Genomic DNA, 242,855 nt, shown 5'->3' on the forward strand with positions numbered 1-242,855 from the left:
CTCATAGTTCTAGTTCTTTTTGTTTTTCTCTTTTTCAGCCGTATGTTTACTTCAGAATCACAGCCATGGTGACAGTAGCTCAAACATTCATGTTTGCAGTTGTCAAGAATTCAACCAAACACACAAACAGTAAGTAAACCTTTTACTCGTTCACCCATCCATGCTAACTTTAGGCTGAAACTGAGTTCTTGAACTACACTGACCTACAGCAGGAAAGACTGAGTGCAGCACCTGCAAACCTGGGGTTGGGTGGAGAGGCCAGGCAGTTTGTGACTACCTCACGTCATCCCTCTGCATCAGTAATAGCAGTTGCACAGTCTGCCACCATGACACATCCAAGCATAATTGGCCCTGACAAGGGGGCAAATCATCAACACAGGCCTGATAAGCATTACAGCCAGATGACAGCGTACAGAAGTGTATTAGCAACAGTGTGACATATCACATTACCACTGTGAATACAATAAAGGAGATACTAAACACTATGGCAGCTTCAATGACCATCCATTTCTTCTTTCTTCATCGAGGCCATTATGCCCCATTTGCTATAGCTAATTTGTTGTACACAACTGTCACCTTAGATACAACAGATAGGTATTACACATACAGCAATATTGCACCATGTAGATAAGCAATACACGGCAGGATTTAGCCATTTGTATTCTCCCAAGAACCCTAATACCTCACTTTACGGTAGGTTAAATGCTACATTAAATACACTTGCACTTATCAAGTTGAAAGAGAGTAATATGCATATATATGCCAGTTTTGCTTGAATGATCTGGAGTCACTACCAGTTATAATAATTATATATAATAAATGTAATCAATCTACATGATGTCTACCATGATCCATAAGATATAAAAAACATTTATGTACAAAGTGAACTAAGTTTTCTGACTTCTGCTCCTTGACTACCTCTGAATATATTTATTCTGATTGGAGCTTTTGTGATAGAGCTTTGAAGTTGATTTTTTGACATGCAGACAGTGGAAAATCCATTTCCCTTAATTGTTTTACCACTTGTATTAAAGGCAGTGCCATGTGTAACAGGAGCTTTCCGATACTGGGACAGGTCTTGAACCTGATAACTTGTACATGTTTTATAGCTGTTACATTATAAATTATTTCCACAGACTGAGGCCTTGAGGGATCATATTCACTCAGCTTCAGTTACTGGTAACATCTTTTAATGATATTAACAAATTTGCAGCTCTAGTGTTTCAGCTTTATCTGGGAAATCTTAAACGGCTCCATGGTAAATACTTGGTTATGATATTATCAGGCACAGCCCATTGTGTGCTGGGTGGATCGTATGGCTATTAAGAATGGGCCAGCACTGGTAATAACTAAGCTCATAAATGCCTGTTGCTGCCTAACAGCCTGTCTGCATTTCCTGTTGTAGCAGTGAGATATTGGCTAGAAAAGCAGGAAAGAACAATCATTTTAATGGTTGCAAAAGCAGCTTTTTATGGTTTATTTTTCATGGCTTTGTTAAACCTCTCATTAACCTCGTTTTAACTTCCTCTGCCATATTTGATGCAGTATTGTATTTCTCCTCAATAATGAGGGCCTCAGAAAAGTGTATGCCCAAACAAATGTGTTTTAGGGTTCACACTTTTCCAGCCTTTTGTAATGTTCAATTAGTGTCACACTGTTTGTACGTATGGACTCCTTTGGCAAATTGAGTCCATTTGTTACTGGCTGTACATTTACCTTGCCACGTTTTCTCATTAGTTCCATGTGGGCTATTATATTTCCAGAACAGTTGCCAATAAACTGAGGTGTTACTATCAGAGGATAAACTGTACAATATAACATGGCATTTATTCAGGCATATGATTACCACTCATGCTGTTCAACATATGTGGTTTATGCTCATTCATAGAGTAATAAAATCCCAGCACTGGCATTATCAAATGCTTACTACTACTTGTATATGTGAAAGGAAAAAAAAAAACAATAGGTGTGATAAGGCAAGATTTTTTTTTAATTAAGTTATGAAGACTCTATTATGTTTAAGTTGATATGAAATAGTAATCTGAGAAAATGTAAAATTCTTCACTATTTTTTATCTGATGCAGACAAAAATATGCATGTCATAATGAGCTGCTAGATATCATCCTAAAGATGTGTGAAGACATATTCTACCTGACAACTTTTAATCTCAGCATGGAACTATGCCAAAGCCCATTTTATCCCAAAGACAGGGAGAGGGATTTGCTTCCACTAATGGAGTTCAAAGATTGCAGCATGTCAGATAAGGAGTCATGGGAAGTGAGTGACAGCAGTGGGTATGAAGTGAGGAAGGATATGTGCATAGCTATGTGAGTGCTTATGTGTTGTTTAAAAGGGTTTTTGCTCCATCACTCCTCAGCCCCTGTCATTGCTTTTTTATGACTTTTAATAGACTAACTGACGAGGACGAGGAAATGTTGTACCAAAGCTGCTCAGAATCAGAGTTAGAGGGGCACCAGCGGCATCAGACCAGACAGCTATTTATGGGAGATGACAGTTTGCAAATATCTCAATCTGGGGAAAGGCACTTGGGGTGAGAATGAGGAGGGCCGTGAAATTGGAGGAGTCAGCAGCCAGCATTTATTTCATCAGACTTTTTCCAATGAGGTGCAATTGCCTGACAGCATGAGGTTATTGGTGGATATGTCATAACACCCACAAACTCATGCTCCCTAGACATGTGTTTCTAATGAAAGTATACCTCCAAAAAGACAAAAGATTGGTAGGGAAATGTCCAAATAAAAGACTTTTGTTCTAGGTAAAGTCGAAATTCATGTGTAGGTGCTCCTGTGATCTAAATAATACAATACGCTGAAGTAAAATCACTAGATAAACGCTTCAAGTAGTTCCTTTTTACAGTTTTTACAGGACTTTTAACTTTTGTCAAAATAATGTACTGCAACCACAGGGAGAACATGCAAACTCCACAAAGATAGGCCCCTGCTAGGTTTCAAACCAGCAACCTTCCTGCTGTGAGACAACAGTGCTAACCACCAAGCCACCGTGCTCCACTTTACATTCATTTAGAACCAATTTTAACTTGCTTTACAACTGCCTTGCATCTATTTTTTTTTTTCTATTGTCATGGGTTTTAGCAGTCATTAGATTGACCTGCCTATATAATTCTCTAGACTAGGGGCCCCCTGACCCCTTGGGTCCCTGGGCCTGTGGCCTTTATGCCATCAAGCCTGTGCACTTTGTAGATCTGGAAAACATATGAAACACACAACTTTACTGTAAAGGCAATACTTCTGAATAGGCATATACTATCACCGACAATCTAGTTGTTAAGAGTAAATACCTATAAAATGGCTGGCATCACATTGTGTATTCTGTGTTGTTTTCTGTGTTTGTGCAAAATACAGAATTTATCATTCATGGACATGGACATTTTCAGTGTTTTTCAAAGGTAACCTTGGTGAAGATGTGCAGGGTACCAAACATAGACTGAATAATGTAACTAATCTACTGATATTGTTGTAAAAGTAAAGTGGGGATATTCAGTAATTACTTTTTCAATGAGTAAGAGGGAACAAGTAATTGATTTTTTTTTTTTTTTTTTTGTATCCTACCCTGACCTAAACTAATACCAAAAGAAACATTCTACACCCTGAATCTTACATGTATCAGTCCTACTTTTTGGATCAAAGCTGTGTCATGACCAATGACGTCCTTGAGGCACTGGATCAGAGGAGACAGGGAAACAGTTTGCAAGCATGTATGTACAGCTGAGTATTACAGCTGTGTAAACAGTATTAAACAAACATGGGAAATATTTACAAAAGGATGTCAGTAATTCAACCAAAAATCAAGGGCAAGGTGTGGATGTAGACACAATGCAATTAAACCACCAACCTGTGACCCGAGTCATTTCCATTATGCTCTCAGTTTCAAACACTGCCATTTGGCACATTGGATTGTGCTCAAGTGACACTCTCAAAAGTAAATATCAACTAAAGGCCACCTTCAAATGTAATTAAGTTAAGTGAAGGCATATGTTGAGTCACAAGCTTGCTATATGAAATTGTCATTCTGGTCAACTTTGACCTTTTAAGGTCTGGAACCAACTGATTTCATCAGCAACAGCTGCATTTTTTTAATGAAAATGCTTACATTTCACTAAGAAGCTCATATTTCTCTCCACTTGCACAAGTCAAGACCTTTCTCTCTACTTTTAAATTCAACTAGTATTGTGTGGACCTGTTTTTTTATTGAACCTGGCAGCACGTCCAAAGCATGGTGAATACAAGCATTTAAACATCTGATGTCATTGTTGGGTATGGCATTCAGGTTAGAAGACCTTCAACTGTGATTACAAAATGTATGGACAGCTCCACAAAAGGCAATTTTTAAGATGTGCACCTACTCAGTGTCTGTGAATGTAAGCTATTAAATGTGGCCCATCCACATTCACAGACTGTGTTCTCACAGGTCTGTTTTTCCAAGCCCTCTGATCTTTACCTACAATACATCACAACACTAAGGGAACACTTTAAGGAAACTATGGCTCTGAGGGCATACTGCAGTGTTGGTATGAAACTAATACAGAGAAAAGAAGAAGAAATACACACATCAAAACTTTGCGATATATATATATTAATGGTTTTATTCATAAAGATTTTTCAGATTTCCAAGCATACTTTTAGCATACCTTTAGCATGTAGCTTAAAATTTTAAACAACTCTGCAATTATCAATTATTACCAGTAATGTAGCAGTAAACACAGCAGTACAAATAAAGGTTATTATGCTAGACGTACTTAGTACCCGAACCCTAAGGCTATCTATCTTTAAAGTACTTGTGTATGTCATCCTGTATAAAAAAATTTCTGAGATAGTCTTTTGTGATCTATAAGCTTTTTATTGTTTCTGCACAACCAACCGCTGTACTGTAAACTAGCTAGTATCGGTCATAGTATCATTCATACAGTAAAATATTTTGAGACATATTTCAGGAACCTCTAATTTTACTTTCTATACTATGAAGATTACAAGTTGATAAGCTGGGATAAGTTTGCACTCCATAAACTCCATAAGCTTTAGCTTTAAAATATGTTTGTTCTACATTCAAAACTCACAGTGACAACATCACTGCTGAAAATGTTCAGGCAATAATGAATATATACTAAAACATGATTTTGGGCTTTATCCATTTTCACATGGAAAACGGATAAAGCCCTTTAGGTCCTTTTGGTTTAATCTATTCATGTCAAAGTGATGTCAAACATGTAGCGCTGCACATGTTTGACAGACAGTAGGAAAAAAGCTGATATAAAACATACCATTTAGGAGATGTTGTTTGTGAGGTGATACTTTTTAATTGCTTCAGATAAATTTGTTTTGAGACGAGCGTCAAATTCAGAACATTAAAGTGGATTTTAGCGGTTGAGCACGTAAAAGGCGTGTCCTTGGGGAGCCCTGTGATGTACTGGTAATGAGTGGAGGTAATGAAAGACTTCACATAGACAGATGTATCCATTTAAAATAGTAATAACTACAGTTAAGATGGCAAAGAGCAAATTACACACAACTTTCACTAAAGCACATGTTTATTCAGACTCTACAGGGACTTGTCATTTTTACAGAGTCCCTGGAAAGTTGAGGGAGCTCCTCACACAAGGTCAAAACTGTGATAGAGCCAGCATGACAAGTAGTACAGGGTACTGTGCCCCAGAGAGCAGACTGGGTTTGATGTGTTATGCACCATACATCCACTGTTTTCTATGGCAAATGTTAGTTAACATACAGGATAAAATGCTTTTTTAATATGAGCATGAGAGGTTATCTTACACACGTCTTATATGTATTTGATTTATTACAATTTTAACACTAAATAATCTCAGAGAAAAGTCAGTTTGAAACATCATATATGTGATCTTCATTTAATTACCTGAATTCCAACACAGGATATATACTGTATACAGTTGTCTCTACACCTGATGATAGATGACAGACAAATAATGCCCACCACAGAAAGTGAACCTGCATCCCAAATGGTCATTTATTATTCCTTCTGCATGCAGAGCATGTGTGACCTAGAGAGGATGCGTGTCCATCCATATGGATTGTGTATCTGCTGCTTGACAAGGTAAATGACACTTTATAGAGCTGTGTCGCTCATCATGCTGAGTGTGTATATGGTGTCTGTAGGTTAGGCCCAAACCCTTCAACTTTTGTCTGTTGTTTCAGGTACAGCCTGCCAGTGAATCACTAAAGGTCAATAGACTCAAATGACAGAGATGAACACTTCTTTATTCTGTTCTGATGGAGAGCAGAGAGCATGTTAAAGACAAGACTGTTGTTCGACAGCAACTTGCTCCTCACCTGAGCAATCATTTGAGCCATGTAATTCCCCTGGCACTGTGTCATAGCAACACTTCCCAGACAGCTGTATGTTTTTCAGGGCCTTTGTTGTGGAGTCACATGAAGTGATGGATGGTGCACTATTCAATGAAGATGAACCTCTTCCTGTGCGTAAGGAGGTGTCTGTGCTATTTGTGTTTGTGCACTCAGCAACACTGCTTCCTCCTTGTCTTTTCCTGGAGGGTCCAGCCATTTATCCTGATTTAGTCTGGAGTGGTAACATCAGTACTTCCCCTTTGTGCTGGACAGAGACTGATATTCAGCCTCTTAAAAAAAAGCCTTAGGAGCTTTTGCTATAAATCTGTGGTGTAAAACTCTGAAAAATAGTGTTTGTTTAAAACTTTGAAGAATGGAGTTGTGTTTGTGTTGTGTGTGAATCAGAGAGAGAGAGAGAGAGACAGAGAGAGAGAGAGAGCGAGGAAGAAAAAGAGAAACTGTGAGTACATGAGTGTCTTTGTTTGTGAAAACTGTTGCCTCTCACAGTCAGCATGCACAGAGCTCGCTGTGCCAAAGCAGTGCTTCCCACGCAGCTAATGGTGGGGATGTGGAAATGAGTGGCTGGCTGGGGCGGTGGAGGCAGGGGATGTGTTAATTGAAAGTTAGGATCACTTTGTGGCCATTACAAGGAAACCTGAGATGTGTTAACGCAACACAGTTAGGCAGCACCTGCTGTCGCGAGCTAATTGTGTTGGGTTTGGTCATGTCTGTCAGGAGAAGGTTCCCATCACGCTCTGCCTCCAGTTACAGCTGTATTACTGCCAGAGCTGACATTACGGCAGCAGCCACAGGGGAGCTAGAGCCAACCTGCGACCTCACTGCCATGGATCAGCCTGATGGATCCTCAAAAGCCAATATAAATCTCAGTCATGTCATTATTTTGCCATTTGGACTTTTTTTTTCTGTTTTTAATTGCTCTTTATTAATCTTTATTAGATACTGGTTATATTTGGTATACAGTGTATGAGTACTGCACCCCTTTTTAATACATACTATTTAAATGAATTGATTTGCTTTGTGTTTTGAAATTACCTCCTGTATTACTGACTGTCTGAATGAGCCTCTGGTAGGAAAAGAAAAAGAAGGGATGTGTTTCCAATTCATCCTCACTTACATATGCATCAGTCACAAACCAGGGTGCTGTGCAGATGACTCACTGAGGACGCATACTGTGCTTTTGAGGACCTGCTAGGGGCAGCAATGTATAATCTGATTTAGACTAGAGCAACCTCCTATTTATTTTTAATTGTCCCACTTTAGCATTTAAGAGCTATTGATCCCCGGAAAAGCATTAAGTGACAGAATCACTATTACTGTTAGTGCTCCCTGCTTGGGGAAGGCACATCAAAGGACATTTTAATGTCACTGACTTTCTGAGGGAATTTGAAACCTGGTTTTCAACAGGCCAGCCTATGAATGGAAAGGACACACAATAGACAAACGCAGAAACAAATGTGAGGGCAATTTGCAGCTAATCAAAGAATAGCTGGGAATAGATTTTTCTGGGTCAGTGTTTGTACAGCAAGGATTTCATAAACATTTAAATGTTGTGTTAGTTTCCTGTCAAATCCCAAACACTGATAGTCACACTTCATTATTTATAGAGCAATTGTGTAATGTGAAAGAAACATGACAGATATCCACAGACAGACAGATAGACAGACATACAGCCAGATAGATAGATAGATATAGATAGATAGATAGATAGATAGATAGATAGATAGATAGATAGATAGATAGATAGATAGATAGATAGATAGATAGATAGATAGATAGATAGATAGATAGATAGATAGATAGATAGATAGATAGAGCCTTGCATTGACTCCACTTATAAAATACGTCCCTTTCAAGTTAGACCTCCCCTCTTCTTCTGCCACCATTCCCAGATGTTTTGATTAGCAGCAACTCGTATGCTGGTCAGATCCCGGGATTAATGATGGATAATTTGCCTAAGGTTGGCACAGCACACCGCCACGCTGCCAGCCTTTGGATGCCATATGGGCAGAAGCAGCTGTTTTCATTACTCTCCCTTGCCCAGATGTGTCAAACAGGATGCCGACTTCAATCCGCAGTCTTGCTGGCACTTGGTGGGGGGTGCTTTCTACTAGCATGGCAGCTAATTACTTTAATGTAGCTGAGTACCGAGGCCCTGTGTGTTTTTTAAAGGCCTTTTACAAACAGCTGAATGCCAGCTGTCACCTCTGTGCACAATGAGGGAAGATGGATAGGTAGTGGCTGAGAGTCTGATGAGGTTGACCGCAGGCACAGACCCAGCTCAGACCAGGGGCAGGGCAGCCTCTGCTCACGAACAATGGGAAGGTCATCCCAAACACATGCTGACGAGCCACGTGGCCAAAGCACCACACTAAAATCATTCCCTTTACTAAAATCTGCACTTTCAGATCCGACCTTGCACAGATCATCCATGTCCCTGGGTCTGCCCTCGCTTTACCCAAAGAGCTACTGCAGAGCGACGTTGAATGAAACGAATGGGAATGTGGTAATCTGAGTTGCAGAGGTACACTGCCAAGTCACAGTAAAGACCACACACAGGATAAGCTGGCACAGGAGCAAAGAACGGCAAGTGAAAACAGAAAGGAGGATGCTGCCAGAATGTCAGCTGGGTCTTTACATGAGATTGCACACACCATGAAACATGTGTTCAGCGTGTCCCATTCCCTGCTGAGCAGCTCTGTTTTATTGTTCAGTGATAAATCCCGAGATTTGTCACAACTGCCACATTTTTCGTTGTTCAGACATGTACACTACCGCTGTGTATAATGTGCTTTCAAGTGAGTGACACCAGTCAGATAAAACCTTCCCTTTTATTCTGGCACATTGGCACATGTCAAATGCTTTGAATAATACAAATGATAGCTCAGTGCATTCAGTCAATTTCATCATTACAGCAGCACAGGGCATCAATACATTTTCATTATGCTGAGATGCCATGTCTATATTATCACTTAAACAGTGCCCAGCAGCAAGAGCTGAGCACTGACATCATGAAAGGGTCAACAGCACCTGTCTGTGGCTTTGATATTTCCGTCAATAAGACGCCATGTTTCCACACCTGTATGGCTTCACTCCTGTAATGATCAACAAGGGGTTGCCCTCAGTCAATACAATGTGATAGTTTCTTCCCAGGGAAGGAGAAGATAAGAGCATTGTATTTATCTTGTGCCTCCAGTCATCAAGGTGATATAGCTTTTCCAGTGATCCGGTTTTTTTAATGTATTTATATTTTGCCTCATAGTTCATGAGAGAAAGGTTGAATTCAAACATTTAGAATTTGAGGCATTGCTCGTCTTATTGACAGGGCCGAAAACACGAGGGATGCCGGGATAGTAACAGCAGTAGCGCTCCTTTTCAGCTTGATCCAACAAAGTCACAAGGGTGTTGTTTTGTTGGTGTTGTTTTTGTTAAGTATTGATCTTAATGTTGCGCTTCATGTTCGGCTTCCACCGGGGAAAAGGAGAGTAAAGAGAGCATTTAGCAAATCAAAAAGATCGTCTTTTAAGCAGGGGTAGTGAATGCTTTCTTCTCTTTTTCCCGTTCTTTGTATTTTGAGTGACATTTGTTCAAATTACTGACAGTGCCTTAGGGGAGGTGACACGAAACCTTTAAACTGTTATTATTGTATATACAAGTGCTGCTTTATTTCCTCTATGTAGTTCATAATTCAAAGTGATGTTTGTTCTTTGTGGCTCTTTCTACACTTTTCCATGTAGTGTGCATCCCCTTCACAGCACTTTTATAGTCATGCTCACTTTTGGGCCTTAGCCTCTTCTCCCACAGGAGCCTATTATCCTGCTTAACATATGCAAAAGCTTGCTGGATTGTGCATCATACTCACTTAGGGACTTGACACACTCGTATGAGGCTCGTACTTCTGTGCGGGCTGCTCAGCCTTATTGTAGGGGTGCTTCTCATTTAGAAAGCTCTCGTCACTCTGAGGGCTTTCACAAAGAAAGTTGTTATAAGTTTTGAGCAAACATGAAGGGTCATACGTCTCAGAGAAGACATTATTATGTCTTGATATGAATTTGAGCAGCTTGAAAATTCTACAGTTTAATGACAAGACTGGACATTATTAATTTTATTCATATTCAGTGTTTATTCGTTTTTAAGTTCGAAGATATAAGGTGAAACCTTGAATTCTTACTGTCTAGTACTGTAGTACTGTCTAGAACACATTCTTGGTATTTTATTCACCTACAGACCATTGCATTCTTTTTAGCGGAGCAAAATGGTATAAATATTTTTAATTAGATTTGAGGACACAGAAAATCTAGCAGTATTTTCTCATCATCATGTCTGTTCTGAAAGCATACCCTAAATAGAGATGGGGGCACCTCAGCAACGCTTTGATTTCAGCTATGAAATTTTAATTTGAAAAAAGAAAGGAGCGAACATATTGCGCTCATTCAAATCTAACTTTGTTCCCTCAAACTGGAAGATTGGATTTTCTTAATTAAATTATCCCCCTTGTTCACATACTCAAGGGGGCCATTGGCTCAAGGCAGTGAGAAAAATGTGTCTGGGTTTTTGGATGCATGGCTGGCATAATGCTGGTTTGTGAAGAGAATGAAATGTTTTGTTCTGGTTGGACTCCTTTTTTCCATTCCATTTGGACTCCTTTTTTCTAACTGGCCGTCCCTGCTTTCTTCTGTGCTCCTCTGTGTTGTGCCAGCATCAGCCCTGAGCCTCTCACCGAGAGAACGCTTTGATGTGTCCCCACTGTGCCGCCGCCCCCCTGTGCCCTGATTGGTGGATAGCAGGCGGGGCTGGCGGGGCAATGTGGGAGTGGATGGGGGATGAAAGCGAGCAGGGCAGCGAGGGGGCACCTGCACACAGAGCCTTGCCTGTGTGTCTGCTTCATCTTCAACTGCTTCCCTTGACCGCAGGCTGAACTCCTGTGTCAGCGACCATCACACGGTCGCTATGACCTCCCTCTCTCTTGCTCTCTCTCTCTCAATTTATTTCCTTCTCTCTCCCTCCATATCCTCCTCTTTTCTTTCACTCCCTTTTGTCTGTCTCCCTATAAATGTGTTATGAGAGAGTAGCAGATGACAGGTGAAGCTTTCTGTGTGTGGAGTATTAAGCAGAATATGAATCAAATGAAATTCCTTCTCTATTCAAACTGATTTCCCAAAGCCTAGAAATAAATTCTCATTTTTGGAGCTGTAAGGCAGAACTTTAATACAACAGTCCTGTGTTAATAATGGCAGTCACTAAAGAGTTTTATAAATGTAATCCTAATATATATTTTAAATTTCATCAGTAATGACAGTGTGGAGCAGATGAACAATATCAAACTACATCTGTCAACTGTAAAGCCCCCCTCCTGATTCTCTGTTCTGTGGGAATTTGATTAACCATAAAACTGTGCATTATGTGATTCCTATTTATGCCATTTAGAGCTGCCAGAAGGTCAGAGCTAAAGGACCCCCCTTTTTTTTTTTTTACTTTTATTGAGACGTCTCGGCAATAAGGGTACTGTTTCAGCACAGCTGTATGCCAAGACAGCCCAGTCATCAACAATGAATGTCTCTGTGCCATCACATTTCAGACTTCACCGCGTTCAGAATAAAAGGGGTTTTGGTTCATGGCTGAAATGCGGTTAGCTCATTTTTCTGAGATTTACATGTTGTTTTGCAAAATGTGTTCATACTGTGAGGGTAAATGTTATAATTTGAGTAGCAGTAGTGTTAGTTTTTTTCAGACCTCTGCCGTGATTAAAACGAGATTTCATCACAGAGTTTGCAACTATTTATATCAAGGTTGAGGCTTAAATCTGTGCATGAGAAACTGTGATGTGAATCTGGCCTGACTCTAAATTTTGCAATATAAATGTGTCATTGTTTCCCTCATGTCTTTACAGTATGAAGAAAACATAAGAAGCAATGGTTAGCGTCCATATATTGAACTGTCTTCGTCCTAAAAGATTATGCTTCAAACAATACTCACTTCTATACCTGCAATTGACCCTTTGGCCCATGTGTATCTGTGTGCATGTAGTATGAATGATTTTGTGTGTCTTTTTAGAAGTAAGTTGTTTTTCCACTTTCAGTGTTGAATTTACTTTTTACACAAACAGCTGTGACCCTTTTCACTTATGCTTGTGATGTGCCACCATGTCTCTGCTCACAGGGAACACTATACTATTAAGATCTGCCTGCTTTTTAGAGCTGTTTGGTGTACAGAGATCTTAGATGACCCCGTGTAAATGCAGTTGTTGCGGAGGTAAATGCAGAGGTGACCTGCTTGTAAATGAGGGTCATGGTTCAGGTGCTAGAGGTCACTGGAACTGACCCTCCCTGTGCTGGAGAGCACCTTAGAGGCTGCCACTGCTTTGACCCCCAAATGCTGAACGTGCATTTGATTGTGTTAGGGCCAATAAATATGGAGCTCCAAGGCAACAGAGAGGTCACCTCTGGACCCATTGAGATGTGAAAGGTGACAGGCAGCACGATCTAAGCCAATAGAACTCAAAGAGCATCTGTCAGATGTACTCGACAGGAGTGTTTGCTCAGCAATCAGACAGCGTTCTTTTAAAGAGATACATGTATTTGGTGGATGGAAAGATATTCTGTACTGCCAACATGTAAAAGTTGTTTATTGTGAGGTAAATTGTTTAAACTGTAACAAAATAGCTGCCAAAAATACAATATCATCTAATCAATCTCCTATTGACTTCACCCTTGTTTTAACTCACCTAGACACTTGAGAGAAACTTGTAGGGATTGTTAAAGAAGTGTAAACGACTTTCAAGCCTGCCTGTGCTTGAGAATTTCAGAGCAAAGCATCACAACGCACAGCACTTAGGCCAAATCCCAAAGGCCGTGACTGGCACAGCATGTCCCACATTAGCTCAACCACAGCTCACTGAAATGGACTCGCCTGAGTGGAATGAAACCCATAAGGCACCATGCACACCACGCCAGCGGCTTTATCAGACAAAGATCAATGGACGGCAGCATTCACTCAGAGCACCCAAGCTGCAAGGACAAATACAGTATCTTGGGGGGTTGTGAGAGTCATTGATAGGCTTAGGCTGTGTATGTGTACGTCTCGCCTCCTTTAATCAGGTTCCCCAACAGCAAACACTGGGCGTCAAGTGATGCGTTTCAGGCAGTGAGGCCTTTCAGGCAGGACAAAAGGTGGGAGAAGCTGTGGGACTCAGGGCCCAGCCCTCTCATTCAGTGAATGTCTCTCAGTTTTCCAGTGGAGCTCAAAAGGCCTTTGCCCTTCCAGCTGTAAAACTGGCAGACGGGGAGCCTCTAAAGTCCCAGGCTAACCCAGCTAACCAGGTTTTAGCGCAGCCCATGCTGTGGTAGGGACTGAAAACAGTATGTTTTGTATACTGTTATTCAGAAGAACAGCACTGTGTGTACATGTAGGCCTACATATTTTGATTTATGCAAACTTGCTAAATGTATGCACTTTTGTTATATTTGAAGGATTATATACTGAAGCTGATATACGGATCTGAAAAAGAGAAAAGAAAAAGAAGATCACAATCAGTCCCAATTTTGTAGAGTTTAATTTTTAGATTGAATTATATTGTGTTATGTTATGTTGCTCAATTTGTAATTTGATGCATCTGCAATCTTGTCTTTGTAGAATAGATTTGCTATATAATGATTGAGTATATGTATTTTAATATTTCTCAATTGTAGTTTTGCATGAAAGAACCTACTGCCCCTTATGAATTTAATGTAACACACAACATGATAAAAAAAAAGAATAAAAACACATTTAAGTTTTTGCAATTAATCTCAAAATAATTCTCTCTGTTTTTAGGAAGTTATTTTGAAGCATTAATTTCTGCTTATACACTGTTTTAGTATAGTGACTATTATGGTGCACTAAGTGAGAGTGCTGTAAGTCTGCATTCATCATTATTGCATCACAAGCTAGTGAACTGAACTAAACTGGAGCCACAAGCCCCTCTGTGGAGACTATAATTTATTTATGAAGTGGCCTATGACTTAAGAGGATCGTGGATCTTGTGAGGGATTTACAGTACACACTGTAACATAAAACAACTGATGTGCATTTAAACAACTTAACAGGTCATCATTACGAAGCTGTTTATAGCAGCTTCAGAAATCCTTCACTCTTATGATGTCATGTGATGGTAAGAAACAGAAGCTTTAAGTCATGTACACCAATGGTTTGTGGTTTAAACATTATATGACAGGCATATAATTAAGTTTCCCATGTGCCAACCATGTTCTGTACACAAGACAAAATGAAACTTAAATAGGGTCATATTCTTTTGTAGAAAAATATTCTCTAATAGTTTTATGATACAAACCTTTGACAGTTTTCAAATTATCTATGGCAGTAGACAGTGAAACATATCAGAAATCTTTGTTCATCTCTTTTACTATTGCTATATCCTTTGTTAGCAAAAACAGATGGCAAAGCAGACTTTACTCTGACACCATGAAAAGAAAATAAAGCAAAATGACTACTAATTAGAATAGTAGGTGGACTTTTCTAACCTTCTGCAAATTTATCAAATTGGCTAATGACAAGGTTATGACATAGGCACCAGGACACTTTGAAGGAAGACAGGAGAGGAGATGTGCAGTTGACACAGAGCATATCAGCCAGGGCCTGGCCATGTTGTTTACATGATTCATAGGACTCGCTGCTCATCACGCCCTGTGGCACTCTGTCAGGAAAAGAGAGAAAGGATTGTAACTTTGGCCCTATTGTTTAACAGCTCCCAAAGACAGAGGACACAGAAATTATTCTGAAGAGCAGGAGGCACACGGTGGAAAATGACCTTTAACTGCACTTCCTTAGCTGAATCTCATCCAATTAGAGCACTGTATATTTTCCCTAATAGCAGCTGATGAGGCAGGGCGTATGAGCGAGCACGCCCGACCGGCGTTGCTATGCAGCGAGATGGCTGCTTAGCACCAGAGGAGCGCTAGGGAATAAGTGAGCAGAGAGCTTTAATTTGATAGGGTTAGAATCCTGCAGGCTCCAGGGTCGTGGGTCACCAGGAGCTCGTCTCACACTGAATATGAAGAAATCAGAAGTAAATTGCTTACATCTGCTGCCAGTGGCTGTGAAGGCTGTGATTGGCTCCCAGAGGTGTGCACTATCTAATGCAGGCAGTGGAAGGGGGCCTCGGTGCAAAGAAGGATTGTAATTGGAGTAATTCTGCATTAATAGATGTTAAAAATCCTCCAAGCAGCTGGTTTGAAAAGCAATGCCTTCATGAAATGCTGCAGGATCATGAGGGCATTTTTTTTCCTTTTTTTTTTTTAGCGTTCTTCTTCTTCCTCCTCTTCTTCTCACTCTAAATGCTCTGTCTCCCTGATGAAAGCAATGATGGTTATGTCAGACACGAGAGCAGATAAATAAGGTAAACAAAAGTGCCATGTGGAAATTACTATTCATCAACACTGTCCACTGTCTGGGATGAGAGGAAATAGCTTGTAATATTACTGCCAATGAATAATGTTATATCAGGTCAAAGTTTGAGATGCTCCATATTGCATGTTTCCATCTATAGATTCCATACCAACTATCTGGTTTGTTTGCCTTGTATTCATTGTGATTACTGCTGAGCTATTTCAACATGCTACAAACACTGTGCATTTTCTCTAGTCAGTGTGACACTGTCTAGTGGTTCATGTTTCTCATCACAGCCCCTACTTTGGGATTGTGTCCAACAGAAAATGGGACAGGCTGTGAATTATCACAAATGCTCTGGCAAATGACACTTCATTGGAAGGTCTTTGTCACCAATTATGTGTCTATTAAGAAACAGTCAATCAGTCAATGTGCAAATAGCTAGCTCTCCAAGGGCTCAGCTATTGACAGGATGCTGTCAATAGTCCATCTGATATGATTTAGCTGTGGAGGAACTATGTGCTCACAAGAGAAGCTTGACAATCCTGCCCACAGTTTGGAGGCGAACTTCTTACTCTTGCTAGTTTATTGACCAACAATTATTTTAATGAGCCTTTTTAATGGAAATGTATTATTCACAACAGATTTGCTGAGGAACACTGTGTGTGAATCTTGATTACAAGGGCTTCAGTACATCAAACTTAGGTCATTTCTTTGCTTAGCAAAATAAAAGTTTCCATTTCACATCAAGTGCAGCACAATTTTGTGTTATGTAACCCAAATGAGCCACTTCCCTCTTGTCTTGTGGCCTCCAGCATATTATGCAGCAGTTACATTTGACTAAACCAAAACGCAAATTGGATGTCTGGCAGACTAATTTGATTTCCCAAAAAACCCTGAAACTGGAACCCTGTTAGTTACCTCAAATGATGGACACTAATATTGTGTTTTCAGCATGTAACTGCAGCTTGACAGACTATCCCATCCCAATCAAAACAGTTGCTTCCCAAATGTTATTACATTATGTTGCCATTTTCAGATAAATGACTGTAAAACAGCTCTGCCTCACCACTGATGTTCATGCACAAACACATTACATTTTCTGGCTTACTCTGGTTTCATCGAGTCCCACTGTCTCATGTAAGTAACTTATATACTTGAGATAATGTACTACAATACCATCACTGTGGATTACAAAAACATCCCTTTACCACATACAGTATAGCAATGGCATGGAAGCAGACATTTTTTAATCATTTAAAACCAGAATGCAAATTCTCCGAATCCCTACTGTACTACAGGCAAAAATAAGTTAATTTGGAAAGTTTTCTGTTTAGAGGACATTGTACTGTCTCAAAAGCTGTCACCAGATATGCATAAATTCAATAAAAAAAAATTAAAAAAAAAAAACAGGAAACCTTCCTTTATGTGGGCACTGTGAGATGTTGGCAGCTGCTTTTAGACACTCTTCCCGTCAAACACGGAATTGTCAGTAAGCAAATTATAAAATGAATGCCAATTCTGTGACATTGCATTTGCCTTAACCGTGGTTACAATAGCATTCACTCACATTCTGACACAGCCTGATGGATAATCAAACATAGGAGCTGAAAATGGTCACAGGGCACACACTGATACTATGCCTCAAATACAGTCATTCCTTTCCATAAAATGCATGTGATTTGCCTCAGCTATTGCCATTAGGTAGATAAGTACATCTTTTCAATTTCCTCCAAGCTCACAGGAGACTCTTTATGTTCAGGATAGATCAGACTGGCAGTGAGCAAGCTGAGGACCTGATAGTCCTCAACTATCCACCATAATTACCATGACAGACTCACTTAAGCTTCTCTTCCATCTAGCAGCATTACTGACATGGATAGATCTCAGGATTCTTGTTGTGCATAATGGTCATACACTGCCAGAAAAAGCATAGAGGTTACAGACTCTACAGTTTAGACCTTGTTCTTGTAATAAAACCTGACAGGAATGTACGTGAATTCAATTTATTCCACTGGGATATTGTTTAAAGACTAAATATAATAAGATAATTATTCATAGATATTATAGGGAATCAAGCATATTGGCATCTCTTTTTTTTTTACTTTCTTGCACATAAACAGGTTTTAAAAGACATAAATCTGAAACCAAAATTTAACCAAATGAGAAAATAACTTCAAAAGAAACTAACTAAATACCCCCTCCCTAGGAGAATTTGAAAATATTCCCTTTTCTCACATTTATTTTTACACTCTACATTTTTTCTCAACATGCAGAAGGCTCACATGATGATATTCCTTTGATTCCTTTTTTTCTGGCACATTTGAATAATACTGGCTGTTTCCTTGTTTCTGATATGATTTGTTGGGGGGGTGGGGGGGGATAAACAGATAATCATTAAAAGCAGAGTAGCCTCCTGCTCATAAATCAGTGGTGGGTGTTCCAGCTGAGGTAGCTCAATAAGCTTTCCCTTAAACATTGGCCCATGGTAATGGGAATATCTGAGGGTCAATCGGGGTTAGGCAGTCTTCCTCAACAGGAAATGAGCTTTTGGTGGGCTGTGTTCCCAAGGTAATGAGCAATGTGTGTGTGTTTAATCTTAGCTAATATTGTTATAATAACTAGCTAAATTATTAAAAACAAGCAAATGGTAACATTCTAAAGACCACCAATGCAACTTGACTTTGTTGTAGTATTTTAAAACTTTTGAACCATAGGCCCACAGTATAGCTGCACTCTGTTTTCTTGGTGTAAAGGTCAGAGTTACATTACTTTTACAAACTCCTGCTCCTTTTGTACACTTGCTCATCACATTCCTGCATGCATGTTTTCTCTCCTCTAATTCTTTACACATAATGTATTAATTTACCCACCACAAATGGATTGTCAAATCTTTGTTTTTTTTTTCATCTGTTGTAAGGTTATTATTACATTAAATCTTTCCCAAAGCAGCAGCTGCAGTGAAGGGGTATGAAATTCATGTCCTAATATGCAAATGAATTCATGAAAGTTCTGTATCGTATAACCACATGCCTCTGGAATGACAGTGTGGGACAAATGGTCCTCAGCCAAGGCGTTTTGCTACTCAGCAAAAGCTAATGTTCAGGAGTGGAGCTGTGTTCATAATTACCATGACAAAGGTGAGCAGGGGAAGAATAAATTGTGAAATTAGAACTTCTGTGCACACGGCAAAAAAAAGAAAAAAAAAATCCCCTATATAGATACAATACAGACTTATTCTTGAAATCACAGAACAAATGCATCAAATAAATACTTTATTCATGTGGAGCTAATTTCACCCCGCCATTTTGATCACGTCATTCCCTCTGGAAAATTGCAATTAAGTTTGGAGAGATAAAACATGCCAACTACTCTGCATTTCAAGGCTTGATTGGCCTATCAGCTAGTCAGCATGCCGCCATGGTTTTCATCACTGTTAATTGATCCTTTCTTTAATTAATCTGGAAAGGAAAGCCCATATCTCTATCCTGTCTGATCGTCCCCTCTGTCTGTCATAACATAATAAAGGCCCTATCCTACTGCTAGTAACTCTGCCTTAGCCTCTCCCTCTGGCTCTCAGCCAAATGGACTATTTATGGTGCACCTATCTAATGACAAGCCTGCTGTATGGAGTTCAATAGCTGGGTTCATTAACAGTGCTTTACCCGGTTACTTCTAATTTGCATGCAGTGACACCTTGCTTTTAATATGGATGTGAAGGTTAGTGGTAGGCCAAGCGACTTTCTCAACTACCAATGGTCTAAATATTGTTCTTCCAGCTCCTTGTCCCCCCACTGTCACTAATATTGCCCCAATTTCCAGCTGATTCAATTATATCCCCTCTTTTTTTCATGCTTTGTTCCTCTGCTGGCATTAATCATCTACAGCATGTTAGCATACATGATTTTAGCATCCACCACTGCCCCGTGGAATAAAACTTTGATTCACATTAATGAAGACTGTATTGATTTTGATTCTGAGCAATATTACGGGTACGCTGTTATTATACAACAGTAAAGAGTTTGACAATTAAAATTAGTCAAAAAAAGTATAATGGACATAGAAATCAATAGTTTACGTACTTAAAAAGGCAAGTAAAACAAGATTGCCTTATAATAGAGACAAACAGCTATTGCACCTTTCAGAATTACATATATTTGTGACTTTGCAAATAGAAAAGGTTTGTATATGTCTTTGTTTGATTAGCATGGGGTGTGGTCTTCAGTCAGGAGGATACCTCAAGACTTTTTAAACAATACTTTCTTTGTCCGTGGAAAAAGTCTCTGCCCTCTCTTTTGTGTATTTTAACAGTTGGCTTATGGTTCTGACAGCTCTACCTGCTGTAATGGTTGCCTCTAGGAGGTGTGAAACAAGGTCTTAACACTTGGCTTTTCACTATGAATGTGTACTTCTTTCTGTGCTCACAGTTAAAGTTACAATTGGACCATAAAGCGTTTTTCCCCAACAGGCTGTAAAGAAATGGATGGGAGGCAGCTGAGAAATGAACATGTGAGTATCTGTTTCTGTCTAATTAAATCCACAGAACAGCCTCGAGCCTTCCTCTGCCAAGACTGGATTCAGACAACTTGCAGATACTGTACCTGCCTTCTGTGGTAGCACACTGCCACCTATTGTCCAAAGTCCTCATCTCTGCCTCTGAAACCTTTGTCTGCCTTCTCTCTTGATTGCAGAAAAGACAAGTTAGCTGGTAACAGATAACTGATGATAGTGACATCAGTCATCTGCTGGGATAAAACACTCTTTTAAGATCACATATCTCTTTTGAAGGCTTCTTTATTACTATTTGTACAACACATAGGCTACCTCTAATGGCACAAATCATCTGAGCAGGAGAGTAATGCAACCCCAGCTCTTATGTGTTATCATTGTGAAATGTGTTTTCTTAGTGTGGGATTCTGCAAAGGCCCATTTGTTGTTGTTGCTCTTGAGAACAAAGCAAAAGAAGAAGTGGCAGCTGGAGGAGCAATTTTTGTCCATCAAGGGCTATTGAGAGTTCAATTATTTATCTTGTGAAGTGTTCCAAGGATGTGGTCAGCTCATCAGGGTTATAATGCATGGAGTGAGAGGACATGTGCATGGAGCATAGGGAGGAGGATGTTGTTGTAGTCTGAAAAAAGTCAGCTAAAGCTTGTGTCCAGATACCAGCACTCCCACGCTCTCTGCAGATGATGAGGAAGTCTTTCGAAACAGACATTGTTCATATCTCTGCTGGTGGGGAGGACAAAACTGTGGACGTACAACACTTGACAAACTTGCATTCACATTAACAAGCAGAGAGGAGAGAGATAGAGTTCATTTCTTTTTTAAATAATATTTACTTAATACAAGTGTACAAAGTGAAACTCAAGGTCAAGCCTGCTGGTCACTGGCAAGTGCAAGTGACAGTTTGTCCTTCAAAATAATTCAGTGGAAGTCATAATGGCATTATATGTGTACAGTACATAGTATATAATACTATATTTGCCCAGTTAAGTGTTTCTTCTCTTTATGAAAGACAATGAATATAAAAATGCATTGTTATATTTTAGATGGAAAAACATCAACAATATTTTGATTCATGAGAAATTTTTAATTCAACTCATTCACTGAAAATTCCTTTACACTATTTGCTATGATGATAAAATGAGAAAATATTTACATTTCATTTAATCAGAGTTTTATTATTACATCCTAAAGTATGGACTTAAATCATCCCACCAGACAATTCTTGTAAAGTTTATGTATACCAGCAGTTATCCTTTTTTTTCTTTTAACTGCGAGTTTTTCCTTTTCCAGTCCAGGATTCTAAGGGAAGAGGGTGTCATGTGCAAAATACAGATCGCAAAGCCCTTTGAGGCAAGTTTTGATTTGTGATTCTGAACTACATAGAGTAAATCAAACTGACTTAGTTTGACTTACTTTGACTTTCAATATAATGGCAACAAAAGCCAACGCATATTAATCGACAAAACGTAGTGTAAGCAGAAATAGAATTTTCTTGTATTGTTTTCCAATATTGATAATTTACACTTTTACAACACAGTGCAAGAGGAAAATCCCAGCCAACACCCCCGAACGTTAAACATCCTCATACACTACATGACTGAAGTAATATTCTTCTTCTTCTTCTTCTTCTATACTTCCATCTGGCCAGCAGTGTTAAAACGAATATATTTTTATCCTTGCAACTACTCTATGCAAGATATTTATTCAAATATTAATAGCATGTGCAATTATAATGGGAGAATTTATCATCTACACTTTAAGTCATGGAACCTTGGGCAATAATTTTTCCAGCAGATACATACTGTAACAACATTAAATGGAGAGGGTTTGGCAGGGGAAAACAGAAAATGCATTATGTCCATAAAGAATGTCAGTGCACTGGATGACATCATTGACTGTTTTTGGTCTATCTTGCTGTGTAGCAAGTGCCATATGAGAGTAGACCATACCATAGCAAGACAGAATTTATAATACCATTAATATCATAAGACTCATGATCTAGTTTTTATGTAGTATGGCCAATTTTTATGTAGTATGACCAATTTTCATGTAGTATGACCAATTTTCATGTAGTATGACCAATTTTGGATGGCTTATGGCCATTATAATTACCACTATACTGCTCCTTTATCTTTCACAGAAAGACATACTTTCTGAATTCTTATTAAACAAACGTAGGCTTGTAAATGTTACTTTTACCAGCATTTCATTTTTTTTAAAAATGAAAAAAAGTTCTGATATTCACTGGCCAGACTCAGCAGTGCACCAGACATTCTGGCCCTGTACATCGAGCAAAGACAAAAGCAGTTTCAAGCCCTCCAGCCAAAACCCCCATGTGTCTTTAAGAAATGTTTTTTTTACAAAATTTTTACTTCAGAATCAGAACTTGTATAATAATTTAAGAAAATGTCCAAATTTGACATTACCCAAATGCATTTGAGGAAAGACAAAGCAGAGTTGAGATCCAGTAAATTTCAAGACACCGTTAAAACAGCGCCTAAGGCAAGATCCATCACTAGTTTACCCCAAAAATGGATCACTTTCAGAATTCCTGCTAATTTCCATCCATTTTATCCAGTCAAATGGACTCTGGAGAAGTGACTGATTTTACACTGAACTCGATAATCCAAAGCCTGTGCAGCTTAAGTCATGGAGCTCCACTATGTGTATGTTAACACCATTAAATCACCTCAAATGTCTACATGATTCAATCTTTTTCACAGTGGATGACAGCTGAATTGAATTTCCCCAAAGTGGCAGTCCATTTCCTGTCTGTGTGTGACGAGTGGCTATGGTTGCTGGGGAATTCAGACCCACTCTCCTATTCAGTTAAGTCCCATATCACATTTAGCACAAATAACGTGCCTGTCCATTTTTCAAAACCTAAAAGTAAAAAAAAAAAAAAAAAAGTTACATAAGAACCAAACTAAATGTATGAGAGTCAGGCATGTTATTTATGATTTTAAACTTTCTTCAATGAAACATTTATTTATTTTTTTCAAATATATTCTGGACATTCTTGCTTATGAAAAGATATCTTTTCTATGTCTCAACAGTAGCTCGCATTCAGTAAATTTTGGAGTTAGCCAGATGAGGCCCTAGCATTGTACAAGCCTGTCAGTGGAAGTCTATACCATAGCAGCTCTTAGTGGCCATGACTCCATGACCTGCTTTCCAGCTCCATTGTGAATAGCTACTGGCACCTCTCTCCAGCCTGTCTACAAGATGAGGAGCAAGTAGAAAGAGAGACATTTTTTTCACTACATAATATTTTTGCCTTGATTATGTTATTATACTATATGCTATGTCCACATGCTTCTGCACAGTTTGACAATGGCATCCAGGTCAGGTATGAGAATAACAAAAAGGAGTCTCCTTCTGTGTTCCTCAAAGACTCTTTGTATAATTGTACTACTCTCCATGCAAATGCTCAGCAGGGAGAAGAGAAAATACAGAAACAGTGTTTGCCATTAGTTAAGTACAACCCTCAAGAATCTCTGTAGCAAACTGATTGTATGGAAAAAAAAAATACAATATATTATATATATATATATATATATATATATATATATATATATATATATATATATATATATATAATTTTATATATATAATTTTATATATACAATGTAGCATATAGACATATAACATATAGATATATAGACGTGACATTGCTATTCCCAGTAGCTTTTAGTAAAGCACAAAGACTTTGTTGCACTTTGTTTTTATTTTCTTGTAACAATTCCTCTTCTAAAGTATGAGCTCCCTAATCAATTGTTCCACTATAAGTGCAGCTGTAAATGGGTCAAGACAGATGATGTACACGTTGTCTGGGGAACACTGTTTCCCTCCAACAGACTGGACCTGTTTGCTACCTGCTTAATCCCAGCATTTTAAAACTGTGTTTGGAATAAACAGACAAAAGGGAATAGAGCACCTAAGAGCTCACACAATGGAGAGCTCTACCAGCTTTGATTGGCAGGTCTTGTCAGTAAGTCTCTTCCAGTAAAAGGCACCTGCTTCTGCCCTAGTGGGATCTTCGCTCCAAAGTGAAGCGCAAAGGCATTGTCTTAATTATCCCCCTACCCATCCCCCCCACCCACCACCACATTTCAAGAAGGAGAATAAGAAGGGGAAAAAAACACACAATTAACGGTAAGTGTTTAGGGTAGAGAGATTATTTACTGGGGCCCATCCAGTGGAGACAGACGCTCAGCGGTCCTGAGAGACAAGCATGTCCATCAGCTTGGGGAAGCCAAGCAATCCAATTAAAGCAGAGATCTTTCAGGCAGTCATCGCTAACCAGTGCTGTTCATTATATAACCGTAACACTGCTTTAATAAGTTTTTATTTAGATGTAGAGTCTATTAAACGAAAAACACATTTTTTTTACAATAAGATGTGCAAAATAAGCAAGATCATTGGTTGTTTGTATCATGATGTGACAGTTGTTTGTAAGAGCTAAAATAGACGTTTTTTTTTTTTTGTCCTGAGATAAAGTAGTCACAAAGTGATGTTTTTTACAGCATGCACGGAGCCTAACAGCATACAGATAGCCATCTATATCGAAGGCCAGCCACTCTGCAAGAAAAAAGAAGATTCTTATTAAGACAACAAAAAGCATGCAAGGATGTGAGGATTCATGTGCTCTAGTACACAGACTTGAGTACGGACCCTCCAGGCTGAGGCAGAAAAACTGCTGCAATTCAAAGCAGAGGAGTTTCAGAAAGGCAAACCAAATGAGAGTCTGGGCCTTGGGTCCCCGGGTCAGCTAGCAGGTGGGAATGAAATGAAGCAGGGCGGAGGAAAAAAAACAGGATGGCAGAGTGGGGACGTCACATCTGGGCTGAATTAGGAAAGTAATACAGCGGGCCCAGAAAAGTGTTTGAGGATCTGGGAGGCAGATCTCCTTTCCTTAGGAACAGCAGGTTAGTATGTCAGCGGGGAGTCCAGATGAGAATGATTAGAGCTTGCCTTTGAGGAGCAGGTGCCTCTTCTACCTCTGCTGCTTAGCACTGAATGGACTGTCATTAATCTTATATTGTCATAAGGCATTTAACCAGATGATACTTTATGAGCTTGTCAAATTCCTCCTGTATGTGGTTTGTTTCAAATGTAGAATTTTCTGTGGATGGACAACTACAGTGAAACGCTTCACCATAGTCAACAAGCCTTGAAGTTGAGGAAGCCGCTGGTGTGCTGTGTTAGAAGAAAGACGAAAACAAAATCTGTAAATCATTGTAAGTGGATTACCTCACCCAACATTACATCATGGTTGAATCTGTGAACACATTATTTGACAATATCACAATATAAAAAATATGCGGCCAGCAGATTTAACATTGCCTGACCAGTTGCTGCCAGCTATTAAAATAGAGATACATGCACTGACAAAATCCTGTAAGAAGTCAATAGTAACAACAGTGCCTCTTTAATAGTCTTATATTTTCCCCTATGGCTGTATCATACTCACTGTCTCACTCTGCTCCCCCAGCTCGCGTGCTGTGTATAGCTGGGACAGGCATATTTGAGAATTGACTCAGTGCAGCATTAAGTAATCTAGTAATCATTTACACCAACTGTTTTTGGAGAAAGATAAGCATATTAAACCGGCATTAATGTCACTATGAGGAGAGTGGAGCAGTTTGGGTGCTATCTGACTTGGACGGCCCACGTTGGGGTTTTGCTCTTCGGTTACTTCCTCGAGCGGTACAATGAAGTGGAAGATCTCGTTTTTCACGCCACCATTTCCACCCCATTTCTTTGCATTTCATTGTTATCCTATCTCCAAAACAATTCAGTCAGTCATGTGGCTCTACCCAGAAGAGCAAAGCATGCATCTGCTTGCAGGCGAGTGGGAAGAGCAGCTGTGGACACAGACCACTGCTTGAGAACTACAGTGTAGGTGTTCGTCAACATAAAAGGCTCTAGACAGACAGAGATACTCTTTCACAATTTTAGATCCACAGTCGAGCACTGCTTTGTTATTCATTCCACCTTGTGATTGCGTGGATTTTCAGTACATTGAGCTCCACTTAAGAATCATGATACTGATACAAGAAGTGATATAGAGAGAGAGAGAGAGATTATAGAGCATTTTTAGTTTAAAAAAAATTCTCCATAAAATATTTTTTGTTAGCTTTCCAGAAAGGATTTCAAAAAAAAAAATACATCATTCTGTACTGTGCATGAAACCTGAAGTACTTTAACAAGAAGTGTATGGTCTCTAGCTGTGAGCTATCTTAAACCTTAAACCTTGGCCAAAGACAGAGAGACAGGAAAAGAAATCTAAGCCAAAGGCAGTCCAGTTTGACAAGCTTTATAGACTTGCCTCAAGTGCATTGAGCAGGTTTTGCTGTTTGAAAGAATGAAAATGGTTACTTTTACTTGGCATTTGTCTTGGATGTAAAAAGGCTGTGTTCTTATAGAGAAGCTTAACAAGACGGTTGTTTCATTCAGTAAGAAGCAAAGTGATGCTCGAAGAAACAGCTAACGAACATTTAAATATTTTTTGTTATTTACGAAGATTTACAAAGAAGAAGAGAACAGAGAACATTATAAATCATCATGGAACATATACTCGATAAAATGCTCCTCAAATAATATTTGTTTTGGTTATTTTTATTAGAAAAAGAAATAAATCTAACTTTTAAAAAATATTTTTCTTTAGCTTCTACTGTGGAAAACTTTTGCCCGCATTCTCATCCTCTTGCGTAGGTTTAGGATGGAGGTGTGGGTGGCTGCGGATCAGTAATGATTTACAAATAATAAGTAGAAGAATGAAGAAATCAATAAATCAGTAGATCTCTGGATATTTCTGAGGCAACTTTATTTCTTTATTTATCTGGGTGTTTTATTTGTTTTCAGCTCTCCAAGGCAGGAGCAGGAATCCCAAATTATCCAGGGGGTTAGGGGGCGCAGTGCCCCTGAGCCCCGAGCCCCATAGCGGAGGTAACGTATTCAATGGCCTGGGGCGAGTGGAGGAGAGGAGCGGCCCTGCTGCATACTGATGGCAGGGAGAGAAGCCAGTAATTGGAGCTGCAGAGGAGAGGGGAGAGGAGGGCAAGCACTGGGAGATGATGGCTTTGTTTTCTCTCTTCCTGTCTGTGCCGCTCAAACTACCCCCCCCCCCCCCAGACCTCTCTCTCCCTCACACTCACTAAGTAGAGATATGGAGAAATTGAATAGAGATACTTGCTAATTGGTCTCTTGCTGCTTGCTTAAAGGACCATAGACATTCTTTTTCATTTGCCTATTGAAACTAATAAACTATGTCTGCGTTTGTGTGCCTGTGAGTGTGTGTAGTAATTCAAGGACTACATGAAGCACTGTGTAGTTCTAATGGAGAAAAGAGGAAAGTATGAAGGACTGTTTTTACAGTAGTTTTAAGAAGAGTTGTCTTAAATACTGAGAGAAGTTGCTCTTTAAATTGAGCATGTCCTTTAAAAAGAGTATTTGTAATATCAAAGCTTGTAAAACATATGCATTCCCTCCACGAAAGCCAATTTGAACCCAGTACTGGCTGATATGATGTAAATTGCTAAATACAATTTTAATCAGAACACATCACAGTTAATTATGAAAATTACTTTGACAAACTGTTTGAAGCTGGTATAAGAGCCAGCATTGCAATCAGGCTGATTCCTTATGGTGGTGCTCCCTCGTGGGTAAGAACGCTGTTACATACATTAAGGAGCATCACAGTCAAATAAGCGAGGAGAAAGTGGCAGGGAAGTGAATATGTATTCTAAAAATTTCTAAAATTGGCACATTATCCACAAAGTATACTCTCTTGACACAGCTAAATGATGTGAAATCTGCTGGCAAATGGCCTAAAAGAACTGGAGGAAGGAGATTGTGGTGGTATATTCAAATCATTGCTGCTGGCCAGTCTGCCCTTAACAGGTTGAAGCCCACAGGTCACTAGAAGGACATAAGCAACTGGAGCCTTCATTTTCTGTCAAAGAGGAGCAGAGAGATGCTTTCCAAGGCATCAGTCGCAGGCTAATTGGGCCCTGGTGGGTGACACCGCAGCATCATAAATAAAACAAACACAGTTGTGGTGTTTCTGCCACTGGACTCTTTAAACCTTCATCACAGAGCAAGCGGTTCCGATGAAACACCCAGCCTAATTACTCTGGTACGGGGCTGTTATCTTTTCTGCCTCGCTGTAATTGATCCTTTTTTTTCCCTGCATGCATTTATGTTTTTAATCAGAAATGAGAGCATGTATTGCCTGAGAGCTTGAAGACCTTGTAGGAGCTGATAATTAGCCGCTCTGGTTAATGGGCCTAACTGTGCTCGTGTGCTATATGACTCTCTGGTGTCACGATGTGGCAGAGCTTGGAGGAGACAGTGCTTCAGGGGTGATACACATGTGATTAGTCTTCTCACTTCACCACAGCCCTCTTCACACCTTAGCTGTGCAGTCATCACAGCAAAGCTCTGGTGTAAAAAAATTACATATCCTAAACTGCATTCACTAATCAAATCTGCTGTGTGAACCACTGACTAATCCATGACTAGTTTTCAGTCTTTATTTATTTTTTGACTTCTCTTGAAAGGAACAGAAATATTGCAACACGCAATTGGTGTATGAGTATGAAGAGTAATATGCCAGATGAAAGTAATGCAGCCTCTTTAATATGTGCACTGCATTTGAGTTTATATAGCAGCATTCATGCCTGTTTGGAAAAATATACAATCTGCCCTGGGCAGTGAATTATAAATTGGGCTTATAATATTATGTAGTTTTTCGCTTTTTTACATTCTCACTGAATCAAAATATATTGAAACAAAATAAATCAGCTCCCTGATTGTCATGTGCATTCTTCATTCTGCTGGGTTTGCTGGAGATTTCACTTTGTTATTCAGCCTGTGGTCCCAAGGAACTATCCTTGGGACCATATATCCATATTCATTCAGAACCTATAGAATGTGTCAAATAGAGGTGTCCTAATTGTGTCCTTGATGAAAGGCTATTAATATTGAACACTTTCAGATTCACCCATGTGCCAGCGCAGAGGAAATGTGTTTTCCCCTTCTTTCACAGAGACAAAAGGCAGATCTGTTCATATCTCTAATGATACCTGATTCCCCAGGGGTTAGTGGCGAGACTAGCTGTGGCTTTAGCAGATTCATCAAACAAAATATGGTACTCTGTCCTCAAGAGGCTGAGAGTCACATTGTGTTATATCACTGTTAATTAGAATGAAATATGCAGTTCAATTATTCTTTTTTTTTTTTCCTGAAGCACATGCTTGTGCTATCTATAGATGTAACACCACATGTTAGAAAGTTAGCCCATAACTATTCCACACAGTGGATATAAAAACAAAGCATTTAACAGTTTGCATATGCAGTATTCTCACCTTTCTGGAAGTAGTTTGTCTGATTGGCTGAGTGGCTGTTTTGGAGGCAGGCAGTAGCTGTCCTGTCGCCAGTATCACTACCCAGCAACCTCTGATCCTGGACAACTGTCAGCCCTGCACCTGTAACACTGAGACCTTGTGCGCACCACCCCACCCCACCCCACCCCATCCCTGTCCATAACACAGGGTTGAGCTCAGACATGCTTTGCATCTCTCCGGCTCTCATTGGCCCATGCAATACTCCTGAGACTGGGCATGATCCCAGCTGTTGTCTTCATTTTAATGCACTGCGAATAATATTAAAGCAGAATCAGTTGAATTTATTAATGCAGCTTGCCCCTTAGAGAGATGCTTTTAAAGGCCAATGATTTAATTTCAGCTCTTAAAGGCCATCTTCTGTTCTTGATGCTATAAAGAATTATGGCTTTTGCCATGTCTTAACACCAGTGTGTACTGTGGCCTACAAAATGAATTATTAGTAAACCAGAGCTACTGAAAACAGCTGCTATTAGCGAACATTTTTCTCTCTGTTGTTATCTCAGTAATATTTCCTCTCCTGTTCCCAGAGACAACATCAATCCTGGTTACTATGATTTATATCTTCTATCATTAAAAGAGACTAAAGCAATGTGCCCACTGGTTAAGTTACAAACTGGAACAAATAGCAAATGCAAACTACAGCATCATTTTAAAAGCTCCCCATGCAGCCGCCTCATTTACATGTGCTCACATAGGTGAAGCAATCAGCAACTGTGGCAAATGCAGTTTGGTCTGTCATTTAGATTGTGTTTCCACTGAGCTGATGAGCAAATCCTGCTCTTTATGGGTGTCAGGGTTCTGTCTAGAGGCAGACCATAACCTCTGCACCTTTAATTTAGGCCAGTTGGGACTTGGAGCGCAGGCGCTGAGCTTCATGACCTGCTTCTCTGGAGGTACCAGCAGACCAAATAACATGTGCATAAGAGATTTAACACATGTAAGTCAACTATGAGTCATGTTTTTGGTACTTTGTCCTACTGTGCGTATTACATCTCTCAGAGAGCAGGTCAGAAACCTTAACAGCATTGAACATGTAACAATTACTAAGAAGGTGCTGAGAATAGTGGCTTATTCAAATGAGCAGTTTTTTTTTTCTGCTTCTCCTTGTAAAACAGCACAGAACTGTGACAGAGAAAGGGTGCAGTGTTCTCTCTCTCTGCACTTGGTAGTTTGACGCCCGCTCCGGGGCTGAACATCAGAGGAGCGGTTGTTGAAAAAACAGGTTGTATGGGTCCTTGCACACAGCCTGCCTGTGGTGCTGCCTGAAGGACTGCCATGGAAACAAGGAGTGTGACAGACTCTGGGGGGATCCGCCACAGCTGCAGGCACTTCCTTTTTGACAGCCTGATGAAGACATCACTGCCACACCATGCACAACAACAACAACTACTGGAGGATGTTATCAGACAATGTTAACTGCTGTGTGGCTCAAATGTTCATTAGCAAGCTTGTAAAACATCCAGGGATTTTCCCCCATTGCATTTGGGGACCATATTGCGCAGTGTCTTCATCTGTTGAGATTCATATCCTTCCCAGGAGAAAATACATTGATAAATAATTCCTTAAATATGATTACACCTCTTCGAAGCCTATGTGTGTTTGTGTGTGTATTTGTGTAGGTAATATGAGTGTGCAGTGGTGCATGCAGAGCCAAATCAACAATTGTTGTAACCCTGTCAGACTCTTTTGTATGATCCATTGACTATGAATGATACAGGGAACATCGGAGTTCACAACCTCTGTGCCACAGATTCAAAGATTTGACAGCACAGAGGCAGGCAACCGTGCTCCCATGTGCCACTTGCTTCAATAATATATCTCCAAGTGTCAAAGTATTATTTCACCAATTGAAAAACTGGTAAAGTTAGTATGTTTAGTTAAATCTGAGGTTGTGCGCCCACCGGTTCTCAGTTTCTTAGATTTAGACGTCCTGGTGCAGTAATTTGGTTGTTTGCTAAAATGTCAATTAAAAGTACCCTGAGAGTATTTCTTAATTGGTTTCAGCTCTTGGGGACAATTCACAGGGTCTTGCCAGTGATCTCCTTATACCCGTCACATCTCTCCCTCCCCAGCTCTGCCCTCCGCCGAACATAGCCAAAACCAGACCCTCAGCCCCAATGGAGCCAAGAATGTAGGAGGGTTTTAGCCAGTGTGTGGGATTTAGCTCCTCAGAAGCTCAGGGTCACCTCCACACCCTCTCACTTTGAAATGGACCCCTGGTGGCAGCTCCTGGGAGAGCCCAGTGATGTCTCTATCAGCCTGTCAAAAGAGATAGCCCGGGGCTCCACCAGGTCCCCCTGAGCCAATCAAACTCTCCACAAAGCACAGATGGATGCTCTTTCACCAGCGTGCTACTGCTGAGGAGGGGGGCACTCAGTCATAATGCTCCGTCCCTCAGTCAGTTAGAATAAACTCCCATTGCTGGTATCCAAGCTTCACTTCAGCCCAACCTGAGTTCTAACTATGTATATTTAAGAAGGTAGCACTTTCTGTCTTTCTACACTCAGACAGACAGGAAGGAGGTAAAGGACGACACTTAATTCTTCACACAAACTGAACTGTGGACTACCGTGCAAAAAGTTTAACTGCAACACATTTTGAATCAGTGCAATATAAGGAACTTTTGTTTTATCCAAAGAATCACATCCATGTGAAAAAAAGATCAAAATGGCAAAAGGTGTCAGTAATGTCTTTTTGTATGTTAACCAAATGTGGACAATAAAGTGGACAGTGGATATACTACATCCCTCTACTTGGGAAAAACGATTGTAGGGAGACCAATGGAAAAATGTGTGTGTGTAACCATTAGATAGACCAGGTGATTTTAGTGGAAATGTAAAGCACTAAGTGCTGAGGATGGAGACAGTACTCTGTGAGATGAGCTCTTTCTCTCTCATCTGGACCCTGCTATTGTGAGAAGGCAACAAAGCAATGCATTAGGAAGCACACTGGAGCCACACAGCTTTGATGTGAGCTCGGTAACCAAGGCACAGCGGTGGCCGATGTGTGAGCTCTGTTCCAATGGCTGTGTTGTGTAATCAGATGTGTTTACCATGTATTCAAGTAAAGAAGTGGTGTAATCCATCCTCACTAGAGTGTAGTTATTGCTAAAACATGGACTAAAACACAAGCTCAAGCTGATTCTTTATTCAGGACTCCTGAAAATTCTCCATTTGATGATGTAGACATAACACTGAGTAAAAATAAATGCTCAAATAAATAAATCTAACATGACATGAAAACATTGAAACTTTACTAAATAAAGTCAGCTGGAAAGAAATACACATACAGGATATAAATATATTTGTTGCTGAGCTAAAATTAAGAAAGCTGACTGCAATATATTATGTATAATAAATCCTTTTGACAAAAACGATACTATATATATATATATATATATATATATATATATATATATATACATACAATCCATAAACAAGCTTGTATTAATTTAATTTTCTCAATCTCAGTTTCACTGAAGGCAAAAAAAAAAAAAATAAACAGTGGAGGTCTAAGGCACGCCAAATCCAATGCTTTTCATTCCTTTTCTAAATGATATCCGAAGATGAAGGGTGAGCCTTGCAACGATCTCTTTTCTTTACCTCCAGTCTTGTGATTGACAGCGCCATGTGCTGCCCTCCTAGCTGCTGCAGTTCACAGCCCCTGTCAGGGGGTTGGCAAACACACAAGCCAGAGAGCGGCTGGCTGGCCCTCAGCAGCAGGGGGCAGAGTTAGGGTGGTATGGTGGGGCGCACAGGGTCATGGGCTCTGCTGGCACTGGAGCACTGTTGTCAGGTGGACCGCATTGTACCGTATTCAAAAGGAGACCAGTATTTCATCCAGCGTGCCCACGGAGCTTACCTTTTCTTCCGTGGCTGGCTCTGACTGTTGGACGCTCTCTGTGCGCTGTATTGCACCTGTAAAAACAAACAGGAGTTTGGTCAGAGGCAGGTAATCTGAGCTCAGTGGAGCGCACAGTAATGGCTCCCCTGAGGAGAGCTGGTGCAGGGGAAAGCGAGGCGGGTTCGCCTGTAATGAATCATTTTTTAAACACAGGAGCAGAGGGGATTAATCACAGAGAGGAAGGATTTGAAGAGTCAAGGGTTTCGTACAAGTGTACCCCCCCCCCATTCTGCACCACAATCATAATATTAGAAACAGACATCAACTGTTGAGATGACCTGCCATACCAGTGAGGGAGCTGCAAACTGCACAATCACTCACTGCAGTTTATGTCCCCTAAAGAAAACTTTGCCAAAGTCTGAGAAGAGTTTAAAGCCAGTCTTGTTTGAGTTGAAAAGTTAACATTGGTTGACGTGTAACTTGGTTTTATAGGCCCCTGATGTAACTTTGATTTCTTCAGGCAAAAACAAGACCTGAAATGTGACATCTGAACCTAGAGCATTGTTATTTTTTCAGCAGGCGACAGACGTAGAATTAAGCCCAACACTTCACGTTTCTGTTCTTCTTTCTGAAATTCCATGATGTTCAAATGTCTTTGCCCAATAAACGTATGGTATAAAATCAGGTTTTCTTTGAAATTCAAAATATTTGTCTGTATTTTCTTTTCAAAATTGCCACCATAATCCAAAGAAGACTGATCACAGGGTAAACTGAAAAGGAGAAGCGCTGGAATTTGAAACTTGCTTTTGAAGCACGCTTGCTGAGCTCAAACAATACGGTGAATCTGTTGAATAAAGGTAAGAACTCTATGCTAATTAGGTGGTCTCCATTATTAGAATGGGAGATGGTATGTGGGAACAAAGTGACTGCCTCCTGCATCAGAACATGAAACTGTCCTCAGAACTGACAGATGCTTCTTATTTCAGGACAGCCACAGTGTTGTCAGAAGTCCTCGTTTGAGGTAGACTTTGTAGATGTGCACAGGCACTAATTGCCAAGTCACATTTGCAAGAAAGACAGGAGTCAATTTTCAGCCTTTGTGGTGTTTTTGTGTCCACACCTATCTGAGGATTGAAGTTCTAAGTCAACAAAAACAAAATATGTGGTCTATTGTTTTGGGTCTCCTGTGTATATGATGGTAAGGTTATTTTTCATAGTACATGATTAACCGTACTTATGATGAATCTTAAGGGTGTTTTGTTTTTTTATGACTGAAACTATTTTCAAGATGTAGTTTTCTTTTAAATCAGGCTAAAAAGTATTGTTTCCATGGGATTTGAAAGTGAGTCATTTTCAAAGCTCAAGCATTGTATCCCAATGGGGAAGAAGACATACAAAGGATTCCGAATCAAAATGTTTTCAACCACCTTGTTTTGCCAACTCAGTCAGCCAAATCTCAAACAACACAGGCTCGTACCTACATCACAGAGAAGTCAGCAATGGTTTGCTGCAGGAGGACATCAAGGGTGCAACAGAGAAACAGACTGGGGTGAGAGTGTATTTCCAGATCCAGACTGTCAGGATTTCTCTCTGAATTCTGTCTGACGAGTTACCTGCTAGATGAAGGCACTGCGTGGCACTTCATTTCCTGGCTGAGCAAAAGTCTCCGTCAGAGAACGGCAAGCACCCAACACCACTTACAACACCCTGACAGCTCTGTGATGTAAATGCAAATGACATATCATCCATGGCTAATATGTAATCACATATGGCACCCAGCAAGACGACTGGGGCTCACGACTACATTAATTGACTCTACCACCCTGAAGTGACTGAGGCCACATCAGAGTTTCTGTGCTGACACAACAACCTGAGTCGCCAGGAGCCCTCTGCTGGCCCTCGGCCAGTCACCAACTTTAATGTCACGGCACTTCAAGTAGACAGACAGAACTGCTAATAATGGACGAGGCTGCAGCAAAATGGCTAAGGAAAATTCTGAGCATCTTCTCGCTCAGACACTATAGTGACTACATGAGCTGCACTGAGGAATAATTGGGCCAGAGAACGGCGAGAGTCCATTAATAATCAAACAAAGCCAGAGGATATATTTCTGCAACACTTGGGAATTCTGGCACAGCAAATAAAGCAGAAGTCTTCAGGGAATTCCCTCCCTAACTGTATGTAAAATTGGACTCTTACCTTTTGAACATCAGAAGGCACCCTCTTGAGGAAATCTAGTATTTCATTATTGTCGATAGCATATGGGTTGCGCAGTTTCTTGGTAAATTTGTTAATGCCTGTGAAAACAAGAACATATGAATAAATAAAGGTGTCATATCAACCAGCATATTTTGACAAAGTTTTGCAGTGTGAACAACAACGTTAATAATAATACTAATAATAATAGTAATAACAATAACAACAATAATAATCATCAGCATCATCACTGTCACTTTGTTACTGCATCCTAATTTCAAGGTACAGGTACATGTTCTTGACAACTTTTCCTTACATTTGTTTTCTTCAATCTAACCATTTTTAGCACATCTATATTTACTTTGCACATGGCTGCATACCACAAAGAAAAAAATATCTCTGGGGTCTAGTAATGGGACCATTATATTCACAGCTTGGCACTGCAAGCACCTCAACATGCAGACAAAGAACCTAAGGACTTAAATATGTGCAGGCAACTTGAAAGGCTTGCCTTGCAACCACAAAGATGGGGGTTAACTGGGGAGGCAGAGGAGTGTCTCAGACTGTGCGTTTTTTTGTTTGATAAAATGGTTTTTTGGTATTGATTGTGTTGAAGGCAGTGTGGAAGTACACTGGTTGTGGGCTTACAGCTGGAGGAGGAGAGCCTGTTAAGGGCAGCATATTTCCCTGACCACTGAGATGACTGTCTATTCTGTATGACTACAGCAGGCTAGACCAGAAGCCTACAGACTGCCCAAGGACATCATGTATTATATACAGCTTGCTACTCTACCTCTGCTTTGTTTTCACACAAACCCTAGGCCTTGCCTCTGCTGCATCAGCCCACACTGTGCAAAGCAAACCTCTGCAGCTGTCTGATCTCTGTGTATCTGCAGAGGTGTAGGGGTGGCAGAGTTCTTAAATTACTCTTTCATTAAATCATGGTTTCACAGTTAGAAAGATTGAATTGGAGTTGTGTTTTACAACGACCATATGGGTGATAATATTTTATACCATTTGTTAGAATAATAAGGAAGGCTCTAACAAATAGCGGAAGCCTTTGATATTAACCTAATGAACTTTTAATTATGCAAAGATTTTTCTCAAGTACAATTTTAGGAATTAAACTGTGTTTTTAAATTGAGAACTTACCCCATATCAACACAATGTATCGCAGTGGGATGAAATATAATAGTGCTGTTGACACAAACAGTACTATGCAGGTCAGGCATGACAGGAACGGGACAGACCAGTTAAATATGCTGTAAAAGAATACTTGTGTCAGAAGTGTGAAGTTCTTTAAAAATATATATTAATTACACATAAAGTGATAATGGCATCAATGCTGTAAGACAAATATAAAATGAACTGATTTACTTCTTGATTCGCTCCCCAATGTTCGCAACTTCTTCCAAAATGTTCTGGACAGCCAGAACTACTTCTTGTACCATATATATCTTATCCATCAAGCCCCTTTTTTCAGCTTCCTAAAAAGAAACAAACAAACAAACAAAAAAAAAAAATGCACAGCCACTGATGAGGTGCACTGTATGTCAATTGTTGGGCAGGATAGACAAAGACCAGTTTATCTATGCTGTGCTATTATGTGTGATTTATCTATTGAATGGCCCATAATGAGCAAACACTGTACATCTTCAGACTATGCTTTTGAAGATGAGACAGACTCAGTGCTCAGAAGCTGTTATGTGAAGGGCTGAGAGATTTCAGCTTTTGTCCACCACACACAATAGAGCTGTTGCACAAGTGCAGCACAATCAAGACTCTCTGGTAGATGAAAAGTACACAAAATGGCCAGCCGCAATCAGGCAGACTAGACGACCTAGACAAAAATCGCAGGGGCCTCACAACTTAGGAGAGATTCCATTCCAGCAGCCTGCACAGGACAAGCTAGAACATGTTTTTACAAATCTGTCAGGCCAGCCTTTTTAACCTATCCTAACACTTCTCTGCATGAGAAACACTGCTTAGAATACCAGTTGGATGTGCACTTGTTCCCTCGTTCACTCAAATGATTCTTGTCACAACAACCCCTGCACATAAAGTATTATTTGCTTTTAATGTACTAAGATAATAATGACTGAGTCTGGCAAAGCAGCAAGTCAACATGTGAGGGAGTTGGAGGGTTTGTTTCAAAATGAAATAAATGCGATCACATCAAGGCTGGAAATAAGGATGAGAGTGAAGCCTTCCAGAAGCAGAGGAGTGAGATAACACAGGTAACACAAGCTAAAGAGGGCTGAGAAGCCTCACATCAAAAGGAAGAAATAATGACAGGAATGATGACAGGGAGGAGGGTGGGAGAGGAAGAGTGAGAGGGATAAGGGGAATGAGCATGTTGGGGGAGGGTGCTCTAATGGACCTTAACAGCAGGCTTGAAGATGTCTATATGTTTATGTTACAAGTCAGCCGAAGCCCAGGTCTGTGTGCATTGACAGGGTCCAGACAGAATGCCTTTATCAGAGCTTCATGAGGCAGCCCCTGGGAACACAGTGTCTGCCAGCACAGAGAGACTCCCCACTGTCAGGCCTACTCTCCTCCACGAAAGGCGCAGGAAGAGAGCAATTCCCACACTAGCAGAGCCTCCCCCACTGGGATCGGCTCTGGGCAGACACTGGAGGCTCAGCACTGTCCAAAAAGGGAAAAACTATCACAAATATGCTTTCTTTGAGATTAAGATCTCATGGTCTCATCACGGGGAAAGATAACTCTCCATATTTATGCATCATGTCACTCTACTCCACAGCACTGAGGCAGCCTGAGCAAACCTTCATGCCTGTCCTTCACTCCACATCAGGCGTTAATTTAGCTCTTTATCCTAAGTTTATTTGGAAATCAGGGAACACAGCTACAGTCTGTTAAAAACCATTACAATTTGTGTCTGTGAGCTCCTGATAGATGCAGAAAGCCACGGATTGAAAAATGATACCTTACTCAATATGGATGCTCATCAGTCAGGCTAGCGTCCCTTTTCATATTTCCATTTAAGCTTATTTAAGTGACCAAATTACATGATTTAGCATTCAAATCTAATAAGAGATATAAAGCATTTTTTAACTGCAATGATATATTTGTGAGGTAAATTTAGGCAGCTCCGACAAGAAAAAAGAAAAATCATATTCGCATCATTTGTAAAGGAAAAATCAAGACAAATAAATGTCCTCTAAAGGATGCATCAAGAGGCAGAGCTCTCATGATTATCATTACTCCTGTGCTTTACAATTCCTAAAATCCTCCATCTCCTTAGCAAGCAAAACTGAAGTTTCTCCTTTCAGAATGCATGAGTGTAGAGAAAACAAAAATAAATAAAAGATCTCCTTCTGAAATGGAAAAGGATGGGTAAACTGGGGATGGACTAAATGAATCCTAAATGTCTACTGATTAGAAAACCTGTGTGAAATCATATTCTCATTTCAGATAAAATTGTAAAAGCTTCCTTTTAAGGTGCAGTAATGGAGAACCAATTTGATCTCCTGAACAAAGGTAAACATACTCTCACAGACATGTGGGGTGTTATAAAAGGCTGGAAAAAGCTCATTTAGCATCATTTTAATTAGAATAAACGATGCCAAATTTGAATTCTCTGACTAAATATTTTTTCTGTGACTTTTCTGACAAAGATAAGAAGTGCATCTAAATGAAAAACACCTGTGTTCCTGGCAAATGATCTCATTCGGTGCTAAAATAAGCAAAAAAAAACAAAAAAAAAACAACCAAAAACAATTTGCTGGGATGAAATACAAAAAGCTCTCTCTAGGCTTTTATCTGTCGGTCGGTCCTTGTGCGGTGGCTCTCATAATGCATGCCACATATTCTGTCTGACTGGTGCGTTCAACAAAACCCAGTAGTGACTGTGGACTATCAGGCAAGGGATGGAGTAACCCCCTAGCATGGTCTAGTACCCCCGAACCCACCTCCTCAACTCCCCTGGGCTGGGTTCTGGGAGCAAGTCAACCCCCAGACCAGCAATGCCAGCCAGGGGGCAATGAAGGGGCTGTTTCATCTCTCTTGTTCATGTCTACTGCAGATCTATGGACATGCTTTGCCTCTGTTTCTTTATGTTATGATTAAATATTGTCTATCTGCACAATGGATACCCAAGGCCAAAGGGAAGTCACTTTCTCCACACATAATTTGTAAGCTGTCTCTTTCCCTGAGGACAGATTTGTTCACAGGCAGAGAATCTGTTCTGTATTATCCTTCTGTAATGCAGCCTTGCCTTTCGTCTCTTTTTAACGTGATGCCTTCACATTCTTGCTGCTCTGTCTGAGATCTGCATATTTTCTTCCTCAAGGGGGAAAAATGGGGATAAAAACATACTTGAGTGGTAATCATAACCTTCTCAAAAGCCTTTATTCACATGTTGCAGAATAAAGCCTAAAAAACGCAAAAAGCAAAGGCTTTGAAGTCAGTAAATTTAACACTGATCACTCTTTAACCCCAAATATTTTAAAGACTGTGATAGGAGGTGTAAAGCTACCCTGCTTGATCTACCAGCATGATATCACATTCAAGTGACAGCAAGACCATAACAAGACTTTCAAATAAGCCACTTTAAATTAAAGCTGACAGCTTAAAACAAACATGGGTGACTGCTTAATTAGTAAATGAAAGGAGATATTTCATTTCCTCTGAGTGTGAAAGGGCTTAGTAGGCTCATAGAAAACCTTTCACAAAGGTTTAAGAGACTGAGTTTGGAAACACATGCAGTGAATTGAGAGAATCATAAACCTTTATAAAGACTATTTCTTAAACTTACGAAAAAAAAACACAAAAAAGCAAACACTCCTCTATTACATATTGAGGCTTCAAAGTAAAGACAAATGAAACACTGGTATTAAATTCAGAGAATAAAGGTAATCCTGCCCAATATAATATCCATAAAAAAACTCCGGAATTTTCTGTATCACTGCTTGTTTAAGCACCAGTTTACTTCTCCTAGCAATGATAGCAAGTGCCGCTTCCCACTTTGTGCGTGCTGACATATCATAGGGGTTTCATCTGTGAACTAGCCCATCCTTTCAGACAGGATTTGGTAGATGTGCCTGTGTTTTTAAAACAAGCTGGCTTTTCTTGTAGCCCCAGGTCATCACAGCAGAATATATTGAGTGCATTATGGATATGAATCCTGGGCCTAGACACGCAGCACAAGGGTCATTGCTTGGAGGCTTTGTGTTAGTTCCACACTTCATTGCCATAAAGCAATAATACACATCCCTGTTAACTCTTCGTTCTTCATAGGAAACAGTTGGATGAGTGTAATTGAATATTATGTGCTGTGGGGAAGTGTAATTTTCAGGGTACTTAAAGATTTCCTGTTGTTTTGTTTTTCACGAAACTACAGAGATTTATTTTAAAAAAAAATTATCATCACTTATGAGGTCTCATAAACGAGCAAGTGAAAAAGACTGATAACCTTTGGGGCAAAGTATAAGTTTACTGCTGGGCTATCATACTTTGTTCATTTGTTCTGGTATTAAAGGGTCATTTTTCGACTAGTTTCGACTTCGAATAGTGACATAAAAATCCTACTGATTTTGTCCCCAACAGCTGTGCAAAATCTAATTGACAAGGCTGTTTAAATTTGATTTACAGTTTTTCAAAGAGCTACAGTATCTCAGCAGAGTGCATTCGCAGAGTGACACTGAATACTCAGAGGAACAGAATAAAGAGCTTCATGCTACAAATGTTTCATAGATGTTGCCCTCATTTGGGATGCATAAGACATTTCTATTCTTAGAAAATAGCTTCTGAGAAGTGACTGTCATTGTGACTATGCTAAAACACTGACTAGAACCTGTATGGCTCCTTGGTAGAGGTTGTTTTCATAGAAGCATTAGTTTGTATATGCACCACAGTTACTCCCTGAACCAGGAATTTGTACTAATAGCATGCAGTTGTGTGCTTCATTTAACCTTAGTTATTAAGGAATAAATATTAGTGGGGTCAAAAAAATCTTTTTATAGAAGTGACATAGTAATGTCACTATAACAGCAAGCGTATAGGATTTCAAATGTATATTTATATTTCCAGAGAAAACGAAGAAATAATGTTTTCTTTTTTTTTTTTTTTTTTACAAATCATACTATCCCTTAAAATGTTAAAAAGAGACAAAATACCTTCTCGTCGTCCTCTTCGTCATCACCCACGTTCACGTTCACCTAAGAAAAAATATAGGGTACAGAGTGATTTCAAACGAATGGGACATGTGGGCACTGGAGCATTTTTAACAAACACCTAGTAATGAAATTTTCTTTGAGTACATTCACCCCTATTGGGAGAGGCTTGTTTCCATAGAGACTGCATCACAGGGGTGACCTCACACAAAAGGAGAGGTGAAAGAGGGCCTTCCTCACAAGAGCACTGTCACACCAAAGCAATCTCATTTCTCCACAACATAAGCACATAGAAAAACAGAAAGAGGAAAGAAAAAACACATTTAATTTGGATCCTGTTGCCTAGATCACTTTATATCAAGTCATCCCTGACCCCACTGTGGTGCACACTGTGACATTGCCTGGGAACAAAGCTGTGTCATTGCCGGCCAGAGGGTCAGAGAGGGGTGACAGAGTCCCCACATTGAATATGAGGGTGAGCCTGGGCTTTAACATTGCCCAGGGACGGCATCTTTGCCAGCAGCCATAAACACAATCACTGGGCTGGGGATGTTGCTGTGGGGAGGGTGTGTAAGCAGGACTGCCCCTGGCTGGCCGGTAAGAAGGCTTACAACACAGTGAAATTGGAGGCCAGTCACAAGTGTGAACAGCATTAACCTTCACAGACATGTATAGGGCAAACACAATTTCCATAACAGTAGATAGAGAGGAGATAGTAGTATGTTGTAGAAAGAAGTATAGTTTTGCCTTTACAGATGTGGTGAGACTATAACAACAAACTGTAGGCTACATTTACCTTTACAGTGATGTCATTTTAGTGGCTACTTACTGCGTTATGTTTTATTGGGCACTTGGCAAACAATGTAGAAACTAGTCTAACCAGCTATAAAATATGAAATGCTACCATAGCAGACTGTACTCAGAGGGGCATTTTCTAGAACAACTTCTATATTTTACATATAGAATACACTCAGTTGACGGTTTATTCAGTACCTAATAGAACTGTGAAATAAATCCTCCTTCAAAAAGGTTATAGTGTTCAGTTTTTGTTGAAAATGATGTATGATGATGTATGTATGTATGTATGTATGTATGTATGGTGATTTTCGTAGATGCGTTTTGTATAGCTATTGAGTTTCATTATACTAACAAGTGTTGTTATTATTTTGTCCAATATTGCAATATTTGAATCTGCAAATGTATTAAATGACATTGGTATTATTTTTGTGTACATACGCAAATGCAAGAACTGTTAATTGATACTGTAACTCTGCAATTTGCCCATCATGTACTAACAAGATTTCATTTCATCATAGTTCGGCCATACAGTAGATGCGTTAACATACTGTGTAGACTCAATTTGCGCTGTAACAGGGTGCATCTACAAATGTGTATGGATGAGTACTGGAGAGTTCAGAGTCCTCAGCACTCACCAGGTCCTGGTTGGAACTGGCCTTCCCCACAGTAAGTTGGAAGTAGTTCCAGCTGATGAGAAGAAACAAGAAGAGGGGCAGCATGAAGAGCTCCCAGTTCCACACCGTCACAAGAAAGATCTGAGGAGACAGGACAAGACAGTATAACGCAAAGCACATCACACTACAGCACCCAGCTTTCATATCTTAGCAAACTTGTTTGCAAAACCAAATATATAATGGATTTAACCACATCCTAAATCTCATGAAAAGCACTACAGACTCTAAAGCCTTTGAGATTTACAGCCGATGGCAACTCTTAGTAGTTAGAAAGTAACAGACATTCAGGGACAACTTTTAATATCTTGAAATCCTATTTATATACACCAATAACACTGTGCTGGCTGAGTGCCTTACTGCTGAACAGAAAGTATGACATGGATAGGCATGGTATGCTGTCTTTTAACTAGCACATCAAATCCTCTTAGATTTGGAGGCAGCGAGGCTCTCTGACGAGGCACATATGGCAACTGGAGAAGCATTTGCAACATTTACCCCCTCCGTGGTGATGATACTGAGAAAAGCCAAGACCCCTGGTAGAAATAAGATGGATCACACTGAATAAGTAATCTTTCATAATTCTGTAAAGGAGTGGTGCTAAGCACGTTGCACAACACCCACCGCATTTCACAGCAGAGCACTAATTGGATGGCTGCATTTAAACCCATTTAGTGACAGTCTAATGAGTCTGTCTCCAACTGAAATTATCAGGAACGTGTGAGGAGGATCACACCAGCAGGTTGACAGGGATGAAATAAAGATGTCCCCCACAGCAAGCTAAATCTTAAAATCTATTATAGTGTGATTATGTGGCAATACACCCAACATATGGTCCACTTTTAGTTACCACAGACATCTTCCACGATGTAGTTTTCCCCTCATAATTTAGATACAATATTTTCTATAATTAATTCCTCCTTTTCAACAGTTAAATACATAGTACTTTGATAAGTTCTGTAATAATGTTTATTTCAAAACACTGACTGTAACTACTATCCTGAACACACACAATGTGCAGTCCAGGCTCAAAAAGCTGGAGGCTGGTTAGAGTACAAACAATATGTTTGAGTTAAGCCTGAGACAGGATGTGAAGCACTGGGGCCTTCAGGCCTCAGTAGCAGGCCTGCAAACAGCAGACTGCTCCTGTCACAGCAACCATGCAACATCCGTGCATGTTGCTCTGGGGGCCAGTCTACCTACTACCACACCAGGCCTAGGTTCATTCAGGCACTAGGGAAACCTGAACCGTGAGTAATCCAGACACCATTGTGGCGCATGTGCCGTAGGCTTTGCAACTGTACTGTTCTTTTAGCCCTCCATACAAACTGGGTAATGGTGGGTGAGCTAAAGTGTCATGCAGAAGCATAGCGGGAGGACTGAGATGTAAAAGTATGAACCATATGTTTTTTATAAGAGTTCATTTAAAATACATGCAGTTTACAGCAACAAACTAAAGCTAGTAGGGGAAAATAAAAGGTAAACAATGAATATGCATGATATGCAGAGGCAGATGCAGCGCATATCTCTTCAGTTATGAATAACCTAAGTCATGTGTTGTCACCTCAGTTCCCATGAGGCAATTCTAAAGCGACGCTCCTCTCACCCCAGAGGAATTCAGCTGGCTGGTGGACAGGTAGCCTGTCATATTCCCAGTATTCTCATAAAAAAGGAAAAAGAAAATCGGGGTAAATGTGCCTGGAAACTGACATGAGCCCAGCAGGAATGTTGAACCTCCTTGCCCTCTCTGCAAAAGCTGCTACATTAACCACTAAAGTCTAATTGCTTGGTCTCTGTCTTCCTGTGCGAGTCAACAGAGGGAGCCAATTCATTTCCGCCCAGGGAGCCGGCAGCAAGAATCTGTCATAGGTATTCATAATCGCCCACTAATGCAAATTTCTGCTCACCGTGTTCTGGCTCAGTGGACAAGATAAAAGCCTACAGAAATAAAATGCCTTGTGTCTAAACTGAGTGCTTAAATGAGGGTATAAACCAAAACTGTCAGAAATATCTTCTCAATTCCTCCCTCATGGTATGTCAGCCCATGTGTTCAGGATTTACATGCTTTTTTTAACACTAACAAAAACGATGGAGAGAAACATCTGGGAAAACCTCTCAGATTCCTTCACTCAGGTGCACAGACTGAGACTGTGCCGTCAGATATCCCACAGTAATAAGCACAGGCAGGACTATACCTTCCCCCTCGTCTCTTCACATTCTTCAGTATTTCTGTGAAATAGAGACAGGGCTAATTTTCCGCTAAGTGATTTATGTTTTATTAGCAAGCAGCTGAATGATTAAAGAACATGTTGGACTAAGTGCAACCTTTCAGGTGGAAGTGTAAATTTGTATAAAAAAAAAAAAAGTCTACATTTTAATTGGGCTTCATTTCAGTATTAAGGGGCCTGATTACATATCTCTTCATCCCGCGACAAATTACGCACAAGTGAAACCTCAAAATTCTCCAACACAATGATGCTAGTATGTTGCCTGAGCAGTAAAAAAGTAATTTATTTAACCAAAAAATGACGAAGCAACAAACAAAAGCAAGGAAGGCAATAATTAACATACCTGAGCATTTAGGTCTACACAGAAAAACTGGATAATGAATGACTTGTAATTGAACAAGTCTTAGTATGTATGCCTCGGAGGAGTGTCTCTAATGTAGGAAACCTCCCTTGACAAACACCATTTAGCTGAAAAATGTCTGTATGATTATGCACATGGTGCCTAGGGAGAAAAAAAGAATGAATTAATAAAACTATTAGCACATGCTGGAGTAGATGATGGAGATGCACTCTCCTTAGCCACCTGTAAGCGCTTGGAGAAGGGGGCAACCCTGGGCAGAGCAATTCTGCCAGCAGGGTTAAGAACAGCCTGACAGATTTGTTTTATAGTGCCATTAATATGATTCCATTAAATGCATTCTGCGCCTTCTCATGTAGATCCCCTGGCCAGCAGAATCCAGCACCTAATAATAAAGCACTCAGCGATTAAAAGTGTGAATAAAATAACTTAAAGCTGAGCAAGCATGGCAGCTCCCACCACCCACACTCTCCCAGGAGAGAGAGAAGGGATCGCAGCAGGAACAAAGGGACAAAGACACCCTCTATAAGAGTTTCTACCATCCTGTAAATTGATTAACAGGGGAGGAGGTGGCCCAGTCCACCAACCCAAACTACTGACTGACAGACGTACCACCACACTGCGAGGGTCCTTATACATTATAACAGACAATAGCCAATAAGCGTCACATCAGTATAACACACATAATACCGTTAATGAGCCAAATTAGTGTAATGTCACAGACATGAGGCCATACAATATCATTAATGTTGCACTTTCAAAAAAACAGAAAACAAAAAAATACCCTTTTCTCTATTATTTACGTTGTAAATTTCAAACGTACTCTTATTTTTTTAAGATAGTGTACCATCCAGAAACATGGAAAATTTAATCTTGGCTATATCTTCACTACTTCTCTTCAGTTGCACTCCACTTGGAAAGCTAAACAAAGTGAGAAGAGCGCCAGCCAGCATTATGAGGGTCAGTCATGGGGGCTGTGGACAGATGCCAGATTACGTGAAGATATACTGAAAGAGTTTAACAAGACTGACTATAAGCTGCAGGGTTTGTGTATGTATGTGTGTGGTTGCCTCTATCTGTATTTGTGTGTTTTCTTGTATGTCAGGGACAGAAGAAAAGAAAAAAAAAAAAACAATCCATGCATGTGAGTACACCCATGTATGGGACATACCAATATTAGGAAAATATATTAAAAGGATTCCTGTTTAAAAAAAATTTTTTTAAAAATTGAGTCAAAACCTGGAATACTTTTTACTGTATATACTGAACAGAGATGTTCTTTTCTGGGTGAAATCAAGGGCAGTACAATTAATCTGCATTACTTCCTCAATTAAAATACAAAAAAAAGGACATTAATAATGAATCAAAGGCACAAGTAACAGCTCAGCTCATGAAGGTCCTGTTTTTTTCAGCCAGGCTGAAACAGAGCCTGGCTGAGGGCTTATGTTGGGGACAGGAACGGCAGGCTTTAAAATAGCTGTAAACGCAGAGCAATGAGACATGTAATTTGTGTTGAGCTTGGGCCAGTGTGGGGACAGGCTTTCAGGGGGTGTTGGAGGCAGAGGAAGCACAGATAAGATTTCTCTTCAGGGCAGGTAGAGTGTGTGGGCAGCCATAGTGCTCTGAGCTAATGCTGAATAAATATTTCACATACGCTCAGCTCAAGTCTTATCGACTGGGGAGAGAGAGAGAGATACAGAAAGGGGGGGAGAAAGCGAGAGAGAGTCTACATTTGAGTAAATGCAATAAAAATGCAGAATCTCATGTCCCTTTAGTGTGGGTCAAAATAAGTTGCAGCTGTTCTGGAGTGTATTACAAATCACAATTGAATTTTCAAATAAAATCCATATTAACAGTGACATTTCCTGTGCTTAAGTTACTAAAGATAAATGGTTAGTTTTCCACTTTGTTTACAATTTATTATTACTCTTTATAATAGCTTTAAAAAAGCAAAACAAGAAAAAAGAGTACACTGATAAAAATAAAAAAGTAATAGTAAAAATTTGGTAAATTTAAGCATAAACTATTATACCCCTTGGAGGAATTTGAAACTAAAAATGAACCGTAAAAACATAAAAATTGTGTTATATGGTCTAATTTCAGCAAATTTAGCATTTGCTAATTTTCTCACTTGTAAACAAAAGGTTAGCTGAATGATAAGCAAATGCCACAGCATATAAGGACGCCTGCACAGTGCAGTGCATTAGTGATAGCACATTCTTATCAAAGCACTGAGGATGAACAGCCGTGCGAGGCAAAACATTAGCATTTGCTCACAGGGCCAGCTCTGGCCGTTGTCTCCCACCTGTCTGACACATGCCAGGGCCAGAGTAGCGCCAGTACAAGGCTGGAGCAGGGCAGTCAGCGAGGGCCCGTGGTGCCTGTCAGTGGTGGCTACACTGACCCCGCACTCTGGCACTAGCCACTAGTGTTTAATCCGTGTCGGGAGCGTTAACACTGAGCGACCTCCTGGGTGACAGATCTGCCATGCGAGCCTTTTTCCCCTGAGGAGGTGGGGAGGGAGTGGCATGGACTCTCTCTCCCTGTCAGCTCAGCTCACACGCACGTTAACGCGCCGGGGCCAAGAACAGCCACACACAGGGCAGACAGGTCGCCGCCTCAGCTGCCTGGGGAGAGGTGTTCTCTGTGACTAGGAAGGTGGTGAGTATGTTAAAGGCAGTCATTATGATACAGCACATAGAATGGGGTTAAACACAGAGCATACTTCATCTAGGCTGAAAACACGCATAATATAAAACAAAGTACAACAGATGCGCAAAAAACGATGTTGTATCAGGTGTTAACATGTTTATTTAGTGCAGTTAGCTAAACTAATCTACAGACACTTCACTTCGTCATACATAAAAGTTCTTTATGCTGTTTAATAACACTAAATAATTTGGTTACTTTAAATTTAATGAAAAATATTCTTAAAACTGAAATCCATGTCCTAAAACATGTAAAAATGCGAACAATTTCACAGCCCCAATGAAATGAATATTTGCAGTGAAAGCTTATTAATCCCACTAATAAGGGGACATGTTTCAAGGTTACATATTGTATTCAGCCAGCCTCAAGAGCTGTCAACTGATGCATAACCATTCGAGGCAACTAAACAATAATACTGTGTTAAATCAGGATGCACCGCGCAGCAGTTTACAAGTAGTTCTATCTTATCATTTAATAATTAATAGATCTCAGACATAAACCATGAGTACACACATCACCATCACTGCCATCGTTTTTTTTTTTTTTTTTTTTCTTACTAGACACATTCCCACTGCACAGTCTGTGAGAACTCCCACAGCCATGGAGATGGAGAGTGTAACCCCCATGGGACTGAAGAAACCCACTCATTTAAGACCTCCAACTTTTTCAAACTGAGAGAAAACAGATGCAAAGCAAAAGCAAGGAAAAAATTCACAAGTGCGCACAGTCCGCTTGCCGTTCTCACAAAGGCTCAGCCACACTGCAATGCAGTAAACCACAAATGGTTAGATCCAACACTCACAAAGCGTCTCATTTTCAGGGACGGTGCTAACAAGAACAATTATGACAACTCTGATTAGGGCTTTGATCTCGGCCAGGCTGGTGTTCTGGTTAATGGCCCCGACTGCTGTGGCTCTACAGAGGTGGTCTCCTGAGACCTCTGGAGCTAGATCTGACCCTGTCCTGCCCTCATCTGGGGAGAGGATGATTCTATCAGCCCCAAAAAAAGCACCCATTGCAGCTGCCAAGTGTGTTTACAGCTGCACTGCATCAAACATTCATCAAATGCCATCTTTACAGTGTGTGATGTGAGGCAATCAGCATTTCACAGGCTGTCAAATTATGTCTAAAGCGGTTGCTACCTGGCAGTGTCAAAAAGAAAACGGTTCAAATACTCACATAAGGTATACAGGTTTCTTTCTTGTCCAACTCCTGACAGATGAGGTACCTCATATGTTAAAATATTAATTCTACTTAAATACTTAAAGCGGTCTAATGACAGCAAAGCTCAAAATCAGCTTTCAAGTGTAAATGATCTTTTTTCTTTTTAAACTTTCATCCATTTCATCTAAATCGAAATTGGTCTCAACTTTAAACTTCTGAAACAGATTAATTTGGCTGGATAATACACAATCATTTAGCTTTTTTTCTTCTTCTTTTTTGTGGACGAAACTTGTGTCTCTTGGTTTAATGCACAGAATAGAGGATTTCACTCCAACTTGTTCCCACGAATGGCTCCTGTTGGGAAAAGTAACTGATCTCCTTAAAGCTTCCATTCATATTTCCAACAGTGCTGTAGCTCCATCTACAGGTTATATTCTTGTGTGCAGCAAAGAACTCTGGGTGACCCCTCTACAGTCACTGCTGATGTATAGCACATTCATCTCGCTCAGTCTTAGTGAAAAGCACATCTAAAGGCCGTTAGTTTATGAAGATTTTAGCTGTCACACTTCCTCTCTCTCAGAGAAAGGAACATGTTGTTGTCAAACTCTTGAAAAGCATAGATCCGAGGCTCATTACTGTAGCATAAACAAGCAGTGGAAAAATAATCCAAATTTCTTGTTTGTCTTTCCGTTCACTAATGAAAATGTTTATGAGGATTTCCAGAACTCTGTTTAAATGCATGAGAACGATCTTTGCTTTTTTTTTTTTTTTTTGTTAGATTACCTAATTATAGAGACTCTATTTTAATACTGCAACCCATTGGTGGAAATTCAGAGGCAACTTCAAACAACATGGGCAGTATGCCTATGAGCTTGCAAAATCAAAACAAGTAACCTTGTGCACTTGCAAACAGTGACAATCCTGCAAGTATTTGCATTCCTCTTGCACAACTCAAATCCACTCATGAGAGAAAAGTTATCTTGATATAAGCAAGCAAGACTTCTCAAAAAAAAAAAAAAAAAAAAAACCTCAGTCATTTTTTTCCCCCCACATTCCCATTCACTAACTTGAACTCGAGCGGTGATACTTCATGCTAAATTTGAATACATTACACACCACACATCAACAACCACTTTATAATGCATACATGAATCTACATAAACAGGATAGAAATGTAGACTGCTTGCTGTGTGGAGGTCAGAAAATTGGCCTGTGGGACTGAGTGATATAATGGCTAAGTATTCCTGGTAAAGCACTACATGAGCATCCCGCAGTCCCAGTAGAAACCACAGCAGCGGTAATGCATTACAGGATGTATATGGTGTAAAAGGGTAGGACTGGTCTGCCTGCTTGATAAATAATGTATTGTAATGTATAATAAAGCTAGACCCACCACTGCAGTGTTTCCTACCAGCATACCCTGAGAAGCCCTGTGCTGCCTGCCACTGTGGAAAAGAGCAGACACTAGTGGTATAATTATGCACATCTGAGAGGCAAGCAGAGGCCATCTGTCAATGTCTGAATCAGTTACCTTATTACCACTGCCTAAAGATATAAAGATAGGAGTGGGAGCTGCTTTCATTTAGGCAGATGGTGGAATGCTGCTTTAAACAGATCCAAACACTAACTTAATTGCAAATGATGACTAGGACAAGGAGGAGGAGTGGCGGAACAGTAGCTGGCCTTGGAGTGGGAAGGGGAACAATTGCGGACAGATGCATGGCACTAATTTTATAACAACAGTCATTCAAGACCTTGTTGTTGTCCTGACTGGCTGTTGCTATCAGTTACGTGCAATATTTACTTGTGATTTTGCATGTTTCATTGTGCTTGTTAATTGTTGTGAATATAATAAAGAACTGAAAATGAGAACATTTCACTCGAACTCTCACCTGCTGATAAGTGGGTGATGAATACACAGTGGCAGATTCATTCTGTTTGGGTGATATTCGCCATGTGCCTTCAATACTTGGACTATTTGAAGCACACCTCATCGCAGAAGAAGGCGTACCCTGCATACTCAGTTACTGGTGTGCGGTTTATATTTCTAGCTTTTAAAAATATCAACCACTATGGTGTCAAGTGAAAACAGATCAGTTGTTTCCAACAAAAGGACAAAACAGCTTCATTGTCAATGTCACAAGAATTACAGTTTCACTGTCAAGGAGTAGATGACACAGTTGATGAAAATAAGACTTGGAAGGACTACATCACTGATCATGATAAAGACATTGAGTTTCTAAGTGTTATTCTTTCAATCTATGATCTCTATTTGTCTGCTGCACTGCTAAACAGCAGGTAAGGTAGAATGGAAATGAAAGATTAGAGTGTGCTACCACACATTCCCACCGCCTGCAGAGGATCTAATTATAGGTGGAAGAAGATGGGCCCATCCCGCTGACCTGTCACCTGCCAGCCTGCCTATCCCCCTGCTCTCCTGCACATATCCATACCTCCAAGTCTCCTGCTATCTGACTTTGTAGACTGCACTCTTACCAAACTGTCTTCCTCTTTTTGTGCTCCAACTTTCTTTCTCAGATAGTAGCCTGCCTCCCACTCTATCCTTTTACAATCGCCTGCATTGTTCTCTCTCTTCCTGTCTGTGTGTCCGCCTGTCTGTATGCTGTGCTGTTCTAAAGGCTGTGATACATTGAGCCTGGTCATTGCCTGGGGGGATATGCACCTCAGGATCAGTGAGAAGGGCTTATAGAATACACCAGGTATGAATTGCATGTCATCCTGAGACAGAACAGACAGAAGAAAGGCGGTGAAAGGAGAGTTCTTCACACACCCTGTCTGTGACCGCTTCCTCACCCTGACACCGCTTTCATGGCAATGTACACTTTTAATCATGACATTACATGTGCTGTACTAAGGGGGATTCACAGGGTGATTTAAGATTATTTAAGCTTAGGACCTAAGATCACATACCCTCATTAAAAAACAGCTAAACAGAGACATTTAAACAAGGTTCAAATCTCGAAGGTAGACTGTCACTTCTCCACCCAAGGAATCTGAGACTGTGATCCTCCTTACACCGTCCCCCGGGTTAAGGAGGCTTTGCTAAGAAGTCAGATGTACAAATGCCCAGACCCAACCCCTTCAAATACACTCTAATGTCATCAGAACTGAAGCAAAGCCAAGTGGGGTTTGATTTAAAGGATAAAGCACATCCATCACATATACACAGGATAGCAACAGAAGGCTGCCATTGTTTTTTCATGGGAAAAAGACTGAGCAGGGAGAGAAAATGGCTAAACCAAAGATTCTCCTCAACATCTAATTCACATAAAATGAAAGCTTTAAAACTGGGCGGCAGTGAAACAGGACAAAACTTGTTCGCCCCAAGGCTTAAAGAGAGTTCATTAACGTGAGGCAATGACTTACCAGAAAGGCTATTAGACTCCTTTGCGTGCTCTCCCATTGAAAACAGCTTTTAATGTACTGTAACGTGTACAGAACTGCTGTGCTGATTTTTCGAACCCGATATATATTCCGGGCAAGAATCTAATGGGAAATAATTGGTACAAAACAATGGTTATTATCATCAGACATAATGTTTATGACTTTGCAAGGGGAGAATCAGCTTTAAATCCCTTATTTGCTACTTGAGAAGTCAGATGTTAAGCACCAATCAAACTAATTAGTTTAATTATGACTAATACATACTATGACCATGTGTAGCTTTGATGTGTCTACTTTGATAGTGGGATGTAAAAGGAACCTTCTGGAAAACTTTTTTGTTCTATCTGCTAAAAATATCAAGACATAACCTTTTTGGAGAACTTCAGGTTTTCCTCAATGAATTTTGTCTCCTTTGGCTGAAAAGTTCCAATACCAGCCCTGACCTAAGACAAAAAAAGAAAACGTGAATTGGGTAATTTAACTACATTTTTGAGTTCTTGATTATATGATACAGAATGTTGTAACCATTCCTACAATCCTGATCCCATTCAATCTGATCCTTACTGTGTTATAGATAACATCCAGCACCAGAGTGATGGTTCCTTTGGATGCACTTTCCAAGTCTTCTTTCTTCAAAAGCAAACATATCTGCTGCCCGTTCTGAACCTTTTGGAATTTAAACATACAGTATATCCATATTGATAATTTAGAGTGAATTTATATTTTGCATATTTCAGATATTCATAAGTGAGTGTAAGACAGACTCACACTCAGTAAAGGAACGGTCACTTTCCCCAGAAAGTTTGGGGCTTTGTCTCCATTTTCATCAAGGACAGTTAACTCTATCACATCATTAATGTCCTTAACAGGGCTGCAACAAAAGAGCTACATATGTTACTCACATTAACACATACAAAATAAAACAGGACATACAGTACAGTATTCAGACCCTTCCATGTTTTACAATCTTTGTGTTGTAGGTTGCACTTTCACTTTTGTCCACCAATCTAGTCTCAGTAACCCATAATCTAAGTAAAAACATGTCTGAGTGCTGGGGAGCACATCAGGCAATGAGGCCCCTCCACAGCTCACAGTGGAACTCACTGTTCAGTATCAGATGAAGAGATGCTCATCATTTCCAATGCCCAAACCTTGGGTTGCAGCACCTGGTATTCTGAGATGGTCTCCTATCCGCATACTAACCACGCCCAACCATGCTAAGCTCACAAGGCTGGACAAGATCAAGTTTGACCAGGATAAAGTGCAAAGGATGAAAATATGTACTTTGACTTTTTCACAAATGCGTTAAAACTGACAAATCTCATTTATAAAACTATTTGAACCCTTTGTACTCCAAATTGTAGTCAGATGCATCCTGTTAATCTTACTTGAGATGTTTGCCTACCTGTGGCAAAGTGAATTGATAAGACTTTTGAGAAAGGCACAGAACTGTGCATATAAGTTTCACACTGCATGTCAGCACAAAAATCAAGCCATAAAATCCAAGGAACTTTTTCTAGTAGACCCCAGTGGCAACTGTGGCAAGTCATTGACCAGGGAAAGGGTATAAAATCATTTCCAAAATCCGGTGGTCCCAGAGGCACAGTGGCAACAATAAATATGTAATGGAAGCTGTTTGGAACCACCAGGCCTATTCTACAGTCCAGCTAAACTGAGTAACTGGCTAAGAAGAGCCTTGGTCATGGAGGTGAACAAGAACTCTATCATGGTTTCTGAACCTGCTGGAAGGGTGACATCTCAGCAGCATTCAAAAACAGTGAGAGCATGAAAGGAAAGATTATCTGCTCTGATGATACAAAAACTAAACTCTTTGGGAAGAACTCCAATCACTTTGTATGGTGAACAGCAGGCAGTGCTCATCAACAGGCTAACAGCATCAGCACAACACAGCATGATGGAAACAGCATCATGTCATGGCAGTACTTCTCAGCAGCTGACACAGACAGACTGGTCAGAATTTAGGGAAAGATGAATGCAAAATTTATTCCTCAAAGAAAACTTGCTCCAGAGTCCACACAACCTGAGACTGGAGCGATGATTCACATTTCAGCACGACAGTGTCCTAAAGCATAGAGCCAAGACAACACTGCAGTAGCTGTGGGACAAGTGTCTAGCTGTCCTTGAGTGGCCCAGCCAAAGCCCAGAGTTAAATCCCATGGAACATCTGTGGAGAGACCTTAAGACAGCAGTTTACAGATGCTTCCCATCCAATCTGACAGAGCACGAGTGGATCTGCCAGGAAGAATGGTATAAACTGTCCAGCTCCAGGTGTGCAAAGCTTGTAAGTACTTACTCAAGAAATCTCTACACTGCATTTGCTGCCAAGAGGCTTCTACAAAGTACCAAACTGAGAGTCTGAACACTTTTGAAAATCAGATATTTTCTGTTTTTTTTTTTTTCCCCCCAGATGTCTTACTTACAACGTAAAAACTTTGTTCCACTCTGGATTGACAGTCTTATAGATTGTGTGAGTTTGAAGTTTGCAGTTACCAAGCTCAAGAACACACAAGGGGTTGCTTTTTCCTGTAAACAGCAAATAAAAGAGTTATTATATAATGTAAACAAAAGGCCATGATTATGAGAACAGAAAACAGAGAAGTGAATTGTTAGAGATTACCATTGAGGTCTGTTGTAGGAAGATCATTTGCCTTTATAACCTTGACTTGAAGGAATCCAACCTCCCCCACACATTTGTGTGAGTTTTTTAAGTGCTGAAATTTATATGATTAAAAACATGTTATCCAGAACACTTTTTAAAAAATGGTTAGGAATATAACCACATCATATTGCATTCCCAATACCAGGTCTAGATTAGAATTATTGAAAATGTGTCCTCCATCTTTTCATAAAATCCATACAACTTATTAGTATTCCTCACTAAATCAGTTGCCATTAGGATCATTGCTAAACAGTAAACAACAGTAGGATGCTATGACAAAATGTAAGGACCTTCATTTTCAAAACAAAATCAAATTAAACTAAGAAAAAAAAAAAGACATACTTACAAATTTCTCCATGACTCTGGATCTCTCATCAGGCTTCTCCAAAGGAGCTGTTTCAATGTCAGAGATAGAGACTCCCCAGCAGGGTCTAGGGGTGACCAGAAACACCAGCCTGCCCTTTCCTGGATCCAGCGCATGAGTGTAGAGCTGCCTCTCATTAAATGTAAGTCTTGATAGGTCAATCTCAAACCTTAGACACAAAAGGAAATTCACTCCAGTGAAACGGATAAGGCCAACTAGTTCTGTGGAGGAGCCAATGTCAGCAAAATTAGCACTACCCACCAGCAAATACTCACATTCCCCATGATTCCTCACCCTTCCTCCCTCTCTTTGAGCAGACCTCCACCTGCAGAGGTTCCTGGTTATCTTCAAACTGATTGAAGTCAAACCGCTCTCTCCACTGGGGATTAGCCTGAATGCAAAGGCTCTGAGGGCAGTAACGACACTGATTCAGCACAGACAGTAACAAGTAACTTGGAAACACACACGCTCGTACTCTTTTGACGCAATGTCAGGTTTGTGCATCAGACTCAGCAGGTCCTTCATGACAGGTGGATTAAGTCTTCATTCAGGAGGAGAGGAGAAAGAGAGGTGTGTTATGTGTATGTGTCTCTATTTGTGTGTGCTTGTATGTGTACACCTCAGTAGCCACTCTGGGATTGTAAACACTGACAGCTTCCAATTAGAATCAGCTTTGTTCAACAAACAAACAAGCAGAGAGGAAAGCAGAGAGGTTTACAAAGAAATGACACGACAACACAAGACAAGTGCAACATAGAATCATCAGGGGGGAGGCCAACAAGTATAGGTAGATGAACAGGGCATGCTGGGTATGCAAATGAAAGCAATGAAGCCCAGCACCTGAAGCACAGAGAGAAGTGAGTGGCAGCTTTGCCCAGTCTAATGAGCTGCCTCTGCCATGGCCCAGTAAGCCAAGGTGGAGGTGAGTCACCTGCTGCTGACAGACACCTGCTGAGAGAATGAAGCAGGGAAGTAAGAGATAGGGGCCAGGAAGAAAGACTTGAAGTAAAAAGAGCAGACATTACAAAGAAATAGGAGCATGAGAAATACGAAAGAGAAAGACTTTTAAAAAAAACAAGTCCAACCTTGCTCTTGTACTTTTGATCACCAAGGCGAAAGCGGACATAAATGTCCCCATGGCCATACTGAGGCAGGTCTTGTCCTTCTACCAAGGTGATGCCAAGGACCCCAGTCCACATCTGGTTCTTCAGCTGATTCTTTGGCGGTTCAGCTGGGCGCTGGGGTGGTAAGGCCTGGTTTTGCTGCAGGGCACACAGAGAGACACAGATAATTATATATATATATATTTTTTTTTTTTCTTTTTCTTTTAAAGCACCTTGTGTGGAAGCTCTCTGCTCTCCTCTCTGTTTACCTGCTCCTTCCTCAGCCTGGCACATCATCATGTTCATAGAGTGCATTAAAAGTAGGACAAAGGTTTACACTATACAGCGCATCTCTGTTGGAGCACATTAGCACATCTCTACTGACAGGCAAGCCACACCATGGAGGCTCCTGGAGAGAAAGGAAGAAAGGGACGTCAGCAAGCAGCCAGATGTCCCTGGATGTGACAGTCCCACTCATCACTGGCTCCCAGACTGAGTGTGGGGAGGCAGGACACTTGGCATACTGCACTAGAGACAGCAGGCAGCAGTGAGTAATGATGCACACCACATAGCTCTCTCATCAGCAAATTATGCATACATGCAGTATGTATGGCCAGCATCAGAGTATATGGCATGTTGGCAAATACATCGAATTTTCATTTTACCAGCAAAATAACATCTTTTCTACTAGCCTGAAGCTTTGAAACCAAAAAAATGTTATACATTTGAGAACTCAAGGAAGTCAAAACAAATAATCCATTTCTTCTGCTGTGTGTTACATAGGGACTGAGAGAGAGAGGCCTTGATATGTTTCCACGTTAGAGTTCCCGTGAGGCCATGTGGTGATAGGCCAGGGCTGTAAAAACAAACAGCAGAGAGGTTGTGTAGGGCTGACTGTAATTAAAGAGCAGGACCGTAATCTGCTCTAGCCTCTTTGATTGCCCAGCTCCTTCGCCTGCCCCTGTGACGCTGCTTCAAACAGCTCTACTACAACTCCCCTGCCACTCCGGCCCCTCCTCTCCACTATGGGGTCACAACCCACATTGCCACCCAATCCGGAGGGGATCAAAGCACATCTCAGGGACCTGAATTAACATGGAATACCACAGGCACAGCCCTATAAATATCAGCCCCTTCAAAAGAAGAGGAACAGAGGGAGTGGAGGACCGATATAAAACAGGCCTCAGCCAAGTCATCCCAAGTGTTTATCTTGGACACATTTCTATCTCAGCGGCCAATAAAACAATTCCACTTAACTGTAAGTGGCCCCTAAAGAGAATCTATTCCTGGTCCTAAAAGGGCTGTGCGATTGCTTCCATATGGTGGGACAGCATGGGGACAAGCACGATGAGCTCAGACCCAGGTCCATTTGGCTGGTACCTCAGCACTGTCCATCCGCAGCTGTGATATTACATCCTAACATCTGGGTTATTGCCCGCTATGCCTGAGAATTATCAGCCTTGCCGATCTTAGGCGTCCCACACTGGCAACATGCCTTGAACAGCAGAACACCCCCTCCCACTTCTCCCATACGCCCCCCTCCTGTTTGAAACACTATCACACAGCAGAGTTTTACTTAGGCACTTGCCATTCCCTGTCTCTGTGGTGGTAACACAGAGGGAGAAAACGATGTTCTGAAAGAGGGGGAGTAGAGCTGCAAGAGCTGGGTATTCAGCACTTCCAGGATAGGTGTTAAATGCAATAAGATATTGTATGTTTATCAAAAATGAAATGGGGAAAAAAAATGGCATTGTTACATTGTTAAATTAGCAGTGTAATTTAGGCAGCAGAACATTGTGTGGAGTCCCATCACACATTTCTGTCTCCCTTTGAGTATCTTTAGCCATCTGTAGTGGATAACCTACAATGTGTATGAAAATGGCTTCATTCCTTTGTCATCTAATTTCAAACAGAGATTGTCTACTGGACCATCAAGAGACTGAACAGTGGCAGATGTAGTGACTACATAGGTGTGAATATAAACCCACTCGCTGCAGTGTGAGTCCCAAACAGCAACCCTCTTCACTCTGAATATAATTACAACTGAAATATATTGAAAACCACTTGAGAGGAAATGGAACTTTGTTTACTAGAAAACCAAATATTGCTCTATAATAGTCATCTAAGGGCTCTTTCATGGCAACATATTCAGTCAATATTATTATTTTGGTTTTGATCAGAATGTAATATTGTGCCATACTTTTTTTCACAGTAAATGATACCACTAAAAATAATATGCATTGCAAAAAAGGTTCACTATAAAACCACAAAAGAAATAGGCTGTGCTGAAGCCAAGGTTACACACAAAAGCCAGAGTGGTGAGCATACATCTCATTCTTTGTTGCACCATAATACAGTGAGCTACTGCCCCCTAGTGCTTTAACCATAACCATAAGCACTGCTTAGTAAATGGCAAAGTTGAATGCAGAAATACTAATTTGCATTCTGTATACTATTTTGTAGTTCAAGTTAAAAATTAAATGTAATGAAAATCCATACCTTATTCTTCTTTGCTGGCCACCTCTGAAAAAACAAGAAACAGATCAGCATCAAAAAAAAAAAAATCAGGGAAGATTGAGGAGAGAAGACTGCTTGAGCAAATACATCTCATATAAAAAAATACTCTTACAGGGCTTCTTTTGATGGTTGCATCTCTAAACATTAAGCAAACATCAACAATAATAACTCCCATGTCATCTTCTTTACTTTTGGGATCATCAAGAGGCAACTCCATTTCATAGGTTCTGTGAAGAGACAGAAATGGCATGAAGAATAAAACTGATTACCACTAATGGACATCCTTATAAGGATATATATCTATTATATATTCCTCACTTGTACAGTTCAAGATTTTTCAGCGAAATAGTGCTGGAACCCATGAACTCATCAGCGGTCCGATTTTTATCATAGACCTGCAACAACATTACAAATACTATTACGATTATACACTGAAATTGTGGGCAGCTGTTCAAAACCACTCTCATATAATAAATTAACTCATTTCTATTTAAACAAGTAATACTTACTCGAACTTCCACAATATGCTCTCGATCTCTCAGAGGATGAGTAAAGGACTCATTCCACGTTGGATTCAAGTTTTTATAAACCACTTTGCTTTTATAAAACTGTTTTCCTTCAAGTTTGAACTTCACATAAGGATCGCTGGTACCTGAAATTAAATACAAAAAAATAAAAACCAGCAACATTATGCTGTGTGACACAAATAACTTGAAGTGTTAAGATAACATACAAACAAAGTGCAAAAACACTGATTTCATAGCGGTCTATGGTGAAAAAGAATTTCTTAATGCAAACTATGAATGTTTACTTCATGTGGAACATATTGTCGCTTTGAAAATGCCCGCTGTGTATGAAAACACACACACACACCCTTCCCCCATGCTGATTGTGTGAGAGACTGAAATATGTGAGGAAGAGGTGTACCCCACACATGGCAAAAACAGAGAGATGTAGCTGTTTAATTGTGAAAGAGGAGAAACACTCGCCAGCATGAGGCAACCAGAAACCAAAATCTAGAAGCAACCAGTGTTAATCTCCCAAGCCTGTTAAGAAAGTCTGTCTGCGAGTGGGGTAGGGGTATGGGCCTTCTTTGTTTCTCCAATTGCATGCAGATTGGCCGAAAAATGAAAGCCAGTCCCATGCCTTCATTTGAACGGGGGAATAAAGGGGTGCTTGAGAGAGCCTGCAGGGAGGCTTGAATCACATGACAAAGGCCCTGTGGGGATGGGCTGTCAGGCCTGTCAGCTCCCTACTCCAAATGAACATCTCGCAAAGGCAGGCAGGACCCACAGCAGCTCCACCCTGCCAGCCTGTGACAGGGAAACCTCCAGGCAACTTGACAGGAGGAGAATGTGGCAGCTAGCAAGGAGAAAAGCTCTGGCATGACTGAGAACGGTGACGATGGAAATTAATGGGAAAAAAGGGGAGAACAAAAACCAAGGAGTGGGGGCTGGTGGCGTGGGTCCTTTCAGAATATGTAATGACAATGTATGCCATTGGTGAGCCTTTGGCACGGTGTTGATTGTTGGGCAAACAGGAGAGAGACAGGGGGCGTGTGGGGATTGCATCATCATGGTGCAATCTTGTCAGGAAAAGTAAGGTCTCAACTAGCAGGGAGCAGGGCACTGGGCTTGGAGGATCTCCTGTCACCATGCAGGAAACAGTTAAGCATCATTTTTGCTGTTAGGTGATTTCCCAAAGCTACAGGAGCTGCAAGTACAGTATTAGGAAAAACACCAGTACAGCCTGGGCGTTTACAATTTCAATTAAATATGTTTGTTGAAGCTTTTAAATACTGAATTTTGCGCAATTTTCTGCTACAAAAATACATCTACCAATTTTAACAATAACTGTATTTTAATTAAAACTGATGTTGTAAGCAAAAGAAACGCAAAAAATAGTAAATAAGTCATTTTTAATGGGACCACACGTGAATATTTTTTGGTGTAGTTCTATATATGGCCACCTGAGGTCGCTGTTTTCTCAAAGTAAAGTTACTAGGCCTCAGGGTTAGGGGAAAATGGTATCTCACGCTTGTGACTGTCTCTCCCTGGACAATATGACTGTCTCTGAGGATTCAAATCTTAATAGACAATCCAGTTATGCAATCATTCATTCAAACTCATTCAAATGTGTTAAAATCTAAACCATTTATCAAAGTTCATGTTTAACAGTATTTTTGGACATGGCTATTTTTAAAAACGACCTGAGTTTGGATGAATATGTACTACTTTAGGATGACAAGACTAATAAAATGTCTTACATCTCATATGGAAAATCAATAATTTAACTTGCTTTAAATTTTTTTTGAAAGTCATACCCCTATGAGTATGACACGAATGTCTCTTTGTCTCGAGAAAAGCCCTTAGGTATGAGGTCAACAATTTTGAACATCTGATAGCTAACAATCGTTGAAACCTGGCATGCCATCTCAAAATCAACTGTTTAAATCAGTGGCAGTACCTAATGCAATCATGGACAGATCATGCACACTCTTTTAAGACTACTGATTGTCCCACCCTGTCTTTTGTCGTACTGGTCTGACTGCATACTTGTGCTTTGTCCAATCACCACAGGACATGTCACACAGGAGATGCATTAACTGAAAACAGCCCATCTTACCTTTATACACAGCAAGATTAACAAGATGTGTGGAGGACTGTGTGTCCATTCAGTTTTCTCTAGTACTCACCCTCAAACTGTTGCTACTGCATTTATTTAGGCTGTATACAAGAAATCTGATATGACTCATATTCAACATCTAAGGTAATTTTAAAACACTGTTTCATGTTAGACCTACTAAATATCCTTTTAAGATCCAAGTGAGACAGCTTCCTAGTCTTACAGGCAGCAAAAGACCAAAACCTACAGATCTGCTACACGTTGTTGACCTACCAGAGCGCTTGTCTCTGATGACGAGATTCGTTCCCTGCTTTAAGATGATGCTCAGGAGGTATCTCTGAAGCGGGACAGGTACGTGGGCCTCAGGCCCTGTAGTTACAACCTGCTAAAGAGAACCATTCACATTTATATGCGTTCTCTCATCAGATGCTAGATTTATTTCAGTGGGTATAACAGCTGAGTGAGTACTTACAGAGTTTTCGATAGGATTTTCATCAAAATCACATGGTTCACTGGACATCTACATGGAAAAAGACTGTAATTATAATCTGTGAAACATCAAAATGTATGTGTACTCCTCTGTTTACTGCATGATAAAGTGGGTTCAGAGGGCATTTAGTTCATCTTCACTTTTTGCACAATTTGTTGTGAATTTGATTTTAAATTCATAACATTTCCATTTTGGCAATCTACACACAGTATCTCACAATGAAAAAGTAAAAATATGCTCTCAGAAATTTTTGCAACCATAACTATCAAAAACTAAAATCTCTCATTTACAAAAGTACTCAGACCCTTTGCAGTGGCACTGTGGCTAAATTCTTCCTGCTTGTTTTTACTATCCTTGAGATGTGTCTAGAGCCTGATTGGTTTCCACATGTGGCAAACTGAACTGATTAGATGTCTGCCTCTTAACAATGTAGAAACGGACACATCCATGTATATAATTTCCACAATTTACACTGCTTGTCAGGACAAAACCCACGCCATGAAGTCCAGAACTTCAACCACTGGGCCTGGGAAACACCACCCACTGCTCCTCACCTGGCAACTCCTTAAGAAGACCTTTAGCTGTAATTGTAAGCAAAGGAGCTTCCACAAAATATTAAGGGTCATAACACTTTATAAATGAGAAATTGATTATAACCCAAATGGATTATTGGGTGTGGAATTTTATCCATTTTAAAATTAAACTGACTACAATTATACAAAAATGTGGGCCTAACTACTTTCTGAACACATTAAAAACACTTCATGATATATTCTAATGCTGATCATTTCTATAGACAATGTGTCAACAGCATGTAAGGACGTGCAACAGCATGCAAACTGAGGTGCAATCAGCCTGTTTTGTACTTGTAGAGCTCTCTATGCCAGATTGTGTCTCTAACTAGTATCACAGGTTTTTGACTGGTTTATATATCTAAGAGCCATCTAGCCAACAGAGAAAAACGGTCTCGGTTTCCCGTATGGAGGCCCGTATGAAAGTCCTCCAGTATACAGTCTCTTTAGAATAAGGATGTTTTTGATATACTTTGTTGCACCAGTAGAGAATATATACCGTATGCTGTAAATGTATCTATTGTACATGAGACTATAGTCGAATGTACCACGTATCCTGTAAAGAACCACATTAATTGAAAGTGAAAACATGCAAATATTCGGTTAGATATACCCAATTTATTAAATGTATCTTCAGTTATTGTGGTGTTGCTTCATACTGTATTTGTAACAAGTTTAGTTGCAAGTTATAACATCACACAACCTCCTCCTTACTAATTTATTTTATATTATACTACTATTTTACTATTATATTTTATATTATATAGAGTACATACTTTTTGTTTCATCTAAGTTTGTAGAACTGTATCTGTGGTATGTGCACAGGAATCGATTGATTTAAATTTCACGAGACATTTGTGTGATTTATTAGTTGAAATCTCAATATAAATTTCAAATAACAGATTACAGTTCATACAGACGCAATAGAAATAGGATGTTGTTCCTGATGTTAAATACATAATGAAACTGACCTCTGTTGTTTCTTCGAGGGCCTCCTCTGGCTGGGCTTCTTCTAAGTAGAACTCTCCCTTCAGAAAGGGAGAGCAGGGTTCTTGGTCCTGATCTTCTGAGTCTGTCGTCCATGGCATGCTGATATGGTCCTCACTGGGAGAGCCACAGGCAGAATCCAGTGAAATACCATCTGCACTCTCCAAAGGAGGACCCAGATTATGTAATGTCAGAGGCACCTTATCTGCAGGTGCAGGTTCTCTGACTGTTGGCAGACTTCCTTTGTCAGATGATGCATTCCTCTTTTCTATGTAAGGGTTCACTTCATCACCCATTGAGTTTGCTCTGGCCACTGCTGCAGCAAGGGGACCTGAAAGGACTCTGTCTACTAGGGGGTCTTCATTGGTGCTCTCTTTTTCACCAGGCAGACTCTCTCGCTCTACAAGGTCTGGTCTTGGTGCGTCTGTAAAAACATTTCTTTGTGCAGGAACGAAGTCAGGAGTAAATTTAACTCTATCCCCCTTGTTTTTTTTAACCACTTGGGTATATAGAGCTTGTTGAGTAGAGCTCACCTTGTTCTCTGAGCCTGAAATAACAGTATCATAATTCTCATAACAGGCCAGAGTTTCTGTTGATGCACTTGCTCTATTCAAAGCTGCAGTTTGGTGAGCTGTGGGAACCATAAGTGTAGTTTCTGGGACTGAATTATTCACTCTTTCTGTGGAAAGCGGCCCATCAGTGACTGAAGCACTTGTAACAGAATCAGTGTCACTCACGCTGGGAGAGATCCCAAAGAAGATGGCATCAGAGGCAGTGGACAACAAGGCGTTCTCTGTAGAAAAGGCTTCACCTGGCACCAACCTTAGATCTGGCACTGAAATACTACGCCGATGTGCCAGGTTTCGCCCCTGCTTGGCAAGCGGCTTCTTACCTGGCTTCTTTTTCAAGGCAAACTTATTTTTTAGACGCAAATTCTCCAAGAAGTTCTTTTTCTTGAAATCCATTTTGAATGATGCCTCTCAAACTGTAAAAAAAAGAAATGTGTATATAGACTTAGCACAAGGCAACAAAAAGGCCTATGCAGGGACTTGATTAGCAACTGAACTAACCAGGGGCTAAGTCTTGATTGCACTGGGCTTATCTGTTCTTTGGTGGTTTGATAGGTACCACTGGTTGGGGAAGTTTCACCTACATATATATCAAATAATGTAATAAAAACATATTTCATACATACATACACACACACACACACACTGCCCATTCTGTATCCATCTGGTTGTTAATGAAAATGTAAATATCAAGGTAACATGCTGTAACTTACTTTGCCTGAGTAGTTAGCTTCCCTCTTTGTTAGGGAGCTTCAAGTTTTAATATTTTTGTATATGAAATAACTGTATGTCCACAATAATCTGCGAAGGGAGGCAAATAGTTTGACTGGTGAGACACGTGGGTTCGTGGTTTGTGTTGCAACCAGAAGTTATGCCTGTAATAGTTTAAACTTTGGGCCATCAGCTTCGATTCCTACACAGTTTAATTTGCCAGTTTCCCCATTTACCTTCATTTTCTTCTTAAAATCTCTAACAACGCTAGCCTGGGTGTTATCGCGCCAACGTTTCATGCTTTTATGACAGCTAGTCATCTTCACCTTCGTCCCGCTTCCTCCTCCTTCATTGAATCACTAAATTACTACCCCTCTCCCTCCCAACGCTGTAATTAGTTCCACCTCGCTCCAGCCCGTGGCTTTGGCTTTTTGGCTTTTTTCGAGTTAACCTAGTTAATTTAGTGTTAGCGTGAACCTTTGACAGGACCAAATATGTTGGGCTGAGCTCAAAATATTGTTTGTAAAGTCGACTCAACAATGGAGGTTAGCCAAATGTAAAGTTTAGTAGAGCTGGCCACTGAAATATAAAGTATAGGCCATTCTGACAAGTAGTGCTTTTTGACCAATACATTTTTCACACCTCTATTTTTCTAGTTTTTTCTCAGAATGTATGCCTTAATGTAGACCTACTCTGATATTAAAGGATTCAAGATATAAACAATTGGACAGAAAAAAAAGAAATCATGGAATTGTTTCGTTTAACAAAATGTAATCTAAATGTTTGACTCATCCAAGTAGCTACTTTTTGGAGATACAGTTGTACTATCTGGCCACTTTAGTCACAAAGAAAAGTTTTGAGCATTTACAGTTTTAAAAAATGGCCATGCAGTATCTCTCAAACTGTGCCAGGCAGGGGTAAGTAAATTTATGAGCACAACTGTATAACAGTGGGAGCTTTCTCTCTACAAAACATACCAGATTTTATGCGGAAAGTTCTTTTCGTTGCACTTGTACGTTGCTTTGCTTTCATTTTTTCTGTCCAGTTAATCCCAGACCAGCTCGATGAGGTTTAAGTCTGGAGACTGTGCTGTTGTGACTTGCCAGACCTCCTCCTGCCACTTTCCCTACAGTTTCCAGGTACCTTTTAATGTTGGAGACTGTGCTGACTGACACCTTGGCTTTTGTTGCAGTTTTAGTAAACGAAAGACCTACACTTTTAAGGGTTATCATGGTCTATCTGTCTCCCTTCACTTTAATTTACTTCCATTACTGCAGAATAGCTCTCAGTTGTTAATCCATTATTTTTTCCCCTGAAAAGAGCTATTTTGTATAAATGACATGTACATTATTTTTCAGTTTTTGGCCAACTAAACTTTTTCTTCACCTCCAGCAGTTTACCTCTTACCTTTGTACCATTTGAGGTTATTCACTGGACTTGAACTGCTTACATTTCAATAAAAAACTGGAAATATGTTGGCGATCTCAAACTTTTGACCAGTAGTTATGTTATGTCTTTGTCACATAAGGTTTCAAGTAATATTTTCTAAAGACACGATTTACAGATATATTAAGATATACAGTCATAATGCAGTGGCAGATTGTGTGCTTCAGAGGATTTGTCAACATACACATACAAAATCAGAGACCTCTCTATTGTTTGTTTGTCATATGAATTAGTATCACACCAAATAAACCTCCTTCTGCAATGGAGATCTAAACAGAAAATATTACCATTACTGTATAGTCATAATGTATAAAAATACATACAGTTGTGAATGAACTACATATATACATGGTTATTTTATCAACTGGATTATTCAGCTTTAAGTTAGACAAAAAGTACTATACCTGTTCAATATCCCTTTGGCTGAACAGCTGACTAAGCCATACACTGAATCACTTTCCACCGAGAGGAGCAGTAAACTTTCCAACAGACACCTCCACCATTGTAACTATAATGAAAAAGGAAGCGTTTCAGGCAGCACAATGTAGGATGAGTATGCTTTCTCACTTGACAGCAGGTGATTGGGGAGTTAGGCTGGCCTGGGTGAAACTAGCCATACCAGTCTCACAAGATGAGTTTCAATGACTATGAGAATGCCAGAGTCATAGCCTGCATGTTGAGTCTTACCCAAGTCAAGATTTGTGATTACTCACAGTATGAATTCAGGAATAAAGGTTATGAAAAAAAAAAAAAAAATCACAGTTATTGAGTAAATGAAGAGACTGCAGTGGCACAATCACCAAAAATATGATGAAACAGTTGCTAACAGTACAGTTGGTAGAACAGTCTGTTTATTGTTTATTTGAATATTTGTTTGAGGCTATTTATCTGATTTAAGACTTGCATGCATTACACTTCCTCTAATATGGCTTCTCTTATAGGCCCAAGTATTTGAAACTAAACTTAATTCCTTAATCTAGCCTAATTCTACAATACAACTGTCCTGCTTATCTGTTCAAAACAGTCCAAAAATACTGCTGATGAATTCTGCAACATGACTGAGGCATATGAAATGTTGGCTAGCTGTTCATTGCATCTCATCCCTGATCTTCAGCTTGGATCTGGCACTCAGTGGCTGCCTTGTCATACCAAGCTGCATTTCTTTCACACAGCCGTATATTTGTTTACAGAAGAACATGGTTTAGCCTAAGCTCGTCAAAAGTGAGCATTTATGTTTGCAAAGTATAAACTATAGCTTTCTGTCCACATATATAAGCTAATGCAACAGACCCACTGGTGTTCATTCTCTTACTCGTCTGTGCCTAACAGTGAAGACTATATGACAACAGATGTGTTTGAGTCTGGACCAAGTCTTGTTCAATATTTGCTGATGTCTTAAGGAGATCAGGCCCACATGAAAGTGCCCCATCTTGGCTCCAAGTTGAAAGACAGGGCTGGGGATCCGAAACAGGGCAAGCCCCTATGGCAGGTGTCTTCTTGCCCTCCTTCTCACACAACTCAAACAGCCAAAACCCTGCTCGGTTACTCTACACATGCACACTGGACCTATTCCAGCCTACAGCACAGCTGGTCTGATGGACAGGAAGCCAAAACCATACACTCAGGGACAAATATATTTCACATCCAAGCCTTCAGATTGAATACAGTCATGAAAGTTTCAGGTTGTCAACTACACAGCTGACCGCAAAACTTAACCCCCCACCCTCCCACCCACCTATTTTTGTCTTGCAGTAGTTTCTGTTTTGGTATTCAGTCAGTGGTGGAGTTTTCATTCATACACAGTATTAATATCATTTCTTAAAAATATATAAATATAGTTCAGAATTGAAAATATACCTTGGACAAATATAAGCAATAAAATTAAATTTTGTATGAGAAGTAATCTTTATTGCTTTATTCTTTAATCTTTTGTATAACTTTGCATGATAGATATGCATTTGAGTCCAAAAATAAGGTCTTCCCAAATGGAAATACCCCATTTGGACATTGTTGTTCAACATGTTTCTAACAGCAATAATGTAATAAGGTAACACGTTACTTATCAAATGTTACTCTCTGTTGCTTTGTCTTATTATTTCTTTGATTAGAACAACTAAAAACAGCATAAAAGTCTGGTGAGTCAAGTCGTAGGATGCATTAGCAGGCCAGCAATCAATTGAGAAATGTATTGTATTACAGTGGCTCCTGCTGGCGATACTCTGAAAATACACATAAAAAAAAACTGCTTTGACAGAAAAATACAGAATTAATTTTAATTATTAAATAACTGCTGTAGACAAGTGCTGCTATCCATGGTGAAAAATCGAAGTAACCTACATTTGTCAAAGAATTATTGGTGGGTCTAAGTAACATACTGAAATCAGATATAGTGTTATGGACAAAACTACTATATACTGTATTTGAGTTCCACATCATCCAGATAATATGCTGCTAATGCATCATTAATATACTTTCAATAACATAAAATATAATACTCTAATTGTCTGAATGGAGCCATTCACACACAACTCATACATGCACGTTTGATGCTCACATTTAGTTACACTGCTTGGTAGTACTTCTGTTCTTGTATTTAAGTAAAACTTTTACTGCATGACTTATAATTATGATTTTTATGCCGTGGTATTACCACTTTAAGGTAGGGTAGTGTTTCTTGTATGTATGTTTTATAATATTCACTTTGAAACCAAACTGTGTTGTCTAGCTTGTATCACAGTGATGGATAATGATAATGCTCCAGTGTATGGACTGATTTATGACACCAATAAAATGCATTTAGAAATTAAAACTGAAAGATAGACATTGAGTTCAGACTGAGCATACACTGAGGTGTTTAATAAAGTTGACAGTTTCTACTGTTTGGGACTTCACAGGAGAACAAATTCTATATAAGAGTTGTTTACTTCATTTTATACAGAATAAGAGAGATAACCTAAATTACACATTAAAAGCCAATATTTGTACTTTTGTGAAGAATACAAATTTTGTACAACAATATCTAGCATAGTATCTTAATTGTTTAATAAAAAGTTCACTTGAATATTTATTGTATGATGAAAATAAAATAACACATTCAAGGGAAATAAAAATGTGAATTAACTTAAAACTCTTTCGATTTTGAAACAAATAATTTCATTATTGGCAACAAAGTCCAGCTTGTGCCGCCAAACGGTCTGAGCATTCAAACCGAAAACAGCTTCTTTAGTTAAGTGAACTATCAACTACAAACACTTACCAAACACGTAGTTCTGTTTTATAAAAGCCATGAAGCAAAGCAGTGTACGCTTGCACAGCAAAGTGAAGAAAGTCTACTACAAAGGTTCATTTTACCACCCTTTCCTTTCACATTCAACAGTTGTGCACAGTTTGGACACAGACCAAAAGAGCAAAGTGTATCACAGTGCATTCAACGTGCATTTTCTTGTGTGTGTCTTTTCTTTGAAGAGGCAGGTCAGGACAAGTTTAACTGTTCTCTGCGTGTTTTTTTTTTTTTTTTTTTTAACTAAGAGAAATTAAAGTGGTGTAATTTATCTTTGGGATAAGGCATCGCCTAACTGTGCATATACAGTAGATAGAGAAACTACAAAATTCCCTGATATGTTATCAAGTGCTAAAGTATGTGCTCATCTATGAGGTGATGCTGCCAAGACAAGCAGACAATTTTCGTTGTAGTCATTTATTATTGCTATTTTCACCTGCTGTGTTATCCTGGATTACATTATGAATTACTGTACATTATGTAAAGTGTGTCTAATAATATATATATGAGGATGAAAATATTGCCCTAGGGTGTCCAAATCAATCATTTAATAAAGTCAAGCAACCTCCAGCTGTGGCACTTCAGGATAAGAGGCTAACAGTCTGTCTACCCTCTGATGCTCATCCTCCCAATGCTTTGTGGGCTAGATATGGCCTTTAATGACATCATATTCTGTATATATCATGTGAATTGGGATTAAAACTGCATAGATCATTATAAGTTTATACTAAGAACTACCATGGAGTTGATGATGAACATACACACAAGATATGTCATGGTGAATGCAGAGTGATACCTCTCCTACACAGCAAACTTCTCATTCAGATGTGTGCAATCCAGCAGTGAGATTGAAGTCAGTGACATCGTTTTGTTGTTAATATGAATTAGCTGCTGAAGTATTTGCTTCTGTGACGATGACGAAGAAAACAAGCCACAGCCCCTTTCTTCCTCTTTTTGTCTACGTGATCTGATAACTGAGGCATCGACCTCATGTCGCACCACCTTCCATGTTGATTACTTTTACGCTTTCAAACGTTCACTTTTCTGGCTGCTAAGGTTCCTACAGCTACAGTTTCCTACTAGTTATAGGGCATTGATATAAGATAAAATATCTGGAGCCAATTAAAGAAGCACTTTTTGACTGACTTTTCAAGTAGACTGCGATATTTACAACCACATATGGGCAGAGGCATGATCAGTTTTGTGTTAAGGGCAGCAGCCACTTCTACCACATTTATGTCGTCTTAAATTTCATGAACAGGATAGCGGAAATGGCATGTCTTATATGCAACAAAATAGATTATTCTTCAGCAAACGGCTGGGACCTTGAATTTGAATGTTGGCAGTGTATTCAGCAGCTGCTGGTATACAACTAACATGAGCTAACACAATAGGAGGGAAGAAACTCTATTTCCGCTAGCCTTGTGATCATCCTTCACATATATGAAAATAGTGGAACTTCAACCTCACAGCATTGTTACTACAACGTCTTCAGGACAAACAGTCACCATTAATAGAGAGAGAGAGAGAGAGAGAGAAAAAAACAAACAAATCAACCATCTGGAAATAAAACACATGGGAGATTAAATTGATATTCAATTTAGATGAGATTACAGTAAATAAACAAAATAGCAATAATGGACCAGTGATTCATCTACTTGTTAAGGGTCTAGTCTTGTAAACTTGGCTGTAATCCACAAAAATATACTTTTCTTGAAAACGGTGATGGTACATTACATTCAGTATGTACTCACACCCTTGTGATATATATTAAAGTTGCTATTTACACAACAAAACAAAATGTTTGGCTCAAATTTTCAATTACACAAACATAACAGCAAATGTTCATGGCTTTAGATTTCAATTCAAGATCTGGTTTACACGACTTTACACTGTTTGTAATAAAGCACAATAAAAAATAAAACTATGATGAAAAATGGTGTATCTGAGTGAACTGTTAGGAAACCATAGCAACTGTACAAAACAACACAAAATAACAGCTTTGGCTTATATTACTGATGAACTGTTACACAAAGGTGGATTTTTCTCACCAGTTCAACTGGATAGGTTCGCATTGTCTTAATTGCACATTTATATATCCTACTCTTTTTAAATTAGAAAATGAATAGCATGTCATTATTGCAATAAATTCTGTCACTATTTTGTTTTTACCCTCAACAGTATTATTTCATTTATTCATTAAAGTAGTCTCAACTGTGACAACTGTGTATGTATGATCAAAATTTTGTCATATTAGTTACCTCCATTTTTCTATAGCTCCTGATCAACTGAATTAATAAATTAGAAGAGGCCACTTGAGATAAGGGTCTTGTATGTTTACAGCATGATTTTAAATGATAGTTCTTGCAGTGAACATCGTATGTAAGGATCCTCAGCCTGAAAGCTACACAACTTTCTCTGATTGTTTGCAATTTGCAAGCACAACAGCAAAACAGCAACTGCATGTATGTGTGTGACCTGACCAGTGACTACAATAATCTACCCCCTACTGTTTAACCAGTTTTCTTTGAACATCTTTCCTCTGCAAACGTCATCTGAATTGCACCAAGTACCTGACACCGCCTGCTTGTGCATATAATTCAGTCCAGCTAACTGAGATTTATTTAATCTTACTCTATCAGTTCGAGAATTTACTTTAGATATGTCCGCACACAACTTATTACATTACATCTCAGCCTTACAAATTGAAATGGAGTTGAATAATATAATAATGATAGCTCTAAGGACCCTTGTTCTTTCTCCTTTCTCCATGTCTAACCCCTCCCTCTCTCTGACTGGCTATTGACTGGAGGCTTGATCGAGGCTGTTTATGTCACCCATGTGTCCATGCGCAAACGCTTGACCGAGGGGCTTTCCCTGTCCTCAGAGCTAGCAGGGGGTCTGCCCAGCCCCAGCGGGGAGTGGAAGTCTGGCCGGTGGTCTTCACGATCACTGCCATCGTAAGAGCTACAGGAAGAGCTGAGGCTGTCAGCAGGTGAACGTCCCAGAACTTCCTGTCGGCTGGACCCTTGCTGCGGCTGCTGAGGGGCAAAGCCAGATGGGGTGACACGCTCCCGTGGCGGCGAGATGGGCTCAGACTTGATGTTTATGCTCTGGCTGGTGCTGATGGATAGGTTGGAGCCCTGAGGTAGATGACCTCCACCACTGCAGAAAAAAAAAATGTGTTCAGTTCAAAAATAAGGCAACAAATGTGAGGTTCAAAAAATGTAAAAAGTGAGGAATATGTAGATGTGTTATTCAGCATGATATCACAGAGCACAGTGGGTATTGCTTTTATGTGAGGGCGTCTGAAGAGTGTGCCTTTGTTTGGAAGTGTGTTACTCACACCAAAGAATTAAGAGCTGCCTGGCCCAGTTGATGCTGTTGCCATGCCGACATGGAGCCCAGTGAGAGCCCAGGAGAGCTGAAGCCCTGTAGGGAAGAGATCTCTGCACTGCTGAGGGAGTACTCTGCAAAAACAAACGGAGCCACACACAGTGAGAACTCACTCACATTGCAGCTACAACACTGTGTGCCACTGAGAAAAGAGCAGGAACCAACAGCGTGTAGTATAAACAGTGGCGGCTGGGGCGGTTGTTTTTAGTCAGAGGGGAGAGCATAGCCAGACTCACCAGCAGGGTTGTAGGAGGTGGGCATGCCTGAGTAGACCAGGCCCTGTGGGGGTAAGCTGGGGGTGGTGACAGAAACTACTGGAGTGGCCAATGGCTGGGTTGACTGGGAGCCGCTTATCCTCTGCGTGTTCTGTAAAACACAAAAAAAAACAAGGAAGGTGCATGACTCCAAAATAAAGCACACTAATACTAAACAATATAAACAGCTTACTCTCATTAAAGACATTTCATTTAGAGCCTAGACATTTATTATCACTATTATCATTATTTAAGTTGGTATTTATTTTACATATTATGGTAAGCAAGGAAATGAATGTAATAACATATGCTGCCACAAGGGGGTGGTGTAGCTTCATGGCAGTGAATATTCTTATCTGGGAGTAATGTGGTTTCTTTCAGATACCTCATGAAGTTTATTTAAATACAGCTCTCTAACAATATGTGTAGCCATATGCATATATGCAAAAAAACACCAGTGAGTTGACATACAAATGTTAAAAGTGGTTAATAATGGCTTTATATCAGCTATAGGCACAACAAATGATTTTGAAATTGAGTATAGAGATCAGTTTTGAAATAAACAACCATTAAGTGCACAAGAATAATAATGACACATTTTAATTCCCAGTGACGTACAGTAGAGCACCAGTGGTTTTTAGTGCAGTGACTGGCATGCGGTCCACATCAACACACCTACACGGCTTGGTGTGATCATGCAGCAAACTACCCTCTGAGCTACAAATGCACACACTCCAAATGCACTAATCAGATCCAGATGTCGTTAAGAACAATACTATCACAAACCCTGAGAATGTAATGTAACGAGCATATGTGCAGCTGCCAGCGGTTACGTTTGAAGCAGCATTGCATCATAATCTAGTTGATGGTTTCCTTGTATTGTTCCAACATGCTCCAGCCAGATGACTTCATTAAACCCAAGGATCTCACAGAATGATATCACTTAATGTGATGTCACCTTAGAAAAAATATAGATGATTTACATTTTCCTTACACTCTTTAAATTCTAAAACTATTCAGATTGTGAGTACAGTTTAAAAATAAAAAACATGATTTATGTTTAGCTTTTACTCACTCAATCTTTCTTTCTCTTACACACACACCGAAAACACACAACCACACACGCAAACACATCGATGGTATATAACTAACATTGACGTGCTGAGAATAGAGGAGCCAATTTAACAGGCTGAGGCAATTTTCACAGGCCAAACCCAAAACATGCAGTGACAAAACGTTTTTTAAAATTTATTATTGCTGGCAGTTCTGATAGCCAATCTCCGGTTTGAGCACTGCCTTTAGTCTAGCATGTGTGATTACCGGAAGCATGTTCACATTTCAGCCATTTGCCCAGGCATTTGTCAAAACTCACCAAATCCATTTCCTCCTCCTCCGACTGCCCTCAACAAAAGGAAAGAAGAGAGGCAGAGTTACAGAAAAGAAGCAGAGCGACTGTAAATCGCTCTGGAAAAGAGTGCCCGCTTTCTAGATTTTACAATAAAAGGGACATTAAGGAATATAAAAGTGTGCATGACTTCTGCAGCCGTTGTAAAATCACACTTGTTTTGTAACTCCAGATTTATTTTATCCATAGTACAAACACTCTATTAACTTGTCTTTATTTCAAATTTAAGACCACAGTTTTCCAACAATGTGGGGATGTTAGTGAAGTTCTGTTGCATTAGTTTACTCAACTATAAAGTCTGTAACTTGTATGAAGAAGAAACATTTAAATCCTAGACAAATTTATTGTAGTTAGTTAGCTGCCAAAATTGTTCTGGATATTGAAAAAAAAAAAGTAAAATAAAGTTTCTCAATGGTACCAGCAATGACCACATAGTAGCCTACTATGCACATCTTCAATCTTTTCTGTGCTGTGGGCCATACTGTGACCAGGCCAGGGCTGTCTTAATACCCACACTCAATCAATAGCGGCAGGAAGACACGACAAGGGCGACAAGATATTATCTGGCTCACACCCTAGGCCCCTGATTAAGTCTTCATCTACACTCTGTCACACTGAGATGTGATTAATTTAATACCATTATGGCCTAATGACAGGCCGTCTGCAGACCTGCCACAGCCAGCACTCTCCACAGCATCTACCAGACTAAAATGCTTCGTTGGCTCAGACAGAACAGAACCGACCTCCCACCACTGCCTAACCTGTTTCAGACCTATTGCAACACAACTTGTTCTGCTCTACTGATTCCACATGCCGACATGGTAACACAGTTGTTTGTACACTGCTCCGGGCTAGTTGAGGCTCAGCAAAGGAGAAGCACCCACAGTAACCCAAGGTTTATTTACCAAACACAATAATTTTCCTGGAGTAGCTCCTGTTGCTGACAACAGTAGCAACACACAAAGTGGGAAATAGTACGTCACTGGCCAATGTCTGAAAATCCCTCACCTAAAGTTTTTTGGGATGTTGATTTATAACCACGAGGGTCTAGTGTAGCCTCAGGTGTTCAGAGCACTCTGCAACTTCATTATTATAATTAGAGAAAGCCTCTCATTTAAATGTGAATAATTGAGTCAGAGTTATGACACATGAGCGGCAAATTCTTGGCTCAGTCCTCATTTTGATGGAATGGATGGATGGATCTGAGAAGAATGGTGCACAGGAGGAATGCTGTTCAGATGAGGCCTGCGCAACATGAGGGAGGACCACTTGACAGATTAGCATAGTCCGTGGTGAAAAGACCTCACAGAATGCTACAGCATGCTAATGTGATAGTATCAAAAATGTATTGGCAAAAACCTACTAGGGAAGCCTAAATAAAGACATTAAACAATGCTATGAATCTCTCTGATACAGGGCAGACCCTCTATCAGAGACTGGTATGGTCTGTACTCACCAGTGGGGGCATCATCCCTTTGCTCGAAGGAGGGATAACAACCCTTAGGTCTGGCTTGCGGCTTCCCATTCCCATGTTCCCTCCAGGGGGTGGTGGAGACTTCGTGGGCATGACTTTACCGAGGCCATTGCCGCTGGGTGTGCTGAGAAGGCCTGGAGAGCCCCTGGGGTTAACAAAACCGTTCCCTGCAGAGGTACAGAGCAACACAAACACATCATCAAACCATGGACTGTGACTGACAACACTCCCAGTCATCAAGCAAACCTCTCACACAGTGCTGTTTTCCAGCTTGCTGCAGCATGCAGCGTTAAGTGTTTCCAACCCTCTGGGAAGTTTTAATAGACTTGGATAATTATCCTGCACATTTACAAAAATAAAATGTCCATTTTAAAATTGATGAGCCTTTTATTTTTATTGTGAATGATTACATCAAAGTCAATTCTTTGTATCTTGGGATGTGGAGCAGTTTACCGTCAAATGTACTGTGACTGCTTAAAAGAAATAGCTGAAGCCATTACAGTTACATAAAAAACAATAAGGTCTCTCAATCTTGTTTTTCACACAGTGTACTCAAACAATAGCGAAGTGCTAGACGCTCTTCAACATTCACACCTTCATGTGCATCGTCATTAGTCATTTCCTTTTTCATAAAATGAATCCCCACCAACTTAATTTAGGAACCCCCACCTTTCTCAGTCTTAGTCCTTCTCACGTTTCTCATGAAATGGATGAAGATTATCTTAAGGTGTAGACGGGTTACTGAGTTACAAGTTCTATTTGCAACATATTTTTTGCTGCTTTAGTGTGATATTTAAATAGATGTAACAAAACTTACGTTAAACAGTTATTTTCGTGTGGATAGTTCATCAAATAAAATAAATCATTATGAAACAAAAATTCAGTCGTCACAAATTATTAAAGTATATGCACCTGGTATTTTGATAACTGGTTTAAAATAAATAAATAAATAAACAAATACAGGTTCCAGATAAGAATTTATTTTTCCCAGTTTTGTCAACCTACAGTACCCTATTTTCAATTGCAAGATACAGTATGACTCATCTGCACAAGGTCTACAGTGGGATTGTGATTCTGCACAAATCCACTCTAATAAATATAGAGCAGTGAATTATTATGAAATTAACAATCAAACATTTGAATTTTAAACTGATCTACACCATGTTGGTCTGGGGAAAACAAAGCTATTACACATACTCAAAATGAAAACCAAAGAATATGTTGAATCCTAAAAACAAGAGGAAGAAAGAATGAATGGTATCTAGCACTGCATCGGCAGATCAGTAACACTTCAACAAGTTGCTGACTTCTCTATTGTGTCCAGCGTAACCCAGTGAAACACAAAGTGTGTGCACAACGAGTAGGCTCTTGCTTAGAAACATAATGGAACAATAGCCCCTCTGACTACAGATAAGGACAGCAACAATTCACGGTCAAATAAACAGTTATGAAGCCTACAATAGTATCTAACAGCTGAATCAACAGTATATACAAACAGCTATCGCCATCAGCTCTGGCTTTGATCATACAAGACTTGGCTGCTGCAAGAAAACAATGTTTACAGAATTAGCAGAGTAAATGTCCAAGGCCCTAAAAATAGCAAACATGATTAAAAGCGGTGAAGATGTCATCCAGTTGGAATGAGATGTTACAATTTCATGTAAAGGAATGGGCTGCAGTGTGGTAATCTGGTATGTGAAGAGTTTTCTGATTACAAACAAAAAGCTTCCATACAAAACATAAAGCTAAGGATAGGTCTTTTTCACAACAGACATTTTGACTTGTCATAGCAAGGAAAGCACAGGTTGCTCTAAGCCACACCACCAGCTACTATCAACAAAACCATAACCCTGCATTTAGTCAGCTGCCATGTAAATACAACTGTTATTAATTGCACATGTCTTACTGTCATGACTTCAGTCTGTCTTTATTGAAAATTGCCCAAAGTACGCTACTTTCTGCCTTATCCAATTGGGCATTCTTAATATTATGTTGTCTATAAAATATCAGAAAAAAGCTTATTAAAATATCCCTTAGTAAAAAAAGCCCAGAGATATCCAGTTTAATGTCATGTATGGCAAAGAAAATCATCAAATATCCACATAAGAAGATGGAACCATCAAATGTTTGGCATTCCTGCTCACAAAATCAAGTTAGCCATTGAATAATTAGCTGCAAATCGACCAGTTGGTTAATCTATTAATTGACTAACTGTTGCAGCTTTACACTGGACTCTATACCAACATATGCTGGGCTGAGGACAGTGGGATACAACAAACATATTGCCAGTTTATCATAAGGCAAAGACAGACAGTGCTGTGTTTGTTGGCTAAATCAGACTTGGATTAATTCACTTAACTTACAAACGTATGGAATATGCCTCTGATTATGATTGAAGCTATCTGGGGATGACTATTTCAAATAATTGCCAAGAAGAAAACACATGTCTGAACAAACACTTCAACCACAAAGTTAATTTTGGGCCAAAATAAGAGCCACAAGGAAAGACCCAGCCTTTCAGCAGGGACATTTCAGTGGGTTTTTCTGTGGCTGTTGTCATTCTATATTCAGACTTCTTTAACAGATTGGTTGTGCCAATAAATCCTCTCCGACTGAAGACTTTGCATGTTGAAAGCTGGTTTCTGTTCACTGTTCTGAATTATTAACACTGTCTGGAAAGGGACATTGCATAAGGCCTAATGTTTACAACAGAAACATTCAGTTTTCATTTCACATTCAGGGAAAGAAAACACAATGACTTATTGTGCCCAACATCCCACGTGCATTAGGTTCAGGCAAAAGAGAACATGTCCTTAAGAATGAAACAATACATGTGAATCAAGGGTATCAACATCTATTAAAATTTTCTAGTGATAGATGTCATGACTGTTGTGTCTCAGAAAACTAGTAAGACCAGGCAGGATGTGCAGTGTGATTTGTTAATACATAAAGACACATGGCAATTCCACTATTTTTCTACACGAAAAACAGCTTGGATTATTGTTTATTTAGACAATATGGATCTGATTCACCATCACCGCCCCAACTTTACATTCTTTTAACATTAACCTCTCCATGAAGAAATCAAAAACTACAATAAAACCAAATAACTTTCTAAAAGTATTTTTTTCCATTACCAAATGTGACCTTCTGAACTATACACACATACTTTGAAACTGTGCTTGTAATGCTCCAATATTAACAAAGATATGTGTACAGCTTCTAGACACATTGCATAACAGAAAATACTCTCTTAAAACCTCCCTGTTCATGACAACTTTCATTCTTAATGGTCACCAGTCAAGGATCAGAGCTTGGAATTAGGTCTAATTGTATGAATTGTTGAGAGAAAAGAAAAGTAGCAGCTGTTCATCCTAACAAACAACAAACAGGTACAGCAAAAGAAACAAAATAATCAAATATGTTTGCTTAAAAAAGTCCCTCCAACAATGTGTGCTTGCAAGGTAGGCAATTTAAATTCCCCAATTAAAACTGCTGTCCATCATTCTAAACAAGGCCCCAGAGGCTGTGTGGAAAATAAAGAGGTTTCTTCTTTTAATTGACAATATTTCATCAGACTGTCATCTTGTAAAAAATGACGTCACTGGTCATCTGTGCAAACAGCTTATTATGATCCATAGTTAACCTGTTACTATTAGGGAACCTCTAATGGCATAGTAATTAAAACAATGCCAATTATGAAACTATTCTAAGTGATTATATGTGATACAGAGCAACAAAGTCCACCTTTTGATGATAAACGATGCAAACAAAACACAGGTCTTAACCACTGGTTCATTATTGTAACCATGACAATTAAGGTATTCTAACTTTAAGAGTACTTATTTTAACGCAAACCACGATATTTTTTTCAAACCTGAACAAAAATAGTTCTGTGCCTAACACAAACCAAATCATGACAATTACGCAGCCTTGAATGTGTGTTTATTCTTGTTTCCCTGATGACGCAAGTGCGGTACACCTTCCGCTGTTTCGGAGCATAGGGAAAAACAACATATGGTTGTTTAACTTGGAGGATTGTTGTATTTCGCTCAACTTTGTTGCACATCCATGTAATCATTTGTCTCCAGTGACACCATTCAACAACGGAGTAGATATCACATGGTACATCTTCCATCTGGCTACTTTCTAAAGCTTCTGCTGTGGTCATAGCTGCTACTTGTGAAAAATCAGAGCTATGTCAGGAATGGTCATCTGACAGCAGGGCTGGAGAGGTTTCTCCTCCCAGTAGACTCTGCTGTTCTACACACTTGGTACAAACAACAGCTGCAGCATGCTCACACTGTGCCAAACGCTGACCCCTCTGGCAGCAATCCTAACTCTACCCTGACCCAGTGTCAACCTTCAAACCTCAAAAACGTAACCTGCACTCCTTTAAAATACTAACTGTAAACCAGTCTGAGGTGATATTCATATGTTCTAATGGCTAATCGAGTGTTTTCTTAAGCCTAAATTCTTGTGGTCTTCAACAAACTTGTGATTATGATTTAATCTCATGCCCTTTTATTACAACATGCTGCATTTTGCTTCCATGTATTATATGAAGTAACAGGAGGTGAGTGATAAGGAAAGAGTTAAACTCCACCTGCCTCCACCTCTCACACAGCACATTGCAGCCATGACAGGCTGTCCGGTCATTGTGTACTGAGGACTTAGTGGGATGTCATGGCCCGAATACCTACAGGGTTATGCTAGTCTAGGCATCTTACAGAGCCTCTCCAGCCTTATAAGGGCTGCCAGGGTAGTGGGGGAAAACAGATGCACCTGTCAATAGAGGGAAGGAAACAGGAGGCGGGAGGGCTACATAGAGGTGACAGGTTTAAAGGAAACACTGCATTTATTTACCTGCCAAAGTCAGTAGGAAAGCTAATTGCTCTGCCTGATTATTCTTATCGAGCATAAACACCACAGTGTGTGAATGCTGCTGAGCTATTTCCCATCTCAAACATGCATCAAACAAGCATATCATATGTCTTCTCTGTCGAGAGGCGCAACACATGTATTCCCTTTGCATGCAGTGATAATATAGTCAGGCAAAGGCTCTATCAATTAATGATAGTGACAACTGCCTTGAACCAATCACAGATGGATATGCAACTATCCAGCTCACGTGCTAAGCAGGAGGCCTATTGGGCAGAGCTACAGAGAGCTAATGATTCTCTCTGGGAGGACTTACCCGCTGGGCTGGAGCCCACACCACTTGGCACTGAAAGGTCTGTAGTATCCAGCATGCCACCTAATGAGATGCACAGAGTGATATGATTAACCATCTGCATCCTTCTGCAAGCTAGCAGAGCATGTGATGGAGATGCCACATCAGACATTAAAATGTCACGTAGCTCTATCTTCACTGCGCAAAAAAGGGAAGCATGTACTCCAGTCAGTGTCCTCATGGTGGGGAAATATTCAATATATGATTATGGAGAGCACCATCAAGCTGTGTTCAGCATGCTGTTTGTTATGAATATAATGTTGGAGATGAAAGCAGCATTCCACTATGAGGAACGTTAGCAAACAATTATTCATTTTATTGGAGATCAGGCTCTGTTGGAGCCTTAATAGTCATACCAAGCAAGACACTTTCAAGAGACAGATTTAAATCAAAGCACACAAAGCACGACACGATGTGAGACTGGACAATTTTTAGCTTTTTAAGTTTGCTAAAGCAAACAAGACGGAGGGGGTTATTCTGAAAAAAAAAAAAAAAAAAAACAAAAAACAAAACGGGTGTCAGGTATTTCTAATATGTGGATAAATTTGAATGAGGCAACTCAAACCTTGTTACATGTACAGTACTTTTATCACATGCAGTGGAACTCACTCTTGCAAAAGCCATCTGGACTGACTGAGTCAGACCAGTCACACAAGAAGACTGACATCATTTTTCCACAATGCTGATGCAGTAAAAGGTGTGATGAGAAGCATTTCCAAGGGTGTGAAAAAACATATCACACAAACACGTGTCAAAGGGCGTTAGTATGACATGGCCGTTTGAGCTTTGGAACCTTACATCCAATGCAATTTTGGGACAAAAAAAACTGTGAACTGTACTGTAAAGATAAAACACATTTGAAAATGATCCTAAAGGAATAGTTTCACAAGCTCGATACCACACACATTGTTTCAGTAGTATGAAACTATCTATTAAAACCAAAAGACAAAAAGTTACTTAACTCTGTCCAAAATCCATCTAGCAACACCCCTAAAGCATTGGCCCCTGTAGTCCTAGTCTAGATGTTTTCTTTCCAGTCCATACTAAACCAGACTAATAATTTTATGGTTGACCACCTTCAATTTTCACTAGTCTAATTAGTCTACACATAACAAAAATGTACTAATGGATTGAAAAGATGTTAGAATCACCCTCAGAACACCACACTGACCTATTGATCGAGTTGTTTTTAACTTACCTGCACTTCCTGCACTAGTGGGCCTCTGGGAGCCTGCACTGGAGCCCACATTCCTGTGCAGAGAGGCCTGTGGAGGTGACAGCATCCCACTGTCACTCAGAGAGACTGTAGCTGCTGCCAAGGCCTGGCTGCCCAGAGTCCCTCCTGGCTGGTACATGGCATTAGGATTGGTTACAGGCACCGCCACATGCATGGAGAAGTTCTGCTGAGGCAGTGCTGTGGGCTAGAAGAGGGAAACACACAAAACCAGCCATTTACACACAAATTCATTCAAAATCTAGGGACTGACGTTAACTCTGATATGTCTGTTGCTCATATGGCATCATTAAAAGAGAGCTCTCCTTGAGGGTTAGCTTCAGGAAACTAATAAAATCACAAAATAGGCAGATCACATTAAGAAACTAAAAAAAGAATACATTGTTAATTTTAAGCTTGGCAGGACATTTTAAGAAACATTTCTGCCAAACATACGAAGATTATTGAGTGACAACATTCAACCATTGAAAAAGTTTATTTTTATAAACATCATATACAGAATCCACAAAGATCCTCAAAGCTACTACGGTGCACACAAAACACGGAAAACAAAAAAATCCAAAAACATGCATTCAAGTGATCACTTTGGCATTGCAGCAGTCAGCACTACAGACGATCTTTTGCTGCTTGAAACACAACAACGTGTAATGCGTTTCTCAGTCCAGCAGAGAAGGGTAGTGGGGATCAACAACTGCAAGAAATGTAAATCACTTCCATTTACCTACAAGTAAGTGCTGACTGTGCAAAGCATAAGTGAGAATGACAGGTGGCAGTGAGAACGTTTCATTATAGCATTAACCAGTGAGCCAGTTGAGTGTTATCATTAGTTTGTTAATGGCAAAGTGATGCACTTCATGTAAAGAACATAGAGAAAACAACTGCTTAGTAAGCACTATGTTCTTGCACTATTCTAATATTGTCACCCATGATAAGATCACAAAAGATTTGTGGTATTTTAGAGAGTGAACTAATATGGTACTTTATTTTAAGAGAATAAGGTTGTTAAATGATAGGGTAATGTTCTGTGGTCTGGGAACGCTTTGGTGCTAGAACTGTGCAGAAGATTATAGTTTAGTGCTAGATTGAGAAAGAAGTAATACAAGTCTTCAAACAAAAACATTACATTTTAGAGGAGCTGAGAAAATAATAAATAAAAAAAAAAAAACCTCTTTGTTTATTTGCTGAGCTATGATGTGCAAATCTGATTTTAGATGGGAAAAAAGTTACCCCTAAATCACAGAAACGGCAGAACTTTATGATAAACATGACACGAGTAAGTATTTGCTGTAAGTTGCTGATGTGTTTAACTAGCAACAGCTGTTTGATTTGCGATAATATGACCATCATACTAGGAGTGTAATCTTTCCAGCACATGCAACATTTCACCTGTTAATGAAATGTGATCTTATCAGGGTGTGCCAAAATATCAGTTGCAGAACAAATCAACACAAGAAACAAATGCACTCCTAGTAAAAGGGGAATTAATCTTAAGCTAGAGTAGTTCTGAAAGAAGTTGACAGTTTCGGGGGGAAGGGGGTATAACAAAAAGAGAAATAAGTTAAATGAAAAAAAAAAAAAAAGAGTGAAAATCCTTTGTGCCACAAAGCCAAGCAAAAACGGTGCATTTACAGTACTTACGATTTTATGATTTCTCATCATATTATCAAACTCCTCATTAATTTTTTTATACTTTTCTTCTGTGTGAGGAGTGAGGACATATGAGGCATCAGGGTCCGGGCTATCACAACCTCTGTGTTCTTTCTTGTTTAGCGCCTGTAGTGAACATCAACATAAAGACAGGAATCAACACAAAACAGCAGGGGACAAAGGAAGTACTTACACCACAGCGCTTGTACATTAAATCACTCTCTTCGCTTAGTTTGCCGAAATGGTCGTCCATGAGGGGGCTGTGCCCAAAACAGTCATCGGGATCAGGACTAGCACAGTCATTATGGCCTTTGTTTCTCAATTTCTGAAAAGAAACAATATACATGTTGTTTTGCTGTTTGTTACCTAACACATTTCTATCTGAAAAACTTCAAGCATGTGCCAAATATCAACATCACTGTATGTCTAATGAACTTTGCTACTGATTTCTTTTACCTTCTGTTGCAAACAGTGGCTACAAATACTGACTGAAATATCACTCTTTATAAGTTCAACCTACAGAAGTGTTCAAGTGAAACAAAATATCATCCTCCTCCCTGTATGTCTCTTCCTCTCTTGTTCTCTACCCACCTCCCTGCCCCCATCTCTTGCTGCAACTGTGTGTTTGCATTTTTCATTATGTTTCAGTTATCATAAGCTACCCAGCTGGAAGAAACCCCTGCATAAGAAGATCCTACAGCAGAGCACTTTAGCCTGTCCCAGGCTGTAATTCACTATGGTTGTCACTCATGGGATCTTATCAAAGTAAAAGCATGTGGGGAATAAAATGGATTATCAAATTTGGTCAAAGATGCTTATTTAAGCATGAAATTGAGAAATTATTGTAAAAGCAAAAAGTTCATAAGTACATCGCATGGTATGTTGCGGTGCCATAACTAGCCTTAAGTAACTTCAGGAAAAAAAATCCCATCATACAACTATGCAAATAAATGCTATGCTGTGCTCTTTTGCTCACTTTCATACAGGCTGTTCTCCGCTCCTCATTACAGCTCTGAATAGCGGTGTTAACAAGACTTGCTGACAGCATGTGACAGCTTGTGATATCAAGGCAGTGTACATCAAAACATGATTTATGTGTGGCTCTCAAGGTTTCTCTATCAGGCTGCTGCAGGTCCACAGCAGTGCCCTGCCCTGTCTGTGGGCTGCCTCGGAAGCCACGTGTCTAACAGGAAGGTCGCTGACTCCAGTGGATGTAGGGGTCGGTGTGTGAGCCAGAGGAGAGGAACCTACACACACTAATGAGACCTTGTACTCTGTGTCTGGTCATCATCATCCAACAAAATGGAAAATGTGTTTGTGTGTGTGTGTGTGTGAGAGAGAGAGAGAAAGAGTAAGAAACAGAAACTATATGAGTAGGAGTTTGTGTGGTGCAAATTTGCAATGTCTGTGTGCTGGGTGTGAGAGTGTTTGACTTTTGTGTGAGTGTGTGTGTGTGTGTGTGTGTGTGTGTGTGTGTGTGAAGGGGGTGGGAGATGAGGGGGTATTTCTACAGCTGCTATATCCTCTGACAGCGATGTGACAGTACGTTTAGGTCTGTGCACACAATGCGGCTAACCCAGAGCTGCTCACCACAACCTCAGCGTACGTCACATTTCCTAAAACCTGTGCCATGGCTTTACGAGACTCCTGTATAACAATATTATTGCTCATTAAAATTAGGCAATGCTAAATTTCCTCAATGCTCACTTTATCTATGTGCATACATGTGCAAAACATTACTGAAAGATTTACTACAATGTTAATTGTAGTTAATTCTCTCTGCATTGTAGAAAGAAACGTGACGCTGTGTGCAGCTGAGACAGAAATAAGGAAGTTCAGAAAAGCAGCCATACTCTTGAAATATAAGTGGTGCAAAAAGAGCAAGAGAGAGAGAAGTGCTGTGGATAATGAATGGCCAGCACTGTACCACATATGCATTACTGTTTGGTGTGGTACTGATCAGTGGCATTCTTCTCATTCTAAGAAAACGCCTTGCTGGTTCATTTCCTGTTTACTGAACGAACCCTCTTTAGTTAGGGTCCTGAAAGGCCTGTGTTTACTGGGGTTAAACTATGCACTTTCTCCACCAGTGAGCCAAAGATCTGATCTCAACCTGCAAATTTAAGTTCCAACCTGCTCATTATGGGAATATCTTGGTCAGACTGGTCGGGCACCGCTGTGCGGAATGAGCAGGGCTGCTCTACTTTCACAACAAGCCTGGCCAGCCTTCAGCATGCCGCACCCACTGACCAAAGCCATTTAGGGAGGGGTGGCAGTGGGTGAGCAGGAACCAGATAGCAGTTGACAAGGGCAGACAGCACTCAAATCTGTTCCATGATACATGACAGCAATCACTACAATATATATCTTCAAAACCATGCACTGTAGTTGTGATGTGTAAAAAAACGCATATAAACACTGAAGACCTGTGAAAGCATGGCAGTAATTCTTTGTTAGATGACTTGGCATGTGTTGGGTGTCCCACAGACGTTGCCCACAGCTCCCAGTAAATGGATCACTAAATCAGCACATGGCCAAACAGGTGTCCCTCTTCCAAACACCTGTCAAGACCTAGCTCCCCATTCTGGCCAATCAGATGCAGTGGTCCAGGGACATGGCCGTAGAAGGGACCACATGTAGCCCTGAAGGCCACCCAACCCCAGATGAACTTTACGCTTACATGTCAACGCTGCAGACTGTTCCAGACCTTACAGTGCTTTGACCTAGAAAAGAAAAATCTTAACACATGCCTCTTTTTGCATTATGAATAGTTTGATAAAAGCAGTTTAAATGCCTCTCGGATGCTGAATCAAACTGTGGGGTTTAGGCTTTGGAAAGTGAAGTTGGCTGGATGCGAATACAGCTGAAGTTTGGATTTTCAGTAGCATTTCTAGTGAAAAATATGGGCTGTTTTTTTTGTTTTTTGTTTTGCAAGAGAGGGGCTGCAAAGAATACAGACAAGGGAACTTGTGTGTAATCTATTTACAAGGCCCTGAGAGACTTACAAAGATGAGTGGGAACAAGGCCAGCTGCTATTTTCTCACAGCAGCCCAAACTTGTATTGAGAGAAATTTGGCTCTTAGAATAAAAATGAAACTATGAGTGGCTGACGTCAAACCAACTGGGCACTGTTGTCTATGTGTGCATGATAGAGATACTTTTTTTGTTTGTCCTAAAGAAATCATCTATCTGTTATTGCCCCCTAAGCCCTGAGTTTTAACCTACAGTAGCTGTAACCATAGTGGGACATTCAGCACAGTAATTGCTTCTCTGCATTACAAGGTATATGCAGTGAAAGGCATCCTTGCATAAAACTATGATTTGATATCAGTGTGAATTCTATTTTAATGTAATTCTGGAGAGTAAGCATCTTAAAGACTGCTAAAAAGCTTTTACACAGTTCTTCAAATTACTTCATGCAAACATTAGACTCTTCTAGACCTTAGATTTGCCTATATGCACTACATTTACAATATATTCCTTTTATTGAACATTTGAAGCAGACACTATTCCATGGACTTAAAATAACACTCAAACCATTGCATAAGCCACCTACATCACCTGTTTCTTGAGAAGTACTTTACGCAAAATGGGCCCAAGCAATTTACTCTGCTGCTGTGAGTCTTGGAAAACCTTTTCACTCTGATGTTCTCCCTGTCTTTTGTCAAGAGAGCTTTCTGCATTTAACTTATTCATGCACTGTACACTACAGCACGTGAATAGAAAGCAGGGGGAAAGAAGAAAGATCGTGGTTAGATATAAAAGCTGAACTTTAAAATTGTGGGGGAGGTGGCTGAAAGGAAGGCATGAAGAGACTGTTTCTATTGTCTCTTCCTCTGTGCCTGAATCCGAGCAAAAGGCTATACATATGGGGCTTTTCCACTAGCACTACTCGGCTCTACTCGACTCCACTCCACTCTGTTTTTGGGTTTTTCATTAGGGACTAGTACGTGGTACTAGGTACTTTTTTAATACCTCCTCGGCCCAGGTTCCAAGGGAGCCAAGCCAATACTAAAAGCAAGTTGTGCTTAGTCTGTTTACTACAAACAGGCCACTGATTGGTCACTAGAAGAGTCACAAGCTCAACATCCAATCCTGGTCTCACCCCGCCATTTTTAAAAACCAGCAATGGCAAATGTTTCTTTTTTCATTTTTATAGTCTTTAGCGAGGCAAATGGTTAACGCTACTCACAAAACAACCTTGTTACGCATTTGTGTCGTGTATAAAGGATGTCACAACAGTTCCATCCCATGCTATGATGATCGTGCCATGTTGAGGTGGTACTCAGTTGTAATGGATACCATCCATCCATCCATTTTCTATACCCGCTTATTCCTTAACCAGGGTCACAGGGATCTGCTGGAGCCTATCCCAGCTCTCTTTGGGTGGAAGGCAGGGGTACACCCTGGACAGGTCACCAGTCCATCACAGGGCTACATAGAGACACAAAGACAAACAACCTCACACTCACACTCACTCCTATGGGCAATTTGGAGTCCAATTGTAACGGAAAATGACCAAAGCCAAGTCAAGTCGAGCCAAGTAGTGCTAAAACTGTATAATGGAAATGGACCATTACAGTACCTTTCACTATTAGAGCACCACCTGACCTATGACTGGTACACCAGGGCTCTAGTTACAGGACCCTTGACAGCAAGACAGTTTGTAGTATAATGGCAATACAGCAGAAAAACACACAAAATGTTCCAAATGTGAAGTACTTCATGAATATTTAATGCATGTTGTGTTTGTTCCAGCTTTGCTAACGAATACAAGCTTTATTTTAACCAGATGTTATGCACGGGCCCTCTCTCTTGCCTCAGTTTAGCAGGGTCTCCCAGCCTCTTGCCCACATTGCTGTGAATCAGCCCTTGTGCCCACCACTGCACTAAGCAAGGTAGCGTGCTAATCCTCATGACATCACCATTGTGTCCAGGCTGTTCCATCTAATGTTCTTATCAAAGGGCTTCTTTGAGTGTGAATGCACTAGGAAATCAGCATGGGGAGGCGGCTGATAGGAAGGCTTTTATCTGCTAAGGAATATTTTTGCTCTTATATAACATCTTAAGAGACTTTTATTACCATCATGTTCCCTTTATCCTGTGGTGCTGTATTCTTCACTTGACGGGGAAAAAAGGCTCTTTTGGTTGGTCTTTAGGCACTATATGCCTTGACCCATGCAGGACTAGGTTGTACTGTAATGTACTGTAATGTACTGTAATGTAAAGAAGCCTCCATCTCTCTACATTTCCTACGTCATACTTTGAGTTGGGAGTGAGGGGCTACTAGATAAGGAGACCTTTGTAATTCCCAGACATATCGTGTTTAATCTCGTGACCATTACACATTAATGAGTGAACTGATATCAGGATGTGAGGCTAGATTCACGTCCTTCCTTTGGCTCCCTCCATTGTATAGTTACTAGGTGGACAGGAAGAGCAGCAGGAGGGAGCAAGCTCTCCGCTCGACTGTCTGCATTTTTATTTTGATACTGTTCTCTTGCAGCTGTTAAAAAACAATACACATAGTCAGATAGAATCCCACCTGACATTACACTGACTGAAAAGACCACAATGAACAAAGAGTCAGTGGGCTATTAATCCAAAGTGAATAACTCTCATTAGTTCTAAAGTGATAGATATGTATGATACAATCTTGTATCTAATTCTAACTTGTATACTGCAAACAATTACTGACTAAATAGGCAATTAAATATAGACCATCTATTTTACTGAATCAGAGACAATTGGTGTGCAGTGAGCAGTCCCAGAGCTTTCTGCTCTGAGACTGTGGTGAATGACTGATGTGACAAAGCTATTAGCTGCCACAGTCTGAGAACAGTCTCAATCAGCAGCTTCATATTTTCAGTATAGACAAGAGGGAATTAAACTACAAATTGAGGATAAAGGCAAACCAATGTCATTATTATCTACAGATCTAAAAAACACACTCCACAAAGCAAAGGTAGCACACATTAATAACTGATAGGAACTGAAGGAAGAATAAAGATTATTGAAAATCCTTTCTGATTGTTTTTCCTCCATGTTTCACTGTCTCCCTCTGCCTCTTTATAGTCACTGAGTGGATCATTAGTTGTCAGGGCCCTTGAAACCATACCCCCAAGCCTTAACTCCCATTTCTGCTCGCCTCTAAAATATTCATAAGGACAATTAGGAGTTCCGATAAGGCGAATACGAAGGGCTGGGGGCGTGTGGTAGGAAAGGCAGGATATGCCAGCAGGACGTCTGTTCTGCAACACTCTATACCCAGACCACAGACCTGTCCTCATCAATCTGAGACGCAGCAGCCTCCCTGTTTGCCCCCAGTCAGGCCAAGCAGCCAGGAGAAGGTGGCACAATGCCAGCTAACCCCCACCCTCAGCCCCCTCCCCATCTCAACAGGCTTTGCTCTGTCCTCGCCCCTGGGCAGGAGGAGTTGGCCGCGCACAGCACGCACAGTGGGAGGAGTTGGGCACAGGGGCAAGCTGACTGTTGCACAAGCTAACTCAGACAGGGCGCTGTTAAAGCAAGGTGTCATTTCAGCCATTCAGCCTGCAAGGTCATTCAAAATCACTGGGGGTGGACTTATGTGGACTTACTAGTATCACTGTTGCTCACTAACTAGATCAATGTCTTAATGTATTAATTAGCTTTCACAGAGACAACTACTGAGTTACAGTACTTGTTACATTACATTATTTCTGTTATACTTTGTAATTCTGCTATGTGTCTCATGTTCATCAGTCAGTAATACAAATGTAGTAAACCTAAGTACAACTTGCTTTTAGAAATCATGTAAATGACAGTTGCACCATGTTTATTTCTGGATCTTTAAGGAATTATCAGTTATGGAAGCTTAAAATGTCAAACCAAAAAGATATATTCATTAATTTCAATTTCTAACATGTTTAATTAATATATGTAAACATCAATAGAAATGAATGCCAACATCAGTTAGTGAGTAAACCAATAAAAATGCTTTGTATAGACTTGAAAGCATTAATGGGAGATGAGTAATGTGCCAGAAATCTTCCTTCCTGTGAAAAGATGAAAACTACGTACGTCCACACAAAGCAGTAGTCAAATACAGTGTCATCTTCAAACTCTCTGTTTTAGTAGTTTGTCAAATGAATTTGAAAACTGCCATCCAATCAAGGGATCCAAGAAATCTAATAGAACAATGCCAACTTATTACTGTTACTGAATGCTAATGTTTAGAAAACCATGACTTTTTTGTTGTTGTTGTGTCTCCTTTCATTATATGCCCTCGTTGGTTTGAAATTAGACATATGCAATGTAGTCGGGAGGGTGGAAAAAAGCTCTGACGTCAATGAAGCACAACATGTGCCAAAAGCAAAAATCTCTTAGCAGTAACCTGGTAACAAGCATCACACACGGGAGAGCAGAGACATAATAAACCAGTGAGATGGGCTTAAAATGAACAGAGAACCAGTACTTGATAATGGAGTTAAAGCATTCAGCAATTCAAAGGAAAAGTGTTATAAAGCCCTAGAGGACAAAATACCATATAAAGAGCAAGGACACTAGTGGTTATGGCTAATCTAATTCCAATATTCAAACTGCATTTTTATAGTTACAAAATCCAAGGCTCTACTATCAGGTAATTACTGTGTAGTGTAGTTGTTCGATAACAGAAGACACATATTATAAAAGAGACTGATAGAATCACATGAACATTAAAACAACTGTTTCATTATAACCAGAAAACTAGAAAAGAGGACTGGTGACCCTTTTTTACTAAAAGCCCAGAGGAAAAGGAGTCCTTGTCCTATAAAAAGGGGCACTTTGAAACCCAGCATGTTGCTCGCAACAGAGCCATTAATACAGCTTCACTCACTGTAGCAAGAGGAGAGTTTTTAGACAACTCTCACCGGAGTACTCCAAAAGAGATATAAATGTGAAGATGTGATGCTTTATGCCAAGAGAACACTAATAATGAATTAAGTGGATAACAGGATAATTTAAACTACCTCACATCATAACTTTATAAAAAAGGCTGTAATATAGCATTAACACATCACACACAAAATGTAAAATCAAAGGGCCACTGTGAATTCCTCTAATTAATTTGTACATGCAAGCATCTAAATGCATCATAGAAAGCATTCACTAAACAACTCCTAGTACTGTTTGAAGTTTTATCTTATCTCTTCACTCTGAAGATTCAATGGCTTACATGGCAGTAGAAACCACATGCAAGTAACATTATCTGAGGTATTCTGCCAGCCGTCGTAACAAAGATAACCCTTCTATCTGTTTTCACTGTAACATTTGTGAGTTCTTGTTTATTATTGTTATTGTGTACTGTTCTGAAATCAGATGCTGGTGCGTTATAAAAGTGAGTGTATTTTGACTAGTGACACAAGTTATCTCTGGGGCTGAGCTGGCCTGAAACACAGGCCTAAAGGTGACGTGCAGACTCTCAAGAATACAACAATATGTGCATATAGGAAAGAGGAAGTAGCGCATCTTCACATCACAGTGTTTATATGAAATGAAATGCAGACGGTAAAAGAATTTCAAAAACACAAGTGGCTGTGTAATGGCTGCCAATGCTGTTTCTTTACCATCCTTTCCAGTCACTTTATATTTATATGAAGAATGTCCATATCCATTCATTAAAAAAATGTTCCAAAGTATAATTCCATCATACTTATAGTAATGTGCAGTACTGTGTGTGACCTACAGTCAAAATAGAAATATAGAAAATCATTTTAATATCAAACCAATAAATCACAGAAGCCCAAAAGTGCAGTTTTTTCTCTAGTATTAAAAATGGTTTGGTAGAAAATTTTCACATATATTGAAAAGTCCTGGAAAATCAACATCAACTCAATAAGTCTAAGTCAATAGCAATGACATTTGATTTAGCTTAAAAGGGATATCTCATCATTGCTGCTGTGAGCTCTATATTGAAATACCAAAAAGGAGAACAGTAATATGATGATGGCATAGTCAGAGAGAAAAACTGAATTAGAAAGATACTGAAGAGCTGCAGATACTGTAAGGCTGTATTGTATATTGTAGAGGCCTGACAATAGTCAATAAATTTATATATCTAATTAATTAAAATATTAGCATTAGCTAGAGGTAGATACCATCCAAGTGAAGAAAAGTAGTGTCAAAATAATTTTTTTCACCTGATTTAAAGTCAAATATATAAACATCTGCTCTGAATTCTGTCTTGTTGTTAGATTTACACTGCTATTTTTCCTTTTAAACCCATTGTAAACAAACCACTAAATGATAGATAATGGTGTGTATAATTAAACACAAAAACAGAGTAATTTGGCCAGTCAGGAACCATGGCCAATAAGAAGTCGTGGATATTTCCAGCTATACTTGTCATGAGTGTAATCTACCCTAGATGTAACAGAAAGCATTAGGTCCTGAACCTCAGCAGAAAGTAAAGCTGCACTAACAACAGATAGTGAGAAAAATACTCTGCTGCAAAGGAAGTGATGCCATTCATATAAAAAAAAAAAAAAGCATTTGAAGCACATGACAACACAGAGACTGAAAAACTTAAGAAATGCATCGAACCACATTAAGTCTACTAATTATTACTGCTGTTGTATAATAGTAATAATTACCAAAGTGGTGTTCAATATCAACAACTATAATATGAGCTAATATTAACACATGGACATCCACTCATTTAATTAAAGACAGCTAAAGGTTATCACAAACATTGCATGTTGTAAATGTGAAACTGTGTCAGCTTTAGACAACTGTGAAGATGTAATATTGGCCAAATAAATATGTCAAATGAATTTTAGATACATAAATATTATATCATCTGTCATGAAACCAAATTATGATAAAACATGCTAAAAGTTCACAAAAGCACACAAGGCAGCCACTGAACTGTAGTGTTACTCAAAACTGCTTCATCTGATCAGCTCACATAGTGCAGTTATAACACATTAATCCTGTCCCATAGAGCTATGATTTTGTTATGCAACTATTCGTCTAATAATAACGCCATTGTAACGTGTTGTAACTATAAATTTCCAGTAATTTCAAATCGGAGTGTGACTCAATAAGGAGAGAAGTCAGTTGCTAGAGCTAATTGATGAATAGCATGACTACATTACTGAATTAAGTTTGATCAGTTCGATTATTTGTGTTTAGGTGGTTGAAATGCTTAGAATTTGAAAAGTCTGATGCATTTCTAAAGAACATACATTACATGCATAGTCAGCAGTGATGTACATGACATGAAATGCGCATGATACAGTAAGTTAGTACATGCAAAACATTCTACCATTCATATAATAAACTTAAATGATTAACCCAGATATTTTCTCATCAGAAAGTCATGTTTTCATGTTGCCTCTAAAATTTCTATTTTATTTATTTTTATATGAATAACCTAGCAATATTTTTCAATTTTTTTTTCAAAAAAATACAATATAAATAAATTACCATTTTGTGTATTTTTGATAGCTCTTGCTGATCAAAAGGAAATTCCATTATTCTTTTAGCGTAATCAAATAAAGACTCAGATTTACTGAGTAAAGATTTTGGACAGTTTTCTGTTCATTTATCATCTAGTCTTTCATCTCTCTTCCTTTCCTCTGCCACCCCAACCATGTTCCCCAGCCTCCATTTCCAGTGAGCTACTAGCAGGAGGATAATTGATCAATCATGCTAATTGAAGAGTCTGGACAGCTAGCCCACCATAGCAGATGTGGCAATTTGCATTCATTAAGACAGAAATGAGTCTTAATCACTGCTCAGCCTTTGATTGACAACATAAACATCCCCTGTCTGAAAGTCCTAGTACCTATTCAGTCCAGAGCTTTTTAAGGGATTTATTCTATAAGTGGTAATAAAATGTATTTTTCTAAGAACTGAAAGTCACTGAAAAGGTACTTTTGAAGTCTTTTATTGTCTGCACTGGTAAAAAAAAAATACTATACTGAATGAGGAATATGATCACAAACAGTTGTGGCAATTGTGTATTTAGCTTTGTCCCTGTGAAATCTATGAATGGCAAACTGAAACTCACAATCAAAATAGGGAGAAAGATGTGATTTTGTGAAAAAACAGAGCTTGACATTCAGTAATGGTCAAAATTTCCATATCTTATTGAATGATTAATACAGCTCCATTTATGACAAAACTTGATAGTGATCATTGAATAAAATCTAATGGAAATTATGTGATAATTTTATGCTCATTTCCACTTGCTGTAGTGGTCTTTGGAGAGCAGGTCTCCTCTCAAAAATAAATGGTGAATTGTCTGTTTTGCCCAAGTCACAATAACAATAGCCAACCCTCTTTATTATGTGGAAGATAAGAAGGATTTCCCTATGAATGATTTCAGGTTATTTACACTCACAAATCTTCTGGGTAAAAAACAGTGAAAAGTCAATTTTATGTGCATGATGCAGTCATATTTATGAGATCTTGGTATTTTACTAAAATTGCATTCTCAAATTGGGTTAAAACCTGATCATTTTTAGCATGATTAATCGTAACTTATCCTATCCACCTTAATGGAATTGAATTGCCCAAGGAGAGAAACACAAAATGCCAAATGATGCCTGTGATGTTGCGGTCTGATTTCAACGTGTCTCCTGGAGACACAGGGATCTTTCTGTGTGCAGGAGAACGGCGTGAGGTTGTAGTGGAGAATGAGCAAAATCTCATTAGCTCTACTAGCAGAGGGAAGAGGAAGAGTAAATATTATTAGATTAATCTAATGACTAACAGCAGCATTTTCATTTGTGGTATAAACAGAATTCACTAAGGTGGACAATAGAAATGACATAAAACCTTCGGTCATGAATAGAATACATGAATACAATCCCAAAACTATATTTAATACTCTTTAATTAATTATTGTAACGTAAGACAAAGACATGTCATTACTATATATTTTTGAGAAAAAAAAATATTTTCAACATCTATGAAGAAAACAACGTTTGATTTTGATATTGTTTAAAAATTACAAAGGGTTTGTCTGACATAAAAAGAGAGATTTCATACATCAGTTCACCTGTCGCCTGGAGTGTTGGTAAGGTTAAAGCTATCAGCACATGCAGAAACGCACAAACACGCACACCAACACACACAGAGAAGAAAAAATCTGAGCCTACTGCTCTGCTTTGGACTGCAAGCCAAGTTTGACACAAAGTCCATAGCCCTCCACTGGGTTATCAAACTGTGGCTCAGGCATGCATCCATCTGTGGAAAACATGGATACTGTTCTCCCACACACTGCACAGCTCAGCCTTTATCTACAGATGGTACTACTGAGCGGGAATGTGACCTTTGATTTTGTTTCTCACACAGAGTGAAGTTCCCAATGAAAAGTGGGAGAGGGTTTTTCTGGCCTCCCAAACAGAACAAATGAGCACATGATTGTTTGCGTGGCAAAGATGGCTTTAACACAATTTAAAAAGTTGGGTAAGTGTCCAGTCTAAGTGTCCTCATGTGAGGCCAATTGAACCAAATAAATGGGGGATTGGGTAGATTCAAATTAAATCTTCAAATGAATCTGAAACTCCATATAGTGTACAGCTGTAATAAAGTGCACAATAAGACTAAAAACGTGCTTAATATAAAAGCTATCAGCAAAACATTTGAGACAAGGATTTCTTTTAAAATGCAAACAAATTGTAGCTTCCACAGATTATCAACCACTTCCAACATTGACTCTGTGGCCAAGTGAATAGTGGGGTTGTGTGTGATGATGTGAAGAGGACTGGGTTGATTACTTCTGCTCTGCTTCTTCACTTGTGAACCTTGACCATGTAGCCACCGGGCAGAGGGGGATTTGTGCATATCTGCAAAGATGCTGGCCAAAATGAGCTGGGACAACAGCGGCTTGTTCTTGTCTTTTGTGCAACTGGGCAGCTTTCCTGAGAGTAGCCAGAAGGGCTAAGTGGCAAATCAGCATGGGATCACTGCTGCTACATTATGCACAATGCACATTCCAGTTACACCATGCTGTCAACATAAACATACATTGGTAGACCTCAGTGTGTGATATAAAAATCTGGGATGTATGACCCAACTGATAGGCAGTGTATAACCCATAATGGTTCTGAGCATGGGGTGCTGCTTTTGCAGAAAAGCCTTGTTTAAAATGAGACAACTTCCAGAGTTGCAGCAAAAACAAATTTGTGGTCACTGTTACGTAAGTAAAGAATGTATCCATGTATTTTTTATGCAGGTGAGCCCCTGCTCTGCTTTGAGGGCCCCTGATGGAGGAGAGACTGCATGATTCTACTGGATGCCAAAGCACTCTCCAGCAGCTCTGCCAAGCAGGTAATTCACAAGCAGCAGCAGTATGAATAAAAGATAATGGGCCACAGCTGACTCCTTTATGCTGCATGTAATTTCACTAATTCCTCCAAGTGGAAGTCTTTTCCAAAGCTAGGATTCTTGAAAATTTTCAGTCTCAACCATCACACCCAACTAGTAATGTCTCTTAATTAAGAAGCTACAATAAAAATTATTTGTTTTAGTGGACAATTGGCAGTAGGTAGTGACAATGCAGCAGTCATAGAATCTAATAAAAACATCCCTGTGCAGAAAAAGTTTATCTGAGTGTATTTTAAATAATAGTCTACAAATGAATGGGCAATTTTATACAACAGCATCATGATTTTCCCAATAGGCATTAATTTACATTGTATGAGCTTTCATTTAGCCAGAGTGAAGATAGCCTGTTGAATAAGCTGAGAAACCACATGCATGCCAATGAAAGATGTTTGGAACAGGATGTATTCCTAATCATATTCATTTACTATGGCTTTTACTCTTTTGGCCGACGATTTTGCCTGCTGGCATTGCAAGTGGCTTACTCTTCCGCTAGTCACCGGGCATACAGGAGCTGCCAGGAAACTCAAGTGCTTGTCGAGTTTTATAGCGCAGTATGGAATGCACGAAACACTGTATTTTCACTGGAAAATACTGCAGCAATAGCTAGGCTGATGTCTGTAATGAAGAATTACAGCAGAACTGTGCCCTACAGGTACAATATCTATGGGAAACAGGGCCACAGTGGTGGTCAGCAGCTACCATGTGCATGAGTGTACAGAGATAGGTTTTCCACGTCAGTTTATGGGCACAAAAAAAACTGAACTTATCAGGGACTGCAGACCTCCTGTGCCCTATCTGAATACTTATTAGAAGGAAACTGTTACTTGTCGTTCACCCTTGTATGTTACTCCTGCTGCACTTAACAAACCTACAAGTTGCACTTTTTTTGCTCCTCTGGCTTGTAGCGGGACTTAACTAGCAAAGTGACTTACATGTGTATATTTACAGTAATTTTGTCGAACAGTCACTAGTGTTAGATGGCACTCAACTGAAGATAATATTATACTTCTGAAAAATTAAAAAACTTTTATGTTCATGCTAAACTCTAACTCTTAGTGTAACACAAGTGAAAATGGCATCCAAAATAAAGAGCTATACTGAAGACTATGCAGCTGAAACAAAGTGTTGGCATTCAGTCAAACCCAAGAGAGGAGTAGGACACGCCACCCTCCCAACCCCGAAGTTGGCAGAGTTTTTTAACATCACTTGACACAGATTTATGAATATCGTAATCCACTTCTGCTTGTTGTTATGCCTGGCTACGTTCTTCATAGGCTAATTTAGACTGCAATTAGTATAATTACTAATCCAACTTATACACCAAAGTGTCTTATATGTTTTTTTCTGTTCAACAAGGCTATTTTTGCTAAAAGCGACTTATACTCCGGTGAGACTTATAGTCCGGAGAATATGGTATTTTTTTCTTTTGGTTTTATGGTTTACATAAATATCTTCCTAATTAATTTTGCCTGTTATATATAGAAAAAAACACACATGTAGCTGATCACCTTGAGTTTAAAAAAGCTAAAATGATATGAAGGAAGAAAATTTTCCCTCACAAAGATAGTGACACTCACTCACCTCTACAATGTCAGAGTTGGTTCTGCTCTCATGGGGCTCGTTGTACTCTGTGTATTTCAGCAACACTTTGTCCATGTCTGTGCTGGCATACTGGAACAGTTTGTTAGAGCTGTTGAAAATGATGAGGGCTATCTCACAGTCACATAGTACGCTCAGCTCATACGCCTTTTTCATCAAGCCAAACTTCCTCTTTGTGAAGGTCACCTGAGGAGCACACAGAAAACAAAAACAATAATGTTGAGGAAAAAGGTTTCTCTAAAACTGCCGTGCGGAGTTTGTACACCACAGGCTGATCCAGGAAAATAACAGTTAGATCAGAATTATTATAACAATTACAAAAACCAAGGGGAGAGATAACAAGCTCATTCCTCCTTTAGGGATTCTTGCAATAACATAGTGCATGTCTAAAATGTCTAGTTATCAGGCCAGAGGTCAGGGTTAGAGGCACAAGTCAGCGAGCTGAGTCAGAGATTTGGCAACAACAGGACTCCATACATTACTGTAGCCCCTGACTCCATATACGGAAAGCTATCTCTGTAGTGCAGCATAAGCCCTGTAACATGAGCCCTCGAATGGGACTTCAGGTCATACATCACTCCAATGGTAATGCAACCCTCACTGCAAAGTGACTTTATGTCCTGTATCTCTGCAGCTCTGTCTCTGTGGTTGCCTAAGACCTATACACATGTGTCATTATGTTACGCCACCTCTTTACAGTACGCTACACTGATTTCTCAAGAGAAAAACATTATTCGCAAGTAGGGAGGATAAAAGTGCATGTTCTTTTATCTTTTGGTTTTGTGATTGTTTGCATAAAGCAGTTTTAAAATTGTAAAACCAAAACATTTGTGAAACTGATGCTTCAGATTTACTGTAATTTTTTTTTAACTGAATGTGCCTCATAAACTGTGTATCATACAGTACAAAGTGGCAAATGAGTTTTCTGGTAAAGGCTGCACTCACCCACAGAAAATTCTTCATCAACTTCACTGACCTACTAAGAGTTGAGCAGATGAGCTGGCTTTGTTCAACTTTAATTGGTCACAGCTTGCGGCTATAGCCTCATTTTAACTGGTATAATGCAGTATAATCCTATGTGTTGCATAGTATCTGTGTAACCACTGAGGCAGTGGGGTCACTCCAACTGTGATAAATGTATTTCAAATTTTTCTCACTCCAGGTAATCACACGGGATAATTATTTCCATAGAAGACATGAAGGAGCCTATTCACATGTCACTGTACATTCAATGCACCAGTGTTAGTCTAACTCATATACAAACCAAATCCTAAAACACGATTTCCTGGCATACAGGAGGTGCTGAATCAAATGGCATGTTTCCTTGAAAACTGTAAAACATAAGAGTCTTCAAATAAGTTTGGATGAAAATAAAATGCACTGTGTGGTTTTGTGCATGTCAATCCAATGATTTCCTCAAGGTAGATTACTATGTGGAAGAGGCTAAGACATACAGTAATGTCTGTGACCAGACTCAGGTCTGGTTCTACCCAGTTAAAGCATCTGCTCTTCTAACCAGCTCATACTAGTTTCCTCTGGCTTAACACCCACACCTAAACGCCCACTCCATTCGCCTGCTTGAATATTTGTTTGTTTGCCTAACCAACTGGAAAGCAGGGTTGTCATGTGGGAAAATGATTAACAAATTGTATGCTCTTTAGCAGATGAATGTGACTGTTAAGCCATGGAGATGTCACCTTTCAGCAGGAAGCCCAGGATGAGACGCTGAGCGAGGACTTTGTTCCACCTGGGTGCATGGCAGAGTGCTGAGTGCAGGGCTGCTGACCCAGGCACCGCTTCATTTCAATCTCAGCAACAGCACTGAGACTCGGTTCTCGCCCCAGCCACAGACACTATACCTGTACGAAAGCCAGCTGCTGCTCACACTGCCATTAAAGGTGACAGCCACATTAGTCTTCTGTACTTACACAGATACCTATAAAGGAAAATAAGTGAGACTATTTTGGACTTTACCCTATTTTTCCTAATCTTAGGATATAAAAATATAAATTCGTTTAAGTCAAAACACAAAACAAATATATATCCCCTACATATCATCTTCTTTGGGGTGACTGGTGAGACAGTGGAGAACCACAGACATCCTTGAGGTCAAGTGGGAGGTTCACTGGCAGAGCTTTCCTATGATTCAAGTCAAAAAACACCCACAAAGACACTCAATGTGGTTTGAAAAAATTGAGTTGCTCCTACAGTAAGATGTGGTAGACATGTAGCTCCCTGACTAATTTGTGTAATTTACGATGACGGGATTAGCATCTGTATTGTAAAGCTGTTGTTGTAGCTGATGTTGTAACACGCACTGTACCATCTTACATTTGTTCTGAGACATTCAGTATCAGGGCATGGGGAGGCCATTTAAACTTCCACTAAACTAGACTCAGACTTTCTCTATTTGATAAGGTCATTATAAAAGCTCACACAAAACTAGACAGATCAGTGACTATACTAGCATTTCATTTAAATGGTGCCAGGCTGAAAACTCTGACCTTTTAAGACGTTCTCACAATGTCAAACTGAGGTGGTAATTCTGCCCACAATTCACACTTTTTTGCATTTCCAATTTATCCAGTGCTTCACAATAACCTGTTTTACTGAGCTTTAATTGAGGCCAGTAATTTAGCTCTTATATGTGTATATTTCTTTCTACTTTAGATATGAGTTTTATATGTTTATAAGTGAATATGTGTTTGTCATTGTCTCTCATGATTTTCCTGCCATTTCCCAATTTTTTGTTTTATTGTTTTCATCCTGCACTAGACAGACTCTGTCACAGAAAATTGTACACTATATAATAACATATGCTATGACAAACCCAGACACACATCTATACAGAGCTCATCTGTCAATCAAAGGGTCTATCAATGTCTGTCCTCAGGCAGAGGTGCCAAGATGACAAACAAGACATCTGGGACTAAGAGTGCAGCTGTGACTGGAGCATGGCAGGAGATGCTTGAGTCACTAACACCTTCAGAGGAGCAAGGAGCTAGCAGCCTTATTAGAACCTCATGTCACCTCTGACGGCCCCCATGGCAGACATGGGGGCAAGCTTGAGAGACAGAGAGGTCTGGCACCAGCTGGCAGAATGACCCAGGCCCTGTAGCTGCTGCCCTGGCTATGCACTGCCAGAGTGTGTGGGCCTAGGAGACAGGCCAGGGCCACCGCAACTGTCTGCCTAGATCAACTCTCGCTGGGAAAGAGTACAGCCCCAGGATCCCCATGCGGACAGCTGAGGGTTCAAAGGCCTTGTTCACTGGGTGGGTTTGACCTTGAAACCTCATGTATCCATGACTGATCCTGTTTAGTGGAGAGAATGGCATACTTGTTAAGAAAACATGGATGGGTTTCCTAGAAATATCTCTAATCAATAAAGGGTATGATCCAGTTTAAGCATAATTGGCTTTTTTAATTTAGTGAAAACTTTTAATTGCCATTGGACAAAGTGTGATGCGTGTGTGTGCGTCTAAACTCATAAATAATTTTGCATATAAAAGTGTGAGCGTTTTTAGTGATTCATTACGAGGTACAACCTCTCTGTATTAAGGAAAAAATACAATCAACATCATCCGATATCATGTTTTGCTGCATCAGCGAAGTTTTATCTAAAACAATATGCGCACTGGCTGTCACAGTTAATAGTGTCTCTCTGTTCTTACCATTGTCTATCAACTCGCTCTTTACCTGTCAAAAATATAATGGTGACAGCTCACAACTTCAGGAGTGGGTGATGGCTGAAAAATGGAAAGTATACGCAGTGTTGCTCCCTGGAGAGAATGTGAGAGAGAGAAAGCTGCTCTGTGCCCACAGGCATTTGACGTGCCAGAGCAAAATCCAAAATGAGCCACAGCAAGGGCAGGCAACCCTCCACCCAGCAGCAAAATCATCAAACTTTTAATGACTTGGGCAATTACCCCCAGTGAGCCTGCTTAATGGCATCCAGAGGACGTCACTAGACACCACTCACTAGGCTACACCAGCCTTTTCCCTACACTAACTTACAAGACTTTGTGTACCTTCCCTTCTCCACCACCATTCCTCCTGTAGATCCACGCAAACCATGACAGCTGTGCTGAGAAGTAGGTGACAGACCCTGAATATGGAGCTGCCATTGGCTCTGCTGTTGTTATATTGTGCAGTTCACGAGTTCCATACCTGTCAAGGCAACATGCAACAAATACTCCTCCCTTTTTCTTGGCTAAATTACCTTGGTCACCCTGAATTCACTGTAAGACCACTGTACACATATATCTAAAGGTGATGAGATAATGAAAAATATAAGTGTCTTTCAAACTGTGTGTGATGCACGTATATCTGTGACTCAAAGCATAGTACTTGCAATCAGTATGTTATACTGGCTGGCCATCATTTATGTAGGGCATGGCTTAGAAACACTGTCCCACAGTATGCATGGCAGAGCCGCTGCTACCTTGTCTCATTCTGTACCTTTTTGCAACTGTAAAATCTGCACGTAAAAATCTTACCTATACAACAGCAACAATTGTTTAGTGTTTTGGTTAATTATTATCTTATTATTATCTATCTCTATTATCTTTATTATCATTTTTGGACAACACATTTCACTACTTTGAATTATGAAAATGGGTTGTCATTATACACTGTAGGTAATGTAATAAAAAAAATCGAACAAACAAACAAACAAACAAAACAACTAAGTTCACCACCTGTCTCTCAATCACAATTCCTGATAGACTGTGCAGTTATAGACCTTTGCAGCCTGTGCCACACTCATTATAAATCCTGAAAGGTTAACAGCCCTTCTAAAGCACTTGCAGTAATAATGCAAGGGAGCCCCCATTGTCCCTACACAACATCCCATATAGCAATACTATCTAATTAGCCCTCTTAAGGGCTTCTTTCATTTTAATGCTATGAGTACGGATAACTAGCAGCAGAGTGGCGTAGATAAAGATTCAAACAGATGCTAATGGCTATTCCCCATTGGTTAGGAGCACACCCCAGGGAGATGGCACTGTGTGCTTCATGGCCCATGAAAAAAAAGAGAAAAAGATGCACACACATACATCACTTTATACCAAAGCTTTATTTTAGCACAACGGCCTATTGTCATAGTGGATTCTCTGCTGAGCCAGCTAAAAACAACTAAATGCGACCTGAAATGCCTGTGCTCTGCTGATAAACTTTCTTACACATTATACAGTAAGACACTTAAAATGTGATGCAATCAGTGGGAGACAGAATACTAAGCAAGCAAATGTCTCTCTCTGCAGCTCCACTTAATAACAAAATAGCTTCCATCACACCCTAATACATACACTGTAAAGAATGGGTCATTTAAAGGGTTAACTTGCTCACCTAGCAATCAGATGATACCCTGTTCTTACTTTTTTTTTTTTTTTCCTGATGTCACAGGTCATCAAATAGAGTGTGGATGCCATGTGGAGAGGAGTGATTCTTCACCTGCCCTCCTGTTTGGATCCCACAAACATCCAAGTGTTATACCGATAATTGGTCCATAGTGTGGATTTTTCTGTCACACATCACTGAACTGCTAGACTCACAGTAACAAACACAACACAAGTACAGAACAACTAGTACCATATCATCTTAATACCCTGGGGAGAGCGAGCACTACTGTACCTCTATTATATTTCTGTGTGCACAGCAAAAAGCTGTTCACCTGTGAAGGAATGCAAATTATATTTTGAGAAGGTATTAACAAGATGTGTTCTATATGAATACGGGAAACCTACGCATCTTCATTAATTGGTATAATTTGTCAAAAAGTACACTCACGGTGTAGCTATTAAATCAACGGGAGTTTAGCTAAAAAAGAAATAGACCCAGCCTTCCTGCTATAGATATCCAAGCCTGTTATTCGTGTTTCAAACAGACCCAGGCTGTTTTGTACAGTGTTTTGCTGTTTAGGAGTTTATATTTAACATGAGCAGACAGAATGAATTCCAGCTCTCTCCCTCTCTGTGGCTAGCTGGGACCAGTGTAGCCAAGTCAGAGAAGGGTGCTGTGTGTCCTGCTGACCCACCCTGCAAATGAGAGGGTGCTGTGGTGCAGTGGTTGCTCCTAATTACTACCAAACAGCTGCAAACACACAGGGTTACAGCAAAGGGGTCCAGCCATGCTGCCAGGCTAAGGGACAAGCCCTACAGTGTGGGAAGGCCACAGGCGGCCTGCTGTGCTTCTCGCTACCCTCAGTTCACTCCCACGCCATTGAGGCCCCCGCTGCCGCCCAGCACTCCTGCTGCCTCATCAACTTCTGAAATTGCAGGGTGGCAGGGGAATCATGTCTGTAAATACGACCGCACTGACAAAGAAATGTCATGGTCCCTGTTCAGCTGGCTGGGACTTTGGGGAGGGAGGTATGTCTGTTTAGATCCATGCACACCATGACAGCTGTGGTCTAAGGCAGGAAGGAAAACAGAGGAAGTCTGTAACCTTCAGGCAGGTATAGTGCAGGCTATTTTCTAAGACACAAACAAAAAATACAGTAGCATCTTGCAAAAAAGGCTGAAATAACATGAGGGATATAATTTTACAAACAGTGTAATGATATTGTACATTAGATAGATAGATAGATAGATAGATAGATAGATAGATAGATAGATAGATAGATAGATAGATAGATAGATAGATAGATAGATAGATAGATAGATAGATAGATAGATAGATAGATAGATAGATAAATTCTGACACTCACCTGTCTGTTCCTCTCATCCATGATCCGGGTGATCTGTATCTTCTTCCGCCCCATGGCTGCGTCCTTTACAGTCTCTCTGACACCACAACAATATCAGAAAACAACAAGCTTTCCTTCTCCACTCTCCTAGCACATCGTGCAACAGCCCCACTTCTTGTACGTGCTCGTTCACTCTCCTCAGTACACTCTTTGCTCTTCGGCACACCAGGCCACAATCTGCAGGAGGTCCAAGAGAGAGAGAGAAAAACAGAAAGTCAACCTGACACTCAATGATGGCTCCTTGGTCATTTCAAAGCCCAAACTGGTGGGCTCTTTGTTCTTTTCTCAAACGCATTCAGAAAGTATGAGAGCCACATGGCCTGCCCTTCCCTTGTTAGCCGCTTGAACCACAGCTGAAGTCAGTGAGAGGTGGTTTCACATTTATAGTAGACTCACTGACAAGCTGTATTGAAATTTATAAACTGGCAACCAGAGCTTTAATAATACATTCTCAAAAAATAAATAAATAAATAAATAAATCATCAGAATAATGTGTGTTAATTTGTGAGCAGGTGTGAGGATTCCGTTACCTTGGGATAAAGTCAAGATAATTGTTCCCTCCAGTTTGTACACTACGGTAAGCTTGCCAGCTGGTGGATGTAGCTTCATTTTTATCTGACATGAAAGTGTACACATTTTTTTCATCTAGCCCTTGTTAAGAAAATGTCTAACTTTGCTTTTATTAGTGTAATCAGATTCATTTAACCTCTAACTGTTTTGTCTACCTGTCTTCACTCTCCCTGAGCTGGCCCAACCTGATGCAAGCTTTGCTCTTATTATGATTAAGAGAGTACCCAGTCTAGTCTATGTAAAATCTGCTGGAGAAGCCAGTGGGGATGATGATGGTGAGATATATATTCTCACATGAGCTTGTAACCTGGCCAGTTAGTTCAGACCACACTGATCCCCAGGGAATATCAGAGTCTGTCCTGTTGTTGCTTCTCTGCAAGAAGAACTATATCCCCCTCCCTAGAGCCACATCCATCATTTACACCCAGCAAACAGAAAATGTCTAAACAACTGCACTTCCTCTATGAGTACAAATGTAGAAAGGTTAACAACTCAGGGCATTACATGCAGTCAGCAGTTGTGCGGCAAAGAAGCCAGTGGCCGAATTGGCAAAGAAAACAGAAATGACCAGTTCCAGTGGTGCACAGTTATTATGGGTTACAGATGAACTGGCATTATGGTGTCTGGCTGTCTGAATTGGGGCTCCACTGTAGGCAAACCTGACTGAGATCACCTCACTAACTACCCACGCATGTCTGACTGAGCCAGGAAAGTAACCGCCTGAACCCCCACCAAGAATTTCCCCAAACCACATCACAACATACCAGGGAGAATAACGATGTTTTTTGCTCATTCACCATTTCACACACAAACTGACAAAGCAGTGTTCGAATCAGTGGGAGGCCCTGTACAAATAAAACCTACAAAAACAATCCTGTCCCTGAGAGTTGCTCAGGTATATTCTGGGGAGTAGTGCAAGTTGCAAAAATTGATTATCTCATAACTATTTATTGTGTTTATATAATATCAAAACTTTCAGTGCAGTTATTACAATTTCTGGTACTCTGGTCTATGTATTCATAAAATTTTGAGGCTGACCTAAATTGACCACAGTAAAGCCTTGTTCTTTGAGAGTGTGTGCATGTAAATGTGTTCATCAGTGTAATGTAGCATAAGCAACATTTCCCATCTGAAATAATGATCTATTCTTCCAAAACGCTGCAGTCTGGCTCATTTTATAAAACTCCAGTGAACATCTACATCACAAAAACTTGAGACATTCTCACACATATGCACACATGCACACACTCTTTCCTGTCTTTATGCAGACAAGCTGTCACAGCAGGACACTTCAGGTCTAGAGATATAAAAATGGCAAGCTGTTGGGGTTCTCAGACTGCAGGTGTGCCGCGTGCCCAAGTTTGTGTCCACATTCATCAAAAGGTTGTCAAAATCAAAAACATGTTGCTGACAAAATTTAATTTGCAGGATTTAAATGATCACTATAATCTAATACTGTGGTTGATCACATCACAACATACTGTACTTCACTGTAGTTTAAATGATGCCATTTCAGTCTCCAGAACTGGCAAAGAAGTGGCAAAATTTCAGTTGGCACCACTACCCACATAAATATGTCAAATAATCAAATTAAATTACACAGAACAATTTCTGTACTGTGGCAGAGTACATGTTTGTGTGTGACACTCTGATGTCTCTTTAGTGTTAGAATGGCACAGAATATCTGTTTATGACCTAAATTGTGGACTCATTCTCTCCGTGTTTGGCTGTAATGTGTCTAAGAAACAGAGATAAATGTAACGAGAAAATAGAGGGTGCAAACTAAACCTGGAAGCATGACCAGGACAAGGCAAGGCTATCAAGACACATCAGTAAATATGTAAGTACAGCCACATGATTAATAGTTGTGAACTCAATATGAACAGGAACACGCTAACCACTGCAAAAGTCCCACCTCAATAACATATCACTCTGTAGTTCGTGACAGGGAAAGCTGACGTCATTAACCTTGTTTATGTTACTACAGTCGCCTACTCCTTTTTTGTGATACATCAATCCAATTTGTTGGTGTCAATACAGACCTTGTTGAGGGGATCAAATAAAAGCCAGAAGTCTCAGTTCTACATTAAATGATGTTTTCTGTTTCACTCCATTCATCTACAGTGGTAAGATAACATGCATAATCACTGAAACTATTTCCTGTATGTAAATGCATTTTAAAGGAACAGCATGTAATTATGTTAAGGGAAGCCTTTTCAATATAGATGCACAGGCATGCAAAGTTATTTTTAAGATCTATAACTAATCACATTAAAATGTATTTCTATAACACATTAGCATATTAATATTGCATTTTTGAACAGAGCACTGGTATCAGCCAGTAGACTGGGTACTGAAACCAGTATCATGGAACAAAAAAAACGTATCGGTGCATCTTTGCTTTGCACATACAATGCAGCACAATGCATAACAGCATCTCTTTGCATATGCTTTTAAAGGACCTTGATATGATACAAGTTCACTTTGATATAAACACTTCTGAAAGATGCTTACCAAACATTTGCAATACATAATCAATGAGCAAAGAATATGTCACCAAAGGAACAAACACAACAGTTTGACAGAAAGTCAATAGGACATGTCTAACACAACAAATCTATGCCTTGTTGTTAAACACACTTGTAGCTGTATACACATACATACTGTACAGTATACAGTATACGTATGTAAGTAACTAAGCATTACAATACTGTCTAACCAGACTCACTGATCATCTATCACAATGTGTGATACTGGTTAAAATGAGGGGAGGACCTTCCTAGCCTCATAAGAGGAACCATATAGAGACACTAGGTGGCTTGGTGACAGGCCTGGTCCTTTCACATTCAATAAAACATTCAGTTTCCATTGTATTTACTGGATCCAGCAAAAGCCCCCCCACTCTCTCTGCTTGTAAGCCAATGTTCACTGCACACTACACTGAGGCATTACTCCCCCAACTGTTGTCCTATATAAAAAGTAACACCCAATTACATAGTAGATTTATGTTGCAGGGTTTCCCTGATGAACAAAAAATAAGGCCAATGGTATTCTGTAAATTTATCTTACATCCCAAAAATCTACACCACTGTAATATTTGCCAATGTACATCTCAAATGTCCAAATAGACATATCTAATATACTAGAGTTTTTTTGAAAATTCATCTAGTCTGACTTGTTTTAAAGAAACACAACAAGTTGTGGTAAGTATGTCTTCACTTCTTTGAAGGTGATGGACAGCAGCCAAAGTCTTGAGCATAGCTGTGACAGTTGCATTTCCTGTGCAAGGCAGCGTTACCCTCAGTATCCTACCACAGGCCGTGGGCAGACAAGACTCAGCTTCCTGCCCCTCCACTTCCTGTTATTCAGGACCCTTCTGCATGCCCTGTGCGGGGGAGTCACAGGGAGCCCGGGAGAGATGGAAAGGAGGAAGAAAGGGAGGGACCACCTTAGGGACACCCTCCCCCTCTGTTCCTTCCCCTTATTATCGTCCTGACTCTAAGTTCGAGACTAAACAACAACAGAGGCTCATCTCTTGTGGCTGTGTCACTCTGCGTACTTATTATGTTTACTGGAAGGATCATTACACAGACTGGACGACGTGCACATGCTGCTCTGAGCCACTCACTTTACAATTAGTAGGCAGAGACCTTTCCTTGTTACTCAAACACTCCAATGGTTACATAAGAATGAATCACAGCTCTCACAGCACAAGTTAATATACACTGAAACAACATGGTTATGACAGAACTACGATTCTGATAGGATGCAAACCTCATGCAGTAATCTGATGTGCATTGATATGGGGATTCTGTGAAATAATCCATGACAGCGTTTTTAAGTGTATCGAACTCAAAGTGTCAACACTATGGCTCCATTATGATTAGCTCCTGGCAGCCTAAAGACTTAGCACAAAGCAGCCTAAATCCACAGTTTTACCAATTTGTTTCAATGGAACCTTTGCACCAGCGTGGTAGGAAATGAACATCCACTTCTTTGTTCTTGCTTTCATCAGGAGGCGCTGTACCTGTAAATGGGGCTGTTGGCCTGAGGGGAGTGGAGGCAAGCCAGCCCTCTCATACGCTCTCCCTTTTGTGAGAGTGCGCTTATCTCCCTCTCCAGCAGTGAAAGGCAGGATTGTGGCCTCAGCAGCATCACTAGTGTGAATGTCTCCTGATGTTAATCTGACACATGGCTGATCCCTCAACAACCACTTTCTCCATCCCCTCTTTTCACCCCCTCCTTTCTTTCCTTCTTTTTTCTTCCTTTCTTGCTTTTTCCTCATGATTTCTTCCTTTCTTCTTTCTTCTCTCGTTCGTTGAACTCATGCTATACATTCTCTCACCTCAGTTTCCAAGGCAACTAATGAGATATAATTAATAAGAGCTATCGCAAGGGCAGGCGAACAAAAAAGTGAAACAGGAGGCTTTGAAAAATGTAGAGAGAGGTGGGGCAGTCTGCAAAACATGGAGCTTCTATAGCACTTCCCCTTCCTCTGTACAACATTGCTTTGGGTGACATTTCTCATATCAGAGACTAAATTAAATAACTTTAAAGTAGTGGCTAAAATGATTATGATATAAATACTTTGAAGGTGTTAAAAGGAAGATCAAATACATACATGCATGTCTTCACAAAAGGAAAACCCTGACCAAAATGTCGAGACTATAAAATTAACTGATTTTTATTAGATTGCACACGTCTTTCTCGTCTTATTTTATTAAATCAGTCGAAACCTAACTCAATAAAGTAAAATAGACAAATGCATTGCTCAGAAGGAGACAATGACCTGCACAGTAGGGACAGTCAAAAAGCCAGCAGTGAGAGCCTGCACTGAAATGGCAGCCAAGCAGACAGCAAGTGGTTAATCTGCCCTGATGACTGGTAGCTCAGTCCAACTCTCCAATGACCCAGCTGTAATCCCACATTGGATCAATGCAAGTTCAAACAATCCTCCATGCAGCTAGCACCTTGCTTGGGTAGGGGGATGGTGCTGTAAGACAGGGACCAGGAGACAGAAAGCTACTTATCACCTCCAAAATGACATCAAAAGGAAAGAAAACCCCACAGGATGAACCTGTTCTCAGTGAGAAAGTATTTCACTGTAGGCCGCGTTATGAAGCGGTCCGAACAAAAATGTTGCCGTTCTTCAAAAAAAATACTGGACATGTATCCAATCTTCAAAATCTGAATGACAATGAGTAGATATAACAACCAATAACCAAAGGACATCACATGCTGACAGCATTACCAGACAGACATCCTCCATCTCACTCTCACACTGCTGTCAGGGGATGAGAGGACTATGCAAGGTGACTTTGACTAAGTGCCTTGGGGTTTCATGAGAAAGCGCCATTGACATTACATTAATTTCATGTTTCTTTCTGAACTGACTTTGTGCCGCAAAGTCCTGGATACCAAGGAAAAAAATTAAACAGACATTTTGCTTTAGCTTTAAGGTACAGGAGGCAGAAATATAGAGGCCAGGGAGACAACATTGGCAAAGTGATGATCAGCTAGCAACTTTTTCTTTACTGTAAGAATTATTCAACAGAGGGATCTAACACTTACTCGTCAGAGCAGGATAAATGTTAGTCAGAAACTTTCCACTGCACTTCACGTGTTTGGGTTTGATAGCAGGTGTGTGTATGAAGGAGAGACTGAACAAAAACTAGAGAGAGAGAGCGAGGGAGCGTCAGACAGAGCGAGTGGGAGACAGAAGACAGTATGACTGTGTTAACTATGTGGAAAGATTTAAGGGAAACAAGACTAAAAGAAGCACCCTGTGCCCATCCCATCCCACCTCTGTGGTAGTGTGCGGCAGCAGCGTTGTAACATAATTACTGCTGGGACACTTCTATTCCCAATGATCCATTTGCGTCAGTCAGGTTTTCGAGCCCAGCCAATGAATGGATTCTCAGTTTCTCAAGGATAAAGAGATGACCCTCTCCTAACAGTTATATCCATTTCATGTAGAAAAGCTATTCTCTTCCTCAAGGTAAATCTCTTGATGCATATTTGAGTGAAACTTTCATGAACAAAGAAACTGATAATAACTTTCTTGATGTAAGGATAGGGTGATGAATTATGTCTCATTAAAAATGAATGTACTTGACAATAGAGAAATCATAGATGTTATACTATAGTGTCCTAATAGCTCCAGTTTGTCCCTCTCATTTACTGCCATTATACTGGGGTTACATAGCTAATAGAACATGTATTACACTCATACAAGATGTGTTAATTTTTTGCATATTGTGCTTTAAAAAAACAGAGGAATATATATATATATATAATATAATATATATAGAGTTTCAATTTTTGGCAGTTCATTCCGACAAGTGCTATGTAGTGTTCAAATACCTTTTGGATTTGTCCATTTTTAAAATTTTTTTGGGAATATCTAATGTTTAATACATGAGAATTTCAAACTGTACAGCATTTCTCATAGTAGCACAGATTAACACATACCTGAGAAACCTTTCCATTAGGTTATGTCGTTGATCCTTAGAAATCACTTCTAATCAGCCAGTCTACAGTTACCTATGTTATACTGTGTCCACAAAATCACAAAATGCAACTGACAGACTAATGGCTCACTACTCACTCCATATCAGCGCCGCTGGTTTAGCAAACCATATCTCTGAGCAAAAGCCCCCCATCACCAACATTCCTTCTGACAGTGTGTCAGTTTAACAAGTCAGTATCTTGACATGGTACATCAGTATTCAGCGCTCTTTATGGATGTTAACACCTCCTGTGTCACACTTTGCTCTGATAAAGTTACTTTACATATCTGAGTGAGTTTATTCTCAGTTTTTACTATTTTGTTGTTTTTTTTTTTTTTTTGTAGGAGTAATTTTTTTTTTTTTTATTCTGACTTTGTGTTTTTCCAACACTTGCACACAAACACAAATGCCCAAAAAAACACTTATGCATGCATGCAGGGTCCTAGAGGTTTATAAATTTGCATAACATTACAGTGACGCTGTACTCTGATATCTTATGATGGCATGTGTCCATTTGCATGGTTGTCTATCATCAGATGGACTTCTCACCAGGGAACAACAATAATGCCAACACCATAGGGAGCAACAGTCCCCCACCCTCTCAGGAACCCTGCAAGCTGTGTTAAGTGCCATGGCAGCCTTTTGATGTTGCGCAGACTGCAACTCAGAAATGGTAAACAGTGAAGATGAACTGAAATCTTCCTCCAGGGGGAATCCACAGTGTAAGGATATTAGGGACGTCATGCATAATGTGTCTCAGCAACAGCACATTTACCCGATCTCAACACATCTTTGGAAACACTGAAGATCCAGATTAGACACCAAGATCCCAAATATTCAATTCTCCCCCCAATGTTTGATGATTAGCAGGCAGATTTAACAAAATAAATAGTAAGCAGAGCCAAAAAACAAGTTTTTGGTACACATGCATGTAGCTCATATTGTTTAGGATTATAGTTACTGTCTGCTTGCAGAGAATGTCTGCTTTTAATGGAAAAAAAATTACAAAGCTCAGAATAAATATTTGATTTTTCTCTTCCCATTTTTATCTTCCACTCGATGCCTCTTTCCCACAGTGTTCCATTACATAAAAGGTTTATGCAATCTGAGCAGCGAGGATGGCCATGAGTCATAACAACAGTGAAAAGGTCTAGTTAAAGTAGCATTGATTCTTTTTCTCATGATTTTATGTTACAGAATTAGTCTTTTAATGATCCCTTACAGACCTGTGATTCATATATTTCACTGTATGTAAAATATTTCAAATAAACTGCTTACCCATTTCTGAAAATACAGAGTGACACGTAACGGCTGGAAATGGCAGGAAAATGTATCAAATCTGGGTCTGTAAAATGTTTGTCATGGGGTTTTATGTTATTAGGTTTCTGTACCATCAGGAGACTGCTTTCATTATGAATTACCAATGCATGTTCTGAGTCTACTTTATAAATGATTTGTTTTAAAAGCAAACAGCAGTCCACAACACCAAACTATCTCTGGAAGTCCTATTTAGACAGAGCAGATGGGACCAAAGAAAATGTGCAAAGCACATCACAACTTCTTTTTTACTTAAATTGCTAGGTAAACTGACTTTAATTGGAAGGCTGAAACCCATTTCTGTGAGGGTTTCTCACAATTTGAATATCTACTGACATCACTAACTGGCATTCAACAAACAAATAATCTAAGGGGTATTTCTGCAGCTACAACCCACAGCTTATACCAAATCAGATGATGTGTGCTAGCTGTCACATGAACACTGTGTGCAAACACTGATAGAAAGAGAGAGAGATAGACAGAGGCAAAGAAAGAGGGGAGAGACCCCCACAGGCCTCGCTACTGCCCACCTCTCCAGGAATCTTTTCAGTCAGACTGTTTGCTGATAGCCTCTGGTTCTGAAACCAACGGCTGATGATGGATGCCTGGCCTCTCTTCTCAGCCCTTACAGTATATACGTTCTGAACACCCCTGGAAGTTGGACCAACAACAGCAGTTGCAGGGAGAGTGAAATAAAATCAAAAACAACAAAGTCTGGCATAAATACAGGTTGGGAAGAGCTTACTCCTGGAAACACTACACCATTTTCACTTAGATTTGCAGCCTACAGCACACAGATGGAAAGTGGACTGGGAGAAGGGGAGAAGACAGACGGGCAGACGCAGAAACAGCGGGCAGACTCAGCACCTCAATCACAGCGACACTATAGAGAGCTGAGATCTGGAGAGTGGAGATGCAATGACAATACTTTATGGCTGGCTTTAATTCAAAAAGACAAGAAATTTGTTTACCTTTAAAAATACTAACGAAAGCAGCAATATAAAAATGACACAATGGCTTGTGAAAATCATACTTGGCCAGCTTTACACTTCCTTAGAAGTGTGCAAGATTACAACAACGTTATCATCCCCAATCTCCACACACAAAAAGAACACATGCTGTATCTCAGCCAAACATACAACAGTTAGCGAACCTGTGCTCTAGCTAAAAAGAACATGCATAAGGCATAACAGTGTTCACGCTGTTAAGAGCACAGCCCAGAGGAAGACAACTTTGAACTGCAAGTCAGAGACCTGTGGTGGACTGGAGCAGCTTGCAGAGAGCACAGGGGCCTGGGTCACTTCCCTTCCCTGTTCATACGGCTGATGTGTGCTACAAAATAATGGGAGGAATCACATCCCCCCAGCTGTCCTGGTTCACAGGGCTTCTCAGACATTCACAAAAACAAGGATATCACAGGCCAGAGCTCCTTCCTGCAGTTTGGGGGGGAACACAGGGTCAGTCCAGCTGCAGGAGATCCAGTTCTTCCTTCCAGCAGCTACTGGACATTTACAATGTGAATGGGCTCACTGTATCTTACAGCTGTACTTGCACTAGCCATTGATAACACTGCTCCATGGACTTTACTTACTATCTTGTGTAACGTAACAGGAGGCTAGATTAAAAAAAAGGCTGCAAGTAATGCTTCATATCACCTATTTTAGCACTCTGCAACAACATAGTAAACAGCCTCTTCGCACAAAGCTTAGTAGACTTTGAAGAAAGTTTACTTTGCACACAATTCAATTGTTTGTGTGTTCATGATGCCTCTACTTAATCGACTCTACACAAATCCAGAGAAGTTAAATCTCCAGTGAGAGATGCTTTTTAAGATCTACAGTCGAGCGTCAGGAATTCAATACGATAGGGTATATTAGCAATCATGGGAGATCTTTTGATCTGGTAAATTAGATTATAATATATTCCTTTGATTTATGTTTTTTTTTTTCAAAGCTTCATTAAAATTCAGTTTAAATGCAACTCAGCAAAGAGATGTCTTTCTTAACTTTTTTTTCAACTATCAGTCGTGCATTAACCGTATAACATAATAACATATTTACTCATTATTACATCTCCTGCAAAAAAAAAAACATCTGCTTCATGTAAACAACAATAAGAAAACAAGCAATAAAGTAATGACTGGTCAAACCACAGGACACACACATTTGGGTTATATGTCTCCTAAGTGTGGCCCACTCAGTTTTGAGATGATGCACAGTATAATTTTGTGGTTTCTCTTGCACTCCAGAAAGCTCAAGAAGGAGGAGGAGTCTTCTTAGAATGGTGCTAAATGACTCGACTTCACAAAATCATCACCTTTGCTCCACAACATGCATCCACAACCGACCCTCCCAAACCACAGTGTGCATATGCTGTGGCTCTTTTGCCCATGAGATTAAAGAAGGTGTCTACTACACTTGCCAAACTGTTGTAAAGCGCAGAAACCATAGGAACTGGAAATAATATATGGTGCTTTATAAAAAGAGGCTATTAAATAGAAAATATAAGATTTAAAGTAATTACTGCGTTGTTTTTGGATACTACTGTTGCTATAGTGGCTATGTGCCGCCAAGGGTTTGTTAGTGACCAGTATGGCTGTTGAGTGAGAGACAGACTATAGGATCATTGCGGCGAAAGCTGATTAACAGCAGATTTAGAGTGCAGCTCTGCTTGAGGATCGTCCTGCTGATTCTCCTGTGTGGTCCAGGTTGAAGAGGTGAGGAGACCTCCAGTCAGGCCTCGTTTAGAAGAGCAGGGGCGACAGGAAAAGACAGCGCAGCTTTAAGCTGCTCTGTCCTGCTCAGCAGTACATGTGCTGAGTGAGCCAAACAGGGTGGCTTACCACCAGAGGTCTCAGTCAAGGGCAGGACAGTTGAAAGGTCACCGCTAGCTATCTTGCTTTACAAACTGTGCCTCAGCGAAGAATGCAGTCACCCTCTGAGCTCACACAGTTTCCGATGGCCAGAGAAATCTCGTTATTTTCTGCCACAGATCATGGCATTACTAAATATAAATATTCAAAGTTTTTCAAAGTGATTTTTACTTTGACAGTGGAATGTTTAAAAATTCCTTTTCAAAGTAAATTTCCTTAACTTTTAATATTTCTTTAACTGTGAATTAATCACCACATGTGAAACAGTAGTTTAAATAGTTTCGCAAAGAACTGTTGTCTTACATCTGGTAATTATTCATGCCTAGAGCAATGGCTCTAGATCACAGCACATGGACATATTGACTAATATGAGAAGCACATATAAAAGCCACACACAGAGGACCAGGAATGAAACCCACAAACTCCTTTCAGTGCAGTAGTGATAACAAAAGGCCCACCATGACGCCCACACTCCAGATATTTGAAAGCACATGAGTGACCCATTTACTATTAACCAGACACAGACAGAAAAGCATCTCATTTTTTACTCAAACTAACAAATTTTTAATTTACTATTGCAGTCTGATTATTAGTTTGCTGTACAACAGCATGGATTAAACAAACTATTATTTATATATTAATAATACAGATATGTCTTCGCTAAAAAGCCTCTTTAGTCTACAGAGGACAGTCTACAGTTAACTGTACTCTAAAACATTATCTGCCAGGCTCAAGATTCTGCATCCTACCTCCAGGTCTCACAGGAGAATGCTGGAATCTCCATATTGATGATGGAGCTCTAATAAACAATGAATCATGTTACTAAGATGCTTTTGTTAGTTAAAGAGAAAGCTGAACACTTACACTGTGTCAGTGATTATTATTATACCAATAATGTTTTGTTTCGCTTTTGAGTTATCTTAAAAAAACACATAACTATAAGAAAGAAAGAGTTATTTATTGCAATGCATGCGATTCATTTTTGTCTTATTCAAGCTTTCTGTTATTTCAGCAGCTTATTATTAGTCTGTTTTAGAAAGCAAAAAACTGTATTTAACATGTTCCAACTCTTTAGAGAAAAACTCAACTGTGCAAAACGCAAATGTGCAGTACAAGTGTAACAACCAGGCCTGTATGGCTGCCTTCAGAGTTGGAGATAATATTATTAAATTAAGCAAGGATTAAAAAATAGATCTGTAACTATGTTAAAGATTAAAAATACACGACATACCTGTAAATCAATGGTAATATTACAGATACTACCATTGTTCTACAGTCATACCCAAACCATTCTTTTTAGCTGTAATGATAATTTGGAGTAAAAGAGAACATCTTGGCTTACCAAACAATCAAAGAAACACTATCCTCTTTGTTGGACTAAGAACGTTCTGCTTCTAGCTCTTATTTTTCATTCAATACATCCTTGGCTTTCAGCTTTCTGGTGTTTTGTCCTCCTTGGAAACATGTCCTGGGAGGAGGAGAGTGGAGGAGAAAGACTCTCACTCAGTGATTCAGAGACATCGTGTAAACGCCAGCATTCTCCTTCTGACAACCAGCGTTAATTGCAGATCCGACTCGCCCACACACTCCACATTTCTCCTGGAAGGAGAAGCTGAGACACTGAGATTGAAGCAGGATGAGGAGTGCAGCAAAAGATGCTGCAGCTGCTCGTTCCTCACACCGTCACCACCTCTCATCTCTCCCTTTCCACTGAGAACTTGAGCTAACACACTCTTACTCTTACTCACATGTACAGAGACACACATGGGGCACACAAACAAGGCTACAACATTTAATAAACAGTGGAAAATATCATCCACCTATCTTGCATTACCATGTAATCCTATCCATGATTAAATGATGGAGGGCAAAATTTAATAGTTATATTATCAAACCTCTCCCTGTGCGCTTGTGTAATAGTAAAGGTAGAGCATTAGGGGTCTCCAAGGTTAAATCAACAGTTCACCACATGCATGAGAAAGACATTTATATTGAAAATATCTGTCTTTACAGAGAGATTCATTCCTTTGATTAATATACAACACAAACTGTAAAAACTATATTCATTTCAGCAGCTTTGAAAGAATCTCTCATCCACACATTAGACATAAGAGCTCACGTGATGTAGATCATGAGCAACAAGGCCCATTACTGACGACAGGCCTGAGGCAGCACAGAGGCTAATGACTGCAGATTAGAGGGTGCTTTATGCTTTGCTTTAGAAATCACTGGCAACCAGCTGGTATGGTAGTGTAGATGCCATCAGAACAGCGATAACATAAAATGAACAGTACAAGTAGCATACAAGTATGTTTTAATACTGCTGCAGTACCTTGAAGAATTTGTTTAACGATAAATTATGTCATTGGTTTGACCTGATAGCTGAGGAATGTGGTTTAAGTAATAAAATATATACTATTTCCTATCAAGGATAATGCAAAGTAATTATTTTTAAATATATGGAAATGAATATAATCCTTCAGTGATTCTGATACACAGTTTGAAACTGCCGGTCTATAAAATATGAAGGATTTTATCGATGCAGCAGCACAAAATACACTTAACAAGTTGTAACATGTCAAAAACATTTTCCAAAGACTTAATTCTTACCAATATTAGCTTGTAAAAACAGAAGAGCAATTTAGGCTATGTTAGTAGTATTTTCAGTTACAACTGAATAAAAACTACTCTATACAATATTAATGAGATATTTAGAGTGTAGGCATACACTAGAAACATTTGAGAAGGTCAGGTTACTTTTGGCCACTGCTCACTGTAGCTGGTGGTTAAGGTCAAGAGAGTCAGAGAGATTCAACAAACCACCAGGCAGCAAAGAACCACTCTCACAGCTACAAAAGTGAACATGCAACTCATCTGGAATTTAATGTGGACTGTCATTTTAAAGTGGGCTCTTGCTCTTCAAGTTATCTTCTTATTAAGTGAGAAGTCCATCTAGATTATCTATAAAACATCTCACACTAATTCACTCGATTGGGCACATTTCAGCTGAGCTTAATGCAGCTTCACATAGCCATTAACCCAAATCATCTCTCTTAAATAAAATAATGTCATAATAATAATAAATATAGACACTGAAGTCACAGCGCACGGGGTGACCAGCACCCTCTAGATGCCAAACAGTGACCAAACCTGGCAACCTTTAGCGCTCATACGTAAAACTCAAAAGTATAGAAGATATAAAAAAATATATTGATTTGGCTGGTTTTTGAGTTAAAGGAGCGTGAAAGGGTTTACATGTTGCACAATGTGCCAACATACAACAAAGGCCTGCATGTTATAAACTCAATTTCAGACCTCAACTTCTTGTGACACTCCGTGAACCTCTGTTGTTGAGATGGCTCAACACTGTTATTATATACACACTGATTACTATTTTGCCCATTTCACACTTTCGATCCCACAACAAACCCCGAGGACGGTTCAGTTGTAGAGCCTAACACACGAATGGAGCATCTTGAAGGTCCAACAGTAACGCTATAATGCTTATCACCGGCGCATTACTGTTTACGATGAATCCCGTACAAGTTTCTTGTAAACTGACTGATAATCAACAGTGCGCGCGTCTGACTGCGCCCTTTTAAGCGCACAGATCTGGCACACTTTACGGCATCGAACCCTCGCGGATCAGTGAACGCGGCTGATGTTAAACGACATTTACGTTCACATTGTGCATGTAGCTACCCAACAGAACACAGATACTGTACTGTAATGTCTCCCTACTTCCAAACCCCACTCTACGTCTCCCTCTTGCGCTTTTCTACTCTCACTCACTGAAGCTACAGGACCGCTGCCTCACTCCGCAACACTGTTTCTATTTCCGTTACTCACCTTTACTCCCAAGTCAGTCGCTGTATATAGACACTCTATATCGGTGGCTCCAGTGGATAAATGTAATTTCAGTTCACATTTACACGCTGACTGCTATTTTAGGGGGAGCTGACAAACTCAGAAAAACCAGTCTCCCTCTTGTCAGTGAAAGACTCCTCCCCTTATCTGACGAACGGTCTCTCTCTCTCTCTCTCTCTCTCTCTCTCTCCTCTCTCTCCCCCTCTCTCTCTCGCTCACACACGCATACACTCAAATTAGAACAAGTTGTTAAAAGCCTGAAAGCATAAATAAAATAAAAGTGAACTGAGTCCGTATCGAGCTTTGTACTGATCATATATATATCTATATATCTATATCTGTATTTATATAGATATAGATATATACATATATAGAGATATAGATATTCTATTTTCTTTTCTTCTACAACAAATCCGCCGTGGGGGTGAGTCAGTTAGTAGGGCTGTAAAACAGACAAAAGTTATGGAAACTTTGGCAGAATAACACAGAAAGAAGTACAGTACAGTGAAATAATATGGAAAGTAAACTTCTTAGTCGACTAATGTCACTTTAGGACAACTAACGTTACTTTTCCAACTTGTTTGCTTCACGTTGGACATGTTTGACGTCATATCTCTAAGACAACAGCAATGGAATTCGGTTTAAAGGACATTTCCCTGAGCCAATGAAAAACTGCAGCGTCTGTTGAGCAGCCAATTACAAAAATGAGGGGGGGTGGGACCTGATGGACTCGCATATCAGCCTGTCACGTGTAATAGGAAGGATAAGAGGAGGTGTGGTGAGTGGACTGTCTGTTCAATAGTGTTTTTGGAAGCAGGTGCTATAGAAATGTAGCGCAATTATCGTGTCCTATTGAAAACATATGTAGATCTGTTTTATTAATGGGATGAACATTAGATAGGGTTTAGACTAACTGCTGAAGTGACAGATGCACATGGAAAAATACAGAAAGTTCGCAGTTTAAACCTATAACATGTCAGTTCTCATAGGCCTTGAACACAGTGTTGGAAAATAGGCATATTCAAAGTTTACTCAACCATTTCCTATATTCTATTACATTTTCTTAGGAAAATATGTTAGTTTTTAGTTAACTGTATTTATCTGTCAGCTTTACTTATTAACTATATAATAAAGGAATACACATGTCAAACTGGCAGAATTGTTACCTCCAGTAATTACTTTTACTATTTTTGTGTTATATTTTTCTCCATTAGTGTATTACTACCTATGTAAAGGATGTGAGAGGTGTTATAGACGTTGCACAAGGTTTCACACATTAGCCTACTCATTATCTAGAAGCACAGCCATGTCCTGTTGTTTTTGAATGGTTGCTTTTATATCATATGGCTTCATCCTTTAATGCAGCTACAAACAGCGCCTGCATTTATAGCAACACCTTAGTATGTAGATTTTAATTTCCAATTTTTATATTCTTCTTATGTCAAAGTTTAGAGCAATATGCTGCAATAATGCTGGCATTAAAAAGACAATAGTTTTAAGTTTTTTAAATGTAGTCAGACTCTCGGTTTTTGTTCATACACTGGTTCAGGCAAAATTAAGGCATGCCGGTCAGCTCTTCCTGCCACTTGCTCAAGCTGTAGTCTAATTTTGCTATGCTGTGCAAATTCCAGCTCCTAAAGAAAAATACCAAAGCACTGAGATATTCCACCTGCTTTAAACAGACCAGTAGTGCATCAGGCAGTTGTGACAAAAAAAATCAGACAAACAGTTTCCAGCTGTTTTCTTGGAGTGTTTTTCATCACAAAAGTTTATGCTGTATAGTGATTCTGAGTGAGTTCACAGTGATGCTATCTGACAACAGTGTGTACCCAAATTGCCTTCAGCATCTCCTCTAGCAACACTTTTGTGTTGATATACATTCTTATCATCTTCCGAGAGTGATTGTAGCAACAAAGAACGGCATCTGACACTAATGCAACTGACAGAGATGATTTATACCAGCTCATTAGGATTTACCTAAACCCGATGCAGTAAAAGAAGGTGTGGTACTTTCAGCATGTGCTGTAAAACCACACAAAAGAAAACATTTTGCAGTAGATTCACAGTCAAACCCTGAATCAAATGTGACATAGTGGAACTATTAAATGGTATTTCCAATCACATTTACATCATGTGTGAGTAGTCAAGATCTTCTTTTGACACCTGTGTCTCACCTGTTGGCAGGACCTGCTGTTCCAACCTTTTCCTCCTGCACGTATCAACTTTCTTTATCTTCTCCTTTTCTTCTCTCTACAGCTGTTCTGCTTCTTTCTGCTGCCTTTGTTTCACTCTGCCCATTGATTTGCTTCAAAGCCAGACCAGCTGGCTTTGGATGCTTCCCTGTGAGCCCTAAGAGGCCCGTCTTCTCGCCTGTTTCTCCTCTTGTCCCTTGGTCTCTCTGCCGGCAGAGAGCAAGAGAGGCAGTGGTTTGAAGGGCAGGACCCCAGATGGACATAGACATGTTGGGCATGTGTTATGTGATGGGGCTTGGCTAAGGGCTCACTGGATCCAGCCACTGCTGTCATTCATATCTCTTGAAGGTGTGGAGGATTTTTGTGTCTTTGTCAGAAAGCTGTCTATCCATCTATCTATCCATCTATCTATCTATTTATCTATCGATCTGTCTATAATCAATACATGTTTTGATATAAAGATATATTTTATCTTCAGCACAGTGAACACTTTGGGAGAAAATGCTAAATTTTTGAAATGGTGAAATACTTCTACATAGTCTACATTTTTCATGTTTCTTTAAAACAAATCCATACATTTTTTGGGGGTTTACCAAGTGTTCATTTACCATCACTTGCTTTCATAAACTAAGAGGAAAACTTAGATTTTAAAGAATAAGTGATGTACTTCAACAAGTTGCAGGGACGTGCCAAATAACGGTTTGTTCCAGCAGGGCTTTGATGCGCGACAGCTGGCATTTCCAACATTACACTAGACCACAAATAGACCCAGACACTCTTTCTTGCCAATTAAAAAAGGGCCTAAAACATGCATCTCATGCAGCGACCTTTATTAGGCTATATAAGTCATGTTTGATCTACAATACGATATCAAGAAAAGAAATCTGTGTTTATATTGTAAATGAGAAAAGCACAAACATCACTGAGTCACACAGTTTTCTGAGACAGCAGTCTAACCACTGAGCTCTGAAATAACATTTCATTATCTGGGGCTCATTAAAAAGCCATTCTGAAAAGCCCTCAGCATCCCCTAAACAATCTGTGGTCTCCCAATCGCTGCCCAATACACATTCAGTAACCAGACAAACATTGTCAGCAAATGTTATTTCAGTGACTTTTTACATAACAGCTTTATGCCATTTTTTTTAACAAATTTATACCAATTTCCAGGTAATTATCAAAACTGATATTTCAGTTTTTACAGCAAATTGCTTATTATCGTGTTAAAAACTCTGCATCCAGAACATTTTTAATCATGTTGATGGTACAAAAGTCTTCTAACAAAATGTTATCTGAGTAGACTGCAGCAGCGTGTTAGATAATCAAGATCAAGATCTAAAAATACTCTATGTCTCACAGTTTGGATCGCTTCTCTCATTACCCACTGTAATTAAAAGTAACCAAGGCCTGCCAGCTCCAAATAGCATAGAATAGCACACAACTGTTAATGTGAAGGAATGACACTTGAAATGAAAACCCTCACGTTGATCACTTTGCTGGGGAAACTGGAGCAAATAACACAAAGCTTTGAGAACGCCATTGACTGTGGGTCAGGAGGAAGGTGTCTTATTAAGTTTAATGGTCAACTGCAGTCAAACTCTTCTGAAAATCTAGACAGTGCAGTTTATGTGTTTGTTATACAGGGTTTAATGTTAGAAATGACGTCTCAGGTGGTCTGTGATGTTTTTCTTGTGTTTAAATCTTACTTCTTTTCAACTTTGACACTCTCCAGAAGGTTTTGTTGAGCATCCGTGCTCTTCCTGAGTTAGAGAATGACAGCATACAAATGCCCTTATGATGAGTTGATGATATCTCTAGAGAAAACCAGTCTCTCGGGTTTCTTAATATATTTTTCTCTGTCTGTCACACTGCTGAATGCTTATGAACTGCAAGGTGAAGTAGTCCAAATATCTACAGTATAATGTCTTGTTTGCTTGATGGACCCCTTTTTTTCCTGCAGATGTGCAGAGATCCAGATAATAACATAAGCTCTTTAATTATCTCTAATATTCACATGAGCCTATAGCTCAAAATCTCCACTGTACTGAGCTCATTAAAAATTTAACAAGGTCAGGAATGAAATTGCTCTTACCATTATTCATTTTGTCCCTAATTTCAAGTATTATTTAATTAATCACCTCGAATGATTCACAAAATTCACCAAGTCATAGGTCGCTGGGTGATTTTCATACTTACAAACTTATATTTGTATAAATGAAATAGAAGACACTTTCTCCAGTGTCTTCCCTTTTTTCAAAATAAAAGCCTGCTATGAATTTCTGTGGTTACAGTTTAAAAAAAAAAAAAAAAGCAAAACAAAAAAGACAACATTCATGATGCCTTGATGCAATTTTTGGCTTTATTGGATAAAACTTTGAAGTTTTATGAGGCAAAAATGATCTAGGTATTTCACAGTTCACGAATTTCACAGATTTTCTGACTTGATGATTGCATCATAAGCAAACGGCTTGCTGTGTATGTGTGAGTTTCTGACATCGCCAAAACCAGTCAGCAGGTGCCATCACTTCTCATTCCCACCATTTACAGTGTAAAGACATGTTGAGGACGAGCAGGATCAAGGGAGTCTGCCAAAGGGAATGTGTGGGAGAAACCACTCTAATTTCTGCCTTTCAGCCAGTTCTCTTTGGCATTTTAGCTATTCCACGTCAAGCTAATGCTACTGTAATTCAGTTTGTCAGACTGTATACCAAGAAACCTAAAGATAGCTGAATCTATCATCACCGTTTACCTAGGCAGCATTAAGACAAGACACTGTGTTCTGTCTACAGGTGCTGTGTTTTAGCATTAGACCCTTTTAACTGATGGCTGTTATATGAAACACTAACACAAAACACTAACATAAATACAGAAAATGATAATTTTCCCTAATACTAACTTTCACTTTTGCTATCACATTGTCTGAATTACTGCTGATTTTGAACACATACATATTCCCTCACAATGCTCTATTGCTGCATGGTTGATTTCTGAAAACCTACCCTATCAAGCAATTGTAGGTAGTAGGTGCCCAGTTCTCACTAAGCATTATGACTCATACCAGGCATAGAACTGCAATCCAATTCTAATCCACAAGAGATAATTTGGTATTCATGTTTTACAAATGTGCTCGAGAAAAATCCCTAAATCTTTTTGGCAAGTGTAGTCGAGAAAGTCATGCAAGCATGTCATCCACCATGAAAAGGCAGTGGGATGGTTCGGTAAGTGGGGCTTTGTCTCTTGAATTCAGCCTGAAAGACATTGCCATCATCAGCTTTCTTTGTTGCAGACGTCTTTCCAGTATTTTACTGGTTTCTCAAAGGTAAATAGAGGCTTGACTCAGTGGAGCACATGCAGTTTTCCTACAACAGGTAATAAATTTGCATGTCAGGCCTGCACGTCACAGATTAAACATGCTTTGTTTAGGATGATTTATGAGTGTGATGTCGTGCTGGGTGCACTTGGCTGTAAAAAACTGAGGGTTTGATGGTAGTGAGGGGGTAGCAGGTGGGGCGGTGAGGTTGGTGAGTGTCAGATTTGTCTTACAGGAAGACTGATCTGTAGCTGCTCCGAGGGTGCCCACTGCAACACACACCTCTGTCATTAATCACACACAGCCTCGGAGAACAGAGTGCTTTGTCTTCTCTTCCTCTCACACCGGTGCTACAAGCTGTCACCACCCTGAGAAAAGCTTACTTCAGAACTACCAAGAAGTAAGAGAAACTGCTGGTGCCATTCTGAAAATGGAGGTATATGTATTCTCACAAAGGATATAAAGTTGCAACTTTAAAGCCCCCCTTACTTGTTTCCCTCACGGTATGCCAGCTGTTCAGTGCCAACATCTTTACCAGATCCTGAGCTTCGATGTGAACTTTGCATGTTTTTGTGTAGACATTGCCTGATAATAACGCCTACACTGTTCTTGTACTCTTCCTCCTTCAAAGAAGGTTACCTGGATATACAGGATTAAGATCATTCACTATCCTTACAAAGGAACAGCTGATTCAGCATGCAGCACAGCTAAAAGCATGTTGACTTATAATCCAAATACTGTACAGCTGACCGCTGATGCCCCACTTTCTAGCTCTCACACTCACTACTTCTATTCTTAATCACAGCAGGAGTGCCATTAAATTAAGGATCTTTGTTCAGAGTGATTGCGTGATTTTTCACTTGAAGTTGAACATCAAGAAACACTGTAGATGTAACAATACGTCACATTCATTTGGCAGATATTTTAGCTCAAATTGACATCAATGGATGGATGTCCATTCAATCTCTAAAGGCACAAGAGCTACGTTTCATCAAAACCTATAAGTGCATCTCTTCCAGATGAATAACTAGGTGTGCACTGGTTGCAAATGAGACGTAAACTATACCTGTCTAATCTCCATGATAGTTTCCCAGCTCACAGTGTGGTCTTGCAGCTAAAGTCAAGTCCTTCACAAAAACTCCCCTAAATGATTTACTGTTCTGTTTTCATGGACATAATAGAAATACTGAGCATGTACTGTGGCAGGGTGAACAAATCCACGATACAGACAAAAAGCCTAAATCTATAGTAAGAAATAGGCCTTGCCTGGTATGCCAAGCCCAGTTTCTGCGGTGAAGAAGGGAAAATGAAAGTGCACAACTAATAGAACAGTAAAGAAAAAGGGAAAAGGAAAGGTGGAGTCCATTCCTCAGGCTATGGTTTGAAATTTGTGTCTTAAAGAACAAATAGTTAGAAAAGTAGAAAATGGGCTAAACATCCCACTTGTTACAGAGTATACCTTCTAAGCTCTGCATAAAACTATTATCCATTTTCTCTGTCCATTTAAATCTAATTTTTGCTCCCTGAGACTGTGAAATTAAAAGTTAAATGCATACTTTCATCACACTGAGATATGCTTAGAATTTCCTATCTACCCCAGGCATCTCATAAACAGTTAATTTCTGAATATGACCCTAGGTGGTCAGAAAGCGCATAACGATCTGTCAAAATAGAGATCAGGTCCACAAAGCATGCTTTCACTGTGGAGGGCCAGATATGTGAAGTATATAATTGCATGCACTGTTTAACATTTATTACATTCAGCACACCATTGCGGTTTGTTTATCGTAACATACCAGGCAAATGCTAATGTGTGCCTAAGCAAATATTTGCAGAACTATATCAAATTCAGCTTCCAAATTAAGGATATCAGAAAGGCCAAATAGAGTTGTGTGTGAAATAACAGAGTTGTTAGGCCATCCGGTGTTCCATACACAGATTGCCCTATCACACGAGTGGTTGAAGTGTTTGCACACAGTGCCGCCTCCAGGCTTACAGATCACACTGTGCCTTATTAAGAGCTTTAACAAAATCTGGCTTTCACTAGCCCCCTTTAGTCACCACTCTGAAAGCAGCGGTCTTCAGGACCTCTGTTTGTACACAGCCCCAACTAAATACCTATATCCCCTAAACAGACTGGGGCAGTATACATGTGCTCAATAGATAAAAGCCAAAGGTGGAGATATTATGGCCTTGCTGAATGAATTCAGAGCAGAGATGGTCTGAAGTAATATTATTCTTCCTGCATTCTATCAGGCACACTCAGCTTTATTGGATGCTCATTTGGTGCACCAAACAATCTTTTACCTTACTGGGATAAAGTTAAGTAAGTGTTGTGTTTCTCTCAAAATGTCATTTATAAGCAGGTCTGATGACCATGAGGAGACCATTGGAATGGTCTCAGGGTACAAGTTCAGCTGTCAGACAGACAAGTCATTTACATTTATGCAAACGTAGTGAGCAGTGGTGCAAGACAGTGAACCACTGACCCATAAACTGATTATCTCCAGCTGCACACTGACCCACTGAAATGACCTCACTAAAATTGTTGAAAGTTATGATGTATTCTGGGTGTAGCCTAATTGTGTCCTATTCCTTCAGTCACCAAAATAGAGGACTCCATTTTATTATAGTATGCTGGGAATTCCCCTCCATTTCCTCATGCTCTTGACCTCCCACCCTCCATTGTATGTGCAAAGAGAGGGTCTGGGGCCGGAGTAGCCCGTGCCGCTCTGCCAGGCTGACAGATCGGCTTGTCGTGCCCTCTGTTGCTCTGTCTGCACTGCGGCTCCATTGTTCTGCCCTCTCAAGCCGAGATGCGGGACAACTCCTCACCACTGTGTCTGACAGACCTGCAACCTGATACCACAGCAGCAGCTGCCTGCCTCCATCCCTGTGGAACCTCAATGCAGCATGTACTGTATATGTGCATGTGGATGAATCATATGAAGTTTTAATAACATTTAGACAGACAAAGAATTGTAAAACATTTGTGTTTGAAACTAGAAAAACAATTTTTAACATTTTTTCAACAAAAGTGAAGATGAACTGTTTGAAATCACAAAGACATAATGAACATCAGCCATTCAAAACGTATGCACAGGAACAAACTCTGCACTATAAACCGGTGTAGGATGTATGTCTACAAAGGCCCAATGCTTCTATATAGTAGCAAATTATACACTCTTTACTGCAACAAGAGGAAGACTGACATCTTATCTCACCTCCACAGAGAAATGGAAAAACTGAGCCTGAAGAAGCCTATAGTGCAGACACAACACAACAGCCTATACACATCAAAGCAAGCCCCAACCAAGCTGAGCATGCCGTTGTGTGTCACTGAGGAATAGTCCTCTTTTTATGTAACACACAGATGATTAAAGAGTTCAACACAGCAAGCAGACTAATGACTCCACTGGGTTGCAGGGGAACTCAGGAGAGAAGAAGGCAGGGCCTCTGGAGAATACTTGCCGAAACGGGGATCGGTTCTAAAATATACAAATTTATTCATCAGAAAATAGTCTTTTTATGTCATCGATGTGTACGAATGTGAGTGTGTGCAGGTGGCAGAGTGAATGCGAGCAAGAAAGGTGGGTGGGGAGGCAGAGATGAGAGAGAAAAAGAGATAGCAAGTCTGATAGGATCAGCCTTCTGTGAGCTAAAGAGCATCAAGCAACCAAAAACAACCACGAGTTAACTCTGCCATAATGTACGCTTGACTTTCTGTTTCCTTTAATTCCTTCAATACTATTTCAAATATCATTAACACATTATCTTGCAACATTAAACTGATCTAAATAATCACATTCCTTTCTCTAATAAATTTGCATTCACCTTTTCCTCAGTCTATCAGACACAGTCACAGAGACTGTTCATGTGCAGTACAAAGGTAGATGTTTTTCCGTGAGCTAAATGGACACTACTCAGTCCCTTGTGAGAGTGATTAATGGTTGCGGTGTCTCTGGGACAAAGTGCAGGAATTATTACTATCACTATAAAAAGAGGGATTAATGGCCACAAGCTAGCTGCTCAGGGTAATCATATGAGATTAAGAAAAAGCCATTCTCCATCATCCAAGGTACAAAATTTGTCCCTATTAGCAAAAGCACAAGGATAAAACACTCATACCAGTGACCATAATGGGATTTCTTTCTCAATAAAACACCAACTCTATATTTTCAGATTGCAAATTTTAAAATACCTGCGTATACAGGTATTGAGCCAATGATGATTTGTCTTGTAATTACACTTCTAGGGTTAACAAGCTTTCCAATAATGACAGTGTTGTATACATTGATAAGATATTGCTGTATCATTCACAAACATTGGTTGCAGTCAATGCATTCATAGTTTTTAAATATGCAGCCATGTGAATAAAGTCTTTCTTCTGCAAAACAACAAAGTAATGTGCCTTGAATTCTGGGGGGATTCCATTCCCTTGCCTGTTGCTGTAGCAAACCATTGTGCTCTTTGCGGAAACATATTCCATCCTTAGACTGACGTGCTATTTTTACAGCCAACAGACAGCGATTAGACAGAAAGTTAGTGCAATAAGTTGAATAAGCCTTTACTTTCAATTTAGACAGCACCATAAAGTTAAAATAAGTATTTTATACATTTTGGCAATTTATAAACAATCTGAAAGCTATAAATGTTAAATAAATGTTAAATAACTGGAATTCAAACTGATTGGTAGAATTCAAATACACATGATAATTTATTAAACATATTATATTTTTCATTTCGCATAACTAGAAATCATAAAGAAACCAAAGAGACAATTTTGAGACAACCTATTTTAAAAGCAAACATTTTTACTCAAGCATATTTGGACTTTCATACCATTTGATTCCATTTAAATCTTCAATTTAATCAAGAGGTTGCTTAATTTCAGTTTTTATATCCATAAGAGCTTTGCTACCCCTTCTCTTTAGTTCAAGGTCTCTTTTAGAAAAAGAACATAATACCCAGAGCATACTTTATTTAAGAGGGAGGGATCCTCATCCCTGGAAATAGTAAATGCAAATCCACTAAAATGGTTATTCCTCATGAGTACAATCCAACAGGGATGACAACATAAACAATGGTGCAGCTAGTTGTTCAAACCAGCTGCACAGTGCTATTGTTAGGATTAGCATGGTAATCTCAGAGCTGGAAAAGCTCTGGGTAGAGACACCTGATCGGACAGGGTGGATAAGTATTTGTCCTGCTTTCATCTTGCAAACTTTCTACAAACAGCATTCATCAATATTACATTTATATTGACAATATAATATTGGTCTCATTTCTTTCATGGAGTTTATTGGTCTACTCTATGTACTCCTTCTTTGTATTCTTTGCCCTTCTGACCAAATGAATAACCTCACATGACTGAGATATATGTGAATTGATGTCTTTTTTTTCAAGATGAACAGAGTGATTTTGCACTAAGTTCAAATAAAAAGGAAGAGAAAAGAGAGCAAAATGAAATGTGTTTGTCTAGATGAGCAGAAGGCCTGCAGAGCTTGGCAGGAGTCCTGCCTCTGACAGCAGCTGCGGCCTCAGTTTTATATCTTAAGGTGGTGCCTTGACTCCGCACCAGCTCTTCTATCTCCAGCTCTCATGTTTTCAATCAGAGGGGACCATAAATTATTGTCAGCAGTAATCACAGCTGTCCACTGTGGGCCTGCTGAGGGGTCCTAGCCTGTCCTGGTGTATCAAGTCACACTGGATGGTGGCACCAGTGATATGGGCAGTGGGAAGGACCTGTGTCTAGAAACAGCACAAAAGTTCTGTTTATCTTAAAACCTGAAGACACTGAAAATTATCTGCTTGAATGTGAAGATCAAACTCGATCGAACTAAAATGAAACTCGTCTAAAGAGTCAATTGAATATTTTTAATCAATAACACGTAATCCTGTCCAGTGAGTACCCCTGCCTTTCAGCCAAAAGAGACCTGGAATAGGCTCCAGCTCCCTGTGACCCTAATTAGAAATAAGTGGGTATAGATAATGGATGTATGGATGGAATAACACTTAATTACAGTTTCTATGAATACTGGAATCAGCCTTGTTATCACTGTGAACATTTTTGTTATCCTGAAAAAAGTTTAGGCAAATGCTCAGATGACTTCCTGTGTGTTTATTTTTTGTTCAAACTTCAGTGGATAGCATGAGTTGTTAATCGTTGAATATTAAATATTGGGTGAACAATTCCTTTTATTCTGTATCACTGGAAAGCAACACAAATAACAGACTGTACATCTGTGGTCAAACATTATCATTAATTGTTGTATCCTTTAAAATATGTGGTTTCATTTAATTCTAACCCTGAATACAATGGGAGAATGCCTGTTAGAGTCTCACTAAATGTTGGCACAGCCCTCCTCCCTAAAGTCGTAAAGCAGACAAAGTGGGTTTCCCCTCTTTCTTCTGTCCGCAAAATTCATCTGGCTCCTCTGGCAAGCTGCCTGGGTAATCGTGGCGCAGTCTGTGTTTTTCACGACAGCACTGTTATTTTGCTGTGAAAACTCTCAGCATGGGGTGGCACACCCACCTCTGGCAAGATACTGCTGTCAGAGCTGATCAGCAGAGAGCAGCCTTCTCTTTCAATTAGCCTTGTCTGTCTAAGAACAGGGCCAGGAGCACCAGCACGCAGCCACACAGGCACCCGGTGAAGGAACAGCAAGGAGAGCAGGTGGGATGAGAGGGGAGAGCTAGAGAAGTAAGCCCCAAAACTCCAGACGGGGACTGAAATACCCTCCACTGCTGTGTGCTAAGTCCCTCTGTACCAGAAAGGGCCCTGCCATGGCACGTCACAGTAAACACAGGCAGGCTCCATGGAAACACGGCCATTTGGCACAAAAGCACAAGATGAGATATGGCACCAATGAGGCAGATAATTCCCTGAATAACTATATCTTCCCCCTCATGTGCTATCGCTGTGATGAAGAGCAAGTGTGCACATGTGTGAAAGAGAGAGAAAAAGAGAGCATGTGGTGAAACAGCCATGTCACATGTTACCCATGGAGTTACTTAGGAAATAACAAACCGCAATTTATATGGCACTAATCAAGACACAAATTAGAGGTTGTTAGGGGAGCTTATGAACAGTGTTGAAGGGGCTTGAGGAGGAGCTCTGGGAGCGAAACGAGAGAGGGTGGCAGCCATGCCCCTAGGTTGTTTATTACAAATGCCACATCCAGGTGGGATTTGCAGAGTTGCACCCTAGCCAGCATCTTCCTCTCAGTGGAAATAGCCCGAGGTGGAGGATGGTAAACATGGGCAGTTGTAACACACGCACATACTGTATGTTCAATGGGGATTTTCAATAGAGAACCTGCTACTTGGAAATACCACATTCAAAATTTGTGGACATGCATAGCATTTATAATTCTGCTGGCAGTTTCAGTTTTGCAAAAGTCAAACACTGTACTGCCAAAAGTGTATGTTCAAAGTAGATCAAACCTCTGATTAAGTCTGAGTGAATGAAGAACATACTTCAAAGTCTTGTCACAGGTTAAAAAAGAGCACAGCCTTAACACCTTGAGCCTTTTCTTTCTGTTTCAGGCTTTAGCTCACCAAAGTCAAAGCATACGGAATAAAAGCAGGCAATAAGAAGAGAAAAACTGTGATATGTTGCTCCAGTTTTCCAAGCTTACTTTTCCCTATCAGTTGAAGGATGCTTTACTGTAATGATTATCATGTGTCTAAAGTCGTTTTAGAGAATGATTGTACCTATAAAACCAGGAGCTCTGTTGCCAGCAGACTGGAAGCTGGAATACCTATCACTTACTGAATATTTTCAACATGATTACAGCACAGTAATGTGAACAGACTCAGTGGGTTGCATTTATTCATTATTTGACATTTTTGTCCTTATTCCTTTTTGTTTTCTTTCCAGAAAACTAATCGTCATATCACAGTCATATCACATACTCTCCAGATAGAGTTTGCTAGTTTGTCATGGAATTGTAGATATCCATCTATAATCTATAATGCTCATTCCTTTCAAGGGTTGAATGAAAGTTATAGCCAATCCCACCAAGGTCTGGCAAAAAGCAGGGTACACATTGGATAGAACACCAGTCTGTCACAGGGCTGACACATGGATACAAATACTCACATTCATATATATAATATCAGCAGTTCATCTTATCTGTATGTCTTGGAACTCTGGGAAGAAGCAGGAGTACCCACAGAAAACCCACACAGACACTGGATCAAAAGGGGGTTCAAACCTGGAATCCTTTTGCTATGAGATGACAGTGCTAACCTATGTAGATACTCAAATGTTCAATGTTTTGAGCAACGTTAAGTAAGCATTAACAAGAAGTTCTAAGAAAAGTGATAATTTGATCATCTATAGACAGTTGGTAAAAACTCTATTTGAACAAATGTACTTTTAAGCTGCATTAAACATTTCAGCAGAAACAGCTACAGCAATAATGATGGCTCTAAATAAGAGTTTACATAATTTTCTAAAGGGCCTTCAGGAAATCCAGACAAAAGGCAACTATTTCATTTTAGAGATAAATTATCAATATAACGGGACCAAAAAATTGTTATGATTGCTAAGTGACATGGATAGGTCCGTATGCTTTTTTTCATTATGGGCTGCACTCAGTATCTAAGTACACTTTCAAGCAATGCCAAACTTTAAAATCCAGCTGCTCTCTCATATCCCTGATTCCATATGTATCCTGTTCAATCCATATGTAACTAAGGATATGACTTTCTTTGTTCTTTTGCCATTCACAAAATATGAATATAATATTTGGTAGATACTTTATCCTCATTTGACCAGTTTGTAATGCAGATATTGTTCGTCTTTGACTGTTGAACACCAACAAAATAAAAAATTTAAAAAAATCTATGTCACATAGGAGATTGTATGCATTTTGCAGCTGTACATATGACACATTCAGGGACTAAAAGAATAGTGATGAAGAGAAAAAGTAAGAATTTAAGAAAGAAGGAACAATACGACTCTAAGTACAGAGGGAAGGACAACAACTTCTCTCGCCTTTCCAGCTGATATGTGTGAGATGGGGGCCCCTTTGGTGAGCATTGTTGTCAGCCGAGACAAACTGCAGCTCCTGGGAGTGCCCCAGATCTGACAGAATCCTCCCACTCCATCAGTCACGTCATTGGAGTCAGTCAAGGAGTCTGCGCCCTGCTCGCGGTCACACTAACCAGGAGACACAAGCTGTTCCTCTCCAGGTGCTCATTAATGCACTTGTCCTTGATGCCTCCACCATACAACAACACAAAGACAAACACATGCCTGCCGTGTTCTAATTACACTTGTGCGCACACACAAGGATGTGCATGATGCATTTCACTGAGAGACTTGTAAATGTCAAACAACAGCAGACGCTTCTTTACTTCCCCCTCCTGCTGCTGTTGCTCTTCATGTTTTTTTTTTTAATGTGATGGGGTGGGGGGTGGGGGGGTTAATGTAGTGCTATGTAAAGATGGTTCAAGCCTTTGAAGTGGAGGACGGTAGGGGACAGCTGATAGGCGAACCACTACGATTGAGAGCCGGGCTGGAGAAATTCATCAAGCTTCCTCAGCAATTAGCATATGGGCCTAATTATCATATGAAACCAATCCTCCATAACCAGCTTCTGCCTCTAATATGACTCCCTATCCTTCTACATTATCACCCATCCCACTGAAAAATGGTAAGCATGGATGACCCTGGTATTGTCTCATACCTCTCCTCTCCAAGGCCTGCTTGAAAAACTACCATACCTCCGATGTTCCCTTTTCCATTATGCAGTTAAGCCAGACAGTTAATTATCCAGGAGCAGGGAGGCCGGGTCTCTTTGCTGGCTGCGATAACGATATGCTTTGCTGGGCAGAGAATGAACAGGGCCAGCCCATAGGGAGCTCTGCTGATGTCAGGCAATCTTTCAAAAAAGGCCCAGGCAATTAGATGCACCAGTGCTACCAGGGATGACTAGTGTTATTGAGGATACTGGCTAGCTTCTCTAATGGGGGTATTTAGGGCAATTATGATAAAGATGTCAGGGCGACCTCCTCCCAACTGCTGCTTTTACAAGGGGTGCCTCTAAGTGGAAGATCACAGAGGAGAAATAAGGAGTGACTAAAGATGCGGCCAGTCCCGTGTGGAAGTCTTGCCACCAGCAGAACTGCACTTAAGACTTGTCTCATGTGGAAAATACTGTCTAGAGGTGCTAAATGGGATAATCTGCCCTCAGAGTTGAGTTTTTATGGGACTTTTGGAGTTTATTATGACAGTCTCAAGAAAATAAACACTCCAGTGCTCAATTAAAGAGTAAAGCCTGGCTGATTTGTTTCCATTTAGCAACATACAGATTCAGCGCATCTGGCCCAGGGAGGGATTGGAGAACTGTTATTATTTAATGGATGAGGGAAGCTGACCATCTGTAAGGTAGCAGAGCCCCACAAAGGGGACTTTCATGTGGCCACTGTTGAATGCTGTTTTCATTTGAATTGTTTCCATGCATACATTTACCTCAGTCATCACCTTTCCACCACTGGCATTCACCACCTCCCATCAAAGATACAGCTCAGGGACATGGCCCCTGGTCACCACACACACACCTATAACCAGTCACTCCAGTTGCAATGTTAACATATGCCATCCACATGGCTGGCATGACACTAAACACACACTGACTAATGTTTGAAGTAGGTTCAAAGAAGAAAAAACAGAGGAAAAGTGCAACGTGGAAGCAGCATGTATCCTCTTTCCTTCTTTAAGCAGCCAAGCAGCTGGTCATGTTCTTACAAAGTGCTCAGTACATTTTCACAATTGTTTTTATACCATGTCGGTGGATAATGCTCCATGATATCCCTCTCCCTGTAATAACCTCTCTGGCTAAATACTAGATACTGCATTAGATAGCCAGGAGACAGCAATCCCACGATCCAAATGAAGAAAAAAGCTCTTTGGTGTAGCACATTCTAAGCATTTCTTCTGTTGTACTTCATGGAGCTGAGCCATACACTAGTCAGGAGAGACTAGAGAGATTAGATATGATGTTTAATGAAATAAAACCCTCAAAGTACACTGAGCCTCTCATTATAACACTGTAACCAAGGAGTTCTGGTAGCGAAAATTAAACAGACAAGAGAAATGTAAATCTTTCTTTATATAAATGGCAATTCTGGTCTGCCTTCCCATAGGCGTGTTGGTCCATTGCTTTGGTCCATGCTGAAATATCTCAACAACTATCCAGTTGATTGCCATGTGTAGACATGGATACTCCCCAGTATCAGTTCAACTGAGCTCCTGAATTAATTTCTAGTTCCACAGCAGGTTGATGTCCGGTTTTTATGAAACAGCTCAACAGCTATGGATTGCTATGACATGTGATGCAGGCACTGATTTCCCCTCAGAAAACATGGTATTAATGCTGGTACTTAAATGTTTCATCTAGAGTAGCAATCAGGTGAAAATGTCATTTTCAGTTCTTTGGTTTAACGACATTTCCATTGTTTGTGTAGAGCATTAATTAGCAAACCTTCGCAGGCCAGCATACTAAACAAAAAAAAAGATGAATATTGTAAAAATCAGCATATTGTGGTGTGATAGACTGACGATCTGTCCAGGGTGTATACTGCATCTCACCTGGTGTCAGCTCAGATTGGCTCCAGCTCCCACTGCAACACTGAAATGTACTAATATAGAAAATGAATGAGAGTGTGGTTGCATGCACGTTGGAACGCTGAAGTAACCACTTAAGCGTGATTGTGTCTAAAGTGAATGTTTAAAAATTACATAACTAGAACCTACAACAAATATGATTGAATTTACTCATGAAACATCCACTCCTACTTTCTGTAAAATAAAATTCTATAATAAAGTATAGAGCATAATTAATTAGCTTTCAAGAGGTAAACAGAAATCATTCAAAATAAATAATGCAGAATAAATATTATAGTATTATAGTTCCCATGGACTGATTCTCAGTTTCCTAATTTACCCATAATAATTTTTCATTTTGCACTGGCTGCTTTTCATTATGTGTTTTTACTACTTCTACAAAATGCTACCAAAGCATCATACGTAAATAGGCATGGTGGCCTCTCTGAAAACCTGGATAATCAATCAGGTCAGGTTTGCCCTTCTGGAGCAACCAGCCCCCATCCTACCTAGCCATCAGTCATGCCCCATGTCTGGTCGTCCTCTTGCCTATTTTCACACCATCTCTTTTGCTCCACAGCTAACATGATGACTTATTATGTTTTCCAACTAGATTCCCCTTGATGTTTGCTCTCTAACTCTCTCTCTGCCTGTGAGTTACAATACTCTCTGCTCATTTTCCAGCAGGATAGCTGAAGAATTAGCTCCAAATGTCTGGCCGAGAGTCAAAAGCAAGCAGGGGGAACCTGGAAAGAAAAATACAGCTTTGAATTTGAATTTTCTGGCTATTTACCTTTATAAGTAATATTTACCATGAAAAGTAATATCTGTTCTTTTTGAATACTTCTAATAGAGCGTTTGATGGTTGCATAATTGTTGTCTAATCAGTATTGGTATCTTCATTTGGTGAGTTAAAAGTTTCCATGCACGCTTCTGTACAAGGTTAGTTCAAAAGCTGAGAATGTTATAAGGCTTTCCATGACACTTCTGCAAATCAAATTTATAATGCCAGTATGGAGGTGTATTGTGTTCTCTGGGATAAGGCTTCACTCAAGTGTAATAAAAATAAAACAAAAGTCAAAGTTTTTCCCAAAAGGGTGCAACATATGCCTGTACAATATAAGGTCACCTTTAAGGCTGCTCTGCTGCACTGTGCACACAACTAAGAGGTACACTTAGCACATCAACTAAGCATCAGCTAACAGTTTCACGACCTGAGTGATTACAGAAGTGTTTGTTTCTATCAATTGCAGTAGATTGTTGTTGATTGGTGAGGTGAGTTTGCAAGGACCTACTTCACTTTTCACATTTTGACACAGGTGTAGAGAGATGAATTTAAAGTTTGTCATATCACAATAAATCTAAACTGTGATCAAATCCTCCTGAAAATGATTGAAAAAGTTCTTAAATGGAAGCCTTGCAGACAGTCGTTCCATCAAATTGCAGCCATCTGAGTCATTTAGTTCCATTAGAGAGAAGTGTTTCTCTTAATGCAAATGGATAATCAAGAGTGCTGCATCAGGTCTGGACAGAGGACCAGCATGACCTGCTGTGTGTGTATATAAACCACAGCTATAGTGATAAATGACTGGCTTGACAGAGTGTTGTTCTGTGCTGTAGTGGAAGAAAGGTCCCACTGTGACTGCCATCCACCATCACACACGCCCACCTCTCAAAACACCTCATGTATCACTGTCTGCAGATGCTGAAATGAGAATGTGACAAAAGAATTGTTTGAGAGTGTAGGCGTAATGAAAGTAAAAAATGAGTAAAATGTGCGTGTGCATGTGTGTAATTGCATAATCGGGAATACATAACACACTTGTCTGATTACATCAGAGACACAACAAAAGTGAAGCTCTGTCACCTTTGCTACTGCTGTTTTCTGGTCTATACGGGGTCACAAGAGGATAACCAATGAAAAAACAGAGAAAGAAAGTGAGAACAAGACCAACCGTCCCTCCAGGTAGGACCCTGAAGGGATTGGGCCCCTAAAAAATAAGGCTAATTTGAAGGTCATATTAAATCATGCCACTTGGTACAGCTCAGAAGGGGGAGGGGGCTCAGTACAAGTGCAGGGGGAGCTGCTTGGGTTGCACTACTATGAGGCATGCACTCCAACACTTTCCCCTATGCTCTCATCAATCTCTCCCATTCACTGAGGTCCTCCTCTGACCCACATAGCCAGAGGGAGGGGTTGCCTTTATTCCATTATTGATACCACTGCATCACACAACCTGCATTTATGTGAACTAACTCAGCAGAGAAGTCACAAAGGTCAGAACCACAGGCAGACATTTAGCCTCAAATTCACATTCGCGGTCAAAGATATGGGAAAATAGTACTGCTTTTGATAGTCCTACTGCACAAAATATTCATTTTGGAAGCACAGTCCTTGTGTGGGAGTTGTATGGTTTGGTCAATTCTTAATTGTGAGCAATTCGTTTCACGTTTAAGCAGAATGGGCCAGTTTCAGTCAGCAATGCTGCTTTATGTGCGTTGCCTTCACAAAAGTGTCATATTCACAAAGTTGTCACATGGTGATACTAGAAAAGGTCATATCAAACATTACTACCTGACTTATGGGATATTAAACATGCATCACAGTTTATGGTACATGTTTGGATTACGTAAGAGAAAAAAAATCTAATGCTCATTTTAATTCATCATTTGTACAGACAGGTTCTCTGTTTCTCTTGCAGATGCCACACATCTTAGACATATAATTATAGAAAGAGGTGAAATTGTTTATGCAGAATTACCTGTGAACAAATTGGCAACTTGCAAATTTTCCCCTCTTAAATGCTGAGATGAGGGGGTTGCAAAGCCGGACTACAGTGTACAAAGGACAAGGAGCTGCACCATCACCTCCATTTAGAAGTGTGTCGCCGGCAGTGCAGTTTTTGTGAGTATGAGCATTTTGATATCGGGGACATGAGGGTACTAAAAACCTCCCTGCATCATTTTGGAAATGTCTGGTGAACAGTTGCTGATCCACGTTTTAGCAGCTAAAGCTTGGTTCCCTGGCCACTGGGAAAAGATGAAACCCCCCCATACACATATCTCCCTGTCACAATGTCGCTAAAACTGCAATTATGAAGGAATGTACACACTGTCAGCAGACAAAACACAGTTATTGGTTTAGCGTGCCTTTGTCTAAACAAAGAATGGCGATATCACCTCCAAAGCTCTCCATAATCTTTGATTTTGACATTGAATAGAAAGAAGAGAAGAAGCTTTAGTGGTTAAACAATAGCAGATTTGTTTTCTGCATATGTTTCAAATTAGGCCAAGGTTTGGGTAAGGATAAACATAAGTTTAAGACATTCTAAGTCTTTGCCATAGCAGATACGATTCACGTAGAGTATAAATACAAAACTATTGTTTTAACAAAGCACTGGCGTGGAACAATGCTGCTGGATGGAAAGACAGCTTATCTTATCGTACTGCAACTATCATGCGTTTGCTGTGGACAGCTTTAGTCAGTTTAAAGGAGGGTGTGCCTGGCTTAAGTAGTTGCCTTTGTTTCTACTTCTTAACAGCGGCCTTACTTGCACATATACTTTGATTTCCGTACTGAAACACATTTCTTATTCTGTGTTCGAATAACATGCTTTATCTGAAGTGTAGCAGCTGTGAATGCATTAGCATATTTGCTTCTAGTCTGAATTGGATACCTTTGTTAAAGTGGTAAAACCACTCTTACAATTTAACAGCAATGGAATTGTGCCACTTTTCACCAAATTTGGGACTTTAGTTGAAAATAAATGCACCACCTTTACAAAGACAAAGCTATATCTTTATATTTACTAGAGAGTCTCATACAGGTAATGTTATAAATGCAATAACTGGGATGGAGAGGTATTTTTAAATGTAATTATTTTTTAAGATCATCTCTGAGTGAAGCCACATCAGGGACTAACCAATGACACACCTGAGTTACCCTGATGTACCTAAGGAAGAGCCGGTGGGGCTTGAAAAGTTGCTTTTAAATGTAACTAATAAAAGATTTTAAAAAAAGAAACTTTGTAAATGGCATGCTAACAAAAAGATAGATAGATAGATAGATAGATAGATAGATAGATAGATAGATAGATAGATAGATAGATAGATAGATAGATAGATAGACAGATAGACAGATAGACAGATAGACAGATAGACAGATAGACAGATAGACAGATAGACAGATACTTTATTCATCCCTCCATGGGAACACATTTCGTATGAGGGGCTCATGTTCATTGCTGAGGGGTGGATGTCTGTGGGTTAACTAACAGGAAGTGGGGACAGCTGTTTAAAAGTTAGGTGTTAGTTTGTGGTTTTAACAAATAACTGTGACAAATCTAACAAGCATAAGCATGATACGAATGACGGTCCTAGAACTTCATTTATTTGTGAATTTGATCCATAAATTGTTTTCATTTGGTAAAACTGTTAACACATTCCTGTGTTGCAAATTGAGCTGTACATTGACACGTCTTGTTAGCCCACCAGTAAATGTGAACAATACATTACCTCATGGTGACATGGTTATAATAGTTCCAAAGATGTTTTTGTATAATTTTTTAGAATTCAATTAACAAAAAACATAAATTATATAAAATTTGACTTGATTTGGCTTCAAACTTTCATGAGTTAGACCAAAGAATAAAATGTCAATTGTGCTATGCACTTCTTTCAATCTATTCTGCTCAGGCAGAAGAATCTTGCCACAACTTATGTGAATCATGCTGCATGTCAGTAACACTGTTCCTGCACATGCTGGGGACACTGTGGTTTGTTACCTTGCTGGTCTGTGACCGCATACTTGTGTGGTAAAAGTTCAATGCGCAACTTGTGGAAATTCAACCAAACAGTTTGTGCAGGTAGATGCAAGACAGAGGTTTTATGACTAAGCATGTGTTTTTTAATTTATTAATTTATTTGATTGACAGAGGAAAACTAAGCAGTTGTTATCCTCTCTAAATGCAATGATTCTGCTACTGCAAATTCTCCACAAACAGAGGTTTTCTGTTTTGATCTACAGCTTTGAGTTTACAAGTGAAGTTGACAAGGTTGTCATGGGCCTGTTAGACTGTGAACAGGAAGGGTAAGTGCTGAAGTGCTTAAGGGCAGATTTCTAGAGTTGTGGTTCCTGACAGATCAAAATGGAGTAATTGTAAGCACAGGACTCCGCTCAGGGAGTGGGTGCTCTAAGCTTTGAGACGATGAATTAAACACATATATTATCATTAAATTGCATTGTTTTTAAAGGTTAAATCTACTGCATGATTTCAAAACTGGCTTAGCATTTCAGGGAGGAAATATTATTGAAAATCAAATGCTTAGAACCATTGTATCATTGCAAGAAAGTTTACTGGCACTGTTTCTCCTGTGTTTTTTTTTTTTTTTGTTTTGTTTCTTTTTGCTGTAATGGCCTCAATAAAGCTATTCAAATTTAATGTTTGTTGGAAGAGGTCCACAGAAGTTGGAGACCTTCCAAAGTCTGAGGTCTATCAGATAAACATATATTAAATAACATCTATTTTCCTGCATAGTCTGTAGCTAAACCACCAGAATGCAGCTAAGTTGAACCAAGAAGCTCTGTTTCCCACATGTAAAAGGATTACCCTACTGATCCAGTAAAACCTCACAAATAGTGTAAAAATCTGGGTTCTCTGCACTCTTTTGTAGAAAGTAAGTGGCTATCTCCTGGAAAGACCATCCTGATGAATTAAAGAGAGTAAAAAGACAAAGCAAGTTGTGATGGGGAGCATATACATAAATTTCCAATGTTGTAACAACACAACTCAAAAGCTCTTCTAACAAATACTATAGCTCATTACGTAGTAGAGTATAAACCCGTTAACCTTTATTAAAGTATGCCTTATAAGAAAACTGTCCCAAAAAGTTACAGATGTGACTGCATGTCTATGGAAAGAATACCTGAAAACTGATACTTTACCTCTATCAGTAATGCCTCCACAGTGTATCATAGGCTTGCTTAGTAGCCACATGATGTGATTGCTCTAGCACAGTAGAATCATTAGAAGTGTTTGAATGGAGTTTGGCAAGGGTGAGAAATTTTAAGTGCTCACCCTCCACCTCTTCTCATCCAGCCACACACACAGTCCCTTGAATGTCTACACACACACAGATGTCAGAGAGGTCTGAGTGACTCTACTCCTGTCACTGGGTGTATGCTGTGAAAACAGCACTTTCTCCTCACCCTCTCCCCCCTCTCCCTCTCCTCTGGACGCCAGCCTGACATACCAGACCTTGTTCGTTAGCACATATTTTTACCCACCGTTACTAAATTAGGAAGCCAGAGAGAGCAAATGGAGTGTGGCTGCCAAGGCAGAAGAAGAAGGGTCTGATCAGGACTGGGTTTACTGAGGGCCGATGCCAACCCTACCAGCTTCATTAAGAGCCACTTGGGTTTCAGAAATAGAAGCCCAACAGGGACCAGGGCCAAACAGAGCCCTGAATGGCAAGCCAAAAACTCACGGGACAAACAAACAAATAAGCGGGTCGTCTCATGGTTTGCCAGAATAAACTGGCAGCCGCTATCCCAAGGAGCCATAAGAAGTTATCTTAGGCAGTATTGCACACAAAATGTCCCTGCCCCAAGATTAAAAGTGGTGACAGTACAAATACTGCCAGTCCAATACAGAATAAATTACTCTAGAAAGCTGTCTCTGGAGAGCAATTTCTCAAAGCAGCCACAGAGATGTTCCTTCTTGTTTATTTGGCATGGATTTTAGGCTCTGATGTAAGAAAGGATATTTTCACAAGGAAATGTACATTTCCTCTTCTTGCTATGGGCATATTGCATTAATGTCTAAAGAACACAGAAAATTATATGGAACAGTGACTGTGTTTTCAAAATGATATATATTTTTTATTTTAATCTTGAAAGGCCTTGCAGATTTTTTGTCTTCAATACTTATGATTCAGATCTCTGCCACTGTATAGAATATAAAACAAATTAACACTGTACAATATTAAAATAGGCTGCATCCTCCTCGTTATATAATAAATAACTAGACAGAGGGAAAAGTATGTTGCTATGCAGAAAATGTAATCTATTTTATTTACAGGCGATATGGCCAGAAGACAGAGTCTGCGAGGACATAATATATATAATTTTTTCATCTCTGGCAGCGTTCTGTGTCAGAAACACACACATAAAACAACAATTTAGGAAAAGTGTTCTTTTAAACATTAAATGTGGAAGTTAAAACCATACAGGAAAGTCATTGTTCATTGTTTATTGTCTCATGTGAGTGGCACCTCTCAACCTGTGCACTACAATGACTTCAGTCCATTTAACATCCACCCATTAAAACTAATGAGCTATTAGCTACTGACTTTGAACAACTTTAAGGTCAACATTGCCACTCCCATGTAGTATATTAGCCAATAAGGATATAGAAAATGTATATCTCTACTTATGGTATAGTTTTGATTGTGTGACAGTGCTGTCTTCTATTGAAGATGATGCTTTTGATTATACTGCCCCTGCTTGTCGTTGTCATCAGAGAATACTTAACGTTATATGACACTAGAAGGGTTAACAAGTTTTAGTATTTGCCGGACTTTTAGTACACGTGGGTGACCAAATAATGGAAATAAATAGACTGACTAGTGTTTAAGACGCACTTGGGAGGAAACTGGACAAATATCTTGGGGTTTACATATTTTTAGTTTAAAGCTTTGAAGCGTGTATGTCCTTAGGAGAGGCCAAAACCCCAGCCATCACTTCTTAAAAGAGCACAACAATATCATAATACTATCTGGAGCACGACTGCAAAACCTGCACTAAGATCTGGGACTGTTACTTTTGTGTTACTATACTGACATCTTGGGGACGCATCATAGAACTACAATTGCTGGTTCAAAATGTTAAAACTTCTGAGATAAATTATACAATAATTGTGTGATGTGGATTGTGTCCAGACAGCCTTCCAAAAACGTATGACGTATTTTCAACTTTTGTAGCTGTATTTCTCGGTCTCAGATCTATCGACATAATTTTGTATCACCCTACCCGTTGCCATAATGTAAAATAACACCAGTAAGTGAAAACCTTGTAACGTGACAGACAGAACAGCGTGGTTCTTGAACGCACAGTCATTTCCTTTAGCTACGTGTAACTTACCTCGAGAAAAGGCGTTTGGAAACGGTAGTTCTGTCCTTTAACGACAGTTCACAACGGTGTTGGTTTTAGGAGGCTAGCTCCCGTTTCTGTTATGTCTTAAGAGTTCAATTTCAAGCATGGTACTGTTTTACTCAGGGTATGTTTTGGTTATTTAAAGCAGATGGAGCGGTGAGTGAGGCTAATGTTAGCTAGCTACTGTAACCACGGAAACAAACACGTAGCGTTGTAACCACGGAAACAAAGAAGTAGTGTTACGGAAGCCAGTCTGATATTGTTAGCTAACCTAGCTACATCCATAGACTGTTTGAAGCGGTTCAGTCACATAGGTAGCATTAACGTTACCTCTCACACTGAAGAAAATGGATGACAAGCACACATTGAGAAACACGCGACCCAATTCTTTCGACTCTCCTACTGAGTAAGTGATTTATCTTCCCACTGGCCCGTTTTGTTTACGTAGCTTAGTCATGATATAGCTAACTAACTAACTAAAGTTACATTGTGGAAACGAATGGAAGTATAGCTACTAAAGTTTTGTCCACATGTGTAGGTTACTAATTAAAATGCCTCAACCTTTTAGTAATTAAAAGGTTGAAAAAAGTGGGTTCCTTAAATATTAATTAGATGTTCACCTTTTCAGGAATGTAGTGACATACCTTTTGTGACCAAACTTGCAGATCCCCTGAAAACATGACAAGCACCAACAGGAGACTGGATGCATCTCCCTGTGGTTCAGAGATGTCTAGTCTCTCGCAAACACAATATGCTAAGAAGAAATTGATAATGATACCACCAGAAGAAAAACTAAAACTGTTTGACAGCCGAGCTCAGGCCCATGAAAACAACCAAGAGGTGAGTATAGAAATAGGCTACGATAACAAATTAATGTGGCATTCATTGTTATTTGTGACGTGACATTTCAAGGGAGCAAATGAAACCTGATCCCTGTATACATGATCATGACAGCAAGCAGGTTTCAGAATATATGTATGCAGGGGTGTCATAATTCCTCAAAATCTCAGCCAAAGGTTTTCAGTTTAAAGTGACATAAAACAAAGCAAAGCACAACTGGTGAATTGTTGGAATTATTACCTAAATGCTGATCCTAGCCTAAGATTTAACTCATGTGGTTGGTTTTGAAGGGATGGTGTCTGATGAATGGTCCGGGTGAGAGAGGTGATACTGACTTTCATCTACTGTATCTGCTCAGTTTGACGCATGCATCCAAGACCTTGTGCGTTGTGTGGCTCTGACAAGGCTGGTGTATGGGGAGGGACATCTGAAACTAGCCCAGGCCCATGCCAGACTGGCAAAGGCATATTTCCAATTCAAAGGTAATTTAAAAATATATACCAAGAGTAAAGATTTGTTATTCATACATTTTAAATCTAGGGATAATGTTTAGATGATGATGATGTGCATATTTAGGGTTAGCTTGTTGTTAAGTTTGAACTCAGTGATGGTTCTCTGGTTTCTCAGGCTGGGGAATGCAGGCCCAGAAGCACTCGACCCAGGCCAGAGAGTTGCTGCCTTTCGGCTCCTCTAGCTTCCACCACGGAGATGAAAAGCTTGAGGTTCTTACGACTCTACTGTGCACACACCTCACACAGGGAGGTGCTGGACTACTTACAGACAAATATCCTTGGTACAGTATTATTTCAATTCCTTGCATTATTGTCAGAAATATCAACTTAGGTAAGTTCACAAAAGTTAAAGAAATCCTTGACTCTCTTCAACCCTTGAGGAGGCAAAATCCTCTTTTCTGGAGGCAAAACAAATTCTTGATGAGCTTCATCGTCATGATGGCATCAACCAGGAAGAAAAGATGAGCACAGAACTGGAAATTTCTACTAGTTTATGCAGGTTAAGTAGTGCAAAAACTGTGTAATATTGTTGGATGTTTTTTTTTTTCAATAGCAACACACAGCCAGTAGTTAAAACAGAAAACTTGCCAAATGGTAAATACACCATAAATTAGTCTTTAATTCAGCATCTACAGCCTGGCTATGCAACAGCAGCTGTGAGTCGATTTTTAGCAGTGCTGTCTGGTAATCAGGTGATTTGCTCTATTTATTTCCTGTGACTTATAGTATCATGTTCAAGCTGAACCGCATAACTTGGCACCATTCCCAATTAAAAGGTAACAGGTCAGCTTTTGCCAGGAAGAAGCTGGAGTAAAGCTTAGAGGAATTTAATGTTTTTCAGCTATTTTTACTATTTCTTAAAAATACTCTACTTGTTATTCTCAAAACCCCAATTTCAAATACAGGCTTAGATTTAAGTTTGACCACAAGATGGCGATATATTTCTGCAAGTTTGTTTAAAATCAATAGTGTGCAATTTGTTGAAGGAGGATTTTTGCTAATTTAGTTATACTGTAAAACTCAAAATTTTCAGGTTGTCTTAGAAACAGTAACTTACTGAATCAGGATTTCCCCCTGTCATTGTCCATTCCACCCAGCCTTCACTGTAGGTGTTTTCTAATGATGCGTATAGCCCTAGTGAATGGGGTTTCTACATGTCCACTCAGTTTGGCAGAGACTGATTGCCTCTTTTGGAAACTACGTGACCTGGCAACAGACAAAAAAGAGCATCCACTTGTCATTTCTTAGACTACGGGGGTTAAATTAGAAGCATAACCAGGAAGTGTCCGCTTATCTGTGTTGCATTCTCCCCGCTAATGTCTTTGTTTATTTTGATCCTGTGACTCCTTGTATCTGAAAGGACCAGTTGGTTTTGAATGTATGTGTTTTGACTCTCACTGTTCTCACCTTAAATGTTGGTACGATCAAGTTTATTAAGCAAATTTTACTTTCAGAATTTATGACAATTTCTTTAAAACATATGTTTATTAGTTTTAGAATGGAAGAAAACCTTGTATATCACTAGGTTAGGAAAGGCTGTGTTTTAACAGAGGGTGCTATCTTGTAGTCTCTGTATTTTAATTTCAAGCTTTAAAAGTAGTAAGCCATATTACAAAAATTCTATTGACAGGTAACAATGAGCAATGCTTGTGCACCATTTACTGTAAACAGTCCTCATCAGCAGCTGAGGTGGAGTACATTCATAGGAATTTGTAAATGATTCCATTTTGGCCTGTTTTTGAGTCAGAGTTTGTTGACATGATATGTGTAATTGAAAAAATGTGCAGACTCTGGCTGGTGTGTATGCTTGCTAAATCTCTTTTGTTACGTGATGACTAAGAATTTGGCATGCTTCTAAAGCTCTGTCAGTGAACACTGTTGTGATGGAGGGGAATGTACCCACCAAAGCCTGGAACAATAATGTAAGCTCAGCTCTCTTACAGATCCCGGTCCAAATATTCTGCTCAATTTTGGATTCACACTCAAGGTGTGCACTTACGATCAGCCAGATGAGATAGTTCTGTCAAGGGAGCAAAATTTGTTAGCTTTAAATTTAAATTTAAAATTTGACTCAGCCATCACTGCTTAGATGTTTGACACATTTTATGTAATTTTACTATTTGAGCATGTATGGTTGAATAACAAACTCACAGAAATTCATTTATATTCTCTCGACCTTTTGAAGATTTTTTTCATGCATCATTCTAAGTGAAATTCACTCTCGGCCTTGTGCAGATTAACAGTTTGTGGTGTAATCATTTGCCGTATTCCTTTGTCTTTAGTCTATACACATGCTACTTTTTCACAGTCGTCCTGCAGAATAAATATACAGCATACTATAACTACACTTAATACTAATATTCTCATGGTTAGGATCTGCAGACTGCTGGTTTTCATCCAGAAGTTGTAGTGAATTGCAATCACCTTTAGTTCCAGATGTAAAATTGGCTCTGATTAGATGGCTGACATAAAACCAGCATGGATTTTGTTGCAGATGGCCAAGATGAAGACTCAGTACTATCAACTGTAGGGGTGGATTAGTAGTGTGTTCTATAATCTTTCGCCAATATCTACCTGAATCACACAACCCTCAAAACCCTCATCTGTCAGACTGCCATCAGTTTAATGCATCATACAGATCTTCTGGAGTAGGCTGTTTTCACTTAGCCTTCTCCTTACTTATTTTCCAAGTGACAACCAATAGCAGGCTTACCTCAACCATGTTCTGGAAATGTTTACAAAAGAGAGCTGTGTGGCTTGCTTGGCAACACATCCACAAATCCTTAGTTATATTAATTCAGGGCCCTGTGAACACTTAGTAGACAATTTAGTGGGATGTGGCATATTACTGCTTTGCCAGGAAGTGTGTAAAGATGAAGAGTGAATGAGAGGATAGAGGGTTATTGTCTCTGTCTGTCCATGCAGGCAAAATGGCAGGACTCAAGCCAAGCTGGAATGTACTGTACTTCTCCTTCAGTCATTGCTGCTGCCCTAAAAGGACATGAAGTGCCTGTTCTTTGAACACGTAAGGGTGGGGCACTTATATTCATCAAGGCATGTTCAAATATTCAGAAGTCCATTGGAAAGTTCAAAGAAATGAACCTACATAATGGTTTTATAACCTGTGCTGCTCAAATTTGACTACTGAGTCACGAATACCCAAAATTGTGCAGTCTAGGAATGTGACAGTTTGTGTGATAACCTTAGGTATGGGTTTATTTTGTTTGTCTTGCCAAATGTGCTCAGTATACTGATTATACTGCAGGACACCAAATTGCGTGTGCATTTCGTAGATAAATTAATTGACTTTCATCTAACTACTATATTGTGCACACTATGTAAAGCTGTATTTGCAAAAATAAGTTTCCTGTTCTGTGGTGTGACAGCTATGTAGCCAGAGATTGGCCAGTATTGAGTAATAGCCTCTGAGAAAGGCCATCCCCTTGACTGGAGAGCTGAATTAAATTTAGAGTCTATTAGATGCTTTGAAGATGCAGAATGTCCTAATGGATCCTGTGTCCTTACAGTCACTATAGCATCTTCTTTTTTCATTCTCCCACCCTCTTGCTGTGTACTAGCAGAAGCAGCTCTATACAGTTTGACCGGGACTATTGCAACCATCTGCAAAACGTGAAGCTCAAAACCTTGGTAGCATTGGCCACTACCAGTATATAAATGAGTGATAATTTTTTATTTGTTGTAGAACTCTGATCTACCCTTGTCTCACCAAAGGCTGTGCCTAGATCTTCAGCTTTGTTTTGGTGGTTTTTACTGGGGTTAGAAGGGCAACCCCCTGATTTGGACATCCTAGGATGAGAATTTGAACACACAGTAGGAGTTGTTTGTCAAAGACTGTGGGAGTTAAAGTGAGAGGGCTCGGAGCAGTGTGACATTCAGTCCCAGAGAAAAAAGACAGAGACTTGTGAAAGGATGCCACCAAAACAGTTAAAAGGGCAATGTGCAAGTGTTCCCTAATATAGTCTACACTGCACTATAATTCATCTCTAGCCAACAGCCAAAAGCCTGCACCACTCTGTGGGGCCAGGGTTTGGCTAGAGACCAAGCAGTTACTTCAGGATTGTAAAACAGATTCACAATAATGACATAACAGGCCTCTAGTTATATACTGTACACTAATAATACTTTGAAGAAAGAATGTTAGACAGAATTTATTAAAATTATATTACAAATTTGTTATTTTTTAATAATCTTATACTTTGTTGATTCCCTGGAAGGGAAGCTGCCAAAGAGAAAGTGCACATTTCAGACTATTGCTGTGCTGTGCTGTCTTGAATAGCAGAATTTACTGCTCATTGTGCTCTTTATGCTCTATAGGGTTTATAAGAGACAGAACAGATCAGAGGAGGCCTTAAGCCAGTGTGAGCAGTCTCTGCAGCTTCTGAAAAACTGTGATAAGCCAGAAAAGACCTGCTCTGTCTACAGGGACATGTCCATGATTGAACAAGAGAAAGGTGACTTGGACCGAGCCATAGAGCATCTCTCCAAGGCAAGTGGGAAGGCACTTACACATCATACACAACCCTTAAGGAAACAATATGCAAACACATAAAGGCTTCTTCAGACAGTGCCAAACTCCGTCATTAGGTAATGTTCCCTCACCTCTTTAATGATATTTGATCTGTTTTTTTTCACATGGGTGTTTCTGCAAGGCTCATGCTATTGCTATGAGTCACAGCTCTGAGGAACTAGAGGGGGCTCAGATCTCCCACAGCCTGGCCCTTATCCTATCTGCTGCAGCAGAGCCCCATCGCAGTGGTGAGTCTATTCACAGACACAGGCCTGCGCAACAGACACAAGGGGCTAATTAGAATTTGAATCTACCATCGTCTTCCTGCATGTCAAATTATTTAAGATGGTGTAATGGAACGCAGACTCAGCCTTATTGAAGACTTGTCAAAGTTCAGTCATGCAAGTATGAGTCACCCATGTCAACATAATAATGGCAAATTTATACTGAGTCTTATCTGCTGAACGTTAAACATAACATTTGGAAAATTAAAGGTATTAGTGTATAAAAAAAATAATGATAAGCTAATATTGTGTTCCATAGTAGTATGTGTTTTAGAATCAGGTTAATTATTTCTGCAATTTAATTAGTCAACATGCATCGTTTGTGTGTGTTTGCTCATACTGGAGTAGAGTCTGCAGGTCATTACTTTGAGCAGAGTCTAAGTGCATACAAGAACTGTGTGGGTGTACAGGATCCAGCCTTTCTTGCTGCCCAGGATGATTTCTGCCGTTTCCTCCTCCTTAATGACCAGCAAGAGGTTAGACATTGACACACTACACAAGCTTACAAATACACACATCTGTAAGATCAACCAGATAGTGGTACTACTAAGATTTCCTTCAAGCATATGAATGTATTTTTTTCTTCTGCTATTTTGAAATCCATTGTGGATTTTCTTTATCTACATATTTTTTTTTTTTTTTTGTTCAGAGAGCAGCACTATGGAAAACACTATGGAGCGATTTCAGGGCATGTTTTAATGAATAATGTTGTTGTCTGTTGTTGATTGTAAGTGATGATTTATCTGTGTTTAATGGATTTTCTATTGCAGAGATGTATAGAGATCCAGAGAGCTTCTCTTACTTCAAAGAGATCTACGTTCGGTGACCTAAGTGCTGAGGTTGCAGACACCCTTCAGCTGATAGGAAGTGTGGAGATGACTGAAGGAAGGATGAAGCAGGCCCACAGCACTATGACAAAGGTAATCACGAGTTACAGAACATAAACAGCATATGTTATGGCTGCCATGTTTGCTAGCTGTAAATGCACATTAGAAAGAACAGAGAAGTAGTCACTGTCATCAAACATAATGTTTCCCCTGCCAAACTATTCAGGGGGGTTTAGTAAAAGGCCAGGAGTCAGCGGGTGTGGCCACCTACACCAGTGAGGGGGTTGAGAGCCTTGTTCAAAATACACACAAAGAGTCCCTGTCATATTGAGATGGGCTATTTCCACCATCTCTCTAAAGCTTAGTGTTATCAGAGCCACATGCTAATCTTGGAAGGGTGCAGTGTGCAGAGCCACCCTCGATGGTGTAAAATATCACACAGACTGACTTTGTGTTTCCTCAGCCTGGATGGAGCCTGACAGACGAGCAACGCAGCTTTGGAAAGAGAATGGCAGTAACTGCTGTCAATTAAAGAGACACTGACCCCAATTAGTGTGACATACCATTATGTCCTTTGAAACAAACGTGACATTCATATATCTTTTAGCAAACATGTATTGAATAAATAGCAGCCTTTTAGCCAGTTTAATCATGAACATCCTGTACAGCTATTACTGTTTTGGTTCCTTATGTAATAAGTGTTTTTGTTTTTTTACATACAGCGTGACTTTACACATGTTCCCCATGAGCTCAGTTTTGCCACTCGCCAAACAAACTAAAATATGACAGTAAAGATGTACTTCATCATATGTGCAGTGGCATGCCTGTAAGAAATTAAGTTTGGTTGCTATGTTACTTTGTTTTGGCCTTTAAGTGCAGAGGGGTCCAAGTGTGACAGGGTATGTCAAGGCTCACTCTCTCTACACCATGTCCAACTAGTAACCTTTTGGAAGTACCCTGACACAGAGCAGATATCTCCAGGCTGTTTTTTTTTTTTTTGTTTGTTTGTTTTTCTGCTGTCATCAAGTCACCATCTGCATTCTTTTTGAGAAACTTTTTGTTTTTCCAACGGAAAGCATGTCATACAGTAGAAAAAGATCTACTAAAAAAAAACATGGAGAACAATGCTACATACACTTCACGTTTCCCCCTTTCTCTGTAGTACTGCTGGAAAAAAGGTCTTCCATTACATCAACCTTAGCAACAGTGAAAACATCCATGAGGCCAGATTGGAGGTATTCCAGGTTACGAAATGTTTTGCTTTTCCCTGGTGAAGAAGGAAACACTCCCTCTTTCTCTATTTTAACAGATTCTCTTCACATTTTGTTATTTATGAGGATTGCTGTAATGGCAGGGAGGCTTTTATCAATTCTGTTGTTTCATTATGTGCATTTTTTTAATTATATACACATTTGTAATCAAGTTTTGCCTTTTCTGGATTTTGTTAAATCGGACAATATTTTCTAATATCATAGAACTAAGATTGCTCATTCCTTTCATTTGACTGGACCAAAAATAAATGTAGAGGGGAAAATGAATCCAACGGCATCTTAAATTTGTGACTACATCAGATTCCTGGGGTTGTTGTCTCATCCTCATAAAAACCCTAACAGATCCCCCTTGTTGACTCGATACTCAGAGTGCTGAGCACAGGTGTTATCCAAACCTTGGACTGCTACAGTGGTTATTTTGGGATGTTTAATGCATTCACTTGTTGCTAGGAAATGTTTTTTTCCTTCTGAGTATGAGATGCACCTCTCAGCTTCCCCTGACCACTCATTCTACTGTCACTAATTTTTTTTATTTTTATTTCTAGTGCCTGGAGATCCAGAATTTGTTGTATGGTCCTCAGCACAAGAAGACAAAAGCAACACAAAAAGCTGTGGACATGCTGGCGCGGTAAATCTGCAGATCTTACATTTACATTTGCCAGTAATTAAGCTGTATATTACATTAATACATTTGATTATCCTGGTGATAAATAGTCAATTGACTGTTTGACTAAAGCGTATTTAATATTTGACAAAAAATATATATAAGAATACAGCAAGTACTGTGTGTTTTACAGGGCGCCAGATGTGGCTGTGGCTAAGAGACAACAGAAGCCAGGTAGAAGAAAAACAACCTCATAAATGTCAAGTGGCAATAATCACAATTTCATGTCTGACTCTTGAAATGTATTTGTGACTACAAAACTTGGATTGTTTGGATGAAGAAATTCAAAAATAAATAAATAAGTAAATAAAATTTGTCTGTATTACTATGCGCATAGTTATAACTGCTAAATATTAGTTTACAGAATTTTTGAAGAAAAAGTCACACTCCAAAATCATCCTCACAATAGGCTTTAATTGAGATATGGATCAAATTCCAAATGAGGGCTGCAACCAATTTCAACCAAAGCAATATTAGGTTTGTTCATTAGGAATCATTATGTCAGTAAAAGCAATGATGTCAAGCTGTCCATGGTGACAGGCACTGGTTGAACTAGTTCTTCTTTTCCTTTCGGCTGCTCCCTTCAGGGGTCGCCACAGTGAATCATCTGCCTCCATTTAACCCTATCCTCTGATTGAACACTGGCTCATTAAACATTCTTTATACACTAATAGATGTTCTGCTTGCTCATGTACATGATTTGTTTCTGCTATGAAATGGTACATGGTGTCCATTATTACAGTGTGCAGATACTGTAACAAACATTCCTTATTAAGTTACACTTTAAGTGCTTCAAATAGTGTTTTTTTTTGTAGAGTTCTAACAATAAGTATATTTATAAAAGCACAGCATTCACACTAAACATTGCATTTCTGCAATCTTTTTATCATAGTGCAAAAAGCCACTCTTTGAAAACAGTGCTCAGTAGTTGTATAGCTATAATCATACAGGACTTTTGCTCTGCAACTTGTACACAACACAACAAACCGTAGTGAACACTCAATGACACTAAGCTGATGATCCAAAAATAGTCACGATCATCAACACACTCTTATGTCAGAGTAAAGATGAATCCTTCAAGCCAGTATTGAGGCTACTGTGATGTGGACATGCAAGAAGAGTTGATGTAACTTAAAATGCATCAAAATCAGATGTGATTATATTTTCTTTAACAACACTATTGCTACAGCCCTTCAATTCATTCAGATTATATGTGTTTTCATTTTTTTTATCTTTACAATTTCCTTTTAAACTAAGACTTCTTTTGGAGTTCTAAAAGGTATAATCTGCTATTTTGAATTTTCACTTTCTTAATGTCATATTTGTAGCAAAATGAAAGTTACTGACACATACCATGTAAAGTTAAACTTTTACTAGCATGTTTCACATGGCTTACATTGATCATGTAAGCCAGACTTGGTTGCATAATGGTTAATTCTTTTAAGTACCACATATACTTGCACTGCACTTTGATTCCAGAATTCAAAACTTTCAAAATTTCATTTCTCAACTCCCTTCATAATGTTTGCAGCTACAAGCTGAGCTACATTCTGTATCCTTGAATGTCTGCTGCCTAAAACTGACTACTGGATGTAGTTTGGTAGCATTTGTTAGCAGTGGCCAAAGAAAAAAAAATCTGCAAACAGTGCACAGCACCTTGAAATTCCAACTGTCATATGACGGGCTGCACTAAATGTTGATCAGGAAGATTCAACATCACAGTAGACACAGCCATGATGGCTTGATTGCTGTAAACTACAGAACAGGCTGCTGAAACATTACAGCACAGGTTAATACAAAAATAGAGAAATATATAGAGGGTAAACAAACCTGTTTTAAGTACAACTGCAAGCTATAAAAGGTTAGTACATTCCGCTACAGCACTCCATCAGAATTTATAACTATAGAGTTAAATGCATAAGTTTTAAATGTTAGAATCATAGCTACTGTTAGTAAGCAACAACTATTTTAATAATAGTACTACTGCAATGGGAACTGCAAAAATATGTAATTATATGGTCATTTCAACTGAATAACTGAATTTTGCTTGAATTACCAGGTGTAGTTAGTTACACCAAATGTACATTTCTGACACATTCTAAGTAGGTATGGTAAAATCAATTGCAATCAACACTAATGCAATGTGTGGTGGACTGCTGCCTCAGGATAACCCCAGTATGTGCACTTCAACAAGTGATCCACTGGTCGGTTTTGAGTTTAACAATATTCTTGACTGAATTGTGTCTTAGTCATCTGTAGGGCTTTCAAGATAAACTATTCTCTTTTCTTGACAAATCTTGACTGGGGCCTCAAAGATTTGAGCCTGCAACTCTTGCTCTGAGGGCACCTCACTATGGCTGCCTTGTACATCCATCTGGAAGGTAAAGGACTTCTCAGATGGCCTCAGCTTGATATGCTTTTCACTTGTTTCAGACGCAGACTCTCCTACGTTAGTGAAGTCTTCAAACTCTTCACCATGCACAACATCCTCTTCTTTGGAAACTTTGAAGCTATACCCTGCTCCTGCCCCACCTGGGATGACTTTCTCAAAGCCTAGGTTAGAAGATCTGAGAGCTGACATGATTTGTTCTTCAGATAGATCAGCCCCTTCCTCCAACAGCCCAGAGTCCTCCAGCGTTTGAGTGACATTCAGTTCTGCAACTATGGTCGTAGTTCCATTGTCAATTGATTGTTCCATTTTTTTAACATTGACAGCCACATTCTCTGGACTTTCCCTACTCACTTTGGTGAGGAAAGCTAACTCCTCCTTCAGTGGACCTGAGACTGAACTTTGTAGTTTCTCTAAAGCTCCCTTCAGCTGTTCTTTGGGCTCCAACGAATCCTCTCTCAGGAGCTCAAGCACTGACTCCTGCACCACAGGGGATACACAAACCTCTTCTTCAATGATGCACTCTGGGAAACTCTCGTTGACAAATGGGTGATCATCTGACATGAACTTGGATTCGTCACTTTCCTCTACAATCACTCTTTTTGGTGGAAGACGTACATCTTGATAATATCTCTCATCTGAAAGGTCATCAACAATGCCATAATGGCCATATGAGGTTATGCCACCCCCCTCCTCGGGTTCAGAAAGATCATCTGGTGTGGAGACAAAGTACTCATGAGACTCTTGGTCACGAGAGTAATATGAAGATTCACTCTCTTTATATACCTCTTCAACATGAACAGATCCATCCTTGGAATTGTCTGTTTCAGTCATGGAAATTTTCATGGCATCATCATCATCACCCCTCTGAAGACCGGTATGGGGAGAGACATTTTCTAGCTCCTCAATTTGAAGATATGTTGAGGAAGGCTCATAGAAACTAGATGTAGACTTCTCTTCAACCTTAAACTCCTCATCACTGTAGGACTCAACCGGTTCCTGAATAATCTCCACTTTAACAGACCTATTTTGTAAGTTCTGCCCTCCCTGCAGACCACTTAGCAGATTCTCTATCATGGTTCCTGTTGCTGTGTCCTTGATGTCCTCCAGTGACACCTTCTTTACACCTTGGCTCAGCAGTTCATCCAGGGCAGAGTCTTCAGAAACATCCACCTCTTCCTGCAATTTGGACTCCAGCACAATCTGTGTCTTGGTCGTGCCATCCCCTTGCTCAGTTTTTTCCACATGATATCTGATCTTAGAGTCTCCTGCTGAGCAATCCTTAGCTTCCAAACCTGCTGGTTTTATCACTTTCTCAATGATCTCCTCTACAGACATGGAATCTAAATTCTTCTCACCTGGGCCTATTGTAAAGTCTGTTCTGCTTTTGTCTTCAACTTCACTGTCATAAACATTACCTTTCTCTTCTTCATCTGACACTTTCTTTTTGCTTTCTCTTTCAATTATTGTGCTGAGGCTCATCATTGGTGGTGACACCACTCGTACTGATTTGGTGTCAGCAGTGGAGGACTTGATGTTACTGATCTGGTCCTCCACCTGAGTGACTTGTTTGATTTTTACAGTCTTCTCCTCTGCTGTTGTTTTCTGCACACCCTCACTTTTTGGGTATTCTCTTTGGCCAGGTTGTTTATCTTTGATGGCAGTAGCGTTATTGCTGGCAGCGACAGAAGTGGCAGCACGAGCTTTAGTGAATGAGATCATATCCCTTCTGGATGTAGGACTCTCATGCCGAGCTCTGCCTGCAACTGAAATAGGAATGACCCTAGAGGGGCTAATGGACCCAGAGGGAGGCACATGAGGTCTTCTCAGGCTTGGAGCTGGCGGTGTGTACCTAATATCCATATGTTGTCTGGTAGTTAAGGTGGAAGTTCTTGGTGTGTAGGGTTGGGCAGGCATCTTGATATCTGATGTGGAGAATGATTATTAATGCAGGTAATTTCCTATATGGTCAGATCTCTTGATATATCAAATTAACTTAATATTTTGGCAAATTCTTATTTATCCAGGTAGATATTTACAACCAAGTGTACAAATGTTCTCTTATGATCAATTATCAATAACAATAATTAATACTGTTCAATACAGTACCTATTATTCTTTCTCTCTGATGTTGATTCACTCTCCTGTGTGCATCTTGCTGGCCAACTCTCTCACCCTCCAGGAGAGCCCTGAAAAAATAAGTCAAAATACTTTTGAAGACAAAAGGGTAGATAAGCTATTACAAATGATTGGTTATTGTGCTATTTAAATAAAAAAATCATTTCCCATTTATACAAAAACATAAAAATCAAATACCTCACAAGATGGTGTACATCATTCAGCTCTGCCATTTCAACGCCCTCAAACTAAACACAACAGGCTTACAAGATGGTATGAACCCAGGTCCTGGCCATATAAGGTAGTAATCATCAAAAACATAAAAAGCTACTGCTATGTTATAAAGACCTAGAAGTAATTGGCTGAAACAGCTCACCATTCCTTGGCCATGCTTCAACAAGCATACAAAGGTAACCAAAGCTCGACAAAAAGGAACAACCTCTCCAGAGAGTGCCTTCGGAATGACTGACCTAAAAATAACAGCTACAGCAGGGTTGTCCACACCTCCTTATGAATCCCAAAGCAAAAGCTGATTCATGGAACTTAGAGGAACAAATGTCACTGCCACATCTCTGGGCAAACATGGTCTATTCCAAAAACAAAACAAGCCAGATGTGCCATATAAAGACACACTCGTGTAGACGGTCTTCTGAAGAACTTCCTGATAATACTAACAAAAGTTTGGTATCGCACAACAACTCTGTTGAAGACTGTTTATATGTGAAGGCTGTGATTTGTGTCATGATGTTTATGGTGTTATAAGTAAACCTAAAAAATTGATAACTTGGAAATGCAGTATGCTTATTAACTGCTTTAAAAATAATTACGCTTCAGTAAAAAATAGTCTGTTAGTAAGTGACTGTGTGATCTGGCTATTTTAGGATCATGAAAACATCCCATGCTATTACAGGGTAGGAAATGACAGGTATAATTTGTCTTGTTTTATGGAGACTTAAACTGCTGGAGTTTAAACTGTATAAAATGCATATAAATCACACGTAGGATTTGTAAAATACTAAGATAGTACTAGTAATCAATTTATCTAACCAAAGAAATAATCAGATCAGGGCACTTAATGCCAAGAAAAGTCGGAAGCAAGCAGCTGATCACTAATTAAGAGTAACTTCGAGCAGTGAGAGGCTGGCTTGGGCAGTTAATCTCATGAAAGCAGAAGACGTTTCATTGGAAAGAGAGGATGTACATTTCTAAACTCATAGCACTTGCTTCTACTGTTTCAATGACAAGTCAAATTGTCTGCTGTAAAAAAAAAAAAGGCCTCTTCTATGTGAACATTTCAAAATCTATTTTGACTGGACAACTGAAAACATGAATAAGCTCATCACCTGTAGCCAGCCACCTCCATGCCCAGGTCCATTTTAACCTGGAGCAGGTGTTGATGTTCTCTCATCTTTTGTTCTATTGTGCCAGCCATCATGTTTCTCTCCCGCTCCAGCTGCTCTATGATCATCTGCAGGGGAGAAAAAAACACAGTTTTTCATTCTGCACATAATTAATTTCACAGATCTCTAGTCTACCCATTAGGCATTATCATTTCATATCATTTTTTTTTGTTCACCTTGTTAACCATAAAGATTCCAGTGACTTCTGCCATAATTTGGGCATAGTATTTGTTGCACATTTGATATCCTACAAGAGATGTCACGCTCAATTTAAAATTTTAACCTGTTTAGATTGCAAAAAAGAAAAAAAGTTTCTCACATACAATATTGATGTTAATGTAAAGTGCAGGACCAGTGTTTTGTAACTGACTGACCTTCCTAGGGGCTCCATCTTTAGGAGGCTAATAAGGATTTGTCAGTCTGACAGCTAATTGGTTTAAGTGGTTGGTGTAATCTAGCAGCTATAAAGTGAGGTAGAGAGCATGTAACTAATCAGGCTATACAATCCTTTTACACTAAGGTCAAATACTGCACGCAAATTCTACGCTTTGGACAGTTATAGGAACAGGAACTAGTCAGGCGCCACTTAGTGTGACTAGATGAGGGGTGTAACAGAGCCAACATTTACCCCATGTTAGTAACAGGATGTCACATCACAGCTATATCTGTTATAACCTTCAGCCTACATTTTGATGACATAATTATTTAGACTTAAGAGTCAGATGGATCCATGACAAATAATTTGTAGCAGCTACTGAAAACTGCAGCTGCATCACTGCCTTTAAAGACAGTGGGTGTGGCAGGGACAAGTGGAAGTATCCACTCCCGGGTCCCAGTAGGACAGACAGGACAATATTCTGTCTGTTTTCTGGAATGTCTATGTTTCTGATATGTAGGGGATTCCTAAAATACCAAAGACTAACCGTTTAACCTCTTAATTGTTGTGTAAATATTAATATGGATCGTCTGTCTCCTAATCGACATGTCCTCACCTGATATTCACTGAGGTCCACGCGGAATTTTTCCTGCATTTGCATCAGTTGTTCCTCAAGACCCAACTGAATCCGGCCATGTTTTTCTGCCTCTGCGCGTAATTTGTCCAGCTCTGAAGCGTACAACATCTTTTCCCTCTGCATATCACCCAGCCTCGCCTGATCCGCTCTAATCGACTGCTCCATTTCTTCCACCTTCTGCTGGTACATTTCAAAGGTCTCAATCCAACCTTCGGACAGATCGTGGGCGTACTTTTGTACTTCTTCCATGGAGGCCGCCGCAGGCCCACTATAAGTTTGCGTGATGATGGGTACCATCCGGGACTCCACCTGTCGCCGGAAATTTTCCATTTCTTTCCGATGCGCATCCTCCAAACATTTATATTCGTTCCCTAGCTGGAATAAACGCTGTTGGAGCTCACTGTTGGTCTTGTGAGCGTGGTGCAGCTCCTTCTCGCAGCCTTTGAGCTCTCCACTGATGTCCCTGCACACCCCAGTCTGTTCGCTGCACAGAGACTGGACCATCTGCAACTCTCGCCATAGCTTCTCCCTCTCCATCTCAGCCTGGGACTTCTCAAACGACAGCTGTTCCACCATTCTCCTCAGATCCCGCATCTCAGCCTTGTACTTCGGTTCCCACTCTGCCGTCTTCACTTGTCTGAGTTTGTTTAATTCAATGATCAGATGCGCATTTTCCTGCTCCAGCTGCTTAGTTCTGCACAGATACTGGGCAAGTCTGCTGTTGAGCTCCTGCAGCTGGCGTTTTTCGCTGTCAAAACTTCTCTTGAAAGGTAACATTTTGGCGTCTAATAAGTTTCAAATCTGCCCAGTCTTGTAGTAATTTAGGAGACAGCGGGCACCGTGCGCATTTGCGTGTGTGTCTATGGGCACAACTGTGATGCAATTGGCGATCGGTGCCCTTTGACAAGTGCTGGGAGGAGGAGGGCGGGTCCTGCCTCACAGGATCCGTCCCAAGCGCGTCCATGTCCCTGGCAGATGTTATGCTGCATTTCAGTGCTTGTCTGAAATATGAACATTCTGGCTTCGCCATAAGCCAAGATGACTAGTAAAAACAACTGTAACTGCAATTTAGCATCTAGGTCTACTGCTTCTGCCTTTATCTCGCAGTCATGGTTCGTCTTGATTACTAGCGTTTTTTTTAAATAAAATCTAATTATATTTGCTCCTTGTAATTGTTAACACTATTAGCCTATATTTTAGTACATTTGTGATGGAATTAAAAAGTGAATTTTTGCCTTTCTTGATTTCTTCTGAGAAAATACTCTGAAAATTATGAATAGGCTACAAACTGGTTACTTATATCCAATATAGTACTATGATGCCAAACAATTACCAGAGCAATGAACAAAGAAATAAGTAGATAATTAATAACTTGACTATATTGTCATTTCTTAGGATAGTAACCATATAAAAACATCGATGCCTACGTAAGTGACTAATTTTTCAAGCAACTTGTAAAAGTCAAATGAGTCTGATTGTTAAGGCAAAATAAAATGCGTGAGGACTTGCTTTTAACTTTGAATGCCTGAACTTACTGGAGGTACCTGAATGCATCGCTTGTACTAGGGGTTCAGTGTTTATTTGCCGATGAATATCTCCCCCAAGTGGACGCAAAATGAGTTGCGGGAGCTGTATGTTTAGTGTCCAAACATGAAATGCGTCATATCGTCCAGTCCCACACCGAGTGTACTAACTTGACTGCACTATGAAAGGAGATGAAGTTGTGGTCGTTACAGGTAAATTGATAGGCCAAGTGTCAGCTCATTAATACAAAACTCTTCAAACTGGCGTTCATTTCAGAAGTGCGATTCTGAATCTACCTTTTAAGGGTTTGGACCTTTCAGACAGTTCTTGGTGAATCCGAGCTGGAAAGCAGCCCAGGTAATGTTTTTATTTTTTTAATTACCTGTGTCTGTGTTGTGTATACTGTATTTACAAGAAATACAGACTTCAAATGTCTGTTTTAATCATTACAGGGTTTAGGATTGCGCGGATTGGGAGAGCAGGTTGTTGTTTATGTTAAAGAGTTGCCAGTGAGTTACGTTAAGACTCAGGAAATCATTGCTGAGATTTGGAAAACTCTTAATCCAAAGGTAAGTAAAGTAAAAGTAATCTATGTGAAAGTGTTAATTATCTGCCTTTATAATAAATTATTATTCCATTAAACTCTTCATTCCATTAGTTTTTTTCTGTTTCAAAAAAAAAAAAAAAAAAAAAAAATATATATATATATATATATATATATATATAAACATTCTTTAAAAGCCACAAAAATAAAATAATAAATATGGTATTCATAAATTTCTTTTCTTAGCCTAACATTGAGTGCAGTGTGAATAGTCAGTAGAATCAAGTCGTAAGTATCCACAGCTGGTTTGTGCTTACAGTGCAAACTTATTGCTGAAACCCCAACGTTTACAAAAAAAAAACTACAGGACCTTAGTGTCCTCATCCCCCTGGTTGAGATACTAACTGTTGAAATGCAGAAATACATGCCATTTCTGGTGTCTTTCCCTTTTACCTTTTGTGTTTGTGTGTCTGTGTTCCAGTTTGCTGTACATCTGGGCATTGCTAGAGGTTCCAGGGTCGTCATTTTGGAGCAAACAGGAAAAAACAGCAGATACAGAGATAAAGATGTGTGCGGTTTCTGTCCTGAAAGTCACTGCTGCATAGAAGGAGGACCAGAGGAACTGGACTCGGTCATTAACATGAGGGCTGCCTCCAAACAGCTTAAACAAGCAGGAACGGAAGTTGTTTATTCAAGAGATGCTGGCAGGTACAGGCTGACATCTGTTTCTGCACTGTGTTGACAGACTACAAGACTATGAGATCATTTTCTGCCTTCTTCCCAGGTACCTCTGTGATTTCGCGTATTACTGCTCACTGTACCATGGTCAGAGGAGAGCAGCGCTCATCCACGTGCCCTCGTCTGGCAGCCTGGCTTCAGCTGACAGGCTGATACCTCTGCTGCAGACCATCATCCAGACCATGCTAAACCAGCTGAAGGACTCTTCATAAAAACCATGAAGAGTAGTAGTCACACTGAGGTAGATCTTCTTCTAATACAGTACATACACAAACAGACACAATTATTACTGAATGAGGTCGATGAGACATTGTCCCCGTACATGGAATTAAATACAGTCAGTCTTCTTCATTCATTTATTTATTCAAAATTTCAGAAAAAAAGAAAATACAGGAAATTCTCATACACATACACACAAAATACACCATCCCAGCTAGAGGTGGTGAAAAACTTTGAGGCTTCAGATACAGAGTTTGAAAGAAGACAAGAGTCTAGTGAAGGGTTTTGATTATTTCTTCCCCCAATCAGGTAATGAACATAGAGATTTTGTGAAAGTACTATAATGAAACAATAGTAATAGACCAAATCCCCCTCAGAAGGTGTAGGAATGCAAATCATAAAAACAGAAGCATGATAATGAGAAACCTCAAACGAATTATTGCAGTTTGAATGTACTGACACCTCCTCCATAAACCTGAGGTTTGCTTGAAGAACATTCTGAAGAATTAAAATGATTTTTAAAAAATGACTACACTGAATGTTTCTTAGTTAGTGACTGTATATTCATGCAAAAGAAGCAACTAGTGAGAGGCTGTAAACAGTAATTATGTTGTTTACTCTTTACCGTGTCTACCCGTAATCTATGTAACATTCCTGTACTATATATGTTCACGTTTATTTAAATGCTGCAAATTTTACAGGTTTGTGATCTAATAAATAGTAATTCACCTCACGACTGTTCAATGTAATATTCTGTCTACCCCTAGAACTGAAAAGCATAAATTTAAAAGAAATATTTGTATTTTATTATCACATACATCGGAACTGGAAAAATATAAATGCATGGATATGTAAAGTAGCTATACAAGCTGTCTGCTTGTCTGTGGTTATTTCTGTACCAAAGTGATATCCAGATGCAATTGGAGTGTTATTCAGCCAAAAGACTGATTATTTTCTTGAATTGTGCACAGATGAAATGCTGAAGAAGAACTTAGATTTTTAGCACCCAAATTTACCTAGCGGTCTACTCATAATCCTTTTTAATAAATTGCCTGTAGGTAATAATTTCCACAACACATTTACAACAGATTCTAAAGTATTTTTTGCCCCAGACCAAGAAGCCCTTGTACTGAGACGACACTCTCCATGTAGCCGCTCTAAGTAAAAAGTAGAACTGAGGTTTTATGTGAAGTTTTGAGATGTAAACGCTTTGAAGACGGTATAAGATCCACTGAGGTGAGTCTTTGGATCGGCAACAGTAGCATTACAACAGGCAAGGAAAGATGTGTGGCATTTATTTCCAAATGTATCATTTTGAAGCAGTGGTAGACCACTAGAGATAGAAAGTCATGGCATCCAGCAAATAGATTTAGACAAGCTAAATGATGGCATTCATATGACCGAAAATCATAGGGTAAAAAAAATGCTGAAATCTAATAATCTTAGTAACAAGAACAAAGTTTCTTTCATTGCTTCAGAGCTAAAATCTGTCACTGATTGGCAAACAACTGAAGCTGTCCTTTGAAGGTAGAAACATGTATGAGGTTTAGTTGCTCTGTAAAGGTTTTGTATGGAAAGTACAGGAAAGTCATTGTTACATTCATAGCACTGATCCATAAAGTTGTTTAAATGCAAAGTTGTGTTATGACCTTACAGAATTACAGGCTACAGGTAAACAGCAAATTATTTTGTTTTTCTTGAAGTTCAAGAAAATATTTCCCTTTTCAAATATCCCTCATGATAAACATAGATTTCTATATAATAGCATTTTTAAACGACAAAGTGAATATTTGTGTTTTGAGGATTTAAGGTTGTGATAATATGTTGGGAGTGAGTGGAGATGGAATGTTTGACGTTGATGTTGTTCCTTGGCCTCTAGTTTTATTAAATACTCTACTGCACCTGCTCCAAGCCTGATATAACTTGAATCTATGCAGTCAAATTAGCGCTTAGGTTATAGAAATATGGAAGATTTCCGTACATTAATATCCAACAGTTTACTTTATAAAAGGCTGCAGCACACAGTCCTTTCCTGTGTATAGTGAGAGGTATAAACGTACTTTTCTTAAACCACTGGGCCAGAAATTGGTAGGCGGAACTTACAGCACTTAAATTCAATCTCCTGCCATAGTCTGCTATATGAGGTTTATCTAGATCCCTGTGGGTTTCATCCATGATGAGGTTTTTATACAAACTGATGAGAAAGAGTGAGATGTATTTGTTTTCCATTCGCATACATATATTTAAAAAAAAGTGAGGTAGTGATATACTTGAAGGAAAAAAGCTTCTTTTATAAAGTACCCCAGTCATGACACCAAAGAAAATACATACAAAAAAAAATCCAACTTTATAATGAATCACGGGGCATTTATACAGTGATTTAAACTTATATCACAAAAGGAAAAATTAAAAAAAAATAAAAATAAATAAATAACACTTCTACAGAAAAGATTTTTAAGAATGAGGGGACAAAAAAAATAAAAATAAAAATCACCAGGCAATGTGTCCAAAATATGAGAAATCCTTCAAAACACTTTCACTGTTTAGCTTCCATTTTAAGACCTTTTCCATTCATGACATTGAAATGTGTTCCCTTCCCTTGACTTTAACTCATCCTTTATTTGGTTTTCAGAAGTAGTGATTATGAAGACAAAAAAATAAGACCTGTTCTCATTTTGAAGCACTAACGATAGCAGAAGGGTGCTGTATTGCATGCGAGAGTTTTTAAGTACTAAAACAAAAAGATTTTGAATGTACGAGTGATGGTTGACATAATTAAGGCAAGCAAGACAACCCAATTAGCCCTATTAATTTGAAAAGAGACAGGAAATGGATGGATGCACTTGCAAAGTCCAGCCAGAGGGAAAGGGCACTACTGGAAAATTTAAAAAAAAACAAAAAAAACAGGATTTTGGGATGGGGCAGGTACAAGATGAGACAAGTAGAGGACAACCATGTGAATGTGTAGGGAAAGCAAAACCTTTACTTTGACCTGAGATTGAGTTGCACCTAGAGGTCAATGCTAGATGCAATGCCAGACAACAAGTACAAAAAGGGTGCAGAAAATATACACTCCCACATCGAGCTAAGGTGTCCATTCCAAATAATAATAATAATAATTAATAATAATAATATAGACATCCACAAAACAAATACAGAAGGAAACATTTCATAAAAATAAAAGGCAATGAACAAAATGTAGTGTTACAGAAAAACCTTTTGGGGAAACGGGAAAAAAAATGGTTTTATATCTAAATCATCTTATTTTTGTAGTTTTGTATTCCGTTTTTTTTTTTTTAAAGAGTTCAAAGATATAAGAAATGGACCGTAGTGGAAACCATAAAATACCAAACCTGAAAGATTTCTTTATATATAACATCCAAAAGAGAGAAAGAAAAAAAAATAGCAGCTTTGTTCTGTACAGACATAGAGGCAAACGTTTTGAACCGTAAAAAGGTTTAAAAAAGTGACAAAATCAATGATGTGTATAAAAACGATCCTGCAGTCTAAAATACAACTGTAAGACCTTTGTATGTGTTTGAAATGTAGAGAAACTAATGACTATTCTAAAAGAGACCCTCTGTCACTTGAAACTTTTCTCTCAGTTACTAAAATCTGATTCAACAACTTCTCATCTTCTGTCTCAGGCCTTAGACTTTGTTGCATGGTGCGTTTGGTGCCATTTCATTTGAACATTTGATTTTGTGCACCTTCCCCAGGAAATACACAGAAATATGTCAGATAAGGTTTGATTAAACGAAAGTGGAGGCAGGGTCATATCCCATGGACTTAGTGAAGTTCAGAGATTTGCAGTGTGAGACTTCTGATGTTTTGATGTTTGTCTTTAATGAGTGAGGCTGTGATTCAGAGTTGGCTGACCCCAGGCAAGTGTGAGCAAAATGTTTATATTTGGATTTCAATGGATTTTCTCGATTGTTTGTTTGGTGTATGAAATGTTAGAAAATAGGGGAAAATGTCAATGTCAAAACCCAAGCATGTCACATAGGACAAAAAAAAAAAAAAAGCACCAAATCCTCACGTTTGAGGAGCTGGAATAAATGAATTGTTTTAGATTTACCAAGTAATACACATCACCAAATTATGGCTATGATAATTATTTGTTTGGATGCAAGTTCATGTCATTTAATTTATTGTATCATAAGACTAGTGACAGTTTAACTACTTAATAACTTACTTAATATTTAATCAGTTATTAGTGAAGATTACACTGCTATTGGAACTTGACCAAAAGCCCACCCACCTCCCATACACATACATACATACATACACACACACACACACACACACACACACACCTCCTCCATGAGCAGCTAGTAGATAGATAAACAAGTAAATCAAATCGAACAATTTTGGTATCATTTAATTTATCTCAACCCTGAATCACAGCCTTAAAACAAGAAGAGAGGCCTATTTGAAACTGGAGAAAAAATCTGATTTGGCAATTTGGCAGAAACAAAATAGACCCTCCTCTTCCATTTTGACCCACCTCTGACAGAATAAACACCCACAGAAATATCAACAGGAGAATGAAACAGTGATCTTAGTCCAAACTTCTTAATTGAAGCATCCTCATACGACATGAGCCAGCCTGCTCATGGCAACAAAGTCATTTTGATGGAAAGTCCTTTTATAAATGGAGTTACATCATATTATAGAGAGAATCATGTGTTTGTATAAATACACAATCAAATATCCACAACATCCTCTGTTAAATCATCAAGAAAAAAGTGCTCTTCTATTGGATTTGCTGGCAGATATGCTGAAAAAAAAAAAAAAAAAGATTTGCTTTAAGTTTCTGTCTAAATCTGTAAGCCAGGATACATGCCTGTATTTTCCTTCTTGAAGGAATTATGTAACGAAGACTTTAATACAGGCTGCACAGGAAGGAGTTCACCAGTGTCGCGTCTGAACCACCAAACTCCAAATGCTTTTCTGTGCTATTTTTCAGTCTTTACAGTTTATGCTTGACCTTAAAGGAGTGGAAAGACCATCTACTGGTGCACAGCAGAAGCCAGTCATTTCTTACCTCATCCATCCCTCCTAGAGAGATGGAGGAGAAGTTTGTGTTACCCTGTGTAAAAGGAGGAGGAGGAGGAGGAGGAGGAGGAGGAGGAAGGGTGGTCCAATATCAGCAGGCTGACGACTGGGGCAGTGGTAACACCCGCTCGTTCTTTCTGCCCCCATTCATGTGTGCATAGGGTTGCATCTCGTCAAAGTTGGGCCGCAGCACCACCACAGGCCCGTTGGCCAAAATATGTCCTGAGTGCTTGTCCATTCCTTGACCTGGAGATGCCAAGGCTGATGTAACTGGGCCCGGAGAGGAGGGAGATACAGGTCCCAGTAATGGAGTACTTGGGCCTTGCATGGGGGATAACTGCTGGGTAGAAGGAGGTGGAGTCCCTCCTGTACACCCTGACGAGGGTGCAACTGTAACAGGGGGCTGCCTGGTGGACGCAGGGTCCAATGGAATGTTCTCCATGTTTTCTACCTCCATGTCCAGCTCCTCTGTGTCTGGCGGCTTGTTGTCTTCACTGTAGAAGAAGCTCATTTCCCTGAAGGGAGGATCCAGTTCATCTTTGATGCTGCTGATGATCTCCAGGAAGGATGGTCGCATCTTGGGGTTATACTGCCAGCACATCCTCATCAGCTCAAACCTGCAAATAATTACAAAGAAATGAATTGGTGAGTGATGTTCAGTAGATTCATTCTTATGTTTTCATTTTAAATTATGTGTTCAGATTTTTCGTTCCAATGCTTTTGCACATATTCACATATTTTGTACTATGCAGAATTTCCATAATCGTTAACTTGTTTTGTTAAATCTTTTTGTCCCTCTTACAGTGTAATTTCACTCAGAAAATAATACTTTACATCCAGTATGGACAGAAGCAGTTATTACATGGGTCTGTGAGTATGGTGTTAAGACAGAACATTTCCTTTTTAAGCTTCAGAATGGAAAGGCTATTTTTCTCACCAGCAGGTGGCAGGAGACACTGATGTTTCTACCCAGGCTATTAGCCTGGCACTAAAACTCAGTTCACTATATTGATCTTAAAAATATACTTTTGTAGATAGTACATTAATATAGTATAGTAAAGTAAACTAATACACTACAACTCACATGATAACTACTGCTAAATTCAGTGCATTTTTTATAGAGCTGATGCTTTGATTCTTTTCATTATTCACATAAACAGATTTAAATAACATCCTTTAAATATTCCTGTGTTAGTCTGTTGTGCCCTGTACATTTAGCATCATGGCGACAGCTCGTACAAGATGTGTGAAATCCCTTAGGTAGCTGCCTTTAGCCCTTGGACTTGCTGATTCTTTTAATGCAGGTCAACACATAACAGTATGATCAGTAATGTGACAGCACAGTAAATCACACATCTACATACTGTGCCAGACCCGCAGCCAAGCTTTGGGAATGTCAAAACAGCATCATAAAAGGGAGAATTATTACAGTTTTGTGTTGTGCTGCACCACACACCACAACTTCAGTTATACACAAACAAGCTAAGAATAATCTCTAAGGCAGCTGACATAAACACCTTGGTCATCTCTACTCCACTTTTTGCTGTTCCTTCTGGTCTTGTTTTCTTCCTCTCCCAGTGGTCTCTGCAGTCTACAACAGGCTCTGCAGCTGGGTGCCAGCTCCCCTCTACACAGAGGAATTATGGGTAGAGCTTTCCTAAGCACGCGCCTGGCTTAATACTCTGAAGCAGCAGGGGGGCAGTTCTGACTTGTTTTTCAGCAACACAGCAAGTGTCTTAAAGTTGACGTTCAGATGTCCAAACCCAGGCACCAAAGACCTCCCACGAAAAGATGTGTAATGCTTGGAGCTGGGCCGACGCTCCAGAGTAACCTGTCTGCGTAGTCCGGCCTGCTCAGAATTCTTCCCCCACCATCTGTTGCTGTGCACGAGGCTTGTTGATGCAAATTTAGAAAACAAACACTGCAGTAAGTCCTGTCAGTCATGATACACACAGACACATGCTACAGTGACTTATGTTTGACCTGCCATCAGTGACATTAGCAATGTGACAGCTCACAGTGGTACATGAGCAATATATGTATTGTATAAGAACATGTTTGCTCATTCTTCAGCTGCCATGGGACTGGTCTTTTGACAGCTAATATGACCTTGCTGTCAGACCCCTGTATGAGTCATTCTGAAATTTGGAGGCACATTAATAAATGTTTGAGTGTTACCAGCAAATGTCTTGGAGTGACAGTGTTAAAATATACTTTTAAGTTTCATTTTAAGTTTGAGATTTGATGTTAAGCAGGCTTTTATAAAAATAAATAAATAATTTTAAAAAAGCCTATTGTAGCCACAATTTCATCAGCCAAAGACATGGACAAAAAGCCTTTGAAACACTCAGATAAAATTAGAAACAGATACTTTAAGGCCAAATGTGAGTGCACAGCAGCCTCCACACATTTATGGCTATTGTTAATAAATCTGAACTCGAATTTCTTGTGACAGAACTGCAAAACTACGCACATGCAATAATCTATGAAACCTTGATGTATAATAACACTGTAAGCGATACTGCGCATTCCACAATAAATCATGATGTTAAATATGATGGCAGAGCCTGTGATTCGTTTTCGTCCAACCGTGCAACAGACAAGGAACTTTTGTCTAAAGGAAACTCTAGACACAAACATGGGATTATTCAATCAGTGACCCACAACTACCTGAACATGGGAAACACAGCACTAGAAGGACACATTCAAACCTCTCCAAATATGACTCATCCCTCTGTTATCCTGCCCACTTCCTCTTTTTGTATGTCTTTGTATGGGCTTCTAGCTTCATTACACTTCAGTAGTCTTCTGGAAATCTCAATTAAGTAACTACAGCAGAGGTGACCAGTGGCAGCTGACTTCCTTGTTTGTAGCTCAGTGACCAGGAGGCTATCCCACCACCTCTGTAACACAATCCACATACTCCTGTAATCAGGACAAAACAGTCAGGCTGCCATAGAAACCAGAGGTCTGTGTCTGCACAACACTCAGCCTTCTTTTCTTTTTACTTGCGCTCTCTTTCTAAGGTGAGGTCAGCCATGGAGAGTGGGAGGGGAGGGTGCAGAATGCCTTCTTATTGAGGTCAGAGAAGGAGAGGAGAAATGCATATATGTAGCACTGCACGCTGACAAGCAGCATCTGATGTGTTTTCATTAACAGCCAGGGTTATTTGTGAATTCCAAATGCTTTAATGAATTGTTTGTCTTCTCTCAGTTCCTCTGCTCATGGATAGACACTATCTCTTCTCATGCACGTACTCGTTCGGAGGAATGAGGGGCATCTTTCAAACGTGGGCCGCGGCATCCCTTCTATGGGCTGAGGCTGACGGGCGAGGAGGCTTCTCACTGCCATTTGACCACTGAGGCCATGTTGTCAACGGTCCACATTTAACCTGTGACGTTAATGCCAAGCCTCATCTTGGCTCTACCTTAGCATAGACACCACATGATATCCTACACACTTAGAACCACAACTTAAAATAGGCACTAGGCAAAATATTATTAGGACTAAAGGTGTGCGAAATGATGGCTGTAGAAGATAAAACAATACATTCTTCAAGGGTGTTTTAACATAAACTTGGAAGACCTAAAATAGGTGATTCACACAATTATTGCTCACAGATACAAAGAGACTCACAGCATGTCAGGGCAGTTGTCAGGTTTGTCCAAGAGTCCTCCCTCCATGACAAAGCGCAGCACTTGTTCATTGGACATACCCTGGTAAGGTTGTTCTGCCAAGGTGGCGATCTCCCACAGCACAACACCAAATGACCTGTGACAAGAGGTGAGATGACAAGATTATACGATATGTTTATACGTTGCCTCTTCTGCTAAATAAATGCTTATATCACAATCAGAAAAAAGTTTAAAGCTCCTGTGGGTACATCAGTGTTATTGCTTCTAACAAATCTTTTTTTTTTTAAAAAAGGGACAAACTGGTGTTTTTGCCTTTTCCGCTACTGGAATTTGACTATTACAACAATTTTCTTTGCACACAAATCTCACAGGACAGGGTTTAGGATCAACAACTCTCAGCTGTGAAGAAACCACAATAACAAATCCCACACACAATCCATTAGTTATAATGACTACACTTGTTTTGGATTTGGTATCATTTAATTAATTAACTCAATGCATTGTATCCATTCAAACACCGCTGATACAGTGTTAACAGTGTTCAGGATTCTGTGGCTTGTTAACTTTTTCTCATATTACAAATTATGTATTATATTAAAGCTATCCGCATGCTGTAGTGATTTCAACTTTTGAATTGTGTTTTGCCCTACCTTTCAAGCAGATGTTTCCTTTTTGCTTTGCTGAAAATCTGCTTACTTGCTTTAGTTGCAGCGGCTGATCCATTACAGTAAACGTATTGTCTGCTTTTATTGTTGTGGATTCTACATTACCTGTACGGTAATGTAGTTTTAAGTGCAGACCAAATTTGTAGTCGATAAATTATTTGCATTTAATGAGCGAAGAAAATGCAAACAAGCACTATTTGTTGAAACGACCACAATACACTGGTATGGTCCTTTAAAGCTGCACTAATATTCTTATATTAACAATCATTAACCTCATGGCTCGTAGTCAAGTGACTCCCAAGACCAAGAAATCTACCAATGCAGCTTTAGGATACAATTATATATCATTTGTTTTTTTAAACTTATAGTAAATTAAAATTAATTGTGGAAATAAATACTCCAACTACAATCTAAATCATTTAGAGTATAAGCAACCTGTTAAACTTAGTGGTCAGAGCAAGATTAGCCTGACAACATTTTCTGAGGTGGAAACATTAGAGAGTGAACCAACATTCAACATTCTCCATGTTACCTACATCATGTTAAAACTAAAAGTGTCCATCTAAGTTAAGAATAATGTTTGAGCTCAAGCTACCTTGAGCTAAGATAACTATGGTAAGTATGGTCTGGTGGGGCACTGGGTATTACAGCAGCAAATATAGAAAAACTAAGCAAAAAAATATATATATTAATTTAAAAAAGGCTCGATGTCTTCTGGGCTGCACTCTCGACTCAGTGGAGAAGGTGGAGGATAAAAGAATCAGGATCAAACTGACGAACAACACCTCCCACCCCCTGCGGGACACCCTAAGCGCTCTGAGCAGCACCCTTAGCGACAGGCTGCCATCAGACTCCAAACATGTCACAAGATTTTTCACTGTTCTACATTGTTATTATTGTTGTTAGTCGTCGTATTAATATTATTATTGTGGGATTGTCAAACTCTATTTGTATTGTAATTTACTTACTTCTGTAACCCCCGAATTTCCCTGCCAGGGGAGCAATGAAGTGTATCTAATCTAATTAAAATTAATTTAACCAAGAAAGAGCACGATATTTGTTCACTTTTGCTAATCTTGTTTTCACCACTGGCAGGAGTTCTAAGAATATACTCAGCAGTCTTCAAAAATCACAAAACTGCGTATACGCTAACTGGATGAAACGGCATACGACTGGATGACAGACAAAGCTGCGCTGAAACAGCTTTTTTTGATCAACAAAATTAAAGTCACCTATTCATGGATTTCAAAGAAGCCCAGAATGGATTCATCTTACATTAAATTTCATCTGGAAAACATCAAAGAGGAAGATATAGTAAGCAAATGTGGAGGTGGGTTTGTGCTGGCACTGCAACCTCTCATTTGGGAACATCTGGAGCAGTTTAAGCCCACTCTTACAGACTGACCTGTGGGACACTTTGAGTTGGGAAACAAAAACTTGCAAGGGAGCTGGTAAACATTTCTATTTTTCTCGAACAGTATCATTACTGACAGACAAAAACTGGCAGAACTATGAATCTAAGATTTAAGCAAAAGTTGGAATAAAAAGGGATGTCTGTAAAAACAATGCTTTATCTTGTTTTACACTGTTGTGTCACCAAGAAAGAGCCAGCTAAAAACCAAAAGATTTTGATGGTTTTGGAAGTACTAGCTGTTCTGACAGGAAATGCATGTTGTTAAGCAAAGAATGTTGGTAAGAATATGGGTCATGAAGTGACCTGTATGTTTTTACAGTTTTGACTCCGCAGAATGAATCTTTTTAGTGCTACTACACACACAAAGACACACAATATGCCAACATTTCTGAAATACTTTGAAAGTCTCCTGGATTTGAGCAGGTTTATGCATTGATAATGCAGGCTTGTGTTAGTGTAAGAGAGTGATGTGTTCTCATACCAGACATCAGTCATTGTAGTAAACACGCCATCCTTCAGAGACTCTGGAGACATCCAGCGAACAGGCAGTAAGCCTTTCCCTCCTTTTCGGTAGTAATCCGTCTCATAAATATCTCTGGTCATGCCAAAATCTGAAGAAAAAAAAAATTTAAAGAGAGGTTGGGGAAGCCATTAAATATCACTCACTCAACGTGGGAGAGGAAGCTCGTGAGAACTCATCCATTGCCCGCACCTTCTACCTCACTCTGTCCATCAACATTAAGATTCCACCGCCTCAGGCATTCACTGAAATCCAAGCACTTATTTTCGAGACCATCACAGAGGGTTCACCACAGAGCGAACAGGGGAGGCCCAGGGCATCATCTTAACTTGACTTACCTCCAATCTTCACAGTGAAGTCCTCTGCGACCATGCAGTTCCTGGCAGCCAGATCTCTATGGACAAATTTGTTGGCATTTAGGTACGCCATGCCATCAGCGATTTCCCCTGCCATCTGGATCATCTTTTTGAGCGGGAGTAGGACCTGGCTGGTGGCATTCTGCAGCAAAGTTAGAGAAGATAAGTGAACTGTTCACACTGTTCAGTCTGTCTTCCTATTGTGCTTTGCTCAATTCAGCATTACAAGGCTGAGAGTTCAACTATTGCTAAATGTGCATGTTGTTGAGAAAGGAAACCAGAAAAAGTGTGTGGATACATATTGCTGTCTGACAATTCACACCATCACCTGTGCGTATGTGTGTGTGTGTGTGTGTGTGAGGAAAAGCTGCTTACTTCTTTGCGCAGAGAACGCAGGTGGCTCTTGAGATCTCCACGGGTCATCAGCTCCATAATCACCAATGTTGGCTGGCCCTGTGAGACCACGCCCAGCAGCCGCACCTGCACCAATCACAATACAACACAGGACAGGTAGGATGAGTGTCCCAGGTCCATAATGCAGATTTTGAAAATGCATGTTTGCAAATGAAGAGGGACAATATATGGTAAGTTAGTAAGAGTACAAAATGTGTTTTTATTTAACTCTGGGTAGTGGTAAAATAGATATAGAAACACTTCAAAAAATGAAAAAATGACTTATGGAAACAAATTTCTCTCTTTCAAAATTCACAGCTTTATTGATGATTTTTGCTGGTGCATTCATTGTATCACCCTCTTAGTATAAAGCTACAACTATATCTGTCTAGGTTATGTGCAAAAAAACATTCAACTGCTCATATTGCACAGTATGACTGTGTAAAAAAGCAAATTCCCTTTAAAGTAATAAAATGAAATAATTGAGAGTTTGGCTTTTTAGCAGCCAGAATTGATAAAAAGGTTGTAGCTGCAGCTTTCCAAAAGGAAACTCTTAACACATCTGTTTAATCTAGTTAATGAGGCTGTGATCACACTGATGGGAGAATCTACAGAAGCCCCAGGAGGCTGAACCCTACTTCAAGCTGATGCTGCCTAAGCAAAGACATCCACAGTGTGCTCAGCACTCATGACCTGCTGAACTCTTTCTCTCTACTACATACATAAATTTGGAAATCAAGAGCACTATCTATCAACTGTGTTCAATATGAAAGTGAGTTGTTTTACTTGAATCTGCATTTTTTTTAGGCTTTTCTCATTCAGGTTTCTGATGTTAACTGTTTTAGGATGCGTCCCCCTTACCACATGGTGACAGTTGAACTCCTTCATGACAGAGGCCTCATTCAAAAACTCAATACGTTCCCTCATGCTGGCCGACTCATTGACTGTCTTAATAGCCACTCTTGTCTCAGGTTCATCCTTTACCACTCCCTTGGCAATGCCTTCATACACCATGCCGAAGGAGCCCTGGCCCAGCTCCCTGTGCATAGTGATCTTCTCCCTGGCCACCTCCCACTCATCTGGGACGTACACTGGCATAAAACAATGTGCAGCAGGTCAACATCACATCCAAAGAGCGAAAAATTCAAAAGGAATTTGATATTCTTACTCTCAGCAGCACTAATGTACTCCGGGTTTACAGATGCATAAAGGACTCCATTTCCCAGTCTGTCGCTGTTTCTGTTGACAAGAAACACAACCCAGTTAGCTGGCAGGGAGCTCTGATGTGGATGGGATATGTAATTCTCTCTAGGAAGTCTACGCTTTACCACGGGGAAATGTTAATGAAAACAGCCTATTAACTCTAATTAACATTACACTGGTCATTAGGTTTCATGAGGGTATCGTAGTAGAACAGCATAATCAAGCAACGTTATCTGGGAATGTGGAAAGCACATTCAGAAAAATACTCGCCTCTTTTTGTTCACAAAGAAGAGAATTGTGGTGAGTCCGGCGACGAAAAGTATCACTATGATGGGAATAATGATCACCAAGTAGAATGTAACAGCATCGTCTCCTGTCAGACAGGACAGAAAAATGAAAGTAGGTTAGCACTGCTTAAATGTGTCCTTTATATACTGTAAATCAGTTAAGATGTATGGTATTTAGCCCTTTAAACCCCTATTTGTGCCATTACCAGGATCAGGCTATCTCTTCTATAAAATTGCAACCTGCCCCCACCATTCTGAGAAATTAGAAAATACCATCTACTGCTTATGGCATTATGTTATGTGTGAGAAATGTTGATTTACGTTTGGGTGGAGGCACATAGAAGGACACACTATCTGTCCAGGAGCCGTTCCCTGCTAGAGAAGTGGCACGAACACGGGCGGAGTAGTTTCCTGAACCCAGGTTTATCAGGCGAGCTCCTCCGTGCTGGCGGTACTGCTGTCGCGACACACATTCATGTTTCTCAGGCTAAAACGGGAACAGAGACATTTGGGTTACTGTTTAGAATAGACCAAAGAGTGAGGCTCTTTTCTTATTGTAAATCTTAGTTTGAACAAGGTGATTTTGTGACACTGCTTGTTATCATGGTCATATATGCAACTTGTCATACATACACTGACAATGGGATTTAATAAGCAATAGTTGCCTGTTCACAGATTCTAGACATCTGACGGGATCTTTAATTATGTCCACTGTGACTCACCTCAGTTCCCAGACGGTATTTGATCTCATACATTAGAATGAGTCCATTGGGCATGACGGGCTCTGGCCAGTGCAGCACCACACAACCTTCAATCTTGTCATTCCTCTCATTAATCACCTTCCCAGGGATGTCATCTGCTTTGACTGGGAAACAAACACAAACACAACATTATAACAATACTGCTTTTCATGATGTGAGAAAAATCATACATCATATTGTGCCACATTTCCATCACAGACTGTATCCAGATCAGGTTGTCACCTGCAGGTTTGGTCCTGGAGAAGACAAATGCTGCAGCGCTGCAGCGCCCCACCTCCTCATTGCAGGCATGGATATCAATACGGTAGACTGTGAAGGGTCGCAGGTTGAGGATCTCTAAATATTCTGTGGTGCTCCTATCTTCTGAGAAGGGGTACTCTCTGATAGGAGGAATTCCATCTGTGCTATTATCCCCTGGGCCAAGAGTGGTGTTGCCCTTACCAGCACCCTCATAAAACAGGGTGTTGTTAGCCACACCAAAAACATCTCTACGTCGACGGTCTGCAGGTCTGAAATATAGTGGGACAAAAGAAGGCAACAGCTGTAAGAAAGTGGATATAAGTACATGAATCATTATTATGACAATAAAAGACAAATGATATCCAATATATCTTATTCTCTGTTGTAACTACCAAAAGCATTTCACACAGATTTTTTACATCTTCGGGACTGGGTGGAAAGAGTGCAGAAGAAACGTGTGTATGTGTGTTTGTGAGTGTGTGTGTGTGTGCGTGTGTGTGTGTGCGTGTGTGTGTGTGTGTACCATGTGTTCATGCTTTGTATTACTCTCTGTGGGGCTGTATAGACAAATGAGGTCAGACGGATTACAGTCAGGTGGACAAACAGAAAGACTGAAAAAGACAGACACTAAAATGTCTCCACAGCATGGAAAAACTGCTGTCTGACATATCTGATTCCACAAAAGAAAAAAGTATAAAAAGCTGAAATGTTGACCATAGAGGAAATATGGTCAATATTTTTATGACAGCAACATTCAGATTCACAATGCTCAATTATATTGACCAGATTTCTTCAGCTGAACAGGGGTGTTGTGGAAAATGGACATGCAGTATTATAATGCAGATCATAGGCCTTGGAGGTACCTGGCAGGGCCGGTTGTAACTGTAGCTGCAGCAAATACACAACAGACACCATAGGTCATACATTCGCCTTTAACAGTCACAGTGTCTGCAAGACCGTCAGCTTAGACGGGCAGACAAAGTAGTCTGGGCTCTGACTGACCTGGAATTTAAAAGCTATATAGACAGTAGGGGATTTACAGTATGTGGAGCCTTTACAGAGCTCTGGCAACTGTGATAAATGTTAAAATATTTTTTGGAGCAGGAGAGAGGAGAGCATGAACAGGTTTTGGCAGGCAGGTTTTTGTTATCATATATGCAGCTCTACTCAAAATGCAATAATGCCAAAGATAAAAAAAACAAAAAAAAAAAAACAACAGGAGTTAAAACTGGGAACTGTAGCTGCAACTATTATTTTTATTATCAATATGTTTAACAATTTTTTCTCAATGAATTGATTCCTGAACAAAATAATAATAATCTCACTCTCCTAAAGCCAAAGGTGGCACCCAGAAATAGCTAGGTTAGGTTGTCCAAAATATATTGTCCAAATATTTCAGTTACTTTCACAGAAGACCAAGAAAATCCCTAAAGTCTGCACAACTTGGAAGTTGGAGCACGGTAATTTTTACAATTTAATAATTACCTAAAAAGGCAATTTGTTCATCATTTGTGCTGATTACTTTTCTGATAGTCAACTAATAGTTTCATCACAACCATGAGCAACCAAACTTTACTCTAAGAGACCTAAGTGAGCAAAGCTAAAGTCAAACATATTTTGTGCATGAGCAGACATACACCTACAGACCGAGTGTACAGACAAAGGCAGAAAGACCAGTCACACTGACATGTTAACATTCCTCTCACACAGTTATACCTGGTGCAGTACAACCCAAAGCCCAGCTCTCAAACATTATAAGTTACTGCTAACAATACACTGAAAGTACATGAAAACTGACAGGAATGTAAAGACATACTTGAGTGACTCTGATTCAAACTGACTAGAAAATCTTGAGCCTTCCTTTATTAAAAGTGATAAAACAAGACAAGGACAGATGGACAGACCTCACTGAGAGGCCTTATGAAAGCAAACATGAGGATCTAATTTCTACATGTGCAATAAGAGTGTTAGATTAATCAGGGCAGCCCTAACACTCTGAGAAGGGTCCTCAGCTGACTGAAGCATGACTTTATAACTAGTGAATTACTACAGTTAGTGTCCTGACCTCACCCGCTAAAAAAAGGATCTACTTTTACACAAAGGAATCCATCCGGAGAGGAAAGCCGTGGCTACACATTCAGTCTGTGGATAGTAGGGCACATTATTAGTGCAACAACACACACATGCACATTACTGCAAGCTCACACAAAGAGTGAAAGATCTCTGGATCTGGAGAAGGAAGAGATAACTTCTGGAGAATCATGCTGAATTCATCTATATGTATTTACCAAGAGTTTCAAAAGTGGGAGATTGCAGTAAATAAATTGTCCAGTCAACTGATAACAGTTTTTTAAAAATCATATAACAAGATCTCCCAAACGGACACTGGCAAAAATCTTTGTGCAGCCACTCTCCTCCCTCTCCTCCAGTAAATCAGTCTGTCTTCCTTATTTTCTGTTGCACTGATGGGGCTCTTCCCTGATTCATTTAAATTCCAGATGGATTCACTGTACAAAAAAAAAAAAAAAAGACTCACACACAAAGAGAACGTGCAAGGGGAGGAGGAAAGTGAGGAGTTGAGTGGAGGGGGACAGAATGGAAAACATTTCCTCTTCTTTCTGTTTCTGTTTTCACCTGCCCTCTTTCCCCTCACCCCGTGTCTAAACCCTGAACTTCTGAAAACGGAAAAAAAAAAAAAAAAAAAAAAAAAACACCAAGTCCTGGAGTGGTTTGCAATAATGCTGGCTCTGTTACAGTGGAGAGTCTATGCATGAACAGGGCTTCACTGCAGACCCCAGGACCTGTCACCCACCAATCTCACACAGCCAGGTATTCAATTACAACAAAATGTGTTTTTTTTATTCCATCTCCAAAGACATATTGATTCCACCAAAGCATTGCGAAAGCAAGAGAAGGGCACAGTAATGCTGTTTGAATAAATGAGCTGCAGCCTCAGAGGCATCATTTAAAGATATGGATTCATAAGACACTTGGTGAGTGGCTTTAGTGACAACAAAAAGGTATATCAGAGCTTTCCATTTTTTACTGTGATGGATAACATGATAAAGCATCAGGAGTACTGCAACACTGACTGTCCGTGTGAGAATAAAGGAATGTGGGGAAAGAACAGAGCTGGAGCTTTTTTTTTTTTTTTTTTTTTTTTAAAAAAGTCAATCGGTCCATAGCCACGAGCAAGGTGAATAATAACACAACACAGATGTCAGTCGCTACTTTGGGGAACAAAAGCATAAGCAGACCCTTCAGACTCCCTAATCACATCTCTCTCCTGGGTTTGTTTGTGTTGCCCAAACTGGTGCCTAACATCCCATGTACCACCGTTGCCATGGCAACAGGAAGCCACAAGAGCGCTAAGAAGGCTTTGAATCCTTCTCAGTACGTCTCCACGTCAGCACTGCCGGACATAAAGGCCAAGCCCAGCAGGCTGACTCAGCCCCCATCCAGTCCATCTATGTCCCCAACCCTGGATCTCCTCAGCTCCACAGAGGAGCCATTACACCTGCGCTGCCACCTCATTCCTAATTTTGACCCATCAAGGCAAACAAGTTCAGTTCTTTGATTGCAATCTCCGCAGAACAAAATGAGGAATAGAGCAGGAGTTGTTAGGAGGCCACTGTCAGGTTGACATTATACCTTCATCTGTGGTTTACTATACCTCGGCAGAAAGATGGCATTGTGAAGAAAATTCTCAAAAGCTTTAGAAAGGACACGATCATGCCTCCGCCGATCTTTCTCTTCGGGTGTCTTCTGGCAAGCACAGCATGGGACCTTCTCTGCACCTGCCAGGTCTGACTTGGTGGGCTTTGTGCTCTCTTCCATGTCCGTGAGCCCTGTCGCTGGGATCCGGATTGGGATCTTCAGCTCTGTTTTGAGAGAAACCAAGAGTATTTAGCATTCTGCTTTTCCAGCACAGAATTATGTTTCAATTTTAAAAGAATAGGTAACATTTAGGGATGCTTAGTTGCTTCTTTCCCAGAGTAGGATGAGAAGGTATACACCACACTGTCTGTTTCCATCTACCAGCACCTCTCTAAAGCTCACTAATTAACTTATTATATCTCGTTTTTTTATATCCATGCAGAAATCATAGTAAGACTTTCCCCCGATTCCAGTTGTAGTTTCATTTGTAGTGCAGAGACATGGGAGTATGAATGTGTGAGCGAGAGTATGAGTCTTCTCGTCTAACTTTCAAAAAAAGAGTGCATGAGTAAATGACAAGGAAAGCCTCAGAAGTAGCCAAACTAATTAGACAACATGATGTGTTTTGCTTTGCAGAATATTGTATGTACATATACCTTTAGAACAGTAGTTGTGTTGGTAGAGTTCCCTGTCCTCAGGTTGCTGCTGCCAGCGGACCAGGTAGTAAGTCAAATTGCCATTAGGATAAACTGGAGGAGACCATTTCACCACCAGCTTCGTTGAGGAGTTAGCATTTGCACGGGCATCTTTGGGCATGGAAGGTTCTGCATTAGGGAAAAAAAGTCACTGGGTTAGGATGTTGTTCAACTGGTTCCATTCAGTGATTACAGTATTGGTCTACAAGTCAGTCTTACGAGATGGTCGTGTGCGAATGTAAATTATATCGCTCTTTGCCCCAGTAATGTGCTTGTCTTCCACCTGTAGGGTAATAGCCTTCACAAAAACAGCATACTGGGTCCAGGGCTTAAGGTGTTGAATGGTGACTTTTGGGTCAGCGTTTTTATCCTGAAGAAGATCCACATCCACCATGTTCCAGCTGTTTGAGCCACAGCCATCCTGGCCATCAAACTCTGTGATGTTCTGTAAATGGCTGTTAAAGACACAAAATACGACTGTGAATTGACAAAAAATGAATGAATTTAAAAGTGACATTTCCATCAAAGAAGACTGGATCTACTGATAGCAAAAATATGAAAATACGATTTGTCCTAAAAGATTTTACCCATGGTTTTGCATATTTTAGTCCAACATCTCCAAATGTTGTGTTTTTTTACATTGTTATCTACGATTTTCCAAAGCATGCAATATAGTTTTTGGATTAGTTACCTACCTTTGGGAGAGCCATTTTTTTTGTTTTGTGCCAGTTCAGTGTATAAAAGAATAAAGAAAGAAATATTCTAATTACTCAAACTCAAATCTCAAACAACATGCACATATGGATGATGTTAACATGATGCTATTTATTTGGTAGGTTGCTTTGCAGTAGAGAAATTCTTCGATAAGTCATCTGAAACCAGAATGCTAAAGGCAAGAGATCAAGCCAAAATTTCAAACATGATTTCATTGAAGCTCTAACATTTTAGTTGGAAAATGTTTGGAATTAATGTGGAATGCAAATAGTCACCAGTGACTGGAATAAAATATGCAAAACCAGGCAGACATGGTCATGCGTGATTTTTTTTTTTTTAATAAAACTGAGTGGAAGCTTGTGTTTAAAACATCCAATTCTGAATTTCAAGTAAGATCGTCCAAAAAAAGATTAGATTTTTGTGTCCGTATCTGCTCTGCCTCAGTGTAGATTTTATTTTATAATAGAATAAGTATAACAGTATAGAACTGTTTGTCTTTAGAGTACTCACGATTCCTTGTAGTAGACTATGAAGCTGTTGAGCTCTCCGTAGCCCAGCGGCTGAAAGCGCTCCCATGTCAGTTTGATTGAATGGGTTGATGTGATGTTAGATTTGAATGTCAGGGTGTGGCTTTCACCTGTTACAGAACATCAAAACAATATTTCATGATTTCTTTAATGTACCGGCACATTAAATGACTAAATAAAAACAATCACCTCCCACACAAAAGCTTGTAGCTAAGTCAAAAAATGTTTTACATGAATATACTCACAACTGGCTCTTTCACCATTGTTACGGAAATCACCCTCATCTGGTTTCACAGTTATGCCTGTTTTATCCCACATTGTGCGGATCTCAGACATGCAGAGTTTGGGATTTAGACGGAAAAACAGACGACCAGCACGAATAGTCAGGTTGTGCTGACTCCAGTCCCACAGTTGCTGCAGGTGCTGGTTGTTGATGGCGGAGAATGAATACATGCTGGTAAGAGAAGAAGATCAAGATGAGGTTACAACCATATCATACAGATCATCAAAAGGTTTTGTCACACACTGGGATAAAAAGAGCTTTTTTTTGACACTTCATTTGCAGTGTTAAATATTAACCAGTGGTGGACATTATATGAACTAATCTGAGCACGAGACTGAGTAGGCATAGAGAAGAACATGAGGAGCTGAAGGAGAAACAGTGTTGCGCTAACAATCTGAACTGCAGCAGTTGAAGTAACACAGCTGAACACCTCCAGAGCGAAAGGAATGCCTGCCATCCTCAACAGCATTCCTCTGAGTGAAACTTTACCCTGGGAGAAATGACAACAAAAGGGCGACAGGCTTTCCCATGACCCCTCTGGCTGTCAGTATAAAAATATATCCTCATATCTAAGACTGCTGCTGATATCACAGTAAAGATAGAGCTCATGGACCCAACAGATTCTAGTCACACTCATTTATCTGAACTGTTTGCATGACTTTATGAATCATTTTTAAAATGGTACATATTTTAAACAGCTTCTTTAGATACAAAACCTAGAAGGTTAAATTTGATTTATCAATTTAAGTTTATATCCACATCCAACATCCAGGGCAGACTTTACTACACAGCAAAAAGTCGCTCAGACATTTATGCAACTTAAATGAAATGTTGGTGGCAACCTCTCTGCTAGGCTTTGGTTCGCTTATGTCTCCTAATTCCCTCAGTCAGTGCACGTATGCATACACACATCCCACAGGCAAAAAGTTCAGACAAAGACTGCAGACAAGCCGTACTTGTCGATGAGTTCCTGCCCATTGATGTAACGCAGGCTCTTGAGGAAGGACAGTGAGCTAAGTGCGTGGGAGTGTCGAATCTTCACATAGCCTGTCACTGTCTGGATCAAGCCCATGAAGCTCTCCAGCTCAGATGCTATGTTATCTGGGGACAGGAGAAATACAAAATGCAGAAATACAAAACATGTAAAACATGCAATGAAAAAAAAAAAAAATGCAGATGAAAACAATATTTTTAAAAAAATCCACAGGGCTTTCTACTGCTGCTATAACACCCAAACTAGATCTTATTGTAAATATCCCAGCACTAAATTGAATAAGCTTTATCATATGTGGAGATTAGTTCGTGTCAACTGAGCAAACAAACAGCATAATGGTACAATGTGATAACAATGTGGGTTAGAGTGTAGGAAGCAGATGTTATGTTGAATTTATGGCCCTCACTGTACATCCCAGTAGCTTTGACCACCAGCCTTATCTGTCTCAGTAATCATAATGCTTGCATGGCAGTCAAGTGCAAAACTGTGTAGTAAAGTTAATATATTGCTTTCAGGAAATGATTTTTATAGCCTATTCTATGGCAGATTATAGCCAAGTCAAAATGTTATGTTGGCTTGTGTTCACCAATTTTACAACAGGATGTATAATTTGCCTAGTTGTGGCTGATGTCATTGTGTAAGGTGAGTTACAGGGTTAGATCTACAGCATATAAGACGTTAGAGATGCGTAGTTGCACTCACTTCCACGGCGGATGTTGATGTCCAGATTGCCTTCAATGACAGTGCAGTCCTTCAGGGACTGAGCAGCATGCACAGAGTCGATGACTCCGGACATGCAGACCTTATCACAGCGGCCATTACAGGCACTGCATAACATACTGTATACAGCCGAGGCAAATGGAAGGAGTGAAGAAGAAGAAAGAGAAGAGTGAAAACTGTCAAAATGTGAGGAAAACTTTTCCACCTCACCCTGAAACCATTTGTCCACTCCCTATCTCTCAAGCATTCCAGAGGATTCAGGCAAATAAATTCACTGCACGATACAAAGTCACCTCTCATATGAAGATTTTAATCTTTTATGGGACCTCATCTGAACTCCGTTTCGTGAGAGAGTGACTCACTGTATTGACCTCAGAGACAAAACAGCAGTTGTATGGCCAAAAAATATACAGCAGGAGAGAGTCATCATGGAAAGTTTGGGAACTAACAAAACAAAACATTGAGGGAAGCTACATACAAAGAAATGTTCTTATTGTACATTAATATTTGATGGTTAAGACGCTTAAGCTGAATCTCTTAAAACCTTTTCAGCATTAATCTCTAAAATTTAGGAACATTAAAAACAAGAAATGCTGAGTAATTTTAATTCTTTTCAAACAGGATGTCTGAACTTAATTTATTACTGGTCATGCTCTTAACCTGTAGCACTTTGACCTTTAAGTCCTACTTTCAGGAAGGGCCAAGTAAGATGAGTTTCAGCTGAAGGAAACTTCATGCAAATGAATTCATTATGAACAAGTATGCGGTGAACACAAGCTGCTTGAGTGTCTGTAAATATTGAAAAGAAAGCACACATTTATTTACAAAAAAATTAGCCAGGAAATTAAGCAATAGTCAGACCCATTACTGACTCTGGAAAAGATCAAGTTATGATCCCATATAAATTCAAAATACATAACATTAAAAAAAAAGCACTTCACATTAAAGACAAACACTTATTTTGTACATTTAGTGTCACCTGACATGGCACTGCCAAATTTAGAAGAGAAGGACGTCTTTACCTATTACTCTCATTGCGTGTAAAGCCAGATGGGCAGTCAGGCATACATTCTCCCCCGTGGATGACATAGTGAGCATCACCAGACAGGTGCACCTGAGCGCACATGTCCATGGTGATGCAGCGCCAGCCCTCAAACTTGTAAGTGCCCGGGGGACAGTCTGGCACACAGCGTTCCTCGTGCAAGTAGTGGAGACAGGCGGAGCAGGCCATATCGTTGTTGGGTTCAGTACAGCTGCCCAGGCACTGACTGTGGCAACACTCCCCCTTGTCTGTACACGCGAGCTTGCAATGATCTGGACATACTGGAGGAGACAGAGAAAGATGAGGTAATTTTAGGATCGGTGCAAACGGTCTGCATTGCTGGATGCTGTCACAATTTCAGTGATGATAAAGGTCAAAAAGATACAAAGCTAATGCAGATAAACTGTGTTTTATCTGCTTGGTAACAGGCCAGAAAACAAATAAGTTAAATGTCAGTGTGTATACACACACACACACACACACACACACACACACACACACACACACGCACACACAGTGCATATATACTGTACACTCATACACTGTACACTGTACACACATATTTATTAGGTTGAGGCTGTGGTTGTGACTGGACTGCATTGGATTTTGTTTTTAAAATTCTTCCCTCCCTGTGTGAATAAGGCTGGGCAAAACATTGGAAATCCCTCTCTCTGTACTGTAGACTAGTTCAACATGAATGAAAACCACATTTTTCACTTATTACCTCGCTGACAGTGTCGCTGTTTGATTGTATTAGATTTTACTGGTGTATCTAATAAAGTGTTTAAGCATCTCTAAATACACATGTTCAGGAAGATTTTTTTATTTAAGTAAAAAGACATCGTGCATATGTAGAAACTAATAGAATTGAGATAATATGTTAATATGAACAGACACATCAAAAGGAAAATCCTAGTAGCATATTTATGATCATATCAATCAAATCTGCATCCAAAGAGCCACAGAACAAGAACCATTAATCATATTTGCCATCAAATGGTTTTAGTGAATTGTTTAAACAAAAATTTAGAGAAAAGTTGACTGTCTATGGTATGTTTTAGTAACATTCTGCTATAATGGAAGATAAGACACTCGCAGCTCAAACAAAGTCTCACTCCCACTCTCTCTTTAGCTTCTAGAAAATAAACTACTATACATCCTCCCAGGCTGTGAGAAAAATCGACAGAAAAATTATTGTGTGGGGTGTTTTAAATTAAGCTTGAGCAACATGAATAATAGACGCTGTTCAGTGTTTACTGAGCATCACTGAGAAACAAAACCCAAAACAATATGTTATCAATAACATTTTCCCACTGCTGGGGACAGACATACGGTATGTACAGTTTATTTATCACGCTGAGCTTGTAAAAGGACCATTAATGCATCAGCCGTTATCTCTGGAGAATTAGTCTTTCCAAATCTGAATTTCCAAACAGCAAAGACAAAGGTTTTAGCAGGAAAATTAGATAAGTGCTTATTTGCAGTTTACTTCATCTGCCTTACAAAGATGAAAACAGGAAAAATGGGAGGAGTCTGTTTTTGATGTTCAAAAGCATTTTACTGTTCCTTATTTATGGCACTTTGGGAAAAGCACATGTCAAGGGAAAAAAAGGGGACGATTCCCACAGCTCAATAATCAGGAGACACTGCAAGCAGGGTTGTCCTAGTTTCAGTTGATTCCACTCTATAGAAAAGCACCTGGAGTGTGTATGGACCTGTATGAATGCTTGTGAAAGGCCCGGTGAAAGGTATTTTTTCCTATGATTGTTCCCTTTTTGAGGAGGTCAGGTCTAGATGAAGAGCTACTCTTGGAAACACTCCACCAAGTTCAGGTTTCTTTGGGGAAAACAGCTAAGAAATCAATCCTTGTTTTGTTAGAAAAAAAAAAAAAAAATCTGCTGTTTATGCATATTAGACATTTTGCAAGAAGAAAAACCATGCCCCCTACATCTCTGTTGTTTATATATCGGGGCAAAGTGTTTACTATTTATTGTTATGCTCTTTGTTATTGCTGCAAGACAAATTTCCCCACAGGGGCAATAAGACTGAACTGAACTGCACTGAATTGAACTGAAATAAGAGGCACAGCACTCCTGGTTCCTTAGCAACTGCCTCCTGGTGCAAAGCCAGAGCTGGAAGGAAATGTGCGCGCACACACACACACACACACACACACAATTAGAGAAAAATACCCTAAAACACACATTTCATCACTTTCTTTCATGTGTGTTAGAATTTGCAAGACTGTGTCAGTACACATATTGTTTCCCTGTTATTGGTATTATTACTTCAGGTATGACACAAACTTTTATAAGTGATGAAGAATGACAAATGTGTGTGTGTGTGTGTGTGTGTGTATGTGTGTGTGTGTGCATGAGAACATGTCTGCATGCGCATGTTGGTAGGTAAATATCTTTGTGTGCCAGAGGGAAAGAGCAAAAGGAGCTCTACGTGTTTATTTGCTTTTAAATTAAACACGGGTGTGGGAACATCAGTGGTTCACTTTGTGAATCAGTCAGGAAAACGAAGCTGGCTGCTGAGCTAATCTCTTGATGAATATTTCATGTTGCTTTACAAAACATCTGTGTAGGTTAAGAATGTGACGGTGCACTACAGCAACACCTCAGTGCCAACTCAAGTTTTGCTTCACACGGGGACAGGGAATGATTGTTCCCACTACTGAGAGTTTCATAAATTCTTTCAGTACTGCAATCAATCAATTCAATACTTCAATCAAATCTAATGGTGAAATCTAATGGTGAAATGGTCTGTTGGAAAATTCTGCAACAAAACAAAAAAGTGAAACATTCTTTTTTCTCAAAAAAAAAAAAAAAAAAAAAATCTTATTCAGTAGACCTCAATACACTGCAGTACCTAATGAATTTCCAATAATTTTCTCCAGATCTTGAAATTACTGAAGTTACTGTCAATAAGATTATTTTTGGATGGCACAAGTAAGCAGTATAGCCTTTCCTGTGCTATGTATAGCTTCACATACACACACACACACACACCAGGAGCTGTCTGGCTCCACTGCACTTGAATAATCTAACTATACTGGATGTGGTCCAAAGCAAATGGCAAAGATCTTTTTTTAAAACTACTGCATCAAATGCCAACACACACAGTTTTGAAATAACAGCTGTGATTTGATTGGAAACATGACACTGACATTAATGTGGTTAAAGCAAGAGGATCAGTGTTGCACATATGCAGAAACATCAGCCGGGTTTCATTTTCTTGGAATCCTACCAAAAGGGGGCAGCCAAGGCAAACTCTAATGAGCCTTACTGGAGGTCCCATACTTCTGCATCATTTTAACAGATTCCTCAATGAAGAGAAATTCCAACCATGCATACCTTCCACCAGAAGAAAGCTACGGGAGAGAGAGTTGCTGCCTTAAATCCATATAAGTCAACCCGGTTTCACTGTGTGCCCAGACAACCTGTGGTATCAGGGATACAATCCTCTATTTATAGATGCTCCTAATGCGGCCCTATTTCCATACTGCCGCTCTCTACACATAGCTATGCAGGGCATTGTGGGTTTCCACTACTTCAAAGGCAAGGGACTACCTAACAAGGAGCTCCTCTTAAGACAAGACGTCATCATCCCTGTAGTCCCCTTAGCAGAGCTTTAATATGGGCTGAAACAAATTAGAAGCATCAGCAATTTGGGGTTTGACTCCATTTAAATACATTAAGCAGCAGTTAAGACTAAACTACAGAAAACATACAGAAACTAAAATTATGACAGTAATCTGAGGCTGCAGAGTCAAATAAGTGAGGGTAGGGAGGTTTATAATGTTGTTCCTCTCATACAGTATTACACAACCACCCCCTCCCTCCTGCTCTTTCCCTGAGCAAACACAGTCAGGTCAGACACCATAGCCAGCCACCAGCCTGCCCCTGCTGTTCACCAAAGCACTGCGACATGAGGAGTGGTAGGGTCCATTTCATCAGTAGCAATCGAGACAAGAGTCAGCACTGAAGAGTCTCCTTCTGAGCAGCTGGTGCATCACTACAACCTCCATTAAATACAGCAGCAATGGGAGGAGAAGGCATCGCTAATAGGGTGAGACAGACAAGTGCTGTGCACTGTTTGTTTTTTGTTCTAAAGGTATCCTCCAGTCAGTGGCCTATGTGAAGAATCTGCAGAATGTTCCAGGCCGCAGAGGATTCAAGGGCAAGAATGTTAATCCGTTGTTCCGCTGCAAAAACACAACAACTTCAGGAAAGCAAAGAAGAGGAGGCTATACCTAAGGACATGATCAGTGAGGAATAATGTGAGATAAGAAAAGAGGAACATATAGGTGAAAAAAAGTTTTTGACCAAAAACACTTATATGAACCGATAGCAGAGCAAAAAAGGTGGCACAAATCACATTTATCTCTCCGCCAGGCCAAGTCAGGCTGTCTTAAAGGGTAGACTGCAAGTAGGGTTCACAAGAATGTGATCCATAGCCCTTCAACCATGCTTTGCCCTCCTCTCCCCACATTTTGTACTGACAAAAAGCAGCTTCTATCTGATATCGAGCTACCTACTTGGAGAAGAGTGTATGTGTGTGTGTGTGTGTGTGTGTTTGTTTGAGATGGCTGATGGGGTTCAAAGTTGGATTGTCAAATAAATGCATTTCTTTATTCACTAAAAATATTTTGCTTGAGAGAACAAGAAGTGCAGTGTAGCAATGCTTATCATCTGAATGCAAGTCATGTCCTATTTGGTAGAGAACACACCATGTAAGCAGACTACTACACTGTTTACATTTGGAGGCTGATGACACGTTTACTGCCAGCATGCCACTGCCATCTCTGGAGATGAAGTATGGTGTGAAAATGAGAAATCTGGTGTACTATTATCATTTTTCCAAACTGATCATAGGTGTAAGCCATAATGAAACACAAATGTAATCTAAAGAAATATAAAATATTTCAATATTCATAATATGTCAAAGTACATAATGTTTTTCCTTTGTCATCGAAGACAAGCAGGAAGTGTGACAGACAGTTGGGAAATCATTCATTATTCACAGTGGGGCTGTGGGGGAGGGAGGAGGGTGTTACGGAAGAGAAGGGTGGGGGTTAAACAGGGAGCTATCTGCTCGACCAATAGCAGGTGGACGGGGGAGGTTCTAATCCTGGTGAGTGACATGTTATTGAGTCTGGAGCAGAGATGGTAAACAAGTCCTCTCTTGAACAGGCGTTGGAGGGGGGGGGTTGTAACCATAGTGATTAAGCATAGCTTTTCCACTCATTCTGAGAAACCATAAGTTAAGGGAAAAATAAGGGAAAACCCAAACAGACGACGCTTACTCAAAAACAAGCCTTAATAACATTATTCCTGTAAATAGTGATGACCCTTAACTGGAATGTCAGCTAAATAAAAAAAATAGGACTGGGTTATAAAGGAGCTAGGATAAAACTGGAAGTAATACATTTCAAGTAACTATAACTTTATTACTTTAGTTCAAGTGTATAACTATGGCCATGTAAAATAAATAAAATGGTGCACAGAAGATTAGAACGTAACCTCCACATGCTGTACTTTGCTATGGCTGGATGATTTTAAAAAGAGGTTACAAAAGTAGCTGCGCATTGTCACTCACACATATCTATCTTTGCTCCACAATAAAAAATGGGGCCATAGCTCCATTAGGACATGATTAAATTTATCTCTATCACCTCCATTTACTGAAGTATTCACTCTACTGCTCATCACAGTAATCCAGTGCACTGTGAGGATGCAAAGCCTCCCACTCTATGCAGAGTCGGAGCCGGTGAGCTCAGGTTACCAGAGCTGAGAGGTGCAGCAGACAGCAAGGTAACTGAACATGACTACAGTAGCAGACGGCAGGCCTGTCGGGGGCTGCTACAGCCTAAATCGCAGGGCCCCCACACCACCACCATCACACACACTCCCTGAGCTCCATCAAGCCACATCCTCATCCGGCAACTCGATCCTCCCTGGGAGCCCCCAGTGGATCATTCCAGACACTTGTTTAAACCACATCAGCTTAGATGGCCAGAGAGAAGATGCTTCCTGCTGTCACAGCCAAAGGCAAACTATATACAAGATTCCTGTGCTGTCTTACTGCTAATATGTGTAGAGATGCAATGATGTAATCTTAATTGGTGTTTGTACCTTTTCAGTCAGAACATCTCTGGCTGTGCATGTTTGGGAAGATTGATCTTTTTGCTGCTCAGAGAATGAGAGGGGGAATACTCTTTAGCGTCATGATTGGGTTTTCTCCCACAGACAGCTGGTTTAGAAAACTTGTCTAAATATCTGTCCAGTTCTGTACACAAAGGTGTGTGTGAGCCCATTACTCCCTGCCCCAGTGTTTTTGGGTCTCTTCCACTTCCATGCCCACTAAAGACCAGCAATGTGTTTTTCACACAACTATGTGCTGGTCTGTGTGTTCAGGCATGCGTGGAATTTCCCCTCATTCGCGTTTAGTCACAACAACGCATACACCTTCCTTTAACCCTCAGGCCTCGGCCCACTCTGCAGTTGCTGTTGTTGTTGATTTGTTGCATTCGCTAACAGGACACAGGTATGTGGCACCATCTTATGTGAAAAGTATTTGTTTAATCCCTGAAGGGGTACAGCAGAAGATGGTCTGAAAGCTATTAAAAACAGGTTAAAAAGCTGGGGAAAGTGAGTAAAAAGACTTCTTTAACTGGTATTTTACCAATAAAATGATGTATGCAGTGTTTATGAATATTCAGAGGCTGCCATAACTGTTTGCATATAATTGTAAAGCAGTCATATTGTTAGCTGTCATAATCCCATATTGTGGTTATTGGTATATGATTAACCACACTAATGAGGCATTGATACAATATAAGGATTATTCAATTACACGACCATTCAACCATTGATTGTTTTGATTGTTTCGTGGTTTTATTTTAAGGGAAAAATTACAACTCCAAATGTCTACCAAATGTGATAAACTTAGAAATAAATATAAATTTTATGTGAAGTATCATCTGAGCCTAGACCCAAGCTGAACTTCTGAATCCCTGCAGACCGGACTTCCAGTAGGCCAAAAGTCCCAGAGTCCCAGTTCATCCCTCAACAGAGGCACCCCTGGTGTCATATTTGTAATATCAAGACAGGCCTGAGCGGCAGTCATCCTCATTAAAACAGGCAACTTTCCAACTTACACCAAAGACTCACCTATAGAGGCTCTCATGACTTGGAGGGCTTGTTTTAAAAAAAAAAAAAAAAAAAAAAAAAAAAAAAAGGGCTAAAGGGCTGCTAAGCTATCACACAAATTTATTGGCACAACATCATTTTAGTTCCACTGTGAATGGCACGACTAAATCAAGTATTACTGCTCTGTGACTTTTATTACACAGTGAATGGCAAGTAAACTGCATCACCTGCTGCATTTTTGATGCTGATCTAGTCTTTTGAAAAAGAAAAAAAAATAAATAAACTGAGTGACAGTCAATCTATTCAGCAGGGGCAATGACACTGCCAGTTTAATATTTTCACCCCCCTGGTTAAGCTGCATAATATGACATTCACAGAAATGACCATGTCAGTTGCAGGAAACCGGGAGTGACAGATGCAGATGCAAAGCTAAGTAAGCGGCATTAGTATGGAAACAGCAACTTCAGGGAGAATTCAGGCAATGTTTTTTTTTTTTTCACAGACTGAGGTGTTTCCTCTCACTAAAAATGGCTTCTAAAAATACCTGATTTCCCAGATATGCTTCATTAAATACAGTGTGCTTCCTGGCAGTGCTGCAGCGGCTGTTTTTGCTTGCCGGGTGGCTGGTTGGGGCTAGTGAGAGCGTGTCAAGCCCTCACATCTCTACATCCTCCTACACATCACATTCTAATTTCTAATCCCTCTTGTCAGTGCAGAGGAGACACCCATAACGACAATCACTAAAGCTAACGCTTGGTTACTTGCATAAACCGTACATGGTATCCATGAACCACAAAGCCTTACTACACACCACTGGAGAGAAACATAAAGTGTACACATAAAATTAACAACTTAGTCCTTCATTCGGTTCAGCTGCTAGATGTTTGCAGGCACAGTCTAACACCTGACTGTGTACCCACCTGTCCTCAGACAGGCAGCAGCCCTGGGAGAGTTTACAGCCATATGGGCCAGTGTTGATTCTCAACACATTCAAACTGACTGCACAGCAATTCAATAAACACATCAGTTTTTAAAAATGTGACTCATGAATTACAGCACCTGTAAAATGTTGCGAACACACGCATGCACTACTTTTGTTTAAAACATTTTTAGTCTGTGCCCAAACTTGTTTGAGGCTGTCATCAGAGCATCAAAATAGTAGCGGTTCTGATGCCAAGGCCTATTTCTGTAGATGACCATTTGCAACTTTGCTGCACACGTTGCCCAGATTTCATCCTGGCACTCCGTCCGGCTTACATTCTCCTCGTTGGCATGACATATGGATTTAAAAGGACACGTTTTCATTTTACACCGACTTCAGGGGGGATTTAATGCTAATTAAGCATAGCAGGGTTTACCTTGAGTTAAAAAGCTTTGTGTTGATATGTTTGGATAAGTTTGTGTTGATTGAAAATATTCCAGGCGAGAATAGAGTGCTCTGCAAACACTGAGAAGGGCATTAGTCGATTAACGAACTGATAGCATGTGGCCTGGAAATCCTGATATTGTGTTTCAGTTTGGTTACATGGATACAATAAACATAACTTGCATTGCAGTCTCTTCCTATATATCTGACTGCGGTTTCCTTCCCCTTCCTTCCTTTGAGATGACAGTGGTTGCTTGCTGGCATTTGCAGACATACTGCAGTGAAATGCTTTTACTCAGCCCATTTCTACAGTGATTCTCCCTCCTCTCTTTAGGATAGGCTATACGTTTCAGTGTCTGCCACCTCAGTGGAGTCTGGTGTTCGGTACTAACCTGTATTAACCATTTCAAATATGACATCTGGATTTAGGGTTTCCTTTCTTCCTCTACTTAATTTAATTTTCACACTGTTACTTGAGGGGAGACACAGCATCCTTTTTTGTGAAGCTGCACTCATTCTTTATAAAGGACAAGCTGTGGGTTCGACGAGGACAGTTGTGCCCAGAGTTAACATCTGTTACAGCAGGACACTGAGCCTATTCTCTTCAACTGGAGAGCCTGCACTTAGACTCCAGGCAATTCCTTTCATGTGTAATGGTCTGATAAGATACCACAGTCCCAGATGTTATCACAGTAAAATGGTATTGTATTGATCCAGTATCTGTCGTATACAAAGGTTCATTTCACATAAAAGAGGCCTATCAGGGCTTTACCTTTTTTTATTATAAATACACAGACATCACGCTTGTTTGGCCAATTTCCTATCTGCTTAGGGAGTTAAAAGCTTGCAGCTTGCAGGTACTTCATGGACAGCTGAATAACACAGAGGAATAAAGGCACTTACTGTTGGCCCCGTGACACTGATAAGGCCAAAGAAGACCAATAATGGGAAATGCTTAGTAGCATTTAAAAATACACTGGTTTTCATTTGATCCTTCTACATCAAAGAGTTTGCCTGGATACCAAAAGAAGGTATATTACCTTAAAAACTGGTTTAAACACACAGTGTGGGTTACTATGTAAATGTAAAGACAATGATTATGCTAAAAAGCCACTATATCACAGTAAACTGGAAACTCATAATAGTTACTCCTCATTAATAATTGGGTAACAGCAGCACCAAATATGGCAGTTGCACAAAGCCTGAGCAGTGGAGTGTAAAAAAGCATCACTGTTTACAAGCCTCTGAACAAACTGGGGATTACGTCACCTTCAGTAAGTTTCAGGCTCAGCACAGACACAGCTCTTTAGTCTCAGTCTAGGTTTCAGTGTTAGAAATTCAGATTTTTACAATGGCACAAGTCTCCAATTGATTTCTGGTTCTATAAAACAGGAGGTCATGGAAACCAAAGGAGTGATAGGACTGCGGACCCTACTTGCTACCATGTTTAGTTTAAAAGTTTTAAGTGGTAAAACAACTCCAGAGAACTGAGCTTTAAAGCATAAGACACACATAGACCATAACCCTGGGAGTTTGGGTTTTGGCTATAAGGTACAGGCTAGTGTGCCAAGGGCCAAAGGTCAAAGTCTCAAGGCCAAAGGCCAGAGATGCAGCAAAACACGGATAAAATCTGGCCATACTGTTCCAACAGCAGAAGAGGGCAGCCGACATGGATGGAGCAGGACAGCTGATGGGCCTTAAACAGTCCCCAGCCCAAACTTCCAATTGGTTGCTGGTGACATCATGGTTCTACCCCTATTTTTCACCTCCTCTTTTTAGAGTGGGTGGAGAGATTAGTTCTTCCTCCTCCTCTGCTCTTTCTCTCCACTAAACCAGGCCATTTTTTACTTTCCCTCTACATGTCTAACTCTCACCCCCCAACCCTCCCACCCTCCACACACACACACACACACACACACACACACACACACACACACACACACACACACACACACACACACACACACACACACACGCACAAAAACACTCAACTTTATTTGCCCCTTTTTAGGGACCTCAGCAATTCATATGGCCACCTTTGGCGAGAGAAGAGAAGATACAAACGAGCAAGAAAACAACAGTCTACCACATGGTTGTGGTGTCAGTTTGTGTGTTATGCCTGCTAGAATGAGGCAGAATGAGACACACATATACAGTCATACATTGATGCACATAGACACACTAATATAAACACTTTACATATGCCATGATTTTTTTTTTTTTTCAGGCTGTAAGACTCACTCCAGTCTTTCTTAATTACCTCAAGCCAATTGGAGTTTTGCTTGGTGCGTCATGCGGCTTATGTTACTGCGAAAGTGTAACTTTGACATTTTTGCTAGCAGACAGCTCTCTAAATTACCAGCTGGGCTTTAGTATGATATGTCTCCAGTAATGAAACAAAAGGATGCACAAAGGAAAAGAGAGAAAGACACACAGAGAGGAAAGATCTGAAGAAGAGGCTTTGTGAGAAATAATTGCTTAATATAAAAATGATGTGCTGGAAGAAAAAGGAGAAATCAGTGATATTAAAACAGACATGTTCCAGAGGGACGTGGCTGTTTGGAGAGGATCGATCCCCGTGCCAAACAGGTGTTTACCAAGTCTGATGAGAGTGGAGGCAAAGGATGGAGGGAAGGCAATAAAAGTATGAGTAAGCCAGCCAATCAGCTGACCTTCCTCTGCTCTGCAACAATCACATTGTGTAACCAATCACATCCCTCCATGAGCGATTAGCCATTAGTTGGATTAGGGAGGAATCAGTGCATGGTAGGAGAGGTAATATGTCACCATAGGAGGAATCAACGGAGCTATGGTGGGGAGTCTGGACAGAGCTGAGTTTGATGGAACCAAGGCAGATGGGGGCTCTACATGGATTCCACAAACACTAGATGTTAAATCATGTTGATTCCAGATCAGCATGGCAGAGCACACCAATTCCTAAACTTCCTCCCATCTCATTTTCCTCCCACAAAGATAATCAAAATAGTTGAAGCCTCATCATAAAAAAAAAAAAAAGAAATCCACAGGTGTGAGCATACAGTAAGTAAGAACATTCAAAGAATGAGAGAAGAGGCCAGAGGACAGATGCCAGTAGAGAGTCAGAGAAATGGGCACAGAGAACAAGACTGCCTCCAACCACAGGAAGTGCTAAGCCCCCACCGTGTCAAACATAAGACTTCCAAAAATGATTGAAACAAAATACCCACACTTTCTGCCCCAAACAAACAATGGCCTCTATTGTGAAATGCAGTGGCACACTCACAGTCAGGGGAGAGATAAAGACACAGTTTGAAAAGAGTGGGCTATGTTACCCCTCCCCTCGTTCTCTCCTCTCCAGGCCACAGACAACTTTCTATTTGAGCTGAGACAGGGAACATGAAACACTGCGGCCCACTTTGGAGCCTCCTGCTCAGAAAAATATGCCATTGCCTGCCTGTCGTTAAAAGACCTCACACAACTTAACGGACTGGGTTGCGACAGCATCAGAGCACCAACAGGGGGCCTAAGTCATAGGAGAAGCACTGCAGATATGTTACACACATCCACTGAGAATGTAAACATATGGCCAGGAAGACTTTTCTCCTGTTTTGCCTCATAAATGGTGGAGGAGCAGTCAATAAGAATTTGAGCAATGTGTTTCTTAAAAGAGATACGTTGAACACACACACACACACACACACACAAAAACACATCTAAAATACAGCATTTGTACTATAAAATAGCAAAAATATATATATAATTTTTCACTCGAAACTCTTATGATAATGTTTCAGGCCCATTAGCATTCCTCCAGCCCCATTTCTTTCAGCCCGAGGGTTTCTCTGAACAGATCACTGTGCATCTGTTTTACGCCGTTCTAGAGAGATCAGGCTATTCCTCTGACATATGAGTGGGAACCTATGGAAAGAGGACACTGCACCAACTATACACAGTACATGCACAAGAATCTCTGAGTCTATATTTAGATGAGAGCTACTGTATCCGTGCCATCCCCAAATGCAGCAATGCAAGTAATTTCATAAATATCTTGTTAACTGTTATTGGTATGAAAGCCACCAAACTGCACATCATAAACTGTAAGAAATGGAAGGCCTGAGGCTACATTGACTGTTGCATGGAAGCACCGCTGCAGCTCTGAAGCTGCTTCAAAAAAAATAAATTAAAGAAAAAGAAAATACTATGCCTAGTGGGAATATTTGTCATTCCCATATCTACCTGCACCAGAAGTTATAGAGACAATGATACTGAGATCCCTTTGTCACATTTAAATTCTTAATATAATATTATCTTTACTAAGTAACAGGAATTGGTGTCAAATATTGGCTGTTCCTGAATGTGCTCCAAGTTACATATTATCTAGTCTTTACTTTTGCACAGTTTGACCACAACAAGAAGGGAGGGGAGAGGAGGATCCACACCTGCTAGATCAATGATTTCCTCCAGAACGCACTTAGACAAACATGAATGTGCGCACACACATACTTCGGAACAGCCGGTGTTGGGCCGGCTGGCTACACACAGTGAGGGGACACATAGCTGGCTGAGAGAGGGAACGGGAGCACGCTGCTCAATCAATGAGCCATCAATCACACACATGCAGTGAGACGGCGCAAACACAGGAAACAGGAGACCATATCCTTTAACTACCACTCAAAAGAAAGTCATCAAAGGGCTGGCTCTGACTCCAGGCCTTTTTCCACTGCCAAATTTCCAAATGCTGCTTTGTCTTGTGGTGGCTTGATTAGCACTAATATTACTTTGCCATGACCCCTCCCAGTGGAGCTGTGTGTGTTCATCCTATACAGTCCTGTTGCACCACAACAGATATCTGCTATCCTAACTAGCCCCTTGCTGTGGGCCTCACTGTACTCTGCTGAGCACTCAGACAGAATATGGTTGTGAAAAGCCTGGCAAGGAAGCAGTAGCAATAATAAAGTAAAGCACTTCTGTTGCCTATGTTTTTACCTGGAGGAAGTATGAGGCGAGTAAGTAAGTAAATATGACATATCGGAGTTGGGATGTGACTTACTGTATCTATACTAATTATAGGAACAACATTCAATTAGTTCTCTACCAATTAATTTAAATAAATTACAATTATAACCAAGAAAGCCATTTAGTCAGAACACATACAGTAAGTTCAATGGAAAAAAAAAATCTCTCTACAGGCAAGAATAAAGCTGCTAATAACACATTAACAAAATAATGAATAATCATTTGGATTTAAATAGAATTACTCTTTCAGGGACGTTCTCATTTTCCTATAAGTGGTGTAAATTACATAGCTTTTTCCAGAATATTTCTTAGGAAATTATATTTACTGTGTGTCCATTTTGAATCAGCAATGAATTATAATTATAAATATATTAATTATATTTGGGAGGGAAAATGGATATTGTTACAGCACTATTTCAGAAAGTCAGTGGCAGAGCTAGACAGCCCTCAAGATCAAAGAAAAACTCCACCATTTTTTCCCCCAGTCCCTTTCTGCCTGCAGGATCACATTCCTGCTACATGTAGGCAACACCAGGTACACCTGGAGCATGTTATTACTGCATCGCCTGTCCTCAAGTTCACTGAGTTTCCCTGAGAGCAAATGAGCTCACCCTGCTTTTACTCCCCAGTGTGTCTTGGATGTACACCGCGTTCAATGTGTAAACAAGAGCTGTGAGGCCGAGGTGCTCCTTTTCTGTAGCCTCAGGGTGTCAGGGGGAAAGAGAAGAAGTAGCAGGAAAAGGCAACTATCGCCGCAGGCAGGATCGGCAGAGTTAATGTACACAGCGAGGAGTAAACAACACCAGAGGACGTTCTCGTGTCCCTGAGCCGCAGTGACAGCATGTCCTCCTGTCTGCACTGTCAGCTCATATTACGTACAGCACTACATGACCAGCACTGACTGACTGACTGACTGACTGACTGATGACACCTGCTACCTACTGCTGTATGGATGACAGTAGGGGGCTCGGATCACCATGACAATGCAGAGGTGGCACTAACCCTGACCTTGCTCCACTAGCCTGAAAATTACCACTAAAAGCAGATCTCAGACTTGACTCTTAATGTGTTTATAGCTTATTGTTTAGAAAGCTGAGATCAGAGGACCGAACAAAAAAAAAAAAAAAAAAAAAATCCTCCCAACATAAGCACCTTCTAAACCAAAATTTTCTGACCTCACATAACCGGTGTCCCTGTGGAAATTCTCGTTTCCCTCATTGACTTCACAAAAGTCCTCTCAGCTGATTCACCAACAGCCACAAGTTATTTGGATAAATCAGCCAAGGGAAGGACAAATGAAAGTGTGGAACAGGCCTGAACATTCAAACCCCCTCCCTCGATACAAGACACCCTCTCAGTTGTATCAAGCATCAAACTAATTTTCCTTAGAGATCCTAGGATTGCCGTGCCAGCACTGTGTTGCCGATTTAAGGGTAGACGCTTGTTAGCTACAGTGACGGGGGAGAGAGATCAGAGCATCTTGGCAGCTCAAAGCTTCATGTCATGAGCGGCCATAATATACTGCCTCAGAAAAGGGGAATAAGGATACGCTCTGTGAGAGAGCAAAAAGAAAAATGTGACAGTGTTCTATCAAAATAAAAGTATTTATGGTGGCCTGGATGGCGTTTGTCAAGTAACATTTTATTGACTGCTGCATCTCTGAAACAGAAATATAATCCAAAGTGAAAGAAGACATGACCACTCAAACCACAAAAACATCGAAAGACAAAAGGAGAAATTCTTTTTTAACACATTATGAGTCTCCTTAAAGACCATCAAAAATTGCCGTTGCTGACTATATTTCAAGTCGTCATGGTGGGAATGGGTAAAGTTTTTCAACAAGCAATAATTGTGCCTCGGAAAAAACCTCATAAGCTACAATATTGCCACTGTGAAATGATAGAGAACAAACCCAAACAACAGTGAGGTGTCTCCTCAACCCTCAACTCTCTGTTAGGGTCTCAAATGTGGGCATGGTTTCAAGCATAGGGGTTTAAAATGTACTGCAATACAGAAATGTGTTATTACCAGAGAGGGGCTATGAAGACCCGTTAAACTCTGAAATGACGTAGCATCCGGTAGGTCTTTGTTTAAAGCTCCCTAAATCAATGAATGAATAATTTTATTACAGATCGGCAGTATAACCAAGAAACCAAAACATCTTATTTCGGCCAGAACAACCAGCTTGTTTTTAAAACACATTATCAGTCTCCTCAGAGACCATCAAAAATTGCCAGTCGTCAAAGCAGGCTGTTTGATAAAGTTACACAATTAATATTGTCTCTGATATCAATCGAAACAAGCTTTTTCTGTCTCATTTGGATCATTACATGAATAAATGTGTATTTGCCATCACCCACCTCTGAGAAAAGGAAACAATCTGGGTATTCTAGTTGGGAAGAGGGGAAACGTATTTACTAGAAGGCTTAAACAAAATGCAGTAATAGGGCAAATAAACAATTGTGCACTTGTCTAGTGAGTCTCTGGGACTCTTTAAAATAGGAATGGGGTAGATCACATGGTGTGACTGGGGCAACAGAGAGTATAAGAATTATGTTTACCCATCATCATGGGGACTGATATGCCCTGCCTGCTAAGCGAGCAACCCTAGGCGGAAGCATAGTCAAAATTGGACCTTTGTTCCAGACTGGTACAGTGTCTCAGCAGAGACACGATCAAAACACAAACACAGAAAGCCTGTAAAGAAGCAAGAGTGTATGTGTGTGGGCCTACCCCAGGCTCCTCCTCAGCCTGAACAGTCACTCACCACACACACGCATGCACACACACACACACACACACACAACCAACTCCACCACAAGCGCCTCTGAGCCGCGTCTCACCCACCCACACACATACACAACACACAACCTGACCCGCCTCCCCTCTCACTCTCTCTCCTTGATTATTTCTCTCTGTCTCTTGCTCTCGCCTTCCCACCCTCATTCATAAAATGGCTGCTTCACAACTCCAGCTGCTGGCACAGAATTTATGGATGAGGGGTCAGGAGCAGCAACGGGCCAGGAGGGACTTGTTTGTACTGTTTCTCCCCTCCCTTCCATTCCTTCATGTGCCCTTCTCTGTCTGCCTAACCACTTCCATCCTGCACCAATGCTAAGATTTGTCCATTTAATTCTCTTCGTACATGCCATCCATCCTCATCTCCGTCCCGTCCCTCCTCCCCTTCCTCCTTCCCCCTCCCCTCCAAAACAAACCTGATACCCCCATGCCCTGGGAGGGAAACTGAAGCTATGCGTCTGGCAGGGGAAGGCAGGCGCACAGCAGAGCGGGGGCAGGAGCAAGCACTGGTGGCTCCTCCTCAGAGGCCAGTGAGAGGGGAACGGGGACATTCTCAAGTTCCATCTCTGGAACAGAACCTCCATGTTTCTCTAGTTTTACCACATCACACACATGCAGACTCTTGAGGCATGCTTTCCAACCAACATGAGATTCACTGGTAAAATGCCTACTTTTTTTTTTTTTTTTCAACCAACCTTAGTAGTGCAGAAATAGGAGGAGATTTATTGTTTTTTTTATACGCAAACATTTTGCAAGGTGGTGTGACAGACAGAAGGACAACCTTTGTTGAGTCACAGAATGAGGGAGAGCAAATAGACTGTGTCGCTGAGCAGTTCATCCCAGCCTGCCATAGAGTCTTCTAAACAGATCAATCAGATACTGACTGCACACAAGGCTTTGGTTCAGAAAAGAAAATAAAGACTACAGTGCCAGAGCCATTCAGACAACACCACAGGATGCAATAATAGTATTCGTATGTGTGGAGGATGTGTGAGTCTATGCAGAGGTGAATGAGTGCATGAACACTAATGTATCTGTTCCCCCTACTACGCCACTCTGCAGCATTGTCTGCTTTAAGGACACAAATTAAATCTCACTCAAGCAAGAACGTTTGTTGCCCCCTCCTCCAGACTTCTTCCAAGTCCCCCTTTCTACCTACTCTTCTCCATACCCTCTCCAGCTGCTGCAGCCCCAGGCAGATATGGGGACAAGGAAGGAAAGAAGGACTGAGGGGCGGCAGCAAAGCTGAACAAACCCACCTCTTGCCAGAATAAGTTTCATTTGGGGAAGGCGTGGCTGGGTCTGGGCTTCTGTGGTAGGTCATCCACATGTGCCACACAAAAGGGGCATGTGTTTAGTCAACAGTATACGTACACATATGGCAAACAGTGAAAAGGGTCAGTCTTGGGATAAAACAGAAAAAGTTAACCACATGGTTTATTCTTTATTGCATACAGCATCTCACAAATTGCGAGTTTTATTTCTACATCATATGTAACTATATATCTGTAAAAGAAAAGGTATGATCAGGGTATATAATCTCCGTACTAGTAATGGAACTGTTAAAGTGCTTTGCATCTCATAAATGCAGCATATTTAGTTATTCAGCTATAACCAGGATATTGCATTTCCCCTCATCAGCCCACAGGCTTCAGCCCACGCAGGCCACCTTCAGCCCACCCACCACCCACCCTCTGCCTGCCTGAGTTTCAATCCTGGCCCCACTCCACTCAGAGTTTCCACAGACGGGCGCACAGCTGTGTGGACATACACAGAACATGCGATGTGCATGCATCAATCACACCACAGCACAGGGATCAGAGGACCAGAGGTAGAACTGAGGGACACCATCACATGCCATATCTGAGCTGGCAGTGCACAAGAGCAACAACAGCAAACGAATGAAGGAACATCCAGGCCGTGCTGCATAGTGTGGTTACGGCTGCCTGGCTATTTATATGTGTCCCTCCTTCAGAGAAGGAAGCCGCTCCTATTGGATCCAGATGTGAAAGGAAGGACAGACAGCAGCCAGGCTGAAAGGTGGTACCCGAGGTTCTACTGTTGCAGTAGCTCTACAGCACCGTGCTGTCATTTACAAGACAGCTACTTTAGTCCATTGTGACAAGGACAAAGACAAGATTACATTCACCTTTGAAGTGGAATAGGACAAACATTTGCTGCATGATTGGTTGCTTTGATGGTGAAAAATGCATCCAAGTGAATTATTGTTGTGTTCCTTTAGATGTACAAAAATAAATATAGAAATGTATTAAAAAAAAACACACTGACCACATGTAAATAAATCGATATTCACACAAAAAGAAACAAAAATCCAGGTCAAATAAAGTAACTGTGATAATTGAATCTCATTCTGGAATTGTAACTGGACAAGAACTGGTTAAAACTTGAAAAAAAAAAACAAGCTAAGGTTCCAGCCCCATTAGGGGCTTTAAAGATTAAATTCAACTAACATAACTTAACACTGCTTGCCGCCTCCTCTTCTTGATGAGGGCACTGGAATGACAATGATTGCTTGTGAAACAGGACTAAATGTGTTGTGACCTCCGATGATGGATTGCCAGTAGCTGGCCCCCAGTGAGCTAGGAGCCCATTGATCCACCAAAGGATCCAATGACACATCATCAATCTCAAGGCTGAGCTTCCTAAGATGTAGAGGTGGAGACTAGACAAGGGACGAAACTCCTCAATCTTTTCCTACAGAGAAAGATCAAATGACACAAATATACTGGTAATCAAGTTATATTTTCTGAACCACAGATATAGGTTTGTAGGGCCCTACTAAACCTCAGAAGTAAATCGCCCCTGTAGCTGATTGCATTATAGGTTGGAAACCCCAAGGTACAAATCAAAATCCCCAAAGATAATTTCTATTACTAGGTAATGTCAAGTTGGCCTGTCATTTGTCCATTTTTCTATTGAGTTTGTTGTTAAGTTATTAAATAAATTTCAGATGCTTGAACAGCTCCACCTCTGGTCACCACTGCACAAAAACTGGTTGCAAAATGCACCACAAAACTGCAAAGGCAGCCTGCATATTTACAATATGTCAGCTTCACTTTCACATAGTGACAGAAAGTGGTGATGCATCAGTCATCTTTAGTCTATTTTCTGTTCAGTCATTCACAGTCCCTTTCCTTCTCTCACTGATTGCTTGTTAACATTCTCCTTAAGTCAGGCTATCACAGCCAATGGACATGAAGCAGCAGACAAGAGAGGCTGTGGACAGCTGCTAATATAAACACATCTGGCTCTATCAGTCCACACTTACACTTCTTCCACAGTGAATGGATACAAATAGTGAAGACTATTCTCAGAAATGACATACTGATCCCTTGATCTGCTGTTGCATCAGATTTGTCTGGCATGAGATAGTTGATGCAAGTACAGACACATGCACCCACACACACCCATGCACACACACGGAAGTGCTGTTTGTGGTCATGGGATGTGAGGTCTGAGCAGGAGCCATTGTGGACTGCGCTAACAGGCAGCCACACTGACTGGGGCCTACTTGCCCCTCTGATATGACTCGGGCCTAAACACCAACGTCAGCCCACAAGCAATCCATGTGACGTCAGCAAACGCCCGAATGAGTTGATTTCACACACAGGGGGGAGGGAGAGGATGGGAAGAAAGGACAGCATGATCAGGATTTCACAGCCATTTGTGGCTCCCGAAAACAGAAATTTAGATCAGTTTTGATTAGAGTAAGCAAAATAAAACACCTATTTCAGTATTTCACAGCAAGCATCACTGTCAGTGTAATGGTATAATTATGCGTCTGCTCTCAAATAACTCTGAAGCATTCCCGGTGCCTAAAGTAGGGCCAGTGTTCAAATAAAATAGCACTGCCTGGTTGACCAGCGACTGCTGACTTATATTTAAAGAGAAGTGATACCGAAGAAGAAAGAGCAATAAAAGTAAATCACTTCACCAGTCAAGGGTACATCAGTGTCATGTTATATTGGATAAACAGGTTTCTTGAAATAAAATCACATGTTTGTGTAAGTTAACATACTCCTCTATTTTATTTTGTGTTTCTTGTGTAATACAATGACAGAAATGGCCAGTGTTGTATTATATTAACTAATAAATGACATCCTAACGCTCAGTTAACTAAGTTGTCTGGCTGGAAAAAAAAGGATGGTTAAAAAGTAGGTTTGCCTGTAAAAGTCTTTCTTTTTCTAGCTCACAAACAAGAAACACAAATTCAGACTCCAGAGCACATTCCACTGATCCCCGTGTTGCTCCTGCACCCTCCTGGTACACGAACTGCTGGCTTCACCCGCCCAGGCCACCCGCCACGAGTGAAGCGGGAGAATGGCCTGGCATTCCACAAGCCTACGTGCTACAGGACACAACCTCACAACAACACACCCAGAGAGGGGCAGGGTGAAGGGGGTTCAGCACACCCTGTCACACTCAATCACAACACACACACACACACAGACTTGAAAACACAGGACATGACATGAAAACATTAATGTTCTATGATTTCTCTGGAGTATTTGTTGCCTTGAGACCACCATTTGGTCAAAACAGAGCAGAGATCCACCTGCCACCTCAACCTCAGCCACAATACAACAAAACTGTTTTGAATTTGGAGCTGTTGACCAATGAGGAGTAAAGAAGGCCTAATGAGCTTAAGTCAGAGCTCAGACTGTCCACAGCTCTCCTAAGCTTGTTTGACCAGCTGTCCGTCTGCCTAATGGCAAACTAGAGAGCTCCTTGCCTGCACCCACCCACCCACTTGAGGGAGGGAGCTCCAACCGCCAAAATCAAATCGCAACAAAGAACCTGTGCTTTGCTTCCCTCATTAAAACCTCATGGGGTGAAAATGCACACATTGTTCCTCATCCCACCCTATGTCGCAAGGTGAAACGAAACCTGAGCTAGAAAGCTTCCTGAGTCACCAGTTAGATGTTATATCTTAATATGGGGATTTTGTTTTGCGTTAGGTTCCCCTGATGTCATGTTTGCTTAAAGCTTTTCTGTTTAATTGTATGTTGTTGTTTTTTTTAATTTTAACAGCTTACAACAGTATTAGATAGTTCATTTCCTAAAGAAATTAAAAAGCACACATTTAACGACACCTCGCACCACAGCTCTGAAGCTTGAAATTCAGGAGCTAGCACATATCCTGCAGTGTGTGTGTATTTCTGCTTCTGTACAACATTTTCTTCCATGTTGTTGCCATTAGAGGTTGGCAAGAAGCAGGTTCACTCAGTGGGATAAGTTTGTTAGACCTCCCTCATCAGGATACTATCAGCTCCACCTGCTCTACCTCCTCCCCCGGCCTACATTTCCTCTGGTTTTAACCATAGTGCTGTGAGATGAATGACTACATTAATTGCCTTTGATAGCTCAGGGATCTGCCTTGTGCACAGGAGGGAACAGCGTGTACACATGTGCTGCACAGGGTCATTTAGCACAACTGTGTGTGTGTGTGTGTGTGTGAGGGTGTGTGTGTGTGTGTGTGTGTGTGTGTGTGTGTGTGTGTGTGTGAGCGTGCTTATGTGTAAATGTGCTTGCATACACATTTACAGAAACAACTTAAGTTAGTGCTAAGTTTGGACCACGCTTAATAGGTGATTCGTCCCTGTGCACCTACTGTCATCTACTCTAAATGAAGCTCATAATGGGACATAGCAGCAGGCTCTTAAACCCACTTTTTCAGATGGACATCTAACTTTGCTTGGTCTCATGCTCTCCCCTCTGTGAGGTGAGCTCTGTTAGGCAACCACAGCTCTACTGTGAGCTGTCAGCCTGGTGCACCCTGGGAAGACCTGGGAAGGCCCAAAGGAATTTGTTTGTTTCCTTAGTTCAATGAAGGGACCATTCCTTCAGACTTTACAACTTACACACAAACACACACACACACACATCTTGTCCTCTATTATTTTCTCCTAATGGTATAGGGGGTGCGCTGTGATGGACTGGTGACCTGTCCAGGGTGTACCCCTGCCTTCCACCCAAAGAGAGCTGGGATTGGCTCCAGCAGATCCCCGTGACCCTGGTTAAGGAATAAGCAGGTATAGATAATGGATGGATGGATGGATGATATAGGGGGTAGTCTATAAAGTGGTCATGCAATCATATATTTAGACATAGCAGGAGAGCACTGCAATGAGCACATGTGTCAAAGCACCCTCAGGTGTCCAGCAATGATATGCTGACTTAACAACACATCCGGAACATTTTAGGATTGACACCTAAAACATCAGCACGCAGACTGTGTGGGACAGGTAGGCAGGAAAACCTGTATCATTATGGCACCTTTCTCCAGAGGGTACCTCTAATCCAGTTACAGATTTAAACAAGGAAAATGGTTCCAAGGCATCCATCCCACTTATCCTCGGATCACGAGGAGAACAGAAAAGCTTCTTGTCAACGCTGCAGGGACTTCAAAAGGTTCAACAGTCTAAACATTTGCCGAAATTTATGGAATTTCAACATACTTCACTGCACCTGACCCACAAGTAGACTTTCAGCTCATTAATCACATGGTTGAAACAGACACATTGTTTTGACCAGGTGCATGTGAGAAGTAGAAAAAATTTACAGAATATCTATTAATTCTTCTTTGCACTGGATTAAATAGGAGAGATGCAGTCACTGCATTTGCAAGAGACAGTGAGTAGTCTAACAGTATAGATGCCAATGTGGCAGGACATCCAAAGAACATGATCATATATCTATGGGGTTAGGGGAGAATGCAGGTGATCAATCCAAGAGCAACAACAGAAATACAGCTGGGCCATTCCTATTGCACGACTTCATGTAGAAACCATCAGCATCCAGGCCCACTCCCTGTGTCTGTTGTACTGACCTGGAATCATTCCAACCAACATGCAGTGGAACATGGTGAATATGATAAAAGCAAATACAACAACAAACATACAGGAAAAGCAAAACATGGCCTTTTACAACACAGCTCAATAATCCTACCACGCAGGGATAATAACCGATTCGTCATCAAAGACTAATCACTTAAGAGGAATAAGAAGGAGTGGAATTTTCTAAAAATACCATGATTTGTAGGGGTCTTAAAGGCTACACATTGCGTTTTGGAGAGGCTGAGCTGGGTGTAAGTGACGTTTCGGCAGATCACTTACCGTCATGCATTCTTTATTTGAGCTATGCCCCTCTTGATCACCTTAGGTAACTAGGTAACCTTAGGTTAAAGTGGAAACGGATCTTCAAATGACAATTACTGTGTGAAGTTAGACCTGAACAAACGTTGTTTTACCTTAGACTCTTCCTGGTCTGGTTCCTTGTGCTAAATGCACCATACAAGGAAAACTCACCAGGATAATCTTCAAGGATTCATCCTCATTTTCCACTTGATTGTATTCTGGAGCAAATGACACAAGGAAAAAGTAATGAGTCACTCTTTACGAATGCTGGCCTGCATTGTTTAACCATACTACTCCAGTAAATGGGGGTTATGGAGAAAGCTAAGCTGCTAAGTTGCCACAGGCCTGAACAAGCTGAGAGGTAGTGGATTGAGAAATGAAGTTTTTAGAGGACAGGGGTTATGTCCTCTTTCTGTCTGTGGCATTACATAAAGGCACCCATGTTATCCTTTTGTAACAGTGGAAATGAACTGTACTGACAGCAAAGACAGTAGTCTTTTATGTAATCCCTGTCCAGACCGAAGCATTTTTTTTTTAGCTTGGGTAAGCAAAGCAAGCCAGTTTTCAGATGCTTGAGTTTTTTTTAAGGTCAGGAGCTGTATGGGAGAGGATCAACAGGAGGATGAGAAGAAGACAAAAGCTAGGAAGGAGAAAATCAGATGAGGGCAAAAAAGTATGGGTGAGAACATAGGAAGGAGAGTTGATGATGGAGTGTTGATAGCTTCCAGCCATAGAGTTGTTCTAGACAAATGATGAGGAAACAATAGGCTTTCTTCAAGTTCTCCCTGTCAGGGTCAGACAGTGAAAAGACCCTCCTCCCCCCATCACCACCACATACTGTGCCCTATAAAAGCATTTCAAGGAAAGCACTGTCTGCATGTTGCACAAGCTTTTACTAAGGCATATAATGGGCATTAAGAACAACAGACAACTTCATGAGGCAGACATGACATCACCAAGGGAATAATACCAACACTGTGACAATGTGTAAGACACAATAAGCCTAACTGGCTCATTTAACAGTATCTGCCCATTGTCCTCTCGCTTTGGCATCCTTCATTCCTCATTACCATTGCATCTCCTCTCCTTATCTCTCTCTCATAGACAGAGGAATCTTCAGTATGTAATAGGAATGCCAATATGGAGACCAGCCACAAGACTGAACCTAAGTAACCCAGGCTGAGTGGGTAAAATGTTACAAGACTGTCAAAATATAAATGTGGTGAAGCTTAATAGAAAGATTTGACAAAGGTTCATTTTAGAGAAAAAGTTAAATTTGATGTTTGAGACATCAGCTTGAGAGGGATTATGACATTAATGATGGTCTACCACATCTGAACTCAAATGAGAGCTCTTTCAGCAGTTCCCAGATAGCAGAGCATCAGTAGACACAACTGATCAGTTAAGGCGCTGCATATTTCTCTGAGCAGAAAATAAAGAACCCAGTAAAAACAAGGGAGAGGTTTCTTGATGATAGCATCCACAATCTCTTGTTTATTCCTGGTTGAAACATTTTCTTTCATGGATTTAATGGAGCGGCACACGTTAGAAAACTCAATTAACAGATTTATGGTCCTTCAGCCTTTGGTCACAGGCACGCTCACGGCAAGAGAAGAGAGAGTTAAGAGAGTAAAGGCTGCCCAGATGAGCAATGAAAAGCTCTGGATCCAATAACACAGGGGCCATGCACCTATTACCTCCAAGGGATCAATTCAGAATTGATAGCAGCAATGATAGCCAATACAAAGATTAAATAAAACATTACTGTGCCAATTTTCCAACACAGAAATCTAATTGCTTTCTTGATGTAACCTCAACTTCAATGTCAGTTTAGAACACAATGAAGAGCTATTCTGGCTTTAGCTTAACCCAAATAGCCCCATGTCCAATATTAACAGCAAGTGCAATGACTCCAGAACCACTCTGCAGTCTCCTAATAGAGTCTGTAAATTAATTGATGTGGATAAAGAATCTAAACTAAACTAACAAACCATTATTGGTGATTTGTTAACGGCAATTGGCACAAAAAGGCTAATTCATTTCTATTCAGTAGGGCAGCTTAGTTAAAATGACGACACTGGGCACTGATGAGGGTATGAAGCCTGTTATTTTCACAGTGCACCAGAAGCCAACGGTGGAGGGAGATAGAGGGTTGATGAGAGAAAACTGAAAGGTAGAGAAACAGGAAAGCACAGATTAATCTACTGTCTTTGATCACAGATGCCCCACTCCATGTAGAGAGATGACAACACCACCCTCAGCACTGTTAGACCAATCAGAGAGCTTTGACTTGCTGAGGATGCCCACGACAGACCTTACATGGGGAAGAGTGCCAAGCAATTAACTGGAAAACTCACTGGTTCAACAGTCATGGTCTGGAAGCATTTTAATAAGCTGGAAACTATTTCCAAAACGGTTGATGGTTCTGATGCCGACCAAAGACAAAGGCCTGCATTGTAAAGGCAGAGCATGTATTTTTCTTTGCTGATCAAGTTTACTGCCAAGAGGCAGGGAACAGGCGACAGACCCAAGAGCAGTCGCTGTTGTTTCTTTAGGCCCCACCTCCCCCCACCCCCTACTCCACCTCCTAACACACACACACAAACACAGCCTTCTCCACCACAAAGGCAGACATGAGAGACCTCCTCCATTGAGCTATGTCAAAAAAATAAATAAATAAAAATGCCACGCTGCAGATCACCCCCTGAGTGGCCTGCTACCAATATCCTAAATCAGTCTGCACTATGATAACTTTGATTTGGGTCATTCGGATGTTAAGTATTTATTTATGAGAAAGTTAAATTCAGTAAAACCACCAGAGATTCCTGGAATGGGTGTGTCAGTAAGTTGACAAAAAAAATAAATAAATAAATAAATAAAAGAAGAGCAAAAGCAATAATGTTACAAACACACTTCCCAGCACAGAGCTCCTGTTGCAGACAGACAACAGAGATACTTCTCATTTAGAGAATGTCTCTGTCGAGATCCCTTAACAGCCCATTCCATATTCAATTAGTCGATCACAAACAACCCGTACAAGCACACAAAAAAACATAAGATTTACCATTTTCTTGCCTATGGTTACAGAACATTTCAGCTTGTTCTTGACTCACGGTTTTAGGAGCCTAGGCTGGTGATGATTAGTTTTGGTAAAGCGTTACCATGTGGCGTGGTTATAGCTCAGAGCCGTGGGTTTTTTTTTTTTTTTTTTTTCTGTGACCATGGGGTTGACACTCTTGTTTGATCTTGACTTTGTCCTACAAAGATGTCAATGTGGACACAACATCACTGCTGGGTGGGGGTATGTGATGTGATTTTTTTCCTTTTTTCTCAGGTAGTCAGTCTCTCAGGAGAGACATGACCCACCCAGCTCATGCTCACTCCATAAACCAGGAGCTACGTCTCCGTCGTTGCGGTTCAAGAAGCCGCGATGCTTGCTTTCTGTGCTGCGCCCTGAGAAGCTGCATCCTCCCCCTGTACCAAAGCCAAGAGTCTAAACACATGCTTGTCTGCAGCATTTTCTGGCACCCGCAGGCACAAAGTGACATGCTGAATGCAGAGGCGTCCGTCTCCATGGTAGCACCAAAGAGCACGTTGATAAGCACACATACTTACATGCTAGGAAATAGCAACCCCCTTTGATATTTACATACACACTCTGATGCTAAATCACAATAGGCTAGTGTGTGCTGCTATGTGGCTTGAACAGAAACAAACACTAAGAAACAAGACACTGTTTTGATGGTTTGAACAGATTTGTCAACAGTGGACATGAATTAAGACTGTGCTAAGTGTTGTAAAGATTTTAGTGCAGAAAAAAAATAAAGACAATATGACTAAAATCACAATGATGAGTTTCCAAGACAATTCCATGATTTAAAAAAAGAAATAAACAAACCCAACTTCCAAGAGCTTGGTAATCCCGAAATACAAGTAACAGTAGAGGTAGTCATTAGAAAAGGTCACGGTCTCAAAAGCATCCCTGGTGGTCTGAAATATGTCCTTTACTTAGGCCAACATGCTTGTGTAATTACATAAGCCACTTTAGGCTTTCACTTAATTAAAACACTTTCCAGTGCGCCACAAGGTGTAAAAACATGAAGAGCATTCCAGGATTTTGATTCGATATGGTACCTCAGCCCCTCGCGAGGCTGAGGGAGCAGTTGGGTTGTTTTTATGACCAGGAGGCCTCCAGAGGCACAGAATGCTAATAATACCATTCCTGCAGAGAGTAGGCCAGACTCCAGCATACCTAACTGTTCCTCCATGTGCCAGTCATGGCACTGGTGCTAACCCAGTTGCTCACAATCCGATCCCCTCCACACATAAACATAAACACACCCAAACTTAAAAACATGTATAGGAATCCTGCTTCTTACATCACATGATTGGCCATAATCTACCCAAAGAAGTATTTCTATCAAACCCTCAGCTCTCATCACTATACTTCAATATGAGTTATGGGTTCTCCAGTGCTAATGCAACAATTCACAGACCTTTCCACACCTCTGTGATAAAATGAGGTCTGTCTGACAGTCCCTTCACTCCCACACTCCCTCTTTCTATTGCTCCGATGCACATACAAAATCATAATATGTCAGAGACACAGGCCAGTTGAGGGTCAGTTGATAGAGGAAACTTGGCAGGATCTTCCAAATAAGAGCAAATTTGCCACGTTGTCACAGAAGAAATGGCAGAACTGAGACCAAAAACAGACATTTGGCTTTAAGTGTTAAAGTGCACACCAAAGTTAGACCCGTCACCAGCTTTTGCACAGCTACAGTGTAACCTGAACCACGTCAACAACCTCATGTCAGTGGCTGATTTTCACTTCATAACTATACTCTTAATATTTATATTTATTTTGTGTCTGTTCTTAGGATAACTGCAGTTAATGCATGGATGCCACTAAGCATGAAGAGATAATAAGGTATTACAAATTAGTAGAGAACATAATTACAGCAATATCCGTTACCTTATACTAATCCTTAAAATCCAGAAGGAAAAGCATGAGCACATTGCAGAAATAAACAGGTTAAAGGGTACAAACATTATAATCAAATCTGATATGATTTACCTGTAAAAATAATCAAAAGTCTGTATTTCGTTCTGTGTGTAGAAATAGAAGCATTATTATCTACAAAAAATTGTGCAGATTAAACTCTTCATACATTTAAAGAATGTTCATTGTCCCTCTGTAAGTACATAGTGTAGCAGAAGAAATGTGAAAATGGCCGGTTGTTTTATGTTTAATCTAATCTCGCGATTTGTTACAATTGTCCGTTTGTGTGGCATAATACTGAGAGACTTAAAGGCTCAAAAGGCTTGGTGGCAATCTAATCACACTCTTTAATGGCTCTGATGTGAACAGAATTAGCCGCTCATTTTAAAATACATAAACATAAGAAGCAGAATTGCAAATTCTTTACATGCATGAGTATGATTTGAGGAAACTGTATTCTCTAGTGCAGATAAATTACTTTCATACACAGCACAAAAAAAAAATGTAGTATCATGAACAAAAGCTATACAGTACATGGTATGACAAGATGACACATCTGGATTTGGCTCAGTACAGAAAGTGAATCTCAGACTCCTAAATTTTCGCTGTGCCATCTTTTGTGAGAGATCTCAAAACAGAAACAGAAAAAAATGTCAATGGGGTGTAAATCTTTCAAATCAACTATCCGGATTGAAATTCTGATATTTTAAACAGGAAATTTTTTTTGCTGAATTAAAAAGGAGATAAAGAACAAAAACAAATAAACTGTACAGTAAATAAAATAAACAGAGGAAAAGGGAATGGTAAAAATGCTGTCTTCATGGAAACATTATGAACAAAAGAGAAGGAACAAAAGACTTCCTAGTTTTGTAAAATGTAACAGAAGAAAACAGAAACAGGTTTCCACTAACGTAGCATTTGGATGTATGAAAGGGATGCTGTTCTCTCCTTTGCATATTGTAATGTAGAAAAAAGCACAACACAAATGTATTTAATTTGAACCATTCATTCTTTTTTCTGTCTTTCTCCTACCAACAACACTAAGACATCATCCTGAACCACTAAAAACTGATATTACCGTGTGCATCATGTTGTAGCTACCAGCATAAACAGTCGATAAACAGAAATGTTTGCAGTCCTTCTATTACCAGCTGAGAAAACAACAGAGAAAGTTGAAGCAGGATGAGGTTCCAGGGGGTTTCCTAAACAGGAGCATCAATGTCATTACCCCACAGACAGGCAAAAAAAAAAAAAAAAAAGGGTGGAACATAATACCATATATTATAGAGGCAGGGAGGTGGAATGCAAAAACAAGCTTTTTACAAGCAAGTACATGCCTGGCCTGGAAAAGTGCTACAGTGCATATAGGACAGAACAGTGTCTCATTACTGGGAAGGGCTGAGACCACAACACAGCAAATAGACAAGTGGGGACTCCTGTGTTTTTCACTGTATCATGATGGATTTTGACTTACTCATTAACAGCAAGTCATGGAATTTTCAGACCACATTTAGTTATAATGGTGAGGTGTAAAAATAAAAGCTAAGGCCAGCTGAGGTCAATGGCACGGGTCCAGTGAGGAGAGGCCACACTAAGTAAATGAGTGTGAGTAATAAAATATGAATGAGAATGGGCGGTGTTTACATAAAGGCTGTGAGCTAGTGTTTGTCATGTTTATCAGACAGCCACAGAGAGAGAGGAGATTCTTGACGCACACTCAAGTGCAAACAAGCCCCACAGACCTTGTCTCTGTAATTGATGCGCTAATGGGAGTGGGCGGTGGGGGACGGCATTGGACTGGAGGGGGACGAGTCCAGACCGAGACTTCAAAGCCCTGCTGGACGCTTATCAACAAATGTGCTCTCATCAGAAGCAAGAGAACAGAACAGATGAAAGGAGTGCTAATGCACCTCCATCGCCCATCCCCATCAGGCCATCCATTCTGCTCTAGCGGCAGACCGGAGAAGCCAGACTGCCATTGAAGAATTCACAGTATCAAAAAACACACAGACAAAAACACAGTGGGAGCTAATAAGTTCATGAAGTCAGAAAGCGCAGATCCCTCACCAGGAAAGCTGACATATACATTCAGCAGCGTTAAATTAGCACTGAGTAGCTATTCACTATTATTATATTATTGTTTTTTAACTGGAACTTTATTGTGATTTAATGCTACGTTTCTCCAAATTAATAAAAACTTTAGTTAAATGGTAGAAGCGTTTTGGATGAAACCATAAGAGTCTACAGCAATCTGCTGTATAAGACTGTGATACAGTTGAAAATATGTGGAAAAAGCTAACAAGTGACCCAGAGAACAAAAACATATTTTCTTAATTTCCTCAAATGCTATTTAGCCACACAGGTAGTTTTGGAGGTCACAGTACTGAAAAAGTTGACGATACATATTTAACAATATTTTTAACACTTGCAAGCACAAGGGTACGTCTGCTTAGCTGATATCTTATTGGGGTGATTCCTGTGCAAGCAATATGGGCTTTTCAGGCCAAAAAATTTGCATCATGACACTGAGTTTAACCACTTCGCCCACCACTAAATAACAAATCTCAATCTTATTAAAGGTCAGAACTCATGTCATGTAGGTACGGTGTGTGGTAATGGGGAAAACAGTGACAAAATTGTCCTGTCACCTTAACTTACCCTATCTGCCACCACAGAGTCACAATAATCTTTAATGTCCTGTGTGTCTAAAGCCAATTTCGCAAGGATGAATGAGGACAGTGGCAGCTCCCAGGTGACGCGGCCTTTTTCTCCCCCCAAAGTAGCAGGGAGAGATAGAGCTGTAACAGGGAGCTCCAGAGAACTCTATATTTATCTGACACAGTAACAAGCCACTTTCTGACTGTTGCGTGGTGCAGTACAGCTGCACAGTTTCTCTTCAACAAAAAAAACCCCTGCTTTCCCCTTTCTCAGACTGCGCTACGTTGTGGCCAGTGACCAGAAAAGCAGGGATGACCCAGCAACATGTCATCACTTTGTGAGTCGTAATGAATGAAATCACATTTGAACCACCATCTACAGAAGGAAGAAATACACAGAATTCTGTCACTGTATAGCAAATTGGCAGTGTTTCACTCACTGCTGGATTTCGCTAAAGGATGAGCCATATTTCAAAGTTGAGAGCCATATTTCATCCTGGGCCACCCTGATGCTAACAAAGCACCAACTGGTGATTGCTGTGTTAGAGTGGCCCATTAAGGCGGCCAGCCAAGGAGCTACCAGTCTGCCAAGAAAGCGATGCCAAGAGGGCTGGAGAAGGCCGAGGAGTCCTGGCCACCTGTGCCCATTAGGCTGCATGCTGACAACTGCACTGGGCCCTGGGGATCTCACCCAAACAAGCTGGGAAGAGAGAGGAAGAGGCCAGACCAGAAAAGGTCAAGGTCATTTTTCCTTCATTGACGGAAAGCAGACTAATGACATGAGACAAGCCAGGCTGCTTTATAGATTGTTGACACTGAAAGTTATATGGGGCAAGATTTGTCAAGAGCTGACAAAAAGTTTGAAGTTCAAAAGTTTGAAGCTGATATAACATCAGTGGGATAGAGGGAACTTGAAAAAGGGTTTAAGGAGAAGTGTGTGGTTGTGACTGGCATTTTATTTAGCTGTGTGATTCATGAGATTTCCTTTGTAATTTTTATGACTTCCTTTCATCTCCTCATTGTGCACATGCCCTGAAAAAGAACAGATGGCAAAACACCACTGGCACGCTGAGGCCTGCTTGATATCTCTTTTATAGATAGTGCACGCACACACACACACACACACCCATTAGAGTCATGACTCATCCTGAGCTAAGCTGCTGCAGATATAATAGAGGTCAGTTTAGTTACTGTACAATAACATTTTCTATGGTTAATATAAGATGTAGCCCTATTCAAACTGTGTGTGTACCTGCTGGCTTATCTAATACCAAAGCCACTTAGTTACAAAGCTTTAAAACAAGACACAGCCCACACCTACACACACATACATGCCCTTAGGAAATGGATCTGTTTTCAAAGAAACACACATTTCAGCCATGTATGGAGGGAAAGGTAGAGGGAGCAGCGCAGATCCAACCCACCCCACACCCCTGCCTCCTAACTGCACACACAACAGGGGAAGAAAATAGAGGAGCAGTGTTTCTCTGACCTCAGTGAACCTGACTAACTACACTGGCAAAGCAGGATACTCTCCTCTATCTGCAGTATGCCCATGTACATCTTCACCTCTGCAGGAGAGATTTGTCAGCAGGGAGATTTCTTTTTTTCCACTGTGGAATTAACCCATCCACTCAGAGCTTGCTTCCAGGCATGGCACATTATCTCCCAGTCAAGTCAGCATAGCAATTAATAAATAGCTGCTCTGTCCTGTATTGTACGGAGGGATAAGAGTCAGGGCAGGCAGGCAGGCACAGACACGACTCAGGTGCTAGAGGCAGGGGTAGGCAGCAGGCAGCAGGCAGCAGGCAGCAGGGAGACAGCAGCAGACATGGGCACTAGTCTCTCTGAGAGGCGTCACTAAGAGGCGCATCCTTCCTGCCATTTAGAGCAGGACTGCAGGGAGCCTACCACAAAGCTGAGGGGGACCACAACTCTGTGAGAGGAAGTTATAGTATTCACGCAGATTTATGAATGATTCGTGAGAGCAAAGTATGAGTCACAGCTTCCGAGCTGCACTGCCAGAAGGCAGCAGGCAGCCTATCACCAGAGGCACTGGGTGGCTCAGCTATGCATCAAGCAGAATGGAAATACACTGAACTGACACAAAGGAAGGCATACTCCAGAATACAGATAAACACAGCATGCACTCAAATAACCTGTGCATAAGTCGAGAAAAATATGTCAGTGAAAAGAGATAGCACGTGAAAGAGGAGATGGATCTGTATGTGTGTGCGCATGAGTGCCTGTGTGTTTAGATACGAGTGTGTCAGTAAGTCTCTTCAGAGGCCAGCAGCATGACACACAGGTCCTATTTTGTGCAATCAAGTCTATGTTAGGAAACCCAGCAAAAGAAACCGCTCTGTCAGTACTTTGAGAAAAGGACAAGAGTCGGATAAACTCACAATGCCAGCCATCAGTGGACAATAAGCCCTGTATACACAGTATTATAACCATGCCATCATGACCGCACTTTGCTAAACTGCAATCACATTGAAATTGCACCAAGAAAAACTCGGTTGTTGACAATAAGAGTTAGCAATAACAGCTGACACATGTCCATGGCTGTTTATGAGTTTCCCCATAGAGCTCAAGCAGTGAAGCAAAAATAATATGTTACAATTTTGCCTTTGAGAGGAACTCAAAACAAATTAAAGCACGAGACAAAAGGAATTCACCTCTAACCAGTCACACTTACCACTCATGCTTCAAGCCTCTCGAAAGTCCAAAGGCAACCAATAAAACCAAATGAGCAGAAAAACTATTTGTAACCAAACAAAGTTTTTCCCTTTGCCTTAAGAGGACTCGGGGTCTGGCTTCTCCATAAAGAAGGTCTCTGTTTTGGGTGAATGCAGGTCACTAACATACTAACAGTTCCCAAGCATGACTTTTATGAACGTGACCTAGATGGGGGGAAAATGTAGCAAAGGCCAGGAGAGAGAAGGAGAGGAAGAAGGAGGGAAAGAGGGTGAAGGGGTGTGAGGAAAGGGCAACAAAATCCACCTAAAACACACAAACACTAACACTCTATGCTCATTTTATTCGTGCAATGTGTAAAAACACCACACTGCTGTTTCGTTTACTGTTGAAATGTAACTTCATAATTAATGCACACCAATGAGAGGCTATATTTAAAATACTCTACAAGAAAGCAAAGAACCATACTTCTAAAAACATCAATTCCACTTCCCTTACTTTATCATTTAATGATGAACACTGAGTACTGTATATACTACATCTAAAGGAGCAGCAGTAAAGGACTAACAAGAGAAGTGGTTTTGACTACACTTGTACTCTAATACACAAATACACACTCAGAGAGCCCTATCTACAGCCTGTTGCCACTTCTCCTGCCCTTGGACCATCACAAAGACAAAAGAGTCTGAGAACACTAAGAGAATGAAAGGCTGCTGGGAAGAGAGCTTTGTCTGCTTTCTGTAATGTATTTATTTCAGTGGCACCATGGAGTTGTAACACTATGAATCAATAGTCCCCACTACTCCAGGGAAATAAGACGGACAAGGGCAGGCACACACGTACACACACACACGTATGCATGCACATACATATTGCTAGTGGAGCCATAGTTAACTGAACAGGATGAGTGTGTCTCACATGTTGAACACATCCCCCTAAAGTAACCTACAAGGTCTCTCCCAGGTTTACTGCAGTAATGTGTTGAAACGCTGGACCAAGCACAGGCTGACTTTCATTTTCCCAAGGAAACATTGGTGACCCTGTGAACAGAGTGTAAAATCTGCACACTGAGAAGATGATGGATGCGATTCCTCCATCTTTAGTCTGGTGGTTGTGGGAGGTCAGGAATGAATGAGTCTGATCGACATGAGCACCATCTCCTTGGCACCAACACTGGCACGCTGCCTAGGTTTTGTACAAAATGGAGCAGAGCGCAAGCGAGTAGGTCACACTGGGTGGAAATAGCGGATGTACGGGCACTGAGTCATGGTGCTGAGTGTGGCCCCAGGAAAGCACCGGACTCTTGAGACTGGAATTTGAGCCCTTTTATGCTTCCTGTCCCTATAACCGCAGGACTACGGTAAGCTTCAGAAAAGCTAATCATTATTTAAAAGTTTCCTTGTAGCTGCTGATGGATGTTGGTTAAACAAAAATGGCAGATCATTACATGAACGCAGCCCACATCGGAGCACAACACCCTCAGACAAACACAAAACAGACCACACCGACAACAATATCATCACGACAATCAATTTAACTCCTTCCTGTTACCAAAAAGTAGAATACAGGGTCCTGCACCTGTAGTCTGCACATACAGCCTGAGCTGCATAGAGTATTTCAACTCACACCTACAATGACTAAGCCAGTAGGAATTTGTAACACTTACATGGGCAGACTCATTCCATCCAACTAAACATACATGCGCATATACCTAAGGTATCAATAAATCTAGCTCTTAAATAGTACAAAGTACAAGTAATCTTCACAAAAGGAGATATAAGCTATGTAGCTCCAAGAATCAATTTACAAAAGCTTCTGGGGAAAATGAAGATTTGCATTCAGTTTTCTCTCAAATTAATTCACATTTTGACTATTTATGCTGATTAAATAAGTTAGCATGGAGAATCAGGAAGACAACACCATCACCAACATCAAGCAAAATACTTTTCTGATGCTGTATATGCTATTACATCAAATCAAGTCTTTAATAGGAAATAAGAGGCTTCTTGGTGAGTGCCACAGATGGTGTAAGAATGTCATAATATTGCGACACAAACAAACAAATTGTTGTTTTTGGTCTTTTCATGAGAAGGGTGACAGTAAGAGAGACCTCTAGCAAAAAATGATCACCATACAAGTCTTAAACAGTAGCAGTATAAGAGTTTGTCTGCCTGTCTGAACCAGCTTACCCTTCATTTGCATCCTCTAAAAGTAACTCTTTTCCCTTGCTGCGAAGTAAGCTTAGGTCAGAGCACTCAGACCAAGGATATCAAGTGCATCTCTGGCAAGGAGAGAGTAAACACATTATCAAATGCAAGTGTCTCAGACTGGTGGAGAGTTCTCCCAACTGCCAGTGCTCCAAAGAGCTTTCACTCTGCTGAGTTTCTTCTGTGTTTGCAGACTGACATAAAAAGAACAGCACGTCTCCTTATATCACCACATCCCACTAAAATGCAAACTGACACCACACCACTTCCAACCTAGTTACACCTCAGTTTTGCTAAATCAAAAAGCAAAGGTAGTTGTGGTTTGTAGACATTTTGAATCATCAAAGAGTCACAGACTTGATTTCCCACATTTGTCTGTTAATATCAAAGCAGTGCACTGGGGACATACTGTATAATCAGATAGCATAAACCAGTCCAGACTAATTTATTATATAGAGGATACATATGAGTTATGTGAGGACTAACAAGCGTGAGAATGTGTGCCTCCCTGTGGAACTATGAAGACCAACCTGCCCTAAGACTGGGCCTGGGCATAGCTGCATGCTTTCCTGATCTTCTGCCTAATTGTAAAAGCTACTTGTCTTGTCTTTGTCTCAGCACCAGGTTAGTCTGCAGCAAACACAGTGATCTGAGGCGGTTACTTAAAGCAGGCCAGACACTTTTTTTTTTTTTTTTGTTTTTTTTTTACACTCACAGGATCCCCTAAAACTCAAAGTAAACAGCATGTAATGTCAAAGTATCCAGGGCCTGGCCAAACAAGCTGGTTGGATGTTGCCAGACATAGTGATGAGAGAATGCCTCCGACAAAATAACAGTGAAGCGATATCTGACAGCCAGAGCTGTTAACAGCCCCTGATAAAGCCTGCAGAAAAGAGCGAGGTGAAAATTGAAGAGGAAACACCAGCAGAACAACTGACAAGGACAATCAGAGATGAGATCCAGGTTGAGGCTAAGTGAAGTGGAGAACGTTACTGAGGAAGAAACAAAGACAGCGTGTACGAAGAGGGGCAAGCACAGCGGCAGGGAAGGCAGGGAGGATTTACGAGGAAGTATGAGGGGTGAAGGAGTGTAAGGGAAGGAGGGAGAGAAGGAGGGAGGGGTGAAAAACAAGGGTATTTTCAACCCTTCAAGCACTGCACTTTATCGAGAGCTTGACATCGAGCTTGTATACTTGACATTTCTCTGACATTTCCCCTCAGTAGCCCTTGTCCTCACGCAGGGCCTCTCTTCACGCCTGCCACTAAAAAAAAAAAAAATCACGCAGAACCTCAGCTCAGCTCCAATCTGCACAGCCCTACACGGTCACTCCCACTTACTGCACTTCCAACCAGCCATACATGCAGCATTAACCTGCCTTATTCTGTCTAGAATTTTATTTACATTCACCTCTGCAGGGGCTGATCGAATGCACCTCAAAGTGTTGTGGGAAACAGTATCTGGTGTGCGGACAAACATATGGAAAGAGGAATTTTGTTGTTGCTCGATGAAGCACAAGAAGGCCCACAGGCTACAGTAGTGCACTAGGCAGACAGCGCTCCCTGCTCTTGTAGTGTAATTAAAGAGGAGACTAGGCTGTATTGACTAGAAAACCACTGCATGCCCTTGAAGAAACATCTGTACTGGAGAAAAACAAGGCAATTATGCAGAGGGGTGGAGGGAGGAGAGAGGAATCTTAAGCAGGAAGGAGAGAGGTAGACTAAAACAACTAAGGCAGAATGAGAAATGTTATCTGTGTACGAAGACTGGAATATTAACACACTTCACAGTCCTGTTCTAGCTTCATTCTGCCCTTTTTTTTTTTTTTTTTTTTTTTTTTTTAAGAACCCTTCCTTTTTTCCCCACTGTGGAGCTTCCCAGTCTTTATCTGCAGCCTTGAGACCTCAACGCCCTCTAGATGAATGCCTTTACCCTGACCTCGGCCTGGGCCTCTGAGAGACATGAACTGGTTCAGACAATAGTCCTGCCCTGCCTCTCAAGTCTGATGTGTGAGAACAACAGATGGTTTCACCACAAAACACTACATAGTAACTAGTGTGAGAAGAACAGACATGACTTGAAGGTCATTGCAGATGACTGCACCATTCACATCGTAGCAAATGAAGGACACTTTGTTTTGTTTTTTTAATTATTATTACTTTTGTTTCATTCACATAGCCAATTGGATATGGTAATCAGGTAATCAATAACATCATGCAGGGACCTCTGGCAGACCAGGACAAACAAAAGTACAATACTACCATAGCTTTTCTATGTAGACAAATGCTGTCACCAGGAAAAGCTCAAGCTTAACTTCCAGTAGCTGTTCTGAGGGTCACCAGGGGTTAAAGGAGGGCGGTGTGTGAGACTAGAAAGAAAAGGACCTGAGGAACATTTTCCCACCATTATTTCACTTAGAGAAGAGGACAGAGAAAATGGTACAGGGCAAAAACAAGTTATCTATGTCATGTTTATTGTATTTCGAGATATATGATAGCCTTTCCTGAATTTTTGTGATTACTGTATTGTCCTGTTGAGATAAGGCATTGTGTGTTATTTTTCATTGTAGTATATTAATAAATTTTAATCTCTGGTTTAAAAAAAAAAAAAAAAAAAAAATGAAGAATGATATATGTGATCCTGCCCTCTTCCCCTCTGCACCCTTGCTGCAAGAATGACTGAGACAAACTGAACACATGCAACAAATACAAATATATGAATAGGAATAAATGAATAAACCTGCAGACTGAGAGGATTTGACCCTCCTCTGAACTGTCTTAAAAAAATGCTTGAACTTACTGCAGGGGCGAAGTTAAACTAGGATGACCCTCCCTCAGATTCTTCAATACACCCCTTTTCATAAACTGCAAAAAGTCCCTAAGGCAAATATTTAACTGACATGGTCCAGACAGGTAGACTAGCTCATTTCTTGGCAGAGCAACCTTAACCGCAACTGAGTATCCTTTCTAATACCTGGTGCCCCATATTGCAGCCATCCTTCACTCCACAAATAGCCTGATCTAAAGACAAGGTCTCTATAATGAACAGAGAGGAAATGTTTGCACTGGCCCATAGACAATCCTGCAGCCTAACGGAAATGAAGGGAAAACACTGCATAGATTCATGGGATTTGTTTGGTGGTGAAGAAAGGCACAATTTCAGAATGTTTATAAGACTGCAAACCACCTACCAAGATTAAAGTCACATCTGTATTTGCTATACTTGCTACTTTATAATCGCACAAACACAGGTACTATTATAATTCATTAAGAAAACACAACATTTTTAGCATCCTTTCCTTTATCCTTTCTCTGCGATTTTTGCTGCTAAAAACAAAACATCCCAGAGTTCAGCTTACCTTTCTGGCACTGGGTGGATGTCCAGCAGCGGTAGTCATTGTTGTCATTGAACAATGTTCTCTGACAGAGGGGGTTATCCTCCATGGTGCCCGGACAGACGTTGTCACACTCTTTTGCCTTATTATTATCATTGATTACATTGTTGAACTCAGCATTTGTGATCAGAGACCAGTCCACTGAGTCAACGTAACAGAGCTCAGGGTTCTTCTCAATCCGCAGGGCTCCCCGAGTGATGTTCCTCAGGTTGTACAGGCCAATTTCCTTCAGGTGGATCATCTCGTAGATCACAAGGGCATAGTCTTGTAAGAGATTGCGCCCACGGATGACACTGAGGTTGGGGAAGAGCATGCTGAGGCTGTCCAGGCCCGTGACACGAAATAGCAGCAGGTAGTCGGTGATGACGGTCAGCTTGGGGAAGCTGAGGGAGCGGAAGTCCTCCTGGCGGATGTTACTGGTCTTGTCGTTGATTAGGAGAATTCGCAGGTAACCTTCCACCACTGTACAATTCACCAGCTTGCTGAACTGATCGATGTCATTTCGAATGTCGATACTCGGGCCACAGACTGGAAGACACAGACAGACCACAGAGAGTTTACTCCTTATTCCCTTGATCAAGAAAGCACATTATCCAAAAAAGCATGTACAACAGAGAATATTACAGTTTCATTTGCATCAGAAATTAATTCAGCTACTGTTACTTATAGGTTAGCACTGTAGATTACCTTTGTCTAAAGATTTGAATTCTAATAAACGTTTTGAAGCATATAATACCTTGGGCTGGTACTTCGTCATATGATGTCACCACACACGTAAAAAAAAAAAAAAAACTAAAAGACTACGCAGTGCTGGAACACTATGTTTCTACATAATATGAAAGTTAATATTTGATCTGATTGTGCTTTCATGCAGGTTTTTCTATTGTATCCAGGGAGAGATTATCACCAGGGTCAGCTGAGGTAGGCGACTGAGGATATTATACTATTTACTTTCAGTTTAAGGTTTACAAGTTAACATGCTGGTACACCTTCTGTTTCCCTCACATGCAAGACATGCATTTGTCAATAAAATGTTCTGTTTGTGACCTCAGATAACTCCAGCATTTCAATAAGACATTCTCCTGTGCTGGGAAAACAACACTTGCACTTGAAGCTACAGTGCCTAGAGTGTCCTCCGTCACCACAGACACAAACACACATACACACTCACACAAATAAAACATTAACAACAAAGAGACTATTTATTATTCATGACAATCAACTCCCTGCCTCTAATTGTGCCTATCAGTTACTACACCTGGAGATTAATGATAGACCATATTCTCATAATGTTATTGTGTTCTAATGCAGTCAGGGGTTCCATAACCTTTGCTGTCTGAAGTACTGTGAAAGGCCTGTTAGATCATATACCAAATGTGTTTATTTGATTCAAGTTTAAATGGGATGTTATTTACCATTATTAATTATATAAAAAAACAACCATTGTTATAACATTTTTTTTCATATAATCTGTTTATTTATCCAAATTTGCATTTGTACCACTTGGAATAACACAAGATTTAAATTCCAAATATTTATCCATTACTTTTAAATAACAATTTTAATCATTTATCCATTACTTTAAACTGTAACAATTTATTCTCTACAGTTGGCCTTTTTGTCGTTTCATTCTTTAGCTATGTAACATGTAAAACAGCTACTATCTCAACCATCAAACATCTGCTACTTTCAGCTAATTCATGTTCAACTACAGTATGAGCAAACAAATTCAACTGTTGGTGCATTAATCTCACCCATCTTTTCACAATTTACCCGATGCTTCAGCTATGTCAACTACTTAGCTATTTTATCCATTACCTAATCATCATTTTAGCACTGTTTTACACTTTCCCACTTGGTTGTGTAGTTTCCATGCACGCTGAATAGCAATACATAATGTTTAAGGGATGCATTTAACTTAATTTATGGAAATATATTATTTATTAAATCTTCTTTTACATTTTACATTACAACCAAATACAGAAGCCCGAGACAGAGCGCTCCTGCTTAGAAAATTATTGCTGTAAAGTAACAAACTAAACATTAGTTCAAGAGTTCATCTCAGATAAAACTCTCTAACGCCCGTTAAAGTATTGTGTTACATATTTATGAAACAATACATGATTACATAAATAAATATAGAATTAAATATATGATTACAACATTGTCAGATATTGCAGCTAACAGGTTGCATTGTGAAGGCTCAACAGTCAGCACAGGAAATGCCTTGACATATAAGCTCCTTGGTTAAACCTGTTATGTTCTTACAGTGGCTTAAGACGCCGTAGCAGTGAGCGACACTGTCACAGCGCCCATGCAATGAGACAAACAGGCATGTTTTCAATAAAGGTTGTTGATCCTTGTCAAAACACTGTCCAGCCACAACTAGGGGATAAAGCAAAGACCTAAACAGCTTCTAGTCTCTAAATAAACACTGTGCTAACACTTTAGGAATCACAAAAAATGACAAATGTGACCTCTCCTTGGCAGATAATCAACAATAGGATGTGGATGTGCTTTCAAAATGTCCCTGTGAGTAAATTAACTCCACTTCAGTAGAGACAAAAGAGCCCATGTTGAAACTATTTTGACAAAAATAGAAGGCGCATTGTTTATGGGGATGAATGGGCTATATTTACTCCTGTCAGGGTCCTTCACCTCTCCAAATTTAGAACGGAAACGATTACTTCAACAGAAAATAGTATTTGCTTTCTCCAATCAACACCAATGCCCCTGGGCTCCACTTGTGAGCCATTGAGCTGCATGTCTTCTTTGTTTCATTGAGAATTTTCTTCCAGCTTCTCCAGCAGCCAGAGAGAGAGAGGGAGGAGGGGTGGCGCCACTCAAATACAAAGACTAATTTGTTTGTTAGTAAAGAGAAACTCTAGGCCGCACTTCCTGATGAGGGCATTAATAAAATCAAGGGGGTGTCTCACCAGAGAATGGAAGAAGACATACTGTGGTGAGGGAAAGATAAGGCTTCTGCCATCTAAGGACATCTTACTGGTGTAAAACAAAGGCAGATAGAAAAAGCTAAATACATTAAATGTATTTCTGGGAGTCAGAAATCTCAACGTGATTACGTGTTTTTTTTTTGTTTTTTTTTATTACCTGACATTAATTTAATTTTAAAAAATGTGGAAAAAGAAGGAAAGAACAGAAATAAAGGAATGAAAAGAAATGGAGAAAGAAAGAAAAACCTTCTCTTTGTGATTCCCTTGTTCTACTCATTAGGCATGTTAAGTACCAGGAATTCCAATAATTTCTTTGGGAAAGGATTGAGTAGGATGTTGCCTCAAACTAAGCCTCTAGGCTTCTCCAATTCTTGCCAGTCAATCCATTTGTTGGGAAGACAACAATGCTTAAATAAGAGATGCCAAACCTTTTATTCATCGTTATGTAAACAGGAAAAAGTGGGGAAAAAAATTAAAGCGCTGACAATAACGACCTGGGAGTGATGTAGATATTTCAGCACCAATGTCTACAGAGAAGGATAAGCCTGCATACATGTGTCTGCTTCTTCCTGAGCCCCCCGCCCCCCCAACCACCCGTCTCTCTTTGCTCTTCACACTGCTGAGTAAACACACATATCTCCACAGACTAATGGGATCCATCAGCTCATGTTTATGATTGATAAACCTTGGCCTGGCCTTTGTGGAAATGTCATCACACAAACGCAAATACATGCTTGCACACGCATGCATGCACACACATGCATGCACACACACATGCACGCACGCACATACATACACACAACCTTAAGTCAGCCAGTCAAATTAATCCAAGACTAATGACCACTGTTTATCTGAACTTCACATACAATCTGATTCAGACTCAGTAAACAACCCTATATGTAAATAAACCTAATCTCAGTTTTGGATGACAGAAACCTAAGATTCAAATCTGGACCACATGCCATGATGTTTATCTAAAGACCACAGACTGAGCATTCTGGGAAAGCACATCCTTTTCCAGACATCCAGCTGTACACTCCAAGAGGATTTAAAGGAGGACTCGTCTTACCCATATTTAGCTTAAGAACAGTGTTTCTTGCTTGTGACAACATTTTGAGGCATTAATACTGCCACGTGAATGGACAGCAAGCAGGGCGAAGAATAGTTTATATTATTATGGACAAATCACTGATTCTTATATAAAAAAGAAAAAAAATTATCACAACTGAAAGTATCTAGAAGAGTAAGCAGATAAGTGTCAGTTTTCGTCAGTTCCTTGTTTTACTAGTAAATTTTAGCATGTTATATTTTGTATTATGTGCAAGTGAGGAGAGTTTTATGTTGCCTATTATATTAAAAAGTGAAAATATTTTAAATTTGGAGAAAAAATAAAGTTTGGTAAATATTTTAAATATATGTAGTTTTTATTAACCAGTATTAGCATCAAAAACTTTCCACTAAAACCCAGTTCTAGAGAGAACACCGAGGCAGATGATGACTGAGCAGTCATATGCCTTCAGCACCTGCCACATCAACTGGCCTTAATCCACAGCATAGTGGAAGTCATCTGACCAGCAGTCTGGTGGGCCACTTCCCCTCAATGAACCTTACTTCAAATACTGTGGCTCATGTATCACCAAAATCCCAAACAGTAACACTACACTCCCAATCATAGCAACTCTCACACGAAGAGTCCCTCTCTTCCAAAAGGAGAAAATGAGATGGTACAGGAGGTAACAACAGCCTGATCATTTCAAATACCAAAGTTAAATGTACTGTATAGTTCAAAGTGATAAATGATTGTTTAATGTCTGGAAGCCTATAGGAAACTTACAAAAGCAAAGGAAAATTAAGGAACTGCATTAGTGTTTTAATTTATATAGTGATTCATTTGTTCATTTCATTCATGAGCTGATCTCAACACAGCTATTTTTTGTATCAACACACAACTTTAAATCAGGTTTACACATGTTGTGTATATGAATGGAAGCCATAAAGTGAACAATCAAGCACAAATTTAGGTATTCAACTACATTAGTTGTGAACCTAACATCAGCCTTAATCTAAAACTACGGACGACACAATAGGCATTTTTTTAATGACAGTTTATCATTAATCAAATAAACTTGCACCTCAGATTTTTTGATCAACCATTGGAGATTTGTAGTCTTCACTGCAGCAGTGACAAAGTACTAATTGATGACTGAGTGATTAACATAAAACAATGAAAAGGTTTCTCACTAAGATTCTGGAAACACCTCAGAGAATAATGAATGAATAATGAATTCTCTCTTCAGGACTGATCCATTTCAGTTCTTAGTGAACAGCTTTCAACTGATACGGCGACTGCCATCCATTAGAAGAGCTAACATTTGCAATCATCTCACAAATTGTACAATACTCAATGGGCCATTAAACTGGCAGTCCATGATGATGTATGTGCGGTTGGCCAGAGGCTGCATTTGAGCAAATCCAATGACGGGCCACTTGAAATAAAGTGTTTAATTAAGCATTGTAAACCTCAGCTGGCAGCCTGGAGGAGCTGTAGGACAGCATTTGACTGCACTTTCGCAAACTAGCCCAGTGACACACTTCCAGATCCTTACACAGGGGCACTGACTCAGGCTGTCACGCCGAGTCCTGCTGCAGTACGCACAGAGAGCTGCACAGCAAACTCACATGCATGCAAACAAACGCACTCATACACACCACAGGTCTATGAACACTCAAGCCAACACACAAGCCATTTGTGCATCCAGCCAAGCCAGAAGTGGGGGGGAGTGTTTGCAAGGTGGAGGCATGGAGGGATGTGTGCACATATCCAGCCCTAGTCACAAGAGGGAGTGATGCACCTTGTTCTATAATGATAGCAGCCCCCTCACAATGACAGGAGCTATACTGTGACATGCTATACCCCCAAAAAGAAAAGTCAGAAGCCTATCAAACACAATGCTTGCTGGAGTTTATTTATGCCACCATTCAAGATTTCCAGAGCAACATGTCCTTTCATAAATAACTGAACAGCACCAGTGGTGTGCCCTCGTGAAAATGGGACAGAGGGTGCCTGTACTTGCACAACCTCTGTACCAATGTTGCTGGTGTCATATCTATTTATAACTTCAATGGAAGTGGTGCCAAGTGATGAAGTTAACCACATCAGTCATGAACAGAAAAAAATACCAATAAAACAGTTTACAAACTCTCTGCTCTTCAAATCAACAAAACCCAGTCTATTTCGCTTGCAAGCGTATTTCTTGCACATACTATTTCCAAACACCAAGTCTCTCTCTGCCTTTTAGAGACTTGTTTGCTGCATACTTGGAAGCCATGGCATGCAAAGTCTACTGTGGTGAGAGTTAAAAGGGAACTTAATTATTGGTGTCGACAGATTATCAAAATGAACAGAGCAAAAAATGTTTTCAAACCCTAATGGCGCTCTAGGATAGCTGTGATGACAGAAGTTGGAATTACTGACCCTGTGCAGCTCAGAGAAGTAAACATCATCCTAGAGTGTCTTTGTCTCTGGACTCTTTCTTCTAGATGGCCCTGACGTATTATACACCACAAAGCATCAACATGTGAGAGCAACGACTTGTCCCCCAGCCCCCAGCTGCGTTCGAGCTCCTCACTGGGCTCGGAGGGGTGCAAAGAAACACACCCCCATGGCTTTGGTCAGACCACTAGTCTATAGAGCTGAATTCAGTTTTTTTTTTTTTTTCTTCTATTTGAATGATAATAAAGGCTCTGCTTCCCATGTGAAGTTGTCTCCACCATCCCATAACTCTCTGAAAATGCACAAAATAGTATTTAAAGGTAGTGATGTAAACACACAGACACACTCATGCAAAAAAAATAAAAATAAATAACAAGCCACACTAACCACATTATGCAGACACACTCTCACAATATCTGAGCTCAAGGTACAAAAAAGCAGCTGCGAAGGTGTTAAAGTTTACTGACCAGCAGGTAAATAAGCAACTACTGGTGTGTGTGACTTGTGAAATGAACATATGAAATGTCTGATTCCACTAAATGATTGTAACTTTGATGGAGTGTTAGTGGAAACAGTCTAAGATTATTAAGAGGAAGCAAATAAACTAACAAAGTTCTAAACTAACTAAAACTCACTCGTTGCTGTGCCTGTTTAAACGAGAAAGCATAACCTAACCACTTGTTGTAGTTGTATGCTGAATACTTAGCTCACAGACAAAAAGCAGGAATTTGTTAAACCCTCTCTCTAATCCAGTGGGTGTTGGCCTGAAGTTTTTGTTTTTTTTTTTTGTTTTTTTTAAAAAGGCAGATTAGACATTTAGAGCAAAGCCACTGAAAAACCTAATACATCACCAACACTTGCAGAGAATGAAGAATCATTGATTCCCAGATGGTCTAGTTCAGCAAAAGGCAGCCTGATTCCAGCTGCTGGGTACATATACATCCCACCATGCCTCCACATTTGATTATTACAGATTAAATGAGAAATCTTAAAGTACACTTACTGAAGCATCGTCAACTTGTTCAAAATTTTAAGCCACGGAAACAAAACGCTGATACTCCAGGAAGGTCAATAAAATGGGGTAGAAGTTCGCACATTTTATATGATTATACAATAGATCTACAGCAAGTTAAAGAGGTAAACGCATTTTAAAGAAATTGACAGGACAGCCATAAGAGAAAATAAAAAAAGTGATACCTGAAAAGTTGAAAAACCTCACCTCACTGTATCAAGACTAACGTGAAAGGTTTTTACAGGCTTTTATAGGCTTCTGTGTGCCATCTGTTATTTCCAGTATTTCATCAGTGTGAAAAGATAAAACTTGGTACTGGGGCTAGATAAAACACACACACACACACTCTTAAAACTCAGGTGCTCCCGTGGGCTTATCATGTTTTTATATTTGCCTTTATAGTTGAAAACAGGGCTGGAGCTACAAGATGGTAATCTCCTACAATTTCTTACATCCTGCTTATTGTGTTTAATAGTGGTCGACTGAAGTAGGCTGTGTCGTTTCTTCTTTTATCTGTGTTTTTATGACTTTGTCAGCAAAGGTTTTTCTCTGATTTCGACTGTTCGTGCGCAGCAACGCCTCACCACGAAATGCAAAATGGCCACATGGTCATAGTAACCTTCAGCTCTAGTCCCTGGATTCATCTTCCTCTTTTCTGGTTGCCAAATGTGAAGATTATTGCGACACGTACCTAACACCTTCCCTTGTTTATATGTAAACATCGCTGTTTAATCAAACGACGGGCTATTTCTTATTATCAAGCTGATTTTTAGTTGAACTGTGTTCTGCCAGTGACGGCAAATAAACCACATGGTCTGCTAATATAAGTAACAGGCACACGTCTGTGCGTCATATGCCCACTAGGTTTTGTCGTATTGAATAGTCCTAAAATAACATGTTGGCCCTCTTATTTTTTTAAATAAATACATTTTCTTACCTTCATTTTAACATAGTATTCCCCAGGGGTCATCAACAGAGTGTTGTACAAAAGGTGAAAATGGGGCTAAAAACCTTCACATTCTATATTCAGTGCGCTATTTAAACCAATAAACTTTAAGAAAATATTTTAGAATAAATACTTACTCTTGCCATATGTTGACCACATGCACGTAGTGGAGATGGACAGTATCAGACCCCAAAACAAGGTCGTGCTACCCATCGCTGTGCCAGATTTCATGGTCTTCAAGATTATTCTCCTCCAAAAATAAAAATAAAAACTGGAATAAACTGATATGACTCAAAGAGCCCTGATATTTGAAAAAATAATAATATAAAAAAAAATAAAGGTTTCTGCAGCCTTAAAAGGCTACTCTGTGGTAGCCTACAGATGCGTCGGTGGCTTGTCTATCAGGGTTTGCTCTAAAAATATAAATAAATGTGTAAAATTGCTATAACAGGGAATTCCTTTGAAGGAAAAAAAAAAAAAAAACTAAAACTGTCTGCTATTTTTGCCTATCAAAGTATACTTTGACGTCGGCTGGTATGGCACACAAGCCAGTGATTTTATTGGATAAATGATGGTAATCTCCATCTTCAGTCTCCATCTCTTGAAAACAGCAGTGCGTGTACAGTGCGATCAGGCCTAGTAATAACAATAAAAAAATAATCAGGCTAAACGTTGTTATCAGCAGCCTCTACCACCATAATAAATTAACCCCAGTGTCGCTCACAAGAATCCCCCTTGTGAATGACTGCGTACGAGGGGGAGGAGTGACCAGAAAACGCGTCCAGATAGACAGGGGTGGTGGCTGGGAGGCTGAAAAATGAATGAAAAATCTTTTTTGCCTATGCCATCAAGTCAGCAAAGGCTCTCGATTCCCACCAAGAAGTCCTGGTCCGCAGTGAGAAGTCGTTTTTAAACCAATTTTCCAGCTCCTCGGGTCGGACTCCTCTCTGCCGTCAGTCGTGATTCGCAGCTGAAAGAAAATACCAGACTTGTGCCACGCAAGAGAATGGGTCTCCAGCTCTCCAGCTAGACGACCTCGGCTAGGGTGGGAGGGAGAATATGTCCAAGGAGTTGTCCTTTGAGAGTGTTTCTTGTTGTGTCTTTATTCTCTCAAAACAGAGAACACAAACAAAACAAAAACTCCCGTTGCGTTTATATCCAGAGGCTGAAATCCTATGGTTCGCCCTTGGTTAAAGCAGGCTGCGGGTCTCCACTCCGTGGAATCTCTGCTGTAAACAAGAGTCGGCTTCTCTCACACAGAACCACATAGTGCTACGGATAAGGTGGCCGGGAGCAGGGCAGAAAAACCGGAGCGGATCCAGACTCAGGGATTCCCGTAATACGCGTAAACGCCAAATAAGACGCATAAGACCGTACACTCCCCGCAAATGTCTTCAGGAGTATGAGAAGGTTATGATTGCACAGACTGCGTTATTACAAATTACATAGTCCACTGTCAGGAGAGACAAATAAATCCTTAATTTTGCTGGGGAGCTCCTATTTTTGGGGCCTAAGATGTTCCCTTTAGGCCTGTAAGTTCCAGGTATTAGACCGCAGACTATTTCTCAGCATCTGGCAAAGGAGACAGGAGACGGTTGTACGGTTTGATTTGTACAGTTTGAAGAATGGGTGTAAAATCTGTTACAATTTTCACTTCAGTTATATGTTTTGAATCACTGACTCTCAACCTGAGGATCAGGACCCCGAGGAGGGGCTGAAAGATGATTAGGCTACCATGGGGCCCATTGCACCATTTCCAAGACTCAAGCTAATAGGCTTCATGTGTTCTCTGGCTATGTGAGAGCCTAAATGAACACACCCATTTATGTCTGTAATTTGTGTGTGAAATTTGTCAAACTGGAATATGGGTAGAGAATAAGAAAATCTCAATTCTATTACATTATTTTTTTGTATCTATAATCTTTGCTCTTTCTGCTTTGTGTGAAGCACTGGTTAGATTTATATCTAATCTCTAAAAAAATACTTAAATGAAAAAAGTTATCTTTCAACTCAACTTTTCACACCTAACAGACATGTCAACAGATAGACATTGTTTCCTATTAAAGGGTTGCAAGCACAAAAAAAAGTCTGCAAAGTACTGTTTTAAAATAAGTGAAATTGTAAGGCAGCTATTTTTAAGATCCCATTTTACTTGTAGTTTCAGTACTATTCATATTTTATATTTTATAATATAGTTTATATGTATATTCTTAAACAGATGTGTGTTTAATGATATTATCCACCACTAAGAGACATTCAGCAAATCTGCATTATTTGTATTCCAGCTTAGCAGTTCAGGGCAAAATGGAAACTTCCAGGGAACAATAAAGGCCCCACTGACTATTAATGAGTAACCAGCCTCACAAAAGTGGCCAAACTTTTAAAAACCAAGTGGTTTCAGATGCACTTTATACAAACAAAACTGGAGTGATGTTACATCCTGTCCTGCCTTGGTGAAGTTAGTTGAGGTAAAATATAACTTTGGAACATTTGTGATTCATTTTTTCCAAGGCTATTCTGTAGCCAAATAGCTTTGGTTTGAGAGGAGTCAATTAGGCTAAATTGTTTTTAATAAATATGAAAAGTTAAAGAAGCTGGACTTGATTTGTTGTGCACATGCAGTATTTAAAAACTCTTGTGAATGTGATAAGATGTTCATGTGATGCAGATACTAAACATAATGGGACAACAAAAGGAGCCATGAGTCATTTGAAATAAACATTTTTATCATTATTGAATACAGTTCAAAGCTTAGTTTGTTTTGGGGTTTTTTTGTAATGTGATTCTTCACATTTTTAATGTTTATTTACTTGTAACAGTGCAGCTATGTAGCTTTGACGGGCTCTTAAATTTGGACTATTTGAGTAGACTATGCTTGGGCACAAAGTGTAAAATAATCCATAGTTACTCAAAGAGATATTACAATTTCTTTAATTGTTTGTTAAAATCAAATGGCAATCCATTAATATTCACCATTAAGTAACTATAAAGTTGCTGCAATAGGTCTATGAAGAAAAAAAAATCATTTACTATTAGTCATATTTTTACAACCAAAAGATAGTTTTTATAAACTTTTCCATTTGGTTTGATTTTGCTCTGTCATTGTTGTGAATAATAACATCTGACTGTATCACAAAACAAAACAAAAAAAACAAACAACAAACAAACCAACAAAAAAAGCTCTAGAGTGACTCTTTTCTGTATCTTCTTGGCTGGGAAGTGAATAGGACAACCTTCAAACCTTCCATACCATTTTGTGCACCGGAGCTGTACCATAGGTTACACGCCACACCATCGTCACAGGCCCACAGTAAAATATGACATGGAGCTTCACGAAAGACGGGACCGTCAGTCCTGGCTTCGGGCGATCTTTCATTCATCCCATACATGAAGCCGAGACAGCGCCGGGTACAATGGGCGTCGCTGTTCATTCTGAAGCTCGTTTGATCCTGGCTTATATAATGTTACTATCAATCATCAGACATCAGCGGGCACCCAGGTGCGTTTGACACTGCGACTGCAAACATTTCTAATTCCTTTCATTTTCAGATGAGTGGCTTTTTATTAGTAGCCAACAAAAACTCGTTTGTTATCACGTTGCTTTGAAACTCGTATTTATTTAGAGGTTTTACTTAGACGACCATTTTATTATAAAACATGATTTCAAACATGGTCATTACAATAAACTTAGATTTGAACCTATTCAATTAAAGCGTTGTTGTAATTAGGTTGATTAGACATATTACCTGGTGAATATCTCAAACCATGTGGATTAAAAACATTTAGAGAAACTTTGAGGCATATTTTTCTCAAATGTTACCTTTGTTTTAAACATTACCAGAAAATATAACAAAGACTAGGCCATTATATAACTTGAGACAGGTCCTGTCCTGTTATTTCATCATTTCCACGCAATTACTAATCCTGATAAACAACAGTAGCAGCCTGTAAAAGAATTATTAAATTATTAAATATTTTAGGTGGTGACAATAAAAAGATGAGTCATGGAATACACACCTTTGCAATTTCATACAACAGTCTTGCGAATTTTTTGATTTAGCCTCTCTCCAAAGCACCAACTTTGTTGATAAAGTGTGGTCCAGCCTATTAAGATCCTTTCAGTGTTTTACTGTCGCCCTCTGCTGCTGAAAATGCTTTACTGCAGTTCCTTTCTAGTTAAAGCTGCATATTATTGGAACGTAGAATAAAAGCATTGCTCTAAGGGCAATATACAAATCATACAAATACGTGTATGATACATGTTATATTAGATACAGTTATTACATTTCTTTTCTAAGAACACTTGCAAACACAAAACAGCTAAAAATAGTAAGTGTAATAAGCTTGTTTCTGAGTTTTTAAACAACAAAATAATAGTAAATGTTGTTTGTCTGTTTATCTGCAGCTTTTCTATCATCCGCCATCTCCAGCTTTCCAGTCCATGAGTTGCCGTTTGTACCAAAACAGGAATCCAGTCACCAAAACAGGAAAAAACACAGGACAAACCATCTACTGGATTACTTAAGAGTTTTTTAATGAGTGTATTTATGTATCTAATTTACATACCATTAATTCTTCAGATAAGTCAGAGGTCTGATCAGTATCATGTGCAGTTAGGACACATGAATAAGCCCATTTTGTGAAACTTGAATAGGAGTCAAATGATTTATGTTTCAAATTGAGAGTATGCTACACCCTAAATGAGAGCTTGTGCTCATGTCCTGCCATCTCCAGGACACATATAAAGCTACATAAGGCAAAAAGCCCTTTTCAGCCAACTAAGGTCTCAACTTGATGTTGACAGGCTGTGAATAGGCACAGTCAGGGCCTCTCCTTCACCCATTCAAAATGAGAGCACAGGTGTGAATAGTGCACTTATAGTTCTATCATTGACTGTATAACATCCTACATAGATGCCACAGAGACACACAGCTCTTCAGAACAGGATTATCTGTATCTAGGCAGGATTAAATTGTTATCTCATGTATATGGTTATCAAAATATTGGTTTTGTCTTCTGTAACTGCAGGATATCTGAGCAAAACAGCAATTCACAATTGTGTCCCTATGGTGTAACACATGACAACCCAGCTACATAACCTATAAGTAATTTTTGGTATGTTCCTATGTTATCATCTGATGGCATTGTGGTTACATCATGTGCTGATTTATTTATTCACCTCTCTCTATAACCAAATAATTAACAACACTGTTGTTTCATTGTCAGGTTGTTATTTATTTACCTTCACTATCTATGAAAGTACTTATAGGACATTCACATATACGAGAGGAAAAAGTATAAAGGATTGGATTATGGCGTGGTTTCTGATTGTATCATCATTCTGGCAAGCTGTGATACGCTCTAAGATGTTTTTCCACTCTGTTTACTAGGATGTAGAAACATGATGCCTGAAAGGTGATACTACCTGCATAGTATGTTGTGCAACCATGCAGGTTATATGGGACAACACTTACATGTTTTCCATGGGAATGTGAATAAGTGTCAAATGAAAAATCAGCAAACAGTCATGCTGTCTTAATTTCAGCAGAGTAAGCAAATTCATATCTGACAGCTATATTATAATTATATGAAATAGTAGCGCATTTATAATAATATAATGTGCTGCCAATGATACTTAAATGGGCTTTTTATACACATTAAATATAATTTGCACATTAAAGTGTGGCTGTGACTGTTGCTAAACACCA

At 40.0% G+C, this 242,855-nt stretch overlaps 6 protein-coding genes and 1 non-coding gene across 25 annotated transcripts; 2 read left to right on the forward strand and 5 right to left on the reverse strand.

Moving 5' to 3' along the window:
• Positions 1-33,105: 33,105 nt before the first annotated feature.
• On the reverse strand, positions 33,106-67,783 carry mctp2a (multiple C2 domains, transmembrane 2a). 5 transcript variants are annotated; one of them, XM_026312014.1, is made up of 23 exons: positions 67,649-67,783; positions 64,503-65,503; positions 62,942-62,989; positions 62,743-62,851; positions 60,354-60,496; positions 60,163-60,239; positions 59,957-60,071; positions 59,827-59,850; positions 57,310-57,486; positions 56,500-56,630; positions 56,207-56,393; positions 55,819-55,912; positions 55,622-55,724; positions 53,949-54,051; positions 53,745-53,846; positions 53,549-53,623; positions 53,163-53,282; positions 43,281-43,400; positions 41,851-41,892; positions 37,091-37,200; positions 36,866-36,975; positions 35,717-35,814; positions 33,106-33,591 (listed from the first exon to the last, which is right to left on the reverse strand). In XM_026312014.1, the coding sequence occupies exons 2-23, from the start codon at positions 65,481-65,483 to the stop codon at positions 33,532-33,534; spliced, it is 3,129 nt and encodes a 1,042-aa protein (XP_026167799.1). In that variant the 5' UTR covers positions 65,484-65,503; positions 67,649-67,783; the 3' UTR covers positions 33,106-33,531. The 5 variants fall into 5 exon arrangements, 3 of the variants coding, with proteins under 3 accessions (XP_026167799.1, XP_026167797.1, XP_026167800.1); XM_026312012.1 differs by having other exon boundaries at positions 62,743-62,854; XM_026312015.1 differs by lacking the exons at positions 36,866-36,975; positions 37,091-37,200 and having other exon boundaries at positions 62,743-62,854.
• Positions 67,784-70,079: 2,296 nt separating this feature from the next.
• On the reverse strand, positions 70,080-124,455 carry mef2aa (myocyte enhancer factor 2aa). Of its 13 annotated transcripts, none has more exons than XM_026312025.2 (12): positions 124,183-124,454; positions 106,835-107,050; positions 100,108-100,311; positions 85,391-85,492; positions 85,159-85,293; positions 83,485-83,707; positions 82,251-82,310; positions 77,036-77,220; positions 75,547-75,570; positions 74,157-74,286; positions 73,871-73,994; positions 70,080-73,689 (listed from the first exon to the last, which is right to left on the reverse strand). In XM_026312025.2, the coding sequence occupies exons 2-12, from the start codon at positions 106,886-106,888 to the stop codon at positions 73,353-73,355; spliced, it is 1,578 nt and encodes a 525-aa protein (XP_026167810.1). In that variant the 5' UTR covers positions 106,889-107,050; positions 124,183-124,454; the 3' UTR covers positions 70,080-73,352. The 13 variants fall into 13 exon arrangements, with proteins under 13 accessions (XP_026167810.1, XP_026167807.1, XP_026167808.1 ...); XM_026312022.2 differs by having other exon boundaries at positions 85,361-85,492; XM_026312023.1 differs by lacking the exon at positions 124,183-124,454 and adding an exon at positions 121,991-122,140 and having other exon boundaries at positions 85,361-85,492.
• A 22,758-nt stretch (positions 124,456-147,213) lies between these two features.
• Positions 147,214-156,517, forward strand: ttc23 (tetratricopeptide repeat domain 23). 2 transcript variants are annotated; one of them, XM_026312038.2, is made up of 11 exons: positions 147,214-147,685; positions 147,945-148,119; positions 148,478-148,601; positions 148,747-148,903; positions 149,005-149,130; positions 152,967-153,138; positions 153,302-153,407; positions 153,792-153,919; positions 154,214-154,363; positions 156,087-156,169; positions 156,339-156,517. In XM_026312038.2, exons 1-11 carry the CDS (start codon positions 147,627-147,629, stop codon positions 156,400-156,402), a joined length of 1,344 nt encoding a protein of 447 aa, XP_026167823.1. In that variant the 5' UTR covers positions 147,214-147,626; the 3' UTR covers positions 156,403-156,517. The 2 variants fall into 2 exon arrangements, with proteins under 2 accessions (XP_026167823.1, XP_026167824.1); XM_026312039.2 differs by lacking the exon at positions 149,005-149,130 and having other exon boundaries at positions 148,747-148,912.
• An 82-nt stretch (positions 156,518-156,599) lies between these two features.
• synm (synemin, intermediate filament protein) lies at positions 156,600-164,042 on the reverse strand. Its single transcript, XM_026312016.2, has 4 exons — positions 163,105-164,042; positions 162,056-162,180; positions 160,704-160,783; positions 156,600-160,519 (listed from the first exon to the last, which is right to left on the reverse strand). Exons 1-4 carry the CDS (start codon positions 163,900-163,902, stop codon positions 158,451-158,453), a joined length of 3,072 nt encoding a protein of 1,023 aa, XP_026167801.1. The 5' UTR covers positions 163,903-164,042; the 3' UTR covers positions 156,600-158,450.
• Positions 164,043-164,735: 693 nt separating this feature from the next.
• On the forward strand, positions 164,736-167,018 carry pgpep1l (pyroglutamyl-peptidase I like). 2 transcript variants are annotated; one of them, XM_026312049.2, is made up of 5 exons: positions 164,736-164,861; positions 164,954-165,006; positions 165,102-165,218; positions 165,675-165,901; positions 165,978-167,018. In XM_026312049.2, exons 1-5 carry the CDS (start codon positions 164,831-164,833, stop codon positions 166,141-166,143), a joined length of 594 nt encoding a protein of 197 aa, XP_026167834.1. In that variant the 5' UTR covers positions 164,736-164,830; the 3' UTR covers positions 166,144-167,018. The 2 variants fall into 2 exon arrangements, with proteins under 2 accessions (XP_026167834.1, XP_026167835.1); XM_026312050.2 differs by lacking the exon at positions 165,102-165,218.
• A 3,497-nt stretch (positions 167,019-170,515) lies between these two features.
• igf1ra (insulin-like growth factor 1a receptor) lies at positions 170,516-238,381 on the reverse strand. The gene is made up of 21 exons (XM_026312009.1): positions 237,285-238,381; positions 228,707-229,270; positions 189,295-189,595; positions 188,255-188,391; positions 187,515-187,659; positions 186,521-186,729; positions 186,259-186,385; positions 185,254-185,489; positions 184,996-185,163; positions 184,356-184,563; positions 180,665-180,951; positions 180,404-180,546; positions 180,003-180,168; positions 179,665-179,767; positions 179,360-179,430; positions 179,053-179,282; positions 178,174-178,278; positions 177,781-177,940; positions 177,404-177,533; positions 174,845-174,979; positions 170,516-171,825 (listed from the first exon to the last, which is right to left on the reverse strand). The coding sequence occupies exons 1-21, from the start codon at positions 237,376-237,378 to the stop codon at positions 171,300-171,302; spliced, it is 4,245 nt and encodes a 1,414-aa protein (XP_026167794.1). The 5' UTR covers positions 237,379-238,381; the 3' UTR covers positions 170,516-171,299.
• Positions 204,593-204,733, reverse strand: LOC113133633 (U4 spliceosomal RNA). Its single transcript, XR_003296004.1, has one exon. It is a non-coding gene; the product is annotated as a U4 spliceosomal RNA (small nuclear RNA).
• Positions 238,382-242,855: the final 4,474 nt, after the last annotated feature.

Source organism: Mastacembelus armatus, chromosome 6 (assembly GCF_900324485.2).
Source record: "Mastacembelus armatus chromosome 6, fMasArm1.2, whole genome shotgun sequence".
Taxonomy (NCBI): Eukaryota; Metazoa; Chordata; class Actinopteri; order Synbranchiformes; family Mastacembelidae; genus Mastacembelus; species Mastacembelus armatus.

What these genes read in the sequence shown, in the direction of transcription:
- igf1ra (XM_026312009.1), bottom strand. Translation starts at nt 237,378, where the DNA reads ATGAAATCTGGCACAGCGATGGGTAGCACGACCTTGTTTTGGGGTCTG. An exon ending in CATCAACATCCGCCGTGGAA is followed by an intron (nt 187,660 to 188,254) that starts GTGAGTGCAACT and finishes TCCTGTCCCCAG; the next exon opens with ATAACATAGCATCTGAGCTG. An exon ending in AATGCCATCTTTCTGCCGAG is followed by an intron (nt 180,952 to 184,355) that starts GTATAGTAAACC and finishes ACTATATTTCAG; the next exon opens with ACCTGCAGACCGTCGACGTA.
- mef2aa (XM_026312022.2), bottom strand. Translation starts at nt 106,888, where the DNA reads ATGGGGCGGAAGAAGATACAGATCACCCGGATCATGGATGAGAGGAAC. An exon ending in CACCTCCTACAACCCTGCTG is followed by an intron (nt 73,995 to 74,156) that starts GTGAGTCTGGCT and finishes TTGTTTTTGCAG; the next exon opens with AGTACTCCCTCAGCAGTGCA. An exon ending in GCAGCTCTTAATTCTTTGGT is followed by an intron (nt 73,690 to 73,870) that starts GTGAGTAACACA and finishes TTTTTTCTGCAG; the next exon opens with TGGTGGAGGTCATCTACCTC.
- ttc23 (XM_026312038.2), top strand. Translation starts at nt 147,627, where the DNA reads ATGGATGACAAGCACACATTGAGAAACACGCGACCCAATTCTTTCGAC. An exon ending in GGCATATTTCCAATTCAAAG is followed by an intron (nt 148,602 to 148,746) that starts GTAATTTAAAAA and finishes CTGGTTTCTCAG; the next exon opens with GCTGGGGAATGCAGGCCCAG. An exon ending in GCTGTGGACATGCTGGCGCG is followed by an intron (nt 156,170 to 156,338) that starts GTAAATCTGCAG and finishes TGTGTTTTACAG; the next exon opens with GGCGCCAGATGTGGCTGTGG.
- pgpep1l (XM_026312049.2), top strand. Translation starts at nt 164,831, where the DNA reads ATGAAAGGAGATGAAGTTGTGGTCGTTACAG. An exon ending in GGAAAACTCTTAATCCAAAG is followed by an intron (nt 165,219 to 165,674) that starts GTAAGTAAAGTA and finishes TCTGTGTTCCAG; the next exon opens with TTTGCTGTACATCTGGGCAT. An exon ending in TATTCAAGAGATGCTGGCAG is followed by an intron (nt 165,902 to 165,977) that starts GTACAGGCTGAC and finishes CCTTCTTCCCAG; the next exon opens with GTACCTCTGTGATTTCGCGT.
- mctp2a (XM_026312012.1), bottom strand. Translation starts at nt 65,483, where the DNA reads ATGGATTTCAAGAAAAAGAACTTCTTGGAGAATTTGCGTCTAAAAAAT. An exon ending in AGCATATTGTGGAAGTTCGA is followed by an intron (nt 60,240 to 60,353) that starts GTAAGTATTACT and finishes ATGTTGTTGCAG; the next exon opens with GTCTATGATAAAAATCGGAC. An exon ending in ACGAAGAGGACGACGAGAAG is followed by an intron (nt 37,201 to 41,850) that starts GTATTTTGTCTC and finishes GTTTCTTTTTAG; the next exon opens with GAAGCTGAAAAAAGGGGCTT.
- synm (XM_026312016.2), bottom strand. Translation starts at nt 163,902, where the DNA reads ATGTTACCTTTCAAGAGAAGTTTTGACAGCGAAAAACGCCAGCTGCAG. An exon ending in TGGACCTCAGTGAATATCAG is followed by an intron (nt 162,181 to 163,104) that starts GTGAGGACATGT and finishes TCTCCCCTGCAG; the next exon opens with ATGATCATAGAGCAGCTGGA. An exon ending in TCAGAGAGAAAGAATAATAG is followed by an intron (nt 160,520 to 160,703) that starts GTACTGTATTGA and finishes TCTCCACATCAG; the next exon opens with ATATCAAGATGCCTGCCCAA.